Source organism: Simochromis diagramma, unplaced genomic scaffold (assembly GCF_900408965.1).
Source record: "Simochromis diagramma unplaced genomic scaffold, fSimDia1.1 OVJJ01000320.1, whole genome shotgun sequence".
In the NCBI taxonomy this organism is placed as follows: Eukaryota; Metazoa; Chordata; class Actinopteri; order Cichliformes; family Cichlidae; genus Simochromis; species Simochromis diagramma.
The window spans coordinates 9,878,281-10,155,979 of NW_024386773.1; the positions used below are offsets into that span (position 1 = coordinate 9,878,281).

At 38.4% G+C, this 277,699-nt stretch overlaps 9 protein-coding genes and 2 long non-coding RNA genes across 14 annotated transcripts; 6 read left to right on the forward strand and 5 right to left on the reverse strand.

Annotated features, from left to right (window-relative positions):
* Positions 1–8,364: 8,364 nt before the first annotated feature.
* Positions 8,365–176,294, reverse strand: asic1b (acid-sensing (proton-gated) ion channel 1b). 3 transcript variants are annotated; one of them, XM_040007458.1, is made up of 11 exons: positions 174,907–176,294; positions 167,781–167,976; positions 33,618–33,768; positions 26,678–26,805; positions 19,069–19,219; positions 17,996–18,052; positions 17,276–17,429; positions 11,423–11,514; positions 11,036–11,115; positions 10,342–10,443; positions 8,365–9,645 (listed from the first exon to the last, which is right to left on the reverse strand). In XM_040007458.1, exons 1-11 carry the CDS (start codon positions 175,266–175,268, stop codon positions 9,550–9,552), a joined length of 1,569 nt encoding a protein of 522 aa, XP_039863392.1. In that variant the 5' UTR covers positions 175,269–176,294; the 3' UTR covers positions 8,365–9,549. The 3 variants fall into 3 exon arrangements, with proteins under 3 accessions (XP_039863392.1, XP_039863374.1, XP_039863382.1); XM_040007440.1 differs by lacking the exons at positions 167,781–167,976; positions 174,907–176,294 and adding an exon at positions 62,344–90,911; XM_040007448.1 differs by lacking the exons at positions 167,781–167,976; positions 174,907–176,294 and adding an exon at positions 40,938–43,251.
* Positions 135,854–140,249, forward strand: LOC120718769. The gene is made up of 3 exons (XR_005692556.1): positions 135,854–136,064; positions 136,686–136,687; positions 140,237–140,249. It is a non-coding gene; the product is annotated as an uncharacterized LOC120718769 (long non-coding RNA).
* On the reverse strand, positions 137,108–148,254 carry LOC120718767. The gene is made up of 3 exons (XR_005692555.1): positions 148,244–148,254; positions 145,630–145,633; positions 137,108–144,850 (listed from the first exon to the last, which is right to left on the reverse strand). It is a non-coding gene; the product is annotated as an uncharacterized LOC120718767 (long non-coding RNA).
* A 19,427-nt stretch (positions 176,295–195,721) lies between the features above and the next one.
* Positions 195,722–198,712, forward strand: LOC120718770 (elastase-1-like). Its single transcript, XM_040007469.1, has 8 exons — positions 195,722–195,845; positions 196,066–196,151; positions 196,294–196,394; positions 197,464–197,589; positions 197,840–197,976; positions 198,070–198,212; positions 198,312–198,461; positions 198,596–198,712. Exons 1-8 carry the CDS (start codon positions 195,806–195,808, stop codon positions 198,602–198,604), a joined length of 792 nt encoding a protein of 263 aa, XP_039863403.1. The 5' UTR covers positions 195,722–195,805; the 3' UTR covers positions 198,605–198,712.
* Positions 198,713–207,904: 9,192 nt separating this feature from the next.
* LOC120718771 (elastase-1-like) lies at positions 207,905–210,596 on the forward strand. Its single transcript, XM_040007470.1, has 8 exons — positions 207,905–208,037; positions 208,150–208,247; positions 208,346–208,446; positions 208,621–208,746; positions 208,944–209,080; positions 209,260–209,402; positions 210,136–210,285; positions 210,505–210,596. The coding sequence occupies exons 1-8, from the start codon at positions 207,953–207,955 to the stop codon at positions 210,514–210,516; spliced, it is 852 nt and encodes a 283-aa protein (XP_039863404.1). The 5' UTR covers positions 207,905–207,952; the 3' UTR covers positions 210,517–210,596.
* Positions 210,597–218,289: 7,693 nt separating this feature from the next.
* Positions 218,290–231,809, reverse strand: gls2b (glutaminase 2b (liver, mitochondrial)). 2 transcript variants are annotated; one of them, XM_040007471.1, is made up of 19 exons: positions 231,695–231,809; positions 231,398–231,572; positions 230,949–231,048; positions 230,708–230,829; positions 227,911–228,040; positions 227,607–227,686; positions 226,912–227,075; positions 223,454–223,512; positions 222,938–222,970; positions 222,766–222,824; positions 222,536–222,602; positions 221,852–221,902; positions 221,597–221,773; positions 221,350–221,481; positions 220,832–220,924; positions 220,682–220,743; positions 220,216–220,292; positions 219,253–219,316; positions 218,290–219,044 (listed from the first exon to the last, which is right to left on the reverse strand). In XM_040007471.1, the coding sequence occupies exons 1-19, from the start codon at positions 231,729–231,731 to the stop codon at positions 218,888–218,890; spliced, it is 1,839 nt and encodes a 612-aa protein (XP_039863405.1). In that variant the 5' UTR covers positions 231,732–231,809; the 3' UTR covers positions 218,290–218,887. The 2 variants fall into 2 exon arrangements, with proteins under 2 accessions (XP_039863405.1, XP_039863415.1); XM_040007481.1 differs by lacking the exon at positions 231,695–231,809 and having other exon boundaries at positions 230,949–231,070; positions 231,398–231,514.
* Positions 231,810–232,929: 1,120 nt separating this feature from the next.
* rdh5 (retinol dehydrogenase 5 (11-cis/9-cis)) lies at positions 232,930–236,296 on the reverse strand. Its single transcript, XM_040007491.1, has 5 exons — positions 235,462–236,296; positions 235,004–235,326; positions 234,621–234,879; positions 233,630–233,793; positions 232,930–233,269 (listed from the first exon to the last, which is right to left on the reverse strand). The coding sequence occupies exons 1-5, from the start codon at positions 235,491–235,493 to the stop codon at positions 233,049–233,051; spliced, it is 999 nt and encodes a 332-aa protein (XP_039863425.1). The 5' UTR covers positions 235,494–236,296; the 3' UTR covers positions 232,930–233,048.
* A 1,571-nt stretch (positions 236,297–237,867) lies between these two features.
* Positions 237,868–241,997, reverse strand: bloc1s1 (biogenesis of lysosomal organelles complex-1, subunit 1). The gene is made up of 4 exons (XM_040007503.1): positions 241,804–241,997; positions 241,584–241,656; positions 239,597–239,729; positions 237,868–238,894 (listed from the first exon to the last, which is right to left on the reverse strand). Exons 1-4 carry the CDS (start codon positions 241,862–241,864, stop codon positions 238,784–238,786), a joined length of 378 nt encoding a protein of 125 aa, XP_039863437.1. The 5' UTR covers positions 241,865–241,997; the 3' UTR covers positions 237,868–238,783.
* Positions 241,998–242,478: 481 nt separating this feature from the next.
* Positions 242,479–256,502, forward strand: itcha (itchy E3 ubiquitin protein ligase a). Its single transcript, XM_040007512.1, has 24 exons — positions 242,479–242,610; positions 243,558–243,604; positions 243,878–244,019; positions 244,303–244,427; positions 245,554–245,685; positions 246,075–246,123; positions 246,263–246,441; positions 246,686–246,908; positions 247,000–247,095; positions 247,307–247,481; positions 248,119–248,188; positions 248,277–248,361; positions 248,978–249,106; positions 249,723–249,795; positions 249,955–250,026; positions 250,126–250,214; positions 250,356–250,515; positions 251,409–251,542; positions 251,956–252,096; positions 252,322–252,442; positions 252,613–252,717; positions 252,884–252,980; positions 253,085–253,157; positions 253,563–256,502. Exons 2-24 carry the CDS (start codon positions 243,580–243,582, stop codon positions 253,660–253,662), a joined length of 2,595 nt encoding a protein of 864 aa, XP_039863446.1. The 5' UTR covers positions 242,479–242,610; positions 243,558–243,579; the 3' UTR covers positions 253,663–256,502.
* A 2,303-nt stretch (positions 256,503–258,805) lies between these two features.
* On the forward strand, positions 258,806–260,294 carry pxmp4 (peroxisomal membrane protein 4). The gene is made up of 4 exons (XM_040007561.1): positions 258,806–258,991; positions 259,223–259,285; positions 259,397–259,595; positions 259,691–260,294. The coding sequence occupies exons 1-4, from the start codon at positions 258,879–258,881 to the stop codon at positions 259,958–259,960; spliced, it is 645 nt and encodes a 214-aa protein (XP_039863495.1). The 5' UTR covers positions 258,806–258,878; the 3' UTR covers positions 259,961–260,294.
* A 6,404-nt stretch (positions 260,295–266,698) lies between these two features.
* Positions 266,699–271,954, forward strand: tgm5l (transglutaminase 5, like). Its single transcript, XM_040007576.1, has 14 exons — positions 266,699–266,832; positions 267,052–267,234; positions 267,343–267,576; positions 267,880–267,998; positions 268,362–268,489; positions 268,848–269,026; positions 269,238–269,373; positions 269,474–269,577; positions 269,671–269,910; positions 270,051–270,113; positions 270,205–270,417; positions 270,551–270,708; positions 271,121–271,257; positions 271,616–271,954. Exons 1-14 carry the CDS (start codon positions 266,826–266,828, stop codon positions 271,767–271,769), a joined length of 2,055 nt encoding a protein of 684 aa, XP_039863510.1. The 5' UTR covers positions 266,699–266,825; the 3' UTR covers positions 271,770–271,954.
* Positions 271,955–277,699: the final 5,745 nt, after the last annotated feature.

The window sequence follows — 277,699 nt, forward strand, 5'->3', positions numbered from 1 at the left end:
TGCTACAATTAATTGATATTTTAGTTAGGTAATGTGGTAATTCATTTTTAATTAATAAATTTAAAATCATCCACAAAGCCATGGGCAGTGCACAAAAGAGGTGAAGACGAGAGTGTAGCCAGGGTGGAGTGTGTGGAGACAAGTATCAGAGTGATTAGTGACAGAAGGATAGCAGCATGAGCCAATGGGAAAGCTTTTAAAATGGTATTGAGATTTGCTCTGATGTATGGTCTGGAGACTGTTGCGGTCACCGGGGTGGGCAAGTTTTTTAGAAATATGGATTTAGGGTGGCTGTAGCTCAGGTGGCAGAGCAGGTCAGCCACTAATCAGAAGATTGGTGGTTCGATCCCAGGTTGCCTCCTGGCTACATGCCAAATATCCTTGGGCAAGATACTAACCCCATGTTTGCCTACTGGTGGTGGTCAGAGGGGCCGGTGGCGCCAGTGTCCAGCAGCCTTGCCTCTGTCAGTGCGCCCCAGGGCAGCTGTGGCTACAACGTAGCTTACCATTGCCTGTGTGTGAATGGGTGAATGACTGAATGTAGTGTAAAGTGCTTTGGGGTCCTTAGGGACTGAGTAAAGGGCTATACAAATGCAGGCCATTTACCATTTTAGGACAGACAACTCAGGTTGAGACAAAGTTAGAGAGGCAAAGCTGTCATATCCAGAGGAAGGATAGTGGATAAATTGGACAAACAATGTTAAAGAAGGTGCTGCCAGGCACCTGTTCATCAAGGCCTTGGACTTGATACTGACCGTACTAAGCTGCAAGTTTGTTTTACAGTCATGTAAAAGTGAACGTTTTTACAGGTCTAAATACAGACATTAAAAACTAAATGCATCCTGTGACTCGATAGCTTTTAGATCTTTTTGCAGCAATAACTTAACAACATATTGTTGTGGAGAAAACTTGTCTTTAGAATTCTGCTTAAGTTCATTTAGACTTGCAGGCATTCTTTATGCACAGTTCCCACCACAGCATTTCAGTTGGATGTCTAAACTTCGACTAGCCTATTGCAGCAACTTGAGTCTTTTCTTTTTCAGCCATTGTAGATTTGTTGGTGATCCAGTATCATTGTCCTTTTGGACAATGATTTCAACCAAACTTCAGCTGTTGAACAGATGACCTCACATCTGGCTCTAAAACACTTTGGTTCATGGTCGACTCAGTAACTCCAAGGTCCGTAAGTTTGTGCTTTGACGGTTGATGTGAGGTGTGTGAGCTGATACCCTGTGTTTGGTTTTTGCCAACGCAGTGTTGTGTATTATGGCCAGACAGCTCCACTTTGAACTTGTATGTCTAAAGGACATTGCTCCAGAAGTCATAATGCTTGCTCAGCCGCAAGTTTGCAATCCTAAGCCATGCTGCTATGTTTTTAGAGAGAAGAAGCGACTGTCTCCTTCCAGTCCTTCCAACCAAAATATAGTTTTTCAGTCTTTATCTAGTTATACTGCCATGAAGTAGGAAATATCTGTTGAGTTTAATAAGTATCTCATGTTTTTGTGTTTTTTGAAATTTTCTAAGCACTGCACAATGTGGTCTTTGGATGACTTTGCTGGGATGTCCAATCCTGCGAAGATTGTGGGATAGTGTAAACACACACCTAAATGCTCCAGACCAGCAACCTGCCACAACCTCTGCTTTTATAGAGGTGCTCACAATTGGTGTTGATTTGTTGATTATCAATACCTGGCTGCCACTTACCTTTTTAATTCCTGGCTGCTAATATAATTTTAATGGAAACATTAAGCGTGTACTCATTTTTCACAGGAGTGCATAGACTCCTGTGAAAAATGTTCTTTTTCACAGAACTGTACCTGTCTGCCTCTGGCTCTGTAATTTGGCTCTATTTTTCTTTCACCGTAATTATCTCGAGTCCAAAGTGACACTTTTAAAAAAAATTTCCCCGCTAAATTAAAGTGCATATGAAATGATTGATAAATATAGGTGCATGAAAAGATAAACCATGTGTACCATTTTTGTACTTTGGCACTTGTTTAAAAGTAATTACTTTAACTTAATTTCACTGAACATGAAGGGAAATCACAGCCTTTTTTAAATTAAGAAAGGTTATAAATGAAATAAAACTAAATCCAAAAACATTATTGTGTTTGTGTGTTGCTCCCCCATTTTATTCTTTAATTAAACAAGTGCTAACTTGAAGTACGAAGCACAAGAAAAAATAGCATAAGTCAGTATCTGACAAGTAATCTTGAAATGAAAATGAAATGAAGATAATGAAACTGTTAATTAACTAAATTAACAGTGGAGCATTGGCACCTTTTATCATAATCTGATTGCATTTTCTTCTTTCAATCTTTGATAAATTATTGGCAATACGGGCTCAGTGACTATGAAAATTAGCCTTTTGCTTATCTCTCTTTTTTCAGAACTGTAATTAAAATTCATTGTCCCTCTAACCAAATGAATAAACTTAATTATATTCAGCGTCTGATATCTCTCCAGGCTGACTGGTGACTAAAAACCAGTTCTATGGATGCAATGTGCAGCAAACCAAAACAAACAACTCTGTCTGGGTTTGTAAAAGTTAAACAAAGGTTAACTCTGTCTTGTTTGGTATGCCATCCAGTCAATCTGTCTGCCAGGGACTGCAAAATGGATTAAAACCAAACAAAACAGCATGTGAGGCCCTCGTAGAGAGACATTTGGAAGGAATATACTGTCGTGACTGAGTGGTAGCCATTAAAAGGAAATGCTGGATGCTTTCAAAATAATGCAGTAAGTAGTTTTTATTTATTAGTTAACGTCATCATTCATCATGCAAAGGGCAGTAGACTGCAATAAGAGAAGTACTTAGTGTGACCATCCATGTCCTTTAAAAGGAATTTCAAAATGCTTTTCTATGATCTTGGAGAACTTGCTGATGTTCTTTGTTGGTCTCAAGACATATCAAGCTGATACTGCTGTGAAGTTGAAGATGGCTCTTTATCCTTTTGTCCATCATCCTACCAATTTCATTAAATGACTGACGCAAAAAAATGAAACATTTTAAGATTTTAACATTTCCTTTTTTGTGCAGAATAACTAATGAAAAATCTAAAACTGTTTTGGTACATCATTACTGGCCTGGAAACAAATCAGTATGGATTATTAATCTTAAAATATTCAAGGACAAGACAGCAATAGTGTCCTTCACCACTGGGCCTCCCAAGTCTGACCTCAGAGTAGTTGACACAAGTGTCGTTGGCTCTGAAGCAGTGTAATGACAGTGGGCCTTTGGGTGAAGCAGGAAACATCTTGGGCTAGGCATAAAAGAAAAATATGGCACATCACATCATGCCTTTAATGTGGGAGAAAAACAGATGCCATTTTAAGATATTTCTTAGGAAACTATTTTCAAATGTTTTTCAATGTCTTTTTTTGTGGACTAAGTTCATCAGGCACAAATGAGTTAGAGTGGCTGGGTTTGAACCTCGGATAAAAGCATTGTGCTTTGAGTTTGTATGTTCTGAGGTCAGATTTTTCCTACCATCAAAAATAAATGAAATCTCTCAGAAATGTGCCCTTCACCAATGCTATTGGCCCTCTGTGACTTCCCACTGCTCTTAATATGGGGATCAATAAAGATGTTCTGAGTAACGTTGCCAAAAATGGCCTAAAAAAATCCAAGACCAGAAACTCAGGTAGGTTAGATAAGTCTCTATAAAAAGGCCTTTATTTTACAAGGTTTAAGAGATTAAAAATACACCAATGTGTGCCAGCTTACACCTTGTTCAGGTGTAGAGATACAAAGATACAAATCTATCCATATCCTTTTTATCATGAGTGAGCGGTCTTTACACTTGACCTATTGAGTGTTAACTATAAGATTACAAATGAATAAAGGGTAAAAAGCGTGACGCATGTGGCGGTAATCACTAGGCTTGACTACAAAGTCTCTAAAAAATAAACAAACATAGCTAAAAAAAGTTGAACCCGCAGTCATGTTTGTTTGAATTTTCACTCTCGAACAGAATTTAAAAAAAATCCTGAAAAAACATCAGACACCACATTTTCTTTCATCGTAGGGTTTTATAAATTAGTAAATCGACTCCTTCCTTGTTTATTAGGTGATCTAAATCACAACTGCAGAGACCTCATACTGGACGGTTTTTGAACTGAAACATGACATTCTTTGAATGCATTTTTTAGCATGTTTCATCAAAAGACACGGCCAGTATGAGGCTGCTGTACCTCTGAAGTGGTTTCTGTTTTGACAAGTAAACAACCAGTCAGAACCTTTAACGCACTGGATGTCAGCTGCTGAATCAAACACGTTCTTGTTTCCAGACTTTGATGTTATTGCACTTCCGCCCCAATTAGTATGGAGCTACAACAGTACAAAACATGGCAGCCCATCTGTTTGCATAGCCTGTCTGTGTTTGACTGGAGAGGAGTTGTGTGAGTGCAAACCAGAAAGGAGGGGGGATACATTATGATTTTTTTGGAACAAGGTGAAGAAAAATCCTCATTTATGGGACTCAGAAGCACCACATTGTGCTTCAAATATTCAAGGGGGTTTTACCTTCTGTGTGGGTAAGATAGCAGCTGATTAGGTTTATCCTTTAGAGGAGAGAGCAACTTTGATACTGAACAACAGACCAGGGGGTTAAACTTTTAACAGATGAATAGGCAAATCAGATGTACCGAGTCTGGAATCTTTGAGTGGTGAGAAACCTGACTGCATGGCAATTATTAATCCTCTTAACGAGCTGAATGTAAAGTGAAGCCCAGAGGAGCCGGCCACGGCCTTATCTATGACAAACGGCTGAGCATCCTAATTGCACTGAGAGATCTGACAGGATAAATTTATACCAGAAACGTGACTCATCTGACGTGCAGGCAGGAGTGAGAGGATGAAACAAGTGGGAGTGCCAGCCCTTCTTTAAAAATCCATTTATTTCTGTACAGTATAGATCCAGAAATATAAAGCAGTTCACGGCACATGAATCACAAGTTCACAAGTGGCTGTATTTTAGGGCAATAAGGGTTAACTTTACCAGCAGCTTTCTGCAAATAAAGTATAATGCAATAAAATATAAACACCCAAGCCAAGGTCACTTTTTTCATGCAATGCTGTTATTCTTTATATTTCTATTGGGCAGAAGTATTCAGAACATCTACCTTAATAAAAGTAATACAACAGAGTGCAAAAATACTATTCATACATGACGTCGAGGGAATTTACAGCCTTGGCAGAGGTATGTGGACTGCTTTTGTTGATTGAAATTATAATTTATTTCTCAAATACAATAAAACAGAAGTCTAAGGCAGTACCCAATTTAAGTACAAACCTGTGAAAAATCATTATTTAATATAATATTTTAATAAGTGGACTTCTCCTTTTAGCCACTCGTGGTGAGTGGTTTCATAAGGTCTGTGCATAACATTTCACACTGTGAACAAGAAACCTGTGACAGTTTTACAGTGGTTAACACCATATCAGAGTAACAAAATTATCAAGTAAATAAATAGCTACGTATCAACAGTAACATTGTGCCTAGAATCTGCCAGAGCCAGTCACTGTCTCTTCTTTTACCACTGGGAATACTTTGGACTTTAATTTCCACACCTGTTCCAAGTGTTCCTTCAACCTCTCCTACGTCATGCTTTGTCTTAGCTTGGATTGCCACATGAATCACAACTGCTGTCTTCTGTTTCCCCTCAACCAAAACTGTGTCTGGTTGGCTGGCCAGCAGCTGTCTGTCTGTCTGGAACATGAAATCCCAAAGGACCTTAGCCCTGTTGTTCTCAGCCACTTTCAAAGGTGTTTCCTACTGGGAATTGGGGACTTCTAATCCATGTGGCGCAGATGTTGCTGTACACTATTCCGGCTGCTCGGCTATGCCTCTCAGTAGGTGCTGTCCCAGCTTGAATCTTACATTCTGCTACTGTGTGTTGGATTGTCTGCCTGTCACTTAGGTCCTCTGAGCCTGGTGTTTCTTACAGCTTGATCTTGTACTGCCCCAGTCAGAGGATCTGTGCTGTCCTTTCGGTCACCTGTTTTCAGCCACTGTGTTTTTCTTAATGTAAGCCACTTGGTTTTCTAAGATATTTCCTTCCCCTCTTGCTCATCACCATCCGTCTTCAGCTGCCTAAGGCGCTCTGGTAGCAGTTCATCTTGGGGGGTCATCTTCCTGATGCATTTGTGAATGCTCCTTGTTTCATCCTGGATCATGGCTGTGATGCTTACTAATCCTCACCCTCCCTTGCTTCATTGCTCACAAATCCTTAGGGTGCTGGCCTTGGTCGGACCCCTGCTTTGTGAGGAGTTTTGTGTCTTGACATTAGTGGCATCTCTCTCCTCAGGTGGCCATCTTATTATTGTGTACAAGCAGGATGAGTTTAGGACCCAGTGATTTTTAGTGTGTGTTTGTTTCATAAATGACAAAAGACCGCACGCCACATTGTGAAGCAGGAGTGTCATCTCCTTATTGATGGAGATGACAAGATGTGATAACGGGATTAAGCGGAAATTACCTCAGATTTAAAAAGATCTTGTGCGCGAGTGCATTTTCTGTGATATCAGAAGGCGAGATTAAACTGTCAGCTGTGGGTGAAAACATAAGCACAACAAGTCTCATTAAAATATAAGAACAAACAATAAAGGTTCCCTGCAAGAAAGCCGCCTGTACAGTAAATCACATCCAGCTGGTGATTATATGAGGGAGTTAAAGCCGTTTAAGAAGGACAGACAGTTTGGGGTAGATTCCATTACAGGAGCAACTCTTATATACTGTCCACAGATTGGCTGTGTGTCAACCAACAAGGTGAAAGCAAGGAGGGAGCCATCATCTCAGATATTTCCACTTGCAAGTAAATGAGGGCACAAAGCCCGATGATTTAACCTTATTCAGGGAAAAAAGAAGCCAAGATTTCAAACAACGCAGGAAATTAAACAATTAAACCACCAGATTGCAGGAAACTCTTGCTAATCCAGAATTTTTGGAAAGATTTTCAGTTTCTGAACTCCCGCTGATATTACCACCTCCCACACAGCCCCCACCTGCTTTGCCCTGGAGGCTTATCAGGATGCAGCAAGCATCTTCTGCAGGATTTCTGTCACTGGCAGGCAGTGCTCCTGTATTCTGACCCTCCCCGCAATCTACTGATTCACAGGCTGTTGCTCACACAAAGACACAAATGCCAGCAGGAAATGAGCATCTTTTTTCTTAAAAAAACAAACTTGTTTCATTGTTCTTGACAATGACAATAAATAAATACTACTACTACTACTAATTTGTCTTGTTGGCAGGGCTAACAAAAAACAATAAAACCATCAGGGATAAAAGGCAAAATCATGTTTCAGACATTTAAAACAAGGAAAAAAATGTCATCATATATTGTAGGTGATACGAGCTTTAACACTTGTATATTAATGTGTGGTTACCAGCTGAGGTTTCTACTCTGAATAATAGAAAAAAATGAGTGCTTGCTCTCATTCGATGAACAATGCTGATATGCGGTTCTGCACTTAAAGAAATCATGAAAAAATTATAAAGCAAAAGTAAACTTCTCGTCCTCGACTAACCCCTGACGTCTCGTAGCAGTGGACCGAGCAGCCAAATGAGTACAGGACATGATTTCTGAGGCAGACCGTGGTTTAGGTGGTACTGGGCTCTAATATTCACAGAGTCATGCATCACCAAGCTGCTTTTCTAATATAACTGTGGCAGTTGGCAGCACCAGATGTACAGTAGAATACTGCTGGCTGACTGACAATCTTGATAAAACTTGTATCGGCTGTGCAGGATATTTCTCATCCATCCTTTTGTCATACAGCAGCTGAATCTGTAATCATATTTCAAGAGTACTGTGCTCCAAAATGCCAGTGTTGTGGCTTGAAGCTGTTAAAATGCAGCACAAATGAATGGCTGCCGTAGATAAGCAATATCAGTCTTGCCCCCAAACTCTTTCATAATGCTGATTTAATTCCAAGAAAAATGTTGTATGAAGCAAAACACAAGATAACATGTCGATTGGGGAAATAGAGATAGCAAAATGCCTTGGATGGAGTGCAGAATGCTTAATCAGATTTTCTAAGTGCAGCTCATGATTAAAAAATGAACATTTAAACAGTAACTACAGCTGGAAAATACACTGCTTTGTTTCTGTTTGCCTGTTCAAGCAAAGGAACAAAGAAACAACTAAATTCAGTGAAGAAAACAAACAATTTTCCAAAACGATATCTGCATTTTATTTATGCTTTGATAACTAAATAGACCAGGCTATTACCTGGAAAATGGAGACAGGAAAATCAGGCGCTGCTGAGTGTTTTATATGAAAGAAAGAAACAATCAAAAACAGTCGGATCAACACGATATTAATAATATGACAATATATCAAGAAGAATAGTACGTTTTCTTTTACATCACCTCTACATACTGGCGGTATTGTGCTTTGATAAGACTTTTGCAACTAACACAGATACAGAAAAAAAAATGTAACAACCCCACACAAGGATTTTAGCAATCAATCATTAGGAAACAAAACAAAGAAACAAACAACAACAGAAAAACCCTTCTCACTTCATCCCGTGGTCACATGTGAAAATGAAAAAGAAGTGAAAGAATGAAAAAAACAAAAACAAAATCATAAGAAATGAAATTAGGTGCAGCTGATCCATTCGTGCAATCAACAAAACACTCAACATACCTAATGTTGCAACACTGTCCCTTCACACACACAAACGCACACAGGAATATATGGCATGTATCATTGTCATGTTTCTGTAAATGAGGCAGACTTGGTAAATATAATGATTAAATGTATATAAGTCTATATATTAAAAAAAATTAATCAAAATTAGAAATGATATGAAAAAAAAACATGCACTGGACAAATACAAGCATGCATTTACATGATGAGACCTGAAATCTTCACCAGTACATTAAATGGTAGATGATGCACCTCTACCACCGTCGCCACCTCCACTTACATCGCAACCCCCTGAAAGTATTTCCTGCACACGCAACTACACTCATTGTGAACAAAGATACATTCGCAAACAAAGTACACAGAGTCCAGCGGTTGTTTTATGAAGCACTGCAACAGTTCTAGATGTTGCTACATGTGGAGTAAGCAGTATGAATATTCGTCACACTAGCAAGCCGGTGTTGTGTGAAACCATCATGTGTTGCTGTGCTATATAAAGGCATGGGGGCTCTTTTTTCTGATCTACTGTCTATGGTGAGATAACTGTACATTTTCCCTTATTTATTTCTTTATTTTTTTGTCTTTTGAAAGAGGTCCATGTTGGCAAGGTTTCTCCATGAGCATCCTTTTCGGCAGTAATCCAGAGGAAAAACACAGAAGAGTGCTGCATGAAATGTTCTCCGGAAAAATTACAGATTTTTTTTTTTTTTTTTTAAACATTTAGGACTTCCTCTGACAAATTCTTTGTCACGATTGATTCGTCCATTTTCCTCAGTTTTCATGTAAAAAGTGCATCTGTTAGATTAGTATCAGTTCCTCGCCCTCCCTGCGTTGGACAGTTGTCGTTGTATGGTGGCTTTGGTTGCATAACACGCACTTTCACCTGGGTTCTGCTCAGCAAGTGAAGTCTTCAAAGTTACCCTGGCCTGGATGATGAGGTAGCATATTGCCAGGATACGTTGATGGTGTACGCAGGTTCTCACAAGGAGCCTGAGAGAGAAATGGGATGAGAGAGGCAGACCGTCAAAAGGCAGGTAAGAGAAATGATCAGCAGAAGATATAGCATTGAGATCGAAGGAGCATAAATGTGCAAGAAAACCCAAATAAAAAGCTCATAAACACTTTCACAGGAAAACATGACATGAGCAACAATTCGGGCTGAGATGAGCGAGGAAATAAATTCTTCAGGAATACTTTGAAAAATGCTGAAAATAATGGTGAACAGAAAAGGAGAGGACTACAAAGACAAGATCAGTTGTGGAGAATATCTTTCCCTTCTCTGTCTGAGGTCTGACTTACAATTAAAGTGAACTGGCTTCATTTACACTTGGAAATAAGTGAGCTGTCACACCTTCCAAAGCTTTAATTCCGGCCTGTCCCTGCTGGTGCTGTCCCCCAGCTTTGATTAAATTCCAGCCACTTTCCGCTCTCCTACTTCTCCCTCTCAATTTTCTCCCCCTCTCATCCCAATCACTTTTTCACTCTCTACCGTGTCTCTCAAGTCCCCCCACCCAAACTTCCTCCATCTCTATCTCTTCTCTCTCATTTGCTCGTCTTCCTACCACCACCCCACCACCTCCTTGATCTCGACTCCAGTTGAGAGCAGTGAAGACAAAGCAGAGAGTGTGCCCCTGTCAACGCAATGCCGTCTGACACAGTGAAAGTACTTAACAGCACACTACTGACATGGTGTTTCACATCATCCAGGCTCAGCACAGCTCCCCGGTCATTGTTTTTGCGGCCTTTGTGTTTCTTCTTCATGCACCGGCACACCTTGTATTTGATCACCTGAAAATAGACGAGCACACCTGTTACCAAAAAGTACTTTCTTTTTGCTTCTGGTGAGCATCCAAGTGTTCTGTTTTTGGTTCATCATAGTTCAAACCCACATACTTGACTGGAATAGAAATGTGATTTATTTTATGTATCTATAAATATGCTTGCACGGTGACCCTGCACATGAGCAGTAGCTGCTTTGCTCTGCCCATCTCTCTCTCTCACACACATTTCTAATCAAGGACTAACAGACACACACATAAAAAACACTTAGTACTTCAGTTGTAAGAGAAGGGAGGGAGGAAGTGTGGAGCACAGAGTTACTCTAATGAGAGTGGACATAGACATCCTGACTAATCTAAAATATAATACATCCAAAATGTTAATGTATTCAGCGTTGCTACTGCTAAGATGTGAGTGCCGTGCAGAAATGCAGAAATGGGCTGCAGGGTTGTGAAGGACAGAGCGTTCGTCATGCTCGCTAAAACACGTCCTTGTGCTCATGGTAACACCGTGTGAAAAATGAAATTTTGCCAGCAAGTCATTCTATTTTGCTGGAGTAGCACAGATGACCATAAAAACACAATAGATATTAGTTTTTTACCTCATATAGATAGTCAATGAGTTCAAGAATGGTGAGGATGCTGGCCCCAATGAAGAGACCCATCTGACCACCAATATCACCTGAAAAGAAAAACAAGGAAGCAAAACTTGTACCTGAATACATTCACGAAACACAGGTCGGCTTTCACACACACTTTGCGTCTTTTTTTTACATCTAAAAGGTGAGAAATGTAACAGCAAATATAGACGTTTGCAAATATGCAGTTAAAAAGATTAAAGAGACACTTTTGTGTCTCTTCTGGGACCTGAACACCTCATAAAAAATGCAAGCACTTGCGCTACTGTCATTTTAGATACAAAGCATCTGTCATGCTGCATACTGCACATTATCTCTTCCTAAGAAAACACTTGACAGCCATTTCCTTACCCAGAAGGCCTGCCAATTCATAGGCTTTCTTTTGTTCGATGGTTTCGTAGTTCAGCGCTTCAAAGTAGATATCCAAAACCAGAATGTTATCACTGTTAACAGAAAGGGAAGCAGGCAGTTGTAATTCACATATTTAAAACTAACAGTTTACATTTCAAACACGTTTCTATCAGTGCGTCTTCAGGCAGAGGAGGTGATTGGTGAGTCTGCCACTTCCTGCAGATAACAGAGAAGATGCGTCAAGTTGAGCAAATAACCTGTCACCACTTACTAATTTCCCCTATGTGGGTCTGCCCATTGAGGAATACAAAGGGAAATGATGGTAGCTGTTTGATTTCATACTGTGTTAAAGTCTAAAACTCAGGACTTCAGCATAAAGAAGAAGAAAGGGGATTAGTTTAAAGGCCCAGGGCAAGACAGACTATTATTGTAATTCTTAAATATCCTCTCTCTGGGTGAAGTCAGACTTTACACCCCACTGGGGTTGGGATCAAAACCACAGCTTGACTTTGTAGTTTTCCTTTTTTGGTACATGATTTTCGGTTTTATATCTTAAAATATAAGTCCTGCCTTATAAGACAAGTGATAAGCTGCCAGTCCTAAGATCAACTCTGCTGAAGCCAAGGGCTCATTTTAAATGACTCGATGCAAATTGTAGCTGGTAACATGGTGATAATGTGGAGAACATTTTAAAATTGCGTGAGATCTTATACTTCAGGTCACTCTGACTGCACTGACTTCTTTTTTTAAAGCCCATCAGCAGTACGCACAATGAGTAACAGTCATCAAACACTTTGAGGTCAGTGGGTCTCAGCGTTTATTCACCTGCACACTGATAATTACAAATCAACAATGGCTGTGTTCCATTAAGTGTCCCTGAAAGCCAGCATGTGCAATAAAACGAGCCTAGACCTGGCTCACTCAAATTAATCACAGCCTTCAAGTCAAAGTACAAATGTCACAAAAAATCATTTTAATGAAGGTAAAACAAAATATCATGTTATTATATATGAATGAGTTGGAGTTTTTCAGCCCAGCAGGTTTTTGACTCTGGATGAATTTCAAAAGCATCCATCAGCTTCTGGAAGCTGTGGGAACTCTGTTCTTTCTGTCAGCTCTTGCCAACATTTTACAGTAGAGTGGATGTAATCTGCTGTTCCCCCGTTGGAAACTAGTAAACTATGTGGGCCTTTATAAGAGGATGGTCAAGGTGGCTGATGTAACCCATGAGATTTTGATATGTGAATTGGCAAATTGGATATGTCATGCCCACGGCCGTGGGATTTTTTTTTAATGCTTGGTTGTGCTTTTAAATTATCTGATTTATGATTGACATAAAAACTCTTTCTGAAATGTGAATTAAGCCTTCAGCCAGTCAGCCAAGCATCACTGAGGTTGGGCTAAAGCACTGTAACATTGACACTGCAGCATGAGTACTCACACTTAGCCACTTCAAATTTTTACTAAATAAATGTAATTATTTACCTTTATGTTTCAGTTTCAGCTGCACACCAACACACCTCCCTCAATAGTTTATCCATTTCTTCTGTCCGTTCAGACTGCTCTGGTAAATCCTAATTTGTTCTAAATTTTAACTTTAACTTTTGTGCAATTATGTCTAAAATTTGGTGGAACGGTAACATTGTCCTCAACTCCTCAGATGACCTCCCAGACGAGGCGGCGCACTTACCACTAAACCACCGAGCCCCCTGTATCATGTAGAAACAATACTAAATCAATTGTCCTGCAATAACTGCACAGTGAAAATATTAATATTTGGATTGTCCAAAATCAACAAATAACCTCACCATGCAACACATGTAGATATTCACTGCATTAGCTACACCTGTTCTACTGCTCATTAACACTAATCAGACAATCACATGGCAGCAACTCATCGGATTGAGGTTTGTACACATGGTGAAGACGACCTGCTAATGTTCAAACTGAGCACCAGAATGAGGCAGAAAGGTGATTTAAGTGACTTTGAACGTGGCATGATTTTAGGTAGTAGATTAGCTGGTTTGAGTATTCCAGAAACTGCTGATCTATAAGGATTTTCTTGCACAAAAGAGAAAATATCCAGTGAGTGGCAGTTCTCTGGGTGAAAATGCCTTGTGGATGTAAGAGGCACAGGAGTGACCAGACTGCTTTGAGCTAGCAGGAAACAGTAATTCAAATTCAGTAAGTAATTATGATGAAGCTGAGGAGAGGCCAGCAAACTGATAGGAAGGCAACAGCGACTCAAATAACCACTGATTACAAATAAGGTAATGAATGCACAACCTGATGTTAGCAACATGTGCCCAATAAAGGAGCCAGTTAGTGAATATAAATGATGTAAACATGTTTTATAATCTAAAAACAGTCCCAGAGTCCCAGAGATGTGGATCTGATCACAATCAAATAAAATGTCAATCAAAGTGTTATTTTTAAAAAAAACAAACAAACAAATGCAAATATTTTTAGGCTAGGTGTAATTTGAACATTTACTACACATTCAGTTTTTCCCCAGATCCTAAAAAGACAATTTTTTTCTACCTTTCACGATGTTCCAAATTTAGACATGAACAGCAAAGATTGACAGGCCATATTTATTTATTATAAGATTATTTATTAAAAACTTTTATTTTAAAACTTTATATCAGCTACTTTTACCACTGGTACTGCTTTAGCTCCTGATATATTCTCTGGGGTACAGATGCTGCAGGTTTTCAGTCACTGATCTTCTATCTTGTTATTGTTACTGACATTCTTGGGTACTTTTTCCTGATCTGTAGGCCATCAGTATGGGTTGTCATGCTGAAGTTTCAGTGATGCCTCTTGGCTGTCACATGTTCCTGCTGCTTAGTGGGTTAACCTGAGACACATCTGATCAAAGTTGCTGTCAAACAGTGGATTAAGCTACATGTCTACCTTTCTTTCTCTGTTTGTGGTTTCCAGCAGAAAGACGACAGACAGTCCACTGTCACGGACTTCAGTTTCACATCACCAGAGACTAAGAAGCCGGAATACCAAAACAAAGCTAATGTGCATCAGTATGACACCACTTGGAAATTTGGCCAGTCAAAGAAACGAACTCGATGGATTCACTTGTGTCCACAGGGAATTTCTTTCTGAAGGGAGAAGTGAAAGGTTTTTAACAGCAGTCTGGCTACATATGGTGTAATTATCTTGCCTTCAACTGTTCTGCCGGGAGTGATAGATAAAAGATCCAACTATTATTGTACCCTCTCCTCATTTCCTTGAACTGCTTTTGATCTCTTCAGTACATTTGGCCAAGAAACACTCAATACTTGGTCGATTAATCAAGTTAAGCTCTGAATGCGAGTTCCTTGCTCTATTTTCTCCCCTCGATGAAAAAAAAATCCAAGTTTTAGAAAGTGAAAGGGTTACTACACTCACTGAGGAGCCTTTAAGGAAGTAAGTAAAAGAGAAAATCAACCCGAAACACATCGGTTCTGTTAGACAGAAAAGAGAGTGGGTCATTTAACTTGTTTAGTGGCAGTTTTCTTGTCCTTACGGGTAACTGATATCGATGGCATGAGCTTTTATCAAGAGATTTACATTTCTGATGTAAGCGTGCTTGTATTCTGAAATGGCTTAATCTGTCTTAATCCCTCACAATCAGGACAGCAAGCTATGTTTAAGCCAGTACTGAATTGCTAAATGATGACAGAAAGGAAAATCCAGTGCACAAGTGAAAAAACACACAACTCCAACCAAGTTGCGTTTGGTATATATTTTGTTTCACATGTTTAAAGAAATGAAGAAAAAAAACTCAGTTTGGCTCCTGAATGTTTTCACAGAGCTTTTCCATCCTCATCAAACACAAACAGCACATTTATAATCTACAACCGTACTGCTCATGAAAAATAAAACAATTCTACAGGGTAATCTAACAAGTCAATAAGTCAACTGAAGATGAAATCCATTTTCAATTCAATTCAATTCAATTCAATTCAATAAAACTTTATTGACCCCTAAGGAAATTGGGTTAAGGCTGCCGACCTTTTGCCAGCGCCATCTTACCCTTCCGACCATACATACATTACACAACATTTTCATTTTTTATATAATGACCCAGTAGCTGTACTTTCAGTAAAACGTTACTCCCTTTGGAAGAGTCCAATTTTTGCTATTAGGGGAAATATCTTTAATGCTGGCTTTTGCCAAGTCTGGGACAGAAGATAACAATCTTTGCAGGGTAAAATTACAGTATACACTTACTGAACACAGCCAATTTATTAGGTACACCTGTTCAACTGCCCATTAATACAGCTAACCGGTCAGCCAATAACAGCAGGCAAATGCAGCAACAGTGTGGGCCACAACCAAAGTATGCAGAGCATCTCTGAATGGAGAACACACCAAACTTTGAGGTGAGCTACAGCAGCAGAGGCCCACAGCGGGTGCCACTGCTGTAAGAACAGGAAACTGAACCTTCAATTGTTTTGAAGTCTCAAATTGTCATAGACGAAGTCAAGAAACATGTTTCTTTACACAGGATTTGGAAGGATGTTGCTTGAGAATAGCTCACTTAGGATCAGAATGAACAACATGAGAATACGGAGCCTCGTATCAATGGTTCAAGATGCTGGTGATGTAACAGCGTGTGGGGTATTTTCTTGCCACACGGGGCCCATTAGTGCCAAGTGAGCATCATTAGGCAAGGCAAGGCAAATTTATTTGTATAGCACAATTCAACAACAAGGTGATTCAAAGTGCTTTACAGAGACATTAGAAACAAAAACAAATAAAAAGCATGATTTAAAATTGATTAAAACAAACAAACAAACTAATTAACAAACAAACAAAACAGTATATAAAATCAAAACAGATAAAATCAGAACAATAGATAAAATCAGTAGTTAAATGCAAGTTTTGAAATTTATCATTAGTTGACCGTGTCCATACCTTTATCAGCACATTGTGTGCATCTTCTGATGGCTGCTTCCAGCAGAATAATGTGCAATGTTAAATTATTCTAAACTGTTTTTTGAACATGACAGTGAGTTCACTGTACTCAAATGGCCTCCACAGTCACCAGATCCCAATCCAATCGAGCACCTGATCTGGTGGAAACAGCCGTCCCCATCAAAGTCATTTCATTGCTACGCTTCTTTCTGGAGGTGTGTGCATTTGAAACTTCAAACTCAGGGCAAATACACTTCTGTGTCAACCAAAAGCCCATACAACACTTTTCAGTGGAAGAGCTCGAGTCAACTGTAAGTTAATGGGAACTTAACATTTGACGTAAACTACCTGAATTATTGAGCATGCCACTGGCACCTGTTTATAATTTATTTAACAGACATGAGTTTTTTGGGGGGCCGAGCTAACGCAGCTGCCACTTACCACGTGCCCCTTCTCTAATTTTTTTCGGGGGTGAGTTGATAACTGCTGCTACAACATTTTTGTTGTGTTTAAGTAGAGAATAGAAAATAAATAACTAGAAAAGTAAAGTACTATCTATAACTAAATACATCTCTTATTTGCTGCAAGACATAAAAAAATATTCATGATAATGAAGAAAATGACAGGAGCTGATGAATTGTGTCCACAGAATGCACTGCATGATGACAGTTTAACACACTGTGTAATATGATGAGTGATAATGACATTATAACTGCGCTAAAAATAAAATATAACAATGTTTAGCTTCTAAAATACACTGAAAAGACAAGATGAATGGCACTGATAACTTTAATTCATCGCTTCATTTATGTGAAGCTTCGTAGAGATTGGTTGCATCAAATAACATAAATGTGAAACACTGAATTAAAAGTGAAAATGCTCTGCAAACACAAACCCACCTTTGGTTATATAAAAGATTTTAAAAAATGTACTTACGCTATGTACTGCTCAGTTTTGTTATATTTCTTGGCAAGGTACTTGGCCGATGCTTTGCTGGGTATCTTGACAAAGGACAGCTCTTTACCATAACGTGTCAAGTTGCACGGCGTGTCACACACACAAAAGTCATTGTCTTTCTCGACAAGAAAGTCTGAAAAATGAAGTAGTCAGACAGAGCGAGAGAGAGAGAAGAAAGCCAGAGATAGAGATTTAAAGAGAGAAGACAAGGGGACAGACAGATTTATCGCCACCCCAGGATGACAAACAAAATATGAGTTGAATGAAAAGTGTCACAGGAATGTTGTGAAAAGATGCCGCGAGGAGCAACCCCACAGACCCTTATAAGAAATACAAAAGATATAAACCACATCAAGACAGAGTCAGAGAGACAGTAACAGCCAGAGGCCAACACGTGAGACACGAGAGATTGCAAGTCAGTAAGAAAACAAGCAACAGACATGAAAGGACTGAAAGGTATCAGTTGATGGAAAGACAGGGGAGTGTGAAAAGGAGAGCCTCAGTGGCAGGCTTGAGGTTTACTCTTTGAGAATGGCTACTATCAGGCTGAAGGAACACTATTATCTGTTATCACCTCGGATCAGGAGTTCTGAACAGTGGGACATGCACACTGAAAAGTGCACATGCACACATGCACACATACACACACGTGCATACACTTACACATCATGCAAGCAGCATGCTGGTTTATCTCCTTACCCAAGGCAGGATCTGCACACTCCTTGTACTGCTCCGGGGTGCAGTATGGGGCATTTCCTAAGGATAGGCAAAAGAACACAATGTTCACAGTCTGACCAAAAATAAGGGGCGAGCAAGGGAAAAGGGGGTTTCGAGGAAGCACAAAAGGCAACGAGTCCTAGACTTATAATTAATGTTGTCTCAGAATTACTGCCCTTATCACACCTGGATTTTTGCCATAAATTTTCAGCTCATCTTGTAATTGATTTCATTAACTTTTGCTGACTCTCATCACCACTTTCGGTCACCCCTTTCCCCATCCTTCTCTCTTTGGCAGTTGATCCATCTTTGTCAGTTTGTCAGGACAACACAAGGTAAGAAATGTCATTGCTGTAGAGGACATTATTACCCTGCTACAATTATTCACTGCTTTTTGGTCCAGAGATCGGAAAGATGAATAGCTGAAGAAGATGGGGAGGTTCCCTCTAGACTTCCAGTAATCAACTGAACAATCACTATAAGATAGAGACTAATCCTGATTATCACACAGGCAGATTGGCAGGCTGTCTATATGCAAACACGGGTCTCTCGCTGATTGAAGAGAGGCATTAACAATAATTGGACAGGTAAGTGAGGGTTAACGGAGGCCAAAAGCAAATGTTTCCTCAGTGCCAAACTCCTTTTCAATTTGCCATCAGAGATGCCACACAGTGATTAAGTGTAGGAGGTAGACAGCAAATGCCAGCTGTAATCACTGTGCAAACAAAATGAAAACAGTTGAGTTTTCCGATCCACTGGAGTGTGAAAATATCTGATTTTCAGCGTTTGCTGGAAAAAGTGTTTTGCTCCTCAAAAATCATTTTTGTCACTGCAGCATCAAACAAAAGTGTTTCCTGTGAGATTAGAATAACAGACTCCCGAGCACTTCACATCTTTATAAGTAGATATAGATATATTGATATCCAACTCAATTCAATTCAGTTTTATTTATAAAGTGCCAAATCACAACAACAGCTGCCTCACGTCGCTTTATATTGTAAGGTAAAGACCCTACAATAATGCGAAAGCAGTAAGGTGCCCCCTCTGGTTCTTACCGGGCATATGAACCATCCTACAGTTACAGTTATCCACCAAGTATCGTGTTTCACAGTCGATCCTGCAGGCCGTGATGCTGTAACTGCTGAAAAAGTCAGAATCCATCGGTGTGGATTTGCAGTCGCCCCATGGTGGAGGCAGGTACGTCAGCTGAAAGAGAGGCACAAACACGTCACGCATGGCGATTGCTATCTGCTGAACATCCCCAGTGACTTATCAATACCTTGACCATATTTGAAGTAAAAAAAAAATCACACTGCTAATGTGACCTGTTTTTTATAAAAATAATAAAACTCACAGTTTATGTTCATGGAAGTGGCAACAGAGTAAAAAGCAAACAAAAAGAACAACTACGCAGTCATTTGCAATTTCATCATATGCACGTTATTGCACGCTTATCCTCAATGCAGTTTTTCATGCCATATTTTCTCTCAATATGCTAAACTTGTTACTCTGTCGATATGAAAGGTCTTTACACACTGCATTTGGAACAGAATGTGAATCCTGTTCTTACTCCAGATTCATGGACATGTGAGTTGTGGTTATTGAGCGTAGGAGCATCAATCCTACGCTTCTCCTATTCCTAGTCTCCCTCTGTGCTTTCATTGTGCTGCCCACTCTTCATGCAGGAACTGAATAGTATCAGCTGTTTAGTAGAGCTGATATGTCGTAAGAGTTTCACTCTAAGCAGCGTTGCTGCAGAACCAAATACCATATGCCCAGTATTTGAATCCACAAATGTTAGCTATGTCACCTCTCAGCAGTCTGTGCAGTAAAACATGCAATCCGGTGGATTCGTGCAGTGGAGGAACCCAAAGAGAGACGCTGTCACCAGACTTATTAGACTTTGCATTTCTTTGAACATCTGCACAGTAGTGCTGGATATGCAATTCTATAGTATTAGTATACAAGTATTTACATCTTTAAATAATTAAAAACTGCAGAAGCCACTCACAGATCGTACTATTATACAGTGAAGTGAATGTTGTGCATTCATAAACACATCTGTATTTGAAATTTTTTTTTTTGCAGATATGCATATATTTTAATTAAATTTAATTTATCTGAGTAAACACAATAATCAAGTAATTTTCTTGTATATAGGTTTTCAGAAAACGTTTTTAAAAAAAGAGCACATCAGAATTTTATTAAGTCCAATTTGGTGCATTAATATTGATGGTTTTATGCAAATAACAGTCACAAACCCAGAGGTATTTAGTTTGCCATAAAATTAACAGTTAATACGGTTAATAAAAGTTGCTTATTAGTTTTTCAGTGCTTCAACCGAATCTTCCAAATACACCATATGTTAGATGGTGGATGGAAGAAAGAGGAGGAGGAGAAACTAATTTCATGCCAGTTTGCATGCATCTGCCAGCTACAGGTCCTGTTGTCTTCTCTACAGGGGGGTTTAAAGTAGTTAAGCGCATACTTATCATGATGTACCAGGGCTTGAGGAAAGAGCATGTCAAGGAAGTTGAAAATTTGGCTATGGCAAAAATGGGCTGCCAACACAACTACACAACAACATGAGAGCTTACTCATGAAATTGGACATAATTGGAATGGCTTGCAAGACCTTGTTACATCAAAGAGCAAGAGGAGGCAAGAGTAAACTTGAAGGAGAGATGAACTATGACACTCTCCTTATCCCAGTGAAGAAAGGAACAACTGTGCTGGTCTGGAGAAAAAGGAACCAAAGGCATATACAGACAGCACAATGATAAAATTTTTCAGATGCCTGCATGCACTGAACAGAAAATAATAAGATATCACCAAAACCAAAACCAACCCATCCCCCAAATGTGGCTCTCCGGACAAAATTATGGAGACATGGGGTATTCATATTAATGGGCATCTAAACGCCAAAACTTTATTTGATTTAAATTTGGACGATCTGTCTTCGAGATCATGTTCTTGTACACCTCTGTACCCATTGTACACATCTTCAGTGCTGAAAGAGTACAGCACAGACTTCACACTGTAGCAGTCCTATCATGTCCTGTAGTAGCTATGCTTCTGCGCTGTGCACTTGATCTTCTGTGCACTTGATCTTCTCCAGTGTGTCAAAACAGCAATCCTTCAACTTGATTTTCATTGTCTGCAGGTGGATGAAGACAGAGCGAGGCAAATCTGGTAAACAGGGGCAGGGTAGGTGTTGAACAAAGATGTCGTTGCGGTGGCCACAAGACTCCTGTGTTTTCAGTATGCTCTGAGGTTGTTTCTCATGAATGTCATTCTTACATGCTTACTTCTGTACTTCTACTGTAAATTCTATACAGCAGAAGTAGCAGTATATTTTGACTATCTTACAGCTGGGCACAAATTTTCAGTAGATAATCACATGAATGTTGAAAAAATTCCTGTCACAATCCTTCACACAAACTTTCTCTCAGTTATAAACAGAAGTTGATATTTGCGCTTTTCTTTCATGGTGCAACTGCAGAGTTTATAGTATAAGCAGTTTGACTTTTTTTTCCTCTTCTCAGTCCCCTCACCACTCAACCAGCTGCGGTAGATAACTTGCTGATAGTTGCAGTTTTCTCTCTAATAATGTAGGGTGCTTGCCTTATGATATAAAGCGCCTTGAGGTGACTGCTCTGGTGAACTGGCGCTATATAAATAAAATGATCTATCTTCTAAAAATATGGGGAACACATGCACAGACGCTTTAGTCAAAATTGGAGATTAGACAGCTGACTGGAAGTTGATAGATGTTGCCGCTGTCTGATGCGGTTATGAAACAAACTCAAAAGCAGACTTTCATAAACAGCTGGGAGCAAAACACCAACTCAAGCCGCAGCTAACATTTCGTCAGAACTTACATTACATACATTATTGCCGAGTTTTATAAGCCTGACATATATCAGAGTCTATTTTTACTATGGTATGGGCTTTAACATAAAGTTAAATTTATAACTTTTATAACTATTTTTTTCTAACATTTTAATTTGTAACTGTGTAACTGATTTGTAAAAGTGGGGAGAAGGTCTTTGGTAATTTCAGAGAACTGGCAACTAACGACGTTGGGAATGGGTCTTTTGCGCTTAGTTAAGTTTACGGACCTTTTGTTTGTTTTCACTATCCACTTCGCTCAATTTCTTATGTTCTTAAATGAACTGTGTAATTAAGGAGACTGGTGATGAAATGTTGAAAATGCCTGATGCTGAGCTGCTGTCTTATTTGCAGACACAGGCTATATGTTTGTATGCAAGATGGTAGGCAAGAGAGACAGAGACTGAAAGCAGGTGTCTCATACAAAAACATTCATCTTTCTATGACTAAAGTTTCAGGCATTCTTCAAAAAAAAAAAAAAAAAATCATACCTTGTAGTGAGTTGAGCAACTCATAGAGATAAAGGGAAGAGGTGGATAGTGAAAGTCTTATGTGTGCCTATATCAATAGAGCACGCATTCAGGCTTGTGCTGAATTGATACGCCAATCTTGTTGGACTTAGAAAGAGCTTTGCCACGGCTTATGTGGGAAAGTGACCAAGGTGTGCATTCTAAAATGAAGCTGACAATTTCAGATGTCTTCAGATTGCTGAAAAGGAGTGAATGTCTGAAAGGGCTAGAGAAAGTAGAAGACAACTGAAAAATGATCAGCAGAGCGTGTCGGTCAACATATTCAGAAGACTAATAAATAGACTAAAAAAGATCTAATCGTGGTCTCTGCTCCCCAGGAGTAACGGAAATAATTCAGTTACAAAAAATAACTGAGATAATAATTGAAATGTTAAATGAAAAATTACTTAAAACCAAGCATAAATGAATCCTGTGCACACTTGAGTTAGCTTTATACTGTTTATGTAGACAAAATAAACTAAATTCCCTCCGGAGGAATGCATTTTGTAATTTGCATGTTATATCACAACATTTGCCGTACTCATTTACATTTCATCTGCCTTAACTAACAGAAGAGAAAAATGTGATGCGTTAAATGAAGTAGGAAAGTAGGAAAAAGAAGGCAGTATGTGTTTCTGTCTCATCAGTTCAATCAGTGCATCACTGAGTGCTCACATGGCAATAAATTAAAGGCCACTGTTGTGATTTAGGGACCAGCAGTTTACAATCTGTAGTGGGGGGCACGAGGCAGCCACGGGTATCACAAACTGGAGTTGGTTACTAATAACACCAGGAGATGTTCAGCATGCACATACAATAGTCATAAGTAGTCACATACAGTGCAGTGCACTCAAGTAAAATAGACAGCGCGAACAAAAACCTAATCTAATCAGGAGAATATAATCATTCTTCTGATTATTTTAACATCAAGGGTACTTCGCAAAGTCAAGCTAAACTTAAAAACCATCAGAGCATGATAAAATGTGATAATCGATAATGGGTGTATCTGCATTTATTCACAGTCACGTGGATTACATCCCTTAAAGGAGTTCTTTAACTTGAAAATGGGTCTTTTATGTACATTGGTCTGCTATTTTTATTTTTCCCTGCATTTTCTAAAGCTCTTTTCAGACTTCTCAAACCACTCTGTGGCAACATTATTTCCCTTTGGTTAAACTCAGCAAAAGCTGCTGCAAGTGTGGACAAAAGTAAATCTGGCGTATAAGATTTCAGGATATTTTCGTGTGCTGCTGAGCAAACCTCGAAGTGGAAAACAAATCACGAGAGAAAGAAAGAGCAAAAGGTACAAAGCAGGGGTGACTGTGGACAGAAAAGGAGGCGCATGGAGAAATGCTGGGAGAATTATTTTGTATTTTTTTTTACTTTGCATGTAAAGTAGAAGGATATTGCAGATTATTCTGTTGCCAGATCACGGTGAGTGACAGCTTGGCTGGCTGAAAAGTCCCCAACAGCTTTACACTACAGGACTGCTGAAACAGGGAGATGAATGAATGGGAGCAAACTGCATTAGATTAATGAAGACTGAGCCTGCCAGACAATGGGATAAATAAATAGAGACTGAAAGAGGGGAGAAAGGGGGAATGGAGAGATTGTAGAATCATATTAAAGAGAGGAGAATTGTATTAAAGGAATTGTAATGACTGTTGGCGAGGAAAATAATGGAGCTAGTGGGGAAATAGAGAAAAACAAAGAAGGACACTCTCCTGCAGACGCGACGTTCACAGCATGCAAAATCCTGCTGCAGCCTGCCGACACTGGGACGCACTTAGTAGTAGTGTGGATGTGGAAGGACCGAGATCAAATCCGCTTCTTTCTCTCTCCATTTATTTTGCATGGTTCTGAACCATATTAGGGCCCAGACTATGTGATTTGTCTGACTGCATGCTCGCCATTGCACCCACAGAATTATTCACAGTTCAGAGGAATAACCTACATACACTTCATTTCACTCAACAAAACCGACTTCGACAAGCTAGGGGAAGTTTGTGTTCCTTAATATGTGTTAAGGCCCCGTGTGGGTAACTATTAGGACTGCATGGAAAATCCAAGCCTTCCAAGAAGTGCACAGACTTGAACAGCCTGCTCAGGGCAGATCTTTCTGGCTAACAAATCAGCCTTTTCAAACTCCACCATATTAATGATGGAAAAATAAAAAGTAAGCATTCTTTGCTGATGAGTTTGTGGGAAACTTTGATCTGAAACATTCCCAGAAATGTTTTTTAATGTTCTTAAAAAACATTTAAAAAAGAGAATAGCAGTTGTCCTCCAGCACAGCATAGTGCTGACGGTGCACTGCTTACCTTGTGGGTCTTGTCATTTCAAATCCCTGTGGTCTGACAAAAACCTTGAGGAATACCAGAGCCATTTCCACTTCCCTGGATGCCTCAGTCACTGAGCCATGTTTGCAGTCTGACTTGGTGTCTGTTTTAATTTCTGTTCTTCCCAACAATCTAAATACTAGCAAGTTTTCAGTTCACAGAGTCTGAAATTCATTCATTTTAACCTCCCTCATTTGAAATTTAAGGTGTGAGTACAAGCTATTCAGTTTGTACTCACACCTTAAATTTCAAATGACTGACTGTCAGCAGGAAGTTCAGCAAAGCTATCAGTCTCACGAGTGACGAGGCAGACAAGGGCAGAGCCATCAGCAGTGCCTGAGAGGCTGCTGAAAGATCCTCCTGATGGTTTTGAATCAAAGAGAGTGAGCAGTAAAGTGCGAGTGCTACTGGGATGTGGGCCAGGGCTTGATCAACCCTAAAGGAGTAACCAGGGCAATGCAGGGATGTCTGATGTGGAAAGACATTAAACATCTTCAGTGACTAAAGACACAGTACTGATGATGTGGGCCAGCATGCAAAATCCCATTACACTAGATAAGTTGATTTCATGCTGACTAAGACACTTACACCACCTCCTCTTTGGAGGCACCATAAGCCCAAGCAATTGTATAAATACTGATTACCCCAATTTTACACATCTAAAGCCCTTTTTTCAGTGATATGCAAGACTTGCAGCTCCCATCAGTCTGCTGAAGTGACATGGGTTAGTTTTAATGTTGGTGCTCTAATAGCTGCATTTGCAGAAACCCAAGCCAGTGACGAGAGAGTCACACATTACGAGTGTTGTATTTTTGATAACTGCAAAAGATTTCTTGCACCTGTGTCAGTGAGCATTGACTCTAGTGATGAGTAACTACACTTTGGAACATTTACTTCCCTCTTCCACTGCCACTAGGAGCAGGGTCTCTCTCCCTGTCACACTCTGTGTCTGTATGTTTGTGCCGCTGAGACAGCTACCCGCATCTCTTGCTTAAAGGCTGCAAGAGAGATCTGTCATCTGATGTAGAACTACTGAAGACACATTAAAAAGATTGTAAAGCTTATTAGAAAGCTAAAATGCAGAAAGAGTCATTAAGATAAATTATTATTACGCACATGCTATTTCTATTTAGGGCATTTGTCAGTGAGCAGAGCAACTCAAGAAGACACTGGAATGACTTATGCAGACATAATATACTACTGTAATTTTATGCAGTTGAAATATAAGCCATGCTGAAAATGATATGAAAATGTCACAAAGTCCTAATAATAAGGGCACAGCAACCTTTATTGAATTGAAATTTTATTTTCGTTTTAATTTAGTCATAAAAGCTCAAAAGTCAAGATCCTGTCAGATGAATGGAACGGAGTGTATGTGTGAAAGGGCATTGTTTTCTGGAAAACGTGTGAAAACATAAATTTGCTTACGTTATGTCAGGACTGAAAAGTGAAGTTTGACAATAAAATATGTCTGAGGCTGTTAGAAGCAGGTGACCTCAGTCCTCTGCTACTCATTTCCGCCTCAAGGCCACATTCTGGTAGAAAGCACCTGAATCTCATCATGAGAGCTTCAAGCTGCATTGTGGGTAATAAAGGCACCATGTTTCATGCTATATGAATGAAGTTCTAAATCATAGAAGTACTCTTTGCAGGGAGACTAGCAGCCTTTTCTGTAGGAGTAATTGCTACTCTATCTGCTGCTGACAGATAAACAAAATAGACTGAAATACCCAAATTATTCAGGGATTTGAAAAGCAGAGTAATGTTTTCATCATTTTGAAAGTGCAACAGATTATTTTTCGCAGATAATGCCTCTTTATAACTGCAACAAATTATCCTCCAACATCTTGTTGACAAAACACGCTGAGATACAGTGTGTTATTGTAGTTTCAGCGTTCCACTTGTGCCATCTTTCCAAGGACGTACCCGTTGTTCCTGACAGGAGACAAACGTCTGAAACCCCGGCGCCACTCCGAAGCCCAGCTGGTCTATGAACGGCGGCTCATCTTGGGTGTGGATCTGAACTTTGATCCCTGCTTCAAACGATGTCTCATCTGTTGATAAGAGAGATTACGACATTTACAATGAGGATGATGATTTGTATGCACAGACTGGCCTGCATGATCAAACCAGCAGCAATTGTTACTAATCAGATGGAGACAAAGCTCAGCTAACGAGTAAAAAAAAAAAAAAAGATGCTGAAAGTTAAAACAAAATGTGAAACGTAAAATTGTAGTCTCAGCTGAGCAGGAAAGAACTATCCCAGTGGAGTTATTAATTCGTAATTGCCATGATTTTCCATGGATGACAAATGCATTGTGGACTTTTAGGAGTTAATAATTGGAATGAGAAGTGACAGGATAAAGAAGGTGGACTTCCCAAATAGACCAGCTGATAACAATACACGCCCCGCAGGAGTCTTATGCACTACAAGGGCATATGAGAGTGAATGCATAAAATTAATAAATAATTGATGATGAGGATAAAATGAAAATCAATACAGCTGACAGCTTGTCTTGCTATAGCACTCTGCTGTATAGATTTTAAATGAACCAGATGGGCCTCTTTGATACTGAGATCAGGGAAACCTCACAGCGAGGTGGTGATTCAAACCTATACTTGTGCAAACATACTTTTGCAGAACCCTGGACCTGCTTATCGTGGCGATGGCAGGTTGGATTCAAGAGGTTTAGCTTCTTTGAGCGCCGGCTCGGGGATAAAGTAGGATGTCTGTTTCCTGCCGCCTTTTCTTTCCGGTTGTCACTTGCTATAATCGTCTAAGTGCTAGGCTTTCTCACTATTTTCAATTAAAGTGCTCTGAAATGTGGCTTGAATTGGCAAGAGAGCTTCGAAAAAGAGACACAGACTTTAACGGTTACACATTTCTTTTCTGATATACAAAGCCATTTCCTGCTGCTGCTGCAGCCTAGACGAATGCTTGAGGCTTAAAGCAGCATATATGTATATGTCATACCCAAGCTCCTGTTTGCATGAGTGCAAACAGGAGGACTTTAAGTAGTGGACATCTGTCTTCAGTACACAACTGAAGTAATCACATTTGGGTGAAAGTATGGAACAAAATGCGAGTATTATACGTTGCTTCATTATTGTTTCACTGCCTGTGCTTTCTTCTGAAATAATGCCAGGTATGTGATAATATGTCTCAGCACAGAAATCAATAACCAGGAGAGGCTCACAATAACCTTGTCAGTTTCTAGTATAAAAAAATATATGTGTGTTTTCACAGCTGCCACCAGACACATTTTCAAATTACTTCAATTTATTTAACTTTTTCCTTATTAAAGCATATTGTTGCTCTCATTTCCTCCCACAGTCTGAAGATATGCAGATATAGTGAAGGTTAAGCTCCTAATTACCTCCATCAAAGATTTGTTTGACTGCTTCTTTATTTTTCTGTTTTTTAGTAGAATTACTTGAAAAATTATGGATGGACGTGCATGATGGATTTACTAGAAGTGGGACTTGGCCCAACTTAGGTGTGATCAACTTTTAGGGCTGATATTAATCCAGTTCTTGGTTAAATTATTTTTTTTTAGAATGATTCTTTACCATTGCCAAATCTGATATTCTGCATCATATCTTCACAATTACATATCAAATTTCAATGGATCTGGGTCCAGAAATTTAATTTATGTATAACGTAGAGGCAATTTCAGCCCTGTTTGAGCTTTGCAGTCTGACTGCTCTTGTTTACCTAGAGGTGTTAATATGAGTGTTCATATAAATTATACAGACACGTTCATACACGTATATTATCTGTAGATTGATATTGTATCCTGGGAGTAACCTTTCTCTAATTTATGAATTCTAGCATATGCTTTACCCCCTGACACCCTGAAAATGACAACTAAAGCGGTCCACAAAAACTGCTGGACACTTAAAAATATCACAATTTCACTGCAACAATAATTTTTAAATGTCAGTGGAAACTGTGTTTTCCATTCCCATTTCTCAAGCAAATTAAAATCGAGAGAAAAGAGAATTGCTTTGCTAAGATTTCAGTTTCAGTGGTTTTGTATTTAGTTTGTCACCCTTGTCTGGACATAAATGCTAGTCACCAATTTCTGTAGTAACTGTGGCAAAATTCTCTCCATTTTTCAGCCAGAAAAGCTTTCAAGGCTGACATTTTTCTCCATGACATCCCATAGGTGCTCTATGGGATTTAGGTCAGAGCTCTGGAGGGCTTTTCTCCTCTGATTTTCCCCTAGGTAAAATTATTCCATTGGGTAGCTGGGTCATGCTGAAAGATCCACTCCAGTCCAGGTTTCTTACGTTTGCATCCGTGTTCCCCTGTACGCCCGATACACCCTGATTTTATCAAAGCAAGTTCAACTACACCTGTAAAATAATACACTTACATCCACTTTATCTTTTGCGCATTTTCTTAAACTAGTTTAATCCTACCTGTCTTATTGTTCAGTCACTCGCCCGCTTTACTTTTACTCACTAATCCTACGGCCTGTGAACTCAGGTGTATCTGATGATTCTTTTTGATCTCTAAAGCTGCTGTTTCTTTGTTACATGGTTCGATCAGCTGCTGGTCCTTCTACAACCTTACACATTCTCTCCTTCTGGTACATTCCTTTTAAAAACATTTTTTTGACAATATACCAACTGTGAAGATTGAGTTTGTGCTGCTCTGCTGGCGTTCTTTGTGCAGACGACACTTGACCTGTTCTCCCTCCTTCTCCCGTTTCTCTCTCGTCTTTGCAGTGGACATGGGCCGCTAAGTTCAATAAATCAGAATTAGCTATTTCCACATTACTTAGGAGGCATGCTCATGGATTCGGATCTGATTTATTTATTTTAGTAAAGAACACTGGCTTTAAAGTTGTGGTAAACTGTTTGGTTCAAACACCAGTGTATCTAACATTTTATGGAATAATCATATGAAAGACATGGAGGGTGTTGTAGCTTTAATATCCATAAACCTTTTGATGCCACTCCACACGTAAATGACTGTTATCCATAATTCCCAGGATTCTGGGAGGTTTTTCACTGGTAGTTAGACACTAGCTTTTATTCAACTTATATTTATAGATTTTTTATACAGTTTGCTCCATAATGTGTGGGACAAACATGGTTTTGCTTCTCACCACTGCAATAGATTGTAAATCAAACAATCAATATGTGATCGAAGTGCAGACTTTCAGGTTTTTTCAGGTGATTTTACAAAATATTTGGATACAAATATATAGTAATTACAACCATTTCTATACACAGGTCCCTATTTTCAGAGGTTCAAATTTAATTGGCCAATTGACAAGGGAGCATCCAGGTGACGCCTTCTCCCTTGTTATTACATGACAAATAAAGCAGACATAACATTTGACGTTCATTTAAAAGTATTTAATTTGTATTTTATAGCTTTTCACTGTAATTTTACTGTGATTTTAAAATATGAGGCCCAAAGAGGACATCATCAGACCAAAAAATGCAAATAAACCTAACAGTGAGAGACAACAAAAACTTTAACAGTGGCCAAATCCACAATCTGGTGCACTGTTAAATAGAATAAATGCTCTGACCAGCTTAACACCAAAAGGCCCGAAAGACCACAGAAGACAGCTAAAGTGCACAAATTATTTCCACTTTTAAGAAAAACAACTTCACGACATCTAATCAAGTCAAGAACACTTTTGCGTCAGCAGGTGTATCACTTCATGACGCCTTCATGAATAGAAATACAATATAAAAATGTGCAAACCACTGACTACACTCAAGATCAAGATTAGACTGCCAAAAAAAGACATAAAGGAGCTTCGACAGCTCTGTAGAAGTGATGTCGAAGCTTCTACAGAAACTGTAGAAACTACAGTTAACTTGTACCAGAACCAGAAACAACTCATGATCCAAAGCATACCGCATCATCTGTCTAACGTGTTGGTATAACTTCCAGTGGAACCAGGCCACTAGTGTTTATTAACAATGTGACTTTTGATTATAATAGCAGCACGAATTCTAAAGTGTACAGGGCTATACTTTCTGTTGAGGTTCAGCCAAATGCTGCAAAACTGATCAGACGGTGGTTCATAGTGCAAATGGATGACCCCAAGCAACCCAAGAGTTTCTTATAGTAAAGAAATGAGATACTGTTCAACGGTCAAGTCAGCCACCTGATCTCAACACAACAGAGCGTGCTTTTCCATTATTAAATACAAAACTGAATGAAGAAACAACAAGCACAAACAAGCAGCAACTGAATGTTATTTGCAGCAAAGGTCTGGTGGAGCAACTCAAGGGAGGAAACACAACATTTGGAGATGTCCATGAGTTCTACACTTCAGGCTGCAAACTTTCATCCAAATATTAACAAAGACTCTTTATATTTAAAATTGTAATGCGCTAATTTTGAACTGCTGAAGTATTAACATTAGGCATTGTGTATAAAAATCATTCTTGAACGGTTCATGCAAAATTTCTTTTCTCAAATAAAAGCATATAAAGTCAGCTGTGACGTTGTAACGAGGCAAAACCAGATACGTTTCTTTGTCCCAAACATTAACATCTTGATGTATTTGTTAATATTCATAATTTAGCTGTGTGAAAAAATCGTGTGAATACTAATCATTATGCACAAACCCTTTGTTCATTCCATTGGTATAAAGTTGTAATTGTGAATAATCACCCATGCATTTCTCACAATAAATGTAATAGAGCTGTTGGTTCAATCTCTCATTCTTTTGTTTTAAGAAGTCTTGGGAAAGTTAATCCCACAGATCTTTCTTGCAGCAGAGAGCTCGACCTGTAGAAAACGCACAGTGGTATTATTGTTGACTGTATTCCACTTAGTTAGGGCCTGCTTTTGTGCATGCTGGGTTACTATTCAGTGCTTACTGGGGCACTTAATGGAATTGAGCCATCATATTTATGTTTCCTGTACTCTCCCTAGTCAAAATATCTGCCAAGATCTACTGGGCAGACCAGCACCTGGATTTTCCTCCACTGATGAATGTGTGTCTGAAATGAGAAGCCAAAATTGTAAAGCATTTTATTCGCTAAGGTAGAAAATCACTATGTACGTGAAGACGTTTTAGAGGTAAATTCTGCCTGTAATGCAGCTGTTCTGTCTTTTTCCTTCCGGTCCTGCATTGCTGAACACCTGAGAGGTGTATTTTCTATTATGTAGAAACGCTCAAACACCCAGCAAATATGAAGTGAATAAAGAGCATATTTTAAACTATCAGCTGCACCTACTTATTATAATACCTATTTTGCCAAGCTTAAATCTTCTTTTGTTTATCAAGTGGAATGAAACTATTGTTAGTGACCTATCTCATCTTATTATCTTCATTTAGTAGTTTGCAGGAGTGTCAAAAAAAATCTTAGCTTAACATTTTTATTTACAGCTGCGAGGTATTTCCCTGCAAAAGAAAAACTTTCTCTATAGTAAAGTCTGCAAGGTGACTACAGATGACTTTTTTTCAACCCCAAAATCTGCATTACAGGATGCACATCACATCACTCATCTTTACTTGTGTCTGTAAGTGTGAAATAGTAGATTTTAAGGAACATAAATCCTTTGCCCCGGTGTGTGTTGGGAAGCTTTCCCAAACACCTGCTCCTGTTACTTCATTGCCCGGGGCATTTTTTGCCTGCCTTGTTTGCTGTTTTTGTCAACAACAGTTAGCATAAAGGTTCCTCGGTCTTCCACAGCATTTGTTGACTATATTTCCCAACCAATCTATTTAACTCTAAAAAAAACAAGCAAGCAGACAACGTTAGATTCCTCACTGATTACTGATTTTTCCTACAACAAATTTTTGACCTCATTCTACATCTAACAAATGGGTATAACTCAATCAACTGCCAATTCATATCATTTAGAAATTAAGTTGAATTAAATTAAAGAATTAAATAATTACAAAAACAAAGAATTTGGATTACCAGCTAAACACTATGTTAAAAATAATGAAAGACTAACAGAATATTCCAAAGAATTAAAAGCATGTAGAGTGTATAATATTAAAGTGCATAATTATTACATCCTTTGATTTTCAGCACGCCTCTTGGAAAAGTCTTCAATTATTCAATAATCTTACATGAAAAGCATTTAATATTAATACAATTAAATCAGGACAGATCATGGCGTACTGCTCTAAGTTTCATGTTTAATAATGATCATGAGTATTGTGTTTCTGTGACCGCACTGGACTGTTCCTTTATGATCGTTTCCCAGTGCCTATAAGATAATGATGCAAACACACAGCAGACTATGCTGGTGAATTAAAATCAGTTTTGCTTCACCTGAAGCAGCACTGAGGAGACGCAACTCTTCTGATGACGGCTCGACCCCGAATGGGAGAGCCCTCAGCCTTAATCGGTTATGTATAAGTCAAGTGCTTGTCTGATTCATGTGGGCTGACTATATGACTATTCATTCGGTTATATCACAATAAAACTTCCTGATCAGTATTCATCTGTCCTTATTCTGTATCTGGGAAACAGTGCGTCAATGCATTGCTGGTTCATCACTCATTATTAATCAAGATGTGTAAAACATTTCTAAAAGCGAATCAGAGGTTTTTGTTGTATGGATTCCTTAGATACACACCTGGATAAAAATCCCTTTGCTAAATGTATTTTATTTGTCACAGTTACATATAGAAGACTTAGAGGGAATGCAATACAGCCTAGTCAAATCTTTACCTTAGAGGTTGGAAGAGAATCTCTGTGATAGTTATTTCCACCCCTCTGGTGTTTCTCAGAGCACCGGCATTGAAAATAACTTTCTGTTTTCAGGTGATTCTGATGAATCTGTCTTTTTTTAATTAAAGTTCCCCTAACAGTGGTACAAGGTGAGAGCTTCAAAACTGGGGATAAAATGTCCTCAAGGTGAGCTTACCAGTCTCTCCCCAGACAGGCAAGTATTCATCCTGCTGGATATCCAACATCAGCTCCAGGCCATTGCCCATCCCACCCTTCGTCGTCACCTGCAGCGGTTTTCCATCTTTGCCTGAATTAAATGTGTAGCATTTCCCATAGCGCGTGAATATCTGAAATACACAGAGAAACAGAGTTTAGTTTTTATTATAAATAGCCACAAACCTTCAACCTTACACTCATTTCTGACCATGAAATAAAATCAGATTTTTCAGCTGCATGAATTTATTCTCGAGAAGTTGAAGCAAAGGTAACAGCACACGGGATTGTTTCAAAAGCAGCTGAAATGCACCTACTGCAGCCTGTTTTTGTTAGGCTGTCAGCTGCAGACCTCAGAGGTCTAAGTGCTGAGATGCTGTTGACAAAATGAGCCCTCGTTGCTCTCAGTACTGCATGATACAGTGTGTGCTCAAGTAAATATGACATGACTTATTTCAGAATGGGATAGTGTTGGCCTGAAAAGTCTCTCAGGCCAATGTATCAAAGTAAATCTTGCAAAAAGAAATAAAGATATTTTATATGTTGTTTTAGATAAAACAACAATTTCTTAGTGATGTGTGATACCACTGATTTCCTTTCCGATTCGATACCAAGTAAAATTCTGGGTGGTATCGACAATACTGATCCGATACCGATACTTTGTACAAAAACTTATTTTATTTATTGTCTCTTTTATTGTACTTCAAATTATAGCATCATAATGATTACTATGTTGTTATCACTTAATAATGCAGAATTCATCATATAGAAATATATTTGAACACCTTGCCTGCCTGCAGCACTAAAGGACTCTGTGAGAGACGTCTGTCTCGCCCTAGCAGCACCTGTCCCTGTCCCTCTTCAGTTTGCCTTCAAAGGCGGAAGAGGAAGTAGTTCCTTCCAATGTAGACAATCCGAATGATATAGTTTCTTTCCACTGTGTTCCTGTTAATGATAAACTTCAAATTCACCCTAAATTACTAAAATATCGATATTTTAATGTGAGAATCGATTCTAGAGCATAAATGACTGGTATCGGAGGAATCGATATTTCAGTATCGATCCGCACATCACTACAATTTCTGTTATTTGAAAATTTAGAACAGTTTTATTATTCTGTTGGTTTTAACGAATTGAAAAGGTTAGTTGACTCAAATTTTCTGGTTAATGGAAAACTAAACATTTACAGCCGGCCAGTCAAGAAAGATGGATATAGTCTCTAAGTGTGTGCTTTAAACTTTTTTTTACTAATAGGCAGCAAGAGGTTTGCCTAAAAGTCCCATGAGGACGGTTAGGAAGGTAGACTTTATGTTGTGTTTCATCTGAAGCAAGTTGAAGTTTTCAATTGTAATGCCCCTTCAAGATGGATTTCCTACTAGGAAAGTCAGAGAAGCCCCACCAACTGCAACTTTTCTATCCAAGATGGCAGCAGTGAATGTAAAAAGTAGCAAAACTGTAACACTTTTCATCTGTACTGCCAGTGTTCTGTATTTGTGACTGAAATAATCCATACACAGAGCACTGACCGCACTCTATCAGTGAACGTGCTGCAGCGGTGTTTTTGACTGCAAGCAAAACAAAAAAACAGGCGATCTGCTGCATTGCTAGGAATAGATGAATAGATCTACCATCTTAGGGAGCAAAGCAATTTTTTTTCCTTGCTTTTCTGACCACTTCAACTGGAACGCATTCAACCTGGGAGTCGCGCCACCCTCCAAATCACAGATCCCTTGGTTAAAGGAACACTGGGTTAGGATCATTGTGACTGACAAGTCTTTAACATAGTTCCTCAGATTCTCAGTCAAGACCACCACTCACTTGTCACAACTCACTTGTCACCTGAAGATGGTGATGGCTGACGTGCTCAGCACGAGGCTTGAAGATGAGAGTAAGCTAACTAAAGGCTATTTTAATCTTTTATATCTATAGATCTCTGTTCTTTTAAATAGTTGAAAAGTGCATTATTATGCTTGAAAAATAAAATATATACATATAGCAGAGTTATTTGTCATAGTCCAAAATGTAAATATATTCATTTGACAAATAGTTTTTGAAAAGCTAGATTCAGAATATATATGTTTTTGTTTGCAATTGAATGAAAAATAGTCTTTTTTCCCCTGAATGGATTAAAAGGATCTAAAAAAAAGATATCTAGCAAACTCATCTCTGCCACACAAAGAGATACAACACAGAGTTCAATGAACATGATGCAGTCAAAACAAACTACTTGCCCTCAAACTACACGCGAAGAGTTGATCCATGCAGTCGCATCTATTTAAAGAGGCACTATTGCGTGCAGCAATGAACTGCGACCTACTGGCAAAGACAAGATGGCTAGTGAACTAATGGATGTGTAATCCAATCATAAAGCATTAGGAAATGGAAAGCCATGGCTAGGATCCAAAATACAATCATCCCTTACTTTGTTGTCAAGCAACATGATTTTGAGCCTTGTATCAAAGCATGCTAGCTCTCAATTAAGTTCCTGTTAACCTTCAACATTTTGACATTCAAATGAGGAAGCAGTAGCAGCAAGGAAGGGAGGAGGTTTGGAGTCAAGTAATAAGAAGTGCGGAGAAATAATGAATGAAATAAATCTCTTTCCTTTGTCCTCGACTCTGGGCCCAAACACAGTTCTCACGGAAAACAGTCGAGATAAGAATTCAGTGTCAGGAAAAAGAGAATTTGCACGTTTTTTCATACTGAGGCTGCTTAAAAGTGTTGCTGCTTCCTTTCTTCTGAATGTATTGCATGGATCTTGGGAACAAATAAGAAGGCGTTCATTATATGGTGACGTGTGACTCAGACATTAGTGCTTCATGACAGATTATTCATATGTCACAAACACCAGATGCAGAGAGCTGAAAAGATTGCCGCCATGTCTCAAAGAGGAAAAGTTAGTGTAATGTAAATCCTGTTCACTGAAGTGTGTGGAATAAATGGAGCACAATCCACAATGGATTACCCCCTATGGGGTGGTTATATAGGTGCTTTTAAAACACAAAGTGATGAAATGTAATAAAAGGCCTTCTGATGGTCGGACACAATATGAGATGTGACCTTTCAAGTGCATAAGTGGAAAAACTTAGTGAAAAGCAGAGCTCCTAACCGCTTTCTATGTGCTGAGACTCAAAAGCAGGATATCAATAAAATGCCCTAGAAATCCATCTTAGTCCTGGAGATGCCGCTGACCAAAATCTGATTACTATTTATCTTTTGACATTGAAAAGGCAGAAAACGCCTACTGAAAATATCTGAGTAAAACAATGGGTAAAAGGAAAAAAGCAGAAAAAAAGAAATGCTTGCTTTATTATTGATAGAATTTAACTAACAGACCTGTCTACATCTAAACAAGCTACTGATTTGTTAGCACAATTTCTAAGTTTTCCCATTAAATCTCAATATGACTTTTTCTACTCTCTTCAGGAGACAAGTTTGAACAAAAGACGAGGCACTGCTGCTCCCCCCGAACAGAGAAAAGCATTTGGCAGATAGACATCAACAAAACCGCGATAAGATTGTTCCAATTGCAAGCACATTTATTTGTCATTGTGCATGTGCCCAAGCGTGCACACATATCTGCACGAGAATATGAATGACTACGCTCAAATTAGTGTGTACAGTATTTTCGTGCGTGTGTACTGTGCAGCCACCCCTTCTCACCATCTGTGTGTATGTGTTGGTAATGTGGTGACTGACTACAGGAGGCCTGTAGTCAGAGTTGCTGTGGTAACCAGGAGATTGTGCTCGCTGCTTTGAGTGAAGAGCAGCAGAAGTGGGTGCCAGTGATGACCTTGGGGAGTCAGGATCTTCATTGTGTTTCGTTTGAGCTGATGTTTGAGCTTAGTCAGAACATGCTTCTTCATGTCTGTCTCTCGCGCCTTGGTTTTTGCGTTAAGATTTCTCAAATGCGTCCTTACCGTTTAGCACGAGCTTCTTAATATTCTGGAAAAGTGCAACCTTCATACCTGAGGCAGAAACAAAATCCTGTTAATAATATTTAAAGATAAGCTTTAAATGAATTAATTCTAGATGTAGCGCAGGGATAAAGCTGGTAATTAATGACCCTGCACAGTGATCGTGAATGTTTGAAACTTGTTGCCGTTAACCTTTATTTGCTCCAATACATTTAGCATTAAGGAAGGTGAAACATTTGGATTGCCTAAGCAGCTTTTCCCAAGAAGGTAAATCCCGCGCCGCTTTTGGCTTTTGCTCCATTGAGCACTGTGCCCCATACATTGCATTTAAAGTGAGAACTGCCAGATCTTGTTAACTTGTAAACACAGAATACAAATATTTAAATCGATCCCACCTATGGGAGAAAACACTGAGAGAGACATCACTCTGTCTCGTTCACACATGGTGTTGAAATGTCACCGTCTTTCTCTTCGATAAATAATTCACAGAGACAGCCTGAGACTGTTGAGATGGCCCTCGGCTATCCTTCACATGACAATGTGAAAAGGATGCACAAGCTGTTCCCTAAAGTTGCCAGGGAACCACTTTCCTCCTCCTCCATTCATATCAAAATCAGAGCTGAGTACAACAAGTGTGTTATTTTATGACAGTTAGAAAAACACACACACCTAGGAACGATTATCTATGCTGAGCTTCACTCTGTGCAACGAACACAAGAATTAGCAAGTTTATAATGACGCATGGCAGTTTACTTTGCTTTATATGCTTTATATAATACAATTTAACACGACAGACAAAATGCACCACGCGTATAAATGAAGACTTCAAAATGAGCCCCAACAAAGACGGAATGTTTCACTTCTAAAATCTCTTAAAAACAACCTCATATCGAGTTCTGCACAGCAGCAGATGAGAACCCACAGAATCTATTTACCGGACTTTGAGAAACAAGACAACTGTTTCCAAGGTCAAGAATGAGCTCAGCTTTTATTCAAGTCAGCCTAGAAGGGGAGCCTTAGAGGTGCTTAGGATCTAAATGGATCTCGACAGGTTTTTGTTCTGTCACCTTTACAAATGGCAACTTTGCTCATTGCTCCCAATTTGTCTCTGACTAGTTAGAAGAAAACAGGTGTGGGTTAAAGTGGAACAACACAGAAAGTTTTCCAATTAGGAAGCATCAAAGTAACTCATTTTAAATAAAAAAAAGCCCATTTGCATGCCTTTTAGAATAATGATGCTATTGCTGGTGATGTTGTAGAAGGTGCAGGAATGAATATAAAAGCTGTTTTGGTCTAAGATCTTTTGGTTTATTGTCACTGCTTCCACTAGCATTCTCTCCAGACACAGCAGGGGTCTGTTATCAGAAAAAAAAGATTGCTTTGTTTGATGCTGGGCAGGTACAAACACAAAAGAAACAACTAACTGGTAAACACAGTTGACCAAAGAAGAAAGTGGACGGAAACATGTCTCAGAATGAATCCTAATGTTACGCGATGTTGGCTGGAGATATAAAAAGGCCGCTGTTTGCTAATAACTAACAGCTTGCTTACAAATTCATAAGGTGATAATGTGTAAATATTTTGTTTACTGCTTATATTGCTGCTCGCAAGTCATTAATTCATCGGTTAATGTTGACTTAACGTTTCACTGATGATCGGCAAACCAAATACACCTTTAAATACACAGACTTCCCAGTAAGATTTAAGAAAAACTGGGCAGGGAGTCATCAGTCAGTGGAGCGCGCAGGAGGTGCCCAGGCTGCCAGCTCGTTCTTAGGTCAACTTCTTAAATAGAAATCAATGTCTGTGACCCACAAGTGAAGAGAGACAGGCCTGAGAATTAAGCATGTGTGTTGGTGAAGCACGGATAAAGACGAACGGAGGGAAGGATAGATTGCTGAGGCCAGTGGACCATATTTATAGAGCTTCAAGAGAGACCCAACATCACAGGGGGTTCTTGCACAAAAGTCAATACATCCTCAAAGTCTATGTAGACAGACTCGCCTTCGTCCTCCACACCTCGCTTCTCAAGTGTGACTGACTCTATTGGTCTGACTCACGCTGACAGCTTGTCTTGCCTGCCCAGAAGCCAAGGAGATCATCATTGATTATCAGTGGAGTAGCACTTGCCCCCATAACACAGACTTTGCTATTATGCATATCTGTAAATTAAGTTGTTCTCGGTTAGACCCTACCCCACTTAATACAACATTAGAGATGATGTTATGAAGAAATGTGTTTGACTGTGATAACGTTTTTGTTTTTCTGGATCTGTTGCTTTTTAAATTGGAGATGAAAAAAGCAGTTTTTGATGCATTATTTGTGGATATGGTTTGATGACACAGACTGAGGGCTGCCATCAAGGCAAGGAGTTTCAAATTATACATTTTCCTAAAAGATAAAATAATCCTTAGTCATCATGCCTGCTGCAAATAGCAGAGGAGCCTTCTTGACATCAAACTGTGTTTCTAACACCATAACAAAATCTATTTAACTGAAAACAAATTTGGGTAATGAGGTGGGAGAGAGAGCAGCACTTGGCTTTTACATTGTTCTCCACATGATGATGGAATGCAATCAATGGGGCTGCAGATTACCAATGAGGCCAACGTTAACTGCACTCTATCACTTTGTCAGTGAGTGTTGTAAAATGTTCCTAAATGAATCAAAAGTCTTCATTAGGGGCAGATTGGTCTAGAAGTGTATACACATTGATCCAGAAGTAATGGACGACAAAGGAGGGATCAATCCAGACCATGTGGCCAACACTGAAGGTTACTGGATTTTGCAAACATCTCCACTGAATTATTTTTAAATCTTTTGCTATTGTTCCTGTGGAATTTACAAGAGAAATTCAGTAATTTATGAAAGTGACAGAAATATAAGTTTGTTTAAACAAGGGAGGCAGAAATGCAAATATAAAACCATCACTTCAAATCTTGTCAAGCCTGTTTAGGGGCATTAATGCAGAACTATTACAGAAATATATTTATGAATTCAGATACAGTCAGAATAATTACTGACCAGAAAAAGAGTGGGATGCTGCGTAAGTCCATATAAATATAACAGTGGCGTAGATGGATAGAGCTTAAGACGTGGAGAGAGGGAGAGTTAATTGAACTACTGGGGCACATCACCAAGCAACAGTGCGGAGGAATGCGTGTTGTGCATCCTTGTAATTGCGTGACTTCAAAGTGAATTAATTTCGTAGAGTGATACCTATTCTTGTGCCACATGTAAGATTCGATCAGACAATAAACATTTCACTCAGCCTAATAATCCCCAAACCTGCATCCATCTCTAAAAACTGCATCAACCTGTTGGGGAGGAGTGCGGTTCACTTATAAAAATAAAATAAAATAAAATAACTTTGGCAAAACACTCACAGTGCTAAAATTGCGAGGCCCGCAGAGCTCTCCCTGGTACCGACAATACAACAACATCTCCTCCAGTTGGTGTCCCAGCCGGTCCAGCAGCTGTCTCATGGACGGCTCGGACTCCCGGGGAGGAGGAAGGAAGTGGTTGAAGTCCAAAATCCGAGACAGCGGGGACCAGGGCGGCTCGCCCTCTGCGCTGTCGCCCCGCAAAGGGGTAAGCGCCTCTCTCGCAGCGGGGGAGACCTGCCCGTTCATCCCCAGAAGTCCCAACCACTTCCCCGCGCTGAATATGTCAGTCTTCTTCATGCGCCGCGGCAGAAGGAGGTTCTGGTTACAAATGGTGACAGCGGGGAAAACGAGTCGCTTGGCGTACACCATGTGCGCCTTGGTGTACACGGGTGACGAGAGGAGGTACCGCACTCTGTTTGAGGACCAGGTGAAGAGCAGACCCAAGGCAGCCAGGAACGCCAGCAACCACGCGACTCTTCGGGGGTAGGAGCCGCTGAGGAAGATGTGTCTTAAGCCGTGCAAAGTGGTGTGTTTCAAGAAGAGCTTCCCGGCTTCGGCAAGAGAGCCCGGTCTGGGTTTCGATCCAGATGAGCCGCACTGGCACATTTTGGAGGAAGGCTGGTGCGCGCTTTCAACATCGGTCCCGCTGTGGTCACAGAGAATGCGCCTAAAATCGCCTCTGCGCTCTCCGATGGCTGCTGTTTGTCAGAGACTTTGAAGAGAGAGAGAGTGAAACGCACGCAGCTCCACTCAGTCTTTTCTGGCACTGAACAGCAGCTTGTGGCGGTGATGGGGGAGTATTTTGTCAGCCTCACAGCGCTCCCAGAGCTTGTCCGGGGGGGAGCGAAGTTATTCCGAATGATTTAGTGCGCTACTGTGCAGCAACAGGAGTCTAGGGGATTATTTCATCTAAATTACAAGCAGTTAGTCTCTGAGAAAAATCTGTAGAATTTCCCCCGAGACAATGGATTTAGTTAAAATCGCACTTACATGGTAAAACACATTCTTTCTGTCCGCCTCCCTATTTTAATTCTCACTTTTCCATCCTCTAACCTCACTTGTAACACACACGGTTTGGAATATGCGCTGTTTGATGAATAAAATCACTGGCCTCAGTAGCTACAGACCATTTGTCTTCCTTTTCAAGCCCGTCATGCACACACAGAAGCACGCACACTCCTATAGGCGCGCACACACGCACCTTAATCCTACTGCCTTACAATATGTGTTCTACCTCAAAACTGAGCAGAGTACAGAGAGTAAGGCTCCAGAGACTGTATTCTCTTTCATTATTGTCCCACCAGTTGAATTTTAAACAAGGCAGATTCATAGTAAACGGAGACTTCTGTAACTTTTTTGTCTCTCACTCAGCTGTAAGTAAACAGGTTGACATTCTTGAATGTCATTTCTCTGAAGTGATTCGGTCAAAGATGAGAAGACAAAAAAAGGTCAAGGTGCTGCTGGTAAATGAATGGAAATCATGTTGCAAGTCTTCAAAGCATCTCCCGAAGTCCCAACAAGCCAAAGTAGCATTTAATGGTATTTCTGACCCTGCGGTGCCCCAGTTTGACTGTGATGAGGGGAACCTGTTTCAAGCTAGAGCATGATGCTTGAATGCACCATTGACAAAGTGTTTTGCGAAAACAATCTCCCTCTCGGGGGTGCTGGTTAAGTGGTGGTTTATGCTTGGGTGATCACCATCACAGAGTGTTCCAACCCCGAGTAAAAGCTGGACACTGCAGGTCTGATTCAAACTGCATGCTTCTTCTTGTAGACAGTGTGCATGTGTGTATTACTCAGGCTACTGCGTGACTGCAAAGGAAACGGAGCTGAGAAGGAGACGGTGTGAATGACAGGAGAGAGAAAGCTTGAATGTGGAGTACTTGCCTTGTCACTCTATATGATCTAAGGAATAAATCAAGGTTTCTTGAAACTTTGGTAATTGCTGTGATCCGGGAACACAATGACCGGAAAGTCAGGGAAAAACACGAGGCAAGACAATGAGATTGGAAAAGAGCCAACAGTTAAGGGCTATCTATCTATCTATCTATCTATCTATCTATCTATCTATCTATCTATCTATCTATCTCACTTTTTTTGAAGAAGTAGAACGTTGTTGGTAATAATTCATCACTATATGCTCAGAGTAGTGCAGACACAACAGTGGAAATGCTGTGTAGTGCGATATCTAAAAGACGGCTGTGTTTGAACCATGTAGAACCGATATTCTTAGACTGACTTTAGTTTTTGGTTTGGTTAAAACACACTCCTTTACAAACTCCTTAAGGCAAACATTCATTGGTTGATCGATATGCCAGGTTATGGCTATGGTTGGCCATTGTGTTGTAAGCTATAAATCAGTAAACATTTGCTTGACTGTCTCCGGGAGATATAGGGAAACTAAGCAAGAGCTTCAAAAACTCTGTTTTCAGTACCTGAAAAGTACAAGAGATTCTGAAAGCGATTTACTCTGAGTAATGTTATACTTTGAAATATATACTCCCAACCAGTTGTGGCAGATGTCCGCCCCTCCCTGAGCCTGGTTCTGCCAGTGGTTTCTTCCTGTTAAAAGAGAGTTTTTTCTTTCCGCTGTCACCAAAGCGTTTGGTCACACGGGGTCATCAGTGTGTTGGGGTTTTCTTTGTTTTTTATGTATTATTGTTTACCTTTACCTTACAATGAAAAGTGCCTTGAGGCAACTGTTCCTGTGATTTGTTGGTATTTAAATAAAACTGTATTAAATTGAATTGAAAATGTAAACGATTTGTCCCGACTCTCACTCTGGCATCACATACACAGTGCTTTGACCAAACGTCCTGTGCGTTATGTAAATGTATAAAGAGCCTGTGAAATAAAGTGTAATAGTAGATTAAATTGTACAAAGTAAATCTTAAATGTTAGTAAAAATACCTAAATGTCATGGTTAAGGAGTTTGTAAATGTAGACATTTGCAACTTTTTCTTTAATATTATGACAATAAAGAGTCTGAGGCTACTGGTTTTGGGGAAAAAAAGCCTCATATTAATAGTTTGTATTGTTTCTTCTCCCATGCACAACAAACTTTATCTCCATGCTACAGGGAAACAGGGCGAATGAGCAGCACAGTGGAGAAGAGACAGAGAGTTGCTCTGAGAGTTGAATCACTCTGTCTCTAAGCACAGATTAATTTCACTGTGTTATTGTCTGACGATTAATTTTATGTTTGTGTTTTCTGTTGCATATTGCTAAGGTAATTTTAATTAAATTACCACACAATATACCAGGCAGTATTCTGGCTTTGAAAAGCTACGTGCAGCATACAGAGTGGGATAAACAGGGAAGTTAAAGGGGCTCATAAGCTCATTTTGGCCCATTTCTGCCTCGCCACATGAGCACATTACTTCTTTCATAGGTGTACTTGATAGGGCTACAAAGCTTCCTTTGTGTCTTTGTGACTGTGTTGAATGTCTGTCTACATTAGGGCATACTTTAGTGTACACGACAGAAAATTCACAAATGGCAAGGAAGAAAGGATGAAATCAGGCAACCACCAACCCTCACGCTATGTTTCCTGGATTCATTCAGGATCCCACCTGCTTACTCATAGTTTTTACTGTCACTCTCTCTTGTCGTTAATGCAGCACACGTGACTTCTAATGTCCCCTCAGAGGATAATCAGGCCTTCTACCGAGGAGATTACTTATGTTTCAACGAGTGAGGGTGTCGCAGGGAATGGCTGCTCAAGTACGGGTACGTGGTGCCTTCTCAGTGAGATTCCACCACCACACGCAGTAGTCAGGAGTTACACTGAAGTGATCAAGATGTGCCTGAGTGAATGCAGTTGGCATGGCTGTAAAAGGAAGTAAAGGATGTAAAATCATTTTTTTCTGGTCCAGTCATGAACAGAAACATATTCAGGTTGAGCTTAAAAAATAGAGGATGACTACAGATTATCTGTTACTTATATTAATAACATGGTGGGCGGCGCATCAGAACTCTCAGGAGAGGGATCCTGACACTTGTGGCATTTAACAGCATTTGTTCAACCCTGTTTCCCCAGTCAGCTCATCAAGAGAGACATATCGGAGGAGAGGCTCTGAGCAACAAACTAATCCGTCTGGGTGAAGGGATAATGATGTACTTGCTTGACACAGAAACACAATCCCAAAGCAAGTGTAGCAACAACAACAGAATAACAAATGCATGCTGCTCTGAAGACGCTGTTAGACTTTCACTAATGAACCCATTATGAAACCAAACAGGGATATTTATCAGGAAACTCTGGCCACATATTATTGCTATTCATACTAAAGCATCTGTGACATGAACAAATATCCTAATGGACTGTTTGGTGTAAAACAAAAGAGAATATAAATTTATCACTGGACAAAAAGGGAGATACTGTCAAGACTGAATAAGAAGAAATCCCATAAAGAGCAGTTTCTTTGATTATTATTGGCAAGAAAAATGCAGACTTTGCTGAAAGAATATTGATTTTATAGTTGTGAATACCCACACGGCAGAAGTTTAACTATAAAAATGCTGCTTTTTTATTGCTTCAAAAAAGAAAAAGTTCAGGCATTCCAATACTCTTTTTAAAAGAAACACACGCACGACGTTACTCAGACAGCTCAACCACTTTTGTGATTGCGTATCTTTCTTCTTGTGAAGTCACAGGGCTGATAAACATAAATCTGATGCGGACCAATCTTAGCCAGTCGTGTACATTAATGGATGCTCTCTCGAGTTCAGACCTGTCAGCACCATTACACAGAAACAAAAAGGGGTGTAATTACAGGAACTGTCTCAGTCCACAAATGTCAGTATTCATTGCAAACTGGTGTCATGAATTTCCATCACAGCCTATTAGGCACCACAGATTATTAGTTGCTTGATCGGAGGGAGCTAATGTGAATAAGAATAATCAGTACATAGCTGTTCTTAGGATGGATTTTTGCTTTGACAGTTCCTCTAAATGAGAAAAAGAGCTCAGTTTCAATCAGTGAGGCCACTGAGGCAGCGAATGCTGAAAATCCAACTGGAGATGAATGAAAAGCCACTGACAAGCATGGAAACCTAATAGCTGTTACTTGACGTCACACCTTATCATTCACTTTAGCGAACCAGAGGGGATTACACCTTTTGACATGCAGTGTGTGTGACATGCTCAAGGCTGAAATGCATGATGTATTTTATTAGTGCCACTAACTCTGGTTCTCAAACCTATGGCGCAAATGAAGTTCATTAACATCAGAGTACTATGTTCTAGATATTTCTGACTTTTACTGCATTTATATACAGCTTTATACATATGCAAGAAATGTCATTTTTGTTTATGCACCACGACAGTGTTGAGGCGGAAATATGTTTTCAGAGCTGTCCGCTTGTCTCTATGCAGGAGGAGGATTACGATAAAACTACAAGGCTGATTATTAGAAACCTGGCAGAGAGGTGATGAATAAACACACCCTGTACTAAATATTTTCCAGATCAAAAGAGGGATCCTGGCCGTTCTTTAACATTGCAAGAAAGAGCATTAACCCTGGCACTGGTGCCTTTTTATGAACCCAATTCTGAAAATATTGAGAAGCTGGGTGAAATGCGAATACAAACAGCAATGATTTGCAAATCTCATAATCCCATATTTTCTTTACAATAGGACGTTTAAATTGAGACATTTTACTATGCATAAAAACAGTAGCCCATTTGGTATTTAACATCAGCAGCATGTCTTATGAAAGTTGTGATGCACAACCAAAAGGCTAGAAAGTAAGTGGTATTGAATAGAAACAGCTGGGGGAACATATTGCAACTCCTTAGGTTAACTGAGAACGTGTCTGTAACCTTCTTTTTCTTCTTCTAAACTTCTTTTTCTTCTTATTCTTTTGGCTGCTCCCTCCTCAGTGTGGTGACCCCTAAACAAGCTGCACTGGAAAGCCTGTTTACAAAGCAGGAGATGAACACCCAATCTACGTCCATCTCACGCTTTCCCTAACTTCCTCTTCTATCACATCAACCCTCTGCATGTCCTCCTTTAGTAAATCCAGGAACCCCATCTGAGGTCTTCATTTTTTCTCCTGCCTGGAAGCTCCATCTTCAAGATATTTTGTTCAATATGTCCACAATCCCTTCTCTGCACGTGTCCAAAACATCTAACTTTGCCTCCAAATTGCTTAACCAGAGGTGACATACTTATTTCTAATCTAATTTAACCAACAGGTCACTGAAATGATTGGGCATAAATAGAGCATCTTAAAGAGGTAGAGTTTCTTGAAGTAAATACGGACAGAGGTTCACCAATCTGCAAACAATTTGGGACAATTTCAGAACAATGTTTCTTTGAATAGATAACATCAAATGATTTGGAGAATCTGAAGAATGTCTGTGTGCAAGGGACGAAGCTGAAAATCAACACTAGATGCCTGTGATCTTCAGGGACTTCAGGTGACGCTGCTTTAAAAACAGGTATGATTCTGTCATGGAAATCACTGCATGGGCTCGGGAACACTGCAAGAAATCACTGTCTGTGAACACAGTTTGCTGCAGGTTAAAGCTCTAAGAGGCAAAGAAGAAGTCACATGTGAATGTGAAGTAGCAACACCGCCGTCTGCTCTGAGTCAAAGCTCATTTAAAATTGACTGAGGAAAAGTGAAACTTGTTCTGTGGTCAGACAAACTGAAACTTGAAAGTCTTTTGCAAAACGTGGGTGCTGCCTCCTCAAAACTAAAGAGCTTGTTATCAGTGCTCAGTTCAAAAAGCCTGCATCTCTGACAGTATAGCGTTGCTTTATAGCCTATGGAATTGATAGCTTGTGCATCTGGAATCTCTATTGTGAACAAAATATGAGATTTGCAAATCACCGCTTTCTGTTTTTAACTTACATTTTACACTGTCTCAACATTTTTGAAATCAGGGTTGTAGATATCACTGTTTTATTATTTTTTCTATGTATTTTCACTATTCTCTACTTTATAGCCACTTTGCATGTAAATATGACAATTTTCCAAGGTCACGTGTACTCTACATGCACAAGTACCAGTAATTAAGTAGGCGAATTTCGATTATGCACAGACACTGCAGATACTTGCATGTCGGCATGCAAAAAGGTTTCCTGCTCTGCAAACACTCCAGACTGGTGGTACATGTACACTGGTATATTTGTATTTAGCTCAATCTGTTTGTGGATTTATGAATATTGAGCGCATACATTTATCTGTATATCTTTTTGGAGTAATTTTGTCCATCTGTGTGGGTGATGGGCTATGTCGGAGAGTTCTGGAGACTGGGATGGGCTGGGAAAAGAGTAGGAGAAACAATCTGCAGCATAATGTAATACCGTCATATGCTGTATATCAAGTGAACTGTTATGCATCAACCTATAAACATATTTATATACATATATCCAGTTGCATTAGAGGAACTGTCTGTTGAATGAGTCTGTGCAGTGGAATTCCAGCTCCTAAGACTTTTCATTTATTTTTTCTTTGAAAAGTGAAAGGAGGAACATGAATATCGCATGTGTCATGTGGATGCTGGGGTAAATAAAGCTTTGGGGTCTACTGTGTGTCTGACTGCATGTGCCTGTGGCAGAAGGTGTGTTTGTGAGAGCACTGGGGTGTTGAGGCCCTTGGCACTTAATCAAACTGTCATCCTGGGTCCAGGGTGGAGCTGACTAGCCAGGACTTAGACACGCGTAGAGTCAAACTGCTTGCAAAAAGACGAGGAATATTTTCCAACCTTACTCCTTACCACTATTTCCTAAAGCACTTGAATGTTTAAATTCTGCTTGTATCATCACCTCTCTTATCTCCATTTCCCTCAGTGCTTAACAGCTCAACCTCATGTTTGTTTGCTAGGCCACAGATACACTGCATTTCTCTCTATCTTGTCATTCTCCACCATGTGTCTTTAAATTATAAGTCAACTCTTCTTGAACACACCTTTGTTCTTTCCTCCCCTCTCCTTCCTCCTCTCTCGCTGTGATCTCCATATTCTCTTTGCTTCTTTTGCTTGCTGCTGTCTCTTCTCTGTCTCCCGCTGGGAATATTCAGCACCAAGGCTTCAACAAGGGAACAGGCAAAAAAAACAAAAAAAACAAGATGAAGACAGAGAAAGAAGGAGGTGAAGGATAGAGAATAGGAAGAGAAAGGGGCTGGAGGCATGGGGAGCAGCAGCAGTCAGGGTCCTGGAGCTGCGGAGGCTGACAGAGGAGCAGGTGGTGATTTACAGAGACAATTTTGAGGATAATTGTGGACATGATCTGCTGTAAGGAACAAATGTCACAAAGGCCACTGTTCCAATAGCTTCTCAATCTGTTCAGCTATGAGGTTGAATTAAATGCTGCATCATGTAAGTGCTGATTTACTATAAAAACAATGTGGGAAGTGAATGTTGAGAGTCAGTGGAAGTAGCTCAAGAGCTCACTGCAAGCTTACAGAGAGCTTCAGGCAGCGACATTGAAATGATGCTGAGTATTGTGTGATGGTGTTAACAGCACTCTGAGCATAAAGAAGCATTGAGAAACACATTGTGTGAATGCTATGCATATATCCTTCATTATAAAACTACAATAATAAATCAACTGCTCTGAACACACTAAAGGTAGTGTTAGAAAATAACTGAACACGGCTAATTCCTGTAATTGACATGAAGCAGCTGTATGGTGATTTACTAGTGCAGTGCATTACAAAAGTCTTTGGCCACCACCCATTTCCCTAAGCTTTATATTGAAAGAGCCAGACTTCTTATTTTGAAAGTGGTCTGGAGCAATAGGTCTCCACATGTCCAGACTTTCTAGAGATTTTTTTTAGACAAAGTTTGCTTTAGTCTCTGGCAGCTACATGGTGTGCAGTGTGTCCTTAAAAAAAAATGAGGAAACTGGACATGTAGAGGACAAAAAAAACCCAAAGTGATAGGTCTCCTATAGGAGTGGCTGTAACTCAGGAAATGGAGAAGGTCACTCACTAATTGGAATGTTGGTGGTTCGATCCCACCTGCTTCGGTCTGCATGCTAAATATCCTTGAGCAAGATACTGAACCCAAGTTGCTTTGTGAGGCATCCATCTGAGCATGAATGTGTGTGAATGTTAAATAGAGAGCACTTACGTTAGAAAAGTATAGAAAAAAGTGCTCTGGTGATTGAGGTAAGTTGTTTAAAAGCACTTTGATTGCTTGGTTAGAATAGAAAAGCGCTATATAAGAACCAGTGCACTTACCATTTAGGTATCTAGGAACAGTATCTGAAAGTCGCGCTGTTAAGAAACAGGACATGAGAGATGCATCGAGCCCTCCATCTACTGTTTAAAGGATGGCTGTCAAAATGCCATTCTTAAGGAAGGGAAACAGTGGAAAGACTCAAGTACACCAAATTATGCAAGAATTGGACTGAAAATCAGTGACAACAGGAGTGATGAATCCAGACTTGAGCTTTTTTTGGTTCAGATGCTTGTCAATATGTAAGGAGGAGGTCAGAGAAGCCACCTGTAAAGAATGGTGGAGGCTTTTGAACTGCATTCAGGTGCATTGGGGAACTTGTCAAAATTGACGAATCATGAATCCAGAAAAGTACCATCAGATTTTGATCCAACAACCCATCTGAAAAGTGTCTGATTGATACCGGTTTCACTTTTCAGCATGCCAATGATCCAAAACACACTGTTAATACAGAAAAAGCATACCTGGATAGAAAAACACACAAAAGTATCAGTCATGTACTGGCCTCCCCACAGAGCTCAAGATTATTAAGGTGGTGTAGGATCAACTTGACAGAGAACTGAACAAACAGCCAACATCCAAAGAAGAGCTTTGAAAGTCCTTAAAGAAGCCTGAAGAACTATTGCTGAAAACGACATAAATAAATAAGAACTCTTGAGAGAGTTCAGGCTCTGTTGAAGAATAATAATATTGATGTCCAAGCCTGTTAGAATTGAACAAACTTTTTTTTTTTTTTTTTACCTTATTTTATATTCTACGTCTCCATGTATGTTTGCACGTGTTTTAATCATTCAATGCAATTATTTTCCATTTTCTTAGCAAATTATTAAGAAATACGGGTTCCTAAGGATCTTTGCACAATAATTTACAATATGGCTCACATTTTGTGAAAAAGTAAGGTATATTGGTTGACTGGCAGAGTGAAAATAAAAATCTAAAAATTGTGAAGCTCATGAAAAACAATTTAACCTATGAAGCTACACAGTGTGGTTCTGGAGGAGCTTTCTAAAACACAGTACAGAAAGCAGTAAACAAAACAGCACACGACGAAAAGAGGACATTTTGAACTGTACCAATTCGATTTTGAGTTTTATGTATTTGTTCATTTTTTTTTAATTTTTAAAATACTTTTTGCAGTGATGTCTCACTACCAAAATTTAATTTACAAATCACTGCAAACTTAGTGTTCATTTATATTAAAGTTTACATAATATATATTCAAACTGAAATATGTTTTAATACTTAAATTCTTATTATGAGGCCTGGTGTATACCATATTTCTTAAAGAAATGTAACCAATTAGTCACAGGATCCAAAAAATGTAAACATTTCTATTTCCTACTCCTCTCTCTGCTTTTCAGCCTTTTGCCACTCTACAAAGATGGAACTGTGTGTATACATATATATATATATGTGTTCATAAAACTACCAGAAATCATCTCTAATATGAGAGAGTTTAGAAATCACTACAATTAGTGCAAGCCATTAAAAGCCCTGGTTGTCATTTTGCACAGTGCCATGCCTTTGAGGTGTTGAGTTGGTAAACATTTTGCTACTTCAAACACTATAATAAATAAATAAATAAATACTTAAAAAATTAGTTTCCAGCTTTGGAACAGATGTTCAAATAATATGAATAGCTGGATTCTGGTTATGATTCATAGCGTAATCACTATTCGCTGGACAAACTGCCTTCAAAAGCCTCTTCTTTTATATTGTGTGACAGCACCACCATGTATAGCAGCAATCTGTCATCCATCAAGGCATTAATTTGCGAAACGATCTAAGAGTTATACTGTACAAGTATTGTGGGGAAGATTTATATTTACAGCAGCACATGAGGCAATAAGAGTATCCCTGCTTGCACTGGGAAACACAGGGTGACACAGCTAATTTATCTCAGCAGCATCATGACAGCTGGGCTGGGGAGAGTTTGGGAAAGGGGAAATGGTTCTGATGAATGACTTTCAGACTACGGCTGCTAGCTATAGCAAACAGTCTCCCAGTCCCCACAGGCCTGATGCCTCCGATTTGCTGCTCAGGGAGAAATGAATGAATGGCCCTTTGTGAAATAAATGGTCCCTTTCTGTTTGATATTTACAAATGAATCCTCCTTGGAAAACCTAATCCATCCATTTGTCTTATTAGTTGTAGATATGAGTTTCCTGTGCTACTGAAAACAATGTGGTTGTAATAAATATGCAGAATTAGGGGCTAATTTAAGAAATGTATTATCCGAGTGGCTATTGGGTGGGATCCAAGATTACACGTCGTTATTAAAGAAATTAACCCAAAAGAAGAGATCTTGGGGGAATATTGCTCATTTGCCTTTAGAATGAGATGAAAAGATTGAAGCCGGTCTTGTAATTTAAACAGTATGTGTCGGAGCTATTTCCTGGCAAACAACAGATGAGCAAAGTGACTGTGTGTAGCTGACTTACAACATTTGCTATTCACATCAATTATCAACTAACACCCTCATGTATTTCTTCAAAATATTATCCCGGCTTTGATTTTTGCTTTTTTCAGCATCAGTTGACTCAAGAATCCGGGAGATCCTCGGGAGATATCGTGTCACATTCTACTAATCTTATTTCAATCCCTGTCCAGTTCAAAAATAGTCTTCAATCACAGGCCTATGGGCTACTATTAAGCAGCATATTCTGACAGATTGAAAACAAATAAACAACAGACTTCAGTGTCTTGCCTGATGTTCAATATGTGCATTTTTTTTTTGTTCGGTGCAATAAAACACAGTATAACTTTTTAAACTGCGGGCAAGTGCAGTGTGTGTGCATGCCTTTGTTTTACCCTTTATGTCAGGGAGATGTCAGAAATGTAACAAATACGGGGCTAACGAAGAAGAGACCACTTTTGGTCTAACTGGCTGACAACTCCCAAAGAAAACAGACACGCATGCCTGCAAACACACTGGAAGATCGGCCAGAAAGGATAAAAAGGACAGTTCAAAGCTGCACGGTGGGCTGCACCTAAATGGATCTTTCATTTTGATTTCATTTTGGTCTGCAGTATAACGGCCCCTCTGAAGATACTGAACGTAATATGATGCCTTCAAAGAGAGTGTATGTATACTGTGTATGTGTGCAAAGAAGGTAGCAGACACTCTAGCTAAGTGCTGGAATGATTTATTTGCTCTTTCCCCCTTAATAACTCCTGGTCTATAGCAGAACAATTACGACCTGATATAAACCTTTGAATAGAGAGGTGGGGATTAGAATGAACAAGGCACACATCCCCTCAGGCACCAGTAATTCTTTAACTGTTTGCTACTTCGATGGACCTTATTGCTGTTAAGATTTGCATCAGCTGTGGTTATTAGGTCTTGACAATGAATAATATAATCAGCCTGTATTGCTGTTGCATTGCCCAAATGCAACAGCAATACAGCTGCAGACACTGACTCATCTGATTCAAGGGTGAAACAACGACCATGCAATCAATAGACCTTCCACTAACATTAGCTCTGGACAGCCTGTTTACAATTTTGAGCTCATTTACATTGAAGGTAGTGCTGGTCTTGTCCAAAGTGTCTCACAGTGACTGAGTAGATATGTGTTTGGATTCTTTAAATAATAAAGTCTGCAAAGGACTGGATCTTTTGGTTGGTGGTATTGTGTTTGAGCAGCACAGGTGCTTCAACTTCAGTGTACAGGTTTTAATATTCCGCATTCAGATTGTATGTGGAATATTAAAGCCCGTTCTTTACATCACTGTGCCTACTTCTTTCCATGAAAAAACTTTAGCTGTGTGATTCAGACCAAGTGGGGATTAGTTACAAAATTTTTAGTAAGATTTGTTTTTCCCATTAGAGAAATTGGAGATAGAACAAACAAACTCTACTCTCTTAATTCAGACTGCTGAAGTCTCTTTTTTCTTTGATTGGTTGAGGATTTAAATTTTCATCCCTATTTCTCACAGAAGACATCTCTTCTTGGCCTGCTTGCTGGCGGATTGAAAATAATGATCATAACTCTTGAAAATTTTACAGAATAAATAGGAATCTAAGCACTGTATTGAGGCACAATTTAAAGCCAATTTTGTCCTTTCATCAATAGTTTCCACATTTTCATGGTAAAAAATAACTGCATGGCTAAACTCAAATTCTTTACTTGTTAGTTATCGCAAGAAACTTTTGCAACATGGCAGGCAGAATAATGTTCACAGAGGAGGTATTGATAGAAAAGTTTTTAAAAACAGTTTTTGTAAGTTACATTTTTCATGTTATGGAATTTATTTAACATCAAATAGAATTATAATGTTGCTAAGACAAGTGAAAAAATATTTGCCAGACAAATATAGAAAATTGTCCTAGTCAAGTTGCTAGTTACACCCTTATGGCTCAGTAAAAATAGCACGGCAACCTCCTTACGATTAGGAAGAATCGCTGGTTGCCTGTTTTTTTGCAAATAGTTGCAGTGACCAACTGGTTGCCCAGAGGTCGAGGGTGTTGCTTGATCAACCTCTAAGTGCAGACTGACTGCAATCACTCTCAGATTGGTGAAGGGTTGCAAACAAGAGCAGTCTAATTTCTAACCACAGACAAATGCCCAGTATGGTGCAAGCAATCTGAGCCAGCCTGCACAAATTAGTGGAACTTTGCTTTGCACATTGTGCCACCTTGCTTTGTAATGTGACTCAACGTCTTGCTAATTTGTTGTATTTTGGTTTCCCTTCTACATAAAAGCGAGGTTGTCAAGTGCCCATACTGTATGTCATTTTGCAGTTAATCCCTGTCCTTCAGCAATTACGTCACTATTTTTGAAGGAACTTCCAAATTTCTGTTCAAAATACATGAAATTGTGGTGGAACTCTGAAAGTAAGAAGATAATGTGAATTTAAAATGGCAATAAACTTGATCCCATTAAATCACAAAGTGACAGCACACTGACTCTGTCTTATTGGCATTTCATTAAGATTGCAACCAACTGTGAGTGGTTGCAGACCAGGTCCAAGTCTTCGAAGGAGCCATCTCAAAGACAATGAGATTGAAAGTTCATTACACACTATCAGAATAATTTTGGTCAAGCCTAGAATGACTGTAGCATTTATAGTCTGTTAAATTGTTTGGGAAGCTGTCTTATCCCTTGTGGCCAAGAATTGATTTTTGTGCCTTTAAGTTCAGCAAGAAGTCCAATCGATGAAATGAAATCACATCGCGCAACATCTGTGTGACCAAGCCAGCATCAGCTGCTGATGGTGTGTCAGTACTGATATTCAATACAAAATAACAATATATAAATAAGTAAGTATAAAAAAGAAAAAGTCTTATATTTATTTCTCTTTCACACACACACACATACACACACATACACAGAGATACATGCATATATTGAAAAGCCATGCACACAAATCCATTAGATGTCCTGCTGATTCTACACTCTCAAACAAAGACCCACCCAGTTCCCACAGGAGCCCTGCTGACCACGACAGATGCAGTCATCTATGAAACCCTGAACAAGAGAGAAACTGAATACCAGTTTGGCACAGACATGTTCTAGCCTTCAGGCATCCTTCACCACTGCACACACAGCGCACACAAAACCTTTCAAAAATTTATTTCTTGTGCTATTCCCTATACTTGAACCCAGATGAGAACAGATGAAAGTTTGCAATAGATAATTATCCTCCCAAATGTATTGGTGCGGCGCTGAAGGTTGGTCTCCACGTGTATATACACACAATAAGAGCAGAAGAAAAACAGTGAGAGAGTGAGTGTCAGAGAATGAAGGGAAACTGCCCTTAAATGAACACTACCTTTCTCCTCACAGCTCCTCTGACATTCACGCTGTCATTTAGAGCCAAACCTTTTATTTCAGCTCTGCTATAAATTATAGGGAATAATCCTGTAGGAAGCCATTAAGGCCCTCTCATCAGCCTAATTAGCTACTTGTAAGTGGCTATTGGCCCTGTATAGGACACTAGTCATATGTCTTATTCATATATAATTGCTCCAACAAGACTGCAGTTTCCCTCATTTTAACATCATTAGATATCATTTATCTTTGTCAGAGAGTAAAGTGAAAGTTCTCTCCTTTCATTTATTCCACTTTAATGATTAATTAGTTTTGTGTTATGAAGTGCTGGTTGATATTGAGGAGAGGTAGAGATGTATCTGTCCGATTTAAAGGACCCAGGCTTTATATTCCATTGGAGTCTTCCGAACAGGGAGTAAATGCTGCTCGACCTCCTGTCGCCAACTTCCAAAGAAGATGGATGAAAAATTTAATTAAAATTGGTGCATTTGAAAACACTGATCCATCACTCAGATAGAGAGAGATAGGACACAGTGACAGACTGTCACAGTGTTCCTCCTACTGGACTTTAGTCCTTAGTGTACAGAAACAGTGTGGCGTCTAAAAGGAGAAAGACAGTGAAAGTGAGAGAGACAGAGAATGAATGAGGGATGGGTATCTGCCAAGACTGTTAGTGCTGAACAAATCTCAGCTCATGTTTGATTTTGTAATATTTATTTTTTAATCCCTGCAACACACAAATAGAGTTTAATCCCTTAGGAAAATGGTGCTTTCAAAAATTGCAACCACTGTGTTTCCATTGGCAGCGGCTTTTTGCTTCTACACCAAGCTTAAAAGGGATAGCGGTCATTGCAGCTGAGTGACTCTGATGTTGTGCCGTAGTGGGAATCAAAGGGTTTTTAAAAGATGGAATTAAGCATATTTCTGAGTGATTTCTTGTAAATAAAAAGAAAAAAGGAGCAGCATGCTACATCTCAGGGCAAAGAACTACATAAAAGCCAGTTTAGGCTGTAAAATCATTGTATAACACTGCCCCCTTGTGATCACTGTTTGATTAAAATACTTTCCAGCAAGAGTGGGATCATTCGTGCTGGCATGCAGAATGAAATACTGTCTGAAAAGCCTTGTAAACAAAGTAGAAATAAGATGTATAAGAGCTGGAGTTTTAACAAACAAGATGATTAGACAGTTTTAAATGGGAAATATAATGAGATGTTTTTCAATGGTGAATTAGAAATGCAGCGAATTAAAATTTCTGTAACTCGCATAAATTACAGCTGTGGAGGAAATAGGGCAACAGCTAATAATGGACAAAAACGAAAGATCAGACAGTCATCTGAGTTCAGCGTTTGCATAAATATTTAATAGCCTGGTGCCCTCACCTGATAGAAGGGAGGAAGCATTTCAACAGAGCTTGCCTTTTCAAACTCAGAGAGTGTAATGACCACTTTCAGACTGAGCCTATTCTTGAGATTAATCAAAGTTGTTTTCATAACCTGGAATTTGAAATGCATTATTGTGGCTCAATTTGCTCACAACGTGTCTGCGTAGCAGGGAGAGAGAAACTGCTAAATTAACACTTGGATGCACTGCAGACACCGATGAGGCAGTGTTTGTTGGTCTGTTGCTCCAGTGCATGTATTTCAGCAGAACGTACTGCATGTGTAGCTACTAATGAAACAGTCAGGCTCCAAAAATTGCCCTTAACTTATAAATAAATAAACGTGTATATATAGATATAAAGAAAATATGGGTACATGTTAAAAAAGTTCAGCACATATTCAGTGCTGCGAGTGATATATTCAGTAAGTCTTCATGGGTGGAACAAATGGCTACTATGCTTGTTATTTTTTTAACATAATTTGTTACCATCCCATTTATCACAGCATACGGTTTAAGATAATTACATCACACTTTCACTGATACAATCTCTTCCCAGCGGCTGCACGAGTTAAGTGTTGCACCATAACAAGTATTTACAGCTCAGAGCCAGATGGGGCGGCCAACTCTGCCATTCCATTTTCCTTCCTCTGGGAAAAAAATAAATAAAAAAAGATTCCCCACAGTTTCTCTGCCTTGCTTTCTGTCTGTGGGATATTCAGACTGATGCTCTTGAGGAGACAAGAGAAGGGCGTAACCAGAGCCAGTGAGTGATTCTGTTGACAATGCTGAGATTGGGAGAAAGTCAAGCTGTATCTAATGGGCTCAGGTTGGAGCAGGAAGCAAGGATTTGGATCACTGCTCCGAGGGGATCTCACATTCTGCTATGGGTCAGAAATGCCGCAACCTGAGCCATCTATCTGATGGGGCAGTAGCCAAGCTTCGCTTTTGACCCAGCCCTTAGCTGGAGCTCATTACAGCACTGACGCATACATTCAGTTCAGATGCAAAAACACTTGAGAGAGATGGTGGACAGAAAGACAGAATGAGAAGGGGAATGGACGGAAAACCTCAGAGACTGAGACAGACAGAGAGCAATCAATCATTTCACCTCCTCTTCTCAGTTCTGTCTACAAGGCCATTAGTGGCTGTTTAGGAGAAATAATAAACAAGGAGAAGCAGAGGTTCAGGGACCACTGATGCTGCCAAATGCCATATTACGCAAAATAAATACACTACTGATTTGGTCTTCGGAACAAAAGGAAAAAAAGAAATATATTAATGCTTCTGGTTAAGTGAGTTTTTTTTTGCTCTATTGATACAAACAGTGTCTGCCAGAAATACAGAGCTAACGCGTTAGTATTTATACCTCGTTCTTGATGTGTGATTTGCAAATGTAGAACTTCATTTTTTCTTTTCTGTTAACAACTTTTTTTTTTTTACTGCTTCACCATTTTTCCTCGACCGTTTCCCCCCAGCTCCAACTTAGTGCTTTGATCGAGCATTAATATGCTAAGCATTTGATTCTGATATGTAGACCCAAAATGATGCAAACCATGCTAACTCACTTAAAGCTTGCTCTCACACACACACAAACACAGACACACACACATGCACACACATTGGTTAAGTATCTTATGGGGATACTTTGCCTAACTGCTGGTTATAAAACCTGTCCGTGAACAGTCTCAAAGCAGCACAGCACATTATAAATTTTCAAAGCGTCTACTTTGGAAACTGAGTGACAAAACAATGAGAAAGCACTGGTTTATAATTGCTGCATAAAGCACGAGCTGAAGGAGCAATCAATGATTATATTAGTGGGAGGCTGTAAGACACAAGGGTTGAAGCTAAATTGACAATGGTTATAATTAGTCCTATTAGACGTGGCAGATAAATGATTACTTGTCACTTGTGTTAGTCAAATTTTCAGCCTTAATGCTGCAACATGCAACAACATGCTTGTTATTGTCAAAAACAGTATACAAAGACAGCAGATATATATATATGTATATGCTGCATAAAACAACGTACACCCCTCATTGTTACCACTCACAATCTCACACAGCTTTCTGTAATTCACCCACATGTTATTAAGTGCTTTGATGCATTAATGTTATTGACTTGAAACGGCATGTCCAACTTTATTATCTAACTTCATTTCGCAACATACATAAGACCAGCTGACAACCAGTAAAGCACTTTCTCGTCTTCCTCTCAAGCACAACTGAAACAATGCTTACTGAAGGAGGAGTAAGTAAGAATGGTTGAAAAATATAGTTTTATAAAACATTATTAATTATTCAAAATAGATGTTTTAAATACTTTTCAAGATGACTGCTTTTAAAAGGACAACAGTGCTTCTTATTTGATTATAAGTCTGTTAAGTACTTAATGCTGTGATTGATGATATTGATGGAACAGCCCATTTAATTTAAAGTGAGAAATAATGGGACGAAGGATGAGTTTGGAGCTACACTCAGGCAATAAAATCTGACATTGAATAAACCTGCTCATTGACTTCCTTTAATGCTAATAAAATGGCAGACTGCACTGCAGTTGCAGTACTTTGTTTTTTAGAAAGCGTATCAGTGGAGGATGACAGCTGGCTCTACTTCACTTCAAGGACAGTGGCCATAAAGGCCCTTCGTTTTCCATTTGCTATACTGACTCCTTGACCGGGGAACTTCTTCAAGTGTGGGAGGGGTAAGACACTGACTCCTGCATAAATACATGTTGGGTAAGATCTATAGTCTGCTGTCAAATTACTTTTTTTGCTCTCTTTTTGTGCAAATATTAAGCCATGCTGCCTGTTTGTGTCAACATGCTCAGCATTTGCCCTCGTAGCGATGGAGAATTTATGACAAAAATACCTCTGTATGTTTACAAGGGAGGTATTATTTTCCTATTCTTCACCGTGGCAACAATTGTGTCTCACTGCGGGATCACTAATTTCCTCTTGATTGCACACACTGCACTTAAGAAACCCTAACTTACTATTCGCCGCTCCACGTGAGGCTTTCCCCTGATTTAATAAAACATTCTCATCCTTTTATTTATCAGCCTTTACCTCCACATCTTTACCATCCAAGATGGTAATTTTTACAACTGATGTGTGAGTTCTGGCTGACAGGATGAAGTCCTGTACAGCTCTCCACATCTGAAACAGATAATCCCACAATATCAGAGCTGGTGTCAAGGTTAATGTTGTGATACTCATAATAAAAGAACAAGACAAAACAAAACAAACAGTCCTGTTGATGCATCCATTTATTCTTCCTTTTCGAGCCAGTTTGCTTCTCTCTATCTTTTAATCTTCACTGTGACCAATAAATAAATGTGTTTGTTACAGTTTGCATCAACAGTCATGTTTTTGGCTATAAAATCATATATCTGAGCAAAGAACTGCTAATGATTATTAATTTTCATGATGATTTGATTTGTATTTTCTCTGTTAATGTCATACCCTTGTAACGACAAGCGGGCATGCTGTTCTTCAAACACTCTTTTTTTTGTCCAAGGTTGCCGGTTTGATCCCTGGGCTCTCTGTCCTGGTCGTTGTGTCCTTGGGCAAGACACTTTACCCTACTTGCCTACTGGTGTTGGCCAGAGGGGCCGATGGCGCGATATGGCAGCCTCGCTTCTGTCAGTCTGCCCCAGGGCAGCTGTGGCTACAACTGTAGCTGCCTCCACCAGTGTGTGAATGTGAGAGTGAATGAATAGTGGAATTGTAAAGCGCTTTGGGTGCCTTGAAAAGCGCTATATAAATCCAATCCATTATTATTATTAGGTGAATCCTTTTCACTTGAAAAATGAGTCACTGACTAATTAGTAAAAGCTGTACCTTTCAAACATTTTGTGTCCAAGACACACCCAAAGGGCAAGCCAAAATTTCAAGGCACACCTGTGGTCACATCTGTGCAACAGAGCATCTCTGCCATCAGACATATCATCGGTTTTACACGAAAAGCAATCTGTTCCCTCCTACCCAGTGTTTCTAATTCTCCTCACTATCCATCAGGACGCTTGTCACGCTGTAATAACTGCACAAACATTTGAAGCAGAATCTATTTTTTACATAATAGATTTTGCCTCTGAATTTGCACCAATCCCTAACGCACAATATTGTTGAAGTATTTTAACAATTAATGATTAAAACAAACTGCACATTAATGAAAACAAGAGGTTGAATAAAATAGGAAAAAAAAACACATCGTAGAAATGCACTTACACATAAAGTAATTGCCTCTCATGTAAGTCTAGTACATCCATTAGCAGTCCACACAGACCTATCCATAACTGCGCAAAGGTCAAGCAAATCAATACACCAATAGCTGAACAACGTCAACACTACTTGGCAATTCAGTATTCTACTTGTGTGCAACCACGAGAGAACAAAAAGGGCAGCAGCTACAAAACCAAAAATTCAGGGAATGCATGTCTAGCAAGACGTTTCCTCTGGGCAAAACGACGATGGCCCAAAGTGCCTCTTTAATTCATTAGCAACAGCTGTATGCCAAGTATGCCACTTTAGGTAATAGGACTTGCTCATGTCTGCTCGTTTCAAAAAAATTTACAACAGACTTTCATTAAGACAGACGTGCTGACTTGGAAACTCCTTTTCATTTACAGCAGTGACTTGGGGTGTAAGTAGCTGAATCACCTCACTGCAATAAATAAACACTTTCCTCTGATTCAGTTATTTTCTACGATCTCCTCCTCCGTGATAACGCCTCTCCAGGCATAACAGTTTGGAGTGCTAGCTTTTAGTGGATGCTCCTATTTTATCAAAATAAACATTAACAGAAGGCTTTGATGAAACCCGGCAGTCTTTCTTATTTGCTTTTTGAGAATTCAGCATCCCTTGATACAATATTAACAATGAATCAGAAGTATCAAGTCAACCAGATGCACATAGAGTACCTTGCAAATATATGGATAACATGAAGTACAAACTTGCACTGATTATTTCCAAGTCAGAATCTGACGGTTCCCAAAAAGATTAATATTTTGAAACCATTTAAAAAAAATCTTGCCTTGAGGGTCTTGGATTAAATTACCTCTGTGAAGCTGTCGGGGCCGCATTCTATACTTCTGAAGTTACACTCCAGTAGCATTTCCTCCATGCGATGTCGAGTGCGGTTGTAGAACTCATCCATACTGAAGCGAGAGCCCAGCGGGCGGTCTGGCTCTGGAGCCAGGGGAAATCCTGGTGCCATGCCTTCTTCAAAGCCCAGAAGAGGACCCATAAAGATCAGGTCACTGTAGCTCATTTGAGACTTTCGTATGAAGTTGTAGTTACATACAGTTACAGCGGGAAAGGTCATATTGTTTGCCACTTTTTCGTCAAGCATTGTAATATAATCATATTGGAAGTAGTATATAACCCTGTCAACTACTTGATACATGAAAGCAGACAGTGCTAAGGTGAAGACCAGTGCCCACAAACCCTGGCGAAAACCAAACTTACTGTCCTCCACAAACACGTGGTTAGCTCCGTGAAGCGAGCAATTGCCAAAAAAAGTGGCGAGGTCATCTACATCGCTAACATTATCCTCCTCATCAGTGCAATCATCTACCTGACTACACCTATCCAGGCATTCCTGTGAGTCTCCATCACTATAATGTTTCTTTACCCGCTTGTAGTGGTCGTCAAAACCATCGCTACCATATCCCCTGCTAGGTTCGTCATCAGCAGAAAAGGAGATGGTGCACATAATTCGGAGCGGCATGGTGAAAGCAGTGAATCAATAAAGCTGAAGCCAGAAGTCTAAGTCCTTAAAAACTCCCAAAATACTAAAACAATGAAATGATTCAAGAAGAAAAGTATTCGTTATTTGGCTACTGATTCAAAAAACACTGAGCTAACAGGACAAATATGGTCCCAAAAGTCATAACAACTCCTGCATCAAAGCGAACAAACAATCTAGGCACTCTGGTTTCTGCCATCCACACCCATTCAGAGATGAAGTGAGATGCCTTGCTTGGGTTTGTCCTTTTGTCTTGGGGGCAGATCCAACCCTTAGACAATTTCGAAAGAGTGAAGAAAAAAGAGAAGAAGAAGAGGACGGAGGAGGAGGCTAAAGAAGGTGAAGCCACGAGAAGTATAGGACACAGAATACTCCCGCTGGGCCCGGCTACAGGTCACTGTGCTGGGGCAGAGTTTCACCATTTACAGGAAAAAAAAGGAAGTGTTGATGCAATGGGAGAGAGAAAATGTAAGAGCTAAAGCACTGAATAGGCTGATAAATTTTTGCTGATTGCACTGTTTGGACTGAACTCACTCATCCTCTGAAAATAAAATGATCTCAGCACAATTGTGTAATCAAACGGAAATAATACCTAGGTATTATAGATACAGTACAACTGCAGCTAAGCAAAGAGTCAGTCATTAGAATATGCAGTGCAGAGATCAGTGGGATTGCAATAGGATTTGTGTTTGCGATGAGCTTTAAACCAAATCAAGATTTTAATAAAAGTAAAGAGAAAGGCACGATGCTGCTAATGTGTAAATGCTCCTTTAAGAACAATTTGAGTGAGAAGGTAGGCAGTTTACGTCTGATTCCAGCTCAAGAAATTAGCAAACACCAAGGAGAGAAGTCAAGGAATTTAATCAAGACTTCCATTTGCCCATTGTTATTTCAATCTAATGCCTCATTTTATCAACAGATCTTACTCAAATTACATACCCCCACATAGCTGCAAGCAGTTCTGTGGAAAGCAGATTAACTGAAAGCAAATATGTAGAAGTCGTGAAGAGAGAGCGAGAGAAAAAACATCTCAGATGGAGGCTCGCATTATTGAATATGGTGATAAATGCAGATTCCCAGAGGTGGTGTTGGTTGTGATATGAAAAGGAAGTGTATGAAACCGAGCCATCTGTATTGATCCACCTCCATTAGACAACTGAGATTATTTTCAGAAACATGTTGGTGCCAGAAAATGAAATGGTAGATGCATTTAGGGGGATGACAACACACTTTACAATAAAAACCTACACCTAATGGTACCACAGGATACTTCAAAGGAATAGACACACTAAACCTCTAAAACCAATGCAAAACACATTACCTCAACTGATTCGTTGCGTAACGCCTTACCGTAATGTGCCAGTCTGATTTAATTGGAGGAAATGTAAATATCAAGTGAACAGTGTGGATAAGGAACAAGACTTCTGTGAAGACTGTCTAAAGAAAAGAAAAAAACAAACCCCCAAACTATTGATGATAAGAGAGCAAACCACAAAGAGTTGCAGCTTTATGCAGGAGGCTGCTTGACATAGCAGACCCTGATGGGCTGTGGTTCTTGAATATTTATTAATGATCACTAGATAGCCTCCGGTATCAAACCTGACCTAACAAGAAGGTCATGGAGCTCCCCCAGCTGAAGTCTCTGGGCATTCAGTGAAGTACTACTGCATGAATATTCACAAACACTAAGGCCTTAGATTTGGAACGAAATGCTAAGTTGTGAAACTGTGGAGAAAATTAAATTGTGCAACAGCAGTGCAGTGACCCTTTGGATAAAATAAGTTGAGCCTTGTGTGCCAAAATATTTTAATTACTCAGTCTACATCAGTATAGCCACACTGACAGATTTACAATAAATCTGTGTTTGTTCTGGCGACTATGCTTTCCTCAAAATGGATACATCTTGATTGTCTGGCTCCATTTTTCACCATTTGTTTCTCCTTTTATGTCGTTTTATTCCTTCATGTTTGTGAAATCCACTAGAGGGCAACAGCAGCACATCTCATCCTGTAGATGTTCCTCAGGGCTGAAGATGTCATCACAAAGCATCAGAAAACTCGATTGGCAACATTTTAAGAGCAAGAAGATACAAACTGTGAAGCCCAAAGTACTTTTTATTTATCTTTTACATTTTTAGATCGATGCCATTCCTTGGATTATCTGCTTTCTTTCTCTTTGTGAGATTTTAACTGGAATAGCTAAAATGTGACAACGCTCCAGCTAAATTTCTCTGAATGAATGAACGAACAGGTTCAGTGGTTGGCCAATATGTGGGGCCCAGTTGAAATCTGATTTTAAACCTTTGGGGCTTTTTATTTCACTGCTCCATCTCTCCACATTTCTTCTTGTCTCTTGTGCATTACATTTCTGAAATAATTCTTAAAAAGATACCCCTCATTCTGAGATTTTGTTTTTCTAACTTTAACTTTTCAGGGAAACCAACTCTATGTTTTCACAAATGAAAACAAAACATAAACATTTCCATACATTCTTGTGTCAGGTCAAAAGATGGCAGTGTTGAGGTGCGAGCGTTCGCTGCCACTGCTACAGTATACACCCCTGGGGTAGGATTTCAACAAGGCCGTGCATTTCACCATTGTCGGAGTGAGAAGAGCGCAGGGCAGATGAGAGGAGAGGTTTTAATGCTCCCTTTCAAGTTCCTCTCACCAGCTCCGCTTACAGCTAGGATCGACCTGGCGTTGCCATGGATACATCGTAGCCGTCAGCAAGAGAGGATGCACAAAGCCCATTACTCAGAACACGCATAGTCGCACATGTACACACATGGACTCACACATGCAGAGAAACATACCCGCTTTAAAAAAAAAACACCCCAAAACAGAGAAAACATGAAGCAGTGAAAATATCCGCACTTTCGCTTTCCTTTACACACACACACTCACACACTCGTTTTCATATCTTCGTGAGGACATCTAATTGACATAATGCTTTAATAGTCCCTTACCCTAACCTTAACCATCAAAACCTAACCTAACCATAACTTAATTGCAACACTGACACCAAAATCACATTTTGAGACTCAAAAATGCCTTCAAACTCGTGGGGATGGGCATTTTGTCCACATAACTGACTGTAGGTCCCCACAAGTATAGCGTCATGCCAATTTTCTGTCCTCATAAAGATGTCTACACATGTACACACACACATATACACACACAAACTGACAGACTGAACTGATGTCTGATGAGTTCTGATAATTTATGTAAACCTTATTAATCTGACTTTAGTCAGGCTTTGAAGAGAGGAGGGGAAAGTCAAGATGACAAAATAAAGATATCACAAAAAAGAGCTGACACACCAAAGCAACTGTATTACTTGCTCAGAGGCAGTGTTCAATCAATATCCAAGTATTCATATTCCTGCTTTATTGTCAGATTCAATGGATTCGGCACGCGGAGGAAAAACAAAGAACGAGTAAACAAGAACCGAGCTGGTCCATTCCCACAAGATGCTGGGGCAGAGTGACACCAAGGCCAAAGGCAATGATGCTGTTCTCTATAACACAATATTCTGTCTTCACCTTTCAGCTGGGGGGACTGCTATCTGAAAGAGATAGTGTTATTCGAAGAAGCTCCTGTGCTCGGAGGAAACAATATGGAGAGAACAATGACCTATTTTTTTAAGGGAGCTGCTGTTGCCAAACAACACATTTCTCATTTATGAAAGTGCAGAGGTGGCTAAAAGTAACCTCATGACCTGTCATACAGTACGACTCATAATAGGAAAATCAGTTCTGTGATAGACGGAGCTTGACTCACAATAGGAGACAATGCAGTTTAGTCATGTTTACAGATAATGGCTTTTTTAAAAAGTCTCATGAGGCTAACACGTGTCCTGCCATCACTACCTATGCTGGAAAACTCTTAAGATTCTTCCATTTCTTCATATTTTTCTTCCAAACGTCTTCCAGACTTTCTTGTATTATTTTTAAAGTGGTCTCGACCAACCGTTCTCAGGGGTTTCTAAGGTCTTTCAGAGTTTTTCTTTGGCAGCTTTTTCTCTCATTTTCAGTCCAGTTCTTGTGCCAGACTATTTTCAGAGGAACATTTTTTTGTTTGTTAATTCACTGAAGCACTGACCTATGAATCATTAAAGCATAAAAGTGCATCTAACTCAAGAGATGAACCAGTGTTGTGTCTATCCATTTCAATAGTGCCTTTGATACTTTGTTATCAGCAGCCTGTTGCAAAAAACAAATCTGTTGCTGGTTTTTTTTGTTCAGTGTATGAAAAATTCCAGAGATATGAAATGACAGTTTGACAGGCATAAAATAGTACTTTTGCATCTACTAGGTTATTACTAAAAAGCTACTGAAGCTTGAATGCTTGGCATATCTTAGCATGGTGTGACGTCTCTCCTGAAAAAATCAGAGTAATAAAAAGTTTGAGCAAACTGGACACACAGCAATATATAAGAAGTGATAGACTTAAAGAACTATTTGCAGTTGTTGAACAGTATCTCAAAATAATTTTCTTGACACAGGACCTGAGAGATCATCCAGCCTTTTATCCAACACCTTAGCTACTGTTCAGCTAAGCCTCATCAGAAATGGTCGTAGTGGAAGGGTGTTGGTCAAAAAGCCATTCTTTCAGATGGCTAACAGGGAGAAAAGGCTGAGGTATGCAAAGTTACACAAGACCTGGTTTGAAAACCAGTGTAAAAACTCTTGATGGAGTGTTGAATGCAAATTTGACATTTTTGGTTCAAGTTGTCATCAGTATATACAGAGGAGATCAGGAAAGAGGTAGAGCAGTGAGTGTCTACAGCCTGTCTGTAAAACACAGTGGAGCCTCTGTGACAGTTTGAGACTTTATTCCACCCAGTGGTGTTGGAGAGCTTGTCGAAATTGATGGAATTACGAACACAATAAAGTGACATCAGATTTTGATTCACCATGTAATACCATCTGGTGGCAACAGCTTCATGCTTCAGCATGAAAATGATCCCAAACACACTGCTAATGCAGTAAAAGCATACCTGGATAGAAAAACACAGAGTGAAGCACCAAATACCTCCACATTACCGAGGCAGTGCGGGATCATCTTAACAGAGAAAGGAACAAAAGGGAGGCAGCCTCCAAAGAAGAGCTCTGAATGTCCTTCAAAATGCCTGGAAAATTATTAATGAACAATACTTATAAAAATTACGAGAAAGCATCATGTGTTGGAGAATCAATGTGGTCGTACCAAATGCTGACTTTCAAGCCCATTATACAAACTGTGTTTTGTTGTATATACTGTGTTTCTGTGTATATCTGGACATGTTTCAACAACTCAGGGCATCTATTTCCAATTTTCCCAACACAATCTAAAGAAATGAGGAAGGACTCAAGAGCTTTACACAGCATTGTAAAATACACATACATATTTTGGGAAATGTGTATGTGTATCTTTGGGTGTCTGAAAGTGAGAGTGGACACAGTTTACTCACTACCTTCTGCTTTCAAGCGATGGCGAATCAGAAGAATGGTGACTTAAAGAAAGGTGGAATTAAAGGGAAAGGAGCTAAAATGGCTTGTTTTAACGAGTGGATTAAACGAGGCGAAGAACCAAGACCAAGTGTAGGACAAATACGGATTATTTTAACCTGTAAATCAAGCAAAGCCACACTAATTGAATTAATGATAAAAAATAGAGAGGTGAAACCAAGCATGCCAAGTCTACTTTAAGTAAAATAAATAAAATATATAGCAATAATAATCAAATATAGCGATTATGTGATTTGGCTACTACAGCAATAACTCAGAATAAATACACTGAAGGCACTAAGCGAGAAGATTAACGCAGCCTTTGTAGGCAAAAGTCATAATGACACAATATTAATAGATAACAAGCCGTGTCTTTTAAACCTGACGTCATCTAAGAGCAGATTCGGGGAGGTTGTAGATTCACTGGTGGCCTCACAATCACGGGTGCTGACTAATGAGCTTTTATGAGACGAAATGTGGGGAGCTGCTGTTTTTCAGTTTACTGTGTGTCAATTCTGTTTTTCCATTCGACACGCAGGGCCAATCTCCCCCTTACAAAATCGTCAGTGTTTGAAAGTTGTTTTAGCATCAGGGAATTTTATTACACCTGCATACCAGATTTTTTTTTTCTGATTCAGCACACCTCCACACCTTTCTATATGAAAACCATGAAAATCAGACACTGTAGTCATTGGACAAACTAACTGTTACACAATTATAGGTTACTGAATGTTTGCTTTGTAAAAAGGGTGTCTGTAACTGTTAGCATCTCTCTACTTCTGACCCAGTGTATTTTTCTGGCCTACAGAAACCTGTGGTATCACTGTCCCATCCTCCCACTCTCTTGTTCTCTTTTGTGACTCACAGTTAGGAAACAAGACCACACAGTAACCTACAATGTTTGTGCCTCAAAAGTTTAGAGCAGGGGGAGCAGTCTGGAAGAGTCTGCTGCCTACATTTGTGCATTATTGCGGCGTATAAGCTCACCCTGGGTGTACAGTAACGATACATATTGAAAGTGAATGCATTCGACTAAGGTGCAAAAGATCCGCGGTTTGAGACTGTGAGAAGGCACAAATCGCCTTTCTGATCCAACCCACTGTGCCAAATCAAATACGAGGATCAATCCACGAATAGGTGAGCAGCTGAAAGAAGCTTATCATTTTTTTATCAGTACATATTCACCTGCCAGTACATATAGGAATCCATTTACACGAGCAAGTCTATTTCACTCTATGAAGTGAAGCAGGGAAAAAAGTGTAACATGGAAACTGTGGCTGCACACACAAGTCTGCAACAGCCATGATGAAGTTGGAACACAATTCAGTTGAAGTCAATGTATATAGCCTGTAACAGCCCACAGCCCACCTCACTTTCGACACAGCATCAGTGCCAACTAAAGCCTTCAAAGAGAGGTCCCTTCTGGGTCTGAGTTTTACTTTCTTCTGACTATTTCTCTTCCCCTTCACCCCTTCAACTGCAGCTCCTTGGACTACACGCTGACAATGAAGCAATGCAGACAACAAAGGAAGGAAGAGGTTGCTGCTCAGTGGACAATCTGAAGAGGGCTTTCATTGTGATGCAGACCAAAATCAAAGACACCGGCAAATATTTGTTCATACGAGAGCGAGCTCCATGTGGCAGTGACGGCCCTGCATTTCAAGTGGTGTTGATATTTATGACATGCTTGAAATTCACACTAGGTAGTGGCGGGTATCTAATAATGATATGCAGCTGGCAGCAGCCAGGCTGCCAAGTACTTAAAGTGTGAAAAAAAAGACTAGACTGAAATGGACACAGACAAAGCTAAATTGTTAAGGTCGAGCAATTAGCGCTGGATTGAAGCTGTATATGGATGCCAGATGGGATTTTAACAGGAGCAGACAGTTGGAATCAATATAGACATCATATGTTTGCTTTTAAAATCAATGGAATTCATAGAAGCACCAGCCTGTTCAGATCAAAGCCGAGAGTACGAGAGCCTCCTTTTCTCTCTGGTTTTGATTGACATATCAAACGTGAACGCAGCTGGGTCAGAGGGCAATAATTGTGGCTCGCTGATTGTCTCGCTCTCTTTTTTGTGGCACCAGGTTCCCTCTGAATGTGATTATCACTTTAGACTAACCCATTACCTCAGCGCTGAGGTCTCCTCTGTCTCCTGTTTCTCCTTTTCACCCATTTTGAGTCAGCCTGTGCTCGTTCTACCTCTGTTTGATTCATTCTGACTTTATCTCATCGCTCTCCTAGTTCTACCTTTCCCCGTCTGTGTCCCAGTGTTACAAAGATGAGTACCAGAGGGTAAGCAGGCTGCCTTTTAACACAAGAGCCAAGAGGCATGCAGTTATCAAGCAGAATGGTTTAAATATGTCACTTGGTGGCATTTTCATGAAGCAAATTCATCAGGGCAGACCCAGACTCACACAGCTTTGGGATCTCAAGGATAATATCAGTGATTAGTCAGTCTGCGTTGAAGACCTCCATCTGCATCATTTCATAAGTACCAAAAAGTGCTTGTCAAACTCGCTCGGTATGCATGCATCGATTTAGTCCACACTAAAGCCTTTAAATAGCCAATCACGCTTATTTTTGAAGTCATCTTGCATGTATATCACATAAATATGCTGAGGTTGTGGTCTGAAAGTCTGGGGTATTTTCTCTGGCTCAGACATAATGTGTCCTTGTCTGTCTTGCCATTTCTGCAGTCTGACACCAATGCAAATAATTCACAGGAATTATGTGACAATCATGACATTTGCTGTATTGCTTCCTTCCCAGATACGCAGCATTACTTTTTTTCAAAGTCTGGGAAAAATAATGTTAAAAACATTCAGCTAGAAACTCGGTTGTCAGCGAAAGATTTTCATTATGGTTGCTGAACAAATGTCATTAATTTCACACTGCTCTAAAATAAGACTTTAGTTGCTCAAAACTCAGTATGGATTGCGACTTAAATTTCCTTCAAGCGACACAGCATGAACACTCTTGGTTTTGCTCTGATTGAAAGGAGATGGTAGTGACTGAAGCCCTCAGAAACAGCAAGGAGTTAGCTTGGCAATATTTTTTTTTTTTCTCAAAATAACTCTGTGAAGTTTTCCCCAGCAGATTTTTTGGAAGCCAATAAATTATGGAAAACTGCAAGTCTAACTCATTAATGCAGATTCACAGCTTTTCAAAAATGCAGCAATTTCAGCTCAAACTCGTGGCAAATTAGATATATTCGAATGTTATCATACATATTCAGTTTAACCTTTTCTTTCCTCTTTTTTTCCCCTTTCTGTGGCCATTACTACAATAGCTGTCACCTACAGTTAGATCCGTAAAATTGTTGGACAAAGACAAATCAAATAATCAATATGCGATTGAAATGCAGAGTTTGTTTGGGACTCACAGTCATTTTGACACATAGTCCTGCATTTTCACAGGATTAAAAGTAACTGGACATAATTTTAAATACAAGGATTTAATACTTAGATGAGCATCATTGACTGTCAATTACCTATGGACATCACCAAATTAGATTTCCTCCATATTCACTGTGAAGAATGTATGATCGTCATTGCAGCATTTTGGTTCAATCTTATCAGAAAATGTAGCCCTGTGCTAACTATCACCAGTCACATGATCAATAAACACTAGTGCCAACATTGCCTCCATTATCTGTCTATTTGAAACAGAGCATAATGCGTTTTCTTATCATTGTGGTGAAAGCTAATCTTGGTTTCATCTGTCCAAATATTTTTTTCAGAACTATGCAGGGTCTTGTAGAATTTTAATCTGCCCTTCTTGTTCTTGAGTGTAACCTGTGGTTTGCACCTTATTTTACATTCATGAAGGCCTTGACTGTAGACCTTAACAATAATATGCCTACATCCCTGAGACTGGGTTCTTGACTCAACTGGATGCTGTGAAGTATCTAGTCTACTATCCAGTAATGAATTCTGTCATCTTTTGCAGTCTTTCAAGCCTTTTGGTTTTGCTGAGCTGGTCAGTGTATTCATTCTTTTTAACAATGACCGTGATAGTTGAATTTTAAACTCCCGACGTTTTTGCTATCTTGTTCATAGGTTTACTTATTTACACCTAAAGATATGCACTGTTCTTTGGACTTTATATTTAAACTTACAGCAAAAACCTTAAAAAATACTAATTCAACACTGTGAATGGACTTCAGACATTATATCTGCTTTGTTTGTTATGAAACAACAAGGTAGCTGGTAACAAAAGTGCTTGTCAGTCAATTGTCCAATTAATTTCAAGCCTCTGAAAATGGAGAACTGTGCATAAAAATGACTGTAATTCCTAAACAGTTAATGCCAAATCTTTGTAAAACCACTTAAATTATAACCGACAGCCTGCACTTCACTCAGATATTGACTGTTTGATTTAAATCCATAACTACAAAAATTGTGTTGTTGTGACACAGAGTGTGAACTTTATGAGGTCATATTGAGTGCTTGGCAGATGGTGCAGGTAATTATTTGCACATTTTTCAGTTGTAATGCAAATGAAGTATGAAAAAACACAAGATTGGAAAACCAACAAGAACAATAAACATTACAATTAAAATAAAAAATCCCACTAAATCTTTAGAAATTTCTTTTTGACTCTATCGCCACTGACTTTAATGATAACACAGTAACACCATTATGTCAGCTGCTAAAATTATCATTGCGTGAGTCAGAGTCAGAGCTCAGCAGTCAGCAGCTCGCACTGGCACTCAGTTTAATCACTCATGAGCTGGAACACACAATGCTGCTTTAACCAAGGCCAGAGAGCAAGCGAGGCAGGACACAGATATTGTGGGGCACATTAGTGTTCAACACATCAATGCATTTTTGAAAGCAAGCACATGCATGCTGTAAAAAAGCAGTGGGTTTTTTTTTTTTCCTGTCAGCTTTCAGTCTCTCATACAGAGACGTGTGGAAACACACATGTAACAGCTACTTCAACACTGCCACAAAATGTGCAGCCAACAAACATTTTCTCCTTTTCCACTTCCATTCTGCCATAGATGATGGGCTGTCAACTGAGGCCAGATTCAGCTGTTGCAATCACACATGAATATCTCAGTGTAAGGACCCGGTGCATCTGTGTACCCAGTTTAGTATTCTGCACCTCTGGAGAGCAGGAGCAAGGTAGGGGAAACTGGTGGGGAAAAAAGGGAAGGAGGGAGGCCTGTGGGGAGCAAAAGCAGTGTGAGGGAGAAGGTGGGAGCTAGATGCTTCAGCTTGGATCTATTTGTCATGTCAGATAATATGACAAGTGCTCCAAGGAGGAGTTTATAGTAACTAGATTATTGAGGGTACCTCAATTTATTTGCAAGACTTAGAGAGTCAACACTCACAGGAGCCTGACACACTCATCACCATTTAAAACAAGATTGGATTTCGTTCATTTGCTAACTGGATTATATTGTATCTTCTAGTAAAATGAAAAATTTGTCAAGGACGTGGATGATTTGGCTAATTGGGGTAGCAACAGCCACCGTTTTTGATCTCTGCAGTTCCACAAAGAGGTTGTTAAGCAGCCTTAGACCTGAAGGCTTTTATATTCTAACTCTCCCAGCTATCCATCCATCTATCAGGGCGATCACTAATCAGCATATTGCATTACAGGATCTACTATCTTTAAAACATAATGCCAGGTCCTAAATTTGCATGTCTTGCAGAAGGCATATCAATTTCCCTAAGCAGGTGGGTGGAAGGTTTGAGTCACATTTTAATCAACAAACCTCTGTGTCCTAATGAGGCTATCCCTGTACAGCTGTTTGTTCTTCTAAATCTAACTTCTAGGCATGCCTCAGACAAAAAACAGCATCATAAAATGGAAATATGGTGGCAAGTTGACAAGGGAATAGTTGTGCTTTAATTGCATTTAATTCAGTATGAGAGGAAAACAGAAAAGAAATGCAGGGTAACTTGAGCAATTAAAAAACAATTTAAAAAAGGTATTAAAAGAGTTAGGCTTGTTGCCAAGAAATCAGTAATTAAGAGAGAAACGTGTTACGCTTTCATTATATCCTTTACCATCAAAAAATGAAAGCATACACTGCTTACAGTGCCATATCCAAAGAGTGATCAAATATCTTCTGGAGGATGTCCAAAGAATTAATGTTATATTTAATACTTTACATTTACCCCCTCAGCCTTGTACATGGTGAAAAGATTAGAGAGCCATCAACTGGTGAAGATTAGTATCTGGACAGGTGCTGACAGGCGCTCACTATATGAGATTTCCCCATCCCAAATAAGGGCCTAGCGGCTGATTAGAAGGGGGCAAAATCAATACGCCCTTCTCGTTCCCATGCTCAGCTGGAGTACGAGGCACCGAAAGAGGGTCAATGATTTAGCGCACCTCTTGCCGAAGGAAATTAATAAACATGAGAGTGCAAGGTTGTGCTGTGGCATGTATGCCGTTTACATCAGAGAAGCGAGAATGATGGGAAAAGTTAATTCAGGCAGCTGAGACAGCTAACACTGAAAGATGGAAGGTCACTTCTATTTCATTATGGCAGAGTAATGTTTCTCCTCTTTGGTGTTGCTGCTCTCTTGCCATCTCACTCTCTCACTTTGCTGATGTATTTTAAAAATCATTTTTAATTTCTTTTAGCTCAAAGTGTTTGGCCACGACATGTTCAAACATGCACGTTTCTGTTCACACCGGCAGTCAGTGTTATATAGGATAAAAACAGACATAAAAAATACAAGTGTGTGGATTTACATCAAATGGAGGGAAGAGAATAAAACTTTATAAAAAAGAAAGAAAAACAGTACTTTCAGAGTAAAGCCACATGGTATCTACATCAACAAGGGGCAGTCATTAAACTATGTCCCGAGGAGCTGCAGTGACAGCCTCAAGTAGTTTGGTATTATACCTCCATGCCCAATTTACAAGCCAGATGATGTTTGCATCACAGTGGAGAAATTCCTCCGTGAAAACACAGCTTAGGGAAGAAAAGCATCCTCTGTTATCTTAGCGATAAGGACAGCGCTTCTTGCATCTTCGTTATTTCTTTCTTTTTCTAGTTTTTCTTCCGCCTCTAGAGTAAGCTCCTTATGCGGTATGTTTTTCTCCCACTGGATAAAGGATCTGAGAGCCGAAAATTGGTCATATTTTGTTTACGCTTTATTTCACCAATCTTACTGATTCAAGGCTTATGTAGATTTTGATTTACCCAACCAACCTCTACGTTAACAAGACTGTTTTTCAGTATGTCTCTGCACTATATTATTTATGTAAGGAAATAAACTTATTGTACTCCTGTGAACTTTAAGACACTTAAGGGGAATAAATCCTGCCTTTAAGGGATAGTGTCTCAGTCCTCTTTGATAAATGCTGCAAGCTGCTACCTGGCTGGATTAAATAAATTCAAAGAGGAAAAAAAGGACATACTGTATGGGGAGTCACAGTTCATTAGAGCTCTGTGCTGAGAAAGCTGAAAATTATAGAGAAGGTAGCTGCAGTGGGGCCCAAATATAAAGTCAACCAAATGAAAAACCCAAGCATCTTTTCCATCAAGAGGTGTAAAGCCGGTGTTAACCACCAACTTTCAAGTGAATGACTCTGGGAAGCTACTTTGATGTAGTTGACGAGGAGCCAGTAATGAGGTGGTTGACTTTGCTCTCGCTGGAGCCTTATACCTCCCGAAACCTTTTCTCTGCTAATCAAATGACTGCAAGTCAGTATGCTGACAATGTGCTGATGTGTATGTGTAAATACTGTTGGGGGGTGACATCAGCCTCCTGCAAATGATTGAGTCAATTTCTGGGAAGATCTGAGTGATGTTATTTAGGAAATTGCCACTGCAGTATACTTAAGCCACACATCTGTCACTAACCTGCTCCAGTTGAATTTCAGGAATAATGTTTTGCATGAATCAATGCTTTAGCCCTCAAACAAACTGATTGTAAGTAAATTCTAGTTATTGTTCTAGAATTTATGGGATGACCAGATATGTTATATAACATAACAATCTTAAACAATCTTGAATAAAAATCTAGGGAAGAATATATATATATATATATTTTTTTTACCACTAATGATGCTGCTTGTCCAGTGCCCAGGCGCAAAGATTTAATGAATGTCCAAAATGAGAAACATATAAGCCAAGTATGTCACTTCAAGTGCATTTTTTACCTACATTTTCTGCGTTCATAGTTCCATCTGTTTTGACAAGATCTCCAAAACCACTGGTTAAAATGTGGCCCCAAACCATGACAGAGGTGCCCAGTTAAGCCCAGTTCCTGTATAATTTACCTCAGCATTTTCTCTCTTTTCACTTCCTTATGTGAAAAGAGGCATGCTTTTACTCAACCATTTCTGATGAGGCTTCAGGAATTAGTAGATGGATCACCTGAAAGGCTATATGCATCGCTCAGGTACTGTGTCAAGTTTTTCCTGATTTTTTCTTTTCCTGTTTCTCAAGGACAAAACTTTTAGATACGGTTTATATGCTGTAAAAAAGTTTTTGAGCCTGTCACTTCTTTGTTTTGTCCTCCACTTGTTCAATTCCTGCAGTTTTCTAAGGACATTTTGCACATCATGTTGAATTATGCCAGGTTTCTGGGTAACAGTTCTTTGAGAAACACCTTACTGATAGAAAAATACTATTTTATGCCTGTCAAAAGGTGTTGTTTCTGGGTTGTCTGTGTTAGATTTAACTAAAGAACGGGAAACAAATTATGTGTTTTTGTGACAAGCTGCTAGTAACAAAGTGCCTAAAGATACAATTTAAAAATATGTATTTTTTATTTGTCTATTGTGTGAAGTGGATCATCCCTTGAAAAGGCACCTAACTTTTTTCTTGAGTTAGGAGCCCTTTTTTGTTCAAATGATTTATAGGTTAGTTCTGCAACAAAATTTAGGTTTTAAAATATGACTTAATTTATTAAGGAACTAAACCTATCCAAATCTCACCCTATGTGAAAAAAGTAATTGCCTACTAAACCTAATAACTGGTTGTGCCACCCTTGGCAGCAATCAAGTGTTTGCAATAACTGGTGAACATCATTTCACATCGCTGTGGAGGAATTGTTTGCAATTACTTTTTCACACATGGCTAGGTAGGTTTGGATAGTTGTATTCCCTAAATAGCATCTTGTTTTATCTATCTGTCTGTCTGTCTATCTTTTTTAAATTAAAATAAATACAATTCCACCAAATACTGATAAATTCCCTGCAGGCAATACTGCACTGAAAGCACCCAGCTTCTCGTCCCCTGCTGTTGTTTGACTAAAACAAGCAAAAACAAAAAAATAAAAGTTCTTCACTCCAGATAGTGAATTATAGTAAATAGCTGGCCAGGGTTATTTTCACCTTTGTCATAGTGACAGCATGACCAGTTCTTCCTTTTGGCACAGCTTTGTTAACCCAAACAGAAAGGCAAACACTTGCTAAGAACGGGAAGTTACTGTGCTCTTCACAGCTGCAGCTGACACTTATTAGTACTGTTTATTTTCACAAACAGCTAATCTACAATTTTCCTGAGTCTGTAGATGCCATAATTACGTATTACAATTTTCATTTTCTGGCCAACTAACATGAAATGAACTAATGTATAACAGAAAAAAGAAGTATATACTTGGAATAGGAAAATATTTACTTACATACTCTTGTTGAATGTTTTTTTTTCACTTTATACTTGAGAGTTTCTTTAAAATAAACGGATATAATGTGCATCTTTCACCATTTTGGCACCCTTGACAGCATGACTGAATAAAAATGAGACACTGGAATGTGAAAAGGGGACAAAACAGCACATTTGTTTTGATTTTAGACATCTTAATTTAAAACCAGAAAGTGCATGCACTGTAACTGAAATGTGCTTGAAACAAATGGTAGAAGAACAAAGGGTAAGAAGACAGATTGCAATGTTCTTTGTTACAGCTGCTCTCTGCTTATTTTTTTTGACTCTGCTGTCAGTTTACATGGTATCAGATATGGGTCACATCCTGGAATAGACACAATCAGTCATCCAAAATAAAGCAAGCAAGAGCTGCAATTCAGAATCAAGCAGGAAAGACTATAGCATGAATGTGGTCTTAGTAACAAAGATGACTTCATGCTCTTAGCTTATGGTGCAGTTGTGACAGTAAATGTTCTAAGTCATGTTCAAAATAACCAGTTAGAAATTCCTACCAGTCACAGAAGAGAGTTTATTGCTAATGAAAGTAAACTGTATCCCTGTGCTTTGAAGAAATGAGCAAGAAGGCCGTTAGTCTTTGCTGTTTTATTTAATCCTTGTCAAAACCACTATTAACCAGCAGACACCTTAAAGAACAAAACTTGTTTTTTCTTTTTTTTCCAGCCTTAAAGTGGTGCCGTGAGAGGAACCAAAACACTGTGATTAAACAGAAACACAGTAATTGATATTCCTTGCAGGACCCAAGGGCTCTGCCAAACGAGAGATGGGGGAAGACGGAGAAGAGGCGAAAAAACGGAAATGTATTACTCAACGTCAGTAATGACCATAAACATATAAATCACAGGGAACTGAGGCTGTTACTGAGAAAATGAATCAGGCTCTGCTTTGAGGGGGAAGGTTGAAGGGAGCACATGAGAGATGAATGCAGGGATGAAGGAACGGAAGAAGCGAGGAAATGAAGGGAAACTCGCAGACTCCAACAACCCTGCTCTGCAGGGTGTCCACTGGTGCTATATCACAACTCACTTACAATTACTCACATCCAGGCACAGTATTTTTTTAATGACCAAAGCTTGATATATAAACCTTATAGGCACGCCACAATAGAACCCTATATGTTTTCATGACACTGCAGGACACACCTAAGATTTAAGAGCAGCCATCCGGACGAACAGTTCAACCTCAATCAGCTGGAGAGCAGCAAGTCGATCGTGATTTCCTGGCTTAAAAAAAAGATCAATGGTGTTAATGACCAGTTTGACTTTGTCTCAATTCACATGAGAAAACAAGGACACATATAAGCAGGGCACCACTCTTACTCAGCATCTCTGGTGTTCTGTCAGTGTTAACAGTTACAACAAAGCAGAAAGACAATTATTGTTTGGACAGCTGATGACCATTCCCACAATTCATTTTAATTTCTCAATAGTTTTATTTTTTATCCAGTGTGATCAGCTTCAACTTGGTAAGGGTATGGACATTTTTTCAAGCAGCAGTTAAACTGAGAAAGAGATTCAATCCGAAATTTAATGACACTCAGGTCTGCAGCGAAAGATATTTTCTGCTTTCAATCAATCTATTCTTTATCAATTAAGATCACAAATATTAAATACTACATAAAATAGAATAGTCCTTTTCACTGAACTAAATTATTGAATTTACTATTACAAACATGCTTGTTAAGATAATCCTTGATTCTAAATTGCCCATATGTGTGCGTGCGAGTGATTATCTGTCTCTGTGTGTCAACCTTGCAATAGACTGGAGGCCTGGTGTACCCCGCCTTTCACCCTGTGACAGCTGGGCCAAGTTCCAGCCCATCCCAGCTGTCAGAGGGTAAAAGTCCCTTCCCAACCCCCAAACCAAATTATATTCCACATAATTACGCATGTGCATTTTAATGGCACCATTTAAATACTGAAGTATTTTTTGAAATGTATGTATGCATGTTTATTATAGCAGTTTTAACCGGGTACTGATTACATTTTATTTTATTTTATTTTATTATTCATAATATTTTAATGCTTTAAATAATATGAATAGTTTTAAATTCACTGGCTGCTCATTGATTTGTCCAGTGAAGCTGAAATCCTTCAATATGTGCTGCAAAGTTTTCTGTCAGTGAAGAGAGCAGTGTCCTTTGCTGCGGTCTGCTGGGGGAGCACCATCAGGACTAGTGACATAAACAGACTGTATAAACTGGAAGGGAGGCTGGCTGAAAACAGAACACTTCTGAAGCTGTGGTGGAAAGGAAGTCACAGACTGTGATCCATCATGGATAATCCTAACCACCCTCTGCACCAAACATTGGGCAGGCAGCCACAAGGGTACATACATAAAATCTTTCACATCACAATCAATCACTCTTTATAATACTTTTAATATATCTTTAGAATACTTTTATTATTGCTTCAAAACCAAATTACAATAATGCTAACCTCCCTCGGTGCATAATATTCAAAGAGAGATAAATACTGACATGTACGAAAAGCATAGCATTTATGCTTTTATTATATTAGAGGTGGTAATTTTGTATAATTTTTAAAAAATACTTACATAAAAAGGGCAATAGGAGTCCTTTTTAATGATTTGAGTGCATCAGCAGCAGAATTAGACAGTATGTAAAATGATTGCACACTTTTAGAAAATGATTAAAAATATATAAATAAATCTACTTTCGCCTGCTCCCTTATTCGCAAAGGACGACCACAGCAGATAGCTCCGCATGTTTGGCAGGTTTTCACACCGGAAGCCTTTCCTGATGCAACCCCAACGGGATTTGTGTCTCCCAGGAATCTTTCACTTGTTAGGCAGATGTGTAAACCACTACATTATGGAACCACATGAAATATATATGAATATATGCACATATTGGAACGATGTATACAAAGAGCTTGGAAATGAGAATATTGCACTTTACTTCTGATAACAGTTACGAGGTATTTACAGACTGAAATACATATACATATATATCTGAGGGGTGTAAACATACAGCATTTAACAGAAGAATATTGCACACTGAGACTCCACATTATTTACAGACAGAGTTCATCAGTGTTACAGCTTTGGGGAAGAAGCTGTGTGTTCAGTCTCTTTGTCTGCGTGTAGATAGCTCTGAATCGCCTGTCTGATGGGAAGACCTCGAACAAATTGAGTCCAGCGGGAGTAGAGTCGCTGCGAGTTTAATAAATAAAGTATCACTACTGTTCTTATTATTTTATTTATTTTTGTATAATTAACATGTATTTCTTTCTCTACAGTGTTTTTCTTTTACACAACTCGGGGACAACGTCATAAGTTACTCTCATATGGAGCACACAGCCGATGACACGTTTATGCGAAGGTGCTGTCTGAACAGAGTGCACAGGTGGCAAAATACAGGATGCTCATGCTCGCTGTGAATTCACTGGACTATTACATGTGCTATTCACACACTGGCACAAATTGGCAGAATCAGACATCATGCAGACTTTCTACTATAGGGAGCTGGCAGGTTAAAGACCGTTTAATGTCCGTTCCAAATGCATCAGACATTTAAATTTTCACTGGTACCTCTATTGTGTAATGCTTAAAAAACTGTAATGCATGCATTAAAACAGCTTAAGATCATCCCGAAGTTGCCTTTATTCCTTTCTTCAACTATGTATCAGTAGTGAGTAATATATAGATGACACACACACACACTTTCTGACACTGCCAACTGAAGACAGACACAACTCATGAAAATAAGTATGTCACAACAAACAGCAAATATGTTGCTTAGTGATGTGACACAGTGATCACTGGTATCTCAGAGCAGTTGCCATCTCAGATGAAAAATGCCAGCAGAACATGAAAACATTTGCTTCCGACTGAAGGTCTTTTTTTGATGTAGACAGGTGATGCGACGAATAGCAGACACCAATATTTTGTTTTCGCAGTAGTGCTAAAGGAGTATTTCCAAACGATGAAGCAAAACAGCGATCAGCCTAAATAGACTGAATACAGAGTGGTGCAGTAAGCATTCCCTCTTAAGCTAAATGCCTAATTAGTTCATAGAGTGAACAAATTCACGTTGGGCTATGCTAACAACCTGAAGCACTACTTTAAGTACGAGCACCATGTTCCCCAGTAGCAGCATTTAACCAGCTAAAAAGTCACATATTTTTGTTGCTAAGGATGAGAGCTCAGTAATGATTATACTGAAATATCTGCTGCACCTGCAGAATTACACTCTTCAATTATTGCCACATAAATCTCATCCAACAAACTAAAAAAAGCTAGACAAGCAAAATGAATTAACTTTTATTTCAATATATTTGTGCTGAGGTGAGGATACAACAACAACATTAAAGCTTTTTAGTTAACAAAGAGTTCTATAAAGAGTGCTTAACTTTCTTCTCACAATAAATATAGAAAGCACTGCATTGTTTGTGTCTCAGCCACCTAGTTCTATTTAATTAGATTGACTTTTTCCTCAGACTCTAATAAACAAAACTGAATCAAGCATCAGTTTAACAATAAAGTTGCTTTATATAGTGCAACTGTTCCTGAAACTTGACCTCTTCAGTCTCATATCTTTGCCAGAAGCCAGTTTTAGCCAGTAAATAAAAAATAAAATAAGCAGACACAAGTACTAGATGAATTATCTCCATTTGTTATCTTTCTTTTTCTTTTTACTTGAGTATGCCAGTAGCAGTATAATACTTTAAAAAATTAACCCACTACATTAAGTCTCAAAGGGGCCAGCTTTTATAAACAAAGCTTGCCATTCTTGCCACTGGGTATGAGGCAAGCTGAAGTAAAACATCCTAGACACGATGGTTAAAAATATGGCTATTTTTCACAACACTGACACCATAATTTTATGTGGCCTTGATATATTGGACTTGACAGGAAAACAGAATTGAGCTGCAAGTATATTTTCCCACCAAGCCTTTAACAATTTAATCCAGGCTGTAGCTCTTCCTTGAGGAAATCTTTTGAAGAAATTATCTGGGAGGAATTCTGTTATTCTTTCATTTTGACTCTCTTGTGGACTTTTTTTTCTCCCCCCTCTCACTTCTCATTTGAGCATTTGTTCAAGTGCCTTTTTTCTTTCTCTTTTTCTCTTCCTGCCAAACACTTGCACTGCCAGCCTTCACAGCTGTTTCATTTTCTTCTCTCTTCACCTGCCGTTTTCTTTGGCTCGCCTCACACTCCTACCTCTAATTTGAACCACACCCCAGGGATGCAGCTCTCAAATGTGATTGAGAGCTGGCCATTCACTGCTGTTTTTTTTTTTTTCCTGTAGAGATTGTGTTTAGGTCTTTTCGTTTTCTCTGCATCTCTCGCAGTTGTTGTTTTTAAGAGAATGCCCCCTTTGGCTAAACATCCACATTATCTGTCCTGTGGAGTAGTGCAACTGAACTACATCTACATCAATATCCTCCTGAGAAAAAAAAAGTTTAGATACTTAGATTTCTAAAAAAAAAAAAAAAATTAAGTATTGTGCTTGAAAGAAACATGTTGCATTATGTTTCATTGTTCAAAATTATTATTTATTTGATTTTTATCTCCTGTAGTGGTGTAATTTGGTGTAGTATCAGGTCTTGTTTGATAACAGAACTATGTGATGCAATGTAATGACTCCATTTCTGTACGGATTTTTGGTAAATAGTTTAGTTTTATTTTATTAATATTAAAAAAAGCTAGATAACAGAAACAGATCTGATTAAATTAAAATAACAAATTACTAGCTTTAAAAACAACAACTCCATTCGGTGCTCCTAAAGCTTACTTAAACCTGGGCTGTTGTGTCACATCACCCATGACACTAAATGTCAGAGGGCTGAGTGAGGCAGGCAGGATTTTACTTAGAACTGTGGAAGTGGAGTCACACTTGGTGCTCTCGTGAGATGAGGTTGATGATGGTCAGTCATTAGAGCAAGAAGATTACAGCTCGGAGGAGGACATACCAATTTTTGTGGAGCCCGGGAAAGGGCAAAATGACAACACCCCTATGTTCAATATGTATAAGAAGTATTGTGTCAGCTAGCATTCTGAAGTTGTGAGATTTGGTTTCTCAAAAGCCACACAGGACACCGACTTGTGAAAGCAGATTTAGTCAGCCTTGGTGCATTCTGTTCAACAGTGTTCACTCTTTCCAGAGGGCTTTATTCTTTTCCGCCTTATCAGAGACATCAAGGTCATTTGTCACTCTGTTGGATCTTCAAGAATCTTTAAGTGACTATAAGTAGTAACCAGCAAAATCGGATGCTAGGTTATCTGAACCACAGATGTGCTGAAGAATGTTTCGGTTCCAGAATGTTTTCAGTTTTAGCGCTACCTTAAGAAATCAGGCCCTCTCGTTTGTGCGCTCTAAATGTTTGACATTCTTGTTAAATGATACAAAGAGAGTGGGAAACCCACCTAAACGTTTATTCTTGCTTTCTGTCAACATGCACAGTTTAATCTTGTTTGGTACTGAAACAATCTCATTAATCAATTAAGTGGGAAAGAAAAATCAGCTTTAATAATTAATTTATTGCTCAAACACATGCTTATGAAATACATTTATTTTAATACATTTAGTTTCAACTCATATTATGTGGCTTTAAATTCAGTCTGACTTTTTATGTCTTTAAAAAATGCCTTTGTGTTGTCACGTGTTAAATCTTTAAGGATTGATTGATTATTTTTCGGGAACATAAGGAACAGACTGTTTTTCAGAAGTGTGGACTCCTAGAATAATTAATATTTAAATATATTCAGCTCCAAACAAGCTGTCACTAAAGCTTATGAAGAAAAGTACTGTGTCTTTAACACATTAACACATTTAACACATAACACACACCAAGAGGAGCTGCTTTTCCATAGAAACCAATGCCACAAAGCTTCTGGTACACAGTTTCTGTGCTAATGTTAATGCCAGAGAAGATCAGGACAGCAGGTTATTATTATATGCTTCAGCACTAAGTGATGCTGCTCTGTGACTTTATCTGATCTGTTGCTTCATGGCAGAGTTGCTGTGGGTGTTAAACACTTCCACTTTGCAACAATACCACTTATAGCTGGAATATCCAGGAGGGAAGAAATATCACAAACTGACTTGTTGCTAAGTTGGCATCCTATTACACTACCACACTGAAACTCGATGAGGTCTTTCTTTCAAATATTGGGTCATTTGAAAAGACAGACTGCACAGATTGGTTGCTCGATTTTATTCACCTGTGGCAATGGTACCAGAGATTAACAGGTGTGGCCCAATACTTCCTTATAGCAGAAGTTACTGGTGGGGCTGAATTTTGTTAAAACAGGTGACCAAAAGCTGAGTGTATCAAAGCATTTGAAACTTCAGCTACCTACAAGACATACCATTCTAAAATGGTAAGGTAATTTGTCTGTGTTGGGCTGTTCCAACAACATTCATGGTTAACGATATAGTTATTCTATCAATTATAATTTTATAAGGGACAACACAACCAGTCACACCAGTCACAGCAGCTCCACCCAGACCAATGTGGACGTGAAGCTCAATCTTTTATGATTTACAGCACAGTTAGACTAAAAAGGCTAGCAGGTGGATTTGTCAAAACAAACACTATGTAATCTAATGAAGAGTGTATGAATTGCAATCTTTTTTAACAGGTGTTATATAGTAAATGGTTGTGACGGGCAGCAGCCAATTTGTGCTCGTTGGGTAAATCACACACTCCCATTAAAGCTTAAGGTGCTGAAATTTAATTTCAAAATGCATAAGATAGGCGTGTGACTCACCTTCTCATTATTTTGTACTACAAAACTGAATGTGCCGCTGAGTCATTCTCAAATATGATTCAGTCACCAAGCTGCTTCAACAATGGGCAGCACTTATCGTGTAAGTAAGACACTTTCTCCAGTCTGAAATACATTTCACAATTACAAATAATGTTTTATTAATTTGGGATTTGCCCATTGTGTTTCTACTCCACCGTGCATTAACCCTATTACGCAGCTAACGAAGAGAAATTCTGCTTCTAAATAAACCTCTCAGGCACCTCACTGGAATAAAACAATCTCATTTCCACCTTTACATTGCTGTAATGATGGCTGTTACATTAGCCAGAGACAGATTCTCCAGATTGCTTTAGAAGGGTATGGAAATGAGTCTCCGTGCTACTTTACTCACTCTGTCTTTGATGTGTGATATCACAAACAGGTCTGCTTGTGTTTTATTACAGCTGGCACACAGATAGGGAACATAGGGGAGGGGGTGATGAAGGGGTATCTCAGGTGAAGTCTTTTCTGGGTTGCTGAGCACAGTCTAACCTATCTGATAAGCATTATGCTTTTATGCTTTCTTTTATGAATTCTCAGGAGGAAGCCTCATAGCATACTTCATCATGAATGTGCTATGGCAACGCGGCCTAAGGGCGCAAAGTTCCAACTTCTCAGAGGGAGATAAGTGACATTCAGCTATGTAAAAAAACTAATTGGGCTTAACCACTTTCTTTAAACCAGAATAGACTACACATGTTCGACCAGGGTAATAGCTCCATCACTTATTCTCATGAACAAAAGACTCCAGCAGGATATCAGCCTTTTCATCACATCAGTGATAGGTGTCGGTGGCGAAGCTGAGCGATGCCGAAAAGACAGATTTACTGTTCAGTGAAGGCCAATTAAACAGAGAAGAGTGACGCCCCCCTGCATGGCAGTGTAACACTTCACTTGTCCTGAAGTGCTTCACATTGCATTTCCTCATTTTCTATATGCCCAGAGTCACTACTGATTGCAACACTTAAGTGAAATAAGTGTTGCTCTGGCGACCTTCGTAAATAAGAGAATCTGGGGTGAAAGCATGGGGGTGAGTGAAAAAGGGATATAGGAAGTACAGCAGAAAAAAAAGAGGCTAGGAAAGAGCAACTAGAAGTGTGAAGTCAGAAGAAATACAACCAGTGTCGAAGAAAAATATAAATCAGGACCTTTTCTTGCTTACGTTAAAACAAAAGACGCCTATTTAGTTTATTTTGTATCCAATAATTTGACTTTTTTGGTTTTTTAAAGTGTAAGAAAGTGTTACTTTTAACCGAGGAAACAATTCATTTCTTGTGCATTTCTTAGTCTACAGACTAAATATACAACCTCAGGAGTATTCCTGAGAGCAAGACGAAGGCTCAAATCCTTTAGCCTGTATAAGCTTCTCTAAGCCCCAAACCTCCTATTTGGGCAGCTGCATTCTGTGCGTGAAAATGGCTTAGAGTGCTGTCAGGCTTGTAGGTTATGCAAACCACAGCACAGAATTATCTCTCTAAACACGGTGAGTGGAAATTCATTACCTTGGCCGTTGTGTCTCTTAACAGGAACTTCACAACTCAATTTAAGAGTACAATGGTGGGGAAATGTTGTGATTTAAAGTCTATATGGAAACAGGGCAGGACACGACGACCCAAACTAGTTACTTACTTTGCATAGTAAATTTGCTTAAAAGACTTAATGTTTTATGACAGTACAGAAAAGAAGGACAAATTGATGATCATATTTGAAAAAAAAAAGTAGTGACCCCCCCAAATAAAATTAATGTATAATCAGTGAAGAAGTCTGTTAAACAATGAAACTGGCAAAGCTGCAGATTGTAGCCTGTTTAGCTGTACTGGGATCAGCAGGTAGACTAAGTACATCCATTGTTTGAAGAGAGAACAAAACAAAAATGTGACTCAGAGACAATCCCTGCATTGTGTGCTTGGTTGTGCAGTAACATAAACTAGACACAGTGTTTTTAAGTTTGCTGCCTTAATAATGTCATCACTTATGGAAATATATCTTAATATTTATGTATTTTCTCTGAAAAAGCCCTTAAAACAGCAACTAACCAGTGTTAATTAATTGCCCTTGTATTTGCACAGCCCAGTACAAACATGTTTGTTAAATAACAGGTTGATTTTTTTTTTTTAACAAATGTTTAGACAAGCTCCAATTAAAAAGATCCAATTAAATGTGAATCTCAAGACAAACTAAATTTCTGTTTTCTTTCAAGAATGATTAAACACATGGCTCAGATTCAAATAGTACATCTGAAAGTACTTTATGAAAATATGGTGTTTATTCTTTGATGGTGGATCATTACAAAATATAATATAAATTAGAATAAATTTAAAATTCAGAAATAGACGTGTAATGTCTTAAATTTTTGTTGACAAAGCCAACCATCACCATAATGTAATGCCTAATGCCTCCTATGAGCTTCAATCCTTCCCTGTCCGTAGCAATTCTGCATCAGCCTATAAACAAATCAGTCATTGCATATCAGCATTAGCATTTTGGTCGGTGTGCCTCTCTGGCTATATGTCATCCCCCTTTCACAACATGTGCAGCATCCAAGTAGTGGGAGCTGGTGTGACATGGGATAAAAGGGAACTGGTGTATGAACGAAGGAGGAGCAGCGATGGCGATAGATTCTGTGGGCGGCTTGTGTTGCACTGAGATACAGGGTGAGCAACAAGCAGACTCAGATGAAGGCTGACTCGTGCTACAGCGTATGATGCTCTGTCAGAATGTGATGCCAGTAAAATCGCATACGTTTAACACCACATGCTGCGGTGGGTTTTCTTCCTTTTACTGGATTAAAGAGAAGTCACCAATACCAATGTGTACAAGAGAATACGAGACAAAATTACTGTAAGTTAGTGCCATCTTTCACCTGTGTTTGCAAGCCTCAATAACAACACTAAGCACCTGTACTGAAGTCTTATGTAGAACCTTATAAAATACAATTTAACATTTGTCAGACTTCTACCATTCAACGATATTTTGGCATTAACATGAAAAAAAACAAGATCCTTTTTTCATTTAACACCTGATAGACAGGTTAGTTTGAATCTTAAAAGGGGCTCGACAGAAGGAAAAGGTCAAAATGCACCGAAAGGGTAGCTACGTGAGTTTGTGTGGTTGGGAGAAAGGGTAGGGTAAAATAAATGAGGGAAGAAAAGGAAAGAAAAACAAATGAAAATGGAAAAGAGAGGTGTTGGAGTGTCGTATTGGTTCTTTCCTGCAATGGTGTGTGTGAATGTGATGTCTTGCTGGATCTCAAATGCTGTGTGTCTCCGTAATTTGCAGAGCTCTGCAGAGGAGATCAATGAAATGAGCAGTTGTAGCATCCAGTCATGCAGCAGTACACCACCTCCAGTTTGGCTGGTGACTGAGCCCTGTCTCCCAGTCAGCCATGATTGAAGTCCGCTGTGGCAGATCTGCTGCTAAAGGTCATTGTACTCATCAACTGCCCACTGCCTCCCAGTTTGATGGAGTGCAGTCTAAAGATCAAATGTCTGGTTGTTAGGCTTGCTGTTCCAACCTGTACACCCTCACACTTCTCGTTGGGTTGAAAATACAGCCTGAAAAGTGCTAAAATTGATTTTAGTTTGCAGTTATTCTGTGAGGCAATGGTTTTGATATATTATATGAAAGAGTGAAGTCAATTCTAAAAACAATCCGTTTAAAGGAGCAGAAATAAATTCAGGTAAAAGGTCTTTCTGTTGGTAGAAAGCTTTTGTGTGAAAGATAAACTTCCCACTAGATATTGTGCTGCTACTAAGATGACCTGTAAGTAATGGCAACCAGTTAAGGCGTCCACTAGAGAAGCTTTGGGGGACTGAATGCAACAGCATCTCCTTCATCATTTAATTTTTAATCTAAGAGAAAAGGAGCTTTACAGGGAGAGAGGAAAAAAGAACAGGGGCGTAAGAGAGGATAAGGCAGAGAGAAGCAAATGCCAACAGGTCAGTGGTGGACAGCCTCAGGCTGAGAGCCACAGACGCAGAGCTCATTAAAGACAGACTGGTTTTTCTGAACAGGGGGACAGTGTGGAGCGAGAGAAAACCCAATGGCACTGGTCTTTTCTGTGAGGAAGATGGATTGTAAGGGAAACAGACAAAAATAACAACAGACAAAGGAGAATGTGGAGCAGAGACACAAAGGCAGAAGGAAACAGTAGAATGAACACAATTTCCTTGTTCTCAAGAAGCTATGTAAGAGGACCTATGTTGTGTGTCACTGCAAGACATGAATCAGTGTGAGCTACAGACTTTTTCTCTGTGCATTCATTGAGTAGTCCACAGTCAACTACACTAGGACCTGTGCAGACTCTGCCAACTTTACAAGAAGCTCCTTCTTTCTCTTTTATGATGGGATAAATAAATATGCATATGTAAAAAACCCAGAAATAATATGAAAGGCTTTGAACAATAAAAAAAAATACAAGGTTACAATGCAGAAGCCTAAAAAAGAAAAAGAAAGAATTCTGTCACAGCAGCTTGAGTTAGTACAAAAAAAGCAGTCTATACATAAGCCTTTGTTGTCTCTTTATCTGATAGATATTTATTTCTTTGCAGTTTTTCTCTCATCAGTCTTTAGCCTTCTGAATTGTTCTCAACACCTTGTGAGGTGCCGGTGTGGACACATTTGCAGCAACAAGGACAGAATACTAGATGGAATTTGCAGGCTGTCAGGCATCCAGGTGAGCCTGTGAGGCCAACAGACATGCTGAAGGTTAAAGTGGTGATTTGAGTGAGAAAATGACTCCTTGCCCTTTGGTCCTCTGTCTCTTCATTGATTGCTACACCTTTTGAGTCACAATTGTTTAAATGAGGCTTTTTTCGCTAAGTTACACGTGGACAAGTGTGTTTGTAGTCTGCAGACAGCGCACGTGCGTACATACACACACACACATATAAGAGTACTGACAGGGTTTAGAAAGAGAGAGCATATTTCTCCTGTTTTGGCTTCCTGTTAAATCCAGAATTGAATTCAAAATTCTGCTCTTCGCATACAAGGTCTTAAATAATCAGGCCCCATCTTATCTTAATGACCTTGTAGTACCATATCACCCCATTAGAGCACTTTGCTCTCGCACTGCAGGCCTACTTGTTGTTCCTAGAGTATTTAAAAGTAGAATGGGAGGCAGAGCCTTCAGTTTTCAGGCCCCTCTTCTGTGGAACCAGCTTTCAGTTTGGATTCGGGAGACAGACACTATCTCTACTTTTAAGATTAGGCTTCAAACGTTCCTTTTTGCTAAAGCATATAGTTAGGGCTGGACCAGGTGACCCTGAATCCTCCCTTAGTTATGCTGCAATACACGTAGGCTGCCGGGGGATTCCCATGATGCACTGAGTTTTTCCTTTTCAGCCACCTTTCTCACTGACTATGTGTTAATAGACCTCTCTGCATTGAATCGTACCTGTTATTAAGCTCTGTCTGTCTTCCACAGCATGTCTTTATCCTGTTTTCCTTCTCTCGCCCCAACCAGTCGCAGCAGATGGCCCCGCCCCTCCCTGAGCCTGGTTCTGCCGGAGGTTTCTTCCTGTTAAAAGGGAGTTTTTCCTTCCCACTGTCGCCAATGTGCTTGCTCATAGGAGGTCATTTGATTGTTGGGTTTTTCTCTGTATCTATTATTGTAGGATCAACTGTACAATATAAAGCGCCTTGAGGTGACTGTTCCTGTGATTTGGCGCTATATAAATAAAATTGAATTGAATTGAACATACCCCACATCCCAGGGGTCTCCTTATTTCTCTTGTCACCAAGTGTTGGAACACTGGACCTAAATTTAGAAGATGAAATAACTGAATATCATGGCTTTCCCGGAAGACTGTCACTCTAATTGTGTGTTTTCTCCTCTGTCATTCATTATTGTGTGGCGGAGCTCAACTGTTGCTAATGAGAATGTCGGGAAATATTGCTTTTATCTCACACCAGAGGATGTGAGGACATTTTTTAATAATGACAAGTCTTTAGATAATGAGATGAGCATAAGAGACATAATGACAGTGGAGACGAAAACCATGCCCTATGATATTCGCTCTTTACTGTGGAGAAATAAAAAGTACAAATTTACCTAGAAAAAATAAATAAGCTGAGAAGATGAAATCAATAAAAGTTAGAATGAAGCAGTATTATTCTTTTTTTCATTAAAATGTTACTGGTATGTTTGAGTTTGAAGAATAATAATGACGCTGCTAGACTGAACCGCAATTCAGTGTAGTAGCATCATTTCAGTCGAGTGTAAGGGCTATAAAATCTGCGCAGTGCACACCAACTCCAGTCTATGCTACAGCTGTAAGAAGTAGTTGTCTTTTCAGCAGCATTACTCCTGAAAATAAGCTGGCAGAACAATTATCTTATCATACAATAGTACACAGGTAAGATAATTAATATAATAAAGATCTTATATTTTTAAAATAATCTTATAAATTGTATGATAATTAAATAAATACACTAGCGACTAGATTTTTAACCTTGGATGAGAAGTGTGCAAAATTCAGTTAAATTCAATTCAGTTCAATCCATCCATTCTCTTCCACTTAACCTTAACAGGGTTTGGGTGGGTGGAGCCTATCCAGCTATCATAGGACGACAGTACACCCTGGACAGGTTGTACTCACATGCACACCTATTTAATTCAACTCAATTCAACTTACATAGCGCTAAGTCACAACAACAGTCAGCTCAAGGGGCTTGAATGCAAGGATGCAAACACAGTTTACAGATGAGGCTGGTGTTGACTGACACATTTAGGGTGGCTGTGACTCAGGAAGTTGAGCGGGGCATCTACTAATCGGAGGGTTGGTGGTTTGATCCCTAGTTTCTTCACTCTGCATACCAAAGTATCTCTGGGCAACATACTGAACCCTGAGTTGCTTCAGATGCATTCATCGGGGTGTAAATGCTTGTGAATGAATGAAAGATGTACATGTAGAAAAAAATGAATGTGTAAATGGGTTAATGTGAAATGTTGTTTACAGCACTAGGTGGAAAAGCGCTACATGAGAACCAGTCAATCTGAACATTTACATTTGTTACATTATATGGTTCACAAATAAAGCAAACCATAAATACTGAAACACCCCAGTTTAGTTTTATTGCTCAGACTGGTAAATAAAAATAAAACAAGCAAAACAGAAGCATAATTGAACAGAAGGCCAGAGAAGGTGTGATTATGTGAGACTGTCACATACAGCTGTGGTTATTTATAGCTTCAATATTATCAGTGATTCATGACATGTAACACTTTATGATTGTCAGCCTAAAAAATGTTTTTTTTTTCATAATTCAAGTATAAAATAACAATCAGAAGTAAAACATGGCTGTAAAATGTATTAGCAAAACAAATAAATGTCTGTGCGTTTGTTTTGCATAAACACTGACAAGTTTATAGGGACATTTCAAAGGTACCAACAAGGTTCTACATAGCACCAATATCAACAGAACACAAAACCTCTGTAATTTGAGTTTTAAAATATATGAGAAGGAAATGAGCATACAGGACGTCTGGAGAGTGTTGCATTATAGGGCACGGTAAACGAGCTGTCCATCAACAGAAGCAACAATATATGCTTTTAAAGGGATAGGGAAGCGAAATGAAGTGCACTTGAGAGGTTATATTAGCCTAAAAAGGTGATACCAATTGGAAATTTTCCACAGACCATCACGGATGCGTCATGCCCATGAAATCTCATATCATGCATGTCCTTCAGATATCCAAGCTATTGCCACTATTGAGCAAGTGCTAATGTGAGCACATCATTATTATAATGCTTTACATTAGCTAATTTACCATCCCAATAGAAGATAGTAAATTTTATGGTGTGATTGTGCCCTGACATTAACTAATGTACATGATGCATTTAGTACATTTTAATCCTATCTTGAAGATAGGAAATGCATCTATCATTATTTTCAATTTCTGTGTTAAGTCTAAATTAGACTGAACTGAGTTCTAAAGTGAAGATAAGATAACCTTTACTAGTCCCACATGTGGGAAATTTGTTTTTTTACAGCAGAAAGTGGACAGTGCAAAGTTACATAGCAAAAATAGAAAAACACTGGAATAGGATAAGAAATAGTTTAATCAGGACACACAAAGACATAACGCAGTCTCATTGTGGTTCATAATACAGTCACGACCATATTTTATTTTTTTGGATTTGAATGTCTTTTTTTTAACCACACACTTCCAATTACTGTGTCTGTGGATGTGATTTTTCAGCCCCCCCAAGAAATTTTTTTTTTAACCGGTTTGGAAGCAAATTTTTTCATTGCTCTAATCAGAGACCCAAACTTCATTTATACACAACTTAGTTAGGTTTAAAAAAAACTACTTGATTAGGTCACCACATTAAAACCACTTGGCTATGTGTAAAAACATCATGACTTAGTTTAAAATACAACAGTTTCTTTTTCTTTTAAGGACTATTTCATTTGTTGAGATGAGCATACATTCCTGCCTTATCTGGATAACTTAAATGCTGCTGGCATGAAGTATACTTCCTACTGAAATCATTATTTGTGTTCATGTGGTCACAAAGATAAGAACAAGATTAACAATTTATGACCATAAACTCGAAAAGATTACTTTGTTGTGACATTTTTCTATGATATTGAGCTGGATGACAACACAGTATGTTACCATAACTTCGATAAAAGCAAGAAGTGTTAAACTGAATGTGAGAGTAATCTTTATGGGCATCTTTATCTGGTGTGCAAATACATAATATTCTAGGATGTGCTGGAGACCTCACTGGTGTAAGGACTTGTGTGATCCAATCACATTGTCTCGGGTTATATAATATAAATTTCCTCATGTTCAGTAGACATTAGGGCTCAGAGTTGTTATCAGCAGGACCATAAGATGTTACCAGTGCATCTAGTCGGCCCATTAGGGTAAAGTGTCTGAGTAATTACATGAATATGTGCATAATCTGCTCTCCAGACATATTCAGTAAATAAGCTGAAAACTGTCAGGCCCCAACACATCAAGTAATGTTTTCGAACGCATGACTGACTGAAGTTTTCCATACATGCTGATTAACGTTGGGTGTACTTTTGGGTACATTTAGGTGTAGACGAGAAAAAAGTTAAGCTGTGCTTTCCACTTTAGATACTCTTTTCTCTTTAAAAAAGAATACATCTAGGCTGTTTTCATTTCTATCCTTCTTGTGCATGCTAAAGAAGGAGACAAAGCATCTTTGGTGACATTGAAATTTCAGCATTTTAGATTCAGTCCTTTTCTTCTGACCTTGCAAATTTTCAGTAGTTCTCTGACGGTAACTTTTACAGCAAATGGCAGTTCATGCAAAGTACTTGCCTTTCAATAAATCATCAAACCATTAAACAAAATTAATACAGTCACTGAGAGCCAACAGCGCTATATATTTATATAACAGAGAAAAATAACCTGTAAATGGAGGGGAACCAAAACCCCTTGCAATGAAAAGCCTTACTAAAGTAATTAAATTTATCTTAAGGTAAGCTGCTGCAACAAATCAAACAGCATTACTCAGTGGCTTTTAAATTAAAATTAAATTTTGCTTTAAATCTTATTCATGCATGGTATCAACACCTGCTTATTCAATTCGGCATGTCACTGGCTCACTTCAATTTTCAATTATCTTAAAAAACAGAATGAATCATTCATCAGGAAGTGACACTATAAATCATATCCCAGCTCAGAGGAAACTCTTTTTGTCTCAAGACGTTGGGAGGTTTTACTTGATGAATTAAGAGGCATCTAATCAGTAGAGGCCATTGACTGAGCTATAAATTGTGTTGATTCAACACTGATCTTTGAAATAATAATAATAAAAATAAAACAAAAACTGAGACTTTCACTATGAATAATCTGTAACACAAACCTATGTGTGGGACACATTTTGTTTTCTTAAAGGCAGAAAGGTGACTCAGGATCATCATGGCTGAATTACCAACACCATGAAAAGTGAACATTTCATCCTTTTCAATCATTAGTACAACTTTTTGAGCACAAAATCTCATGGCATTATTCCAGTAGTTAAAGAGGTTTTCCAAAGCGGACAAAAGCAGTGGACTAAATGACTTATAATCCTTTCAAAACGAGGCTACGATTAAAGAAGAGTTCACAGTCATACGAGCAAATATAAGGCTGCACTAAAATGTATTAAACAAAGCAAAACTCCAGTCACATTGATGGCATTACATGAAATCACTGGAGGTGCTGCAACGTCTCCTTTAAATACTTTTTAGTTTCTGAGAATTTTTTCTGGCAACCACCTTAAACCTCATGGCAGTACTAGAAGAAAAGCCGGTGCATCATCAAAGTTGTAAGGATTCAGCTGAGATCTATAAATGCCTTTGCCAAACACAACTCCAGCCATTATTGCTGAGCTATTACAGTTTAAACTGACAGATATTCATATATTTTAAAAGATGCACATCTATAAAAAGCCTTATCACCGAAAGAGCTCGCTAAGTGCCGCTTTGTACATTAACTGATTATATATTCTAATGTAAAGCATTCAGCTCCTCGACCTAGCTTGGCCTTTAACAATAACGACGACATCAGAGTTTCTTGTTTAAAAACACTGGAAGAATCAACATCATAAAAAGCAGGGGAAAGACCCCCTGCTGAGAGTTATTTTTTTCCCCTGAAGCTGTAGCTGACAGTCTGACTGTGAGTGTACTCACAGTCAGTAGTAAATCATCTGGTGTCTTCCTCACTCAGAGAAACTCCAAGGTGTCTGACAGAGATTGTTTTAGTTCAAAGCTGCAATGCGCTACGTTGTCAATCATACCTATAATGCAATGCACTCGCTACAATAAGTAATTGCTGAGATCAATTTCTTAAGGTAGTAGGGTGCCAACTGCAGTCTGTAGCCACAGTACATGAATAAGGGAAAAAACACACACACATGCATATGTCTGTGAAGATTCTCAGTCATCCAGGTCATCGTAGTCTAAGGAGCTTGAAAAGAAAAGCGTCTGGACTTCTTTAAGTCGCTTAAAGCAACTTAAAGACACACATGCATAGCTCAACAAAAAAAGAAAACAGGTTCTATAAGGAATTTATCAAGAAACAACATCAAACCATTTGAGACTTCCAGGCAGTTTTCCAGAGGACAAAAACCTGCCTGTCTGCTACTACAAGAGGGTGTCTGCCATATAAGGCAGTGTCCTTTTCCCCCTCTACAGTAAAACATGTGTAAACAGTGCAAGTGATTCAAGAAGTCAATCATGACTTTAAGCTTATATGCCTACAGAAAATATTCTGCCTGCAAACTTGTGTGGAGGTCAAAACCAAAACAACACAACTTTGTTTCTTGTAATAAATAAGTAGTACTAACAGCATTAATTCATTCTTGTGCTCTCGTAAATAGCAGTGAATTCATGACACAGCAGTGAATATTTTATCATTGTCGCCATAAATCCAAACAGCAAGTAATATGAAAATACAATATTTAAGAAAAATAAACATACACACAGCCAGTGAAGCAACCTTATGAATCATCTTGTGTGTCTTGTAGCTTTTCTGAATTCATGCTTCAACCAGCAACCTTTAACCACAGTGCTGTGTGTTGGAGGTGGAGCAGGTCATCCCTTTAAGCCACATACTCATCCCCTGCCACTGCAATGTCTCAACCCAGTGTGATCTACAGCAGAGTATCCATGTCCAGCAATATTAGCGTAGCATCAGTGATATATAAGGGCCAAGCAGGGGCAGCCAGTGTGACGGTTTCAGCGAGGAACACATAAGAACACAGCAATAACAGCGGGGCTCTCTGACTGATTGGCGGGCTGACCCACTGCATTAAGCACTGATAGAAAAGTCATACTGACTTTCAGTGACACGTACTGACATAGAGATAGTTGGACTTTCTGACTGTCATACAAATGTGCTTAATAAATCACGAGGCAAAGGTGAACAGAACAATAGCATTTTAATGATTACTATCCACAACAATGCTATTATTATTATTATATTATTATATTATTATCATTTGCCCCATGATGCAAAATAATAGACAAAATGCTTGAGCCTGAATATAGCATCTGAGAGTCTTACATCATCAGGCCTCAAAGACTCTCAGAAGTAGGTTAGAAATAGTGAAATCAAAAAGAAAATAAGTATTATACGTTCTTCCAGTAATTACCTATGAGTAAAACATCTGCATCTTCCTTTTGATTCTTTACAGACTGGTAAACAGATGAATGCATGCTGGATACACTCATGTCTTAATTATGATAGTGGAGAAAAGATTTTTACATTCTATGTCGAGCAGGATATGAATTAATCAGTACTTATGATTAACTTTATCCTATTTTTAACGCTTGTCCGAATCCTACATTTTAGAAAAGAAATCGAAGCAACAAATCAAACAAACAACACATTCCTTAAAAGCACATTCAAAATGACATTTCATTAATTCTGTCAGCCACTTCTACACTTTTGCACATATTTCCAAGCACTCTTCTCTTGTTGGTTTTCTCTCATGTTTAGCATTTTATAAAACAACTTTTGGCTACTACTTTTATAGTTTGAAGCCCCGAGTGAGCGGCATTAGCTGAAGACCCTCTTATATTAGCCAGCTGTTATCCCTATTAAATTAGGATCTCCCATAAGAAATTGAAACGTGTAAAAAACAAAAGAGATGCTCTAATGTTGAAATTACTTATAGATGTTCAATGTAGAAACACTAAATGACTGTGTTTAATCATCCATCCATCAGTTTTCTCCTGTCTATCCGGGTCTGGGTTGTAGGGGCAGCAGACTAAGCAGAGACACCATTCCCTCCCTCTCCCCGGCTACTTTAACTTGTTCTTCCAGGTGGACACTAAGGCATTCCCTAGGCCAATAGAGGGATAGTATCTTTCCATCTTGCCCTGGGTCTGCTGGAGGCCCTCCTCCCTTTATGAGGCCTGAAACACCTTACCAAGAAGCTGGGGACCAACCTCAGCTGGTTCCTTTAATGTGGAGGAGCCATACCCAGAATGACCAAGCTCATCACCCTATCTCTGAGAGAGATCACCAGCCCCCAATGGTTAAAGCTCATTTCCACCACCTGTATCCAGGTATTCATATTCACATTCTTTCTGCTACTACAAACAGCTTGTGGCCATAAATAGATAGCTTCCCTTTTACACTCAGCTCTCCCTTGACTACAACGAACTGATGGAGCATCCACATTACTGCTGACACTACAGCAGTCTCTCAGGTGATCTTCTTCTCCACTCTCCCCTCACTCGTGAACAAGAGCACAAGATATTCAAACTGCTTCACTTGGGCCTGCAACTCGTTTTTGATGCAAAGTGGGCAATCCACCCTTTTCGAAAACCATAGTATTAAACATGAAGGTACTTTCATTCCCCCCCACTTCACACTGGGCTAAAAATCACCCCACTGCAAACTAAAGGTGATTATCTAATAAAGCCAAAGCACAGCTCCTCCATTTGGATGTGCCTAGAAATTCTGTCCATAAAAGTTATGAACAGAAACTATGACAAATGACAGACCTGGTGGAGTCCAGCGCCGACTGGGAATGGATCAAGATTAATCCCTGAAATAGAGACCAAGGCAGACCAAAGAGACCCCACAGTGGCAACGTGATCCACGAGTGAAGGAAGCAGTCAAATGCCTTCTCCAGGAGGATGGAGAAAGCATTTTAGTTTCCTTTCCACCCCACTCAGACGTTACCAAGGAAGCTGTGAAGTGTGAAGCTGGAGCACACCTGGTCTCCATTGTTAAAAAGGGGAATTACTACCCAAATGTGCCAGTCAAGAGCCACTGTTTCTGATTTCCATGCGATCCCGTGGACTGAGAAACTTGGGGTAAATCTAATCCACCCAGGGGCCTGACCACTGAAGACCTTATTAATAACCTCGATGCCTCAGTCACAGTGATAGTCATCCCTATTCTTCTCCTGACACTGCTTCCTTTATGGAAGACATGACGATGCGATTGAGGAGTTCCTCAAAATTACCCATCCACTGCCTGACTATGTCCTCAGTTGAAGACAGCAGCTGTTTAAAAGAAAAATAGTGAAGAAAAAGTAAATGGATCTGGTACATGAACATTTAATGCCTAAGCAGAATTTTGTTATGGCTTGGCTTGATAACACTTTGCCTTGAAGAAGTGTTTTTCGAATGCAATAGCGTGACTCAACAGCTGACTTAAAGATTATATATCATTACCGTAGCTACAGAGGAGCTATTAATGCCCCTCTACAGCTGGCCTTTACAAACAAATAAAAATCATCCATCCCCATCAAAAGCGTCTTTTTATAAGGTCTTTTTATGCTTGGCTATGAAATTTGTGTCACTTACACACTCTGAAGGCAAATGTGAATAGTTCCACTCAAAACCACAGCATCATTTAATAACATAAATATTTCAGGGGCCAAGGCTGTTTGTTAGTATGAAATGTTTTGATGAAATACTTTATACTATAACAGAGAATTGAAGGTTAATTGAAACATGCCGGCCCCCGTTCCAAAATGACTTTGCTGTAGGGTTTTTAAGCCAAAGAAAAGGAATGTAATATAAGAGCATAGAAAAAATATTCTTCCCACATAAACAGTTGCTGAATGAATAAATGTGCTTTTAAAACAAACAAACCCCCCCACACAGATTCACTATACAAATCTACCTTTGCCTCCTAAATGCAGAAAACCCCACCTAGGGAGAAGATGTTCAACAGATCTGCATGCAAGCTAGTTGGCCTCTAAATGAACAAAGCAAGGACATTTTATGATGCAAACTCAACTGCATGTAGGGTGAAACTACTGATCATGCTGTCCTCTGAGTGATTTTTTAATTAATTAATTAATTTTTTAAAGTTACTCAGACTTTTTCCATTTTATATTCTGTGCTTATGAATATCTGGCATGCCAGCTGTGATGCTGTGCAGTCTGAGCAGATCAATAGTCTGATATTCCTAATACCTTTGGTCAAAAGATTTGTGATAAACTTAGTTTAATAGTATATTGTAATATTTTATGCAGCCGCCTGTTGCATAGTGATAATTAAATGATTAAAGATGATTTTGAGTCTTGGAAGTATTTGATATGTTGCTGGTACAAACTGTAGTCTTGAGGCTGCTCATCTTTGCTGCAGAACAGTCCGTACTGTCTCCATGTTCCTGCCATCTGTGGAGCCACACTTTTTTTTTATGATATTATTAAACTGCATATATCTTGTAATATAGGACAGGGGTAAGAAATATAAGCCCTGTAAGGGCGTTTAAAAATATAACCTCATTGCAAAAATAATCTGCAATATGAAGGCAGGTATATATTGTGTCATCCATCTGATTTAAAAATTGTAGAGCTGACTTTAAATACTTACTGTTTCCTATATAACAACACTCCATTCCACCAGAGGTAAAAAGAGAATATACACACACACACACACACACACACACACACACACACACACACATATATATATATATATATATATGGTCTATATTGCATGAAACTGGGAAAAAGTAATCATCTGTATAGTATTTTTAATAAATAGTTATGGCTGTAACTATATTTATCAACGTGTCAGAGCACTCCTTACATTGTGGTATAGCTTATCACCAGTTGTTTTCTAAAAACACAAGAAAGTCCATGCAAAAGATAGTTTATCAGTTTAGAAATGACATAGTAAATGGTCTGTAAATATACTGGGAAATTCTGAAGTTAAGAATACAAAAAGTGTTAAAAAATATTCAGCACTTCATAGTCTGTTTCATTAAGATTTCAAGGGGTTCTTAAGCTGAAGTGTACATACTGTACAAAGGGAAGATAATAATTTACAGCTACTGTATAATTTTGACTAAAAGGCCTGTTTTGTACCTGTGTTCCTTTTTCGTAATGTAATTTTAAGTAATTTTTGTATAAACGTTTGTTTTTAAAAAGTGGATAAATGTGAAAGTACACATGCAATTCTGGTACTGGCAAAAGAAAAATTGGAAGAACTTTTATTTCATTGTTAAAAATCTTCTCAATTTTTACTCTCTATTTTGTGGTAATTCATTTAGACTCGGTTTCATTGTAAAGTATTTTTATTTATTTTTTTATGCTCTGTACAGGTTCACCTGTTCATTTATCTGCTTCTTTCCTCCCAGCAAGATAAGAGTTGTGCCAGAGGCTGTGGGTACACCACCATCTGCCACAAACAGGTTGGCAGGACTAAGGGCATTTTTTTGTGTGTGTATGTGTGGGTCACTGTTGGCTGCTATGAGTAATACTAATGAAAAAAAAAACAACTTCTTCTTCAGTAACTTGTTTGTAGTTATGAACTGTATGTGCCTTCCCTTCCTGCTGCTGTCAGAGATGGAATGATGCAACATGCAGTGAAACTGTTCTGTATAAAGCATGCGTCAGAGCGTGTTTGTGTATGTGACCACTGGTAACACTTGTCTTTTTGGGACATGCACGTTTTTACATTGTCACAACATGGGTTTCTAGGTTTTAGGATAAAGGTCGGTGTTAGGTCCTGTAGGGTTACGTTAAGTGTTCAGGAAATGAGTCACAGTGTATTTAATGTCCTCTGAAGTGATGGAAACATGACTCTGAGTGTAAAAAGAGGGAAAGAAGCAGGGAGTGTGTTGCTACTGCTGTGACTGATGCGAGAGGCAGCGGCGCATCGGTTTCTCTGCACAGAGTAAACAATAATGAGAGACCAGCTAATGAAGGCTTGTGTTGGTGTGTGTGTTTCTAATAGTAGCATCAACTACATGTGCTAATGCATGACAGCATGTGCAAACTGCATCAGAATCTGCACGAGTATCAGGGGGATGGTAGATCCAGAGGAAGCACCAGAATCATCTTTCTTCACCATCTGTCCCTCTCTATTCATCTCCTTACTTTCTTCTGGTAACATTATCTGTCATTTCCAAAGCCGGAACTGTATCCACGAGTCACCTTTTCAACCATTTTCAATCATGCTAGGCACTATGGACAACATAAAAAATATCTTGAATACGCAAAATATGCAATTTTAGGTATGTTTTTTATAATCTTATAAGTATCAGATTGTTTTGGCTCATAGCATTACACGTTATACTTCTTCAGTTCTGCTCATTGAATTTAAAAATTGTTGACAATGATCTCAATTAAAGAAACAGGACTATTTAGCACAGGCCTGCACTGGGGACTCGATGCAGTATTTGCAGAAGTGCACAGCAGGTGGGAGTGGTCAGCCTAAAAATAAGCTGTGTTGACAACTCCTAAAGTCTTCATCACAAAATGTTCTCACCATATTCCACTTCATCAACACAACTGAGCTCATCAATCTCACAACTTTTTCACTGACCAATCAAATTAAAGATGGGGCCTGTTTTCTTGTCAACATTGTCAACAGTGATGAAGATGAAATGATCCTAGCCGTAAATGACAGCCCAGATATTTATGAATTAGCTTTGAATAAGTTGGGCTTTGTAACCTAACAATGACACTACATAGTAAATCAATGTTTTCTAATTATGTATGGGAGAACACACACACACACACACACACACATACACACACACACACACACACACACACACACACACACACACACACACACACACACACACACACACACACACACTTTTAATACCTTAGTGAGGACATCTAATTGACACAATGCTTTCCAATGCTAGCCACTTACCCTACCCCTAACCATCAAAAATGAATGCCATGCCTAATCCTAACCCTGAGACTAACCCTAACCATAACCTAACCTGACACTAAAACCACAATTTGAGCCTCAAAAATGCCTCCAAACTCGTGGGGATGAGCATTTTCCCCCGTAAGTGACTGTTGGTCCCCACAAGTATAGCAGCATGCCAATTTACTGTCCTCACAAAGATGTCTAAACATGTACACACAAACACAAACACACACACTGGAACTTTACTGTTTGGGTGTGGATGGTCAGATCCAGTGTGGTGCGAATGTGAGTTGCCACACACACTGAGGGAGTGGGGCTGGAGTATAACACAGAAATTGCAGCAAAACTCCAGCAGGATTGAGTGGGAGTGGGAATAATACAATACTCCTGCACAGAATTCTGCTATGTTATTAAACAAAGGGCGGAAAGGTGAAGAAAAAATATAAGCTGCATGTTATCGCCATTGTTAGAGATGAAAATATCCATGGTTTTGCAGTATCCCACAACCATAACTCCAAAACTGTTGCCACTGATGTACCTGTTGTTTAGTAACATTCATAAAAGGAGCATGACAGACAGGAGAAGAGCTGTCGAACACATTCAAATATGAAGACAAACACAGAATGAGGATTATATAATTGTTGAAATGGAGAAGCACATCGGTCACTGTAACTAGCTCCTAGCACATATCACCCATTTTTCTAATCAAGCTGGAAAATAGTTTTTGAAATCTCCTGTTTAAAGATATGCTCATCTTATATATGGTGCCTGTACAAATTAGGCATGTGGAGTTGTGGTCAGTGTCTGGTTAATTGATAACAAATCGGTGAAAGATGTAATATTTAAAATTATGGCTCCAAAACAAAGAAACAAATGTAACTGGGATTCTGGGTTTGGAAAATTGTTTAACTTGACACCCTCCATTTTGTTCAACTGTGTATGGACTATTAGTATAACTGGAGAGGTTAAAAAAAAGAAATACACTGCAGACTTGCTGGTATTTATGAAGCACACAGATATGTCGATGAATGACACGTCCTTTTGCCTTATCGATAAATTAATTGTCCGTCTTTATCTCTACTAAAACAAAACAGAGAACAGTCACCTGACAATTTGAACTCTCTTTAACTCTGAGTGTAATTAAAAAACATTTTAGATTCAAAACTACAGATAAAATATTTTTTTTGTTGTTGGTTCAAACACCCAACTGCCTGGAGTAACATTACCATGACAACAAGTCTGGGGTCACCGGAAAGCTTGGCAATTCACAAGGGAAGAGAAATGGAGGAACAATACAATATACGCACTATACTTTATTTTATGATTTGCCCATGAAGGTTACGTCTGAATTACTGGAAAAAAAAAATGTTTTAGTCATGTCCAAACTTCCTTTTTCTGAAAAAAAAAAAAAAAAATCGACAGCCACGGTAGTTTAACATCTTGTCTCAGTGAATCAGGCTGCTGGATTTGACAAACACTGCAGCTTACTGGTTTCCCAACTGTCTAACTGACAAGAGGCCTGACTGAATGTCTGTTTAAATGTCCTGATTTACTTGATGGCTGTATGGGTTTATAATAATTGGCTTTCCAAAATGGCCCTCTCTGGTGGTTGGCTGTACCGCCTGGCTGCATAGCTTTACAGATGAAATCAGAGTAAGAAAAAAAGCCCCACTAAGCTGAGCTGATCTGTGACCAAGTGACAAAATGTGATTTCTGCTGATAAGAGTCTGTATGTGTCTGTGTAAGATAAAGCTGCGCATGTTGTCCTTGTTGTTAGTGCTTTGCTCCCCTATCAATTCTGTTTCCCAACATAGAACGAAGGGAAAATGTCTTGCTAACAAGATGCCTGTAAACACTGGGAAAAAGCTAAATTCTGGTGCAATCTAGATTAATGGATAGACTGAAGAATAAGGAAATGTGTATCCTGCTCCAGCTAAATGGGGTTCGCAGTTTTTACTAGACTGAATAAGATTTAGAAATAAACTGTGTCGAGAATGTGGTATGAAGTGGGAGCTATCCAACAGCACTATGCTCTGCTCTCCTCCCTGATCACTCAGATAGTCATTGCTACTCCAAACATGTCTCAGCCCCCTCCTCCAAAACCGTTGCCTGCATTGGCTTTTTCACGGTAAATGTCGTTTTGAAGACCCTTGCCAGCATCTTCTATAAATAACCACCTGATCAACACAGCTGCCACTCATTCATTCAAGGACATTCGTATGTGAGGGGAGCCAAATGCCCCTCTGCCACAGCTATTTGGCATTATTCATGATGGCATTTCAATTAAAATAAGAGCAATGAGTGAAGGTGGATGAGGGAATGAGTGGTATAACATGAATGGAGAGACTAATAAATGCAGTCATAAATCCCACTCGATGGCATTAAGTGATAGTGAGGCTTACAGAGAGGGGGGCTTCAAAGATTTTGGAGCGTTTTCAGGTGAACCACACAAAACAAAACTGAGCAGCACTTCTGTAATGTATTGACTGACATGCACACACGAACAACCATGTGTCTAAAGATATGATCCCTTCTCTTCTAGGGCTGTTTTTCATTCTACAGAGTCTTCAGAAACAAGTAGGCCAATCAGCTCACATGAAAGCAGCTGACAGCTTTGCTGAGTCTGGACTTTCTCCAACATGAGCTTACAAAGAGCTTCTTACACTTTGTGAAGTGGTTTCTTCTACTTGATAGGAAGATTTGTTTTGTGAAACTGCATGTTTGCTTTAGATGTGACATGAATTTTTAACCACATCCATCACTGAAAGCAAAAAACAAAATAATACAAATAGACATATCACTGTGAGCATAACAGGGGCATAAACACAAAAGCAATAGGACAGCTTGGATTGTTCTAGGACTGCAAAGTATCTTTAAATGTTTTTTTTTCTTCACGGATGAAAGTTTCCTACATCAATAGAGTGATGAGATGTAGGGGAATTAGATTGAATGTGGATAAATAATTATTTCTGTTAGTGATCAGTAACTTTCCACTACAAAAAGGAGTAACATTTGGATGAAATTATTCATAGACTGAATTTCATCCAGAAAATAAAGGCACCGGGATACAAAGCATTTATTTCAGCGTAGAAGGGTTTTGTTTTCCAGACATTTTCTTTGCATTCAGAAAATGCAACCTGTATTTGCCAAGAACATTTTGCCCTATGCCACATTTATTCTTCCACTGCAATACTTTTGCAATATGAGGTGCTTTGTGCAAAAAGTCATTGTAATGTGATTGGCAGGTATAGTTTTACCATGGTCACTATACACAAAGGAAATGAAATGCTAAATCAAAGATGAATTTACATCAATATTTAGCTTCTGACTTCTCTCTTTTCTGTTTATTTAACATCAGTCTCATAATATCTATCACATCAATGCCATAAGATGACAAAAGCCTGAGGAGATGGTATTGTTGCTCAAATTTGAGTTACAGCTTTCCCGGTTTTCTCGTGCAGCTTTGAAAACTTTCACTCACAGTTTACAGAACGACGGTCACAATCTGAGTCTTCTTTGAAAAGTGCTTCAAAAGACTTGGTACTGTCCTCACTAACTGTGTGTATGCATACAGATGGAGATGTATAGTTCAAATAGAACAATTTGATGTATTATTTTTTAACACTAACTATTTGACTTCCATGTTGACTGCAAATTGTACCAAGTGATGGGAAACCCTTGGGTTTCCTCAAGGCTACAGCTTTGCTGTGCCAAGGTTGTAGTCTTATCAAAGTATTACCTTTCAGTGGGGTCAGAGTTTAAGAGATACAACAAAACATTTGTCGCCACCTTTTCCACTTCAGTAATATATGCAGTCAGTGGCCTGAAACAACCTTGTTGTCAAAGCACACGAGTAATCGCTGACATCGTTCTTGTAGACATTTAAGTAAGCAGTATCGGCCTTGTTTACTTAAAAGCTCTTAGCTGCACAAGGTGTGCTGATAGGTTGTTGATGTTCCTGAGGTTGTGGCACACAAGGGATGTTTGTAAGTTTAAAAAGGTCACAAACACAGACAGGAAAAATAAATTCAATATGCCTGTAACAGCAGACAATGTCACTCTCAACAGAGTGTGAAAACAGGTACACACACACACGCACACACAAATGTTTATACTAAGATAAAATTCAACTCGTGCTCTATTGAAGCAAAATCTACATGCTGTGCTAATGGCAAATAATTATTATCACACAACTCTCTGTTCTTTTATACAAAATAGATGTTTACACACAGCTACAATATCTGGAGTGGATAAACCAAAAAAAAACTGTATTTATATAAACAATCACTGGCCACTGAAAACTGTCTGAAACTGTCATGGTCGTTGTTGCCAGACAGGCTGATCTGCATTTTACAGAAACTGCTGAATAATTTCCCTGCACAACCATCTCTAAAGTTTACAGGGAATGATTCCAAAATGAGAAAATATTGAGTAAGCGCCAGTATTCTGGGTGAAAATGCCTTGTTGATGTCAGAGGTTAGAGGAGGATGGCTAGACTGGTTCGAGCTGACAGGAAGGCAATAATAATTCAAATAAACACTTCTTATCACCAAATGCAGAATAACATTTCTGAATGCACAACATGTTGAACCTTGAAGCAGATGGGCTACACCAGTAGAAAGCTATTCCTGTCAGCTAAAAGCAGGAAACCTAGGGTATGGTTTGAATGGTTTTGCCAAATTTAGACAACATAAGAATTAAAAAATGTCCCCTGGTGTGATGAAACTTGATTTCTGTTGCAATATTTGGATGGTAGGGCCAGAATGTGTACACAACATGAAAAGCATCTGTTTTGTATCAGTGGTTTAGCCTGCTGGTGTGGGGGAGAGTATCTTGGCCCACTTTAAGCACCTCAAACCCAAGATCATCATTTAACCATCACAGCTGATCATAGCCTTGAAACAGTACAAGATGTATATCGAATTTGAGTTAAGAGGGTTCCAACTCTTAGCTTTTGTAGGAGTCATAAACAGTGCAGGGCCAGCATTGTTCGGAGAAGAGCTGATTGGTTAAAATAGTAAACAGTAAACTTCAGTGTCTATGAGGTGAAATTTCTTCTGCAGCCAAAAAATGTATTAGTATTGTTTACTGCTTCCACATCATCTCTGCATAATTCAAAACATTTTATCACATCTTCAATTCAAGGTTACCTGAAGGCAGGTTGGTATATAAAACATGTCATATAGCTTTATACTGTTTTCACAAGTAAGAAAACCATAAACAACCTCTATTCATTTTTTTTTTTGCAAGACTGCATAACTCTAAGAGTATCAGGAGACAGCAAATGTCTAAAAAGCATTTGAAATTAGGAGTTATCTATTGTAGCTCCTAAAACATTAAACTCCTTTTCTCAAAAAGAGAATCCTTTCAGGAAAAGGATTTCTTACAGCGGTGTCCTGTGACTGCTTGTGCTTTTTTCAAGGGTTTTTTTTCTCACTTTTCTTCAACACACGAAACACTAGTCATGCATTTAATTGTTTGTGAAACTCCTGATAATTAACATTGAGCACAGACTTCAGGGTTACCTAACAAGCCAGTTAAAATCAGCTGAAACGTACCTCAGAGGCACAAGCCTCGATTAAAATGCTACATCTGTATTCAGCACAATGGTTTCATTCAATGTAATGGAACAATGTAATCTGGAGTGAGAGAAGTGAAAGACAAACACTATGGATATACACAAATTTATCTGCCAAGAAAAATCTATGAAGCACTGCCAGAAGGGATGTTGCTCCTAAAAAACTCTTCCTCCCTTGAGTCCCCTCCTCCGAGATAATGAGGCGTCTAGCAAAGACTGCCTCCAAACATAGCATTCTGGGAAATACGCCTACGCGAAAGGGGCTCATAGGTCAATTCACTTACAGAGCTGAACCACCCTGAGCGGATCCAGCAGAGGTGAGAGGGAGACATGGATGCATGTCTTTAAATGACTGCCTGCAGGGGATGTGGGACCAAAAACAAGCCAAGCTGAGATACAAGTGAAACACGTGGAGAACAGATGGGCAGGGGGAACTTAAGCTGCATAATACTTCAAGTGTGTATCAGTACACACACACACTAAGTCCACAGAGCTCACAATATGATTCCTAGCCACCCATTCAAATGGTGCAAACCTTAAAGCGCATCTCTTTTAACTTTTAAGAACCAGCAGTAGAGATTATCAGCAAGCAGAAATCCAGCAAAATTAGTCTATCAAAGCTTCCTTTAAAGCCATGATTCTCAGTTAGTTTGCCAACTTTATGACTCCCTAATTGTCCTTCCAGCCCTCCTAAGAATCCACTTTCTTTTAATTCCACACTTTGCTTCACTGCTCATCTGTTTCGCAACTTTCCTCTGCACTACCTGATCCTCTTCAGCCTCTTGTGCTATTCCCCTCCCATCTCTCTTCTTAAGTTCTCCACAGAGGGCAGATCATTCATTACTTTGGCAGGAAACAATCTACCGAAGGTCTCATATAATGAATCTATCAGAGGGTTACTTACACACACACGCACAACGTGCAAACACACATGGATGCCAGAAAATCAGCTGGAATCAGCTCATCAGAATCACACTTCTCTTGACTGAAACAACCCCAGTTCAGTTTGTACACCATGTGTCTTCCAATTAAAACATCAGACCATTTCACTGTTACAAAGGCAGACTGTGAACACAGGCTGATAACGGGCCTCATATAGTCTCTCATAAAACTTGGGGAAAAGTAATTCTTCCACCCTTTCCCTCTTGCTCAATATTTACAACACCATTAATGTATGACAGCACTTTTTCTCCTGAAATGTCAGTTTGTGCTTGGTTGATACAGAGTTTCATAGTATTCAAAATGACACAAGACATAGTAGGCCCTTAATCAAATGTTACAGAAAAGCAATTCTCTCCAAGGTGACCTGGTTTGCTTTGCACCAAGTCACAGTAATGAGCATTTTGAAGCCATAGCAGAGACAGGTAACAATCGTTCGTCTCTATATCCATCATCAACACTGCATTTGCCATAGTCAGACAGTCAGCATATTGAAGAGAAGAAATGACAAAGGGAAGAAGAAGAAAGAACTCACGAAAGTGAAAAAGAAACAGAGCATGGTAAATAATATCCACAAATACCTAATTATAGCATACAAAAACGCAAACATAAAAACTCATTTCACATTCTGCAATTTTCCGTTTTTTCATTTATTTGCAGTTGACAGGAAAGACACCACCACTCTCATTCTGAAATGAGCCTGAGGTTGTTTACTGAGTAAACACAGACAGAGTGAATTCCCTGTCATAAAGAATAATAGTCATTAGTTAACAAAGAAATAACCTAATCACACTGAGCTGCATCCAAGCCCGTTTTGATAAATACAACACCAGGGCTAAACTGCTGCAGTGACGCCAGTGCAATAATCATGGAGAAGCTCTTACCCAGACAGCAGATGAACATGACCTGGAATCTTTGAGATCCATTTGTCTTTCCTGGCGCTCTCTTGCTCACTGCTGATTCCTTATTGAATAAATGTTAAGTCAACCTAGGCAGCGATGACACATTGCAGTCTACAAAACAGGCCCTTAATTGAAACCTATTTATCACTTAGGATAGCTACGTTGTTCAGGATGGGAAGAAGAGTAGGAAGCCACAAAATTGAAGCAAAAGCAGAACTGAATGAAACATGAGTGGTTGTTATAATGACAGCTTTCACCGCTCCGATTACAAGTGCGAGGTTTAATAACCATAATTTTTTTCTTTAATGAGAATAAATTGAAGTATAAATTACACATTCATTCACAATTAGTTCATTTTCTGTTATTTCTTTTTAAAGTTAGACACCTCGAATGTTACGGTTTTGACAAACGATTGCAGGTGTACTGAAAGATATGACTGACATGTACGAGGGAACAAGTTACATTAAAGTGAGGGAACATGTTGCTGGTTACGTGACTGTTTGTATGTACAATATGTGTGTGGGCCTGCAGGTGAGCTGTTATGTGTCTTTATGTGAGCATTTATGTATTCTCCTGAAGTATACCTTGTGACATGGACCTGGAGTGTAATTAATCAGACGAGCCAGGAAGCACATCAATCACTGCTGTCTGTGACATGGCCATAAAATGCAGCACACACACACTCACACACACACACACACACACACACACACACACACACACACATACTGGGCAGTACTTCCCAGTAGGTTTCTAAGAACAGACCAAGCAGCCCAAGCATGAGTGCCTGCCTGTCCACCCATCATCTGTAGTACACATCAGTGTTTCAGGACTTACACTGCATAGTGAAAAATACAAGCTCCAAGTCTTGCTCTCTGTAAATGGTTTGAAAAAACAAACACAAAAAACAAAACTAAAGATTTCCAGTGACCTTGTTAATTTACAACGTTAAGCTTGGGTGAATACAGATATATGCAGTTAGTTCAGTTCATTGTGCTTTACTGGCCTGGCGGATCTGATAAATATTTCAAAACAAAAAAACAACATTGCAGATGTCCTCCTTTCATGCTACTTACAAAGCAGACACAATGTATTTATAAAATATCACCCTAAAAATATCCATAGTATCTAAGTACATGAATGTCCTGTCATGTTTAGTTCATGTCTTTTGTTGTAAAATATATACACGACATACGAAGTAACAAGCTAGCTCCCTGTGTCCTAATCAGAGCTCAGTAAGTAAGTGGCTGATTTTTTTATATAATCGGATGATAATAGGTTGTGCTTTAGCTCACAGTAATATCACAAAGACGATGAGTTCAGAGGCTCGCATGTTCTTTTCCAAGAACTATTTTTGCAGCGCAATACACACGCGAGGGTCATGTATAGCAATTTGACACGGAAAGTGTTTTCCAGCTGTGTATAGAGCACATTTTAACACGTGAATATCTGAGCAAAGCACCAGATAGGCTCTTTGTAGTTTCTTTCATTTCAGGGGTCACACTACTATTGATTGCTTACACTGTACAACACCAAGATCGTGTATATGCTTACTGTGCTTAAAATAATATAGAATATCTGTTTTTCTGTGGTCTTTGAACTTGAACTACAAGTTTTCTTTCTTTCTTATGTTCATCTTGCACTTCCCCCTACTGTAGAGCCTCGGCCCCCCCAGCTGTCCCCGTAACTTTAATGTCCTTAAAATACTTGTAAAAACGAATTGTTTGTTTGTCCAAAAGGATCACATAGCCTTTGTTTTCTTAGAAGAGATAATGATACAATAAATAAATTTAAAGTGTTTTTGTGGATATTTTGTTGGATTTACATATAGGGAGTTTTCACATACTTCACGGAAGAGGTGTGTGCCACCCATGTAAAATTTTCTAGATCCACCACTGCTAAGCTGTCTTCTTTGAAATTTCTGTAGCGTTTGTGTGTGTGCAGGGCTGTCAGAACACAGCTGTGTTAAGTTGAAGCACTGGGCTTTCTGTTAGCATTAGGCACTGTACATAGACCTGACAGATAAGAAAATGAAAAGCTGTTGCTATGCACCAGAGGCGGGAAGTAATGAAGTACAAATACTTTGTTACTGTATTAAAGTAGAATCTTCGCTTATCTGTACCTTACTGGAGTAGTTTTTTTTCTGACAACTTTTTACTTTTACTCCCCAAATATTTAAATTAATATCTGTACTTTCTACTCCTTACATTTTATCAAACCGATTTAAGCCTTAACAGTAGCACATGAAAGGCAATCTTATTCGTTTATTAATCACCAGGGGATGTCGAATAAAAAGAGATCAAAAAGGCTCAGTTGTGTGCCATAGTCAGAGGTTATAGTGGGTTTTGTTTTCTTTTTTCTTCTGGCACAACACCAGAATGACTGGAGGTGTCCGTAAGTTGTGGTCACAGTACTTCAGCACAAATGAGGAGCGAACATGAAGGGAGGGACTTTTGTTAAGTGGTAGGTAATTCCAAATGCAATGTTTCTATCAGCTCAACAGACATCAGCAACAAACGCGCAAGTCCTCATGTTTTTAAACAATAACTTACAAAATTTTGTTGTACATGCTCAATGACAGTAAAAGGCTATTCAAAATAAGACACAGGGTCTGTACATGTGACATGTTTTTTCATATTGTGAAACATGCTGTAAAACAAACTGAGGTAGACAGTGTTATTTGCATGAGAAATACTCTGCAGTTTGTTTGCTGTACTGTGATGGCTTAAAGTAAAGGACTGTGTGAGTGGTGAACACTGGAAGTTTAGTAAATACAGAATGTTGTCAAGTTAGAGAATGGAAATTAGCCAGGACATCTCATGAAACATCTGCTCACATCTGGTTGAAGTCAGGTGTATAAATCCACAAAGAGCAGCACGTCAGCTCATCACAGCCTGTACATTCAGAAAATCTACTGGAGCTCTCAATAGAAATTATTGTGAGTTGTGCTTCTTCCCTCACCTGCTGTAAACCGCTTTAACATCTTTTGTACTAATTATAGCACAAATGGAGGATCTAGAGGCAAAGTCGCCCTATAGAATGTAGGCAACATTGTATATATTTCTTTTCATGTTCTACATAACTGATTCAAGCTCAATACATTTATTAAAATTACATTTTAGAATGAAATAAAATTTTTATTTGCATCTGCTGCGAATAAACATCATATTATTTTATTATTCCATTAATACTGTCATGGTCCTGGGTCAGTTCGACCCAGCATTTTGAGTTTCTTATGTTTTGGTTTATTTTTGCATTATGGATTATTTCTTATTCTCTGCTGTTTTGATCATGATTATAAATATGTCTTATTCTTGGTGAGGGATTAGTTCTTATGTTCATGGTATTTCTTGGGATTATGAGTTATATGCTGTTTACTTTGTGATACTGGGTTTATTATTGTATTAGTAGGTTTTGTTCAGTGTCATGTCCGCCTCTCTGTCTAACCCACGTCTTGGTAAAGTGTGGTTTCCTGTTTTATTGTGAAGGTCTGTGTCTTATGTTAGTGTGTCCAGCTTCGCTCTCCCTGTCTTGTTAGCCCTGATCTCTCCCAGCTGTGTCTCCCTCCTGTCTTCCATTCCCTGATTACCTCCCTGTGTATATTAGCCCTGTGTTTTCCTGTGCTCAGTGCTGCGTCGTACCCTCAGATCCTGCCTGTATGGTCCAGTTTGTGTTTTCATGTTTGGGTTCTGTTTTGTTTGATGCTAGCAATAAAGCTGAGGTTTTCAGTTACATTTCCATCTCTGAGTCCTGCACTTGGGTCCACATCTCCACCTGCTAGCACACAGAGCCCTGACAAATACACCATAAGGTTCAGTTAGCATTGCACAAAAATAGCTCCAAAGAGCTACTTTTTATTTTCATACTTTAAGTACATTTCGAGGCTGTAACTTTTTCACTTTTACTTGAGTAAAGAATTTGAATCAGTACTTCAACCTTTGCTGGGGTAATTTTCAACAGTAGTAAATGTATTTCTACTTAAGTACAGAATTTCTACTTTTGCCAACTCTGCTATGCACAAATACTGTGCACCGCAAGTTTAAAATTATAAGATAAGTAATATAACAAAATATGTGCCAGCCCAGTTGTTTGTCATTTAAAATACAGCTTAGACTGATAAACTGAGACATCATAGCCTTTTAACTGTATTCTAAAAGTAGTGTATTACACAATCTACATAATCACCCATCATTGTAGCAAAAAGTTCTCCTCTGGCTGAAGGCAGGAAGCCTTGCATTCTTACACAAAAAGAAGAGGTGTCAAAAGTAAACAAAAGTGCTTTTTTACTACTTGATACAAGTAGAATTACATATACTTGTGTTAAAATCACTCAGATAAATTCTGAAGTACAAATTCTTCTTTACTTAAAAGTTTTTTTTTTTTTAAAAGTACAGGATCTGAAATTCAAAGTATGAAATAAAAAAAGTAGCTCTTTGACAGACAACACTGTCAATTCACCAAACTATGGCATACTAACCTGTTTATTCTGCACTAAACTGCATTTTATTTGACACAAAGTTAACATATTTCTGTATATTTTGCATCGTGTTTGACAATACGAAGAAAAAAACTAACTTCTAACTAAAAAAAGAATGACATTATATGTAAACTTTACATTTCCAGTTTATTAAATGTCACTGAGCAATCCTTACCTTTAAATTATAACCTCTCCTCCTCCTCTCCTGTCCTATCTTTCTTACATATCTCTGCATCTCTGAGTGAAATTATCTTTTTATTATTCTTATTATTCTTTCTGTCCCTGGGAACTACAGCAGACACACTGTGTAACAAGCTGCACACAATGCAACTGATAGAAATGATGCATTTGAAATGACCTGACAGTGTTACTCCCTTTATGCTCATTTTAAGATTTTTTTTTCACACAATAGTACAACTTGTAATTGTTTGCCACAAAAAGTCGTTTCAGGAAATACCTCGATTTGGTAACTAGGACATGAAATGAGAGCCATTAACATGAAATGGAAACAACTTGCCAGTAAACCTGTGGTCAATTTAGATTAGACTAACAATCTGGGGTGTAAGAAGATGGAACATATATTGTGATAATCACACCACTAACAATTTTAACCATTAACTACTAACACTGCGATCACTCCCATATATTTCCACATGACTGACATATTTAGAAGAAAAGACTGAATCAAATGATTATCTCCAAATTCACTTGTTAGTAATTTTGCAGCTGTCAAGGTATAAAAACTCACACCTTTATCTTTTTATTGTATGGATTTTGTGCCGAGGTAATAACCAGTATACATCCATCCAACTTCAATCTGTGGTCTTATCAGCCAGAATAACTACAGGCGTGCGGGGCCTTTAATGTCCAAATTTGCCAGCCTTCTTAGTGAGTCAATAAAGACCCTCCTTGGAGGTTTGCTCAGGCAGAGCCACTGGCATCCTGACATATTACTCCACCACTAACAGAGTCTCGGGAAAAGATTGGTGTTTCACAATAACCCAGTACTGGACTGTTGACAGACTTACTACAAGGTAACAGGGAACTGGTTTTATATTGCAAAAGTGCAATTTCTTGTAGGCTCTTACCACCTTTCCATCTCATAGAAAATATCTAAGCATATTCCTCAGGGCGTAAGTAAATAAAATTTAAGACTTTTGGGACCATTTTAACTGTCCTAACTATTATTATTAGAGCAATAACTACTTAACTGAAGACCAAACTTTTAAAAGCAATACACATTAAGAGTAAAAACTAGTTTAACAGTACAGTAACAAATGTTATTGTTACTGTTCAAACAATATTCACTGTCCCACGTTTACGCACATTTGACAGACAGGACTTTTGCCTTCATAAGCATTTCAGGACACCTGTTACCATTAACAATGTTTATGTATATAAAAACTGCCTTAAATGGTTAGTATAACTGTATAGCACAGCCTTAATGATCCTTTCACATTGTGAAGAGGGAGTAAAAATAGCTACATTGTGTTGAAAACTGTCACTGATCTGACTTCTAAACATCTATACCTATCTAATAGAAGATTTAATGCTTTTTAAAGGTCCCACATTAGTAAATCTTTATTTTAATACTTTTTAAGGACACACATTGTAGGAAGGTTGAAGTGTGGTGAGAAAAATGTAGCTACTCAGTACTGGTTACTATTATGTGCTTGTATTTTGCTGTTACTTAAGAAAAATAAAGAGAAGGAGAATCCAGTCATGTCACTTCACATCACGTCAATCCAAATCAATCCAAATCCTGTGTGAGCAAACCTTTTATGTGTGAAGCTTTAAAAGGAAATACATTTATTTAGTAAATGTAAAGTCCTCAAGCCAAGCATTTATGTATTTGTCTGCTGTATGAAGGGTGACTAATCCTCTTTTAGTCTTTGGAGAGGGCAAAGCTTTAATGATGGGTTTCGCAATTTGCTTCTCTTCACAAGCCCACAAGGGGCCTATGCTGCTGGTCCATCTATGAACGGTGAAAAACAGGGGTCAGGACCACTTCTGAATCTGTTGAAAGCTGACCATTGTCTGCTTAGGAGGTTAATGGCAGGTAGCTGTTGAGTAGGCTATGAAAACAGATCTTTGGCTGTTTGGGACACAACTGGACTTTTTCCCCAGTAGAGTGAGTACGGAAGTCAGTGGCATTATCTTTCTGATTGGTCAGCTATTGAAAGCACAACAAATAACTTGGATTGATTTAGTTTTTAGACCCACATCTAGCTAGTAAGTGTTATGCAGTTTTAGCTCAAACCATTTTTTACTTGACAAAAAGAAAAATGGACCAAATTAGAGCCCAAAAGTTATTCTATTCTATTGTAGAAAATAGTCATGGTAGCTTCTAAGGATAAAATTTATACTAACTAAAGATTTATACTAACTCATACAGCAGCTTATCAGTGATAAACGTTGCTATACTATAATGATGTGGAATTTGGAGCAGTAAAAAGGATGCATCACAAACAGCAGCATAAAACAGCATTTGCAGTGCTCTATGAGAAGAGATTACAGTGGATTATTGCAACAGATGTAACTATAAACACCTTTGGTTTCTTATAGCTCTTGTAGCTGAACATGATCAGTGTGTCCAGATATCAAGTACCCACTGAACAGACACACAAACACACACAGGCAAGCTACTTGGAGAGACAGTGAAAGACACCAACAAGCTCAGATAAACAAACGTCAGAACACAAACATGACAGAGGACAAATGAGATACACTGCATCGATACTTAAACACCCCCCCCCGCCGCACACACAGAGAGGAGATGTCCTTCACGTAGGACCTCAGCAGGTGGAACGCCCCCTGATGTCTGCCAGCCATTCCCTCTGCAGTATCCTGTCTGGTCCCAGCACATCTGATTACCTCTGTCTGCCCCCATGTCCATCCCTATGTTCTTGGCTGATTTCTTTCAACCCCTCTGTATCTTTCCTTCTCTTTCTCCCCCTGTCCGCTTTCTCAGCCTGTAGCTAAATCTGTCTTTGCACCTGTCTGCTTGCTTCCCTCCAAGTCCTCTGTGCACAGTCAACGCTTCTTACAAAAGATCCCACTGTTTAGCTATATGCAACAACTGGTACGATCCACTCCCGCTTGGGATTAAGCTGATAAATTTAAATTGCATGGTATGGTATAGATAGACATAATTGGAAAGATTAACTAGCGTGGCCCTCATTGCCATGCATGGCTAAAGATTCCATAGGACAACAGATTGTGTTTGTGTGTCACCCTTGCTCTCCATCTGTCTGCTTCAGTCCTGCTCCTTCTGTACATCTTTTCTCATCATTGTCATTTCTTTCCCAGCACACCTTACTTTACACTTCCTGACTTTCTGATCAGACAGTCTATGTTCCCGTCTCCCTGGCTAGATGACTGTCATTTCCTTCTGCCATATCTGTCTTTCTCACACACTGTCCCTATCTGTTAATAAGGCCATTAGTTGTCCAACATGTTGGCTGTCTCATCATCCGACTCGACAGCTCATGTAGCAGGAGACACAAAGTGAGGTGATATCCATGTCCTTTATACACTAACACAAATACAGACACATACAGTCACATATAACTTGCTAAAAATACAGATACACCGGTTTTCTAGCTTAGGTGCTGTCTATATATACAGGAACATTATTTATTGATTATATTCTTATATTAGATAATTATAGTCTTTCTTATGACTCCTTACAAAATCATCTAGTGATTAATATAATAGCTAAGCTATTTCCTTGAGCAACTGACATGTTATACCAATTTCAGCATTAGTTGTTGTAACTTAGAACTCAGCCGTGCTACTAAGTTTGTTAAAAGATGTTTGCTGAAGTTAGAATAACATAAACTGCTTAAGGGCCTATTATCTCATGAATGGGGAGTACAAAATGACGTCACAGTTGCTGGCATGAGCTGCTCCTTGGTGTGTGTTCATCTGTTCGTAAACTTCACAGTTTTTGCAACCTGCATGTGTGGTGCAGTTGGTGCGCATGACGCAGCTGAGTTAAAGACAAGTTTGCAGTCGTGTCAGTTTTTTCCTGGCATTTCAATGTCTGTGCAAAGATTCTCAAAGATTCAAAGACTGTACTGGAGATGTTGCAACAGCTTGAAAAGATGAGACATTCTGGACAGAAATGATTCCAGTTCTGACTTCTTCTACATCTATGCCAGCTGTTATGTGAAGGTTTTCTCTGAGTGGAAACATCTGATAGAAGCTATTTCTCAGAGGAATTCTGCAGCACGTATGGTCTACCCCTGATAATCGGGTGGTGACGTCACAGTTGGCTCACAGCAATACAAATGTAGCAACCCTAAAGTCACTTTTATGTCGACCTTGCCTGCAACTTGCTTAAGTAATTGATTAATTAAGCCACAGTATAATCTGAAGATGAAAAGTAAGGAAAAATACAAATAATAGTCTGAACTATATTTGGACAGCAACGAAGGTTTAGTGTGAGGAATTTTATGTGCGGCAGATGGAATAAAAAAAAATGCTCTAAAAGGGATTTATGTTTATGTTTTGTGTAAACTTGAATTAAACACAACAAAATCAAACAAAAAGCAACAATAAAAAAAGAAACCCAAAACTGCTGCCAAAACCCCATCATGGCGATGCTTTTCATCTTCCCAGAAAATTGAAGTATCTTTATTTTTCTTCCAAAAAAATGTGAAGCACGTACAATTTTACAATCATTTAGTTTACTTTTTTTTTTTTACTCATTACATAATCTAGTTTTATTTGTATATATACCTTCACTAACTCTAATTGCAGGAGTAAAGAAGAACAAATCAAGAATAAAAATCGTTTTAAAGCAAAATCTTCAGAGTTCATTCTGGTTTCAATCTGTTAAACACTACACTTAAGAGCTAATTTACACAGAAATACGTGGTGTAGTGGGCCATACTGAGTATTGATTTTTACAGCAACTTCAGTTCATATTACTCAATATTAAATGCAGGTCTGGCTTTCAGCATGAAATAGCAAACATTCAAAAAGATGGGAGGTATGTTGACCTTCTTCCAAAGCTTCTGGCTCTCTCTTCTTTTGCTTAATTTTGCTTTTCCCGTATTTGTCAAGTGTCACTTTCTTCTCTGTGCTGTCTCATTGTCTTTTCTCTCTTATCCGTATGTCTTTTATTCCATCTTCCCTCTGTCATTTCATTCCATCACATTCTCCTCCCCTGTCCACCTAATCTCATCTCCTCACTAGCTCCCATCTTGCATTCTCTCTCTCTCTCCCTCTCTGCTGTCTTTCAACTCAGTTATTCCAGGACAGTGAATGAGAGATGGGGGTCAGCCTGTTGATGCTGGTGTCAGTGAAATCTTATCGGCTGACTGCAGCTTTAGAAAGAGAATTCACCACAGAACACCTGTAATATTGCTTCTCCAACAACACATTCAAGAAAGTGAGAGATCAGCCTCAAATCTACATCTATGTCTTAGTCCTGTCACTTTCTGAGTAGCCTGTTCACCTTTATCCATGACGTTTCATGGATAACAATTTAAATTTCCATGATTATATAGTCAACATCTAAAAGTCAAACATCCTGCTGGCTGGCATCATCTAACATGTGCCACATAATGTGTGTCCCATCACTAAAATACCAGCAGCCTAAATCTGTTATGGTCTTCTGCTGCTGTAGCCCTTCCACTATAACATTAAATATTGCAGACATTTAACAGTTTTAACACATTCATGCCAAACATTGTCCTCCAACCCCCATTTATAAAGATGTTCTACTTTCAGTGCTGTTAGTGCTTTGTTCTTTTGCACAAATGCCCACTCTCAGTGGTTTCTGTGAGTATAGTTCACATATGTCGCCTCAATAAAAGCTTATTGATTATCTTCCCTTTCCTTTCTGCCTCAGCTGTTTCAAATAATTTCACCAGTTTTAGCGATTTTGAAGCTCTAGGCAACATTACAATGTAATATTTACAAATAATTTATTGAGTTACTACTGTTGTGGCACATATGTAAATGTGTTAAATTCTCTCACTTTGGAGATGCTCATATTGATCCCTTTTTCATTTGGTAACCCTAACTCCTTCAACCAGCTGCACACAACAAACAAAACCTCCAGTTCTGCTGTTAGTGTCGTAAAATTTCACATTACAGTGCATGACTATAACATTGGTGTCCTTTTCAAGTTCATCTTCAGCAACTTAAGCACATATATTGTGCCTTTTGTGCATGCAGTAGGACAAACATTTCGATTTAACACTGATTTATCGACATCAAAATGTCTCTGTTTTCTACCTTGTGCCACCGCTGAATAATGCACTTAATGTATGAGTTAGTGTGAGCGATCTTGGGAAATAAAACTAAATAGAAATGCAGCTGCAAATACAGATTACTAATAAAAAAAGATTTTCAAAACAGATATATTTTTTATCTAATGTATTTTTATCAGTTGGACAAGTACACACAGCAATAGTTACACAATCGTGTTACTTAAACATCATCTACAGAGAAAATAACAAAGTACAGTATAATAAGAGGGGCACCTCAGTGTCAAGCATTTATATTTAATTTGTGTAATATACTGAGATATTTATAATTAGAGCTATTTGTATCTATTAGATCTATTTTTCTTTAGATAACTTTGAAAAAATTGTAATATTTCATTTAGTTTAGTTAGTTACTGTTCTAACTGTCTTGGAGCAACTATGATCACATCATTTCCTCAGGGATTTATGACCTATTATGATTATGATTCTATTTCTTCAGGTTCAGTAGATTAATTAAAATGTTTCTCATTTAAAATAATGTTTAAAAAGTGCATATCTGCCATCACTAAATTCTGTGGTTGTTTCCATTTTGTTTTCATATCAAAAGCAAACAGCTGTTTTTTTGTTTTGTTTTTTAAAGTCTGCAGCATAGTTCAGCTGACAGCTTCCATACTGCCCTCAACTAACACAATTAAACAAGCAGGAACATGTGTTTGTTTGTACTACACCAGACAAGTTTGGAGCTTCGTTTTAATTAGATGTTTGCATTACTGAAGAGGGTTACCTAACACAGTTGTAACTGCATTTTCAAAGTTCCACTTTTGCTTTCCTATTTGCTTTGAACACATAATGCAAATGCTTTATCAAAGGAGTTCAAACTCAAAGCTTCCTAAACTTTAAAAAAAAAAGAGAGAAAACGCAACAAAAGACTTTTAGTTAGGATTAAATGTGAGCAGTGATATTTTTAATGAGGTAAACACATAGCCTCCAAGTTGCCTTTGGCTTTTTAATTCTCAATCTAAGCTTATCATCACTACTGGTAGCTACTTTAAAAACATACTCAGACCACATGGTTTTGGATCTTTGCCACCCTGGTTTAGGTAGGAACATATTTAGACAAGTAAAACAAACTCTTTAAGATTCTGATACCTAATCACACTGTGTACTGTCAAATTTTCCATTAAGAGAAAATTAACTCTCTTTCTCTATAAGTGGCCCCAGCTCCTTGCAGAGCAGAACCGAACAGGTTCAAATAGTCCCACTGCTGCTCGAGTCCTGCTGTTATTACAGTGACACATTGTAATGGTGATATTTTCTAGGCATTATCCTTTTATCCTGTCTGTCCCATAGCAGGACATTCTTCATCAAAATAGTCCCTTGTTCTCTGTGTCTCTTTAAACATTCCCTCTCTCTATTTTGATCTCAAGCTTCCCTTTCTCCTCTCTCTTCGACATCTCTCCAGAGACAAGCGACAGACTGTAATGGAATTTTTCTGTCGTCAATCTACAGAGAGGTGATGCATGGCTCCAATTTCCCTAGCTGGAGCAAACCTGCACAGCCGAATCACTGCTGGATCTGGTGATGGTGCAAGGATGGCCTTGAGACCCCAGAGATATAGTACAGGTAAGAACTACAATGTGAGTGAGAAAAGATAAAAAGGAAAGAAAGAACATATTAGAAGAGGGAGAGAAGAGAAAGCAAAGAAGTGAATAAAAGGAACAGTCTGAAGGACGCTGAAAGAGAAAGACGTGCTAATATGCCGCATAAATCAAAACAATGCCACAAAAAAAAAATGTGTGAACTGTCTCACTCCCCCACATACCCCACAGCTCACATAAAAGCATAAAGGCAAACACACGCAGAGGAACACTTTCTCATCAAAGTCTAAGCAAGACGTGCTTTCTATTATCAGCACCGCTGAGCCAGTGGCGCATTGAGTTTATACCTGTTCCTCACTGTTCCTCACTTTGTTTTCTTCTGGCTTTACAATTACCCCTCTCTCCCACAAAACTTAACTCCACCAGGCATGAAAAAGGCCTCAATTTAATGGAGCAGCAGCTTGTGAGCCAAGATTAACACTAAACTGGACATAGAAATAACAAAACAACTGTTTAAAGAGTGTGGGAGTAAAAGAGCAAGGGAGGAACGAGGAGGTGAAGTAAATGGATTGGCCACCTGTGGGTTACTATTACCTCTACTAACAGAGAGACCCTTTATTAGCCTGTCACTGTGACTGATTGACCAAACTTCTTAGAAGCGTATACTCCTCTGTACTCAGAACAACACTTAACACGGCACGGACCACTAAAAAGTCAAGGCAGAATTCCCCAGAAACGGTCATAGACAAGACCGTCTGAAGGGCATGCTGAGTTAGAGGCAACATCTCCAGATTTTTTAATAGTTTCATTCCCTTCTCTTTTCACGTTTGGATGATATCTGGTGAAGTGTGTTGTAACAAATAGGTCAAGACATTGGGTCACAGTGACAAGCTGCAAAAGAGCAAGTCCCTAACAGAGGACAATAATTTGAACAGCACAACATCTGGAGGCCCGTGATTCCACAAAAAAGATTTGAAATTCACAAGAAAACTAAACATTTTTCTTGGAGTGCTTGAAGAGCAATTTTCATGAGCAAAAAGTGCCTGAGGAAGGAAAAAGACACACATAGTGGGGAGGGAGAGTGAAAGAATCTGTAAGGAGGGTAGAGGTAACAAGCCTGAGGAAAACATGGTGGAAATTATTCATGAATTAAACTGACACAAACTTAACTGGGACATTCAGGATTTCAAATAACCAATCCATTATGTATAGGGTTGTTGGAAAGACACCTCCCAGGATGGAGTAGGCAGTTCTACTCACTAAGCACAAATTGAAATTATACTCCCTACAGTAAAAAATAGTGGACCAGTGTTTCCCTCCCTATGATGCTAACACGGTAGAAAACTACAAAGCAATATCCTCCATTCTCTGTTGGGCAATAGTGGACAATTAATTTGTAGGAAGGTGTCCTTCTTAATTTTAAGAGCACCAATTTATTACACTTGAGGTTATGCAAGGTCTGTCTACTTATTGCCAAACATTCAAGGGGAAAGTAAAATGGACGCATTACACTGTTAACATCGTTTGAGTAGCCAGTCTGTCCACTAAAAGAGGGAGTGCTCTACAGCTATACTACTTTATTAGTTCCCTGGCACTAATGTTAGTTATCCTAATTTCTATCAAGCCAGTGTTAAGTGTGTCGCTCTAACAAGAATGTCTTGATTTCCCTTTGAGTCTAAGTTTTAAATGAAATAACAGAAGCCGTTGTTTGTCACTGCCTTACAAAATGAACCGATTGAGGATTTTCTGCTCTGGCAAACCTGTCTCCTTGATTTCTGCACCTCTAATTTGTTTCTTCTGAAATGTTTTATAATTAATCTCAGTGTGCTCAGTGTCCCATATTTTCTCTAGTGTTTGGAAAAACAATCACATCCCTCTCAATTTCCCATTCTGTGTTAGGCTGACCCACTGCCACTAACAGCGTCTCTCTCCTCCTCTCTCTGTGTTTTGTGAGTGTGTGTGTCTTACAGTAGAAGTATAGACAGGTGTGTTGGAACTGGAGAAGCTCCCCAGCAGCTGCACTTTATTCAGCCATCAAGTCTCTTCAAATAACCAGCCCTGCCAGTTTCACTCTGCCAGAATGTGGTTTCTACTACGACTCAGTGTAACAGCGTTTGAGTCGCTTGCTCTTTGCTACTTAGCATTCTGACTTACCTTTTTCTTTTTCAGTCCCTTCTACTCCCGCACCTGTCTCCAGCTTCAAGCTGATCAGCTGTCCCTGCTACCAGCCATTATCCATAAATTTAAAGACTACAAATCCTGCATGTTGTAATTAACTAATTAATTAATTAACTTGCTCCCTTCAAGTACTAGTTAGAACCTCATTATAACTATAGAGTGATATAACAGGATCTGGAAAAACTGCAAATATACAAGTCAATGTTGACATGACAGCCTGCAGATTCTCCAGATCTGTCAGCTTGACCTTCATTCAGCAACACTACTTTGAAAGTAATGTAAGCAGTCTTTGTTGTTATGGCCTAATGAGTGCCACAAAATATCCTTGATCATTGCTGTAAGACCAGCAGCCCTAATCAGGCATAGTCTTCTGCAGCAGTCACGCGTCCACTACAAAGTTCAACACTCTGTGCCATCAGAAATGCTCTCCAACATTGTAATAACATATCTGAAAAACTATGACATCCAATGTAGATAAACAAGTTTGGTTCACTATATCTGCCTTCAGAACTGTTGCTAACAGTTTTTTTTCCTGTGCATCATGCTCCGCCATCTGACATCCTTCTCATTGATGTCTTTTAGATCTTTGCTTGGCTTCCCAAAAGCATCTTAAAGCTAAGATCAATGCGAAATCCAATTTACAAGCACTCTTAAGCTAAAGAGTCAAGACGCTCTAAAAACACGTGTTAGGAGGGTACATTTACGCCAGAGATGGATATTGCTAAGTTTTTACTGATACTAGTGGATTTATAAATCCTGTTTTAAGGTCAAATTGTTCAGTGAATTCTTTATTTATTCCCTCTTGCAACTTTTTCCTTAAGGACGAATCTGAACACATTGTGGAAACAGAGTAGAAAAAAGTATTTCAGAAATCATGAGTGCAAAAGCTCCACCTCCATTTTCAGTACACCAATACGCCAGCACTGACAAACAGGATGAACTCATTCTCAAATCCCATTCTCAATCCACTCAGTGTAAATTATTCTGAAATGAGTTACTCATCCACACAAGCACCTTTTCAGAAACAATACCCATCCATATGTACAGTGGGTATGCCTCCTCTGCACAGAGGCATTTATAGCATGAGAAAATACAGAATGTACCTGTACACTTGCCAACACAGTCAGTCATGCCTTTAATTATTTATCCATTATCCATGTATGTCTTTTTGATTTTGTTTTAGGAGAGATTTGTGCAGCTGATAGCTGAAGCAGTAAATTTATAGTGCCTAAGTTTGAGTTCCTGACTGTTCAGACTCAAACGCCATCCCAGAGCTTTCAATCTAAAACAAGGTCAGCTATTATTAATTATTAATAATATTAATAATCTCATCTGTCTATGTTGTATACACCCTGGTCTCTTCCCCCATTGCTTTGTTCCTCCTTTGAATCCTTTCTCACCATCATCTAATTTCCACAGGGATGTTGTTGTTGTTGTGGTGGTGGTGCTGATGGTCGCTAAGCAACAGCAGGACTGTTGAATGAAACTAATCATTATATGTTGAGGAGGCAAAAACAAAAGAGCACAAATCTCTTGACCAGCATGAGCAGAGGTGGCAAAGCTTAAAAATGCACCAGCTATCGTCCACACAAGAGTGACAAAAAAGAATGGAAAAATAGACTTTTTCTGCTTCTCCCACTCTGTCAGGAATTTAGTAAAATGCCATTTAAACTGCAAAATACATAATATTTTTGTTTTGATTGTTTTTGCTTTGATTACTTGCACAAATAGTGTGTATGGCCAGCAGATGCAGATCATTAAGCAGAAGCACTGAACCGCATAACCTTGGGGGTAATTCAAACAGTAGCAATGTTTGACACAGATTTCACTTTTGTTTTCTTCCATTTAGCTGATGGTGTTGCTCCTGCCTGTTTTTGCTATTCCACCCCAGTTAGACCACCCCAGCCACAAGCAGAAATCTGGATCTGTCTAGGTTACATCTGCTATCCTCAGCGTCCTTGACCTGTTATGAGACAACCCAGTATTATGGCAAAACGTGAAGTAGTTGCATTACCAGCAGGGGGAGATCATATATTCAAAGCAGGGGCTCTCAAACTGGTGGCCCAGGGGCCACTTGCAGCCCACGTCACCCCAACTTGCGACAATGTTAAGATAAGTTTATAAAAAAATAATTATTTCGTTAAATACGAACAATATTATAGCAGTAGTGCTGCCCCGGGTCAGCAGATCATCAGCTTTCCGTCATTTATATTTAGCAACATTTAACCAAACTTTAAAAAGTTCAGTTTAAACCTAAATTGACCAGTATGACAAGAAGTACTTGAAATGCTGACTTATTTTATTAGTACAGATGTGCTTTCATCTCAGTTGTCATTCTTTTTTTTCTTTTTTTTAAAGCTTATTAGAGGTTTTTGGAGGCATTTCGGTAAAGATTATCTTTTTGGCAGATGATCCTGTATTACTGTCCAAACAATTCCCTGTGGGGCTCTTCAGATGATCAGGTATTTGTCAGATCTAATATTTTCATTCACAGACAGAAATCTATTCCATTCCTCTTATCCCAAATTATGTGTTGTATTTGCACACCCATAGACACACCTTTGTTTCCTCTTTATCAAAGCTTCAATTGAGTGAGCAACACAAGATATTGGAATGTATTCTATTCCTCAGTGGTTTCTAAATTTAAGAATTCACCATACTTGAGTGCCCACATATACAGACAGACAGACACACAAACATCTACATAAACTCCAAGAATTCATCCTATTTTGCAATTGTAAGTGAAAAGCAATGTTTGAAAAAGTCTTCTCTTGGTCATGAGCAAGGTCAGTTTAAAACTCAAACTTTCTTTGTCCTCGGTAGAGAATAAAGGAAGTTTCGAAACTCAGCCTGCAGCAAGAGTAGACATGCAAGTTTTCAATAAGACCAGACTTACAATAACCGGTGCCGCATACCTGCATGTGCAAAAACAAATATAATACACAGACAGGCAAGCACGCATGCTTAGTAGTGGCCATCTGGCCCCTGATAGTTCGTCTGGATATATTCCCCAGTTTCAGTGTTCAGCACCTCCTTCTCTTTTGCATCCCTCTTTCAAGTTTTAATAAGATAACTTTCACCATTTCCCCCGCTCACATTATTTATTAATTTTTTTCTTTTATATTTAATCTCTGCCGTCGGGACACTAGTTCAGTCTGTCAAGTGAGACTGAGTGAAGGAAAGAAAGGGAGAGAGACAGACAGACAGAAGAGAGGGGCTCAGTGATCCCTGTCCTGTGCAATCTTCTGCGCTTTAATGAAGTCCAATCTGTGAACACACTGTGGTTGCATACCCTAAGGCAATCATCGCCTGTCTGCGACATAGAGGAACACATAATAAGGGAACAGCTCGACTGGTGGAAGGATTGAGAAAGCCTGATGCCTTTGAAACATACCATGAAAGAAAGTCGACTTGTTTCATATTCTTTTGTGTGATCAAACAGAGTACGTCTTAAAGGTGAGAACTCGCTCCGAGTTCAACACAAACGAAGGCAGGTAGTTATTCGCTATCTAATGGTTCATCTGCTGTAGGTGAGCGATTTAAGGTGTGCTACAATTTCGCACACAAAACCGTATGTAGAGCTTCCACACGACTCACTGGAGGCCTGGTGAATTGTTATGCAGCGTCCCCTTCATTCCAAAGGTTTAACCTCCGGGGCAGAAAATCCCCATAGACACCGTTTCAAAATTAAACCCTTAAACTTTATAACAGAAGTAAACATGTTTGGTACAAGAAGCAGTTTGGGGCTCTATAGCTCCCTTTGTGACAGTTAATCAAGGAATTTACTATATATATATATATACATCAAGTTTTTTTATTATAAAGGGTGTGCTACAGCTCTTTGAACTTCACATCACAAGTATGGTTGTGGCATTTTGGAGCATTTTTTAATGAAATGATGTGGAAATTAACATTGCTTGCTGTGCTGCGAAGTGTCTTCTGGCTATAAAAACATTAAACCACAACTACAAAGGTAGAACTGAGGCTTGTCCACAGATGAGAAGGCTGTGTCACAGACACTAATAGGTAGAAATAGAAAAATATAAATCAATATTTTATTATTAATAAAGGTCAGGGTACTTGATTTTTGTAATAATATGCTTGAGCTTTAAAAAGTGTCCTGTCCTTCCCAAAGGTAACGTTCATTTACTACATCAAAACATGTAACACTTTATTTTGGTGCCATGAATCCAAAAAAAGGTTTGACTCAATTTAATGGACTCCTTTAACAGTCTTTGCAATTTCACCATTATAAGTGATATAACTAAGAGCTGCATTGACACTTTGCACTGTGTGATCAACACATATTATGAATTACATGTTGAAGTATTGGAGAAAGATAGTTCCAAAATCAAATGTAATGTAACAATGACTTATGAAATATGTGGAGCAATGAAGGAGCTGACATTGAAAAATCTTGTCTTATCAGCTTTTGTTAAAGCCTGCAGTACTTAATTAAAAGATACAGTCAGTGTGTCACTTACAGTGCTGAGCTTAAATCTTGAGCCCCCACCCCCCAGTGATTTGTTGTCACTTGCAAAGAAAATAGAGTTTATACTATTCTAATGAGCTTAAAAGTTAATATTTGGTATGACTGCCTTTATTTTTCACCACAGCCTGAACTTTCTTGTAATTTATTTAAGTTTTCTTCAGGAAAAGTTCTCCAGGCTCCTTGAAGGGCATTCAAAGCTCTTCTTTCAATTTTTCTGCCTTTTATCCCATTCTCTGTCAAATTCATCCCACATTACTTCAGTAATGTTGAGGTCTGGGCTCTGGGGAGACCAATCCATGACTGATAGTGCTCCATTGCATTTTTTATTATTATTTCTTTTATTCAGGTATGCTTTGCCTGTATTGGCAGTGTTTTTGGGATCGCTGTCCTGCTGAAAAATTAAGCAGTTGGCAGTCAGATTCTTTCCCGATGGGTACGGAGATGAATAAATATCTCACTGTACTTTACTGTGTTCATAAGTCCATCAATTTTGACAAGAAACCAAACACCACTGGCTGAAATGTAGGCCAAACTACACCAGATCTCCGACATGGTTTACAGACACGCACTATTGTCCTAACATTTTCTCTATGGAGAGAAATTTGCCTCAAAAGTGTTATGAATGCCCATGATATGATCCACAAGGGTAAAATAGGATTTCAAAATGTATACAGTGATTTGTGTGTAACTTTTAAGAACTCACAAATGCATGCTCTAATCCACACACAAGTGCAAACCAATTTGACCACACAAATGCATTCATCCAAACAAGAATAAATAGTAATTACTTATGCCGAATTTATTAGGTTCAGCTTGACGAATCAGATAATTTTGTCTTTCAAAAACCTTTCTGTGTGTAAAAATGTCTATAACTATACATACAAACCCTCTCTAACAAAACCTTAAATTTGTTGCACCAGTTGCCTGATACGCACAGATAACTTTGCATGCCCACGTGGGGTTTGGAGACAAATCTTACACTCCAAACTTCGCACAGATCCACAAATATAAAGGTCCCAGTATAAAACTGGGATATCTGAGCTTTCACGCTAGCCCACTACAGGGAGTGCAGAATTATTAGGCAAATGAGTATTTTGTCCACATCATCCTCTTCATGCATGTTGTCTTACTCCAAGCTGTATAGGCTCGAAAGCCTACTACCAATTAAGCATATTAGGTTATGTGCATCTCTGTAATGAGAAGGGGTGTGGTCTAATGACATCAACACCCTATATCAGGTGTGCATAATTATTAGGCAACGTCCTTTCCTTTGGCAAAATGGGTCAAAAGAAGGACTTGACAGGCTCGGAAAAGTCAAAAATAGTGAGATATCTTGCAGAGGGATGCAGCAGTCTCAAAATTGCAAAGCTTCTGAAGCGTGATCATCGAACAATCAAGCGTTTCATTCAAAATAGTCAAAAGGGTCGCAAGAAGCGTGTGGAAAAACCAAGGCGCCAAATAACTGCCCATGAACTGAGAAAAGTCAAGCGTGCAGCTGCCAAGATGCCACTTGCCACCAGTTTGGCCATATTTCAGAGCTGCAACATCACTGGAGTGCCCAAAAGCACAAGGTGTGCAATACTCAGAGACATGGCCAAGGTAAGAAAGGCTGAAAGACGACCACCACTGAACAAGACACACAAGCTGAAACGTCAAGACTGGGCCAAGAAATATCTCAAGACTGATTTTTCTAAGGTTTTATGGACTGATGAAATGAGAGTGAGTCTTGATGGGCCAGATGGATGGGCCCGTGGCTGGATTGGTAAAGGGCAGAGAGCTCCAGTCTGACTCAGACGCCAGCAAGGTGGAGGTGGAGTACTGGTTTGGGCTGGTATCATCAAAGATGAGCTTGTGGGGCCTTTTCGGGTTGAGGATGGAGTCAAGCTCAACTCCCAGTCCTACTGCCAGTTTCTGGAAGACACCTTCTTCAAGCAGTGGTACAGGAAGAAGTCTGCATCCTTCAAGAAAAACATGATTTTCATGCAGGACAATGCTCCATCACACGCGTCCAAGTACTCCACAGCGTGGTTGGCAAGAAAGGGTATAAAAGAAGAAAAACTAATGACATGGCCTCCTTGTTCACCTGATCTGAACCCCATTGAGAACCTGTGGTCCATCATCAAATGTGAGATTTACAAGGAGGGGAAACAGTACACCTCTCTGAACAGTGTCTGGGAGGCTGTGGTTGCTGCTGCACGCAATGTTGATGGTGAACAGATCAAAACACTGACAGAATCCATGGATGGCAGGCTTTTGAGTGTCCTTGCAAAGAAAGGTGGCTATATTGGTCGCTGATTTGTTTTTGTTTTGTTTTTGAATGTCAGAAATGTATATTTGTGAATGTGGAGATGTTATATTGGTTTCACTGGTAAAAATAAATAATTGAAATGGGTATATATTTGTTTTTTTGTTAAGTTGCCTAATAATTATGCACAGTAACAGTCACCTGCACACACAGATATCCCCCTAAAATAGCTGAAACTAAAAACAAACTAAAAACTACTTCCAAAAACATTCAGCTTTGATATTAATGAGTTTTTTGGGTTCATTGAGAACATGGTTGTTGTTCAATAATAAAATTATTCCTCAAAAATACAACTTGCCTAATAATTCTGCACTCCCTGTATTATCAGAGAAGATTACCAAAGTGTTATCCCACATTACCTGAATCATATCTATATTCAAAATATACAGAGATTAGTTAGCATATACTCACACCAGAGGATGATCCACAATGATGTACAACCACGGTGTTCCCTCTCCAGCTGTGCACTGACTTTTCACAACAGGCTACAGCTTAGTGTCTATAAAAAGTATGGTTAAAAGTATGTTTTACTATGCTCGCTTTGTTTTAAAAAACAAACAAACAAACAAAACAAAAAATCCATTTATCCAGCTTACATTTGTGGATCTGTGTGGAGCTGACAGTGTAAAATTTGTCTCAAAAGTCCAAATCGGCATGCAACGTGATCTGTGCATATCAGGCGACAGGTTCACATGCATGTAACGTTTTGTAAGTGAGCCAGAGGGATGTTACTCATAGTTTTAGACATGTTTGTGCACAGAAAGGTTTTTGAAAGGTAAAGTTCTCTCTGATTCGTGAAGCTGGACTTCTTTTTTCTCATCCACTTGTCCAATTTCCTAATTTCTTTCCCTCAATTGTACACCATGCCAAGATATGCCTTTTTGGCTAATAGCTCTTTAGGAATCACCTTGTTGTTGATAAAACAATTTTATTCCTGTCAAATGGTCTCATGGTTATTATTTTTTTTGTAGATTAATCTAAAAAAAAGGTACAAATTAATTGCAAAAGGCTGCTAGTAGAATCGATTTTAATTTGGGGGGTTTTTTTGGGGTTTTTTTTGCCAAGTTACTTATCCGTAGACACAACTGGTTTATACCTTAGGTGCCTTTTTATTGGTTGAATGATTCATAAGTCAGTGTTAAGTAGCATTGCTAAAAAACAACACCAACAAAAAGAACATTCCTCCTGAAAATGGTCAGGTCCTAGCATTGCTCAAGACCACATTAAGAAATGACATCACGGTCTTGCTCCTTGGAAGAAAAATTCTAAGAAATGAAAAGTGACACAAGACTTTTGCTAAGTACTGTATGTCAAACACATTTCTTTTTCACTTCATTTCATTGTCCTTTTATCACATGTCTTATCCTTTTAGCCATAAACCTGGTATACTTCACACACTGACAATTATGAAAATATACCTTCATATCATTACAGTTTCTTATATCAAAACTAAATGAAGAGCAGGTTTAAAAGCATGTGACTATATACTAACCCAGCAATACTGACTCTTTCATATACCAATAAGAGAGATTAATGCATTCATGATTTATTTCAAATAAGTTTTCACTCTCCCCACTTCCCCCAAAGTATTTACTTTTAGCTCTGCTATGGAAGTTCCTCTATTTCTCACAGTATCTTTAAATATTCTGCACAGGACATATCAGTTTGTTAAAGTCAGTGCAGAGAGGTGTAGAGAGCAGTAATATGTGCAGAGTACATAACAGCTACATTTCTCCTAATCAAGAACTATGGCGCAGTCATGAGATAATTTGCTTTCTTAGTTTGTCTAATGAAAAAATAATCACATGATGAGCCTCAACTCTTATTTTGTGTTCCATATAAAGCTACAAGGGGCAACATAAACACTGTAAACACCGCAGCGACCTGCATGAGCACCGTAATTGTGAGAATTTTAGCATGCTGACATTAGCATTTAGCTCAATGCTGTGCAAAATCACAGCTTTACAAATGTTTACACAGGGAGATTTAGAAATGGAAATGTGAATAGTACAATGCTTTAAAAAGTGATACAGAAGACAATCAATGCTTGAGAAAATCTGAAATACTGAAAAACCTAGCTCCTTTATGCCTCCTACATTATGTGAATATTAATCCATATTTTTTTCAGCTGACAGCTTACCCAGATTTCATCAGCCTATTCAAAGTATGTTTACCCTCCCACTAAACACACAATACACCAAGTCACAAGAAGAGCTGCTGTCAATATTTACCATCTTTTGCTGGAGAATGTCAATATTAATTTTAAATGAAATGATTTTAATTAGGAATGACATAGAATGAGCTTACACAATAATACAGTGTGATATTTCTGCACTTATGGAAAAAATGTGCACATGTGCTCAGTACTTATAGAGCTGAAAAAACCCGAAACACTACATGTAAGGCAAGAACATCTGTGTTTTTGTGTACGTGTATATGTACACAGGCTGGGCCTCTGTCTGAATGAATGAAAAAATAAGCATATTCAGACTATGATAGGTATCAACAGTGTGATCTCACCATAGTCTTATAGTCTTCTGGGATATATTTGGCTTTGTGCAAAGACAGAGGAAGCCAGATTCACAAACACACATACGCACACACACACCATCTGGAGAAATGCCTGTGAGCATCCATCCATGCAACATCACTATCTCGAATGGGATATTTTTCAAAGATAATTTCAATGATCTAAAATGCAATTAGTGGTAATAGCATCTTACATGACAAATTATTTCTCTAACATTCACTTAATATAAAACCTAACCTACAGCCTTTTTGGTGTCAAACAACCCTCATTACAGTTAATACATAGGAAGTGCACATGAGATTTGATGTAATGCTCTCGTGCCTTTATCGTACCCCATGTCTCTTTACAGAATTAAAACAAAAAAGGTCAAGAACGGGTATAAAAAATGTGAAGAATGATAACAACACTCAGAGAGCAGCAGATTGGAGAAGTGTAAAAAGACAGAAGCAGTGGTGGGAGAAGTTCCCTGACATTTCTCTAGTATTTGCTGCCTTTGGGACTTTTAAAAGGAAAGAGGGATATTTCACTTGCACTCACTCAAAGGAAGCAGTTTGCCACTTTTTCTCCAATACTAGGTCACTTCAGTTACCAAAAGCCAACCAGTTACAAATCTTTCTTCCATAATAAGGCAAAAAAGACAGAAAATAGAAATCGCAATTCAGATAGGAAGAATTTTCACACTACTTTTACTTCACGTTCAAGGTTAAACTGTGTTTATTTTAGGTTAACTGTTTAGAAGTTGTGTCAGAATTTCTGTTAAAATTCTGTGACTGGTTAATAGTCTGTAAAGGAGTCCCCATATTTTCTATGCATATTGAGTATGCATAGAAAATTACATGTTTGAAGACAACTGCTTAGGCATTTACCCCTTCAATCACAGGCTTTTATTATGCACACTGTATTTTACATTCTATTTGTTGTTATCATTGTACAGTGGTCCCTCGCTATAACGTGGTTCACCTTTTACCGTCTCGCTGTTTCGCAGATTCTTTTTGCATGTTTTGCATGTCAATCAATCTCGTGCCGTGTCTCCTATCAGTACAGAACGCGTTCAGCTTGTCAAGTTTACATAAATCTTTGATCGCTAGCAGTGTGACTCTGAAGTGCTGTACTGTATGTTTGTAGGTTTTCTCCCCAACAAACACAACACTGTCGACAAAACGTTTTGCACCGTCAAAGGCACCTGCGGGTGCCTTTGGTTTAATTCTATAATACTAGACTTATTTTTCTATGAAGGTTTGAACTTTGAGAGTGTTTAAACATGAGAGAAGAGTGTGAAAAAGTTCATGCATGTGTAGTGAGGGGTTTTACAGCCTTAAAACATCTATAATAATTGTAAAAAATAATGTTGGCTACTTCGTGGATTTCACCTATCGCGGGTTATTTTTAGAACGTAACTCCCGCGATAAACGAGGGACCACTGTATAACAGGCGACAGCATAATATAGTATCGGCTTTAATGCTACCTAAACAGATACAGAGTTTTACAGAGAACAGCACACGACTAAAAATAAATAAAAGATAGAGTATGTGTTATGTGTTATGTGCAAGACACAAGGGAACAAGTACTCTCATCATTCTCTGGTGGAAGATGAGTTGTTGAATTTTATTCCCATTTTTAGATATCAATGGACATGTCATGGGTGTCAAGATACTCCTTTCCTTCTTTTTTCCTTTAGAGCCGAGCGGCAAAACGGAATAGATCGCCCCACCTATGTAGTGAAAATATTGTCAACCTGGGGAAAAAAAGAATGTATATTTTCCCCATAAAGAACATTTATATTGGAACCATTTTAACCAGGCTAATCCTTTTGCGGGCGACTGAAATGAATGATAAATTGAAATCCATAACAGTGTGGAAAATCAGCTTGACGCCGCTTTTTATATCTGCCTTTCCATGTTATACATGACTCAGCTGTTGAGTTACACTGTAGCTCTTAAACACACTTCAGATTCAAATGCAATTTTAAAAAAAAAAACTTCTAATATAACTCATGTTCTTTATGTATCACTCTTGTCCATAAACAATATGCTCGCTGTGGTATTCTGAAATATGATGCCCGAGCAATTTCACACCTCAGAAAGAAAGCTGCAGGATGTTAACAGCAATGTTAGATGTTGTTGAAGATATAGCCACAATTATTAAAAATCATCAACACAAGCAATTTAGTTTACAACACAACTAACCAATCTAATCAAATGTGCTAATACAAGCATGTCGGGCATAAAGCCTTGGAAAATGTTGATATGCTGATATGGTGTCAGTCTCCAAAACCTCTTTGAAAACCTTTACCCATTCTAAGTGAGTGGGAATGTGTGGGAGGGAAGCGTTTTCTCATGCTGACCTCTGAGAGTTTGCTGACACAACCCTCAGAGGGTGAATACCAAATGCTCTTGCTGCAGGCAATGCTCTATAGGTTCATGTCCTCCAAAGCCCATTTCCTGCCTCCTTTACCCCCTGCATCTTCCCCTGCCGCTCGTGTTCACTGTAACACAAAGACGACGGGATTTTAGCCACAGGATAAGGCCTGGTTGGCAAACAGCAGCCAAAGCTTGACCACTGTGCTGCTTTTCTTAATGCATGCTTTACCATTTTAAGTGGCTAAGTCAATGTGTTTGGCAGTACTCCAGGTTCACAACGTGGCACAAGCCAAATAACCTCTTAAGGCTGATCCCTTTGCTACGTTGTTGCATCTGTGTTGTTTCGCTGTACAGGCTGTGGGTGTGACAGTGGCTGAGAAGTGATGAGGGGGGACATCCACAGCAACCCCCCAGGGCTCATGCTGAAGCTTTATCTTTGCCTAAGGCAGGCCAGTTCAGCTGAGAGGACGTACTCGAGGAGCCAAATGAAATAAATCACTGGATATTGGCTTTGGCTTTATAGACATAGCCAGGGCTTGGTACAAGTGTGCCTGTCTGAAAAGGTCAGTGGTGCAAATGCTTTGGCTGGAGGGGGCTAACACAACTTGTCCCCCTACTACTTTGAAGACCTGAGGATCAAAAGGCCACGGTTACATCACAGTTTACTAGCACCACACGAAGTGACTGTTTGAACGTGTGTGTTTGTGTGTGTGATGATGAGTAGGCATCTGAGTGTCTGAAATGTAATCCCAGCATCGTGGGCGTAGACTAGAGGTTTGAGACAGGCATTACAGCATATTTTTATTCAGTGCCAAGCTATATTACCATCCACTTGCTGTCATTACAATAAAGAGGTACAAAAATAAACGACAACCTGAACAAGCTGTGTGTAATGAAACCCTCCTCAGAAACACTACAGGGTAAAGTTTCCGTTTTTGAAGGAAGAAATCCTAAATCCGGCCTAAAGCCGGATCAAGTGGCTTCGCCTCAGTTCTTCCTGAAATGTGTTCTATTCTCAGAGGGTCAAACTCTCTTCCACAAGTTTGGGAATTAGATGGTTTAAGTCATCCTCAGGGCCAAATTATCAGTTCTTACACCTGACCAGCAGTAACCACAGGCTAATAGGCAGAACATTTTTATACCGAGACAAGAGCTATGGAAAGAAAATGAACAGAGAACAGGAATGTGTCCAGGTTCATGCAGTAGAAATGCTGCCAGAGGACAAAAATGAGAAGGATGCCTTCTTAATCTCCCTTTAGCCCTTCCTTGGATCTCACAACATGATCTGGAATGATATGATGACATGAAAATTGAGGATTATTATGTGAACCACATAATGTATAACAGCCATATTGTGATGCTTGTGCAAACCCAGCTACACAAACTAAAGAAGTGTCATATACAACAACCAAGGATGGGAGGGGAGGGGAGAGGAAAGGATGAAAGCAGTGCATGAGGTGAAAAAGACACATCAGGAGTAGAAGATGACCTAGGACCTCACAACTATCTCTTTTGCATCTCAATCACGCTGTTACATGAATATCAAAGCAGAGCTCTTGATGGACAACCAGGATGAAAATTAAAGATAGAGGGAGATCTGTGCAGTAATGATGAGGGAGGAAAAAGGGGAAAATAATTGCAGATGCATCGTTTTTGAAGATCAAGAGAGAGAGAGAGAGAGAGACGAACAACCTTCTGGCTGCTTCACCAGACCAATGTAAGCAATCTTTACAGAGTATCTGGGGACAGACACATGCAAATAAACTTTTCATCTATTGCATGTTCTGTTTAGGATGTTTCTTCAGCAGTACATATTTAAACAGGAAGCATGTTCACTGATAAACATGATCCAAATGTGATAGATGAGCTGCTTCTTAGCCTTTTTTAAATCTAACTTGAAAAGTCAAACATTTAGACAACAAAAAACATGAACACCTTGCCCTTTGTGGGCAACTCTACTCGACTAATTGCGTTTAGTGCCTTCCTCTAAGACGTCTCAGTGGTAGATGATCATTTAAAGGAATGTGTTCTCTTGCCATGGGTTTCTAAGCCAGACAGTCGATCTCACTAGTGACCACAGCCTTATTATATTCACCTCTTGGCCTCTCACTGCCTCATTATATCTGTTAGAGAATGAAAATCCCCACTGAAACCAACAGACTTCTCCTTGGGGAGTCATTTCATCAAAGCTCATCTGAAGTTAAATATCAATGACTGCATGTTGGAATGCACATAGAGAGATGAAAATCCACTTACACCAGTAATAACAGCATTAAATTAGTGATGGTATGAGAGAGATGTCATTTCAGTCCACCTTACTCCACTGCACCGTCCTTGTGTGACCCATCATCCCTTTAATAGTAAAACCAGCCTCATCATTCTCTTTTTTGTGAGAAAAGGATGAATAAAAACGAGAGCAAAGGGCCAGTAAATATTCTCATAAATGAGATTTGATTTTGCTCTCCCCTCCTTCATTCTTCCCCGTTAATTAACATTAACTTCTTCTCCCTTTTCTTCCTATTCCTATCTCACAGTCTCAGCTCCGTCTGGCCCGTGTGACACAAAAGGACACCATAAAAAGTCCTTAGTGTTCGCACCAGTGCGCACGAAGATCATATCGGGCCGCACCATAAAGAAAGGCACCAGCACCAGGCTGTCGCTCTCGTAGCACCACAGCCCAATGCAATTATCAGTCAGCGGTGATAATAGAACTCATAGGGAGGTGTAATGGCTTTTAGATTTGCACCTCATCATCATCGTCATCACAGCCAGAGCTCGGGCAAGCTAAATGCATTACCATTCCCTACTATATCTATATAGACTATACATATATACCCTACTGTGAGAACATTGTTTCTCCCTTTATCTTTGCCATTTTCCATCTCATCTTACATGTTTTTTGATAAACATTTGAACAACTACAAGTTACTGTCCAACACACAGCACACACACAGAAATTATCGTTCTACTTCTTTCTAATACACAGACAGCGCTTACGCTGATACAATCGTCCAGATTGAATGCAAAGTCTTAAGAGTGGTTTGTTGATAAATGCTGAAAACATGGAAAATAAATGATACTGTATGCAAAAAGCTGACCTCGGAGCAGAGAAGTGAATGAAAACATTCATACAATAGGCTTGTATTGTTTGCTCATTATTTGTTCATTTGCAACACAGTCTATTAACTGTAATGTGGAAAACAAAAAAAAAAAGCCAGTTTTTTTTGTGCCCAAGCAAAAATCATAATCCTTCCTTTCTTTGGAGGGATTATGATTTATGTTGGAGCTTTCAGTTTTACCATTTGATGGAAATTGTGTATACAAATTGCATGTATACCACATCCAAATTGTGCTTTAATACTTATTCAGTATTCGGTACAAAAATAAAAAATGGTTGGTTATATATCTGATACGATTCTCTCTCACAAAAAACAAAAACAAATAATTGAAGAAAGCAGTATATATAGCATATAATTGAAAATTAGTAATAGTCCAATATTCTGTCTTTTTCTTTTTTGTTTCCTTTGCTTTTTTACCTTTAATGGCTCCAAAACCAATGGAACGCTCACTGGAAAATAGTGTAAATGTAAAACCATCACAATTTCATGTAATAACCTGCTGTGAGAAAGCAGTGGTATTCCTGCAATGCAAAGGATAAAAATGTGAAACACAAACAAAAAGTGATGGGAACAGCCTTAAAAATGAAGGTTTGCACATATAAAAGTCCATTTTCAGCAGAAAATCCAACTAACTGCCTGGCAAGTGCCCGGTCCTCCTAAACTGCATTCTCCTAAACACATTTTCCCAGATTACACATGTTTGTAATGTTTTGCAGCATATCTTCCTCATCCATGCACTTGGTTTCCTAATGTTGTCTTTTCAATCAACCAATTATGACTACCATTAGCTCGGAAAGATGAGCCTGTGTAGAAATTGGGGAGAAGCTTTTCACATGGGGAAGTTTAAGAATGAATCCATTTCAATCCAAACTAAGATCTATCCCTGAACCTAGCCAAGTAGTATTTGTGCTTAACACACCGTAAACAAACAGTCAAAACCCAAATCACTAAAGTCTTATTGATTCCATCAACCCACCTGCCTCTTTCTGTAGGCTTTCTGTCTTAAACTAAAAAGAGTATGGTAGAAGTGAAAGTGATTTTGTCTTACAGAACCTGAGAAAGACATTTAGTAGACTGTGATTTTTAAGCTACAGCAGGGTTGGCTGTAAGTGGAGAACAGCTAAAGGAGTATGAACTTTAGGGTGAATAGGACTGCACAGCCAGAAAGTGCAACAGAAAGTGCAAGTACATTATGAGAGAGTGGAAGGAGCAGAAAGACAAGAGGGGAAGGAAATGGAGCGACAAAAAAGAAAATGGATAAGGATTTAAAATCGGATGAAAAGAGGAAAGAATAGTGGGAGCAGAAAATGGAGGAAGGTGAAGAAGCAAATGGACAGGAGGAAGGAACGTAATCAAAAGTGAGCAGAGGGGCAAGAAATCTGAAAAAAGGAAAGAACTGATACAAGTGAATTTATCACCCCAAGGAGCAGAGGATAAGAAGAGTAAAAAGAAAAGACAGCATAAAATAAAGACAGGGAGAGAGCGAAGCTGAATAAAGGAATATCATAAGCCATAAAAGAAGAGGTGGTCGTTGTGGGAAATGTCACTGATTTTGTTTTATTAACCACTAGCCACAAATATAGTAACTGTGAGAATATTTTTTGTTTCATTTCACACAGGAAGCATGTCTCACACGCATCTGCTATGTGTGATATGAACGTTGATCAATACAGGTGTCTACAACACCAGTGTGCCTGCTTAACACTGCACCTGATCAGCACCTCCTGTGTAGAAACACAGATGGAGCCCACAGCGATTCCCTGCTAAACATGCGGCTTACACCACATTTACTGTGTTGACGCTATGTAAGCAGGGAGGCGTGTTTAGACTGGATACAAGACACAACTGGCCCCAGAGCTGCATTAAATAGAGTCAATTAAGGCAGACGTATAGGTGGACTCCAGTTATTCTTCTTTGGTGTTCTGGTGTGTGATTATCATCATTTTTTGTATTAGAAGTTTAGGTTACAATTTAGCACTACATTATTTTTAAAAGCTGTGGAAAGAAAACACAACACCATTATTTTGATGCGAGGAAGAAAATAAACCAAAGGCTGAAGGTTTTGCTTAGGAACTGAACTGCACCAACTCTTGTCAAGTCAGCTTTTGCACTTTTTGCTGCATGTCAGTGGTGCTAACCTCCAAAGTATACTGGCTATAAGGAGCCTCAACATCTAAACGATTTGTATGCCATCATTTATGCCAAATGACTGATTTTAACAGTGATTTAGTACCTTGGCCCAGAGAGATCAAAAGCTGCAGCTTCAGAAAGCACAAGCAAATAGAACAATGCTGCAAAACCACACAACCACAAGGAAGTTGAATAAAACACAATGGAAAATAAGTAAAAGCTCACTTATTTTTTGAGAGACAGATTAGCTGCAGAAGGGACACACTAAGAGTAAACAGCTAATAGCAAACATGTATCTACAGTATTATATAAATTATGTGAATAAAATATGAATTACCTTGCATCTTTTTCTCCCTCACAACACCGATGAATCCTCCGCTTCTCTTAAGCTCAGTTGCAATCCTTCACATGTTTTGGTATCTGTCACTTCCGCAGCTGGTCCATCATTTTATCATCTCCCCAAAAACACTTTTATTCTGTTTTTTATACTTTTGCAGCATTTTTCTTTTTGCTGGTGTTTTCCTACTTTGCACTGCATTTGACTTCTTAGGCCCAGCACAGTTTAGAGTGAAACATAATCTCAATTAGGGATGTAAGAAAATATCGATACAACGAAATATCGCGATATTTCGCGCAATGATACTGAATCGATATTTAAAATCACTGTTATCGATTTTCTTAATTGAAAAATTACATGCATTTACTGTTTATTTCTTTTGTATGTTGGAATTCAAACTCCGGCCACTGGTTTGCAGTTTTCACCGCCTTTACTATGACGTAAAAACGAGGTCTCGCGATAACTGTAGAAGCGTCTAGTTTGCCAAAAGAACGAAGTAGAACAGTCAGTGGACGTGTGTGATGCTAGCTAACTGATGATTGAAGAGGAGAGGATACAGCCGGCCCCCGCAGCTTTCAAAGCTGATGTGTGGACTTATTTTGGATTTAGGACAAAAGAAGGCAGTAAAGACTATGACAAGAGCTATGCAGTCTGTAAAATCTGCACCGCCAGAGTCAAATATTCCGGTAACACAACAAATTTACGAACACACGTGTCTAGACACCATAGCGACGTAGCGTCAAATGCTAATTTTAAAACGAAACGAGGTGATCCCTCTCAACGGACAATTGAAGAAGTTAACTTTTCGAAACTACCAGCAACTTCAACTCGTGCAACAAAAATAACGCAGTCAGTACTTGTTTTTATTTGCAAAGACATGCGCCCTCTGAGTGTTGTGGAGAATAAAGGATTTCGTAATATGATTAAAACGCTGGAGCCCCCGTTACACCGTTCCTTCTCGACAACACATCACGGACATCGCTCTGCCAAAGTTGTACCAAGAAGTCAAAGCGACAGTGCTGGACTCTCTCAACTCGGCTGAGACAGTTGCTCTGACGTGCGACGCTTGGACTTCGAGAGCCACTGAATCGTACGTAACTGTTACAGCACATCACATAACGGACCAGTGGAACCTTCAGTCTCATGTACTACAAACCCGAGCCATGCATGACAGTCACACAGGTGAGCACATTGCAGCGTTACTAACTGACGCTGTGGCTGAATGGGGATTGAACGCAAGGGACCTTGTTGTTGTTACCGATAATGCACCAAACATGGCTCTCGCGGCTAGACTTGCCTCAGCTATCCAAAGTAGCAAGGAGTTTCCTATGCATTCTTGGAACAAGTGTCTCTGCAGAGAGAGTTTTCTCCTCTGCAGGAGACATAGTAAATGCACAGAGAAGTGTCCTGAGAGCTGACCATGTCGATCAGCTTGTATTCCTGCACAAAAATCTGGAAATTGAAAAATAAACACTGAGAAAACACTACACATGTAAAATCTCTGATATGAGAATGTTTGACATTTTGGTTGAGTCTCATAAGCACTTATTTAGATGAGTAAATTCCTTTTTTCAGGTTGTACTAAAAGTGTTCCATTGATGGACACTGCAGAGCTGTACTTTATTTTATTAACACTTAATTGTAATAGCACTTTACATTTTTTGTTAATGTTTACTTGGATGGATTCTTCAAGCAATTTCATTTTTGATTTATATTTGTTTATGTTAAGGTCACATAAAAAGTACTTTGTTTTGATGCTCCATAGAGCAGTTTTTGGATAAGTATTTTACAATCATAGTACTTAGAAAGACTTCAGTGTTACATGTTTACTTTTTTCATGTTAAAAAATACTTGATATTTCAGTAAAGTAGTTTTTGTTTGTTTATTTGACATGACTTCTAATAAGGCAGATGTTAATTTCTCCATTCATTTTGAACTTAGAGTGTTTTTGTTTCAGATGTTTCATGTCAAGCATTAAATAGTTTGGACTGTTTACTTGAGTTTTCCTAATTAACTTTAGTCCTACTAAACACAAATATCGTCTGGCTTTTAGTATTGCAATATATCGTATCGTCTACCCTGTATTATGATACATATTGTATCGCCAGATTCTTGCCAATACACACCCCTAATCTCAATCATTGGTTTTGTTCATTTTTGTGCCTCACTTTAAACATTTTGATGTTTCTGTAATATGTTGGGGAACCAGGACTCACTGTTGACAAGTAGGGTACTTCATGCACTTCAGGACATTTTATGAATGACTGACAAAATAGAATTTGATGAATGCTACTGCACTGCAGCAGCAGACCTATTGGCAGGGAATACATGTAGAATCCATGGCTGAACAGCTGACTGGGAACCACCTAACAATTCAAGCTACTATCAAAGCTGGAGCATCCATGACTACATCAGGAATACGCCCCCATCCCCAAGATGAGTTACTCCAGGATTACCTCAGGCAGCTGAAGACAGATGGTGATAAGAAGGAAGTACTGTGGAAGACCAAAGGCCCGACATGCTTCTGTATAATACAAGAACATCTGTGCTGCATATGGATTATAAGTCCCCGATGTCTCCTCTGTTGCAAGAAGAAAAAAATGTTGCAGCTTCATGTAAGGCCTTGCTTTTTCACATCATAAAGTCTCCCTTTATGTCAGAGAGCATGTAAGCGATGCAGCTGTGTTGCTAGTAAATATCCAAACTGCTAAGCTGCGGTCGTATCTCAGCTGGAGAGGCTGGATTCTAATTACAGGACTGTGGGGTAAATCTGGTCCCGGGTGGCTAATGTTGCAAGGCTCTTGGCTCAAGCAGCAAAGAAAAAGGCAACCCTGGGGGATGAGGGATGGGTTAGCTATAGTTTTATGCAAGTGTAACTCTTTGGGCATACAAGGGGCCAGATAAATTAATACTTCACTGCAGGATTGGGTTACAGGCTTTATTGTGTTACAGACACAACAATAGACATTGCATTGACATGCATTCTTTGTGTTATGGTGTAAAACTTGTTATGTAATCACAGGAGTTTGGTGTCATTATTATCAAACAGATTACATTGACTGTGCTGTCATATCCTAACACTGTCTAAATACAGCACACAAGCAGACAGACACTTGGATGTGTTCGGCTGTCAGCTTGTTTGAACTGACCTATCGGGAAACCTATTTCCTCCAGCTAACCGATCGACAAATTACATGTAAAGTATACCAAGAACACTTCTATTAGAATGGATGACTGCATTCTTTAGCCCCAGAAACTTCATCACCTGCTCAAACACAACTTGATTAACAACAAAAGCGTAAGAGGATTCAATGAAATGTGATACCAACCACTTTGTCAAAGCTGCAATTTACCATCTATGTACCCACTTATCAGCCGCCAGCGTTCAATACACAGAAGAAAGAAACATGACATTGGTTCCAATCCAAATCTTGTGTCAATTAGCTAACCTCTAAATGCATCATTCATTTTCAACAATCTTGTTTTCATCTACCAGATGAGCTGTTTAATTGCCTATTATGGTGTCTTTGCAGAGAAGTGGGAACTCGTATTTCCCCCATGTGTGTTGGGTGAGGTGATATTGATGTGCGTGTTCGGTGTCAGAGTGCTGGATCACATTTTCCCTAACTGACGCTTAATAGTTGCAGCAGACACAAAGATATACATGACACCCAAGTGTACCATAAAGTCTAAAACATGCCTTCTTTAGTAAGGACACAAGTCAGGGCCTGATGCAAAGACGACTTCTGTTTCACCGAAACAGTTTGTTATAATAGGAATAATATTTAAAAGACTTTTTCGATGTGAGGAAAAACAGTTCATGGCAGGATTAAGTTTCTCAGTCCTAATGTTTTAAAGGCTCCTCTGGTGAATAGCTAGAATATTAAGGTGTAAAATTGTCTGATTTTAGTGATGAGGTGCTTGAGCGAAAATAATAAAGCACAATTTAATTTTAGTCTACATATAATCTGCACCCAAACAGGGAGCATTCATTTTTTCCCTCTGCTGTCTGAATGATCTATACATTTTGCCACTTAGTTTTCGACGCTGCATCGACATTGATTATTGCTGAAAAAGCATTACTGCCTTTTCTGACACTTAGGAAAGTTTATCCATTAGCTCTTAAAAGCACAGCAATGATATGAGCAATTTATCAAAAATGTCTTGTGCGCAACAACAATGACAACAACTATATCGCTATCTACAAAATACTGAATGGCAACCTTTATTTGAGAATGTATCAAACCTAAAACCTTATGCTTCATCCACATTTAAAGTGAAGCTACCTATTCTGCTTGTATAGTCCTCTAAATGTATTACCTATCACTTCATACGTCAGTCCTCTCCTTTGTTATTTGCTTAAATTACTCACCTTAAAGTTGAGATTAATTTAAGTGGACTCCCGCTAACTTTGAGTCACAGGCAGTTATTTTGCCTGTCATCACACAGTCTCCACATTTAATAGACTTTACAGGGTTTCTGGTTACTACATCAGTTTTAGCCTCTTGCCTATGTGTACATCCCTTTATAGAACAACTAACATTTTTTTTTAAATTGTGTTTATGCAGTATATCGTCTATCTGATTTTTTTAGTTGACTGTTAAGTTGTTCTTTTTCTACACTAATGTGTGACCTCCAACTTTTATTCACTATTCTCTAACAAAGCCCATTATGCTTTCCCTAATCCCACAACTCTGTCCATTAAAGGGGAGTGGGACACAAACCACAGTAACCGCTGGAAATTTACTTTAAGTAAATCCACCACACCCCTTGAATTCCTCTGCAAAGTCGTGGCTGTAATTCTTAGTAAATATAAGAATATCACACCTCTTACACTGAAAGAAAGGTTTGTCAGTCTACATGTCAAATAAAAAAAGACAGAAGCATTTACAAAAAGGATATACAGTGTGAGCAGTATTTGTTGAGCCATATGATAAAATTTGTTGTTGGTTTGTTGCAGTGCAGCTCAACATGACCCCTGGCATCTTTTGACAACACACGTATGTTTTTCAATCATCCTGTCAAATCCTCCTTCTCTCCTTTTGATAATATAAAACTCTACTTAGCATTTCTTTCTCTTCTGTCTTTTTATATGCAAATCTTTTCTGAAGAGACGCATCACACAGCTCTACCGAATCCTAGATTTCCTGAAATATCCATTTTTTTATAAAATAAAATGAGAAAGACTGCACAGTTTTGTTTTGCTTATTATTAATATTTTTTTAATGTTTTAAGATTCCTTAATTCATCCATCACACAGTATATGTGACCAATATATGTGATGCAGTTTAACTATTCTTTCTGAAGCAGTCAGACCAGCTAATGGTAAAGTTAACTTTAGTTAACTGAGTTTAGAAGCATAACGGAGGCAAATCAAGATAATGCTCATATCTAACAATTCTGTCGAGAATTGTGGGTCACTCTGCCACTTTCAACCAAGTTTAGGTATTGCGAATTGATACTTATCATTTCTTTACCAGTGCTGTGCAAGGTCATAGCTGGATTCAGTCTGGAGATGTCTCCTACACTAAATGCTAAACGAAGTGCTTAGAGTGTTTGGAGTCAGTGAGTGAACACCTGGGAGAGGATATTGATTTTAGCAACATTTGACATTTCTTCACTATACTGCGCAAAAGCAAAGAGGTGTTTACTTCTGTGAAACACCTCTTGTGAAATTGTTTTATAAACATTTTATAACACCATTTCTGTCTTGAAAATCCCTGTATTCCCATGATACAACATTTATTAGAACTTATAGTGCACTTAGTAAAATAAAGACAATATTCAGCAGTGTGGAAGGAAAAGAACAAGCTTTCATAGCGACTGAATTGTGTACATCGCTTTAAAAAAAACTATCATAGTTATGAGATAAAAATAGAAAATCTATTTGAACCCTTACTCGGGGCAAAAATATGTGCTTTAAAATGGTCTGAGGGTGATGACATCCTGCCATCACTGATGACATTCTCAATATAAATGAAAAAACCTTTTCATCATCCTTTTCAGCTTGTTTCTTTTTCCTCTTTCCATCTTTCTCCATGCTTACAGCCTTACTGTTATTTTACTGATGGCCACTGAGAGGATTTTGGTTTTAGTGTCTTCATTCAGTGTCGCCCATGGAAGTGGGAATGGTTTCCCAGAAGAGAAGGAATTGTTTCACAGTAGCTGTTTTACAGGAATTGTTTTTGAAATATTATTAAAATTACTTTCATAATTTTCTCACCTGTGCAGTAGTCATTCCTTTATTTACTGCCTCAATTCTCTTACCTTCTCTTATCCGTATGTAATGTCTTGCCAAGACAGAACGGACAACCAAAAAAAATAAAAACAATTGTAACGGGATTTATACTCCGCATTAACGTTGGGAAACAGCAAAGCTTCTCTTGCCTCCGCTAATAATAGTCACTTAGACAAGCACTCGTATTGTCTGGTAAAGTGCTTGTCTATGCATGAAGTGTGTTTCAAACATAAGTGAGAATGTTTTTTGATGCTTTTGTTTATTCAGCTTATCTTTAATTTTTTCAAATTTTACAAGCACACAATTACGGATGTTCTTTTAGTTGTGTAAACATGAAAAAAAGTTAGACTACCTGGATGAATTAAACACTGGCTGAACAAATACTTTATGCGTATTTATTTTTCATCTCTATTAATTTTGATAAAGCTTACATTTAGCCAGCTGCAGAGCAGTTTATTTAATTTACAAAGAGACTGAGAGCGAGGGGGTTGCAGCTTTCTCTCAGGGTTGCAGCCCCCAGGCAGCGGCTAGTGATGTTCTAACATCTTTGAACTGCTACCTGTTGTTGTATTTTAATAAAACTGGGGATAATACCTTTTACCAACTAATATTTTTGGCACCAATTAAGGGCAAGGGCAGGAGTGTTTAAACGTCTAGTCAACTAGTCGCACATATCCGTGTAAGCAGTTTACATTGATTGAACCTTCAGATTCACACTGCTGACACATATTCATGTAGTAGGGACTCATTTGGGCTGTATAAAGGCTCTTTTCTTTTGATAAGAAAAACATAATGTGCACATAACATCCTTGTTTTCACCCCAAGCAACACTGATGCCGAGGCAGATATTATCACAAATATTGCCAGGAAATGAAACCTTTTGGTAAGACTTTACACTACTTATTGTTAATACATTTATAGCTATTCATGCGTTAGGTAGTAGTTCTGTTGTTTTTTTACAGGTTTTATGCCCAGGTTACTGGCATAATCAGAAGGGGAGCAGAGCAGCACGCAATTGGTCGCGGGGGATTTTACTATCGAACACCACGATCTCCAATTTTTTTTTTCCTTCAGGACAAGAGAATTACTCTTGAACCAATCTTTAACCTCACGCATGCATTCACGAAAATAATGAAAAGACATAGCAAGATCATCAGTAATCTCAAACTAAATCTGTATATTATCAGCATACCAATGAAAGGCAATATTATACTTCTCAAAAATTGCTCCAAGAGGGAGCAGATATAATGAGAAGAGAATAGGGCCTAATACAGATCCTTGAGGCACACCACAGCGTACAGGTACCGAGGAAGACGAGAAGTTGCCCAAATTAACCGAGATAAAAGACGCTAATAATAAACATTCATTTTCATTAGACACACTGCCTATGATATGCATCATAAACTATTGACTAGTGAACAATATAAATTATTAACTTTCTTGCCACCATTAAAATAACAGTTAATTCAGGAAACTGGATTATCAATTTACAAACTTTCTATTGTCTATGGCCATTGTAAAGTGTTACCAACCTTTTCCCAGTAATAGACAAGAACAGGATGTTGATGAAGAAGACTCAGGAGCCACTGTCAGTTACCATCTTCCCTAATGTTCTTCTCAGCCTCATTGCTCAATGAACCTATAAAGTTCATTAAGACCAGATTAACTGCAAAAACGGATGCCTTTTGGTAGGCCACATTTTAATACATATCACTAATGGGCAAGCAGAGCCCACTTGGACCAAAAGACAGGCAGTAATTGTAAGGCCAGTCCAGACTGTGACAGCGCATAGTAATGGCTGTTTACTGCTACTCTCTTCACTCCTGCAAAATGTGTGAGGTCTTGTCCCTTCCTGAGTATCTGAGGCCCATTTCAAGTTAGAGTGCATAGACTAGTGGCACTCCTACTGAGAGCTTTTGGAATATACATTCATGTTATGATGCATATGAGGACACACACATTGTATATTCACATGTTCACTAAGATGTAATCAAGCATGCTCTTTGAGAGTGGATGAGATAAAGACCAGATCAGTGTGTTTGATGGGAACAACAGCCCACATCTTTTTTCAGTGCTTTTTAGGGCTAAATAAAATGCTATTAAATAAAACACTCAAAATGGGATTTTTAGTGCGCAGTTTTCTACAGTTTAGCTATAGTAGATCTATACCTACACCTTTAAATGAATAGATGTATATTAAAAAATATCAAACTGCCTACAAGATCATTTCTGGACAGATAACATAATCATGGATTGGATAAACTCCCACACTCACACGCAGGTGGGAAGACCATCATTGCCCTTCTCTTCAACTAGGCAACCCTTAGCTTTCAACTTCCAGTTGGCTGAACATAATCTGGAGGATGAAGTCATGCACAACGGTGTTAAGTGGCTGCTTTTTATTTCTTCAACACATGAAGTGAAGCTCTGCTTCCTGACTAAAGCCTTTGAACCAGAAAAGAGGCTGTCTCCTTACTGTGTATTAAGGATAAGATACTGTTACACACAGACATGTGTATCACAGTACAATCAAAATAATACAAAAAAAGATGTGATCCTCTAAGCCTCTGTACCAACCAACCATTTCTGACAGCCTGTTTGACAAAGCGATTTTCCTAGATGTGACTCCATCAGAGTTCTGAATTGAAAAATAAAGGCTTTTGTGTGATCTAATAAAGGCCTAAGTCTTATTAGTAATGCCAAGTGAAAAGGTGATGACTATCAAGGCAATCTGTTCACTCTTAAGTACAGTACTTATCTAAGTCAGCTTCTTAAGGAGACCTGGAGCCCACTGCAGGTGCCAGAGCTTAAAAGGTAGAACAACTCTGGACAAGCTGCCAGGTGTGTTCTGTAGGATTACATGGGGAAAATGTTTTGTTAACCCTATCCCCACTATTAACAAAATATTCCAAAAATCATTTTCTTTCACATCATAGAATAGTGTTAAAAGTTACTCTAAGTTATACAACTGAATAATAACTTCTTTTTTTTCATACCAGAGTAGCTTTACTGACACACACTGACATTTTGAATCAAAATCATGTACGCTATTTGTGCTTAACCAAGGGTTGCTGTGTACCTGGAGCATAACAAATTCTAACAAATAGAGAATACAAATAGAGTCTTTTTGAAGATGTGTAAAACAAAAAAATATAACATATTGCCAAAATACAATTTCCATGGATCTACTTTGTGCACAATTGCTATCATTATACTGAATCCAGTATTTGAAAGTCCTTTTTTCAAGGAACAGTGTTTTTATATGGAAAAACTAATCACAGCACTGCAATATTAAAAACTGCAGTAATCAAATCAATATCCCATTTTGGCAATGGTGCTAATATTCAAGTGAGACTGTACTATATAAGCAGCGCTGCTGTAATCCAGTTTCAGTTTAAAAAATGTAAATTGCTCATGGCTCATGGCAAATATGACATATACAGTTAGCTCCATCACTTTTTGGGCAAACACCCAGTTTTGTTTTAGTTTTTGCCTTTGTATTTCAACACAGATGATTTAAATCAGTCAATGTGTAGTTAAAGTGCAGGCTTTCAGTTTTAATTCATAAGGTTTAAGAAAGATTCACATGAGGTATTTAGGAATTACAGCAATTTATATCCAAAGTCCCCCATTTTTAGAGGCTCAAAATTAAACAAAAAACAATGGACTAATGAGAAAGTGGACACCTGGTCCCTTTTTATTTTACAATAGCTTAAGTAGATGTAACATCTAAAGTTGATTCAAAGTGTATATTTAAATAAAAGCTCAAAGAGTGCAAGTGAGGGCGAGCATCTTTAAGGTGAAAAAATGAAACAAATCAGTCAGAGATATATATATAAAAAAAAACTATGAATCTAACTGTGAAAAACAGTCTTCTATGTGCCGATACATCCCTTCAAAAGCAACAGCTTGTCTTTAGATTCCACGATTCCTAAAGGGGCTAAAACCCTCCAGACAAGAACAGTAAGAAGCCTTATTTATCTGGTAGTCTAATCAAGTAAGGTGGCCTTTTAAAATTGAGAGTTCTGACCTTTCATTACGGACACATTTACCGGCCAATCACACAACATAGAAAGAAAACTTATAGGAAACTTTGGTTAGACGCTAGACATTGGATTAGTGTTCACAACTTCACTGAAATGCTGGGAACGCTAAAATAAAATCACACATACAAATTCCTTTGTAGTAAACACCCATTAATCAGTTTTATTTATGAGGTTTGTGAGGGTTCATCAAGTAAAAATCTGTTTGTTCTTTGTTTTTTAATGCATTGAAATAACTCAATTAATTAATTCAAGGTCACTGAAAGAAAGTAAGCAACATTGTCATTAATAATCATTTAGTGAGTTCATCAGTGCTCATTAGTCTGTTTTGAGGTGAGCGTGCTTTTTTCCCTTTTGGTATTTTGATAGAGAATTAGAACAGGGGCAACAGAAACTACCCATAAGGTTACATTTAAAGAGTGAGATAATGCTTGTATGCCATATGTTTTTAGGCAATGCCATCCTGTCTCCAATACAGCATTCCTCTTTCCTTCCATAAACAATAATCTCTGTACTTATCAGTCCAGCTGGTTGCTCCTTGGGTAAGCACGAACATAAACTCAGTGACAGAATAAGGGTACAGCAGCAGTATTTTAACAGGGTCCACTCTGCTGTCACCTCTTGTCTACTGATTTGTAACTTAGGCCTGGCACATTCATTGTAACTGTCAGTTTGGCTTGAGAACAGAATTACTTTTCTATATTAAGAGGGAAATGCTGCAGAAGCCACAGTTAGCACACTACACAAGCACAATTTCTAGCCTGTATGACAAAAGCAGCCCTTAAAATATGTGTGGGCCACACTCCTTCAGTGCGGCCCAATATATAGATAACCCTACAATAAAGCCAAAGGACTGACCAGGCCTTCAAACCCCTAGACCCTGCAGTTTATCTAACTCAAAGAATCTGCTGCTAGAAAAGAAGATGTCAAGATTTTTTATTTTATTTTGTTGTTGTTACAATGGTCAGTATTAGGGAAGGTGGTATTAATGTAGTGGCTGATTGGTATATTTAAAAGCAGAGGCAGACCTGCTCTAGTTTAGTAAATTACAAACTAGCAACTTTTTGATAAGTGCACAACCTAAAGAGATAAAAAAAAAAAAGTATGAACTTTGCTTTTGGGAAGTTTAAAAAACAGAGTTGCAGGTCAGCAGAAGCTGTATTGCAGGGGCTCTCAAAGCTGGATATTTAATTTGGAATTTTTACTGAGTGTGACCTGTTCATATGCACGCATACACACACCGAACCTCACACCCACGTACACATATATTTAATACTGAATAGAGCCATAAATTAGACGGACTGCATGAATATGCTGGCTGCACCTTTCTGCGGTCGGCACACTGAGAACTGGGCTGGTGGGAAGTGTACACTCAGCAATCTGTAAGTGATTTCTGATGCTTTTAACTTCTCTCAGCAATCCTTACTGTTGGTTAAAAAAATTCATCACTGGGGAATAGTGAGATAAAGAGTGTGAGCTTAGGAAACTTGACTTAAAAAGAGATAATGGCTGACAGAAACCTTCAGATGAAAGATGTCAGAAAAGAAAAATGCAGGATGCAGCACCAAAGTTGGAGGGGTTCAAGTGCATGTGTGCTGATGTCTGTTATATCAATTAGACAATGTTGTTGACCAAAAAGATTTTAAAAAACATATTCAAACAGCATACAGATGAGGATGGGGGGAAAAAAAGTGCTCTCATCTTAATCTTAAGCTTTAAGATCCTGCAGGCAGACGCTGAATACTGAAATACTACTGGATGGCATGCAGGTTTCCTGATGAATCTCTGATCCAGCAGCAATAAACCCATGTCCTTTGAAACACCGAGTCAGTGTCTTCACTCCGCTTGACATTCTTCACTTTAAAACTGTTCCAAATAGGAAGGGCAGCTTTTTATTTTTATTTAAATATTTAGCCATAATAATAGATTTTTTATTAAGTTAAAATTGTTTTTGACATTGCTTTTCATCAATGCATATACAGGGTGGGCCATTTATATGGATACACCGTAATAACATGGGAATGGTTGGTGATATTAAAGTCCTGTTTGTGGCACATTAGTATATGTGAGGGGGCAAACTCCTCAAGATGGGTGGTGACCATGGTGACCATTTAGAAGTCGGCCATCTTGGATACAACTTTTGTTTTTCCAATAGGAAGAGGGCCATGTGACACATCAAACTTATTGGTAATGTCACAAGAAAAACAATGGTGTGCTCGGTTTCAACGTAACTTTATTCTTTCATGAGTTATTTACAAGTTTCTCTTTGTTCACAGCCATTGCGATGTCGAAGAGGTTAACACGTGAGGAGCGGATCGAAATCGTGTTGATATCTGGTGAACGCAGTAACCGGGTCATTGCAGCAGATTTCAATGCAAGATACCCTACGAGACCACCCATCTCCCATGCTACAGTTAGCAAACTGCTTGCTAAGTTTCGTGAAACTGGTTCAGTGTTGGATTTGCCAAAATGTGAACGCAAGAAAACTGTCACTAATGAAGAAACATCAGTGGCTGTGCTAGCTTCATTCAGCAAGAGCCCACAGCGTAGCACTTGCCGCATGTCACTGGAGAGTGGCATTAGTCGAACATTGCTTCGGTGGATATTAGCTACTCACAAATGGCACCCTTACAAACTCCAGCTACTGCAGCATCTCAACGAGGATGACCCAGATCGGCGCACAGAATTTGCGGAATAGGCAAAACAAAAATTGGAACAGGACCCTCAGTTCACGCAGAAGATTTTGTTCAGTGATGAGGCAAACCTTTATGTGAACGGTGAAGTTAACAAACAAAACCACCGCTATTGGTCTGACACTAACCCACATTGGATGGATCCCTCCAAGACTGTTGGACCAACAAAAGTGATGGTTTGGTGTGGTATATGGGGTACAACGATAGTGGCTCCATTCTTCATCAATGAAAACCTCAAGGCCACTGGATATTTGAAATTGCTACATGATGATGCGTTTCCCTCTCTATGCACTGAAGCTGGCACGTTCCCTGAGTTTTTCCAGCAAGATGGTGCACCACCACATTATGGGTGCCAGGTCCGAGCATTCCTAGATAAACAGTTTCCTGGAAAGTGGATTGGTCGTCGTGGGCCAGTTGAATGGCCCCCAAGGTCTCCCGATCTGACCCCCTTAGACTTTTATCTTTGGGGTCATCTGAAGGCAATTGTCTATGTTGTGAAGATACGAGATGTGCAGCACCTGAAACTATGGATACTGGATGCCTGTGCTGGCATTTCTCCTGCAGTGTTGCTATCAGTGTGTGAAGAGTGGGAGAAGAGGGTTGCATTGACACTCCAACACAATGGGCAGCACACTGAACACATTTTATAAGTGGTGAGAAACTTGTAAATAACTCATGAAAGAATAAAGTTATGTTGAAACCAAGCACGCCATTGTTTTTCTTGTGACATTACCAGTAAGTTTGATGTGTCACATGGCCCTCTTCCTATTGAAAAAACAAAAGTTGTATCCAAGATGGCCGACTTCTAAATGGCCACCATGGTCACCACCCATCTTGAGGAGTTTGCCCCCTCACATATACTAATGTGCCACAAACAGGACTTTAATATCACCAACCATTCCCATGTTATTACGTTGTATCCATATAAATGGCCCACCCTGTATATATTTATATATGGTTGTGTTAGAAAAAACTAAAGAATAAAAGTCTTTACAAAACATGGGTAACAATGTGAAAATTTTAATCTTACAATGTTTTTTTTTAAAGTTGAGAACTTGCTCTTTATCTACAAATAAAAATGTTTATGGTATCTAGATGTAGTACCTGGGAAATTTAACTGACTGTTGTCCTATTTCTAGATCATTTCTGAATCTTTGTTTCTTACTTGTCTTTTCCCTCAGTTACTGGCAGATGAATAAGATGCCAGTATTCATAATGGCCTATTTTTAAAAGGTTGCAACTCTGAAATTTATAACCAAAAACTCGAAAATCATGCAATAAACAAAAGAATAGCTGTTGCCTTCAGGATGTGGTGGGTGAACAGAAAACAATAAGGACACACGGAGGTTGTCTGATTGTTGAGTGACATGCCTGCATTTCAGAAATAAATCCAAAGCCTCTTTTATTAATTCATTCACAACTTTGATTTACCGGCTGACTCACTGACTAACTGGGACATCTTCGACATGTGAGTTCAGGTGCTGCAAACACTTCAAAATGAGAGCTTCATAACACTTTTGAGGGAGAAAATCACAGATGTATTCAACAAAGACAAGTAAGTAGGTCTTATCAGTATAATGATGCTTTTTTTCCTGGTGTATAATGAAGCTCTTTTCACGGAGCTAATACATGACTGTTCCATGATCTTCTCTGCCACTGACTTGAAGGGACCATCTTCCCACCAAACCAAAAGGAAGACTTACATAAAATAAAATAAAATAAAATAAAATAAAATGAAATGAAATGAAATGAAATAAAATAAAATAGAATTAAGTGAGTCACAAATAATTTAAACATAAATCATTATTTAAAAGATTTGGCTGATCCTGTCACACCCCTTCAAAATGGGTATCTGCTCTGCTCCACGTGTAAACTGGGGGCCCGGAGTCTTTCCCAGCTGACATAGGGCAAGAGGTGGCTACACCCTGGAGAGGTCACCAGCCTGTCAGCACAGGGCCAACATAGAGAGACAGACAACCATTCATACTCCCACTGACATCTTAAGCCAGTTTAGAATCACCAGTTAAACAAACCCGACAGACCTACTGTTTTTGAAAATTAAGAGGAAAATCAACAAGGGAAAAATGTAAAAAACAAAAAACCAAGCAGCGCATAAAAAAAGTAGTTTTGGTTAGTAAAATTTAAATATTTTTATAGTTAGTTCTCTGACTGTCCAATGTACTCAGTCATCTGAAAAAGAAAGTTTTCAAAGTACTTAATGCAGTACCATGAAAAAATAAGTAGACCCCATAAGTAGACAGTATGTTATGCACTTGCATAACATACTGTTAATGATGACTGTATGCTGTGATTTTTGTACCAGCCCCAGAATAAAACAGGAAACATACTAAGAGCAAGCCCAGTGTCCCTTCTGCACTGCCAATATAAGGGGACCTCCAAAAGTTGATTCTGTTCATCTGGACGTAGCATCAAGATGCATCAAGAAATATAAGGGGACCCATCAATCAAACCCTGAGGTGGACTCCTTAGCACTTACACTTGCTAACCAGACTTGCTAGCTTTAGTTGACAACCCCACCTCCTTGTACAAGGTCAATTCTGGCTCCAAAACCCCAGACGACAGCTAAAATGTTGACGCTGTGATACCAACATGATGCTTCACAGACCAATGGGCACTTTCATCATTCACAATGCATTACTGCCTTCCTTCTCATTGTTAGTCACAGTTTCAGGTAAATCAACAAGTTTCATATATATTATTAATCTGATTCACTTCTGAATATGTTAAATATTTTTTTGTCATCCTAAAATATCTGTATCCAAGACACTACTGCAGTAAGCTGTAGGCCATTAACCTTCTATTGAAGAAAAAAGAGCCCACCAGCTTTTTTTCTATAATCATGTTCCGTTACTGTGTCTTTTTATCAGAAGTAGTCCTCGAAGCTCATTATTACAGACTATTGATTAGCAATATATAAACTCTCAACTCCAGGTGCAATGGCAAACCACTTGAAGATCTAATTGCAAGATTACCTCAACATCAATAAAAGAGTATAAGAATCGAGCTGAAGTGGCATAGACCTGGCTTCACATATGTACCCACCTACATGCTTACAAACAAAAAATACTAAAAGGTCTACAATGACTGAATTTTTTTTAACACAACTAGTATTTTTTTTTTTTTTTTTTTTGTCCACTGACTTAAAAAATACTGATCTCAAAGGAAGTCGACGGGTTAGGGAATTTACCCAAGAGACAAGAAAAGGAAAAAATAATCAAGACATTGGCTGGTAAGATGAAAACTCTGTCCCAGCGGGACCCTGGTGGTGTTCAAACTGCTTTTTCACTCCATCCCTAGACACTGAAACACAAGGCGATAGCTGTACCCTGTCATCTCTGAAAGAAAGAAACATATTTTTGACCTGTCTGTCTCTCACTATCTCAAGTAACATATCTGATAATACAGCAAAGACAAAAGGTACATCATGCTATTGCAGAAAATGGCACATATTCTGTTTCGCAGTCATCAATCAGCTATTGTAATTATCAGAATCAATTTTAAATGCCAAAACCATTAATCATATTTTCCAGTAATGAATTCAAAAGCAATAATGATGAATACAATTTGCCAAATCTACCAATGCAGACTGTAACAGGTTTCCCATGAAATATTAATAAATTATAAAATGATGGTAAAGAGAAAAAGACAAGGAAAAAAAACAGTCAGCCCCACTAATATTACTCTGGATGGTAATTAGCTGACTAATGCAGCAGTGTGCCACCTGTCAGTGCTAGGTGAATAATCACTCAGCCTGTCAGCACAATCTGAACCGAACATTCACTCTCTGTGCACTGAAGTACTGCAAAAGCTTTACACACATGCAGGAGAAAGATCTAAGCATAGAGTTAAGGAACACCCTGCTTTACATTCAGCTAGTGCGCTCTGGCTCCTGGTCTGTCACGGTGGGTATACTTCTCCCTGGCAGCCCAGCACCACAAACCAAGAGCCAAACATAGACTCTTCCATTGGCACACACACATATTCCAGTTTCCTGCCCCCTCTTTCCTCTCATTCCAAAGCTTTGCACAGTCATCAGATGCTTCTGATCTGAACCAAACTGTTTATAATCGATTCTTTAAAGGATAAGTTCTTTCCATCTCTTTCTTCCATTCTTTCACTCTCTCCCCCACTGCGTAGCTTGCCCACCCGACTCATTATTAAAAATAATTTTGTAACGCTAGGAGCACTGGCAGGTCACATGGAATAAATGGATTCTCAGATCTCTCCATGCTTTGGAATTGGTTTAATCTGTTTCCCTCCTCTTTTTCACCTTTTGTCCACAGAGTACCTCACGCAGTAGGAGCCTAAATTGTCAAAAAAAAAGTCCTTCTTTGTGTAATTAAAATGACAAAAAAGAGGTCAGATGAAAGGAGTATGTGTGTATGTATGTGTGCTGGGGGCAGGGGACATGCTTAGCCTTCTCTAAAGCCCTTTGAAAGGAAATCTATTTCTTCCATGCCCCACTGGAAAGGCCAACATAACATAAGCAATGGAGGAAGCCATGTTAGGTGGAATTTGCTATTCTGGGTCGTCACTATGACATCTTAGCTTTATACAATATTACTCAGAAAGCAGTTAAAATGTAACTTACCAATAATTTGCCATTTTTGTTGGATGTTTGACAACATAATGCACATTCAAGTTTAAAAATGAAAAGAGTGAGCGAGGTGCTCGGGGAGATCAGGATCAAATATTGTGAATTGACACATCGTAAAATTTAATTTGACTTGAGAAGTGAGGACAGTAAATCACCATGAATCTAAAAGCCATCAAAGGAGAGCCAGTAGCTTTTTACATTCAAAGAGGAGATTTTTACATTAGGCATTCATTCATTACTCAGCAAAAACCTAATTGATCCATGTCTCTGAGTTCTAGGGTAATAGCAAATTGATTGATTTAGCCTCAGGAGGAAAAATGTGGGAATCGTCCGGCCAAAAAGAACAGCAGAATCATCGGCTTTGAGCTGATGGATAAGACTGGAATAACAATGAATAAAACGTGGTGGATCAAAGGTGAGATGTGTCAAAAACAGTTTATGAGGAATGGCAGATTAAAGCACCGCTGAAATTCTGCTATTATAGATGCCAGTTACCTAAAAAGACTTGCAGTCTCAACAGTATTCAAATTTAAAAGATTATCTAATTAAACTGGATTACATAACTAATAAAGCTAAGGAATTAGATGCCTTAAGATAGCCCCAACTCTAAACCGACTCAGGATTAGCAGTATATTTTATGTTCATGGTTGAAGAATGAAATACACCCCTGGTAACACAAGTAATGGAACTTCCGCCTAAGAAGGGACATGCTCATTGCTTGTGTGGAGTACTTAATATAGATTAGAAGGAGGAACGACTACAGCCACCAATAATTCTTGCCATTTCTGTTTGTGAAGAGCAACAATATTAAAAAAAAAAAAAAAGACTTAACAAGCCCCACCTATCCTTTAGATTGCTGTTTGTGTAAATCCAATCCATCGGCGGGCGTCTCTGAGGTTTTCTGTATTGATTACACCTCATTAGCCACACGTCTCCGTCCCACCAAGGGTGGACTCTGGGGGTCAATGGACAGCTGAAATGGAGCCAACAGCTCAATAGAATGACCATGGCAATTATGCAAGAGTCTGGGTTACACAAAAGTGGGTTCTCAGCTAGAAGATTTGCAGTAAATGAAGTGTGATCTGTCAGTAATTTAAGCTAAAATGACTGAAATGATCTTGAAAAACTCCATAACTTATAATTTAACACAAATATCACCTCACAAATGTTTCAGAGTACTTAGGGTTTTTTTGCTTATCTGACATAACACTGCAATGTGACATAACTTAACCACAGTTGCATGAAGGAGCTTTTCTAAAAGATTTTCTCTTGAGAGGCAAGTGCCGGCCAGGCACTATTGAAGTACTGTAATATTGTGTGTCTGTGGGTTGTTTTTTTTAAAGTCTGACATGTTTTCTCAGTATTAAATATCCAAAAATGTACTTCAACTCAAAAATTAATCCTTAGAGCTGAGATCATCAGATCATCCTCAGACCTCCTACACTCACAGTCAACACCAGGTACGGGCAGACTGTGCTGTTAATAGTATTAAATGATAGTCCTCTTGTTTTTACACATTTTCGCAAATGAAAGTTGTTGTTTTTTTTACATGCACCATGCTCACACAGTGTAATTGTATAATTTTTTGTTAATAAAAACATTTTTGAAATAATTTATTTTATTTCTTTATTTAGAGGCTAGTAGGCTCCATGGTGTGGTGGTTTATTTCCTTACGATTTCCTATGTGAAAATTCCCCAGTTCAAGATTGGTAGGAGACACAAACCAAGTCTTGGAGTGTCACAAGACTGGATAAATGGGAAGGTTGTGTCAGGAAGCATATCCAAGCTAAAAATCTAATTTGCACATCCATCCACTATAGTGACTGCCTGAAAGTACTGTTGTGTTTGGAATCTGCACTACTGTAAAAAAAAGTATTTAGCAACCGCTCATTTCTTTATGTATTACTTCTTATGTATTATTTGGAAAATCTGAAATACAGTATACAGGGCAAAATCAGGATTTGTACACTTCTAATGAGTTTGAAAGTCGGTATGACCAAAACAGCCTAAACTCTCTTAAGATTTCTTGTAATTCCTTTAAGAAATCTTCAGGAATAGTTTTCCTGGCTATTCAAAGCGCTTCTTTCTGTTCTCTGTCAAGACGGTCCCCCAATGCTTCAGTAATTTTGAGGTCTGGGCTTCGGAGAGACCATTCCATGAGCTATAGTGTTTCATTGTGTGTTTTTTATCCAGGTATGCTTTCATTGCACTGGCAAAGTTTTTAGGATCGTTACCATGATCAAAAATGAAGCTGTTGCCAGTCGGACACTTTCCAGATACAGTGGAACCCCGACTTACGAATACCCCATGTCACGAAAAATTCAAGTTACGAAGGCACTGAACGGCAATATTTCTGCCGGTGTTACGGCAAAATGCCCATTTAACGAAATCCGCTGGCTCTGATTGGCTGAGCCTACAATGCCCACAATGCCTTCCAAATCATGTGACAACCCCTTGGCTTCCGTACTTGCGCTTCGCTGTTCCACTTGAACGACGTATTGTTGTTCTAGTTAGCAATTAGCCTATAGCCTATCGTTCAGCATCGCCTCGTTCAAAAGGCGCGATGGGTGCTTTGATTTACGAAAGACCCTCGGGAACGGATTAATTTCGTAAGTTGGGGTTCCACTGTACTATAACATGAATGTATAAACTTTCCAGGATATAGCATGAATGTACTCTACTACTGAACATATTCTTCTACATTCATGAGTCCATTCATTTTGAGAAGATCCTAAAAACCAATGGCTGGCTAGACCGAAAGCATGACAGAGCCTCACTCGTGTTTTATTTATGTCTGTAGACACTGACTGTTGTGTCTCTTTCCTAACTGCCTCTCTAGAACCTGATGACAAATTTTAAAATTTAGATTCATGCGTAATTCGCGTGTAATTTGGCATACCTTGGCCAAACCATACCTGTTTCTCTTAATTAATTCGTCAGCCTTCCACTGAAACCATTTCTGATGAGGTTAATCAATTAAAGGCCCAGGTGCATCTCTCAGATCCAATGTCAGGCCTTTGTTGATTTTTATCTTTGTAACATGGTTTTCAGATTTTGTTTATCTGCAGTAGATATTTGTTTTTTATGCCTTTCACTTCTTTGCCCTCAACTTATTCAGTTTCCTCAGATATTTTAAGGTTACACTGCATACCATGCCAAGATATGTCAGGTTATCAGCTAACAGTTCATTGTGTAAACTTAGTCAGTTTTTATAGATTCAGCTAAAGAAATGGAGGTAAAAATGTGTGTTTTGTATCAGGCAGCCTAAAGACTATTTAAAACCAGGTCTTTGTTAAGTTGTCTGTAATATGCAGACAACACCGTTTTTCCCTTAAATTAGATGCCTTTTTATGCTTGAATAATTCATTGTTCAGTTTAAAGTCACTTAAACAAGGAACAATGGTCAGGTACAAGGATTAGACCGAAAATGAGTGAAAAAGTAGCCAATGTCCAAAGTAAAGCTTTGAAGTCTGAAAAGTCTGAATAATTTGTTTAAGACCACTTTAAAAAAGAACGCCTGGCTCCTTGGAAGCAAAATATAAGGCACTGAGGGTTTGCTCAACATTTTTGAGGAACACTACTGTGTATTAAAAGGGTAGAAGCTAATGTATTAAGAACTACTATGACAACTTGATAACTAATCAAAATCTTTTTATTTATAACCAAAGATCTGTTCAAAGATAGCTCTTCATTTATGACTATCATGACCTCATTTATTTATAATATTTTCTGTCCTTCTCGACTCAAAAAGATACAAGTGGAAAGGAAGGACAGGTGCCATATTTAATTGTGTTTTGGAAAACAAACGGGGAGCTGTAAAAGACATACAATGGAGTAGGGGTGGGTTTTGATTATCGATTTATCAAATAAAATGCTTGGATAACGTGATATAGATTCATTAAAATCCTGAATCGATTTTTTAATATAAATTTATTTTGCCCAAAATGCCAGAATCTCAGGTTAAACCTCACAAAATTTCGACAACCACCAAACAGCTAAAACAGTAAGTGAGAGCAGGAACACGGATTCTGCACAAAGACGTAAGCACAAAGCGCGGACCCGCGGATCAGAATTAGTGAGATGTCGCCTTTCTCACTTTGTTGTTACCTGGGCCTCAGTTTCTGTTTATCTGGCTCTTTTTCTCTCGTTCTTTCTTCTTCCTATTTTTTCTCTCATGTAATGTCTGTCTCTCTCTTACACTTTTTGTCAGCCCCCAAGCTTCAGTTTGGAGTTTTGATAGCAAAGTTATGAGCCTGTCAAAGTTCTCCCTGGTGACTGAAGTTGGATGTGGGTGTCTTAAAGTGTTCAAAATTGAATAACTTAGAGGTTGTGACATTGCCGATCAACATATTATCTGCAGGGAATTCCACTGGGATGCAGTAAGACAAACTGTATGCTTGGTAGTTTTGCTCTTAAAATGCCGTACATTGTATCAAAGTAAAAATAGAAGTAAGATGGCACATGCAATCCATAGTGTTCGTGCAATATCAGTTGTCTTACTGTAGTGTATTATAGCCATTCAATATATTTTGGATGGTTTTAGCTTTAGTGTCCTTGTTGTAGGTGAAATGCAAAGGCTGCCTCTCTAGGGAGCGATCGCATACTTTCGAAATCCATTTATCGCACCTTCAATTAAAAACAAACCCATAAACTATCAAATTATGGTCTTTGTATTTTGCTCCCTTTTTATGGTTTTATATTATCTCATGCAGCTACGGTTCAGAGGCCGTAGGCCATCAATTGATATTCATTTTCATGTGAAATTTTCTTCTTTAATATCATCTGAGCTAAACCATCTGCATTCCAAGTTGGCAGATGTTTTTCTGAAGGACAAAGTTGCAGCAGTGAAACATGATACGAGATAATGAGTCACTAATTTTTAATATTTCCAGCAGCAATATTTAAAAATTATATTGTACTGGATCCCACAGGGTATTTGGTATTTGGATAATGACACCAGTGACTTTTGACAAGGACACAATACTTCTGACTGGATAATGTTGGACTCAACACCTGAACCTTAACTGAAAAACAACATGAAATAAATTCTGATACACTAAAGAACTCTAATATGTTCAAGTTTCTGGATCTATGAGAAAATCTGACTGTACTACACTGCAGATTCTTTTGGAAAAAAGCTGCCTTACGTACTACTGTTGTTTATCTACCATTTTTGTCAGCAAACTGGTAAAAATGCTGTGATCAACGTGGACTCCCTGCTCCCACAGTAGGTAGCAGTGATCTTTTGTCTCTGGCTATCTTCAACACCCAGGGACTACCTAGTGAGCCACACTGCCTGTGCTAGCTAGAAAACAACCAGAAGCTGCCAACAGCGTTAATCACAGCTTTAATGCTTCCATACTCTGGGATTTGGAGGTGGAGGCTGGTGAGACTGGTTACCTTACCCTTTCCTAACACACTGAAGCTTCTTTCCACGCCATTAGTGCTCTCTGCTGAGCTGTTCTATCCAGGTCTACAACCGTACAAATGTACAGCAGAGCGCTGTGAAGTACCATCTGCTATAAGCGCAACTAACTACAGTAAATGTGAACACATCAGCACATTAGAGCAGCCACACCATGTGAGCATGCAGCCCACCTCTCAATTACATGGTTTTATAGCACTTGGGGGAAAAACACATTAAAAATTCCACAATAAAGAAACACTGGAGGACAAAGAATGTAAGAGTTGGACTGAGGGCTGATTTTACTAAGCTTAATCATGGCTTCTTTCCAACACATTCTGAGGATGTATTAGATCGCTTTCATGACAGGATTCTCAGGCGATATCAATTTATTAATACAGTGTCATCCTCACTTGCCACCTGCATGAGCATCTGTTGGATAGTTGTTCTTTTAAGACTAGCTCCTACTCCTACAGTGGGCTGCCACTGTTTGTAATGTGCAAAATTTGTATGTATGTGTCTTATTGTGTTTTTGTGTGTGTGTGTGTGTGTGTGTGTGTGTGTGTGTGTGTGTGTGTGTGTGTGTGTGTGTGTGTGTGTGTGTGTGTTCGTTCTTTGCAACTGTCATCCCACCACATTTCTTCTTGCTCAAGCTGCATTGTCTCTACCTACAATCCTTTGGTCCTCTTTTTCTCTTATTCTTATTCTCTATCAGTTAAGGCCCTGATATTGTCAAATTTTCATGGCATAATTTAAAATCTGCTTCTTTCATTTACGGTAACCACTGCCAGAGGTACTCTGATAACAACCTGGGAACCTATCGCTAGTTTGATGACTTAGCCTCTGCGGGCAATGACCAATTTTTCTAGCCTTCTGGTATAGTCAGCGGGTATATTGTTTACAAATGGAGACAACCCTAAAAAAGCTGAATAAAAGTGCAATTGCTTATTATATTTTTCACAAAATAGTTGATGATTTGGAAATTATGTTACAGCTCCGCTTTTGTCTATACACTGATTCTTTTAACTACAGCTTATCATGTGCACTGTCAATAGACCTCAGACTGCAAGTGAAGTCTAAACAGAACAGTACACAGACTCTGTCTACACATAATCACATTTTTCACACTTATAAAATCAGCTAACTGTGGGTAAGTTGTCACTAAAAACTACAAATGTCTTAAGAAATATCGATCAACTCTTAAGATCTGTTAGACCGTACTGTGGCACAGACAGCACTGGTAAATGTCAGTGCACTTATAAGCTCTGTTTCCAGCTGGAATAAGCAGATATTGTCAGGCAAAAATGTTTTGAAAAACAGTGCAGTACGAAACTATAAAATAAGCAAAAAAAAATCAAATTAATATTAAACAAAAGATACAAATGTCTTCTTTCTACATTTTAGCATTCTTCAGCAAGTGAAAGAGACAGTGTCATAGCCTTAAACTTCATAGTGTTGGCAAAACTTTTATTGTATTACCAGAATTTAGTGAGATTGACTGTTGTAGTGTGAGAATCAGTTATTATATAATCAGTAATTCTGGCTCTTACTCGGCTGAAACAACAAAAAAAAGTACATTAACTACTGTCACCCGCGGTTACACAGTTGTATTGCAGCTTTACAAGATCAGTTCGTATACTTTATCACAAATACTAAGGTCACAAAGCTTTCAGGTAATAACTGTATCTGAAAGCATTCAGTAAACAGGATAAAGACAGAAAATATTTCACAGCGTCAATTTGTTCTAACTTCGTACTTACATGGAACGTGTTGTGGCAATGACCCAGGGCTCAGTAAACTATATAATGGTTTACTGTCCAATTCTGAAGGGGGATGGAAGAATCTGGAAGGATGGAGCGCCATCGATTGAAATTATGATAAAGCGCTGTCTTTGTAAATCTCTCCTTTTAATATATTTGCAAAGTCAATTCCCAAAAGCAGACTTCAGTGAACAGCGCTCAGCTAAAGTTCACGGCACAGTAAACTATATAAAGGCCCATTTTGTATCACTAGCATGATTAGATGACCCATAGGTCTCAGCTGATTCTGTTTACATGCGCAACTCACCACTTTGAAGTCTTCAGCTGCACATTCCTCCCCTCTATATGAGCAGGAAAGCAGCATGTCCTTAATGTCGTGGCCTGTCCGGTCATAAAATTCACGCATGTTGAAAGGCCGAGGCTTATAGCTGTCAAAGTCCGCTCTCTCCTTTAGGATTTGCAGGACATTTTCCTCCACCAGGTGTGGGTCCCGAATCTCATACCTGGACAGAAAGATTCTACACTTAGTCAACATTGATCACAAAATACACACAACTAACACACAAGTCTAATGTACTTAGTTTTTGCAAATTCAATATCATAATAAGGATTTTGCCTCATTAAATTTAAAAAAAAGTAACATTTTAGGTTATTCTTTTTCTGTATAAGAATTCTTTTTTCAAACTGCTTGCCTTGAGCTTACCAAATCCACTTTGTCAGATTGTAATATTAAACATCCTGTTATTCCTTATTTTCTCACTCAAAGTGTTAAATGCAGTTAAGGTTGTTTAAGAAGCAAGACGCAACCTTAGTTGTACCTCTGTCACATCTAAAAAGATGGATTTTAAGAATTTTGCAGGTACACAAGTTTTTCTGGCAGAAGAAACATTAATAACACAGATGCAGCAACAAGTGGATATTCACCGTTCACCTTAAAAAAAAAAGGTGTACATACATGTCAGCATCATCAGATGAGCAGCTAGAAAGCTCTCACAATATCATCTTAGTTTTATGAAACTGACAGCTTAACTGTGGCGTACCAGTCTCCATGGAGTGCAAGAAAGCAGCTCATTATTTACAGGATAGGAATATTTCATTTCAGACAATTACTTTAATCGGTCTGTTAAACAATTAGGGTTAAATGTGGTGGCAGAGCGATCGTGTAGAAAACAATGTTCAGAATGCTGCTTTCAGGCTGATGATCCTCCACACCTACTATTTAGTGTAAATAAATAAATCTTCATCTGCTGCAATTTTTTTCAAAGTGAAAAATGGATCAATTTTACCATGTTCCACCTCTCATTTCTCCTGCAAACAAATAAGAAAAAAACATGACAAAGAAGCAGTAATTTGCGTGCATCAATGCACACAGAAATGAAACAGAAGAAAAACACTGGAAATCATTTATGCTATGCCTTAATTTGACAGCTACCATCAACCTCTAGTGCCTGCTCACAGTCATTCACTGATACAACGTAACCTCAATTAAACAGTATGGCCCCGTGCAGCGAAAAAGTGGCCCATTGATGACCCCTGTTGAGCAATGGGCCATCAGTGGTACAAGCATCCAAATTATAGAGCGCTAAAATTAAGCACTACTGACAGCCACTTGTGAGATCATTGTTGTAGGACACAGAGAGTGAAGAGGACAGCTTCTGTTTTTTCAAAATTGAATTACTGCAAAATACTAAGGTAGAGTCCTGAATTCATATGTGATGTTGAGCAGAAGCAGTAATATCATGACTGGGTTCATATATTGTTTTATTGTAAGAATTTTGGACAACTCGTTTTGCACTAGCAAACATGAATAAATTTATCCCCAAGCTGAAGAAGTGAAAACCAGAGACGGAGAAAGACAAAGGCATACCCTTCTCTTCCTGTGACTGACAGTAAATCTGTGAATGACTTTGTGGACACTGACGACAGAGTTGTTTGTCATGAGCATGGGCACTATTTCAAACCATAATTGGTGGTAAAGCTTAATGGATTTTTTTTTTTAAAATTCCACAAGGTCAAGCTTTGTCTATGATAATGAACAAGATTTTGTCGCTTGATGATGGGAATAACATAAGCTGATCCATGAATAAAAAAATGAAATGTTACATTACTTCTTTGGGAGCACTGCGTTAATATTCAGCTGGAGATGTATTTTTGATTTATGCCCAAACCAAATGTAATATGTTTCACTGTTGCTACAGTGCTTTTTCCTGGTAGAGACTAAATGAAAAAGATTTTCGCAACATGAGGTGGTATGCGCTGTAATTTAAAATGAGGGTTGTTCCCCTGCTCATAACACCGAACACAGACGGTCATGCTTCGTGCTGAATGGAGTTCACAGCGCTTTGACAGACAATATCAGGACTATTATTCTGCTCAAGATTTAAAATGAATGCCAAGTGATACAGTTTTAAAATTCAACATCGGAACATCAGAGATCTTTTTTAACATTAACAAGTCAACCAGGATTAACTCTAGCTGATTATAACTTCTTCTTTTTTATCGCTACAGTTTAAATTTTCAACGAGAATAGCAGCTGCTGGTTGCTATTTATCTTTTAAATCAGAGTTTTTTCCACAATTTGAATAAAAAGCAGTAACTGGTATGACACAACAGCCAAAAAACAAGACAGTTAAGCACTATCTTTGATACAGATTATAAATTAAAGATAGTGGATCTATGTGATACTTATTTTCTAGTATAGTTCACTTTTCATTAATTTACTACAGGCCAAAAGAGTGTTGTGTACAATTAAACGATTATAAGTAATAAGGGGTGTTAGAGAAAAACATGTTCATATCATTTCAGAGTGAAGCTAATGTATAAATTTTTTTTTTCAGAAATAAGTTATTCAAACAATAAAAGGATAAAATTGAAAACCAGAGGATTAGTGACATAGTAGCTCATCTGGCTCCTGATTCTTCACAGTTCACAGGTTACTACAGTTTGTAAAGTACTGAAAGAAAGTGATACATTTTTATACTGTTTCTTTTTAAGAAGGAGCCCTTCTTGGTTTCAAAATGTTTGATGTGTTCTTTGGAAGGCATATAATGAACTCCAAGGTGCATCCTGGAGCATACTGCCACACTGCAATTTTTCAAAATAAGGAAACATGTTTACCTAAATGTTAAAAAGCGAAGCAGTCCAAAGAGAAAAGAAGCATGACTGCTCAAGCAAAAAAGAGCAGGAAAATTTCACGACTGAAAACCCCCCAGAAACAATAGTGGAGGAGGAGGAGGAAACCAGGAAAACCACACTTTTCCCAAATGTTAACACAATACTCTGGCTACAGTAATCAAGGCTTTGAATGCCGTTTCCTGTACGGCATCAAAGTTGTCATTAAAAAAGAATAATAGAGCAAAAGTAAGAGAAGGAGGTAGAGAACAATGAAAACCTGCTATATAAAGTCAAGATGAGAAACTTGCTAAAAGAATTGGACAAACTGTGGTGGTTACTCCAAGAAATTAAGTGTCGTCTAGTAAGGATACAAACCTTTCTCTGTGAATGTGGTTTTAATATTTTCAGTATTTAAAATGGAAGTATGATTACTACTGTCCATGTATTACTTGTTTCAGACGTGAGTTTAAAATTAGAGGACAGAGTGGTACTAATATCATAAATATCTGTCAGTGGAGCCATTTACAAATTGTCATGTTTTTAGTAATGTTGGTCCCTAAAAGCACACTGACAATCTGACAATCACAACTCCAGTACTCTTGCCCACATGGGAACTACATCACAACACTGTCACACTCTATTCTAATAAGAAGCTAGCCTGTTGTGGTACATTCTGGACTTAATTGAATTGTATCCTGAGCCACTGTTTTATAAGAAACACAAAGCTGCCAGGAGAGCACTTAAGACGCTGCGCTCACATCCCCGAGTCAGGAGGCTTTAGTTGAAGCGCATACAATCACAATAATATGGGTAGATTTTTAATATTGCCCTGCCACTGCTCCCTAAAGCAATCACTGCAAACTCTCTACGTATGGGAGGGGGAGACTAAATTGGATTATGGGCCACAAGCACTTTAATTTTCTTGTGGGGACTAAAACGAATGAAGGACCATCTGCAACACTTTGCCACCTCATGAGAAGAGAGAGCAAATATAAGCAGCCACTGATTTTAAGAGTGGACTTTCACAGTAAGACTGTGGTCACAAGGCGGTACTCTCTCTCTTTCTCACACACACACACACGCACACAAACAAAAGCAAAAGCACTACATTTGTTTTGATGTTAATACCTCGGGCTGTGTGACACAACAATGAACACATCTTGACATAATCTCAGGTAATTATCCAATTAGCGCTAATTGAACTCATACACTAACAAGGATTGGATTGTTTGTGCAGTGCCCTTGAAAATGAATATGTGCCATGTTTCCTGGTGGCTGAGTTTGGATAATCATATCTTCATGATGGTGCACCTGCGATTCAGTTATTCTTCCAATTTGGCCAAGGTCACAGAAATGCAAACAAAGGATGCCACGAGGCACAGAAAACCCAAACAAATATCTATTGTATTGATGAGAAATACACAAACAAGCCAAAGACGAAAATATGGTAAAAACATGCAAAAATTTCTGTGTCTCCACAGTTGTAATATTCTCTGCGGTAAACAGCCACAGTACACTATAAATGCAAATGAACCCAGATTTGAAAAATCAGCTTTTTCCGGTCGATGACCTGGCCTCCCAGTGTCCCCATCCGTGCACTTTTTTTTACACCACTTAAATCTGTAATACGGCCATGATCTTGCTGAGACAGATAAGGCAGTCAAAGTTATGGAGCATTACATTTCACATGTAGCTCATGGGAATTGAGAGCATGTTTGCAAGCTCAGGAAACATGTTTAATCTCGGGCTCTGTGTAAGCAGAAGACGTGCTTCTCTGGTTTTCGTGAGCTGATCTAACACTTCTTGGCAGCACAAACCACATAACCAACACCTCTTTGAAATGACCTTTCTTTTGTTAATCATCCTTTAATTGCCTTTGCAACATAATAAAAATAAAACTGAGCAATTTACTTCTAATGTTCTGCACGGCTAACTGTAACTCCAACCTGAGAAAATACAATACGAAAGTGATTTATTTTTTTTATTTTTTTTTGGTGGGTGGCTGCTTGGAAACTGCTGGAGTCGAGTAAGTTAAGGTGAAATTTCTAGCAGCTCAGCTTCAAACTTCAGTGTCTAAGAAAGCCTGGCATCACTGCAAGGGTAGATATTGCCTACTCCTTCTTCCTGAGACAGTGATAGACACCGACCCACAAACACAGCATTTTGTTTGTATTCTGTCATTTTCTGTCCAAACCTACCACCTGTCTGGTGGTATCAGAAGGCTTACCACTGAAAAATCTTCTGTTCAATCAATGTTTAGTGTAAAATCTGTGCGTCCAAGATGTTCCTAATTTATTTGTTTTCCTCCACATTCTAACCGCTTTGAAACCTGATTTAAAAATCATTTTAAAAACTGTCCCCTGTCATCATTTAAAAAAAAAAAAAAAGTAAAATGAATGCCGTTCCTACCCCAACCCTGATCCCAGGCCAAGCTAACTGAGAGGGCAAGGAAAAGGGAGAGGGAGATGACAGTGTTAATCAGTGGCACAACTCTGTAGCTTAACAAACAGCACTAATTACACGGGGATAAAGACTTGTTCATCACACAGCTTACGAGACACAAGTTAATTGCCTCTCCTTGTAGTCCCCTCCCTCCATCAAAAGTCAACTCATCCCAAAGTCACTTGGAGCAAGTAAGGTTGCTTTAATGTTCTGCTTCTTTTCTATATCTTCTTTTATTTTTTTTTAGGTGGACCTTTTTAAAGAAAATCTGGCTACACCTGCAATAACAAATCAGAGAGATGGAAACCTGCACTGATATCCTAATGGTCTACTATTCCAGCTGACACTACAAACAACCCGGAAACAAATCTCGGAATCTATACCATACAAAGCATGCAAAATACATCCGCAAGACAGTGAATCTATTGGCATCCTGTAAAGTTATAACCCAAATATGGATGTATATATGAGGGTCACAGAAAAATGATATCCAGTATGAAAACAGAGAATTTGATTTATGTCATTCCAGCATGTACAGCATGCACAGTTGTATGCTTTGCCTCGGGCTGCAACACTTTGTGAATCAATAAGCTAAAAATAAAATTAAAAATGAATTCAAGATGATATTGAGACATGTTTGTGTGTATTACATATTTTATGTTTGCGTAAGTGCAGTAAGCAATGTCTATGCATCTGTGTGTCCATGTGTGCATGTGTATTTGTGTGGGATATTTTTCTTCCTGCTCTAGCTGCAAATGCAAAGTGCAGGATTATTATCTGTATTGGAAAAATGGGATCAGTATAATCGGGATAACATCGAAAAGAAGAATTGAAGAAATTCAGAGTTAAAAGTTTCAACATGAAACAGTGTGCTTGTCATGGTTGCCGAAAGACTAAATGATCAAAGCACAGCAGAAAGCAACAAGTGTAAAGGGAGGGGATGGCAGTTGTGAATCATGCACGTCTCTCAACACTTTGTCAGCGGGGGTTTAAAAATCTTCTCCTCTACTTATCCAATATTTATATTAGCATGTTTATATTTGTGTTTATTAAACACTTAGAAACAGCTTGTCTATTATCTGTTACTTGGAGGATTCTCAGCATCTATGTTAAGGTGTGCTCATTCTCACTATCAGCATATTTTAACAGGTGGATGTTAATGGTTGTTGTTCCATTGCTTTTCACAGCTATGGTAGCATGTGTGCAATATGGATTTCAGTAGACAGTAGATCTGTAATGTCACTACATTTTCATCCTTAGCCTTTAACCTCACTTTCTTACTTACGTGCGTTATACTAGGTACAATCTTTAGCTCTCAGAGCTCTGGAAGGTTTTGCATGCTTTGTCAGTGAAGTCCGGATTTCCTCCAGTAGCCTAATAGCAACAGTCAAAGACAGGTGGTAAAACTCTGCCCCGCTCTTCCATGTGACATAAGACCTCAGCTAAAACAATGCAGACTACACCTAAGCTCCAAAGTTAAATGCCACCTCAAACATTGCTGTTGCTGGGCTGCAAAGCGTAAAACCTGCTTCCACACACAGACTGTCTATAGAAGACATGCAGATATTTAGTGGTGTGGTCAAACGATTTTTAAGTGCTCACAGATATTTTTTTTAAGTTTCATGATAACTGCACTAGAATGTGACAACAACAAAAACTTAGTGTTATAGCTAAATGCTGGGGGCACAATCAGATCCTGAATCATCATGTGATAAATCCACACAGATGTGCACCCCTGCAGCCACTGCAATTGTCATACACTAGGCTACATAATACTTGGGGTGCAGGTGAGGTGTGGTTTTAGTGCTTATATAAAATCACCAGTAAGCCAGCCTACACACAGGCAGGTATTGTAAATGGCTTCTGGACGTACACACCTGCCGTTGAGCAAGGCAAGGAACTCCCCAGCGTGGTACAGGTCGTTCCGTGTCACCCGGCTGAAACGGAAGGAGTTGAGGTTGCAGAAGGTTACCGAAGGGAATATTATCAGTGAAGCCGCCACTTCATCCAACTTGGTGACATGGGGGTACTCGAAGTAGAACTGCACCCGATCCACGCACACCATCACCAGCACACCCACGGAGGCCAAGAAAAACAAAATCCACAGGGTGCGCTTGATATACATCCGCTTGTAAGTGAACATGTGCGAGATGCCATGCAGTGTGGATCTGGCGGCGAAAACTTCAATGGGAGCCGGCCGCCTGTAGTCCATGTCCTCTGAGTCCGCTTTAAGATCCATTATGTCCCCGAGATGAGTTTAGATGAATGATGGGTGTGAGGTCGCAAAAAGAGCAAAGTGGCTTTGTAGATAAGCAGATGCTTTATTAATGAGGAGGAGGTTAGTGGCCGCAAGTTCACGCCCTTCTACGCATGTATTTCTCATGCAGTCTGTGTGAGATGTTGCGTCACTGACAGCCGGCAAAATTGCTCGACATTTAGAGCATTTTACAATCCTCAAAATACAAAGTTCCTAACTGAAAACACCTGTAAAAAGTGAATGTGGGAGAAGCATGCGTTGTATGCTGCTTCGTTTGGGGTCACAGTTCCATAATAATAATAATAATAATAATGACGATGAAAGCGCGCATGGAAAGATGCCAGCGCTGTTCTCTCCTGCACACTTCTGTAAAATTATCGAGTTGATATCTGGCTTCCAAGCTTAGCACAAACAGCAGAAATAGTGTGCAGCTCTGCGGGAACAGATCACGGTTGAAAAGGTAGAAAATAAACCACTACGAAGAAGACAAGGAATTAGAAAATAAAAGCGGTTCAGAGAACAAACGGCTACATGGCTTTCGCGTCTCTTCTTCCCGAGCAAATCCCAACACGCGTGGAATAACAATCAGCCGCTGATTTCTCGCCTGTTAACGTTTTAAGAGCGGTCGTCGGGTGTCCTGGGTTTTCCACGGGATAAACAGCTGCATCACAGAGGAGCTGGCTCTGTCTGATAGCTGCCTCGGTGCGCCTCTGCTTGCTCGCTTGCATCCATTCCCTCCTCCGAACTGCGTCCACAACAATGCAATGATAATGACTCTGATTTTTTTTTTCTTTTCCTGAAATGATATGTCCGTGAGTAAGAAGGTTCTAGGAAAATACTATTTTCCGTGAATTCAGGAAAAAATTACCTTAGACCAGTGGCGGTTTCCCAGATCAATTAAATTCGCCCCAAACAGGAGAGAGCAAGGATAGGATGGCATGTGTTTTACACCGGGTGACGGAGTCCAGCGTCGGCGGCACTCCAGCAGTGCCTAACCCATACTTTACCCAAAGCCACTGTAGCCTACAGAACATACAGCTTTACCCTCAACTTAAAATTGGTAGTTTAGTTAAAGTTTAGTTACATTTTTGGGTAAAATTACTTAGCCTGCTTTAGCTAAACTACCAAGAAAACAATGAGCTAGCCTACTAAAGGAAAGAGAATCCCGCTGTTTACTTTTGCTCTTTTTAGTTATCCTAAAGGCCTAAACAAACACTTTAAAAGATAAATGACCTAAGCAGAAAATCATTACCTTTGCACCAGACTTGTTGTGTGAATTATTCTAATTTACTTACTGTTTTACTCTTTGTTACTATAATACAGGATTAGGTCAACTTTTAAAGTGTAGACTGTATATATAAGATGGACATACACCCACCGCCCATTTTGTTAGGTAAAGCTATTCAACTGCTAGTTTACAAATATCTAATTAACCAATGTGCTCAAGACCTCAAAGTGAGCATTAGAAAATAAAGAAAGGTGATTTAGTCACTTAAAATGTGACGTGATTGTTGGGTAGTTGCACGTTCTCAGCAAGGCTGGAAAATACAGGATTGGAAAAACTGTTCAGGCTGGTGATGGTGTTACAGTGCAACCTGGTATCACGGCAAAGCGTGTAATGGACTTGCTGTGTCTATTTCACACTTTACACACACGCGAAACAGACACACATTTTAGCTGCCTTGCTTAATCATTTCCGGCATGAGGACCCTGGACTGTACTTCATACGTTTTTTGCTCACTACTGACTTCTTGACTTTAAATATATTATATCCCCCTGCTGGTAATGCAATGTCTGCATGTGAAATGGACACGGTGGACCCACGTGCCTATTACATGTTTTGCAGTGAAACTGAGTTGTGTGATGAGTTGGGGGATATTTTTGTGGCACACTTTGGATCTCTTAGTGTCCATTGAACCTCCTTTGAACACAACAGTTTACCCTAGTATTGTTGTTTGCCAGGTCCATCCCTTTATGACCACAGTGTACCCATCTTCCAGCAGGATACTGTACCATGTGCTAAATCTCAAATCATTTTAAACTTTCTTAAACATGTGACTAGATGTGTAGTTGACAAATTTGCAACAACTGTGTGATGCTATCAAGGCAGTACAGACTAAAATCTCTGAGGAATACCTTTTTGAATTTGTGACAAGAAGAACTGTTCTGAAGGAAAAATGGATTCAACACACTACAAACAAGACATACTTAATGCAGTGGCTGGTGTGACTATATAACTTCCAAGTCTGAGAAAGTAAGGCAATGAAAATTTGCCCTAAACCTGCGTTCTTGGTGCAGTAATGGCCAGTGGTAGTGAGAGTGGGCAGTGGGCAATTTCTCTGGCTGTTTAAAGATATTCAGTTGTACAGACATCACTGGGAAAATGAACCTCAGCTGCCTTAATCTGTGACCTCAGTAAAAATGTTCTTAATGAGAATAAGAGCTCAATCAGTAGCTGCAAGTCTTGTTAAATAGAAAATGACTGGTGCTATTTTGTAAATATATGGCACCCATTACCGTTAAATAGGAGGATATTACAGGGGACACCTTACCATGTGACCATGTGATTAATGAGCTGCTCACTACAAGGGATGTCGAAACTCATATGCCAAGCTTTATAATGGGTACTTTCATCCTTTGTATACATCTTTATAATACTATACTTTAGTTGGAATGTATTTTTAGCATAGTCATAGAATTACCTTTAATTATCAACATAAAATAAAATTCCCAATTATGTTTTCATCTTCCTTTGTAGCAAGTAAAACTTTTTGAATTGTAAAGGATTCCTAAAAGTGGTACTTCTCACAGTAACACTGCAGTTTTCCATAAATGTGGGGTTTGTTTAAGTATAGAGGACAGAGTTCCGAAAGATGTGTTTGCTTTTACCCATAGTGGAAATCTCTGTTTACCATAATGGAATTTTGTTGTCTTGTTTATTGATGTCCTTTATTCAGACAAGTCCTTTTACATTCATTGCTTAATGGTAAGAAAGAACTGGGATTAGATTAAAAAAAAAATATATATATATATATATATATATATATATATACACACACACACACATATATATATATATATATATATACACACATATACATATATATACATACATATTAGGGGTGCAACGATACACAAAATTCACGGTTCGGTTCGATACTTTGGTGACACGGTTCGATATTTTTTCGATACAAAAAAAATGTTCATGCCTTTTTAATTTATCATTTATTAAAATTATAAATATATATATTTTAACTCAAAAGTACAGTTTTTAAATTTAATGTTGCTGAAACAACAAAATAAAAAAATAAATCTATCTGATCGAGAAATCACTCGTCTTTGGAAAAGAGATTTTATTACAGAGAAATGGCTCTTTCCAAAATAAAAGCTATACTATCCGCTTCTTCTGGGGTATATTCTCAGCAGCATATTAAACATATCAGGTCCCCATAAGGAGAATCATGTGCTAACGGCTGTCTAAATGACTCAGATACATATGCGTACCAAACTGAAAGCACTGTATCGAACGGTTCAATATCGATACGAGTATCGTTGCACCCCTAATATACATATATATATATATATATATATATATATATATATATACGATATATCCTGCGCAATATCGTAGCTTTTCCTAGCACCGCGCTCTTCTGGACAGAGGTCTCGGATGTTGTTCCTGGGATCTGCTGGAGCCACTCAACTAGCTTGGGAGTCGCTGCACCTAGTGCTTCGATTACCACTGGGACCACTGTTACCTTCAGCCTCAACATCTTCTCAAACTCTTCTCTGAGCCCTTGGTACTTGTCAAGCTTCTTGTGTTCCTTCTTCCTGATGTTGCTGCCATCTACAGCCATCTTCTTCTGTTTGTCTACCACCACTCTGTCCTGCTGGTTAGCCACCACCATTTTGTCCCTCTGTATCTGGAAGTCCCATGGGATCTTAGCTCGGCCATTCTCCACCACCCTAGAGGGTATTGCCGTTATGTGCTGCAATGTCTCAGGGGCATCTTTACACAGCCTGCACCTGGAGTCTTGCTGGTGTAATAGACCCCAGCCTCTACGGATCTTGTGGTCAGAGCTTGTTCTTGTGCTCCCATGATTAGTGCCTCTGTGCTGTCTTTGAGTTCAGGGTTTCTGAAGCCATTTTCCTGATGTTTTGGTGTATTCAACTTAAAAATCTGTATGCATTTTCTTTCTTTCTTTCATTTTTTTCCCATTAATTTGTATTCAGTGCTGGCAGTGGAAGCCTCTGAAACATGGCTTTTGAGCGTATTCACTTTGAAATTTCCAGGTTGTAAGCATTTTTTTCCAATGTATCTAGCAGCTCATCAACACAGTGTCAGTTCTCTCTGGCTGCAAATTCAAAACAGTAAACATTGAGTCAGTGTTGTGGCATATATATTCTCCAAGGGGCGGAAACCAAAATAAAAAGAGTGTATTTTACTCATCAAACAGAGTTATGGCTATGCCCTTCTTTATCTGACCCGACAGCTACCAACCAGAGGGAGGAGAGGTTGCTAAAAGTAAGTAAACAAAAACTCAAGTACATATAGGCACAAAAAGAAAAAAAATGCACACATATACAGAGTCTCAGCATATTGAGCTACACATACAGATGACTGATGCATGCTTATACAGCATAGGCATGCTCACACACATGCAGTTTTGCATAAGCTCATAGAAATCACCTAACTGATATATTTTCTCAACTGCTTCACCAATTCTGTTTAGCTGATTGGGTGGAACATCCAAATACGTCCGATTGAGCAAGTGAGCCAAACACAGCTAATAAAGCAGATGTGTCACCAGAGTGCCAGCACCAAATCTGTCATAGAAATTGTATTGCTAAGAAGAAAGGGGAGCTCACCCATGAAATTGTTCATAATGCGTCCATGATTGCCATTTGCCATAGTATTGACTGTGACAATGTGGCAGTCATTTATAAACCCTGCGCCTTATATTGATCATCATTGCTGGAAAGATGATCCCTGCTCTGTTCCAGTGAGGTGATGCGTATTCTGGGTAGACACTGTGCCAAAGTGATATACATGGGTTTGATATTACCGCAGATATTAAATTCCTGAGGTGGATTTTGATAGCAGGTGATGGGATGTATACTTGCCTAAATTTAGTTTTTATTATGGTTTTCTATTGGGTAATGCTAAAGAAGCTCAGTGAGAGGATACTCCTATCCATTTACATTGCTCTGAAGAAAATGGCAAAATTCTCTACAAACCTGCATAGATAGCCCTTCCTGTCAAAGTAATTTCTCAGTGGGCCTTTTCTGGTTCAGTTCTGCTTAGACTTTCAAGATATCAATAACTGCTTATGAATATATTTTCATCAGCGGCTCTGTGAAAGTGGACATATATTTTATAAGAGAAATCTTGGAAGCTTGGAAAATGAAAAGAAACGTTAGGTTTATAGGCAGTCTTTTACAACGACTTCTCATGAATAATCACTAGAACAGCTATCTTTATGCCACAGTGTCTTTGTACACTTGTATATTTTGTCATCCTTAAAGATTATGCATTATGTCTGATATTTTATCATTTCTAAAGTGCATTGTTTGTATGCATAAAAGCAGAATAGACATGGTTTAAAACATGAATGGATCCCTGCCACAGACATTCAAATATAAAATTACATTTTCCTTCATACACAGACTGATTGTGCAGTTTTTAAATACAGTTCTAGACTTTGTGATGGCCAAACCCATGGCCATACTCTAAAATCGGTAACTCTTGTATTTTCATTCCTTTGTTTGAACACAATAACACACTTTTGTTTCCAAGAACTTTATTGATTGGTTTGGATACATTGGTTCTATTTGTAAGCGCACACATTTAGTTTACTTATGTATTCATACCACTTCATTACTTTGATTTTTGACTAACCTTTGTCTTTTATTTCTTACCTGCCATTATCCCTGGGAGTTGCTGGACAAAAGATAAAAGATGGCAGCCAGGGTTTGAAACCACTAAATGCAAAGCGGGATAATTGGACTGCACCACCACTTCTTGCTGAAGGGGAGAATGTGTGTTTTCTTTAATTTAAAAACAAACTATTTGTACTTAGTTAAATATTGAGTTTAGGGTTTAGTGGTTTTTGATTTTCTTCTTTGGTGTTTGGTTTATTAACAAACCAAACTACACTGCATTGTTTGTTGTTTACAATTGTGTTTTGTTTAGTTACCCCTTGTGTGTCATTTCATGTTTAGGTCAGTTATGTTTATTTGGGCAGTCATTTGGTTTGTTAAGTTTGCAGTCTTTGCCTGAGTTGAGATGAGTTTGACTTATTTTATGAGCTCAACATTTATTACTTTTTTAAATATAATTTTTTTGGGGTTACATAAATGGAAACCCTATTTTTCTAATAATCCCTGTGACGACTCCTGCTTTTTTCAACTGGGTCCATCACAACTTAAAAAAATATGCGTCAGTTATGTATCAGTGATCCTGTTATTGGTATACTATTAATAGTATTGCAGACCTTTGTTGTTAAATATACTTGGGATCAGAGATGGGCAGTAACGCGTAATCCGATTACTTTTTTCAGGTAACGAGTAAAGTAAGGGATTACTATTGCAAAAACGGTAATTAGATTACCGTTACTTTCCCGTAGGAACGCTGCGTTACTGCGTTACTAAAACCATGATTTTTTTTTTGCGAGAATGTCTCATGACAGTGACGTAAGCGAGTGCGACGTTGGTGACAACAGCTGTGTGCAGATCAACAATGGATCATATATCGATGCTGTGTTTTACTTTCAAATAAAAAAGACTGAGTGTAAACAAAAATTTATTTTATTTTATTTTTTTGCCTGTCCCATTTGGTTCTTTAGCCGTCAGAATTGTTGTCTGAAGACTAACAAGGATACCCAATGGATTTATTTTGCCAAATGGATCATCGTGGTGTTGCCGTATTGGTCCATTTGATCGACCTTTGTTTTTATTATTTATTTTATTTTATTTTCAGTTGTTACAGACGGGACAGACATGAGTGAGGGATAGGAAAGGGAGAAAGAAAGAGGAAGGAAAAGAAAAACAGAAGGGGAGAGGGACAGTGAGAAAGGGGGGGGGGAATCTCCTGGATCACCTGTTGAGAGAAAAAGAATAGAAAACAAGCAAAAAAACCCAAAGCAACATACTAAACACAACACCATCGCATTAATCTAGCTAAGTGTAAACAGCAGTAAATACTAAATATTCAATGTTGTTGTGCAGCACGCAGGACAGACAGCGCACAATGTGCTTTGAAGTAGCAGCCAAGAAAGGTGTAATTTAAGCCTACGAACAGTGAACACCCATGTGCACACCTGTGTGGATCAGCGCGCTTGTATTCAAATGGTTTCCACATGTAATGGTCTGCAAGAGGCTGTAGAGAGCCATAGCCCCGTCCCCCAGGGCATGAAGCAGGCATGGAGGAGATCCAGGCCCCAGACATCCAGAGGCCCCAGAGTGTGAGAGCCCAAGGAGGACCACCGGAGGGGCATCCGTGCCACCCTCATGAGAAGGGCTGAGGATCCCCAGATGAGGCGTCACCCAGTAGCCACCGAGCAGAAGCTAGAGGGGGCTGCACTGGCGTGCCCGCCAGCTCTGCCGGCAGCCAGCTGTGCCGGAGTGAACCGAGCCGCAGGCCCAGAGGCCCGAGGGCCCCCCGCACCCCGCAGGAGGCCTGACCGAGCAACAGGCGCGAGGCCCTGCCAAGTAGCCACCGGGAGTGAGCTGGTACATACCTGAGCGCCCAGCCCCGGACACCAAGAACCACCAATGCACCGACCCCTGAGGGCATCAGTCACCGGCAGGGAGTGTGGTGAGGGGAGATAGGCCTTGGAGGGCCAAAATATTTTATTTTATGTGCTGGAATGTACGGAGCCCCTCTGGTGACCAGAGATGGGCAGTAACGCGTTACAAGTAACGCGTTACTGTAATCTGATTACTTTTTTCAAGTAACGAGTAAAGTAAGGGATTACTATTGCAAAAATGGTAATTAGATTACCGTTACTTTCCCGTAGTAATGCTGCGTTACTGCGTTACTAAAACCGTGATTTTTTGCAAGAGTGTCTCACGACAGTGACGTAAGCGAGTGCGCCGTTAGTGACAACAGCTGTGTGCAGATCAACAATGGATCATATATCGATTGTGGGAGAGAGTATGAGCGTGCAGCGTTTAAAGCGTGGAAGTACTGACCTTACTTTGAGTTTGATTCCATAAAAAGTGACAAAAACATTAGTGTCCATAGTGCGTGGGAAGAAAACTTCTTTTTACAGCGAAAAAAACCCCTAAACTTCCAAGCAAGCACCGAGTGCGCTACGACGTAATGGGAAATTCACAGAGAAACTCGCGGATTCTTCCACTGACCGCGACACACCTGCACCAGGGTAAACCTTCCCCTACCGCAGTCCTGCTTTACAGGTGAAAATAGAGCAACAGGACCGCTGAGTCTTTGACTTTATTTATTTTCTGCTGTGTTTTACTTGCATCTATTTGAAAGAGTGAGTGTAAACACAAAAAATATTTTATTTTATGTGCTGGAATGTGCAGAAAATAAGTTTAAATGTTAAACTAATTTATTCAAGTCAGAGAATGTTGCATATAATTAAATTTTTGCTTGATGCATAAAGTTAAAAGATTAAAACTGATAAAACAAGTTAAAAAAAAGAGACTTTTCCATTTGATTACATTTTGTATGATGGATTATGTAGAAAAAGTAGAATTGGGCTGAAAGATCTATCGCTTTATCACCTCTTCAGGTTGTAAATCGTGTTTTTAAAAAGTAACTAGGTAACTAAGTAACTAAGTAATTAATTACTTTAGAAAATAAGTAATCAGTAAAGTAACGGGATTACTTTTTTGGGGAAGTAATCAGTAATTAGTTACTGATTACTTTTTTCAAGTAACTTGACCAACACTGCTGGTGACATGATCCAAAAAATGAATAAATTGTGGCCACAAAATACTACTTCGTGCCCTCGAAATAGTATAACATGCCCTCGACACAAAGTAGGTATAACGTGCACACGAAATGCTAATTTGTGGGCACAAATTGGGTATAACGTGGCAACGAATTACGCATTTGTGGCAACGAAATAGATGACGTGCACACATCATATTGATACAATTCCTGGACAGTTGCGTAGAACCATGGGCATAAGAGTAGGCTAAACCTATACACCATGTACAGAGACAGTATGATTGAGTTTTATTTTAGGCTGGGAATGAGCTACAAATGCATTTTGAAAAGCCTGGCAATGCAAGGAACCATTATTACAGAGAGACATTTAAACAGGATATTGAGAGCCAAGTTGCTTTACAGATGCAAGTACGACCTGGATGCAGGGATAGATTTTATTGTCAACCAACTGCAAGGGCCTGGGAACGATCGCGGTTATCGGTCAAGTGTTTTGTGCCCACAAATTATCATTTCGTGCGCACGTTATACCTATTTCGTGCCCTCGAAAAAGTATTTCGTGCCCTCTAACATGAAATGCGTTTGTCAATGAAAATCTTTGAAAAAAGAAATGCAATTGCCCTGGAATATAAATAGTAAAAAAACAAATCAGTTCGAACATGAGCTTTGGGGAAAAGGTGTTTTGTTTCTTTTCATTCAGCAGAAAATCACTAATGTGCTGATAACAGGAGGGAGCAAAATGTCTTAATGACAGCAAGCTATTTGTGCTTGCTATCAGCTCCTCTTTATGTCTCATAAAACATTCCTTTTTTGTTGTTCAAAGTTTTATTTATTTATATTTTTCATGCCGATTTAAAAAGGTTGACATCAGTACCCTGATTAGTCAGTTCTTAGATGAAAAAAGGATGGATTGATAGTCATGGTACATCTACAAATAAGTGAGATAACTTTAACTTATGACAGGAACCCAATCATGAGTGAGTGTTATTTTGGCCATCACCAGTGTTGGGTGCAATGTGTTACAAAGTAACAGACTACATTTCATAATGTAACATATTAATGTAATGTAATAATTTCATTACAGTTACAGTTATGTCGTCAGTTGTCACTTGTGTTGCAAATGTTTTGGGCCCCAAATGGATAGAAAGAAGAAAATCATCAAACAAACATGTTTTTTTTTCTTCCTGCAATCAGCTTGTTTCAATTTATGTGTGGGAGGATGGAAATGGTGGAGCGGTACTTTAATACATTTTGAGGAGTTGTGGTATGGACATTTCTTTTAGTTTTATTGCACAAAGTGATGATGAAGTGGAAACTGCATCCGGGACAGAAACAGCCGCATTAAACAGAACTTTGGCTCTTTGCAAGCATCTATACAGACAGCATGGTAGCATAAAGCTGGCCAAAAACCCAGAGGGATATTAAAGTTGATTATTTGCTGACGCCAGCCTAGCAGCCAGACCCTGATTTTCAACAGGTAACAAAAGCTGTGATGAGCAGTCAGACTTATAGCCTCAATTTCTACCTGTTTATGTTTGTAAAATGAAGATGATATGTATGTCCTAGGATAAGGATTCGTGTTAGTGTCTGGAACTGTAGCCTATAGGTTTATGTCATTAAGTCGTAAGAAAGCCAGTCTTGCTCACACTAACAAGTTAAAAATGTGGCATGCAAAATATGAATTAACCTTAACCATTCTTTGCCGTCCTTTTCTCATATTTTACATATCTCCACCTTCTTGTCATAGTATCTTTCCCCCTCAGTTTTCTCAACATGTCAACTGCTGTTACCAGCAGAAGTTGTCATTTAAGCTAATGTTTCATTGCCGCCTGGTATCATGGAAAATTCATATGTCATGCTCCAATTTCCTGAAGTCATTTTAGGTGTTGTAAGACTGGTTTTCCTATTTCACATGTCATTTTACCCCATGAAGTCTGAAAAATGGCCACTAAGCCCAGTTATTTTTCCTGTAATTAACAGTTTTCCCAAAGCAGCATGCTGTCTTTATGCATTTCCATGATAGTACAAGATCATTGAGTAGTCATTCAGAGCCTGTGTTTTCTGCTAAGAATTTATTTAAATTAAAGAACAGTAGTTTAAAATATCACTTCATTTTTAGATTTGTCAATCTGCTTAATAGTAATCATACTGCATTTGCAGTGCTAAGTAAAATTACAAGCAAAAGCACAGTAGCTGCGTGAACGGCCAATTTAAATAGCGCATGCGTGAAAACCCATAAGAGCAGCACACTGTAGAGCATAACTTTCTTTTCACTACATTTAACTGTGCAATAATGCAAGTGGTTGTAGCCCCAATTACATATTTCTACAGCTATACTGCATGCAGACTAGTGTAGAGCACTTCCACATCGAAGTAGTTCCTGTTAGCACATGGGAAACAAGAGGTTTGTTTCCATAACACTTTGTGAGGCTGAGTCTCTTTTAATATTTCATTTAGATTACACTAGTGGCGAGAGTAGCTTACACACAGGGGAAGATTACCCAGTCTCTTCTCTCCTCTCTCTTGTGTCCTCCTCTCCTTTCAGCTCACTCCATGTAGATTGGCTTTTACTTTGGCCAAGGCTATGTGTTGTGCCAACCAACTCAGAGGGAGCTGGCATTGAATATGAATACACTCTGGAGTCCCATTGACAAGTCTCTTTAGTTATCATTGGGCAAACAGGACACAGAGGGAGCAAGAGGCTCTTGACCCTGATGATTTGAGTCAGTTTCCCATCCACACCAAAATGGCTTCCAAGCAACTGTTGTCTTCTCATGGCGCTGGTCCAGAGAATGACATCACCAGACTGTGACAGACAAGGACTTAACAGACAGATGGTCATTAGATCTAATAATGAATATCTGCAGGTTTCAGCCCAGACAAATGTGGGCCGATGGGCAATGATCATTATCAGTCAAGGACACTTTTATTGACAACAGGATAATTCATCTCTAGAAAGCCTCAAAATCCCCAGGTGTGTCGAGTGACGCAGTTCACAAAGATACTTTCTCCTTCAAGATATGCCATACCAACTCTACGAAGGTTATGCTTCTCCACATGGCCTGTAACCTCCTTTTATACTCCAGCTATGGTTTTGAAGAGCAAATCACAATTGAGACATTCTCACCAGAAACATTGCATCTCATCATGAATCTATTTATATGCCAGCAACTGACAACTCAGGGTCTCAAGGGAATATCTTGCAGTGTGTCTTTATGAATGAAAGCCATAGTTAAACCAACAGAAGTACAGTGTGATAAGGAATTGGCATAAAGATGGAAAACAGTCATTCTAATTTGATTTTCAAGTTTGACATGCACTTATTCAGTGATATCTATTTAGAGGCATTACTTAAAGGCTTAACCTTTCAAGCCACGCTGATAGCAGTGTCTTGTTGGCTCAGTTAAAAAACATATTGGAGGGTAATTTGTGGATGAGTAGGTAGTGTCATTGTGCCACTTTCTATTTCTGCCCCTCTTAGTGTAGCCGATTGCATCTGAACATGGGTTATTCATCTGTGTCTCCAGTCTAATACAGCATCAACTCTCTCTGCTGAAAGATTGATTCTCTGCCCCTGGAAGAAAAGTTTTAGAATTATTATCCACAAACTTTGTGGATTCATAGCCTCAGGCTTGAGCTACCATGAGTGTCATAAGATATTTGAAAAGATGGTAATGCAAGACCTTTAGACTTATTTTGCACTTGTATGGAACCAGGCAAAACCAGTGAAATGTTCCAGTTAATGAGCTGTTACAAGTACTTTAGCTCCCAGACACATCTTCTTTCTGCACCGGCATCTGGAACAACGTGACTACATTTACATTTTACATATTTTCAAAGGTAAGCAAATGGTTCTTTTTTATATTTCTCATGAGCAAATCAAGCTGCTCACAATTGCTGCTAATTGTGTATTTGGTGATGATTTGTGCGCTCATTACTGCTACACAATTTTGAGTGATTGGCTATTGTCCACAGCTGAAGCCTCATTATGGGACAGCATAGGAACTCCTCCCTGTTGCCTTGCACACTGACTTCTGCTCTCATGAGAAGTGCAAAAGAACGTTTAAATTAGCCTTAAGGAGGAATTAAGCCTAATGACTTCTTTTCATTAACAGCTAATTAAATATTCACATCCAGGCCTCATCCAACACCCCACACACCTCTCTGGCGATGTCTCCTATTTCATTGGTGGTCCTCTGTGCAGTATTCTGCTGCAGTGGAACTGAAGAAAAGAAAATATTGTATTACTGCATGCACAAGATATGGGTTTAAAAAATTGGCAGCTAGCCTATGATATGACATAAAAAGAATGTGTTTTATTGAAGCAATAATTGAAAATTAAATTGCTTTTTATTGCTGACCACAAAGCATACTTCTAGTGGTGTTTAGAGTATTCTTAATAAGTTCCAATTGATGATTAAACATTTAATGGCAGACTTTTCAGGTTCTGTATTTAAATTATAACCAGCTGTTTTGTTAAACTCGGTTCTGAGAGACACACAGTGAATACTGTTTATATAGATATGTGAAGAGTTCTTTTTATGAGTCACCAAGCAGTTGGATGGCCACATTGGCCTCCATTAATTTTAACCCATAATGTTATCCCTACAGGGCAAAATGAAAGGCTGAAATAGGAGCTACTTCTATGAATGGATCAGTGTCTGTTTTCAGTAAAATCAAGCACAGTGTGTGAGTGTGCCAGTCAAGGACAGCCAACTCATGTATGCGCTGTATTAGTGAATATGCACTATTTACAATGGGCTAGGGCATGGGTTTGTAGCATTACATAAAATATTCTCTCTGTCAAATCCTATCTTGCTATTTTCTTCTTTATGGCACCAGGAAGCTTTATGTATTACAATTCAAAGTTTTTTTGCCTTGGATTTTGTACATTCTGTAACTCGAACACAGTGTTATCATTAATGCACTCGCCATCCAAACTTCATTTCCTTTGACGAAATTGCTAAGGTCCAAGTTAATTTTCTCCTCTCCAGCCCCCTCTCATAATGTAGACAGTAGTCATGCATGAAAGTAATATTGCACAGGCCAATGAAGCCTCGAGATTGCATTCTGTCTCTCTGTACTTAATTGTCAGTGGTAAAAAGTGATTGACAGAATACACAATAGATTTGGAAATCTGAGGTTTGCTTAATGTCAGAGCTGTGTTGTTCAACTAGCATCATCCTCAGACATCAAACAACCCAATTTCAGCACTTTTATTCCCTGTTGTAACATATCTGATTTGTGTTACCACTGATGGTTTATCACAGTGGGGGAAATAATTATTTGATTCCCTGCTGAATTTATAAGTCTGCTCACTTACAAAGAAACAAACAGTCTCTAATTTGTACAGTAGTTTCATTGTCATGGACAGAAACTACTGTTCAACTGAGCAACCGATAAGAAAAAAAACCAAAAAGCAAAAATCACATTACATAAACGTAAACTGATTTGCATGTCATTGAGTGAAAAAGGTATTTGAGCCTCCAGCAAAAGACGAGTACTTGGTGTGGAAACGTGTTGGCACGCACAGCTGTAAGAGGTTTCTTGTAGTTGGACAACAGGTTTGCACTAATCTCTGGAGGGATTCTGGTCCACTCCTCTTTCAATCCATTATGATAAAATGTGTTACCAACGGCTCTCTAAATTCTTTAGGTTTCTTGGCTGTCTCTTGGTGTCTTGAAGTTTCAGCTGGGTCTACGGATTTTCTATCAGATTGAGATCTGGAGTCTTGCTAGGCATTCAGTTACCCTAATGTGCTTCTTCTATAGCCATTTCTTTGTTGCCTTGATTTTATGGTTTGGGTCATTGTCATGCCAGAAGATCCATTCATGATCCATCCTTACTGTCCTAGGGAGGGAAGGAGATGCTCATCCAATATTTTACCCAATGAATTGGCTCCTCCCTGGAAAACATAATATGGGCCTGTATATTTGGCTTCTTGATCAGGGAGACCTTACAGGCACTGCAACATTTCGATCTATTATGGTGTAGTGCATTACCAATAGTATTGTTGGTAACTGTGGTCCCAAGTACCTTTATCCACACCCCCTGAGGCAAGCTTTGCATGGTGCTCTAGACTGATGGTCATTTTCATCTATTTCCAAATAATTGCAACAGTTGTCACCTTCTCACCAAGCTTCTTGCTAGTCGTCTTACACTCAATTCCAGCCTTGTGCAGGTCTATAGGTCTACAGGTCCCTGATGTCCTTTGACAGCTTTTACCCATAATGGTGGAGATGTTAGAGTGGAAGAATTCTATGGACAAGCGCGCTTTGTATGCATTACAAGTTGAGATCAAGAGTATCTGTAATTGACTTATTATAATCTGTGGGCACACATGGGCACACAGCCAATCTGTGGGAGCCAGAATTATATGGGATCAATCAATTTATAACCTTTGTAATGTGGCTTTTTCCCTGGATTTTTTTTATTGGTATTCCGTCTCTCTATTTAAAACAAAACTATTATACAAATTAGAGACTGTTTGTTTCTTTGTAAGTAACTAAACTTACGAATTAAGCAGATATTCAAATAAATATCTCTTCCTTTGTATTGTTAAAAGCAAAACACAGAACAAAAGAAAATGGTAATGACACAAAAGAATTTGACAATTTGTGTAGTGACATGTTAGTCTGGAAACGAACGAAAGTTACTCTTATCACAGCACACTTATTCAAGCTAGCTGACACTCTAAAAAATGCACTAATTGACATATTTTTCCTCTCCTTTCCCTCTGGGAGTAATTATATCGTCAACCAGTGTCAGGTATAAACATGCAGTGCAATAAAACTATGCATTACAAAAGAGCTTTACAAGCCCTGTTCACTGTTTGTTATTATAATTAGATTTCCTTGTTAAAAATAATAATAATAAAAAAAACAGTTGACGGCTATAAATAACCATAAATGTTTTTTACTTACTGCATCACTTTTTAAATATGCTAATCAGTTTGTCTGCTAATGCTAACTGCGTTTGGTAGTTTCTTTGTGAGATATCCTCTGTGTCTTCTAATTTTGATATTGTCGAACCTTTATTCTTCAGTTAATGGTTTTTGGTTTCAGCTTTTGAAGGCTGTGTAATGACCCTATTGTTAGAACACACAGTGTGAAGCAATATGGTAGGTCAGTTTTTAATCTCCTTTCCCCTCTATCACTCCGTGAAGGAAGCTTGGAGCAGCAGCCTCCTTTTCCACTCCAGTAGACCCCATCACTGCTTCAACCAAGGCCTGGGACCTGGCGCTCTGGCAGCACCTGAGGCCAAAGCAGACGGAAGAGGGAACAGGAAGCTAAAGGTTAAAGTAGCAGCAGCCGCTGTAGGACAGAGATAGATGAACAATACTCCAAAGGATCAATCAAGTACTCGTAACCACAGCAGATCATCTTTCTTAAGCAGCATTACTGCTGCACCACTTTATCCCTGCCCCCATAAACCGCATTACTCCACCGCCTATGAGGCACATTTTTTTGCCAGATCTATAGAAATGAGCAGACTGAGAAGAATGAGGACGGAAACATGAGAAGAAAAATGAGCTCCTGAGGAAGCTAGACTGAGAGAGAGAGAGAGGGGTGGGGGTGGGGGTGGGGGGTGCATGGGGTAGTGGGAAGCTGTATTGATTGTTTTCACTTTGGTGTAATTGCAATTAAAGGTTGCAAACAGCCCAGTGGATCAGTTTCACTGCTGTCACCCAGCAGGACACATGGAAGCATTGATGCATCCCTCCACATTTCCCTGACCAGCAGGGAGAAGTGCTAATACACTGTCAGCTCTAGTAGACTGTATAGATTAGTGCTATGCCTTGTGCTGCAACTCCTTAAACCTTACATATAAACAAGTTACACCACTACAACAAAGAGTTGAAAGACAAACCAGTGTTAATGAGTTGGTATAGTCTTATGTGCTGTGAGATGGTGCAAATGGTGCTGTTCTATTTTTATTTGTGGGCTTGACAGATGTTCATCAAGTGCAAGAATGTTATGTAGGTAATCACAGAGAGCCTTCTGTAAAATCTTTGTGTTTCAAGGAATTCAGTGTTGTCTTAGACAACCCAGGAATCTTGTGCCCATCAGGAAAACAAAAATAAAAGACAGGACTGCATTGCCAGTGACTAAATAACAATGGAAACTATAACTCTGTTAAACGTTGTCCAATAAGACTTCAGGGAATATATTTAATATTAGTAGAGCAAGTTAATGCTATGCTCACGTGCAAGAAGCAATGATGCAAAAATGTCTGCTCTGTTTGTCTTCTCCTGCAGTTTTCACAGGATTGTGTACAGTTCTGTAAAAATAAACCACTACACACACTTAATGAATCAGTAACTTGTAAAACCATCTTTAGCAGCAATAACTCGAAATTATCTTTTTCCCTATGACTTACGAATATGAATTTAGGCCCAGTCTTCTTCACAATGTTGTTTCACTTCATTAAGGTTTGCGGGCATTAATCCACAGCTCTCTTCAGGACCATTTTAAGGTATTTACTGGTGGGGTCTTTGCAGCATCTTGATTGTTTTTCAGTCATTCAGCTATACATTTGTTGCTGCTTGGGATTGCTGTTTTGTTACATAATACAATATTGGTAAAGCTTTAGCTGTTGGATTACAGCCTCACTTCTGGCTTTAGGATACTTTGTTATACTGTTACTGAAAAACAAGCTCAAATCATCATCATCCCGCCACCATCATGCTTGACAGTTGGTAAGAGGTGTTTGTACGAACATGCTTTGTTTTTGTCAGAAGTGGTGTTGTGCATGATGGGCAAACATCCACACTCTAGTCTTACTCTTATTTTTATTTTTATTCTTATTCTTATTCTCAGTCTCCACTATGCTGAAAGGACATGCAAACCTAAGCCAGGCTGCCGTGTTCTTTTTAGAGAGAAAGGTTTTCACCCCTTACAAGCCACTCTTCATAAGTTTTGGGGGTTTTTTTTGTAATTGTACTTTCAAGAACTTCATTTACAAGAAATTCACATTTTTTTTGTTTTATTCTTTTTTTATATGTTCAGTGCTGTGTTTGCCATGTGTTCTACTAGTGCAAATTGATTAAATAAAAAAAGAAACAAAAATACAGCTTTAAATTCACAGGAAAATGATGGACCGTAGGAAACAAAAAGATGGAATACAAATCAAATATTTGAGCACCAGACTGTCATAAGTGCGTTTAATGGCAACTTTTGTACTCATGCTTATTTGGATTTACCTTAAACTACTTTATATAGCTCTTAAAATGTCTGAGTTGTCTGTGTCACACACTGTATTGCCTCACTTTCCTCACAGAAATTCATTATCCAATGGTAAGTAATAACCGAATATCAGAATATCATGGAATGAGTAACTGTATTTGGTTGTAGTAACGCTAGTGGTTTCCTATTTAAATGATGTTTAAATCTGTCAGCTCCAGTCTGGCAAGAGTTTTTTAAATAGTGTCACATTGGCATAATCAACATTTACACTGCGTGATAGCCCTCCCCAACTTTCTATCACACACCCAACGCACAATCAGTGCATCTCATCCATCTTCTTTTCCAAACCTCAATTTCCTGCTCGTGTATGTGAGACATCTTTATGGGAACCAAATCGACTGTTCATTAATGAGGGAAGCTGTATCAAGAACAAACATCTTTAATTAACACATCCCCAGTACTTCCTGTCTTTGATCTCCTCGTTTGATTTATGCCTCTGCAAGAAAAGGTTGGGGTGGCGGAGGAGTACACAAGAAGTTTGAAAAGGACGAGGAGAAAATAATGAAACTGTGGAGCCCCTGTTGGTCAGGAAGTCCTACAGCATTAGGACCTTTCCCCTGTGTGTCAGGGGGGCAGCTCAATTACTAGGCAGCACAGCTATCTCTTTAATAGCCTGATAAGACAATAATCCAAAATCCATACAGTTTTAATGACTTTCTGTCTAATTAAGGACTGTTTTATAAAATATGGACACATCAGAGGCCTTCCTATTGTTCAGTAAGCTACTGTTGGTGCTATCAGCGTGACTAGTTCAGAACAAGTACAAGGCTTTTAAAAAGTATAATTATATGTATTTTACTTAGAGACTTACTGTGCATAAATCATCAAGTAATCCATCTGTGATTCTAATGTTCAATGTCAGAGGGGTTATGATGAACTGAGGGAGAGAAATCACTTTTACCTCAGTTCTCACACTGGATTTAAACACAGAGTTAGGAATGGAGAGAACTCTTAAAAAATCTCAGTAGTAGCATTAGCACTACACTACAGACTGAATTTAAAATCAACCTGCATGAATATTTGAGGTTTTCACAGCAAAATCAGGACCACATCTGTCATCTGTCTGTATGACCAGGAATGTGTGTGTCCCTTTGTAGAGATGCCAAGTGTTTGTTAGTCTTTAGTCCCCTCTAGTGTTAGCCCATAATATTGTCCTGTTTTCAATTAGCTTTACAGTTCATATTTCTACTGTATCTATAAAATAATGTATAAGCTTACCTTGCTCTGAATCATGAATGACTCTTTATACTACAAACAAAATTAAGTTACCTTTTTAATATTACATTTAGTTTGACATTAGTAAATAATTGGTACCATCTAGACATCACACTCAAGTATTCCTTTAGCTTCGTTTCAGTTCAGTTTTATTGAAACAGCTTCAACAAAAAAACCCCAAAAAACCAAAAAACTAAATTAGGCATGAATAACAACAATACGAATTATTGTCTTCTTTATTCTTCATTTCTTTATATTTCTAACTTTAGAAATCTCTTTAATTAATATACAGACCAGATGGGACAGTTGTAAAAAATATTGTAAAATATAACAAAAGATTTACTTTCCAGAGACTAACATGGTCAGTCACACTGTCTAGAGGATTCTAGACACTAGAAGATAAAAAGTGAACCTGTTTTCCATTTTAATGTGTACTTTTGGAATATGCCATTACACCATTGATGCCACAGCCGTTTGCTTTCCCATGCTCACTTGATAATTCATGCTGGTTCAAATGGACATGTGATTATGCTGTGATGTAAGTCTTCACAAGATCTTGCCCTCTCTTACATCAGGCACTTTATTTTAAGATTTCATGCTGCACTGTAATGGGAATGATCTGTATTTAATAAATCATTGAGGACACTGGGTGAGAGGTAACAGTGTAGGTTTTCATACGTATCTGTCATACATATCTGATATGATGACATTATGATATGATTTATTGTCATTATTTACAGAATGAATCATTCTTACACTCCTTTTCTGACAAAAGTATTTTGAGAAAATATCTTATCTGTAAGCTGTTGCCCAAAATAAGTGTGGTGCGCACTATTAGCAAGAATACATTTATAAATGTATTCCTTTTAACTGCTCTGAACCACTGTGACTCATTTTATCCAGCAATAAAACTGTCAATCCATGTGACATTGTTCATTTTGGACCACATTCAACTGACCAAAGCAGGGGATGTTTTTTTTAACTGGCTGTGATAGCGCTGTGTGACACAGACCACAGGTACACACCTGGGTTTTGTCACAGGGGAAAGACCAGTCACATTTTTCCACATCAGCTGAAGGTCAAGTTCAGGTATAAAAGAAGGAAAGCAGCACTGGTTCCTGCACAGACGTTTTGAGACCGCAAACATGCTCAGGTTTTTGGTGTTGACAAGTCTTGCAGCCTTGGGTAAGAAAATGACAGCAGACATTGTGCTATATAACCATTCATTATTGATCCGTCTGTCTCGTTTTATTCTCATACTCTCTGTCGTGCCCTGTACCGTCCGTACATTCACTCAGTCACTCTTTTAGCGACGATCATTTTTCCTTTTCCCGAAAGATGAAAGCAAATAACATTTTCAGATTTCTGTTAATGTGTATAAACTGATCATTATTTTTTTAACTAGTGCTGGCCGAGCCCAAGTATCTGATGAACATTGATCAAAGGGTTGTAGGAGGTGAGGTGGCTTCACCCAACTCCTGGCCCTGGCAGGTAACCCAGTATGACACATTCAATTGATTTTCACAATAAAAATGAAAGCATGTGGTCATTCAGAGCCAAAATATCAGATTGTTAAATTAAACTTTAATCAAGCTTGAATGTTTTTACACAGAGATTTCTGTTTCTCCCTTAGATCTCTCTTCAGTACCTATCTGGCGGCTCCTACTACCACACATGTGGAGGAACTCTGATCCAGAGAGGCTGGGTTATGACTGCTGCTCACTGTGTGGACAGGTAACAAAATGATGAACTACAGGCTCACGCAGTATTCTTTGGCTGTAGGAGTTTTAGTTTTATTTGGGCTTATTATGTCATTTATCATGAAGTGCTGAAGAGGACCCAAATGCAAGGCGATGGAGGTAGGCTTGAAAAACAAAAGGCAAGGGGTTTATTTTGGCTGATGAACTCCAGAAAAGAGAACAATCATAAATCCAGCAGCTGGTAGGAATGAGTAGGGATGATAGGCTATAAGTATACAGAGGGGTGACTGGTGAAAAGACACATTGGGGGGAATGGGAGGCAGCTGAACACGATAAAAACTGAACACAATTAAGGGGGTTAAAGGGATACAGACAGGAAGTAAAACTGAAATAGGAAAGAAAATAAACCTACAAAGGATAAAACAAGACATAACCAAAGGGGACTAATGCTAACCTAAATGCAAAGACCTGACAACAACTACAGGATAGGAAAATAAAAAGAGACTGACATATAAACTCAAGAGAGAGAGGATGATGACAGCAATCTTAGAAGTCTGGAAACACAAAGAACTAAACGAATCCCTATGAAAGCGTAAAGGAAACAGAAACCAGCGACCTAAAAAGAGGCAGGGTCAGACTAGATTGTAGAAATAAAAACAGTATCCACACCCTAAATACAAAAACAGAAAAAAAAATTTCACAGAATATTAAGTCAGAAAATTTAAACAAACAAACATAAAAAACTGGTTTAACAATGGACATAGTAAAACGAAGGAAAACCAACAAGGGTCCTCAAAACCAATATAAACTCCTCTACAGTAGAGGGTAAAATGAAATTCAACCCCTGACTTGAAAGTCAATGGGTTACTTCTAACCGAATACTTAGTTATGATTTATTTCCGTGTTTCATAAAGCCACCAGCATGAGGAAAAATCTTACAACCTCATTTGTAACTGTCACATTGAAAGAAAATTTGCTTATTGATTTAAAAGAAAAACAAACAACATGAATCAAACATAAACAAGAGTATAATGCAGTGAAATCCAACTTATTGATTGCTAACAATGTTGTGTTTGTTTTTGGATGTTTCTGAAACATTGCAGCCCCCGGACCTTTCGTGTCATTCTTGGTGAACATGACCTCAACAGCAACAGTGGCAGAGAGCAGATCATAGCTGTCAGTGCCATTTATGTCCACCCCCAATGGGATGCTAACAAACTGTCTCAGGGGTGAGAAGTACCTTTATGTCTTGTATTCCTAAGCATTTTTTAAATTGTTTGTTTGTAGCTATTTATAACCTTTTTAAGTAATATTATGTTTGGCAAATGTATTGATTTGGGGTTTGAATGTTACATTATGGATGTGGTGGGTCAAGGATATGAACAAAATTCGCCTCCCAGAACTATTTTGGTTAGAGTTAGACAATTTAGAAAATTTTAGAGGCTTTACAAAACAGATTTTGTTAACTCTCTACCTTAGGAATGATATCGCTCTGCTGAAACTGGCCTCAGACGCCACCCTGAACAATTATGTCCAGCTGGGCTCTCTGCCTCCCTCTGGCCAGATTCTGCCCAACAACAACCCCTGCTACATCACAGGATGGGGGCGCACTGCCAGTGAGTTGTCTGTATGATCTCCTGTCAATATCACTGTCATCACTGGGTGTCTTCTGTAAAGGCTAATGTACCTTACCATTTTATTTTGTCCAGCCGGTGGTAGCCTGTCTTCTGTGCTTAAGCAGGCCTACCTTCCTGTGGTGGACTATCAGACCTGCTCCAGCCCTAGCTGGTGGGGCAGCACTGTGAAAAACAACATGGTGTGCGGTGGTGATGGAAAAGAGGCTGGATGCAATGTGAGTGTCATCCTACAAAAAAAGAAGAAAACTATGCTGCCAGAAAGAAATACAGGATCATTTTACATAATTAAAATAATAAATCTTTTTTTTTCCCAGGGTGACTCTGGTGGCCCTCTTAACTGCTTGAATGGTGGAAAATACTACGTGCACGGTATTGCCAGCTTCGTGTCTGGTCTGGGATGCAATACTTACCAGAAGCCTACTGTCTTCACCCGTGTCTCCGCTTTCATTAACTGGATAAACACTGTTAGTATAAAAGGATTTTATTATCAGAGATATTTATGAAATTATTACAACTAAAAATGTTTTATAGAATTCATTTATCGTTATATCTCTAAGGTTGCAATGCTTAACCAATTTGAACGTTTTCTGTTTTATAGATCGTCTAGTAAGCACAAGAATCGTTGACGCTGCAGAGACCGCATTCCATCATATTTTCATCTGTACAGACTCACTTGTCTGGTGCAATTCTGCAAAAATAAATGTAATTAACTTTGTGTGATGACTCATTTATCATCAGAAAGTTTATGCAATGGAAATGCCATTAAAAAGGTAATTTACTTAGGCTTAGACATCAGTCTATTCTACCCTGCAACAAGATGTGAATCAAGGACATTGGGGGGAAAAAGAATTAACTATCATTTATGAAAGCACGTAAATTATAGTGTTGACAGTAAATGCTTGGATACTGATGGAAAGTATAGAGGCACTTTTTTTGTCACCTCTGTGATTGCAAAAACTATTTGAAACAGCAAAAAAGTCTGAGCTAGACAACAGGTGTATGTCTAACCTCTGCCAAGCACAGCTGAGGAGGACAAAGGTCATCTTTTACTATAAAAAAGAAAAAAAAGAAATTTCAAATTTAGAGATTTAGAAATTCTGAGATGCCACAGGAATTACAAATTGTAATTATGATTTTTAGCTTTGTCTTTACTCATTATTTTTGCCACGTTGGATTAAGGTTTCAAAGGGGTTGGAGGACGTACTGAGTCACTGCTTCCCCAGTTGGACATTATCAGGCATGGGACAAGGCCTGGGTGTAGCTCTTTTCTTCTATTCATTTCAAGTTTATTAGTTAGATTAGGATAAAAATCAGGTGATTTGATTAAGTTATTCTTAGTATTTTTTTTTTTTTACGTTGCCCACCTAAAATGCTTAAATTGCCACAGGTGTAAAAAACAAAAAACAAAACAAAAAAAAAAAAACAGAAAAAAAAATCAATATGGACTGCCTCTACAAACATTTTTAAAAAATCAGTCGCTAGCAGGAGCTCAGGGAATTTCTGACAACATGTAACAAATGACATGGTGATATTTAAGATATATTTAATATTATAACTGATGCATGTCCTTTAGACTTCAGTGCTGGCTGAACTGTCTATACAGAAAGTAGTATCGCAAGAGGAGCCATGGGAGCGGAAGTAGTGGCTTATGTTGCCTAATGGCCTTGGCAAGTTAAGTTTCACACACTAGCTGAATCAGGACTGTGAAAGGTTGTGTAAATGCAGTGCTAGTTTTGCCCTTCAGTGTTGGTTGCAGATGAAACTACAGGTGGAAAGAATCTAAGATGCTCGTCTTAAATCTGTTTTATGATACCTACACAACTCTCAGTCTGTATTGCTTTGTATTTCTATGACACGCATTCTTTGCGTTCATGTACACATTTGTTTTACCATCAAGAATTTGAGATAGCTGCTTTCACTGCTTTCCAAATGTTAGAAGGTTCTAGAGCTAAGGTGTATATATATATATATATATATATATATATATATATATATGAACCCACTGTCATAATTTTTTTTAAAGAGGCTAGTGTTTGTAGCCTCACACTTATACTTGCATACTAACTCTTGGTAAGCAAACAAATATTGTAATTCAATTAATTAAATAATTAATTTAATGTATTAATGTCTTAAATAATCAGGCCCCATCTTATCTTAAGGACCTTGTAGTACCATATCACCCCATTAGAACACTTCGCTCTCACACTGCAGGCTTACTTGTTGTTCCTAGTGTTTAAAAGTAGAATGGGAGGGAGAGCCTTCAGTTTTCATGCCCCTCTTCTGTGGAACCAGCTTTCAGTTTGGATTCGGGAGACAGACACTATCGCTACTTAGGCTTCAAACTGTCACAGTACGGCTGTGTGTAGGCAAGGGAAGGACCCAAACGCAAACTCACAGAGACAAAGGTAAACTCAAAAAACACAGCTTTATTGCTGGTGTAGGGGGACAATACAAACAATACAAAACTAAACTAAACTGGGAAAACTAAAGCACAAGGAGCCACAGGGAAAATCACACAGCTATGAGAGAGGATGCAACGCTGACAAAGAGAAACATGGGGCTTAAATACACAGAGGGATAACGAGGGGGAATGAGCCACAGGAGGAGAGTAATAACGCAGGATGAGACAAGGGAAGCAAAACTAGAAACATTAACATAGGACAGACTGTGAAAGTAAAACAGGAAACACACTGACTGAACTCAAAACATGTAAACTTAACAGCAACTGAGACAGAACATAGGGACCTGAAACATGGGACAGAAAGGCAAAGTAGACACAACATGAACATAACAACGCCCACAGGGAAGAGCAAAACAGAACACAGAAGCACAGGACCTCTTTCAAAATAAAATAGGAAACAATGAAACACTGACATGACTACATGACCTTGACAAGAAACAGACATGAAACACATGAAGGGTAAGGGAGACTTAACACAAGGGTTGAAAACACAAGGGGAATATAATAAGCAAATGAACATAGAAAATCTAATGAGCTTAAACATACACTATAAACATCAAAATGAACTAAAACTCAAAATGCTGGGTCATAAGACCCAGGATCGTGACACAAACTTTCCTTTTTGCTAAAGCATATAGTTAGGGCTGGACCAGGTGACCCTGAATCCTCCCTTAGTTATGCTGCAATATATGTAGGCTGCCCGGGATTCCCATGATGCATTGAGTTTTTCCTTTCCAGTCACCTTTCTCACTCACTATGTGTTAATAGACCTCTCAGCATTGAATCATACTTGTTATTAATCTCTGTCTTTCTTCCACAACACGTCTTCTATCCTGTCTTCCTTCTCTCACCCCAACCGGTCGCAGCAGATAGCCCCGCCCCTCCGTGAGCCTGGTTCTCCCGAAGGTCTCTTCCTATTAAAAGGGAGTTTTTCCTTCCCACTGTCACCAAAGTGCTTGCTCATAGGGTCATTTGATTGTTGGGTTTTTCTCTGTATGTGTTATTGTAGGATCTAGCTTACAATATAAAGTGCCTTGAGGTGACTATTGTTGTGATTTGGCGCTATATAAATAAATTTGAATTGAATTGTTTATTTGCTGCCAACAGTGCTAACACTTTGAGAAATGATGGTACGTGCTCTTATAGGTTGCTCCTCTGCGCGTACTCATACATATGTATGGTCTATGGTATTGATCAAAAAGTTTCTTTCATTTCATCACAAGGAGACTGGTGGGCCTCCAAGCTGCAGAGCTAAAAGCATTTGGCATGCCAGTGGGATAGACAGCTTTGTGTCTTTTATGGGATTTAGTACGCCCCAGAAGAATTTTCTGCCTACTACATGACATGAATGAACTGGGTAACTAATGGAAATGTAATGAAAAATAAAGAGAAACTAATAAAGGCTGTTAAACATCTTCACTTTATTTTTTGACAGCACATTCAATAAAATAGAATCTTTTCTAATATTATTATTATATTGCGTAACACTTTATAATGTCGCACCATTAAACATTAGTAAGGCATTAAGCATTAATAAGTGTATTAGTAAGTGTATAAGCAATTCCTTACTAATGAGTAATGCCTTAGCATTAGTATACAGAAATTAATTCAATATATGAAATAAATAATTAAGTATTGAGATACACAGTTATATATACATAATGATTAAAATATGAGCTCATTGTTTGTGAGTGCGTTACTGGAGAATTTATATATACTCATTTCATACTGTAATTCATGGTTAATTCAGGCAGTTACTAGTTGTTAGTTAATTATTTTGTTTGACCTCATCTAAAGTGAGGACTACGTTTGCCTTATAAAGCATTTATAAATAAATATGGTAGGACCTAAAGACTCAAACAGGTCTCAGTTAGCTTCACAACAGAAGAATGACACAGACGAAACAAAAGAGATACAGAACATACAAATATTTATTGCTAGATAAAAACAAAACCCACCAGAGGTTTTCAGAACACAGACATGTAGGTAGGCCCAGAGTCACCAGAATTTGTAACATGGGTTTAAGTGAGAAAGATACATTGAGCAGTTGGAGCCACTGCTCAGCTTAAATACATTAAATATATAAATTAACTTACATATACATATAAGTTTCTTCATATTACAGTGTATGTCTCTTCATTGTTGTTGTTGTTTTTTTATATGATAGTGGAGTTTTTTTAAGTCCTGATGTTAGTGCTGATTCAGCTGCCAGATTGGATTTGAATAGAATATAATAATCTATCTAATCTATCTCTGCTTTGATTGATTGATTGATATACTAAAGTGTTTTCTTCTTTCATGAACAGAATTTTCTCAGAGCTAAGCTTGATAAGTTTCTCTTGTTGCAATTTCCCTGGTCAAATCTTCAACCAATAATTGATAAAAACCAACGTGGCATCTGAATGATGTCTTTTATAACACAGATGTATAGTTGGATTTTGTGGATCTTGCAACATTTATATTTCTGATGAATGAACATCCACATTTCTAATAAAATTCCTGATGCCTAAATGTTTTATTAGACCTCCTAAAACTTCACATCCAAAAGCTTTATGATAGAACAAATGCAGAAACAGAGGGGCTTTACCAAGCACACCAAAAGGCATTTTTATGTTATTTTATTTATGTGTTATTATTCATTCATTTATTTTATTTTATTTTATTTTTTTAAATATAAAGCATAATGTTCTGATTCTGGCAGCCAGTTCAGTTTCTCTTGTCTTTGTTTCTTTTGTTTTTCCTTGTTTGCCAAAATTGTTCTGTTTAATAAACATAAATATTGTGTTGCCCTTTTCTGTCGTCTCTCTGGTGGTTCAGTGACATTTTAGAAGTAAAAGGCTGGGGCTTAACAAACTTGCACAGTAGATGCACGATAACTGTGTGCCTATAGTGGGAACAGCACACCTGTTGCAGCTAGGGTGTAGTCAAAATTCAAATAGCACTTAAGAGTCAAAGTGACAGTAACAGGAGATATTGATTGCATTTCGTATGTCTTAAATGTTTTCCCATTATCTGTATCATGTTTTTAGAAGTACAGCTGAACCTTTTTGTTATGCCTTTTTATGTAAAATCTGAGAAATGTTACAGCTTTTTTTTTTTTTTTACTGTATCTTTAACTCAACCTTGAAACACCAAAGTACTGTCCATGAATATATTTTAAAGCAGGGCCTGTGGGGAGGTTAAATGAACCTAAATGAACCTGGATTTACTTGGATATTAGTTATATGCTCCTAGCTATGCTTTTATTATTACAGGATAGCTGCTGTGTATGATTCCAGCAGGGATCTTTAAAGTTAAAAGGAATTTCTTGTACACACTAAATGAAAAGTGTTTTATTCATCTCGTGTTTTACTTTTTGTTAAATTCATTTAAAGTAAAGACATTTATTTTGTTTATAAACAAAAATCTCACACAATAAATCTCATAAAAAATGTAACTTGCCTCACTTCAAGTACAAGCTTTGAATATAGGTTTACAGAATTTACATTTTAATTACTGGTATATTAAATGGAGATATTGTTCACTGTGTGAATGCTGTCTGTGAGCCACGTGTGCAGAACAAGCTCATATCAGACCTGCAGTGTTCTCTTTGAGAAAAGTAAATAATCGAGCTCAGCATGTCCAGCATGTGAAGTTAGTATATGGAACGCAAAAGTGGTGCTGTAGATAACAGGCACAATATTCAAACACAGCAGCTGAATGAAGTTCTGTAGTTTATTTCTGGCTAAAGGTAAGACTGTGAGAATCCCAAAAGTAAAATAAACATATGTTGTGTTGTAGTGTTAAAATCAACATGACAAGTGGAATTTATTTTGATGCCTTAAAAATCGTACCCCACACTATCGTTCGTCTCCATTAAACCACATCCTTTTCTGCGGCAACACTTAACGTGCAATACCTGCACTAAAGAAAAAGAGTTGTAATATCACCTCTGCAGGGCGTCATGAATATTTATCAAAGGGTTAATGTATAATTCTGGTGTGTGGCTTCGGGGTTGATATTGTAGCTTTTAACAGTGATCCTCATCTATAGCAATGAATATCCTGTAACCTGCGACGTACAGGATCCCTTTTCTGTTCCCTTTTCTCTAGATGTTCACCTGCATTGTCGTAGCTTGAGCTCAGCTGTCTTTCCTAATGGCTCACAGGTCTGTGAACCTGTCAAAACAACAACAGATTAACAGCTGACTGCATTTTCACCACACTCATCAACAGTGAACTACAATTTATGTAAAGATAAATTGCAACAACTCAATTTTTCTACTTATTTAAAATGACACATTTACAAAAAATCTGACATTCATGTATCCATAATATTTAGTAAGAGTGACTGATTGTTTCTAGGTTAAGTGAGAAAATATGTAAACATATTAATGTCTAAACGTAAAGATATTAAATGACTGAGTAAGTCAAGTGCCAAATCTTAATGTTGAAAAAAAGAAAACTGTCAGGGTCCGATCCCTGAGCAGTTATGGACTTGTTATATTATATGTATTTTTGGTGTTGCTGCCCCTCATCTCCATGTTTGTAGATATGAGTGTGTGTGTGGGTGTGTGTATGGGTGCAGGTGTGTCTGAACTCTTGTTTACAGGCGCCTTCAGGCCTGGTGGGTGTGGCCCTGCTAGGGGACTGACCACACCCGAAGCCACACACCTGCTGCTGATCAGGGCTCGTCGGGGGAGCTACTTAGGAGAGTTTTGGAGCTCCCACCGACGCGGGATCATTGCGTTAGACTCCCAAGTCAGTGTGCGTTTAGGAGGTGCAGGTCGTGTGTGCCCGCGGGGGTCAGTGTTTAACGGCTGCCTCTATTGTTTTCCTACAGGAGGAACGTGGAGAGGAAGGACAGCACGCACAGGGTGTGCAGAGTCACGACAGCGGGGAGCACGAACACGGACGCCACTGGAAGACACACACAGGAGTCTTGGGGAGCACGGGGATCAATTGTGCATCAATATTTACCACACTGTAAATAAACGCACTGTTGTTATTCAGAGCTCCGCGCCTGGGTACTCATTCCCTACATACCCACGGTCTGCCAGCCAGACCTACATAGAGACTGTTTTAACAGCAGGGACTAAGTATGATCTAAATATGAAATGTATGCATTTTCAGGAGTTACAGTTAGGACCAAAGTATTTGGACAGTAGCTTTGCAGTAGTAGTATTGCATTAACTGTTTAGGTCATATGACTTACATATATATGGACCCGCTGAGCTCTCTCTCTCTCTCTCACTTATATATATATATATATATATATATATATATATATATATATATATATATATATATATATATATATATATATATATATATGTGTGTGTGTGTGTATATGTATATGTATAAATAAAACATAACTGAAATGTCTGAGCTTGGTTTCTTAAGTAAGGGATGGATAACTGCATGCTTAAACTCACTTGGTAATTGACCTGACAAGAGCCTGGTATTGATGGTATTGATTATGTTCAGAATATGTGGTCCAACAGTAGAAGTAAAAACAGGGAGGAGTGATATCATTTGGAGAACCACACAGTTTAGCATTTAACACGAGTTTCCCTAGTTCAGGTAGAGCAATTGGTTGGAAAGAAATAAGCAAACTTGAACAGGAAACATGCACAAATGGATCAACGGGAGATAATGTAGAAGGTTTCAAACTGGCAACCTTATCCACAAAGAAGGTAAGAAACTTGAAACAACTAAACGACCAGACCAGTCAACCACAAAGATCGAATTCAAAGAGATCAGACAGACGTGTGGACATGACTGGGGAAACAGACAGGTAACACCAAAGGGAACTAACATCAAACACGGAATAACTGTCACGGACCCGGTTCTAGGGACTCGGGGTCCGTGAGCAGTGTGGACCATTATTATCATCATTATTATTATTATAGTATATGGTGTTTGTTTGCTGCACTGTGCTGTGTTCTCGTGTTCCATGCTTGTGGGTGTGCGTGTGTATAGGCAGGTGTGTGTGGATGCCGGTGTTTCTGAGAGCACCTTCAGGCCTGGTGGGTGTGGCCCTGCCAGGTGGTTGGCCACACCTGAAGACCATCACACAGCTGATCAAGCCTCGTTGGAGGAGCTACTTTAAAGTGTGGTGGAGCTCTCTCCAACGCTGGATTGTTGAGTGACTACCCGTCAGTGTTTCCAGCAAAATCAGTGAGTGCTAGTCTGTCGCTGTTTAATTGTGTGTTAATAGCTGCCTCTGTGGATTTTCCAGCACGAGTGCGGGAACAGGAGAGCAGCAAGCAAATGTTTCACGGGAGCAGAGACACGGAGCACGAGCATTTAGAAAGAAACACAGCATGGGAGTTGGGTTTATTGTTGTGTACTATTTACTTCACTGCAAATAAACGCACTGCATTCATCGCACAGAGTCCTGCATTTTGGGTCCTCCTTCCCCACACACCCACAGTTGGCCAGTGCGAACTGTGACAATAGAACCAGAAACATATAGCAAAAAACTCAGAAGTGCTAGGAAACAAAACTGTACTCAAAGGATGAAACAGTAAAGAGCTAGAACATCACTTTTAAAAAACAAATAAATCATGAACCCACAAAACTCAAAACACTGGGTCATTGGACCACCACAAAATCATTGTTATATCACTTTCTGCAGAGGATTTACAATAAGGTGCAAGCCACTGTTTTACACTAAAAAAAAAGGGAATGTCAAATTAGGTTTTGCCACAAAATAACTTAAAGGGCCTGCCCAATTCTGGAAAATATTATTTGGGCAAATTTACTTCTACCCGAATAATGGGAAGAGAAAACTGAGAAGCAAATGAGTACCTCATGAGCACACCAAAGCACACCACATTATCTGTCAAACATGATGAAGTAATATTATGGGCATGTATGGCTGCCAGTGGGACGGGACCGCTAATGTTTATTGATCCTATGTCTGGTGATAAAAGAAACAGGATGACTTCTGAAGTGTACAGGATTATAATCTGTTCAGATTAATTTAAACACTCTAAAATTGATCTGACAGGTTTTGAACAATAGCCTATAGCATTCTCCAAAAGCAACCCAACCCTTTTTTTCAGGGAATAAAATGGGATATTCTTCAATCACCAATGCAATCACTTGAACTCAGCTCAACAGAGCATACTGTTAGTTGACTTCTGAGCAGCATACAGTCTATTAAAATTTATACAAGTTTTACCCTCAGCACAGACAAAGAACCCCAAAATTCCCTGACTATTACATTAATGTTAAAGTTAAGTTTAGTTTACACAGAGAATCCAACTAAATAATCCTGAGCAGCAACTGCTAATGTAAATGGAAAAAAATAATGAATTCAGCGGCTGAGTCAGCTATTCCATGAATGAATCCGCAGGCCTTCACTTCAGTGATAACTGTGAGACAGACACAGGTGGACAAGGGCTGGTGCTGAACACTACACACAATCTCTCTCTCGCTCTCTCTCAAACACACACACACAGACACACACACACACACACACACATGGCCTAGAGGGTATAAAAGAGTCATGGACAGAAGCCTTCATTGCAGAAGATTTCAGGAAACTGCAGACATGTTTAGGTTTCTTGTGCTGACCTCTCTTGCAGCCCTTGGTAAGAACTGTCTTCTTCTCCTTTGACATTTTTGCAAAAAACAAAAATCTTTTCGATCACTTGAACGCTTGATGGCAGACTGTTGTACTTTCCATGTCTCTACCTTGTCTAGTGCTGGCTGAGCCCCAGCCCAGGTTTCTGGAGGATGATCGTACACAGGAGAGAGTGGTGGGTGGTGAGGTGGCCAGACCCCACTCCTGGCCCTGGCAGGTACTTGATACTTTACAAATGCTTTAAAAAGTCCAAAAATGCAAATCAAAACAGAATGCAGGGATTTTCAGATTTCGTAAACCCATATTTTATTCCAGATAGGTCTTCAGTACCTATCTGGAGGCTCCTACTACCACACCTGTGGAGGGACCCTGATCAGGAGAGGATGGGTCATGACTGCTGCTCACTGTGTGGACACGTGCGTGTTACACAGGATATTCTTATGACTTAACTACATCAAAAAATCTTGGATTTACATTTTTCTTATTGCATATCAGTCTTCTATTTAATAAACTTTGTGAACTGATTTATTATTATTATTATTGATTTATTATAATATAATTAAAGAGATGTATATTTCATCTTCCCACAGCCCCAGAACCTGGCGTGTTGTTCTTGGGGATCACGACATCTATACCCATGAGGGCACAGAGCAGTACATGACCGTGAGTCAGGTCTACGTCCACCCCAGTTGGAACTCCAACAATGTTGCAGGCGGGTTAGTGATATCATGATCTGACACACATTTGCATGCACAAATTTTATATATATATGGTGTGCATATATTTTTCAAGTAAAATCTTTAAAATTGGCAAATTGGGGCATATTTATTCTGTATCCTTAAAGACTTAATGATATTTTAGAAGATGAACAAAACGTGTTATTCATTGAAGTGACTGTGTGCTGGTCTCTCAGGTATGACATTGCCCTTCTGCGTCTGACAAATGATGCTACTCTCAATAACTACGTCCAGCTCGCCGCTCTGCCTCCTGCTAACCAGGTTTTGCCTAACAAAAACCCCTGCTATATCAGTGGATGGGGTCGCACCCAGAGTGAGTCTGACATAAGGATATCATGCATTTACACTATACAGGAAATTATTCGGTGCAGTGCTAGCATACATGGGAAAGCAATCTGTAAAAACCATAAAGTTAAGAGAGGTTTTTTTCACCCAGATTTTTTTCAAGACACAGTTGTATTGTGAGTCTTTTTTCTGTACTGCTGTACACAGCTGGAGGTCAGATCTCCGCCCAGCTGAAGCAGGCCTCAATGCCTGTTGTTGACTACAATACCTGCTCCAGCAGCGGATGGTGGGGGAGCACAGTGAAGACCACCATGGTTTGTGCTGGTGGCGGCAGCAATTCTGGCTGTCAGGTGAGCCAAAAGCATTATGAAGTATTTTAGGCCAGAGTGACTGTTTCATGCTTTTTACTTAGCAACGCTTTGTTGTTTAAAGTGTAATATCCAGGAGTGTTAAGTTGATAATACGTAAATAATTTATTAAGTCTTTTGAATCCGTAATAAACCATCAGCAAGAAAAATAGGTTTGCTATGTGGTTAATAACCTTTTAGGGTTGAGATGAGTTAAAATCTAGAACTTCATTATTATACCAACAAAGATGAACATTGTCTTCATTCATTGTAATATTTAACAAATGTTGAACCTTGTTTTTTTAAGCTCTTTAGCAAACCGGTGTGTCAGCCCTAAAAAATGTTTGGGTATAAACAGACAGGAAGAAACGCTGGAAAGAAGTTGTTCTATTTCAGTCCCATGTCACTGTAACAGAGTGACATTTAATGTCTCCCACTGAGTTGGAAGCTGACCCCTTCCTGTCAAGGAAGATATTTTGGGGGGCACATGTGGGATTACTTGCTGCTTCAGCAGGGCATAAGTCACTTACAATAATTCAAGCAAGTGCTTAAGCTGCACAAAGTGCATGTTGTAAACTTGTGTTCTGCACAAACTTGCTTTAGGCTGACTGAGATGTTAGCTGGATATTGGAAGTTGGGAAGTAGTTAAGTGCACTGGCAAATTTGCTCTTGACTTTGCCCAAAATGCATAAATGATTTTTTTTTGTTTGTCTGTGATGTAACCTTTCGAATGCAGGGTGACTCTGGTGGCCCCCTGAACTGCAGTGTTGGTGGCCAGTATGTTGTCCATGGTGTGACCAGCTTTGTGTCCTCCTTGGGCTGCAATGCCTACCAGAAGCCTACTGTCTTCACCCGGGTCTCTGCTTACATCAGCTGGATGAACAATGTTAGTATTTTATAACCATTAATATAGATCACAACATTTTAAAACGCTGTGTTTGAGTTACTGTGTGTGGTAATGTTTTATTAGTCTTACTAATGCAGTAAATAGAAGATTTCATAGTTAATTTAATCCATTCAATTCTTACAAATATTTTTGCAGCATTTTGTGCAGGTTGATTGTTGTGGTAATCATGTAATGATTCATTTGTCCTTGCTTTGCCAGATCATGGGTTGAGAAGAGTGATCATCTCCATGGAAACACTCTGGATTGACCTCAGTTTCTTACTCCATCAGAATAAAATGTCCTTCAATGCACATGTGCCTCACTATGTTTTTTGTTTTTGCTTTTTTGTGCTTTTTTTAGTGTTGCATATAAAAGATTTGGCCATTAAAGTGTTTAAAAGCATTAGTAATTTGAGGTAAAGTAAAATATCTGAAACACATAATCTATTGACTATTGAGGCAGCAGTTCTAAGAAAATTCACACAAGTTTTTCTTCTGTGTCATGGCCATTTGCTGCTTCTGCTAAACTGATTTTAACAACACTTCAACAATTACACTATCACCACCAGCAGGGATCGTTACTGTTAGTGAGGAAGTAGTATAACATTAGCGATTCAAATATTTGGAAAAAATAAAACAAATTTGTTTTAGGAAGAAAACTGCTAATGGCTGCCCAAATTCTCTTTGTCTATTATTATGTTTATTGTTTTTATTGTGTGTCTTTGTCATCATATGACGAAGACACACAGTAATATATTTTAAAGATAGGCTTCACTTGTGGCATACCATAGATGTTATTCCAATCGGAGCAAAGATACAGCTCTGATTTTTGAACCTCCTGGTCACCTAGGGTTTTCCGCATGAATGATTTGTGTGCATTTATCTGTATCTCCTGGGTGTTTCACTTTCCCTTCATATTTTTGTTAGATTAACTGATTGTGATTTTAAATTGCCCATTGGTGTGGATGCATGTCTCAGTGCTAGCCTTATATTGCTTACTAGGGTGTTCAGGCTATATCACCTCTCTGGGATATGCTGGGATAATCTCGAGCCCACCTGTGACCCAGAGCTTGATGTGCAATAAACTAAACAGATGCATCTCTAAGTGACACTAATGCAGTGATACACATTCATATACAATAAGTCTCTCTTTCAAAGTTTATTTTTAATCATTCTTTCTTTTAGGCTCTATTATCTTCAGTGCTTCAATTCAGATCCAGGGCTGAACTCATTCTTCTGTCATCCACTCACAAGCAGATTAGAGTCCTTCAGTGAACCCACACAACCACTCAGGGGACATGCAGAATGCTTTTGTGATATAAACTAAATGTGTTCAACAATCAGACCAAAACTGAAAAAATTATCTACAAAACTTTCAAATTGCTGTTGAATGCTGGTAGCTCTTCTATCTTTGAGGAAGAAAGAAAATGTCATTCCTCATTAGTGTACCTACAGGTTTTGCTTGGCAGGGTCAGATGGGTTATATAGAAGCAGAATAGAATAAGGAGATGTTGGAAAACTCAACCTGCAGTCAGATATTTTCAGGGTTAGTTAAAGTTTTGAATATGACTAATATGATGTGTCTCTTCATGCCTAGAAGAGAAGGATATGCAGACTTGAATATCAAAATAGATTTTGATACCAGTTCTGACAGCCTCTTAAAAATATTTGTCATAACGATACATTTATAAGGACAAAATAATACACCATGACATTTAAGTCCTTCTTAAAGGACTCTCCTTTTCTAAGGAAAACACACGTGTTAATGTATACCAATTTTTCAAGTGGTACTTTTGCTATGTAACATTTAAATGTTAAATTGTAAATAATATTGATATATATATTTAAAGGCTAGCGAGTGTATTCACAGTTTCAAATGGTAACACTCGCTTTTGCCAGATATTACATAGCTTACAATGTATGTCAAGAAGCCTGTATTATGATCCTCAGGAAGTATATTCTAAGAAAAACACTGCCATATTGCCTTTATATCATTATGTCTGCTTGTGAAAAAAAGCTTTGTCTTTTCAGTGGTGTGGCCATATGGTGGTGATGATAGCTCCAAGTCGTACAGTAAATAGCTGTCATATTGTTCTGTTGAGCAGGTATATGATGAAAGTGGAAAATCTACTGTCTAGAGATTTCTTTAGAGATTTGGTTTTCTTTTTTTGAAAGAGTAATTGTGAAACACCTAAGTATAGGAATGGTTTATTTGAGAGGTTTCAGTCAGGTTTCATAGCTCATCAGAATACAGAATACAGAAATACCTATGGCCTCTGACAGTGATGTAGCCAGAGGACCCTTTACGGTTTCACGCCTTTACGGTTCGGAGCTGCGGACCTGTTTTATATACGCGCGGAATAGTTTTCTATAAGAGATCGCTGCAAAAAGTGCAGCCTTACCTAATGTCCACCCTACTGTTACACATTTTATATTAAGATTTAAAAATGTAGTTAGTATTGCTATGGCCAATAACCTTCAGTAATAGTAATAAATCACACAGCAATAGTACATTCATGTAGTTGTAAAAAGCATGATAATATATTAAGTAATCCAAAGTATTCAGAATACGTTACTCTCACTAAGTAACGTAACGGAATACGTTACAAAATACATTTTGGGGCGTGTATTCTGTAATCTGTAATGGAATACATTTTAAAAGTAACCTTCCCAACACTGGCCTTATTTGGTTTATTTCTGTTATAGGTGTGTATTGACTTGGTGCTCTGATTATGCATCTGTGGGCAATCCATTTACATGCCTGCGGATCTCTCCAACACTTGACATTTTTAAAACCCATCTGAAAACACATTTTTACTCTCTATTTTTTTTTTTTTTTACTATGTACAGCACTTTGGTCAACCTGTGTGTTTTTTTTAAATGTGCTTATAAATAAATTGAATGACTGCTTGATTAAGATTCAAGCTCCAGTTATAATTTAAATAAAACCATCATTCACTTCTTGAATATTTTTTACTTCACAGTCTTTTCTTTATGTGTCTCAGAGTATTCTTATGGCGCTGTGCCAGCATTATCAGCTACACGCTACATGCTATACTGTACTTCAGTTAAACCTGTTCAGCCTGGAGCTACATTCTTATCTCCATACTCCAGCAATCAGCTCAGCTCAGCTCATCCAATGTGCCAAAGCCTCATCAGCACCCTCTTTAAACTTCCTTTTAAAATAATACAATTTTTGTCTAACTGACAATCCTTCTTTGAGCTCTGCATTTGGATAATCAAGTTGTCCCTTTCTGACATACTGCAAACTATAAGTGTTCTTCATGTTCCAAATGCAGCTTCAACAGATTTAAATCCAAAGAGCTTCACCTCCATCTCTATGATACTCAGTTAATTACAATGAAAAGAAGATTATTTTTATAGACAGACTCACTGAGATAAAGACAAACTCTTTTTCGTCTAACATGTACAGAGTGTGTTCGCAACTCTATTCTTTAATGTGAAAAATTAAAAATCCATGTCAGTCAACAAACCTAACTTGCAGTTGAAAGGTCAGCTGATTATCCTCTCATGCAGTATTTTTGTGTTTCTGTCCTCCTGACATCTGCATCAATTCATAATACATTTCTCATCTTCAACTCTTTGTGTTTCTCTTTTTTCTCTCTTTCTCCTCTACCATTTTTTGGTTTTCCTCCAGTAATTTATACTTCTGCTCCAAGGCTTTAAATTTCTCCTCCAGTTGCTTTTTTTTTTTTGCAGTCCTTCATTTTTCTTTCTACTTCAAACTACTGTTCTGTCATGACTTTGTTTTCCTGTTCCAGCTGTTTATTCCTTTCTTCAGCTCACTTATATTTATTCACTATTTACCACGCAATGTTCCGTCGGAGAGATCTCCAACGCATTCTTAAGTAGCTCCTCCTACAAAGCTTGATCAGCTGTGTGATGGTCTTCAGGTGTGGCCAACCACCTGGCAGGGCCACACCCACCAGGCCTGAAGGTGCCTATAAACAGGTGCTCTCAGAAACACTGGCATCCACACACACACACACACACACACACACACACACACACACACATAAATCTGCAAGCAGGGAGAATGAGGGACAGCACACCAAAAACACACATGTCCATAATTGCTCAGGGACCCTGGGTCGCTCAGACCCAGGACCCTGACAACCTCATCATGTACAGTATGCACTCCGTCTAACATGTAAGTTGGAATGGAGAAGTGGAGAAGTTGGGTATTGATTTTACTATAGCAGACTACTGTTTTCTGATATTTTAAAGTTTGTTAACACACATACTGAAATCAAAAGACCTACAATCTTTACTACACAGCAATCATGGCAAAAGGACACCCTGTGTCGTGATTTCATTTAAAATGTAATTTTTTCATCTTTGACCGCTCATGGATTCAGTAAACACTGCTTGTGTACAGAATATATCAACTTGTCTGTGGAGAAAGAATGAGTGAGGGAGACTGCAGCAAACTGCAGCTTAAATGTGAAAAGCTATAAGCTGTAAGTACTGCATCATAATGGCAATGGCTTCATGACAACTACCACTAAAAGTGTAGATGTCCATTTGTCCCAGTAGAAGAGTTTGACAATCCAGATGTATCACCAACCATGAACCTAATAGTTGTGCAACTATGAAAGAACTGCTGGTGTGCAAGCCCGAACTGAACGAGTGACGTCAGCTGACACATGGATGATTTTAATGTGCTGCCTGTGTGATGTGGTTGAAAACTTCAGAAGACCAGAACAAGACTGTCTGTTTCTGTTGTTACAAGCTCAAAAGGTTATCCTGTGGTTTTTGTATGGGTTTCATTCTATAATTGCATTATATTATATATAATACTAAAGGTAAATTGGTGATTAACTTTTAGCTTAATGCACTTTTTAAAGTCTATTTAGATTTGTGTTGTCTAATGTTTCATAAATCCCCAATTCTTTAACAGAAATGCTTTCATGCCTCTGTGAATATTTAAAAATCTGTGCACATCTCTTTGTGATATGTGGACAAGATTAGCAAACATATTAGAAATTAATACACAAGTTAATCAACACAGAATTAATGCATAACATTTTTTTAACCATTTTCTCAGTTGGTGGAACTAATTCCAAAGGTCAGCGTATCTGTAATATCTCTGCAAGAGGGTTACGTTCCTCATGTTAATGAAAAACAGTTCACTAATTACACATATTCATCATTTTTTTTGCGCTTGATTAATCACATTCTTGTGATGAAGAATGTTCACCTCTCAATTTAACACACTGTCAGGGGTAAGCTACTGTGAATACAAACTTTGTGTTATGTTCTCATGAGTCATCTCACTGACTGTTGCTACATCTCACTGTTACTGAAGCAGGGCTCAATGACAGGACTCTGAACTGTGCAGTCAAAAGGGGATTTTTAAACAACACCAGTGAAATATTTACATATACAGAGCGACAGTGTTCCGGGGATTCCAAGAGAGGGTCAGGAAAACACACGTCAAGCACCTCTTTGTAGAGTCCAGAACAAGATACACACACTGTGCAATCCAACACCGTGACCCACTCTCATTCTGGTCAGGTCCAGGGCAATCTATACAGGTAGATGGACACAGAGGTCAGAAGAAGCACCAGGGACCACAGGGAAGTACAAACGCGAGCCAGGCTACACTAACAGAAGTAAGTACAACAATCCAGTGAGGAACACTACTCCAACACGGCCTTAAATACTGTCAGGATCCATCAGCAATGATGAGCCGCAGGTGTGTGTGCGCAGGTGTGAGAATCAGAAGAACACAGAAGAACAGACGCCTCCCTGGTGGACATGGTAAGAACAGCATGCCAGGGCAGCCACTGATGAACCATGACAGTACAAACACAGTTGTTGGTAAAGTCTGTTTGACCCACATGTGTGACCCACTCATATGCTACAGAAACTTATATATATATTTATATATATGCTACTGATGCTGAAATATTGATAGATTCACTATGATTTTATTAGAAACCAAAAAGGGAATATAAATCACAACTTGAAGTTACAATAGAAGAAAATTAAGTCAAACACGAATGCTAGTAGGAATCATTCTACTGGAACTATAAGTATTAAAATTAAATTTTATAGCAACTGATCTGATTCAGGTATTTTGCTATTACCACCCTTAATCTCACTGCTGCAAATGCATTCTCTGAAACCTAATCTCCAGAAGGCAATGGCTGAATGGCAGAACAACCTTGTCAACTTGAGAAAATCCTAACATCCTTGTGGGATTCACACACATCCCTGTGCCAACTCATTAAAGTCAGCTTTTATATTTCTGGCTTCATTAAACCTCCTTCATGCCAAAAAGTTCAAATCATTAAAAAAATGAACACTTGTCTACGACATTAATAAGCAGGTCCAATTTATCTGAGTCACGAACTGCCCAGAGTCCAAAATTTTAATCATTGTGGAAAGCAATACAAATGTGTTTGTCTTTTCAGAAGACACACATTGATACCTCACCAGTTGTCTTCTTAAGGTAGAAAAAACCACAGGCTTCAACAAGGTAGCAATTGCCAACAATCGATTTTATTGAATGCTTTTGAGAAAATGAAGAGCACCAGTCTACACACAGTAAAGCGTTCAAATCAAGAGCTGCACCTAATCGACTGGGTGGTGTAGATTTTCTTTGTAAATCATTCAAAGTGCTGGATACAGTTGTGACATATTTGCTCACTTTCCAAAATAAAAAAGAGAAATATTGGTCTAAGAGACTAAAATAAATCCATTTAAAGAACAAGTAAAATGTGTAGAAAATATTGCACTGCATATTTGTTGTCTAAATGTCTGTTTCTGTTTATTTCTTCAGTGGAATGGGTTCAAGATCCTGTCAGACCACCATAGTCTCTTCAGGCGGCACCAGTCTCTCTGAACGTCAGCTTAATCTTATATAAGCTCTTTATTGCTCAGCAGTGCTCTTTCTCTCCACAAATCTAAGGCACACTGTTCCACCTGATAACAACTGATACTGTAGGTTGACCAGTTTGCAGACAACACGGACACATGTTGGACAGGCACATAGTGCCATCTGATGGATTAAAGAAAAAATGAAGCATTTGTGCTCTGTGGCTACAGTCTATTGTATCATATGCATGAAATTAAAGGTACAATCTGTCAAAAATTATTAACTCTACATTTATAAATAAAGCATTGGTAAGGAGAGGGAAGTCAACCCTGTAATGTCAAGGGTATCATATTTGTTATGAGTTTTTGGGAGTCTTAAAGACTCTTAAAGACTTAAAAGTGTGACTTCTAAGCAAGAAATTGCACAAAAATACTGGATTTAACAAAAATAGTGTAAATTAAAGCTCATATATGCAATATAAGCTCATATATGCACATTTATATTTATTTATTTATTACATTTTTCAGAAGGTTAAATACACAATCCTGTTTCAGAAAATGTGATGTTTTTGGCAATTATTTCATGGTACAGTCTTTATATGGTTAAAATAATGTGGTACACATTTGTTATATCTCGCTAAATAGTTCTTATTACATTACTTGTTCCATTTGTTTTCATTGAAATATCTTGATTATGCAAAACACACACTCCTGCTGCTTTTTCATCATGTATTCAGTTGATTTACTCGGTGCTGCAAAATATTTAATATCAAATTTGTCACACTATGAAGCACTGACTAACTTAATAAAATCAAAATAAAATCAAGCTATGGGTGGCATACATGGATTTAATGCCAAACCTTTCACATCATTTAGTTTTTGGAACCTAATTTATTATGAGGCTGGAGATCATAAAGTACCACACTGAGACACTCATTGTCTCTTTTTTTTACAGTAAAAAAACATGCAGTTTTCCCAAGTCAAGGTATAAACATATACATAATAAATTAACATTAAGTTGGCCACTATGTGTTATAACTGTGATATTATGTCATTGTGTTTATGGTATGGATTTCAAATAATTTAAATACGCTGAGTTTGATAGTTGGTTTGACTGGGAGTAAAAAAGACGAGTGTCACACAACATTCAGACAAGGCAAAGGAGGGAAAATCCTTTATAGAACAAAAACAACAAGCACCTTCCTGTCATCAAAAATCTTTTACACCCTGTCACCTGCTGCTGAAATCCATGTAACTTTGAGTCAGGTGGCATCAATTTCCCTTTGTGTGGCACTACATTGTACTCGGTTGCACTTTGACAGAGATATTAATCAAGTGAACCTCAAACATATATACATTATAGAATAGAAATGCTATACGGACTGTAGTGTTCTAAAAATGCAATTGTTGCGTCTCCTCGAGGGCAGGAGGGGATAACACAACAACTCCGGAAACTCGGTACAGGTGTTATGAAAAAGGTTTAATGGCAGCGCTCTCACAAAATAAATAACCCAGACTCAAACAACAAATGTGGGGGAGAAAGGGACAGTTAGGTTGTGCCAAAAAAAACACCAAAAAGACAAAACCAAAACGTAGCTGAGCTATTATCCTAGAAAAGCAAAAACAAGAGGGAAAGACCCTAAACCTCAACTCAAAACAAGCTCAAAATTACGTGCTACAAATGGACACCCATATTTCTAAACTTGGAAAATTGCACAAATGCCCTGATGTATTACAATTTCAGAACTTTATTTTAGCTATCACACCATGCCATCAATGGTGTCAAGCTTCTGGGGATGCACAGCTTCACTCTGCTTCTTTTCCTGCTGCCTGCACTCTTGCTGGTAATCTTTGAGCACCTTCACTAGCTCGTCATGCCCAAATTGCATGGCATCATCGACCGGTAGATTCCCCCACCTGCAAGTGATGGAGAGGCAATTCATAAAACTATGGATGACAAAATCCAAGAGTATACAAACTGTGGTATTAACATCGTGTGCTGATAAATAATTGGAAAAGGTTTAGTTGATGGAAAAAGGCTCTTTACAATGAAGTAGTATGACAGTACAGGGTTAATGTAATCAATTGATTATAATTAGAATTATATACAAGGTATTTATCTCACCTGTCTTCTACAAATGGATCAACTTTGCAGGTTTCAGTGAGGAATTTTACTACATCCATGTGACCTAAGAATATAATTTTTAAAAAGCAAAAAAAACAAATTGTCACCATTGACAAATTAATCTAGTAGCATCACAGAATTAGAAATGGAGAAGAAAATCTGCTAAAATAAAAACAAACAACAATAAATATGTAATTACTAATTCCTTCTATTGGAATCCAGCTCAGAATGGCATTTAGGAATCTTTGCCTTTTCCCTTTTGGAAGAAAACTGCTGTTACTTCCATGTTAATCCTCGAAACAAACAGTTTGCTTACGAGGCTCTTTTCAAGAAAAATGTTACTGCTGTAGTCGTGGCAGCGGAGTATTAAATCTGTGCTGTGAATAAACTAACATTGCAACAGAAGACAAATAATCTACCATATGGTGCTCTGTAAGGGTTTATGAGCTGGTTCATTAGTGGCTTGTATAATGTGAGCCAGAGGTACTGAACCTCTACTGTTAATCATGAGAATAAACAAAGTGAAAACTTTGCACTAATTACTGCTGTGAGCATCAAAACAAACGATTTAACAAGTTTAAGTATTTTTCTATCAGTCAGCGATGAAAAGAAATGACAGAGTGAACAGACGCCATTCTTTTAACTGAGAGAAGACGGTGGATAGGTAATAAAGGTTGTTTTTATCTGCTATACCAACCAATCATCATTAAAACTGAAATCTGCAACTTTCTGCATCTGTTATCTTACAATTACACCAAGTTTTCTTAAACATCTATGACAAGCTTTTGTGTTGTAGCAAAACTTTAAATGTATGTTGCTTGGATCAAAGTCATGATTAGTTTGATCTTAGATGATCACTTAAGATAACTGTGCTTGTTTTGAAGTCATTAACTTAAAAATAAATAAGTAAATAAAAAAAATTACCGAATAAGTGTAAAATTAGCCTGAACTTATGACGCTTACCCTCAGCTGCAGCAACATGAAGCGCTGTTCGAGAATCATAGTCTTTGAGGTCCATGTCCATGGAAGAAAGTGCAAATCTGCAAAACAAATCACTAACAGTCAGCTACTTTCAAGTGCTACATTATTCACAAGGGGTCGCCACAGCGGGTAGCCCTGCATGTTTGATTTGGCAGATTTTTTCACTAGCTGCCTTTACTGATGCAACCCCAAAGAGATTTGTATCTCCTCCCTGAAACAAATTGTGGATTCCACGCTTGTCTTATTAAAAAAGAAAAAGAAAAAGAGAACTCTTATTGGTCCTATACTCTATGCTCTGATTCTGTACTAGGTATAAAAGGTCATTTTGTTCACTACACCTTACTAGTAATAAACATTGTTGAGGTAATTTGATCCAGGGCCTGTTTTAGACATTGTGAGGGAAATGTTTCATAGAGGACAGACAAAATCGGGAGTCTGGATTATCTACCTTCTCAGTGCCGATACATCTCCACTGTAGGCAGCAAACAACAAGTTGAAAACAGACTTGTTCTGCAAAATCATCACAGAGCCATAAACATGGAGGCTTAGAGCACAGCACATATTACATACAGTACCAAACAAAATACGAGCAACTCACCCTGTCATCTCCATCCTGTCTGCGAGGGTCCTGTTTCTTTACAAAGTGCCTCAAGTTGTCGTAATTGTGAAAATTGAACACTGACACAAGTTCCTAAGAAAACAAAAACAGTATGATTTAATCTTTATTATAAAACAGAATATAACAGCCACAGAATAAGTCAGGTTTATTAGACATTTTGCACTCTGTAAAGCAACTACAGACACATTCTGGGGGAATATTTATGGTATTAGTCGAAGCCAGGCTTCTGGCTTTAAGAGGATGTCGATAGTGTAATGACTGCAAATTATTTATCAAACTAAACTGGTTATTACTGTAATCATCATCATCTTTTAAAAAATTAAAGCTTCTACCGTAAGGCCTGAAGTATTGAAGACTTCAGAGCCAATTTAAACACGAGAAAAATATTAGAAAGGCCAGGATGTTCTACTTGCATTAAAAATTCAAATTAAAACATTAACGTGAAAAAACAAAACATAAGTGGTCTAAATATAATAAAACAGAAACTGTTTTCTTGCCTGACAGAAGTGTATTCCTCGGACACTATTTCCAACCCTGTCCAGTGGAGGAGACCAGCACATCACTCCCATCACATTGGGGATCACCAACAGAATTGCACCGGATACTCCTGATTTTGCAGGCAAGCCCACCTGTGAGATGAGAACGAGAGGCTGAATGTGCCATTTGTTCTAGGTAATGAGATTATTGCTATTTTTGTTGTGACACAGTGAAGTGCTTGTTCCATCACATCCTGCTGTTACTCACATGAAAAGCCATCTGGCCGGAGAAGTCATACATGCCACAGGAGTGCATGAGGCTCAGGGTGTTTCGCACAGCCTCAGTACTCAGGACACGCTCGCCTGTAATTGGGCAAATTCCCCCATTGGCCAGAGTGGCAGCCATGATGCTTCCTGACTCACAGGTTACCTCAATGGAGCAAAGCTGAGAGGAATAGTCAGTTTATTATTGAAACTACTGAATCGTTTTTCATAAATAAAAGACTCTTTATTGACATTTTACCTGGAAGTAGAAGTCAAGGGCATCGATCATATCTGCTCCCAGAGGAAAACACTGGTGAGTGAAATATTATCATCATGAGTATCTGATTGACCAAAGTAAGCAGAATATTTATCTGAAACTTGGCAATTTGGTTTCATGAAAATTAAATAATATAAAAACCTTATTATAAATGTGGAATATGACTGCTGAGTACCTGATCAAAATATACATTTTATAATAGGTTAAAATGGATAAAAATACAGTATTTAGGTTTTAAATGTTAGCTTTTCCTTGTCATGTGTGTCATCTATTGAGTTTCTAACATGACCTCATGCGGACATTGCTTGAGTTGTCCAGCATATTAAAAGTAATACAACCATTGCTAAGGAAAAATCAGTAGTTCTTGGAGGTTTCTGGCTGGCTTCTGATTTGTGTCCTACAGGCCTTATTCACTTGATCCTTCATTGTCACCATGATTGTCACACATCATAAAATGGCAAACAAGTTAATGTCATTTGGTTAGTACTATCAAGTTGAAACTTTTAAATTCATATATGTGAGCTTTAGGAAATGTTTTTTCAACATGTACACAACTGCATGATCTAAACTGGTTAGACTCTATAATATTTCATCTAGAACAAAAAACAAAAATGAATTTTTGAAGTCTGAGATTTTAAACAGAGTTCCAAATGTTCTGAAACTGACCTTCTTCTCTTTCATGTAGTATCCGATGGCAAAATTTCTGTCGCCAGTTTCTTTTTCTGACTGGAACCTGAGACAAAGAAAGAGCAGAAATCAATATAAAAAAAAAAACATCAATAATGCAATAGGTAGTGGACTAAACCCATAACACAGTAAGTCTTTTCACTCATGCTTGTGCTAAACGGAGGCAAATAAATACAAAATACTCCAACTCTATTTTGAAATGCACTCACGTGGCATTGCTGAATCCTACATATTCTTGGCCAGCCATCTTTTTCACAAACTCCATAACCTGGAAAAAAACATCTGTGCTTTTTCAGCATACCTCTGAACACCAAAATAATAATCCTACATTTTTATATTCATGGTCTAAACAGAGTAGAAAACTGGAGGTACATTACTTACATAGTCGAACTTTTCTGCCTTATTTGAGTGAGGCTGAAAACAAGGAGAGTCGCTTGCTTGTGTAAAAACAAACAGTACTGAGTATAATTGCCACATTCACTCAGCTCCTGCATTCAGAAGCTGGTACCAATTGCACAGTATAAAAATACGAATGTGTTACTGATTGCATGATTTAGTATCCTATTATCAGCAGTAAGAGAAGAGCAGGTAATGATCATAAACCAGGTGGTCCAACTTTAAGGCAAACATTAAATATGCTATAGAACATCACACATTTTCATGCAGTAAAACATCTGATGGATTAAGTTGTTTTTAAATTGAGTGCATAACTTTTCATAACCATTGCTGCAAAAGTCTTACTCAACAGCAGGGTAAACACAGTTAGTTAGTGCATATTTTAATATTAATTTCTTTATTTAAGAGATTTGAGCTTCAAAAATATATAAAATCTGCAACTAACCTTTTGCTGCCATAGTCTTTCACTAAAAAGAGAGTGATAACTGTTCATCTGTCTACCTTGATAAGAGAGCTGATCAAAATGGCTCCAGCATTCACCATGGGATTATGGGGCTTATCTATGAGACGGGACAGTAAGATAAGACACAGGGTTGAAGACAAATTCTTTATGAAATAATGATTTTGTACAAAGGACTGAAATCAATCTCTATAATATGTGAATCAACATAAGAGTTGTGGTCTGAAGTTTATATACACTTGTTATAGTAATTTGGGGATTTTAATGATTTCCTTGCACTGCTGTTTTTCCAGGGTAGAATGATTGTACAGCAAACATCTTCAATTATGCAAAAAAAACAAGAATTGGGTACACAAGATTGCAATTATTGTGGATTTTCTCTAATTCAAACAACATCAAAAATATATATGCAGGTTCAAACATACATGCAGCCCCCACTCTTAACAAATTGCACCTCACGACTTCTACTGCCGTTTTGACGAGCCATCAGGCAGCCTTCACACCTCCAACGGCCCCAACAATAGAGACACTTTGGACACTAATTCCCCCACCTCTCCCCCCTCCATAGAGCCATCACCACCTTCAAACCGTTCACCTACAACACCCCCCTCCTCACCCCACACAAAAGAGGATTTCAAACCACCTCCTCCCACCACAACTCTTCATATTCATGAAGCAGATGTGAGGAAGCAGTTTAAGAACCTGAATGCTCGGAAAGCTCCCGGCCCAGACGGCGTGTCTCCTGCCACCCTCAGGCACTGTGCAAACGAGCTGGCCCCAGTGTTTTCTGGCATTTTCAACTCTTCACTGCAGGCATGTCATGTGCCTGCCTGCTTCAAGTCCTCTACCATAATCCCTGTCCCCAAGAAACCTAGGATCACTGGACTAAATGACTACAGACCCGTGGCTCTGACATCTATGGTCATGAAGTCATTTGAGCGCCTAGTTCTCTCCCATCTCAAGACCCTCACGGCCCCCCTCCTGGATCCCCTACAGTTTGCATATAGAGCCAACAGGTCTGTAGACGACGCCATCAACATGGCCCTACACTTCATCCTTCAGCATCTGGACTCCCCAGGAACCTACGCCAGGATCCTGTTTGTGGACTTCAGCTCTGCCTTCAACACCATCCTTCCAGACCATCTCCGAGGCAAGCTTTCCCAGATGAATGTGCCTGATCCCATCTGCCGGTGGATCACTGACTTCCTGACGGACAGGAAGCAGCATGTGAGGCTGGGAAAGAATGTCTCGGACTCCCGGACCATCAGCACCGGCTCCCCTCAGGGCTGTGTTCTTTCTCCTCTGCTCTTCTCCCTGTACACCAACTGCTGCACCTCCACCCACCAGTCTGTCAAGCTAATCAAGTTTGCAGATGACACCACCGTTATTGGACTCATCTCGGACGGGGATGAGTCTGCCTACAGGAGGGAGGTTGAACGTCTGGTGTCCTGGTGCAGCCACAACAACCTGGTGCTGAATGCCCAGAAGACAGTGGAGATTATTGTGGACTTCAGGAAGCACACAGCCCCACTCCCCCCCATCATCCTGACTGACACCCCCATCACCTCTGTGGACTCATTCCGCTTCCTGGGTACCACCATCACCCAGGACCTGAAGTGGGAGCCCACCATCACCTCCGTCATCAAGAAAGCCCAGCAGAGGATGTACTTCCTGAGGCAGCTGAAGAAATTCAACCTGCCAACACGGACGATGATGCAGTTCTACACTGCAATCATCGAGTCCATCCTCACCTCCTCCATCACCGTGTGGTACGCTGGAGCCACTATCAGGGACAAACAGAGACTGCAGCGTGTTGTGCGCTCTGCTGAGAAGGTGATTGGTTGCAGACTCCCATCCCTGCAGGACCTGTACACCTCCAGGACATTGCGGCGTGCAGCTCGGATCTCAGCTGACCCTTCTCACCCTGGACACAGTCTGTTTGACCTGCTCCCCTCAGGCAGGAGGCTCCGGTCCATTCGCACCAGAACCTCTCGCCATAAGAACAGTTTCTTCCCCTCTGCTGTTGGACTCATGAACAATAACCATATGACTGTCCCCGCCACTATCACATGACCCTACGCTGTGTCACTGCATCATTCCATGTTTGGCACTGATCACCACCTGCACTCATGTATATATCTTTCTACGTAGCACTCTTAATTCTTATTCTCATGTATATATCTCATGTATATCTCATGCACATATCTTTCTACGTAGCACTTTTAATTCTTATTCTTATTTTTATATCTTTATGACACTATGTTTGCACTGAAGCACCGCAGCAATTTCCTAATGTTGTAAACCCGCTCAACATTTGGCAATAAACCCCTTTCTGATTCTGATTCTCTGATTCTCAACCAGATGCTTTTGGTCACCATCAACATGCTACTGGGAGGACTGGATTTTTGACCACTATTCTTAGCAGAGTTCAGTGCTAATGTTCAACCCAATGAGTGTCAAACAAATTATTTTTATGCTGGCAAAAAGAGACTACAATACCACTTGTAGCTTGTAGCTTACTAACAAAGCTAATAGGGCTTGGCGTTGTCAGGTTAAAAGGCATTGTAGAACCTTCAACAACAGTTATTTAAAAAATTTAATTTGGGCCTGTATGTATACTTTTTAACCTTTTTAGATTAGAGAAATTACAAAGTATATTCAAATTTGTGCACCGAATTCTTTTTTTAATAAAATATTTTCATATTTTTCAAAATAAAGCTGTACAATCATTCCACCTTTTCCAAAAGAAGAGGTCAAAGAAATCATTAAAATTCCTGAAATTACCACCAAACATACGTGCTCATGATGGGTATATGTAAATTTTTGACCACGAGTGCATATTTTAACAAAAGGGTCCTGACAAAATTCCTAATGTGCATGAAATATAATCTGAATAACAGAATAATATTTGTACCAAAAAAGTACTGCAAAAACAAATTTACAAAATGTCTTTAAATGTATATTGTGTTACCAATTTTTTTTTTTTTTTAAAAAGGGCAACCAGTAAATATTTGTTCTTTTTTTTTTTAACTGAAAAACAATTACAAACACTACCTTGTTACCAAAATAGCAACTAATCAGTTTATTACATTTCATTAATTATTACTGGTGTAAAATTTGACTCGGTGGAACGGAAATGGCCTGAATTTCACAGTATTTCTCAGAGAAGGAAACCAGTGTCAGTGACAGTTGTAAAGGACCTAAATTCTGTGTCAGAGTAACACAGCTAGATTTCTTCCTTGATATTAAGCAGAAGAATAAAGAAACATTATGATAAAATTATTATGAGAATATAAATTCGGGTTTCATCTGGACGAAGACATTGTTCATCCAGTCAGTTTAGCACTCATGCAGGAGTAAAAGGAAACTAAGATACATGTTATGTGCTGTGCTAGATGCCTCATAACTAGATTTCTTTGAACTTCAGGTGTCATTTCCGCGCACTGATTGCATTGATAGATTTTTATAATCCAATAGGAGGTAATGAGGCTTTACATACCTTCATCATCAAGTGAAAGCACATTGAACTTGAGTCCACTGGGCTCCATGCCAACATAGCGGTGAACCTTCTCAGTTTCTGACTCATGTACGGCAATGGCATACTGCAGGGGCTTCACGCAGGACTGCAGGCAAAACGGCTGTTTGGTGTGGCCTACTGAGTGCCTGCAAAAAGAAAACAGAATAGACCTTTAGAGCCTACACAATCTTGAAAATAAAGTGACAGTCATACTGAATGTGCAGTATCACTTTAAAAAAAAGTATGAACTATGTTTAAGTAGAGACTGAGAGAACGCTCATTTATATTTGATTCACCTTCTGAAATCTGTAGCAAATGCACTGTGTATGAAGATTATAAGACTGGAACTAAAAATTATATTTTGATTACAGAAATGTGTATCAGTAAGTCTGTGACTCAAAATTGGACAAAAATAAAACAAAAGTACAGCAAAACATTAGGCTGATGTTCTGCAAATTTTTTTCACATGAAATTGTCTTACAAAGAATATGTCAAATCAAATAAATCTAGTTACACACTAGCCAAGAAGAATCTTTGTTCCCAGCTGTCATTCAGTGATAGCTGGGAAATCACAATCTAATGAGGAATCTCATAATATATGAATAAAATAGCTCTATAAATCTCTACAAATCTCATAAAAGACTCTCATTTCATTTATTCAAATGTTTAGTTCCTACCTCTGTCCGTCAACTGTACACAAAGACACACCCCATAGCTCTGGGCTGAATTTAGCCAGTTGGGGAATGTAGTCTGCAACCTGCAGTCACAATGAGAAACACAGTTAAAGTTAAGACAGAAGTAATGCTCATTCAGAAGTAATTGTTAGAACTGATGTTAATGTAGTAGAAGAGATTCCTTATTTACTCATCAAGTATTATGTTTAATGTGTGCAGATATTGGGGCAGCAGGATGAATTAGGAGAAAGCTTTACGCAGCAAATAAACCATCATAGCATGGAAAACTAAATTAGGAAAAGTTTACCTTCCCATCACTTTGCTTCTGCACTTTTTCGTAGATTTCATTTATTTTCTGTACAAACAGGTCAAACTCAGGGATGATAAACTTCTTCCTGAAGGCCTGGATTAGCAGAACAATGTTTCCTCCTACACATCTAAGACAAAAACAGCATAATGCAGAATTACTCAAGAGCCCTAAATAAAAAGAAAATACTTTCATTGTGTGTGCGTGTTGTTTGTGTACCTGTTTAGACATCTTTGTGGGGACCAAAGAATGGAAGTTTACTATACTTGTGGGGACCAATAGCCCGGTCCCCACAAGTCTGAAGGCATTTCAGATTCAAAATGCGGTTTTAGTTAAAGAGATACAATTGGGTTATGGTTAGGTATTAAGAGAGTTTTGTTTAGTTTTCTTTTCATAAAGCTCTGGTGCACGGTCCGGTTAAGGGTTAGGGTTAGGGTTAGGCATTTATTTTTGATGGCTAGTGTTAGGGTACGGGGCTAGGGAAAGAAAAGCATTATGTCAATTAGATGTCCCCACAAGGATAGGAGTACACACACGAGTGTGTGTGTGTGTGTAGCCTCTAGAGTAAGTGGAAGCCAGCAGCTGTCAGTTTTCATTAAGTGTGAGAAGCTGTTCCTTTGATCAAAACGACAGTAAATAAAACTGACATGTCCTGACACCGACTTTCACACCTCCATGTTTGGGATGGATCTTGATGAAATGCATGTATTTAATTATGACATTACAATGTGTGTGAATTTATTACTGTATGATAAATCTAACATTCTTAAGCTATACCTGTACGTATTTGCATTACATTATACAGTGTATCAGTTTTTCAATTTATTATTTATAAAGAAAAAATCTGTATGCACACAATTTGTGACACCAGAAGCCTTAAAAATTGCATAAAATGTTGTCCATTTAGTTCCGACTTCTTCCACATTCTATAGTTCCGCCTTATCATTCTTAAACCTGTCTGAATGACTGAACATAAAGTACGTGGAAGACAAAAGAAGAGAGAAACAATTACGCATAACATCACATACAACAAATCCTGTACTAAAATGGATTGTTAGTGGAAGGTCAGGCTAAAAATAGTTTGGTCTCATGCCTGCACCTGCTTCCTCATGCATGGAAAACAAAACACCATGGACTGTCACAGCTAAGATAGCCCTCTCTGAGGGATAGTGTAACGAAGATTAAGTCCCACAAAAAAACAACAATAATTGTGGGAGAAATGTAAAGTTAAATTTCCTGTCAACTGCCGCATTAGATCCATTTTTCTTGGCCACTGTTGCCCTTTAGAGTTTGCTAAAAGTTATTCTGTGTGCCATTTTCTTAACTTGATTTCTGACTTGCTAAACTGACACACAAATGACAAATCATGGGGTTATCCACAGACTGCATTGGTTTCACAGAGTGGCATAAGAAATAATATTAATAATAAAAAACAAAACACAATGAAATAACCAAAACAACAAAAAAAACTAAACAAAGGGAGCAAAACTATATCTCCAGCAGCCGCAGGACTAACAGTTAAATGTCAGCACTTACAGGCAGTTCACCGCGAGGGTCGACGTACTGAGTGGAAATAACCCTAATGCAATGAAACTTAGCCTCATTTGATTTGTAGTGATCAAAGACATAAAGCGTTTACCAGCAATGTAAACCATTTTTCCAAATTGAATCACACTCTGTAGACAGAGGCAGCTGTGGCTCAGGCTCGCTGTCCAATAACCACAGGGTTACTGATCTGATCTCTGTGTCCTAATTGTAAAATGCTTTGTTTATTAAGTTAAAAAAGTGCACACATTTCCAGCTAGACCATGGGTATTAAACTTAAGGCCCAGGGGCCAGAATCGGCATAATGGACAGCTTTGGAAAATGTGAAGGGGTTATGAATGTTTGTATTTTTAACTGTATTTTAATAGGTTTTGCAGCATTTTATGCTTTTAAAGACCTCCCCCGTCACAATTTATATTACACCACAGTAATTAAAAAATATATGAATATTTAAATAAGAGAAAAGTTCCTGTTTTTTAATACTGACTTTACAGTGAATCCACAAGAAAAGAGCATTCTCCGTGAATTAAGAGAAACTTTCTGTTTTGTTATTGCAGGACAGTCTGAGCAATTAGCTACCAGAAATTCTTGTTTCCTGTCTTGTGAAAGATTTCTTTCAATTATTTCATCTACTACACCACCATTACTATGTCATATGGAAAATCTAGGACTTACTGTGTAATTCCACTTTTTTCTGACATTATTCTCAGAGATTAAATGTGTAGTTAAACTTTTTTTATACATCGTTAGAAAAGAGAATTTCAATGGTTAGGCCTACTTAAAATCAAAGTGATATAAAATAATTATCTAGACTTTCCTCTATCTTCTACTGGTTGGACTTCAGTAGAAGATAGAGGTTGTCTTTTAAACAGTTTGCATTTGTAAAATTTACAAGATATGGGGGTTATCATGGTCTACTACAGTGGAGTTGACTGTTCTCTTGTCAGTAGGAAAGGCACAGGCTTTCTAATCACAGTATATAGTTATATTCATAACGCCCTGGCAGTAAACCTGTATATACAAGACCATGGCCCCCAAATTGCTCCAGAACCAAATTGCAGGAAAATACAAAAGAAATTCTTTAATTAAATTAAGTTTTGGTCAGACTGGATTCTTTTTAGTTTAATTAAAGAATGATTAACTGACTCATTTCCCAATCATTCTGAACTGCCTGTGTGCTTTGGAGGTGCTATTGACATAAATTTTCTTAGCCTTGAGAAACCGCTTGACTTGGTTGCCTGGTGGTTGTCACCTGTGGAAAAGGTCTTTGTCCATCATCACCTCGCCAACAGATTCCTTCACGGCCTCTCGGAGCTTCTCCATGCAGTCTTTAAGGCGAGGATCGGATGGGTGAAGGCCATTTTTTTTCAGTGCCTGCAAATAAGAAGTTGTCAGCATTAATGTCATTGCACACAGTATGTACAATAAATAGGATAGTATATATTCAGTAGCAACAGTGCATATAAAGTAATGTACAGATGATGTCTGCTTACTGCTGTAAAGTATGAGATGGGCACTTGCTCTTTTCCCTCTGTGATGGTGTAGAAAAGCATGTTTTCCACTCCGGAACCAGATGGCTTTGAATGCATATTCCTGGTGAAGTGAAGAGCACACTCTTGAAAAGAGGAAAACAATCAAAAGAAGTGTTGGATTCCCTTAAAAAAAACCACAACAACAACAACAAATAAAAGACAAGATTGCTTTTATAGCCTACACATGCTGCACACACAGACATAACCACCTATATGGAGGTCCATATGGTGACTGTTCTCTTCCTCCTATAGTTTCTCTGTGCCCATAACACAGAAAACAACTGCTTATGCACAAATAATTATATACCAGCATATGGCAGATAATAGTTAGTGTGGAGGCGTTCTGTTTAAACGAATTCACACCAGTAAGAAGGTGCTGATTCTCACCAGTTTAGCACACACATACTTACATTTTCAGATGCAAACGATCTCGTAGTGCAGGGGATCGTCTCTGAAACTGAGTTATTGATTTCGTGCCCAAACAGCATGCTGGTTGCACGATGAAAACCTTCTTCGCCACATCTGTACTTTTGACCATCAGTTGAGCAGAGTTTGACAGGCGCAGCGCGTTCAGGAAATGCATGGCTGCGACAAACGGCACAAACAAAGCGATCGCGATAGTTCGTTCAGGATGAAGTCAACACAGATAACCTTGCTGTTTTTTTCTGAGCTGGACGCCAGCTGATCGTGCGAGGTCGTTGACTTACCAGCTTTAGGCTGAAGTTGAAGTTTTGTTACCTTCATGTGTCATCGGAAAGGTGGGACTGTTTTTTTACAAGCCCTTTACAAGTACAGTTCATTTACTTGGAAAAAAAACATTTAACTTAAAATATATAGAGATCTCGACTACTTAAAGAGCACAACAAGAAACAGGTTTATATTATTAAAACAGCCTAGAATGTGTCACAACCCACAACTCCACAAATACTCGTTTGAAGCGTGGTTAAAGTTTTACAAGGAGCATTTGAAAGCAGCAGAGTCTGCACAGGAGCCGGTCAGAAGCTAGAAATAAATTTCCCAATCTGAAACTCCAAAGCTGTTGGAGTATTAAAACGTGCATAAGAAAGAAATATTAATATTTTACGCATTACTTAACTGCTTTTGCAACATTATGGGGGAAAAAATCGAATGTTTATAGTACGGCAATTTTAAGCACTTTAGTTCTCAAACTTTCATGCGATGTTTTAGCACCACCTGGTGGATTTTCCAGTCAGTAGGTTTGAATGTAATGTAGTGTACATTTATAGTTGGGTAGCAATGTGCCAGAATACTGAACCCAGTTCTGGCGAAACATTTTTTTTTTTCTTGTTTCTTCTAGTGGTTCAGATGACTCACTCTATCTGCTTCTTTGCATTAAAAAACATAAAACAGTAATAATGTCCCTCCATCATGGTAATTAATTCCATCTCTGTCAGTTGAAAATGTCCCGGAGCTACTGAACTGCATTTAGAAAGTATAAAAAATAGTATAAAATAATGTTTAAAGATCCAACAATAATACAGTCATACACAACTTAAAAACATGACAATCACACACATACAGTGCATGAGTCTTCATATATGCATATTTCTTCTCATTTAACTGCCGTGTTCATGTTGCCCATAACTGTAGCTCAACCTGTAGACATTGTTTCAGAGCAAAGCTTTATTTATTTTCTTTCTGTATGCAGCCCGTTCTCACTCCCGTTTCAGCAGCATCCTTGCATTCTGACAAACACAGTTTCTTAATATTAAAATGTTCTTTATTTAGGCTTCCATGGTGAACAACATCCATAACAAGCACCTTAAATAATAGCGTTAAAACACCCAACAAACAGAATAATATGCATACAGTAAACTGTATGAGTATTTTTGTGTTGTCTAGAAGTGTCAAAGAGACATTACAGAGGAAAAAGACTTTTCTATGGTATACACTTATAAATATAATAACAGTAATTTCTAAAGTTGTCGTATTATCATCCCATGGCCAACTCTGATAAGGAAAATAGATCAAGAAAAAAAAAACTTTTTTAATGTCAGCCTCCTTATTGTGTCAAAATGACATAAAGTAGGTCATCCCAAATCAGACGCTCTTTGAAGGACGTGGAAGCACGAGCTTCAGTGCAATATCAACTACAAAGGAAGGCATGTAAGAGAGGGGGATCCAGACAAGCTTGGCATCCCAGCCAGCACTGTATCTGGTGCGAGGGTAGGCAGCAGAGAGAGCGTGCTCCATGCAGTTGGTCACTTTAGTGAGGTCAGAGTCGCAGACGACATTCATGATCAAACGCTGTATATTGACATCTTAAAAAGAGAATTATGTATCGTGACCAGAGAGTAATTTGTGATTTTTTTAAGCCACAGTAAACTTGCAATTTCCAAGAATCCTTCATTCTTATCTGATGTTCAATGATTTATTTTTATACTTCATTTTTTTAAAAGCACGCAAACATATTTTTGGATTAACTTGTTATGTATGAATCTTGGAAGTCACTTCTCAAAAGGTGACTTTTTATATCTAAAATTAACAGTTACATTTCATTCCTAGCAAAAAACAAACAAACAAACAAAAACGAGTCAAAAAACATCAGTAAGAATGTGACACAATTGACCTATTCTGCATCAATAAAATGCTTCAGATGATCCACGGCCCATTGTACTTACATTTATCAAGGTATTTGTCTCCATAGCTGGCCTTTACTTCAGGGCTGAGTTGGTTCCACAGGCGATGGAGCTCCCTCTCAATGGATTCGAGGCTCGTTACTGCAGTCTTGAAAAACCCGGGCTCAACGATACACACCTTAATTCCAAAGTAGTGGATGTCTCTCCTGGAAACACAGATATGCTCTGTGTGTTGCTTTTTCATAGCAATAACAAAACCTCATCTAATTTTGAGCACCACTTTCTAACAGGTCACCATTCACACATGTCCTGCTTTATATCTGCTTTACAATTTATTTGTGAGATATTAATAAAAATATTTGGATTGGTAGAAAGGCCAATCAAATGGCCAAATGGATTGGCCATCTGCATTTAAGCCAAAAAATGAGTCTAAAAATCTCTACTTGTCATTAGTATTCCCTTACAGTGCGGGCTTTCTTGATTTTCTGAGAGTGCAAATGAGTTCTTATCAATTGTTTATAACTGATACATTGTATTCTATTACTATCAAATACTGTTGAATGACCTACTGAATATTAGTAAAGTCTTGAGTTTCCACTTACCAACTAATATTCAGGTTTATAGATTTAGATGGTTTCAGTGCTAGCTCTATAACACAGGCTACAAGCTTTTCATTGTCATTAATGAAAACATAATCAACTACCTGGCAGAAAAAAAGAGTTAATGTAGCTATGTGAGTCAGTGAGGGCAACAAACATTTCCCCCCGTTTGGCCTCAGAACCAAAAATCTTCTCTGAGGCACGCTGTGGCCAAATTAGGTCTATTTGTACAATTGGTTAGATGGTGTGTATTTTTAGTGCACTCTGTAATTTACTGATGGTCTTTTTTATCACTGAAAATGTAATAAAACTGTATCACCCATGCTAACTTTCTAATTATGATACACTGTCTGTCTTTCTAAATAAGAAGAAAGTACCAACCGGGTCCTTAAGCTAATATATATGGTTGCAGCAGCCCTTTAAATGAGTCTTACCTGAGGCAGTCAGAGAAAGATTCTACTGCAAACTTGGAAATGCAGTATCCACCACCATTTGCTGCCACTCTACCAAGCACTGATGCTACATTTACAATACGACCACGAGCCTGTTTGATGAGGGGCAGGAAGGTCATTGTCATGGCAATCACTCCATTCATGTTTACTTTCAGTGTGCTGTGGAAATCCTCCACTTTCATCCACTCGGATGGACCCATGGGTAATGAACGTCCAGCATTGTTCACAAGACCCCAAAGTCCTACAAAGCAAATAAAAAGACAAAACAAGGAAAACATGATGTTGTGTTTTGTTTACAGGCTTGCCTTGTGTGATCTAATAATGTCCTACAATCGTATATGTAACTGTAGGAAATCATCTCTCACCCTTATCGCCAACCTCTTGCTTGGTCCACTCCATTGCTTTTTCAATGCTATCCTGACTGGTCACATCCAGCAGGACAGTCTTCAGATAAGGCCCTGCCACTCTTTTCAGATCATCAGCTCCCTTTTCTGTGAGACAGCCAGCTAGTACACGGAAACCTTTACGATCCAGTTTCTTACACAGCAGGTTTCCAAACCCCGTGTCACAGCCAGTAACAAAGACATACTTATTTTTGAAATCCTCAATCTCCAAGCTGTCTCTGTAGAGCCACCCGACAATCCACAACACAATGAAGGTAGCAGAGATGTATAACCAAGCATTTTCCCTAAAAGAGATCAAATAATATGTAATAAGAATGTTAAGTATTTGACTGTCACATCTGCATCTGTGAGTATGGTAAGGTATGACTACAGGTAGCAAAGAAATCAAGAAGTCAAAGTTTAGTTTTGGTATTTCTTACCCTAAAAGGTCATACACAAACTGTGTATCCATGATGCCTTCAGGACTAGAAGTAGTTTTTCAGTCACTGTGAGAACTTGATGCCTGCTGAAATAACATGTTAGTATGTACTGACATGGGAAGCTCTCAAATACAGTTTTCAGAGAAGAGAATGTAAATCAGAAATACATTGATACGTTTCAGGAATGTTGCAAAGACGATTTTGTTTCAATTCCACAATAATTAGGTTTTTATTGAAGCTTTATATTGTTTTATTTCATCTTTTTGACAGCTATTTGACACAATGAATTTGTTCAGTGAGAGCCATAATTGAAGGGTGCCCCTAATGCAAAACTGCTTTGGCTGCTCTGGGCATGTGATAAATCTTTGGATAATACTCTTAAGGAAGAAAGAAAAGGCATTTGTGATGGAGTAAAACCCAGTGAGTGGGGGGGACGAAGACATGTTTTTGAAGCATAATTTTAATACCCGTAACGGATCTGCTTGGGATTGCTGAAAACTAATTAGTCTGCAGGCTTATTATTGTAACAAAAAAAACTTCTGTGGCTTAAGGTATCCAAAATATTTATTGTGTGGAAAAACTACTACTTGTTAAAATCTTGTTACATTTGGGATAAATTAAGTTAGCAAGTAGAGTTATAATTACATTTTCTGAACCAGAACACTCTCAGAAAGAGAGAGATGTCAGTGCAAGGTTTATGCTACAGCTGCCCTAAATTAACAATATTGGTAATTACCAAATTGATTTCTTATGTTTCTGTAATCGTTAATCCACCAGTGTGTACAAGCTCTTTCACCGTAATGATATTTTTAATGCTAGAATATAATTATTTTGGTTAACCACAAATGTTCAAATTTGCTGTTTTACAAAAAAAGCAGAAAAAAATAATAAACCACGTTATTATTTTTGATGCCAAATTACAGTAATTTTCCAACTGAATGCTAAATGCTTGATTAATTTTGTGACTTCTCAGGGACTTCTCTAGTGTTCCATTTCAAATTTGGGTACAAAACCATGAAATCAGTTTGCTATTAGCCTAATAGCAAATGACAACGTATTTTTTTTGTTTTGAACTGGTTTTTGACAGATTTCTAAAATGTTTTCTTGTTTTTTATGACATGTGGTTTACTAAATTTGCTAATAACTGTTTAAATCTCAATCAGTGTAAATTTATAATCAGATAAAACTCAAAAGTCCATTTCTGCATATCTTGAGTTTTTAATATTCACATTTAAACTAATTACTTTCTTTGATTTGTAAAACACAAAACTGTGTTGTCCTACCTTTTTATCTTTTGGGAAGTGATGGCGCTCCACACGTTGTCGCTCCTCTTCCTGTTCCCTTTCTGGTTATTCTCCAGTCTTAGTTCAGCTGGTTGGACAGAAGCTTTATCCCTGTTGTTTATCCCTTTAGACTAGCCCGCTATTGGTAATCCAGCAACGCGTAACCATTTGGTTGGTGTGTTTAAAAAAAAGGTGGTGGGAACGAAACAAACAAAAACCCTTTTCTGTGACGTGCACTTGGATTTCAAGATCTTCTTAAAGACATTTTAACATGTTACGTCAGGTCCTTTCAAATGGTGCACCACAAAGTGTATACAGTATATATTTTCAAAGCCTGAAGGTTCCTAGTTTATAGCGGCATGAATACTTTGTGTTTTAAGAGTATTTATACAAATTGTGATAATCCTGTAGGACCAAGCATGAGTACAATCTGTGACTGCCTCAGTTCACCTGACAGTTATATCAGTAATAAAGCTCATACAGTACTCTTTTAACAGTCTCTATGACCTGCGTAATTTTTGGGCCGGTGGGACAAGAACAAATACATCCAACCTTTTTTTTTTTTTCACATTAAAATTAGATTAAGAGCAGTCTCGTGTGGTAAATTTCTTGCCTGTAATACGATTAGTGAACTCACAAGCCACACTCACTGACACGTCACACATTCCACAAACTGTCCAAGCACCTTAGCCAGGCAGGTATTTATCCACTTACTATATTTATATCAGAACTTGTTGCAATAGTTGCAAGTCTATAAATGTTCAGGTCTCTTTGGGATTTTCACATTTGTAACAGGTACACTGAAGCCAAAAAAACAAAAAAAACAAACAATTCTTGATCCTGAAGTAATTTTGAAGGAAACTGCCCACTTGCAACCCTCACAGCCTTTAACTCTCACTTGTTCTCCAGTTGTGTTGTAAAGATTTAATCTGTGCTTACCCAACACTGACATCTGCTGTGCATATGAACCTACTGACAACGTATCTCCTTAAAAAGCAGCTTACAGGCTTTTCTTTCTTAAATGAGGTACTTTATACAAATATTCACATTTCCTTGTTCCCAATTTCTTTATATGTAACAACTATTCAATTAACACATTTTTTATAAGAAGAAAACACAAGTGAAGATTTTTAAACTTTATTAAAATATTTTTCCATCATTAACAACATCTGAAATCCATCCATCGTTCAGGTATCAGGCACAGAAAAGAAAGCCATAAAACAAAATGCTTTTTTTTGGATATACTAAATAAAGGTAACCGGTGTTTATTATGTCTGTGGCTTCTTCAACCTATTGCAAAGGGGTAAACTGAATCTTTACAACAATGTTACTTTTTCCTCTTTTATTCAACAAATCAGGCAATGTAGTGAACCAATTTGTCTGGCGCGGCCCCCACCTCTATCGCCTACTGTCACTCATCACATGGAGTGACAGGATCCCTGCAGGGCTCTGTTCTTAGTCCCCTACTGTATGTATGCCCTGTGCACACGACTGTGTCCTGAGGAAGGATAACCAGGACTGGGAGCTGCTGCTGGCCTTCTACCACTCATCAGGTACGCAAGGACCACAACTGAGAATAGGAAGGCTATGCAAAGGGTAATTAACACTGCCCCAAAAATGATTCCTCTTCCACCCCTGGAGGCCATCGCCAGATTCTCCTGTTTCAGAAAAAGTAGGGCCACAGGTGACTCTTTGCACCCCCCTCCCCCTCCCCATTTGTACATGAACTATTCTATTCTAAATATTTATCTACTGTTATTTAGGTTGTTGCAACCTTGATCTGTAAGCACCTCCAACACTACTGCTAACACAACAACATAACAATTTCTGCACATGTGCATTTAATTGTTAAAGCAGCAGAATTCTGATGTTCATCTGAGCTGCCCTGGCAAACTTAGAGGGGAGTGCAGACAAGCAAATAAACTGCTGACAAAGGCAAAACACATATTCGCTGATAGGGGTCAACTCAAGTAGATTTAAATGTTATTCCAGTGTATTCAGTTTCACTTGCAAATGTCCAGCACGTACACGTTCATGGTTTATGAGCAAGCAGACTGAAGCTGACCCTTGTGTACATACTCCAGCGCTGTTGCTATTGTCCTCATGTCCATCTCAATACTGCGTGCCCAGTTTTCTACATCTCCAATTTCCTGTTTAAATGAGAGCATGAAAAAAAATTAGTATTCACAACCTTGTTAATGTAAAAATATAACCCACTATCAGCCCTCTTTAATTCCCAAAATGTGTTTTTTGGATTCTTTTTCAAAAGGGGAAAAGTGTGTTGAGCTCAGATTAAGTCCCTAATTAAAATGTGTTTGTACAAGCAATTCCTTGGTGATGTCACAAATAATTCCAAAGCCAATCATGATCCAGTTTGTATTTTACACAAGTGCGACGTGTTGACCTGGAACTGCCAGTGCACAACAGAGAGCGCAGATCTTTGGAAGATGCATAAACAGTTTTGTTTGTATGTACTCCTGACGTTATTTAACACAAGGTTACAATAGTACTTTATTTGCTCCAGCGTCTAGTGTTACAGTTTTAATGTGTTTTACTCCTCACACTTGCACAAAGAACTGCAGCTAGAAGTTAGCCTGCCGACACACTTAAGGGGATGTCTTTTAGGGAATTTTTGGATAAAAATTATACTGACAAAAAAACATGTCAAACGAATTATCATTACAAGTACAATATTATTAAATATCATAACGTTCTTTTAACATTTTCATCCTAACTGACCTTGAAAAAATGCTGATGTTTGCTGCAAAATCATTTTGCAACATGACTGTGTTCAAGACTGATATGGTAGATTTGAGATGATGACAGACGACAGCCATTTCCTTTTAACCTACCTTTAATGCTTGATTGAAACCCTCCACCATACTGATCCACTGAGCAGTTTGTTTGGAGAACTGGCTTGCCTGCACTTGGAGAGTCTTAACCTCATGGTCAAGCTTTCGCTGGTTTACATATGCCTGTGCAACTCTAAAATGAAACAGAACAAAATAATGAGGTTTAGGGCATTATAATACATATAGCCGCTACAATTTCAATACACTGAAACCATACACTGTTACTCAATATAGTAAAAATCTCTCTTTGTCCCAGAAGGATTTTGGTCTGGTGGCTAATCTTTTTCATGCAGGAGCAGCACAACAATAATGGTCTTTGCATCCCACTCTGAGTCTCTTAAGCTGATTGTCCTGGTTTCATCACATCTTTCACAATACATTGTTAATAATTTCAGCATACTGTTTTTGGCTGTGTTAAATATTAGGTGATGTCCATTCTGTTAAGAATAAACTGTTTGATTAATTTGGTCCGAAGAAGGTGTTAGTAATGTGAAAGCCTGGAGAAACAGTATGACTAAAATCTGATGTGTGCGACAGCCTTGTGTCAGCCTGGCACTGACATACCATATACGAAGTAATCAGTCGAAAAATTATTATTAATTAGTGGGACACAAATAATAAATAATTACTAGCTATTAACATCACACTAAAATCAAGATACTTTTAAAATTGTTTACACTTGACTTTAAATAAGCAAAAAAATATTTAATGTAACATATTCTCTAACTTTATTGTCATTTTACATTAAATATCTTTAGATTTTGAATACTGGTTGTAAACAACACAACATGTGGAAAGTTAATATTGGGCTCAGAGATTTTTCACAACTTGCTTACTTTTCATTGACTAAACTTGCAATGTAAAAAAGAAAATCAATAATTACTGGTGCTGAAACAAGTACAGCTTTCAGAGCAACACTTAAAAGTAAATAATACAATTGGTGCAGGACACAGATGTCCAATATTCCAGAGAGACTGTGTGAAATGTACCTTTCTGTGGGACCTCCAAAGGTTGATTCTGTTCATCTGAACGTAGCATTTTCAGGGGGAGAAACGTTTTGTCACTCATCCAAGTGACGAAACCTGGATGAGTTTTGGACCCGATCCTGGGGGTGGACCAATTTTTGGCGCAGCAATTTTTGGCGCAGCAATTTTTGGCGCAGCGCGTTTTGGCCTAAGCAAAAACCTGTAGGGATTCTGTATGTTTCAGGAGTATCAAGACACATTTTTGCTAAACACCGTGTCTCCTGTGGCTTTTAAACCCCAAAACACGATGTGACAAAAATTGGTCCACCCCAAGGATCAGGTCCCCCGACGCAAACAAGAGTAACATAGTGTACGCTGTTAAGTGCCAGGAGGATTGCCAGGACTTATACATCGGGGAAACCAAACAACCTCAGGCGAAGCGGATGGCACAACACAGAAAAGCTACATCCGCAGTCTATTTACACCTACAGGCCAGTGGACACTCTTTCAATGATGAGGATGTACACATCCTGGACAGGGAGGAACGCTGGTTTGAGCGCGTAGTCAAGGAGGCCATTTACGTGAAAAGGCAAAGACCATCTCTGAATCGAGAAGGGGGTCTAAGGGTACATCTCTTGGCATCTTACAGTGCTGTGATTGCAGCCATTCCCCAACTCTCTGTGAATGGTACTCATGGCCATTGATCAATGGGCTTTGATCAGTGGTTGTTGATCAATGGAACTGACCTCCCAGCGCATTGTTCCTTCAGTGGTGTTAGTTTCGATCATTATGCAAATGTACTGTTTATACGATTGGGGAAACCTGCAGTAAGCTGAGACTGAAGAAGTCACTTGGAAGAGTGGCGAAACGTTACTCCCACTAAAAACGCTGCGTCCAGATCAACAGAATCAACTTTTGGAGATTTACTTACCTGGATGACTGAGCATTCCTTAAATACTACCAAACCAAAATGAACAGCAAGAAATAAGAAAAAAGAAAAAAGAAAGGAATCACCGTCATACCCAACGTTGAGGTGGTCTACCAGGGCTTCTGTCAAACAAGTGGCTGCAGCAATTGCTTCACGTCTGCGTTTCTCTGTGAGAGAAAAAAGACATTACTACAATCAATCAACACCGGACTGTAGCACTGTGTGGTGCTGGGACATCCTAAGTCAAAGAGAGCTTTGTTTTTAGCAATGGTTAGCACTGGCGGCTATCACTATCGGTTTTTGTTATCACACACCCTGCAGCTCCTTCCGCTCATTTTGCTTCGCCTGGTGCTCCTTCAATAGACGAGATAACATCGTGCTTCAGCAGACGTTATATTAATGGCGAAAGTGACTGCTCATAGAACAAATAACATATCATTTACCACACCGCGGCGTTTCTTGCTGACTGCTAACAATTACAGCCGTGTCACGGGACTAAAAAGACGGATGTCACACGTGGGCGTGTCCACACTTTGGCCATCGAGTAAATGTCTGAATAATTTCATAAATAAAACCATATATTTTAGTATGTACTGCCAAACAATGTAAAATTTAAAGGAACATAAACGTATCTTGTTAAATTATACGATTGTTTTATCTTTTTTTATCGCGATGTCAGCAGCTTCAACATCCCTTCAAAATAAAAGCTTGCCTATAGGCTACATCTACTAATACTGCAGACAGAAATCAAATGACAAAACTACTCTAGTCCAGACTTATAATAGCAGCAAGCTGGGGAACAAAAATACCAAGACAAATATAGTCTGGTGCATCGTGCTGTTTTATTTTTGTCTTTTTGTTTTTGATTGTGTATAACGTTATAATAAAAATTAACATGGTCTGACGCCTAATGTTGCTTATAACTTATATAGATAATCAGATTATATAGATAATAAGCCTTTTTCTCCAATGCTTTATTATGAAAAACTTGTACCGGAAAACCTGGACTTGTTCAAGCTAGCGGATCACTGGTCTGAGCTGATGTTGTTATCTTACCTGTCATCATTCAGACATAGCTGAAACTAAAGTTTTTGTCACTCTTTATCTTCTTCTTTAATCAGGTATGGTCACTTAGAGTTCTTCCAAGGAACAGCTTTGATTATTCCTCCTCTAAATAGTCGAATGAGTGAAAGTGGTGTTAGCATTTCGAGCGTGGGTTTAATGCATGGTTAGCTAAAGCCTTGATCAGGATATCGGTGTGCAAAGTTCCAGGTTCTTGAACTTGTCCGCCTTCGTTACAGTTATGAAACAGTTTACAAGCTGGCTAGTAATGGTGATGTGACAGCTTAAACGGAAACTCTACTAGAGTCTAGTGTTTAACGCTGTCTTAATAACTAATCTTCTGTTGGCTAACATTACTGCTAACCTGTGAGAAAATTGAGCCTAATGCGCAACGAGATCAGATATCAGTTTACTGACTGATATCCTCCCTCTCTTTTCCCTTCTGTTTATATATATAAAACCTCACAAACTAACAAGCAGAAATCATTTTACTCCATACAACCTCAGTTTCTCAGTACCAATATCTCAAACCTCAACATTGAACAATATGTATGCCAATAGATTTTTTTTTTTTTATACTGACCAACCATTATTTAGTTCAGGCTCTGTTTTGATTACTAAAATTGACTGTCTAGCATACATAGCAATGCGGTTTGCTGATTTACAAGCTCTACCAGATGAGTGACAGATTTGGACAGCAGTTATGAATGATTTCCCTGGGCCTGTGTGCTGCGAAGCTAGTGAGGGTATAGCTCAATTTGTTTATTTGTGTATTGTAAACCACAGTCAATTTAAATATTTAACCAGAGTGATAATTGAGATAACATGTTATCTTTGAGTCAACAAAAAATGATCCCAGATACCAGAATCTGTCTCAAGTATCTCTTTGTTTTATTTAGATTGCTTACTCACAGTTGACTATAAATCAGGTTATATTTTTCACTCTTTAAGTATCAAGTTATATGTGATAACATTGATTGGAGGTTCATTTGTTGTTGCCACTTAGGCTCTAATGTTATGGATGAACCATGAAGGCCCAGTTGCAAGTTACTGGTAAGTTATTGTTTTTGCAAAATTTGTATGCTCATCATTTAACAAAAACCAGTAGAGGACTGTGATAAATTCTTAACGGTGTTTTCTTTTATCATTATTAATATGCTTAACATCTGTCATGGAAACCTAGATTTTGATGAATCCCTTGATCTTAAAAAATACCTTAAAGCTGGATGTAAATAAACTGACTGCTGTTGAGCTCAGGATGCATGGGGCTACAGGAAGTGGTTTTAAAATCTTGGTTTTCCATGACTAGAATTTTTATTTTTCCAGTGCTTTCAGCTAAGCTGAAGGAAAACAAAAAGACCTGGTTTGGTCCAAGTCCATATGTTGAAATAGCAGTGGATGGCCAGTCAAAGAGGACTGAGAAATGCAACAACACACACAGCCCTAAATGGAAGCAGGCTCTCACAGTGTGAGTACAACTGCGAAAATTTGTTTAGGTCCATATTTTAGCAGAATGTTGCAATTGTAGACAGTAAATGTAATGTAAGATATAATGGAGGATTAAAATCATCATAGACTTATTAATTGGATTTCCTCTGTACTTGGAGGCGGGAAAAACAAAACAAAAAGTATCAATGCTTGATGAGTTTCAAACAAAAGCTAAGAAGCTGTACAGATTACCTCAATTATTTCTCTGCTGTTGTATCGTATTGGTTGGTGCTGTATGCTGAAAATTTCTCACCTTTCTACAGAATTGTGACGCCGTTCAGCAAACTGATATTTCGTGTTTGGAGCCATCAGACACTCAAGTCAGACATTCTATTGGGTCTAGCTACATTGGAAATCAGCAAGACCCTTAAGGCCAATGACATGAAATGTAAGTTCATTTTCCTAAGTGGTGATTTTTTTTTTTCCCCCACTATTGGCATGATATGGTAAATGGACTGGAAGTTATGTAGCACTTTTCTACTTTATTTGAGCACTCAAAACACTTTCATTCACATGTTTATACAGGCACTTTTTTTCTATCCCTAGTGCTTTTGTCACACTCATTATAACACGCCGATGAGTGCAACACAGGGTTCAGTACTATAGGATAATTTGAAATGCAGACTGGAGGAATTGAACAACTGACCTTCTCATCAATAGGAGCTGTACCTCCTGAGCTACAGCCATGCATGAGACAGTTGTGAAAATGTTGTAGCACAAGGATACTTGAGAGTTTGTTTATGCTGCTATTTTCTATATTAACCTTGGATACGGAAAGATGTTCTGAGGAAATGAGTATACAGATAATATTTCTAGGTTCTTGGAGTTGAGCTGTACAAAATCGTAAATTGTATAAAGACAAAGCTGTTACTACATGACTTCATGATTTCATGATAATAACAAATTAGATCACTTTTGAACTCACTTTCTGACTTCATTTTCTTTGTCTATGTCTCACAATTGCATGTCATATTTGGTAATTGATGCACATTCTGTAGATGCTGTACACTGCATCACCTATACATATGAGCTTTTCTGTGTTTGAAGTAACTAAATACAATGCCTCCTCAGACCTGGTCAGTGTGCATAGCATTACAGTGACATTACAGTCTGGTCTACATTCTCTGTAAGAGCTACTTGTCTGTGATTTTTAAAGCACTGAATGAGATTCTTGTTGCACATGGTTTTTGAAGCATTCCATGTGACTGGAGTTTTTCAGTTCTGCTCTTTTCATACTGTCACAGTTTGGGCTAAAAAAGGAAACGCTGCTTTAAAAATCAGGTGATTAATAACAATCAGAGACCGACTGAGTAGGAAATTTTTCTTCAGTATTTGTTTATTTTAGTAATAAATGTTACTAGGAGAACAATGTGCTTGTAGGAGCAGTTTTTAATTCAACCAGGACATCGTTAATAATTGCTTTTATTCTTTTGTGTTATGGTATCGTATGTGTTCTCTTGTCTTGTAATTACAGTGCCTGCTTAAAACTTGACATGTATTCTGTCCCCCTTAAGTATGTGAGGTCGTGCAGACACTGCAGCTGTGCTCTGACAGAGACCCCCAGGATCTTGTAGGTGACTTGTCAGTCTGTCTGGATGGCATGCAGGTAGACCCAGAAACCTTTGGCTTGGCAGAGAGAGAACAAGGTGAGAGACCACGCTCACACAAACCCAGTATACTATGTGGGACACATTTGCAATTTTAGAACAGGAATGCTCATAATCTGTAATTTGAAAATGAATAGAATTGCAGAATAAATTTAGCTTGTTACCATGTTGGTCATTATTAATAAATTTGATAGCAATGAGGTAACAAGGTGGAAACTGCTGCCAGGTTGTAAATGCTTATCAGTGTTCTGTGCCCTGACAAGACCTTGGCATTACTTGTAACCTTTATATCTACCTGCATTAGTGACTACATTTGCACCCAAGCATTTGAGAACTTGGGAGTTACCCATACATTTTTGAATGTCACATTAAACATTTGTCTTTTACTTTGATTTTTATTTTTTATTTTTGTTTTTATGGCTTGCTAGCTGCTCTTCCAAATGGAAATACGCGGCAAAATGGAGATACTGGTGACAGGTCTAGTAAATCTTTAATTAATGATCTTAAGATACTATTGCATTAAAATATTTGGACATTGGTTTTGTAAGATTAAATAAACATTTTAAATCTTTGGTCTTGGAAAACTACTCAAATATTAAGTATTTTGTACTTGTAGGTCAAGCGGAGGCTCATCACCTTCAAGTGACTCGGATGAATGGGTCATTGTACCAAATGTGCATGCTGTCAATGGTACAAGTTCTCCCTCACGGTCTCCAGGGGGCTCCACTGCATCACTTCCTTCTGGACCTACTCGACCGCCCCCTCCTATGCGACAGAAACCAGCAGCTTCACCATGTAGGAAAACTATAAGACATCAAAGATTAAATGGCTTACATATACATCACATGAGTGATTTCAATCTCCCTCATGTCTAATATACCATTATTCTTTTATATACTAGCTAAAGCACTGAATACTGACTTCAGTCAGTATTAAAGTCACTACGCTTTTGAAAACAAATACACCTTTGAAAATAGAAAGAACATTTTTGTTTCACAGACTTAAAGGTTCCCTACTCTTGTTCTTGCTCATTTCATAGCCTCTTCTAGCAGTTCTTCTCCTAGTGAACTCAGCGAAGGCCCAGCTTCCGATGGTTCCTCTCAGGCATCAGCTAGTGGGTGTTCAGATCAGCAGAATGAATCAAATGCAAGGGCGGCAACATCAAGTTCCTCACAGACAGCAAGTGTTCCTAAACAAGGGGCCAGTGCCTCAGCAACAATTCCCAGGGTGGCTCCCATAAACAATGGTCCCTTGCCCCCAGGGTAAAGAGCAATGCTTTCTGCATTTTGTTTTATAGGCCCCTCATTTAAGCTTATTTTCAATCTGTTTATTTAATTTGTATTTCTTCTGCAGGTGGGAGCAAAGAGTTGACCAGAATGGACGGGTATACTATGTGGATCACATTGAGAAAAGAACAACCTGGGATAGGCCTGAGCCTTTGCCTTCAGGGTGCCAAACATCTTGATTTTTTTTATACTACAGATATATTAATGTAGTTTGAATATTGTGTATTCAGTGGCATATAATTATCTATGTCACATTGTTTATAATCACTTTTACTATGTGGTTATGTGTTCTCTGTGGGAGTTTTTAATATCTAGAAAGAAATCCTTGGCAAAATAAACAACTTTTTTTTTTTTTTTGCTCTCCTTTTATGCAGATGGGAGCGCAGAGTGGATCCAATGGGTAGAGTTTATTATGTTGACCACATAACCCGAACTACTACATGGCAAAGACCCACACAGGAGTCAGTGCGTAACTACGAGGAATGGCAGCACCAGCGTAGCCAGCTTCAGGGAGCCATGCAGCAATTTAACCAGAGATTCATATATGGGGTGAGAGCAGTCACTGAATGTGCTTCAGACTACACATGAAGAACAGTTTGAAGATGTATTTCTTTTGATTTGCTTAAAGAGCCCATCTACGCATGGTTTTTGATCTATAAAATCATTTGTATATGGTGTACTTTTACCACATACAAAAATTATACTGCACAGTCCTTCTACGTCTTAAATTCAAATTTATAAATAAAAAAAAATAACTTTAACTTTTAAGTACTAAACACCTGCAGTCTAAAGAATAAGCACTTAAGGTTTCAGCTTTCCACTTCTACTGTGTAATTTGCATATTTCATGCTGAACAATATATTGCAATAATTGTGTCTTGGAAACATTTTGGAACATCTTTCTCTTTAAAATGAAGTGACAGTGCAGACTTTGAGGTCTGATGTAGCTCTCGAGTGTGAAAGGAGCTCAAGTAAGGCTGCATGAGTTTGTAAAGTCCAGATAGCATGTTTTAAGTCTCGTGACTAAAAAGCTTTAAGCACCCGATGGAAATAAACATACAAATACTCTTGGGTCAGTTTCTTCTCTGATTTTAAGTCTAAACTGTGTTTAAACAGACCGTGACAAAAATAGTTTTTACAGATGTTTTTGCAGACTTGACATTTGTAACGTTTTCTTTCTGGCTCAGCTTCAAGACCAGTTTGCAGCCACAGCCAGTAAAGAGTTTGACCCACTAGGACCTCTGCCTCACGGATGGGGTAAGTATCAGTGAGATTACAAAAATGTTTTAGCTGATGTTTCTGACATGATAAATAAATGAAATGTGTTGATTTTCTCCTTCACAAGAAAAGAGAACTGACACCAATGGTAGAGTGTATTTTGTCCATCACCCAACTCGCAGGACACAGTGGGAAGACCCAAGGACCCAAGGGTGAGTGTATTTTGTGTTCTTGACAGTAGGGAGCGCTGATATGTCTAGAATAAAATGACAAGTGAAAGGAATGTCACTTTGTTTTTGGCAGGCCCAAATTTCTGAGTGACACATTTTAGGTCTGTGTTTCAGCCATCAATTTGATGTAGAAGGTTAATTCTTTCCATTGCAGGACTCCCTGAAAAACTGTCCTAACCTCTTAGGAGCTTGGAGTTTGGAACAGGTCAACAGTGGCACAGAAATTGCCTGCAGATGATCTGGCAACTGTGAAACTGGATTAAATGTGTAGAACATAATGACTGGATTCTGACATCTTTAACAGATGTGGAATTGGATAGTTCCCTCAGAAAGTCTTTGCTATTGACCACTAACTGCTCTTAAGTTTATGGTTTATGGATACACAAAGGGAAGGGTTTCTGTCTAAATGCTTTTTTTGTAACCAGCTAATCACAGTTAAGTAGTACAGAGGAAACCCTGCTTTTAAGGACGAGTTTTTAAATCTTTGATTCCATTTATTATTTTTTATTCATTTAACTTAAAATATACATTTTATGTTTCTTTTAAAAGGATTTCTTTTAATGGTTGCATTTCTCTGTGCTTACTTAATTTTATCCAGGCTGCTGAATGACAAGCCTCTGCCTGAGGGTTGGGAGATGAGGTTCACTGTGGATGGTATTCCCTACTTTGTAGATCACAATAGGCGAACAACAACCTACATTGACCCTCGCACAGGGAAATCCTCACTGTAAGTTTTGGTATCTTGTGCTAACACGAGGGGGATCAGATTCATTTAATGGAGACAGACACAACTGCACGTTAAAAGCTTCTGTAGCCCTGTGAATCAAAAAAGTCTTTGGTTGTTTTTATATATGTATTTATAATTATAATTGAGGTCGTTCTCAACATAAGCAAACAACTCGGGAGTTTGACTGAGACCTACTCCAATGGTCTCTGTTCTGTTGTTCTGGTCCGTACCTGGGTGTGTTACAGTGCTTACATTTGCATGAACAAGCATCATGAAAGGGAGGGGGGGGGAAATGAACAGAGTTCAATTTAAATGGGACAGGTGTGTCTCATTAATATTACAAAATGTGTATATGTTTGCTTATCTAACTCTTTCCACACTAAATTGCAAATGTCGAGAATATTGATTAGTGCACGCCTGAATATATTTAAATCAGCGATTGGTGTAAAATCAAATGAGCCTTATAATCTCAAGTGATCATGACCACAAAGCCTGGGTGTTGCTAAAGAAAACAAACAGGATGCTCAGAATGTCCAGAGATGAATATAAGCACTTGTTATCAAAATGTATTTTGATACTTTTATTTGACAATAATTTAATGTGGTCTTTTTCGTAGTGAGAATGGGCCACAGATAACTTATGTCAGGGACTTCAAAGCCAAAGTGCAATACTTCAGATTCTGGTGTCAGGTACGTGCTTTCAGCATATCATACTGTTTTACTACATATGCTGTTATGTTCTTCTTGTTTTTAATTACGTAAATGCAAAGTAAAGTGTAAATGATTTTGCTAGTTGACAGTTTTTAAAATCAATTATTTACATTGTTTACATGTTTTGTTTCCTCTTAGCAACTGTCGATGCCTCAGCACATTAAAATTACAGTTTCACGCAAAACTTTGTTTGAGGATTCATTTCAACAGGTAATTGTTTTAATTGGTTGTACTGTCTTCTCACCACATTTCTATATTTAATAACATTGTCTTTTCAGTGCTTGAGATGTGTAATTAATTCATTCTTAGATCATGAGTTTCCACCCACAAGATCTTAGGCGTAGACTTTGGATAATTTTCCCTGGTGAGGAAGGCTTGGACTATGGAGGTGTGGCCAGGTAATCTCAAAGTAAAAGCTGCACCACCCTGTTGCTAAAATAACAACACAAACAGTAAAAACTCGTGATTTTGTCATTAAAATCTAGTTTTAAAAAGAACTACCCCACTCAACCAGTTTGACCACTTGTGCTTATTTTCAGGGAATGGTTCTTCTTGCTGTCTCATGAGGTGCTGAATCCAATGTACTGTTTGTTTGAGTATGCTGGCAAGGACAACTACTGTCTTCAGATCAACCCTGCCTCTTACATCAACCCGGATCACCTTAAGTACTTCAAGTTCATTGGGCGATTTATTGCCATGGTATGCGCACCATCTCTCAGTTGTTACTAATAAGTTTAAGTCATTAGTTTTGAAACTAAATGTATGTGCATGATTAATCTGGTCTGCCATTGCTATATCCTGCCATATTATTATGCCATACTACAGGGTGGGCCATTTATATGGATACACCGTAATAACATGGGAATGGTTGGTGATATTAAAGTCCTGTTTGTGGCACATTAGTATATGTGAGGGGGCAAACTCCTCAAGATGGGTGGTGACCATGGTGGCTATGTAGAAGTCGGTCATCTTGGATACAACTTTTGTTTTTTCAATAGGAAGAGGGCCATGTGACACATCAGACTTATTGGTAATGTCACAAGAAAAACAATGGTGTGCTTGGTTTCAACGTAACTTTATTATTTCGTGAGTTACGTTGAAACCAAGCACACCATTGTTTTGGCCCTCTTCCTATTGAAAAAGCAAAAGTTGTATCCAAGATGGCCGACTTCTACATGGCCACCATGGTCACCACCCATCTTGAGGAGTTTGCCCCCTCACATATACTAACGTGCCACAAACAGGACTTTAATATCACCAACCATTCCCATGTTATTACGGTGTATCTATATAAATGGCCCACCCTGTATATTATTACATTGTGTAACACATTAATTACTTTATGTGAATCATGCAATATTTTATGCTTTTATCTTTTATTGCAATTTAATCACAATGATTAGATCTCAAATCTAATCATTGAATTAAATTTCAAAAGAGAAATATACCTAATAGATGTGCCATACAGAATAATATGTTTGACTTTCTCCCATAAAATTACAAATCTCAAATATGAGATAAATGTCTTCTGTTTATCTGTTGTTGTTTTGTTTAATTTGCATACAAAACATTTCCATTTTATGTCTCTCCAGGCCTTGTTCCATGGCAAATTTATCGACACAGGTTTCTCGCTGCCCTTTTACAAACGTATTCTGAACAAACCTCTGGGTCTGAAAGACCTGGAGTCCATAGATCCAGAATTCTATAATTCACTCATCTGGATCAAGTAAGTTTCTGATGTACATGTGATAATTGAGTTATACTTGTGGTGGATGGTGTCGAGGACTTCGATGTATTTTACATTTGTTGGGTTGTTATAAGTGGACCAAAATTTGTGGATATATACATAGACTTCTGGCTGCTTTAAAAAAAAATATTTTCATTTCCTAAATATGTTTGCATATTGTTAGATACTAGGTTTTCATAACCTATGCACACAAATGAAGAGTTTGAGAGGACAAATTGGGTCATGTGCATTATTTGAGTAAATGATTTATGCTCCCGTAATTTGTCACTCACTGTGGAAATGTATAGGACTCTATAGTGACCTTTAGAGCAGACATAATAGCTAACTTCTTTTTTTTTTTTTTTTTTAAACATTGTCAGTAATGACGGTAACTGTCATTGTCTTGCTTATAGGGACAATAATATAGAGGAGTGCGGTCTGGAAATGTTCTTCTCCGTTGACAAGGAGATACTTGGGGAGGTCACCACACATGAGCTTAAACCAGATGGAGGGAACATTCTAGTAACTGAAGAAAATAAAGAGGAATACATCAGGTACAACTTCTTACCTACCGTCCATATTCATTTGCTACGTTTACATGCTCCATAACATAATGTGGTAAACAAGCGTAACATTTAAATACACTGAATTCGGACATGTCATGTTTAAACTAAATAATTCTGTTTTCCTTGAAAACATTCATTTTTAAGCAGCACTTGACATCTCTAAAGTGTGTTAATATTAATTTATTAATATTTCATTATGTCATCTCTATGCAGGTTAGTGGCAGAGTGGAGGCTATCCAGAGGTGTGGAGGAGCAGACACAGGCTTTCTTTGAGGGCTTCAATGAAGTTCTTCCACAGCAATACCTTCAGTACTTTGATGCTAGAGAATTAGAGGTACTGAAGTCAATAGATGATTCTCTATAACCTTTACAAGTGTTTGAGGTAGCACTGGTCCTTTAAATACTACAGGGATTCTGTAACAATATGGATTTAAAAAATTAGAGAAAATAAATACTAACATGAATGTTGGGCTTATTTATAAAATGTCCCCTTCTTGTCTGTAGGTGATGCTGTGCGGTATGCAGGAGATAGACTTGGTGGACTGGCAGAGAAACACAATCTATAGACATTATGCCCGAACTAGCAAGCAGATAATGTGGTTCTGGCAGGTTGGTACTTTAAAAAAAAAAAATGTTATTGAATCAGCTGTAGCTGCTTAATTCAGTGTGAATATTTCTTTTTCCAACTGAAAAACAACAAATGGAAAATTAGTATCACTGTAATGTACGGATATCAGCCTGATACTGGTGTTAACACAAAACTGTCTGTTAACAGTTTGTGAAGGAGATGGACAACGAAAAAAGGATGAGACTTCTGCAGTTTGTCACAGGAACCTGTCGTCTTCCCGTGGGCGGCTTCGCTGATCTAATGGGTATTAACAGTGAACAGACACATGACATTTGTACAGTAGTATAAACCAGTATGTGATATCAAAATCATATTTAATCTCTTTATCCTTATTTTTGATCAATATAGGAAGCAATGGTCCACAGAAGTTTTGCATTGAGAAAGTTGGAAAAGAAAACTGGCTTCCACGAAGCCACACATGGTAAGACCAGTAATTCTACATTTGTGCAGGTTTCTTCAGTTCATGTGTTAAACCTCGTGTCATATCCGGCTTAATGTGGGATTAAACTTTCATGACCAAGCCCTATTAGTCATTTCTGATTCAACCGTTGCAAGCGTTCCTTTACTTTTAGCCTAAGATGTTGGTGTTTGTTGTTATATAATGCTATGTGAGAATACATTGTTGCTCGTTAAGTGTTTATTTAGCAGATGTCTTCGCTGTGCGCAGTACCGTGGGACATTACTGCAGCTGAACAAATGTTATCATTTATAAATGCAAACACAACACACTTGTCATCATTATGAATGACCTAGAAAGAAAATGTTAACTTAATACTAATAGAGCACTTCTGGCCACCCTCTGTTTCTGTCTTCTTGTTTTATGTAGCTTTAATCGTCTGGACCTCCCTCCTTATAAGAGCTACGAACAGCTGAAGGAGAAACTCATGTTTGCCATAGAGGAAACAGAAGGATTCGGGCAGGAGTAAAACTATAAGTGCAAATGTATAGGATGGTGGTGATGGCGGTGGACTTGGAGGAGCCATATCCATTTCAGACAAGAGCACTTTCCAGCAGATTGTCTTTGTTGTCAGAAGCTGCTTATGATCTGGTGGAAGAACTTATTATTACTTACTTATAGTTTGTCACAATTGCATATTCATAAAGAAAAAGCTGTATTGTTAAAAATTAGTTTGCTTCAAACGAGACCTTAAAAATCCTCTTAACCTGGTTTCACCTCTTTCCTGTAGTAAGAGGTGATCAGTTCATTCCTAATCCACTGTCAGGCGATGGAGGCGGGGCCTTTCTTGCATTGTCGTGTTTGCACTTGTATGAAGACCGACTGCAGTTTCTACATCTACATGTGTGAATATGCAGTAGAAACTTATGAGACACTTTCTGGTTCTATGCATGAGAATGAAGAACCATATTTGTGCATTTTGTCTTAAAGGATGGAAGTTGATATGTTAAAAACAACATCAGAGGTTCACACATGGCTTTGAATCTTTCCTATTTTTTATGAATGAAATGGATCCCCCCCCTCCCTCCCAAATCGCTGACTGACAGACAGACTGTAAAGACTCCCGTAGCACTTATACAGTTTCTTTAACACTTTTTGCAAAACATAATGATAACTTTATCTTATTTTGACAGGTTTATTTCTTAAAAATTTAATGAGTTAAGATGCTGAGTACCTTTGCACATTGTTGTGTGAGCAGTAAGATGCTTTGATTGTTCTTGAAAGATGTGGTATTTTTATGTGCAATTGTTTTGTAGGAAACATTTTTCCAGATAAGAGTCAAAGCTGTTTGATCATTTTTATAACACTTTGATAATATTTACCATTTAGTGTTGATTTCAATTCCAATATGAAGTTGGTGACATATTTGGTGAAATTAATGTGGTTGTGATTTGAGAAAAGATTACCTTCCCATACTGTGCTGTATGAAATCAGATTTAAGTGTGGACGCTCAGCACTTTTGTCAGTCAGGGAACATGACGGGCTTTTCCTGATAATTAACTTGTTACTGATGACGTGGAATGTCAATGAACAATTTCCATGAGATGGTAACTGATCTCTGCTAATTGCCCAGAGCAAAGTATTACATGTGCTGATGCTGGGTTTCTGAGGCAACCACCTTTGTTTTTTTTCTCTCCCACAAAATAGATAAAATGTGGCACATTTATTAGGAAACAAAAAGGTTTTTAAAAAATTGTATATTTTTGTGTGTGTGTTGATGTTATGATACCACAATACAACAAAAAGGATTAATGACTATTCTGATTATTAACAAATTTATCTGTGGCTAAGGCAGTTTATGTAAATATACTCCAAAGTTTAATCAAAAGAAAAGTGACTTATTCTAGCAATAGAACTTCTTAAGTTGCTGGCAAGATGTGAAATAAGATCTGAATTATGATAGCAAGTGCCCCTAGTTTTATAGGGCGTATGGCTTTCAGATTTGTACAGTTGTATTGTATTTCATGACTTTTCAAAATGTTGTCTGCTGACAGATATAGTTTATTTTAGGTAAAGTATCACTTAAATAAAATCTTTGGAACCAGTCTAACAAATGAGTTAAATTAATTAAAGAACCCTTAACAGAGGTAATCAATTCCGAACAGTCCCAAAGTAATTACACACGTGATATCAATGGTCAGTACTAAGAGTTTGTTATTTGTTTTACTTGTGGTAAGGTATAGAAATTAAAACAAAGGAGGCAACTGCTCTGTTCTGCTAAAAAGAAAAGAAAACTAAAAATATATTTTGTATTTAAAACAAATTTACCTTGCTGAGGAATTATATTCACATTCACGTTTTAATAATTTTGTTGCCATTATAAAAAGACTTTACTTTTTTTCCCCTTTTACTTAGAATGTAGTTATACAAGTGAATGACACCAGAAACAAAGACGTAGCCAGTGAAAGTAAGCACATTTTAAAAGATTATTAGGTCAGTAGGTCTTAATAAAATTTTATAAACAGGATTGAATAAACAGACCCAAAACCTATATTATGATTTCTTTTTTTTAATTTATTTATTTTTCTTCCCACTGTCCAGCCTTCAACCTGTGGTAGTGTGTATGTTGGCAGCGTGGTGTAAATTATCTGCAGTAATTCCAGTGTGTGGCCCAGAAAATGATTTTATACATGGTGTCTTTAAGATACAGATTGAAATGTAAACAGACAAAATACTGTCATTTTTAATGTACTCATGTGTGAACCATGTGGCTGTTTTTCCATTTCATGTCGTCAGCACTGCAGGTAGGAAAAAAAAAAAGAAAAAGAGACTTGTCTGATGTAAGTGATCCCTCGTTGCCCTGATGAGTACATTCATTCAGGCCACACCTCCACCGCCACATACCAGTTTTTCTTCATTTAATTGTGTAGGATGTTTCACTTGACTTCACCTCTATTCCCTTACTGGTTGTACACCCATACACTTGCAGTGTAGCTACTCCTGTGCAGATTAATGTAAAAAAAAAAAATGCATAAAACTTTTTTCTTTTCTTTTTTTTTTTTTTTAAGTATGTTGACTGTTGAATATTTAACAGGTAACAATATTACAGCACATTGACACTCGGAGTGGTTGAATTAACCACTTCTGTGTTTAACCACCACTGTGGTCCAGGTCATGGGGCAGATGAATATATTTAAAAAAAATATGCAAAATCGTGTTTGACTTGTTCTGATTGCACAGTCATTCGAATAGTAGACTAACATTTTTTTATACACAAGTGGAAGTTTGTGGATAAATATTAGGAAGATGAATTTCTTGTATCAATGGATTTAGTAGATTTAAAAAAGAGCAATAAAACAATTAAAACACTGAAAGTGTGATGGGTATTTTGTACACGTACATTACAATAACTTACAACAGACAACTCATTCATTTTGTAAGTATATTTCTTCCGAGTCTAATTGAATAATTGGGTTTTTTATGTTCTCTTCCACTTGAATTGATCTCTTCATCTTGCTGGGTTTATTGTTGCCCTTCGTGAGCTGAAATTCCCCAAACAAATCTATCTCTGTCTCCAACAGTTTTGTCAGAGTGCTGTCTTCATTTACTTTTAGCAAAGTGACCTAAATTATGTAAGAACTGCTGTCTTTGAAAACACACAGAAGATACATGAAAGAAAACGAGAACTCTCTTTGTTACAAAACTACATATGCTGGGTATGTTGATGGGTGTTGACACAGAGAATGTACCAGAATACAGCAGATGGTATGTCAGATGGCTCTTGGCAACATCATTTAACAGGATGATGCTTACTCCATTATGTAACAGCTGAAACAGTGAGTGAACTACCAAGTTCTAGCACTGTTTCACTATGCTGTTTGTACTTTTGAGAATGTTGTGTTGCTTTCTTTCAACTGTATGTTGTAGAATAGAATTAGAATTCAACTTTATTGTCATTGCACGTCACAGGTACAAGGCAACGAAATGCAGTTTGCATCCATCCAGAAAGTGCTTTAGCAATATATATATATATTAGCAATAATATAGATATATAGATATATTACAAAAATGGGTCTATTGTAGAGAGGGTACAAACCATGGGTCTATTATGGGTATGTTACAATGTACATGTTATGAAGGTATGTTATGAATATGTTATAACTATAAGTATGTACAAGCTGTATTGAGTGTACAAGCTATGAACAGGATATAAATATGAAACTATACAGAATTATGAAATATGAACTATACAAGTCGTAAACAGTTGTATAATTGTATAATTATATTGTACAGAATGATTTTCCAGACAGCATTTATAGTGTGGATGTAAGTATTACTTGAAATCCTGGTTAAAAGGGTGATGCCTTTCAAAAAACAAGAATCACAAAATATACAATGGAGAGCACAAAAATAACAATTAGAATTCATTGCATAATTTTACATTAGTACTTGTATGAAGCATCCACTCTTACATTATGTAATATGCAATAATTAAATGACTAACACAGTTTCCTTAAAGTTTCATTTTTAGTTGTTTTGTTTAATAGACAGAACAAATTCTACTAAAATAAGAAATGAGCATGTTTTTAGAATAGGTTTTCTTCCACCCCAAAGAATAACGTTAATAGTACTCACCACACCACTGTATGTGCATGTCATAAGCCATTACTTAACATTGTGACTCAGAAACTGCTGTCTGCTAATTGTTCTGTTACATAATATTAATTATTGTTTCTTTAAAACTTGACTTTTGTATTATAAGCATATGGTACTTTTTATTTCTACTAGAGTTATCTACTATAAGTTATTAATAGTTATCAAGGTGACATTTCTAAAGATAAGAACAAGAAATGATGGGGAACTGTATGAATCTATTACATAAGTAAAGTGTCTGCCTGAATTACATGGGTGGTGTCTTGGCAAATGTGCTAGAATACTGCATGTGTACATGCTGATACCTCTAAACAAATTATGGCCTCTCTTTGTTGTTATTTTAACATCTTAAAATTTGTAACCTTTCTTGCAGGATAAAGTCAAAAACTGGTCTTTGGTCTTAGGCTTGCATTTAAAGTGAAGGTTGACATAAAAACACTTCAGTTTTCATATGAGATATTCACATTTGCATTATGTAATAAGCAGAAGATGAATAACTAGTGCAGTAATGTATCAAAAATTAGGCATTTAATTTACAGTCAGCAATAAATTGCAGTGCAATAATAATGAGGTGCAGTAGGCTCTTTTCCTCATGTCATTCGTGGCATTGTGCAAAATACTGAAGAGTTTTCAGTTAAATTACCTGTAAATATATTTTTCTTCTTTCTTTTTTAAAGTGTGTTTTTCAACAGGTGGAGCGGTTTCAAATAACATTAGAGTTTTACTACACTTCGGTATTTTTTGATTATTTACTTATTTTCTTCTTTCCATTTTTTTTTGTTTGTTTGTTTTTTGTGTAGTTTTCATCGAGTTAAAGTTTACTTCAGATTTTGTTGGATTTAAGCAGATATCCTGACTGTGTTGAAAAAAAAAAACTAAGAGTAAAGACACGTCATGTACAATTTTATTTACTTTCAGTAACCACACAATAGTATCTTGTTGTACTGTTAGTTTCATCTCACTGAGCTGCACTTCTGCACGCGTAGGAACCTTTAATAGAACTCGGCTACAGGGTGCGTTTTTAATGTGACACAGCATTCTGCACTGGTGTGTCCCACCTGTATCTGTTTCCCCTCGGCTCCGTTGAAAGTCATGGCAGGTCCTGATCTGATAAGAACTCTTCTGTATACCGTCAATAATCTTCTACAGCAGGAGAAATACAAAGCGGCGTTGGCAGTTTTGAAGGGATTCAGGAACGGCGCTGTGTGAGTTCAGTGGAGCACCCTGCGAGCTTAACTACGCTATTTACTTATTTACACTTACACTGCTATCAGCTGGACTATTGCACTTGTTCCTTTAGCTGTTGTTCTCTGTCATGGCAGAGAGCCAGACTGGTAACTTGGCGGTGGATTTAGCAGCAGCTGAGGATAATGACAATAAGTGGAGATTTTTAGCCGGTAGCGAAGCACTTATATAATACTCTGTTTATTTCTCAGATATGGGGCCAAAATCAGAGCACCACATGCCCTGGTTATGACATTTCTATTTAGAAGTGGCAGGTAAGGCATAAATCTCAAGCGTGTGTATAAAAAAAACCCCAAACAAACCCTGTGCTACACTTCGTGTGCCTCTGAAGTGTTAAAACATCCCGTTTTCCTCCTGTGTTCTAGTTTAAAGGACAAGTTCAAAGCCATTTTGAAGGCCACATACACCCACTCCAGAAACCTGGCGTGCTTTGTGTTCACGTACAAAGGACTGCAAGCTTTGCAGCAGAAACTTCAAGGAAAGAGTTTACAGTCTCACTCATTTCTGGCTGCCTGTGTTGGTGGATGGTTAGTGTTTGGCGATAACAACAACATTAACAGTCAGGTAGGACAAACTGCAGCCTGTGGGTGTCAAACTTCAAACTTGCCTGTTGCATCTGTCTGTGTTCCGATTATACAACTCTTTACTTTCTACTCTAGATCAACATGTACCTGCTGTCCAGGATCCTGTTCGCCCTGTCTCGGCTGGCTGTAGAGAAAGGATTCATCCCACAGCCTAAGCATGACCCTTTCCCACTCTTTGCCACGCTAGTTTGGGGTATCGTCTTGTGGTTGTTTGAGTATTACCCACATACACTCCAGCCATCACTGCAGTCCTCCATGAACTACCTCTATCATGACAGCAACGTGTGGCATGACATCTCGGACTTCCTAGTTTACAATAAGCCAAGGACTGCTGCCCAAAACTGAAGGTTTATTGTTTAATTTTTTGTAAAATAATCTTTTTTTTAATCACTATTCTAAATATGATTGAATTTTGCCTTTTTAAATGTTTGACACTGAAGTTTGTATTTGAATGTCCTAATTCTTTTCTGTTTGTCAGTATCAACCAAGTTTCTAGCTAAAGTGCTCAACCATCATATTTAAGTACCATCGCTGAAAGGCAGTGGTTGCAGTACTTCCTATGATTTTGTGTTCATATTTTATCTGATTGTACAGATTGTTGGAGATTCTGATTTTCCAGAGCTATGTCACTAAATGTAGTTGCTGTATAATTGAAGAATTAATAAACAACTAAATTAAATTTCTGTTATCTCTTGTAAACCTGTAGCTACACATTGACATATTTGTGTCACCTTAAGTTGTCAGCTGATTTATTTAAAAAAAAATTAAAACATTCTTTAACATTCATTCAGTAACAAAGCAATGGCAGCTGTTATTTTTAACTTATATATGAACTGTTAATGTTCTTTGTGCAATGCATTCTGCAAGTTTGAATGATGAAGCATAATGACACATATTTCTTTACGTTTTTTTTTTTGTTTTTTTTTTATGAAATAATGATTTCCTCATACTGCTTATGCCTGAACTCCTCCCAGCAATGCATGCAGAAGAAATACTGGATTTGCATGTTGCAGATTTTGTTAGTTTGTCTTAGTGACTCAAGGTGTGCCATTGTTATATAATATTTAATGTAGAGTGAAATCTTCAAAGGGTTAATCATCACTTTTTGATTGCATCATTTTGTTGAACAATAGCATATTGTTCAACAACGTTGCATAGGTTTTCTGGTTTTATTCACAAAATTGGTCCAACGTGGCCAGTTTCAAGAAAAAACAAGTTTAGTTGGTTGAATTAAGCAGGTGCATTCTCTACTGTATACTTGTTAAAAATGTTCTACAGTCTGTTATTTGAATTGAAATATTAATTACTTTAAAAATGCTATAAATGGTAATGTATACATTTACTAGAAGAATCCATCCATTTTTAACTGCTTGGACAATTCAGGGTCACAGCGGTGTTGGAGCCTAACCCAACTGTTACACAGAGAGAGACCTGCACCCAGGGCAGTCTATAACAGGCCTATCACACAGAGACAGTCATTCACATGCAGACTTTTGGGCATGTTGTACATGCATGCGCTGGGAGAACATGCAAACCCCACACAGAACACCCCCAGGTGGCCAGGTATTTCAGCTAGAACTGTCAGCTCACTGATGATAATAGTACTTGTGCTTATGCATTCCTTATGAAATTACATCCTAGTGTCAAACTTACAGAATCACTTTTGATGCAAAATTCAAATTAGAAGTGACACTGACATGGATGATGACTTTCAATGTTTCAATTTAATGTTACTTTATGTTCTCCATTGGTAAATAACACTAATGATATATAAAATAAAAAATAAAAAACACCTTTAATTTGGCCACGACAGTCCAGGCTTTAGAGCATCAGAATTTTACTTACCCATTGGTGGTAATAATACTGTACATATTATTATAACACCATAAAAGGGCTGTTCTGAACGAATGTGCTTATTTCTATAATTTAGATAATACTATCTGTTAAAAGTAAATATAGGCTAAGTACACTTACACCGTACTCCATGAACAGTCTTTCTGTGTAGACAAAAAAAGATTATATATGTGCTGCGACTAAAAGGCACTGGTGTTACTTGTTAAATGTCAAATGTTAAAAAATAAAATATCAAACAACTTCAACTAAAAACACTGTTGATGTAAAATAATGCAACACAGTACTGTTCACTCTTACACTAACACTTTTCAACAAATGGCTTAGGTTACGATTTGAGCAAGAAAAGTATAATCCAGGCAGATATGAAACATAGAAAGCAACAGTTAAAATTCATGAGAGCGAGTCAGTACTCATTCTCCAAAAATGCTTCCCACCCAAGATATTGTCCGTGCTTGTAATTATAAGTGGGTGAGCGCTCCTTCACTACTAAAAGATTTGCGCAATGATGATGCTAGTTTCATTAAGAGGCAAACCAGAATGAACAATGACGAGTTTCAAATAGCTAACCTCCCATGCTTCTATTCTGGGGCAAAACTCCATATCCTTGTGGAACAACTTATTTGAGGTGGATTAATCAAAGAATTACAAAACCTAAGGAATGTTCGTGTAAAGAGATCAAGTGGGGAGGAACCTTACTCTGAGCCACCCGAACTGGAAAGCGTTGTTGTTATTTGTTGTTGTCCATTTTTCCTCCTGCCCCTTAAGTCTAATCTCTCTTTTTTAAGTGCTCAGCTTTTTTTTAGTGTTCAGCTCAGATAAAATAATTACAGAGGGTGATTTTAATATTCATGTAGCCTCATTGCATTTGACATCATTTTAAATGTCTTCATTTTGCATTAAGAAATGTAGACAAGAAAAGAAAAGAAGAAAAGGCCTTTGTCACTCATCTATGTTTATTTGTCCCTCTGGGAAAATCATGATATTTCTATACACCAATATGGAACTAAAGATCTTTTCTTTTGTGAGCAAGTGGGGGCAATAGTGCCATGCGGATGGCAAGAGTTGAAAAGAGGAGGCAAAAAAGAAGATGCCACTTTCTAAAATAGGAAACGCAGTTCCTAACAACTTATTGGTTATTGTTACCATGATGATTTACCTTAACAAATCATGTAGGGGCTTACTAAAGCAGTGTCATCTGTGTGCGTGATAAAATGTCTGCTGGGAAAAAGTTGTTTTTACAGCAGTAGGTATACAGAATAAACAATAATAGAGATAAAGCAAAACCCAGAGGGAAGTCTGTGAAAGTGGTCTATTTGTCTGAAAATAGACTCCAACTCTGGTCTCATGTGTTATCCTGCTAAGAAACCCAACAATTCATAAAGTCAAACAAGAAACATGAAAAAAATTGTTTCCAGTTTATCTGCTAACATTTTCTTTTAGAATTGTATAAAAAGAAACACACTCTTCATTGGTCCTCTAGTTTTATTGCTTATAGTTAGTTATATATTTTTGAAGGGAAATCATCTACGAGACAAAGAGAAAATACTCTTTCATCAGCCATTTTTTCATGTTTCACAGTGGTTCACTGATGGTTTATCATCACATGTCCACCAGGTTACATTTATTTACAACATAAACCATTATTTTTGTAAATTTGATCATATGGCTTATAAAAATGTTAAAAAAGAATTTCTATTCACACGCAACCCTGTTGTGCATCATACGAATAATAATAGTTGACTTACGCATAAAACATGCTCTTTCTTATTGTCCACCCAGTTACTGTTTTCCACAGTAACAGGGTGGTCTAGGTGGGTTGGTATGCATATTTTTGTGACTCTTTTTAATGTAATCAAAGCGTGAAAGCATGTGGGAGTCTAATTTATTTTTTAGAATAGATGGACATTTTTTCCAGTGGATTCATACAAGATAAAATCTTTCATAGTTTAGTATCTCATCTCCAATGTCAGGCAGGGAGGCTGCCCATGTAAAAGACAACTATGAAAACCACCAGATACCTCAAATTTTAAAGCTGTGGAGATTATCAAAATAAGCAAGTGTTTTGCAACAAACTGTTAATATTGATATTGATATTTTACTTTGAAATATAAAGGTGGTAATAGTGAAAAGGATAATACGTCATCCAGAGGGCGTGAATAGACTGGTCTTTCAGAAACTGGTGCTTGAACTGATGGACAACTATCTCTGGGATTACAGAGAATCATCTAAAAAGAGAAAATATCTAGTGAGCTGCAGCTCTCAGGGTGAAAATCACTTGTTGATGTCAAAAGTCAGAGGAAAATGGCCAGACTGCTTCATACTGAAAGGTTAAACACTTGTTCCAACCAAAGTATGCAAAAGAACATCACTGATTGCACAGTATATTGAACATGTTAATGCAGATGGGCTACAGCAGCAGAATACCACAACAGCCATCCCTGTCACCTAAATCAGGAAACTGAATATACAGTTCACATGAGCTCATCAAAAACTGGACAACAGACAACTGGAAAAATGTTGCCTGGTCATTTGGATGGCAGGGCCAGTATTTGTGTTAAACACAATAAAAGCAAGAAATGATCCTGCCTCGTATCAAAGTTTCAGGCTGCCGCAGCTCTGGGGGATGTTTTCTTGGCACATTTTAGACTCCTTAGTACCAGTTTAGCATTGTTTAAATGCACGACCTATCCGAGTATTGTTGCTAACCATGTCCTTATCTTTAAACAATATACAACCCATAATTAAAGGTAAAGATTCATTCAAGCACCAGCCTATAATACAGCATCTTCAAGCCAACTCATCAAAACATTTTGAGCAGATTTTTGGTCTTTAACTGTGATTATTGTTTTATGCAGAGCTCCCAAACTATTACCGTACTGTATTGTAAAACTGAACCAGTAAATAGCTCAGACTGTAAAGCTGAAATGCAGACTATTTAATAGCCCCTACCTTTAAGAGAATGGTATTTAACATTTATTTAGATGATTAAAATCACAATTTCACAACTCATTCACTCGTTTCTGTTCCTTAGTATTTGTTACTATTCATTTGTTATTCAGAGTAAATTTACTCTTGATGAAGATTTTATGATTAATTGCCTTTTACTGTTAAGGACAATGCATGATTTTGACAGTCTAAAATGTTTTCTGTTTTCTTTTTTTCAACTTTCAGACTTGAGTATAAAGCATGTTGACCTGGAACATTGAGAAAACCTTGAGAGTCACAGGACAAATGGCATCAGAAACATCAAATCTCTCATGCCCCATTCAGAGTCAGTGTTTACCTGAAAGGGCTACCCTTCAACGCTAAGACCGATAGTCCGAGGGTCAAAGTCATCCTGGATACATTAAAAGACATTCTTTCACTTAATAATAACAGATTGGATTTATATAGCTCTTTTCAAGGCACCCAAGGCACTTTACAATGCCACTATTCATTCACACACTGGTGGAAGCAAGCTACTGTTGTAGCCACAGTTGCCCTGGGGCACACTGACAGAGGCGAGGCTTCCATATCATGCCATCGGCCCCTCTGGCCAACAACAGCACGTGGTAGGGTAAAGTGTCTTGCCCAAGGACACAACGACCAGGACAGAGAGCCCGGGGATCGAACCAGTGACCTTCCGGTTACAGATACGCTTCCCAAACGCCTAAGCCACGGTTTCCCCACTTTATCTCAATGAGTTCATTTATAAATAAATGAGCAAATTCTGTAGGATAAATGTTATTTATTAGAGATAAAACATCTAAAAGAATCTGTGCACGTACTAAAATCTTGACCTTGAATCTAAATTCAAAGCACCCATTTAACAGAATGTGCTCAAATGTTCTTGAATTGGGACACTGTGTTCTGCAGTTTGAAAAGACGAAGAGACACCTCCTTCAAAGTTCTGATCACAAAATGTCACATGCAGCAACACTGTGATTATCTATGGAATGCTAAAACCTGTTTTGTCATCTTTGGGACATGATGTGCAAACAGTGGGGTGTGTGTGTGTGTTTTCATTCAAAGCATGAAAGCATGTGTGGGAGTTTCATTCATAAAGTTTTTTTTAGCTTTTTCTATTATGCTATGTGTATTATAAATATAAGCATAAAAAAAATCTAAATGTATAAATACTATTAATCCAGAGGGCGTGAATAGACTGGTCTTTCAGAAACTGGTGCTTGAACTGATGGACAACTATCTCTGGGATTACAGATAATCATCTAAAAAGAGAAAATATCTAGTGAGCTGCAGCTCTCAGGGTGAAAATCACTTGTTGATGTCAAAAGTCAGAGGAAAATGGCCAGACTGCTTCATACTGAAAGGTTAAACACTTGTTCCAACCAAAGTATGCAAAAGAACATCACTGATTGCACAGTATATTGAACATGTTAATGCAGATGGGCTACAGCAGCAGAATACCACAACAGCCATCCCTGTCACCTAAATCAGGAAACTGAATATACAGTTCACATGAGCTCATCAAAAACTGGACAACAGACAACTGGAAAAATGTTGCCTGGTCATTTGGATGGCAGGGCCAGTATTTTGGTTAAACACAATAAAAGCAAGAAATGATCCTGCCTCGTATCAAAGTTTCAGGCTGCCGCAGCTCTGGGGGACATTTTCTTGGCACATTTTAGACTCCTTAGTACCAGTTTAGCATTGTTTAAATGCACGACCTATCCGAGTATTGTTGCTAACCATGTCCTTATCTTTATGACAATATTGTGCCCATTTTCAGCTGGCTGCTTCCAGCAGGATAACGTGCCATGTCACAAAACTGAAATAATTTCAAACAAGTCTTTGAACATCCAACTCAACCTTATAGTCAACAAAATAAATAGTTAGTACCACCTCATACTGTATATGCAGAACTTTGTAATATAGTATTAGTCACATATTCAAATAGTGGGTGCATCAAACTAGCCGTTAACAAGTGTCATTCATTCAAAATCGTCAGAAAAAAGCCTCTCTGCAAATAAACTTAGAACACAATGTAAACAATAATATTTGGATAACAGACCTGTATGTAAAACAAAATCTAGGACTTACGTAATAGAATCATCCTTCAGTTGAATCCTGTGTCATAACATGACGTCTGAATGCAGATTCTATTGTGTGGAATATCAAAGTTTGTGGTCTATGCGACAAATATTAATCATTGAAAATCAGGTTTGCTAGCATCTGTTAACACTGAAAGGTACTGTTCTTGCCCAAGGCCTCGGGCCTTGGTAACAATTGAAGAAAGTCACACTGTGTTCTCCCCGCCTTCTGAAATGCTTAAGAAGGGTTGGGCAAAATGCTTATATAGCTTTAGTGGGCGATAGTGGAGTCATACAACGTTGCTGTGAGAAAGAGAGACTAAGAGATGGAAGGTGAGATTTCATCTTCAGAAATGCAAACTCTTTCACTCTTTTCTGTTCCTTACTATTCATTACTATTCATTTGTTATACAGAGCAAATTCACTCTTAATGAAGACTTTGATTATGATTTGATTATTACCATGATTACTGCTGTGCGTGATTGCCTTTTACTGTTACAGACAATGTATGATGTTGACAGTCTTTAATGGGGTTTTTTTCTCAACTTGCAGACTTGAGGATAAAATATGTTGACCTGGAACAATCAGAAAACCTTGAGAGTCATAGGACGAATGGCTTCAGGAACACCAAATCTCTGGTGGTGCGGAGAGGAGCCCCATTTAAAGTCAGCGTTCAGCTGGAAGGGCGACCCTTCAACCCTAAGATCAATACTCTGAGGGTGAAAGTCATGCTAGGTACTTTCCTGAGTATATTGCATGGATGCTTTTGTATACAAGTGGTCTAACCCACAATTTAAGGCTTTTGCTTGTGTTTCTCACTTCATTCCTCAATTTTCCCATCAGGTAACCTGTACGCAGTAATGCCTGTAACCTTCTCCAAGAGCTCTTCCAAGTCCAGCTGGAATGCCTATATTGACCCTGAGGAGTGGAACCCTCTGAAACCTTCTATCTACATCTGCTCTCCTGCCTCTGCCTCAGTCGGCTCCTACAGATTTCAGCTGTGTGTGCTTACTCAGGATGGCCAGAAAAGCTCTGCATATGGCAATTTCATCCTGCTCTGCAACCCCTGGTGTTCTGGTAAGTGAAGCAAAGTATCAGTGCTGGAGAATCAGATTTATTTTGGTAGCTTGTTGCAGCAACCATATATGTATCAGAATACATATATGGTTTGTGTGGCCTAACACACAAACCATATTGAAAATTACATTATTGTAGAATACATAATAAATTATTAATTACTTATTTTTAAGTATCTGCTACAGTACTATATAGGTCCGTGGACTGAATGATCTGTAAATCTCTTTGAAAATGTTGAATTGAACATGAATTGAAAATGTTAGTACACTGTGTGGTTCTAAATGCAGGATGTATTTCTTGCAGAGGATACAGTATACATCCCATTTGAGGATCAGAGAGAAGAATATATCCAGAGTGACTTTGGGTTGCTGTTTATGGGATCAGGGACAAACATTGTTGAAAGACCGTGGTGTTTTGATCAGGTAAGAAAGTCGCAAACTGAACACTAAGCAACTCAAAAAAAAAAAAAAATGTATTACCAGAAGATGTGCCTCTTAAATTAGGTATTATGTATGAGTGTATTATGTTTTATCAAAGTGCATAAAGATCGTATTCTCTGTAACACTGTTTTGAAAGATTCCCAGTGTTCACTTTCACTTCACTTCAATAATTCTTCAAAACAATAGTTAAAAATGAATAAATGTGCAAATTTTGGAGGATCAATGAGATAAAACATCTTAAAGTATGTGTGCACATAGTAAAATCTTGACCTTAAATCTGACTTCAAACCACCTGCTTAACAGGACGTACTCAAATTTTCTCTTTTCCTTTTTCTGCCTGTAAAGTATGAGTCTGGTGTTCTGGAGGCATGCTTGAATTTGCTCCAAGTCAGCCCTCAGCACAAAAAGAACAGAAAGATGGACTACCTGAACCGAAACAACCCCGTGTACCTCAGCCGGGTTGTGTCTGCCATAGGTGAGTGTCAACAGATTCTGTCTAGCAACACAAATTCAACATTAACTAGCTTTACAAATTGTATGAATCACATTAGTTTTTGGTTTTTGTTTACAATCTATTACATGAGCATCATTTCTACTTGTTAAACAAGCTTGGGCTTAACCTGGGACACTATGTTCTGCACATTGACACGATGAAGAGACACCACCTTCAATGTTCTGAACACTAAATGTCACGTGCAGCAACACTGTAATTATTACTGTAAAACTGCCAGGGCAACATGGAAAATTATGGGATGCCCCAACCTGTTTTGGCATCTTTGGCACGTGCTATGCAAACAGTAAAAACTATACTTGTGTTGTGCTTTGTGTTTAGATTAACAGTGACGATGACCGTGGGGTGCTGAAGGGGAACTGGACAGGCGACTTCAAACAAGGTGTCAGTCCCTCCATGTGGACTGGGAGTGGGGACATTTTGAGAAAGTGGAACCAGTCTGGTAACAGCCCAGTCAAGTATGGACAGTGCTGGGTTTTTGCGGCTGTCATGTGCACAGGTGCTTATATCTTCATCTTTTAAAACCTTATAAAAGCAAGTAACTTAGATCATGTACTTCTGGTCTTTAATAATCAGTTGTTCTAAATGATGCTATCATAATAAAGTATTTTCATTCTTTTTTTTTAACACAGAGTCATTTTTTCCATGACAGTGTTCAAATATTTTAACAGTCTTTTTTAAATCAATTGTGCTTTCATTACGTCTTTCAGTTATGAGAGTTCTTGGCATTCCTTGCCGTGTGATCACAAACTTCAACTCTGCTCATGACACTGATGGCAACCTGGTGATTGAGGAATACTACAGCGCAACAGGGCAGAAGTTAAAGCGCACCAAAGACAGCATCTGGTCAGTTTTATATTTTGCTTATAAACTGTATTATTTAACTACTTTAAAGACTTTAATGACATTTTAATGCTTAACTTTATCTTTTGTTGGACTTTAACAGGAACTTCCATGTCTGGGTGGAGTGCTGGATGACTCGTCGGGATCTTGAATCTGGAATGGATGGCTGGCAAGTTCTTGACCCGACTCCTCAGCAGAGAAGTGGAGGTGTGTGCTAAAAAAAGTTCTTAAACTTTTTCTTCCACTCTTTAATTCTTTGTGAACTTCTTCAAAACGGTCTTGTTTCTGCCATCATCACAGGAGTGTACTGCTGTGGCCCCGCACCAGTCAAAGCAATAAAGAACAAGCGTGTGGACCTGTTCTATGATGTCCCATTTGTCTACGCCAGTGTGAATGCTGATATCCATACAATCATCTTGGGCCAGGGTCAGGTGCTCGGGTTCAGCAAAGACACTGAGAGAGTTGGCTCCCTCATCTGCACTAAGGCTGTTGGGTTCCCCAGATTGCAAAAGATCACAGGAGATTACAAATACATCAAAAGTATGACCATAAAACTAGAATTCTGCTCATTGATTTGCACATTATGCAATTTAATGAAGTGATATATTGAAATAAAGTGATAAAGTGAAATAATAGCACTCTCACATACTCACATTTGTCTTTCTGTCTTTATAACACAGGCCCAACTTCAACACTTTCATCAAGAAGCTCTTCAAGTTCAGGTGACTCAACACTAAGAAGAGGTAATTTGTAGTTTTGAATGTATTCATCAGAGTTTATACCGATTTCTTTAAAAACATATCTCTTCATGAGGACTTTTTCATGTTTATTCAGCAGGCTCATCCCAGGGAGTGCTAGTCTTCCTGACCCTGGACAAATCCCCCATTGTTGGGGAGCCTGTCAGCTTCAGCGTGAATATCATGAACAAGCAGAATGTAGCCAAGATGTTGAAGATTCACCTCAATGCCCAGGCAAAAGAATACAACCACAGCCCCTCGGACACCTTCTGGGAAAACCACGGTGTCTTACAACTTGCACCTATGGAAGGTACATTTACTTTTCTCATCTACAACTAAAATATTCACCTTTGAAGGACTGTTGTTGTTTTCAGAACTTAATCTATTTGGATTTGACTATTTATTTAACACAACCTAATTTCTGTGTCACTTCCTCTATCCAGTCAAGGTAGTGAGGCAGAAGATCCCCCTAGCACAGTATGAAGACGTGGTGGGGGATAACCTGATCAACCTTGCAGTTGTTGTGGAGGATACTGCCAGTCAGGAGAGAGTCCTGAGCTCAGAGGAGTTCAACATCACCAGCCCACAGCTCATCATACAGGTACTTTACAAAAATTCTCAATATTTCCTCCTTAAAGTTTCTCACATACAAACTTATTGCATCCATCAACTTAAACTTCTTTAAACAAATTAATTAATTAAACTTTATGTCTTTGAGCACAAATTCCAATGCTTTGATACCAAGTATAGGTTGCTACGCAATGTTATAAGAAAGTATTTAAAGGGCATTCAGGATTTTCATATCTGATCTGATGATGCACCAGCTGTGAAAAAACTGCATTGGTGGTTTTGAAAATTTCTATAATATTTCTCCTTTTTGAATAAAAATGTAATCATATAGTTACAAGTATGAGTTGCAGACAGCAGATGTTATGTCATACTTATTAGCTTAAAGTTATATAATGGAGAACTTGAGGAAATGTTCTGGGTTTACTAATGTGTTTGTCCTTCAGGTTGCAGATGAAAAGTCCATCAAGCAACACAGCGAACAGATTGCCCTAGTGACCTTCATCAACCGATATTCTCACCCAGTCAGTGGAGTACTGACTGTAGCTGGGGCTGGGCTGCTCCAAGGCAAAGTTCAGTTCACGTAAGAATGATTTTTTTGTCTCATGGGCAATAATTAATAGACACCACAGGGACTTTAGAACGCCATAAATGCCTGCTAATGACAGGAATTCTAAAATAGAGGAGTGTCACTGTGCAGTGCAGAAAGGAACACTGTGTATTTCTTGAGAGAATGTTGACTTGTCACTGTGGTATGTTTGCATTGTTTTATGCATGTATATGTTCATGGCTGCATAGCAGGATAATCACTGAATGTTTGCTTAGAGGCGTGATGCAAAGTGACAGGACGTTTATTGTAGTCAGCCACTCTAAGTTACTGGAATAAATTTCTACATTTTGCAAACATTTTTTTAAAATAAGCTTTCTACATTTTCCTGCAGGATGCCCCCACTGCCTCCAGGAGGAAGAGTGGATCAGCCAATCCCGTTCATGCCCAACATGGTGGGAGAAAAGATGCTGCAAGCCAGCCTGTGGCTCACAAATATGAATGTCACCATCAGAGGCTTTAAGATGGTCTCTGTCAACAGTGTTTAGCACCTGGAGCCATGTTTCCTATGCTGTAAATGATGAATGTAAATATTATTTATTTAGCTATTTATTTTTTTAATTTATGTGTATATGTGCCATAAAAATTAACATTGATATCCAAAGATATATATTTTTTAATTTATTATTGTACTTTTATCTTTATTTGAGAAATAAAATCCTAAAATGTTCAATTCTGTCTCATTTCTTCTAAAAGCCACACAGTGTATGAGTCTATCAGTGTCTTTATGTTACTACTTTTCTTGGCCTGAAGATGGTGATCTTTCCCCATAAAGAAAGAAAAGTCCTTCGAGTGATTTTGTGCATGGAAAACTTTAAAATTCCTTTTTTTAGGGTTATGTCATGTAGATTGATTAGAATGCGTCTACAGATTGAGCAACAGTGCAAAATGAGATGAAACTGAACTCAGCTTTGCCCTCAGTGTAATTAATTTATCTTTATTCATCTACTTCAACTGTCTGTCACAACAAGTTGGCAACAAAGCATTATATACAGATCATTGCTAAGCTGACAGGCAGTGTAATCGGCACATGCACAATCATACCAGTCCAACTATATTACAAACAGGTTATTAGGAACTTAATGACAGTAAAGAAAACAATATACAACCCATAATTAAAGGTAAAGATTCATTCAAGCACCAGCCTATAATACAGCATCTTCAAGCCAACTCATCAAAACATTTTGAGCAGATTTTTGGTCTTTAACTGTGATTATTGTTTTATGCAGAGCTCCCAAACTATTACCGTACTGTATTGTGAAACTGAACCAGTAAATAGCTCAGACTGTAAAGCTGAAATGCAGACTATTTAATAGCCCCTACCTTTAAGAGAATGGTATTTAACATTTATTTAGATGATTAAAATCACAATTTCACAACTCATTCACTCGTTTCTGTTCCTTAGTATTTGTTACTATTCATTTGTTATTCAGAGTAAATTTACTCTTGATGAAGATTTTATGATTAATTGCCTTTTACTGTTAAGGACAATGCATGATTTTGACAGTCTAAAATGTTTTCTGTTTTCTTTTTCTCAACTTTCAGACTTGAGTATAAAGCATGTTGACCTGGAACATTGAGAAAACCTTGAGAGTCATAGGACAAATGGCATCAGAAACATCAAATCTCTCATGCCCTCATCAGAGTCAGTGTTTACCTGAAAGGGCTACCCTTCAACGCTAAGACCGATAGTCCGAGGGTCAAAGTCATCCTGGATACATTCTTTCACTTAATAATAATGGATTGGATTTATATAGCGCTTTTCAAGGCACCCAAAGCGCTTTACAATGGCAAGGCAAGGCAAGGCAAATTTATTTGTATAGCACAATTCAACAATAAGGTGATTCAAAGTGCTTTACAGAGACATTAGAAACAAAAACAAATAAAAAGCATGATTTAAAATTGATTAAAACAAGCAAACAAACAAACAAACTAATTAACAAACAAACAAACAAACAGAACAGTATATAAAATCAAAACAGATCAAATCAGAACAGTAGATAAAATCAGTAGTTAATGTAAGTTTTGAAATTTAAGATTAAAAGTGTGGATTTGGTGCTTTATTCAAATGCAGCTGAGAATAGGTGAGTCTTCAACCTGGATTTAAATAAACTGAAGTTCTCTGGTGACCTGTAATCGTTTTTCTTTGGCGCCAAAGACTATTACCTCAGTTTTGTTTTTGTTTAGCTGGAGAAAATTGTGGCACAACCAGTCATTAATTTCCTCAATGCATTTACCAAGAGCCTGTACAGGGCCTCGGTCTCCTGGTGACATTGTGATATATATTTGTGTGTCATCTGCATAGCTATGATAGTTTATTTTGTTGTTCTTTATAATCTGTGCCAGTGGGAGCATGTAAATGTTAAACAGAAGGGGTCCCAAGATGGAACCTTGGGGAACTCCACATGTGATACTTGTCTGCTCAGATATGAAGTTACCTATTGATACAAAGTATTTCCTGTTTGCTAAGTATGTTTTGAACCAGTTTAGTACAGTTCCTGAAAGACCTGTCCAGTTCTCCAGTCGTTTGAGTAATATGTTGTGGTCAACTGTATCAAATGCTGCACTGAGATCCAGTAAAACTAAGACTGACATTTTTCCACTGTCTGTATTCAGACATATGTCATTAAACACTTTGGTCAGAGCGGTTTCAGTGCTGTGGTTCTGTCTAAAACCTGACTGGAAGGCATCGTAGCAGTTATTCTGTTTTAAGAAGTAACTGAGCTGTTGAGAAACTGCTTTTTCAATGATCTTACTTAAAAATGGGAGATTTGAGATCGGCCTGTAGTTGTTCATTTGTGTCTTGTCAAGATTGTCCTTTTTCAGTATAGGTTTTATTACAGCAGTTTTTAGTGATTCTGGAAGTAGGACCTCCTTGCACTCCTCAGTTGTAAATTATAATTGTGAAGTTTCTCTTTATACCGTAGATGTCATAATGAACCTGGAGGTTTGTTTTTCTCCATCTGCGCTCAGCTTTCCTACACTCTCTTTTTTCATTTTTCACCAGTGTGGAGTTTCTCCATGGAGACTTTTTCCTTCCAGAGATAACCTTCACCTTAATGGGAGCAATAGTGTCCATTACATTTAACATGTTAGCATTGAAGCTATTGACGAGCTCATTGACTGACCCTCTGGACAGGTCAGGTGTTAATGGGAAGACCTGGTTAAAAATTGCACTACTGTGTTCAGTTATACACCGTTTTGTGATCACTGTTGTTGATATATTTATGTGGGCTGAGATTTTACTTTCAAAGAAAACACAGTAATGATCAGACACGCCCACATCAGACACAGTAACCTTTGAAATGCTCAGGCCCTTGGAGATCAGTAGGTCAAGAGTGTGTCCTCTATTATGTGTGGCCTCTGTTACATGCTGAGTCAGCCCAAAGCTGCCCAGAGTGTTACTCAGGTCTTTAGTCCCTTTGTCCTGAGGGTTGTCCACATGGATGTTAAAATCCCCAACAATAATTACACAGTCAAAATCAACACAGATCACAGACAGCAGTTCACTGAGGTCATTAAAAAAGTCTGTGCAGTATTTGGGAGGACTGTAAACATTAAGAAACACAACTTTGGATGGGGCCTTCAGCTGTAAAGCCACATATTCAAAAGACTGAAAACTTCCAGGAGATAGCTGCTTACATTGAAATGATTCATTAAAAAAGACAGCAACCCCTCCTCCTCTCCTGCTCACCCTGGCCTCACTGATAAAACTGTAGTTAGGAGGGGTCGTCTCGAGAACAGCTCCACTGTTACTTTGGTCCAACCAAGTTTCAGTTAAAAACATAAAATCAAGGCTGTGCTCAGTGATTAAATCATTAATTAAAAATGTTTTCCCAGCTAAAGATCTAACGTTTAATAAAGCCAACTTAAGTGTTTTAGAGGTATTACTTGTCCCCTCGTGTTTGGGAGCAGTCTGTGGCACACAAGGTATGTTTACTATGTTTAAAGATCTTTTAGAGTGCAGCTCTCTGTGTTTTGACCAGGCCACATGTCTCCTTCTGTCACCTAAAAGTACAGAAATTTTAAAACCTTCTAGTAAACCACCAATGCCACTATTCATTCACTCTCACATTCACACACTGGTGGAGGCAAGCTACGGTTGTAGCCACAGTTGCCCTGGGGCACACTGACAGAGGCGAGGCTTCCATATCACGCCATCGGCCCCTCTGGCCAACACCAGTAGGTGGTAGGGTAAAGTGTCTTGCCCAAGGACACAACGACCAGGAAGGAGAGCCTGGGGATCGAACCAGCGACCTTCCGGTTACAGATACGCTTCCCAAACGCCTAAGCCATGGTCTCCCCACTTTAGCTCAATGAGTTCATTTATAAATAAATGAGCAAATTCTGTAGGATAAATGTTATTTATTAGAGATAAAACATCTAAAAGAATCTGTGCACGTACTAAAATCTTGACCTTGAATCTAAATTCAAAGCACCCATTTAACAGAATGTGCTCAAATGTTCTTGAATTGGGACACTGTGTTCTGCAGTTTGAAAAGACGAAGAGACACCTCCTTCAAAGTTCTGATCACAAAATGTCACATGCAGCAACACTGTGATTATCTATGGAATGCTAAAACCTGTTTTGTCATCTTTGGGACGTGATGTGCAAACAGTGGGGTGTGTGTGTGTGTTTTCATTCAAAGCATGAAAGCATGTGTGGGAGTTTCATTCATAAAGTTTTTTTAAAATTAGATGAACATTTTTTTCAGTGGAATCATTTGATATAAAATCTTTCATATTTTATTATCTCAACCCCAAAGCAGTGAGGCTGCCCATGTAAAAGAAGACTACGAAAACCATTAGAAAATGTGTTAAAGTGATAATTATGATAAAATCAAAATAAAATACTGTGGCATAATTTTATTTTTAGCTTTTTCTATTATGCTATGTGTATTATAAATATAAGCATAAAAAAATCTAAATGTATAAATACTATTAATCCAGAGGGCGTGAATAGACTGGTCTTTCAGAAACTGGTGCTTGAACTGATGGACAACTATCTCTGGGATTACAGAGAATCATCTAAAAAGAGAAAATATCTAGTGAGCTGCAGCTCTCAGGGTGAAAATCACTTGTTGATGTCAAAAGTCAGAGGAAAATGGCCAGACTGCTTCATACTGAAAGGTTAAACACTTGTTCCAACCAAAGTATGCAAAAGAACATCACTGATTGCACAGTTTATTGAACATGTTAATGCAGGTGGGCTACAGCAGCAGAATACCACAACAGCCATCCCTGTCACCTAAATCAGGAAACTGAATATACAGTTCACATGAGCTCATCAAAAACTGGACAACAGACAAATGGAAAAATGTTGCCTGGTCATTTGGATGGCAGGGCCAGTATTTGGGTTAAACACAATAAAAGCAAGAAATGATCCTGCCTCGTATCAAAGTTTCAGGCTGCCGCAGCTCTGGGGGATATTTTCTTGGCACATTTTAGACTCCTTAGTACCAGTTTAGCATTGTTTAAATGCACGACCTATCCGAGTATTGTTGCTAACCATGTCCTTATCTTTATGACAATATTGTGCCCATTTTCAGCTGGCTGCTTCCAGCAGGATAACGTGCCATGTCACAAAACTGAAATAATTTCAAACAAGTCTTTGAACATCCAACTCAACCTTATAGTCAACAAAATAAATAGTTAGTACCACCTCATACTGTATATGCAGAACTTTGTAATATAGTATTAGTCACATATTCAAATAGTGGGTGCATCAAACTAGTCGTTAACAAGTGTCATTCATTCAAAATCGTCAGAAAAAAGCCTCTCTGCAAATAAACTTAGAACACAATGTAAACAATAATATTTGGATAACAGACCTGTATGTAAAACAAAATCTAGGACTTACGTAATAGAATCATCCTTCAGTTGAGTCCTGTGTCATAACATGACGTCTGAATGCAGATTCTATTGTGTGGAATATCAAAGTTTGTGGTCTATGCGACAGATATTAATCATTGAAAATCAGGTTTGCTAGCATCTGTTAACACTGAAAAGTACTGTTCTTGCTGATGGCCAAGTTGATGTACTGTCTCTGTCACGATCCTGGGTCTTATGGTCCAGTGTTTTGAGTTTTAGTTCATTTTGATGTTTATAGTTTATGTTTAAGCCCTTCAGGTTTTCTAAGTTCATTTGTTATCATGCCTAAGTGTTTCTAGTTCTTATTATTTCCCCCTCGTGTTTCCAACTATGTTAAATCTCCCCTGCTCTTCATGCGTTTCATGTCTGTGTCTTACGTTGTCAAGTTCGGGTTGTCATGTCTACGTCTCATTATGTTTCCTGTTTTATTTTGAAAAGGGTCTTGTGTTCTGCTTAGTTTTACTCTTGCCTGTGCATCATTATGTTTATCCTAGTCAGCTGTTTCCTCATGTGTCTCCACTTCCCCTGATCACCTCATGTGTGTATT

Bases quoted from the DNA above. Each gene is read 5' to 3' on its own strand.
- asic1b (XM_040007440.1), bottom strand. From the start codon at position 63,015: ATGCCGCTCCGAATTATGTGCACCATCTCCTTTTCTGCTGATGACGAA. The intron at 19,220-26,677 runs GTACGTCCTTGG...CCTCTCTTTCAG, and splicing joins TCTCCTGTCAGGAACAACGG to CTGACGTACCTGCCTCCACC. The intron at 11,116-11,422 runs GTAAGGAAATGG...TTTTCTTTTCAG, and splicing joins TGAATTGGCAGGCCTTCTGG to GTGATATTGGTGGTCAGATG.
- LOC120718770 (XM_040007469.1), top strand. From the start codon at position 195,806: ATGCTCAGGTTTTTGGTGTTGACAAGTCTTGCAGCCTTGG. The intron at 195,846-196,065 runs GTAAGAAAATGA...TTTTTTAACTAG, and splicing joins GACAAGTCTTGCAGCCTTGG to TGCTGGCCGAGCCCAAGTAT. The intron at 197,977-198,069 runs GTGAGTTGTCTG...TATTTTGTCCAG, and splicing joins AGGATGGGGGCGCACTGCCA to CCGGTGGTAGCCTGTCTTCT.
- LOC120718771 (XM_040007470.1), top strand. From the start codon at position 207,953: ATGGACAGAAGCCTTCATTGCAGAAGATTTCAGGAAACTGCAGACATG. The intron at 208,038-208,149 runs GTAAGAACTGTC...TACCTTGTCTAG, and splicing joins GACCTCTCTTGCAGCCCTTG to TGCTGGCTGAGCCCCAGCCC. The intron at 209,081-209,259 runs GTGAGTCTGACA...TGCTGTACACAG, and splicing joins TGGATGGGGTCGCACCCAGA to CTGGAGGTCAGATCTCCGCC.
- gls2b (XM_040007471.1), bottom strand. From the start codon at position 231,731: ATGAAGGTAACAAAACTTCAACTTCAGCCTAAAGCTG. The intron at 222,971-223,453 runs GTAGACAGATGA...CCTTGTTTTCAG, and splicing joins TGATCAGCTCTCTTATCAAG to CCTCACTCAAATAAGGCAGA. The intron at 220,925-221,349 runs GCAAGAAAACAG...TTGTTTTCTTAG, and splicing joins GAGGAATACACTTCTGTCAG to GAACTTGTGTCAGTGTTCAA.
- rdh5 (XM_040007491.1), bottom strand. From the start codon at position 235,493: ATGGATACACAGTTTGTGTATGACCTTTTAGG. The intron at 234,880-235,003 runs GTGAGAGATGAT...TTTGCTTTGTAG, and splicing joins GCAAGAGGTTGGCGATAAGG to GACTTTGGGGTCTTGTGAAC. The intron at 233,794-234,620 runs GTAAGACTCATT...CTGTGTTTCCAG, and splicing joins TCTTTCTCTGACTGCCTCAG to GAGAGACATCCACTACTTTG.
- bloc1s1 (XM_040007503.1), bottom strand. From the start codon at position 241,864: ATGTTATCTCGTCTATTGAAGGAGCACCAGGCGAAGCAAAATGAGCGG. The intron at 241,657-241,803 runs GTGTGTGATAAC...TTTCTCTCACAG, and splicing joins TGAGCGGAAGGAGCTGCAGG to AGAAACGCAGACGTGAAGCA. The intron at 239,730-241,583 runs GTATGACGGTGA...GTTTCATTTTAG, and splicing joins GTAGACCACCTCAACGTTGG to AGTTGCACAGGCATATGTAA.
- itcha (XM_040007512.1), top strand. From the start codon at position 243,580: ATGAAGGCCCAGTTGCAAGTTACTG. The intron at 247,096-247,306 runs GTGCCAAACATC...CCTTTTATGCAG, and splicing joins CCTGAGCCTTTGCCTTCAGG to ATGGGAGCGCAGAGTGGATC. The intron at 247,482-248,118 runs GTGAGAGCAGTC...TTTCTGGCTCAG, and splicing joins ACCAGAGATTCATATATGGG to CTTCAAGACCAGTTTGCAGC.
- pxmp4 (XM_040007561.1), top strand. From the start codon at position 258,879: ATGGCAGGTCCTGATCTGATAAGAACTCTTCTGTATACCGTCAATAAT. The intron at 258,992-259,222 runs GTGAGTTCAGTG...TTTATTTCTCAG, and splicing joins GGATTCAGGAACGGCGCTGT to ATATGGGGCCAAAATCAGAG. The intron at 259,286-259,396 runs GTAAGGCATAAA...CCTGTGTTCTAG, and splicing joins TTTCTATTTAGAAGTGGCAG to TTTAAAGGACAAGTTCAAAG.
- tgm5l (XM_040007576.1), top strand. The intron at 267,577-267,879 runs GTAAGTGAAGCA...TATTTCTTGCAG, and splicing joins CTGCAACCCCTGGTGTTCTG to AGGATACAGTATACATCCCA. The intron at 268,490-268,847 runs AGGTGAGTGTCA...GCTTTGTGTTTA, and splicing joins AGCCGGGTTGTGTCTGCCAT to GATTAACAGTGACGATGACC.